This window comes from Cicer arietinum, chromosome 7 (genome assembly GCF_000331145.2).
Source record: "Cicer arietinum cultivar CDC Frontier isolate Library 1 chromosome 7, Cicar.CDCFrontier_v2.0, whole genome shotgun sequence".
Taxonomy (NCBI): domain Eukaryota; kingdom Viridiplantae; phylum Streptophyta; class Magnoliopsida; order Fabales; family Fabaceae; genus Cicer; species Cicer arietinum.
Genome location: NC_021166.2, coordinates 53,516,098 through 53,794,639, shown reverse-complemented (window position 1 = coordinate 53,794,639; position 278,542 = coordinate 53,516,098). Strand labels below are relative to the sequence as shown.

General features: G+C 29.5%; 24 protein-coding genes, 1 long non-coding RNA gene, 3 other non-coding genes and 1 pseudogene across 35 annotated transcripts; 11 read left to right on the top strand and 18 right to left on the bottom strand.

Moving 5' to 3' along the window:
• Window positions 1-2,344: 2,344 nt before the first annotated feature.
• LOC101509035 (F-box/kelch-repeat protein At3g61590-like) lies at window positions 2,345-5,367 on the bottom strand. The gene is made up of 2 exons (XM_004510652.4): window positions 5,228-5,367; window positions 2,345-3,842 (listed from the first exon to the last, which is right to left on the bottom strand). Exon 2 carries the CDS (start codon window positions 3,819-3,821, stop codon window positions 2,616-2,618), a length of 1,206 nt encoding a protein of 401 aa, XP_004510709.1. The 5' UTR covers window positions 3,822-3,842; window positions 5,228-5,367; the 3' UTR covers window positions 2,345-2,615.
• A 17,329-nt stretch (window positions 5,368-22,696) lies between these two features.
• On the top strand, window positions 22,697-25,238 carry LOC101508718 (malate synthase, glyoxysomal). The gene is made up of 4 exons (XM_004510651.3): window positions 22,697-23,110; window positions 23,369-23,694; window positions 23,801-24,131; window positions 24,430-25,238. The coding sequence occupies exons 1-4, from the start codon at window positions 22,718-22,720 to the stop codon at window positions 25,084-25,086; spliced, it is 1,707 nt and encodes a 568-aa protein (XP_004510708.1). The 5' UTR covers window positions 22,697-22,717; the 3' UTR covers window positions 25,087-25,238.
• A 513-nt stretch (window positions 25,239-25,751) lies between these two features.
• LOC101508410 (uncharacterized protein At5g41620-like) lies at window positions 25,752-29,140 on the bottom strand (annotated as a pseudogene).
• Window positions 29,141-47,558: 18,418 nt separating this feature from the next.
• On the bottom strand, window positions 47,559-50,328 carry LOC101508095 (F-box/kelch-repeat protein At3g61590-like). Its single transcript, XM_004510650.4, has 2 exons — window positions 49,920-50,328; window positions 47,559-49,019 (listed from the first exon to the last, which is right to left on the bottom strand). The coding sequence occupies exon 2, from the start codon at window positions 48,996-48,998 to the stop codon at window positions 47,781-47,783; it is 1,218 nt and encodes a 405-aa protein (XP_004510707.1). The 5' UTR covers window positions 48,999-49,019; window positions 49,920-50,328; the 3' UTR covers window positions 47,559-47,780.
• A 40,381-nt stretch (window positions 50,329-90,709) lies between these two features.
• On the top strand, window positions 90,710-91,069 carry LOC101491501 (probable E3 ubiquitin-protein ligase RHY1A). The gene has a single exon (XM_004510682.1). The coding sequence runs from the start codon at window positions 90,710-90,712 to the stop codon at window positions 91,067-91,069; it is 360 nt and encodes a 119-aa protein (XP_004510739.1).
• Window positions 91,070-91,702: 633 nt separating this feature from the next.
• Window positions 91,703-93,496, top strand: LOC101507772 (probable glutathione S-transferase). The gene is made up of 2 exons (XM_004510649.4): window positions 91,703-92,144; window positions 93,052-93,496. Exons 1-2 carry the CDS (start codon window positions 91,830-91,832, stop codon window positions 93,394-93,396), a joined length of 660 nt encoding a protein of 219 aa, XP_004510706.1. The 5' UTR covers window positions 91,703-91,829; the 3' UTR covers window positions 93,397-93,496.
• Window positions 93,497-96,826: 3,330 nt separating this feature from the next.
• Window positions 96,827-100,821, top strand: LOC101507463 (BAG family molecular chaperone regulator 6). Its single transcript, XM_004510648.4, has 3 exons — window positions 96,827-96,979; window positions 97,434-99,079; window positions 99,436-100,821. Exons 2-3 carry the CDS (start codon window positions 97,469-97,471, stop codon window positions 100,684-100,686), a joined length of 2,862 nt encoding a protein of 953 aa, XP_004510705.1. The 5' UTR covers window positions 96,827-96,979; window positions 97,434-97,468; the 3' UTR covers window positions 100,687-100,821.
• A 15,774-nt stretch (window positions 100,822-116,595) lies between these two features.
• LOC101507146 (uncharacterized) lies at window positions 116,596-124,059 on the bottom strand. Its single transcript, XM_004510647.4, has 14 exons — window positions 123,246-124,059; window positions 121,960-122,046; window positions 121,446-121,555; window positions 121,272-121,322; window positions 120,971-121,142; window positions 120,351-120,671; window positions 120,063-120,266; window positions 119,373-119,858; window positions 118,674-118,883; window positions 118,298-118,486; window positions 118,021-118,184; window positions 117,768-117,920; window positions 117,564-117,642; window positions 116,596-117,455 (listed from the first exon to the last, which is right to left on the bottom strand). Exons 1-14 carry the CDS (start codon window positions 123,648-123,650, stop codon window positions 117,015-117,017), a joined length of 3,072 nt encoding a protein of 1,023 aa, XP_004510704.1. The 5' UTR covers window positions 123,651-124,059; the 3' UTR covers window positions 116,596-117,014.
• An 8,983-nt stretch (window positions 124,060-133,042) lies between these two features.
• Window positions 133,043-133,114, top strand: TRNAG-UCC (transfer RNA glycine (anticodon UCC)). The gene has a single exon. It is a non-coding gene; the product is annotated as a tRNA-Gly (tRNA).
• A 6,614-nt stretch (window positions 133,115-139,728) lies between these two features.
• Window positions 139,729-144,077, bottom strand: LOC101506809 (protein ABIL1). 2 transcript variants are annotated; one of them, XM_004510646.4, is made up of 9 exons: window positions 143,723-144,075; window positions 142,839-142,921; window positions 142,222-142,372; window positions 142,040-142,139; window positions 141,836-141,928; window positions 141,635-141,719; window positions 141,475-141,527; window positions 141,262-141,368; window positions 139,729-140,196 (listed from the first exon to the last, which is right to left on the bottom strand). In XM_004510646.4, exons 1-9 carry the CDS (start codon window positions 143,819-143,821, stop codon window positions 140,038-140,040), a joined length of 930 nt encoding a protein of 309 aa, XP_004510703.1. In that variant the 5' UTR covers window positions 143,822-144,075; the 3' UTR covers window positions 139,729-140,037. The 2 variants fall into 2 exon arrangements, with proteins under 2 accessions (XP_004510703.1, XP_073220111.1); XM_073364010.1 differs by lacking the exon at window positions 141,836-141,928 and having other exon boundaries at window positions 143,723-144,077.
• A 1,858-nt stretch (window positions 144,078-145,935) lies between these two features.
• On the top strand, window positions 145,936-149,168 carry LOC101506480 (uncharacterized). Its single transcript, XM_004510645.4, has 2 exons — window positions 145,936-146,388; window positions 148,432-149,168. Exons 1-2 carry the CDS (start codon window positions 146,027-146,029, stop codon window positions 148,832-148,834), a joined length of 765 nt encoding a protein of 254 aa, XP_004510702.1. The 5' UTR covers window positions 145,936-146,026; the 3' UTR covers window positions 148,835-149,168.
• A 593-nt stretch (window positions 149,169-149,761) lies between these two features.
• On the top strand, window positions 149,762-151,136 carry LOC101490869 (sufE-like protein 1, chloroplastic/mitochondrial). The gene has a single exon (XM_012718694.3). The coding sequence runs from the start codon at window positions 149,798-149,800 to the stop codon at window positions 150,866-150,868; it is 1,071 nt and encodes a 356-aa protein (XP_012574148.1). The 5' UTR covers window positions 149,762-149,797; the 3' UTR covers window positions 150,869-151,136.
• A 1,938-nt stretch (window positions 151,137-153,074) lies between these two features.
• Window positions 153,075-153,224, bottom strand: LOC113787871 (small nucleolar RNA snoR145). The gene has a single exon (XR_003474393.1). It is a non-coding gene; the product is annotated as a small nucleolar RNA snoR145 (small nucleolar RNA).
• Window positions 153,225-155,793: 2,569 nt separating this feature from the next.
• LOC113787601 (uncharacterized) lies at window positions 155,794-156,945 on the bottom strand. Its single transcript, XR_003474034.2, has 2 exons — window positions 156,180-156,945; window positions 155,794-156,076 (listed from the first exon to the last, which is right to left on the bottom strand). It is a non-coding gene; the product is annotated as an uncharacterized lncRNA (long non-coding RNA).
• Window positions 156,946-156,957: 12 nt separating this feature from the next.
• LOC101506052 (3-methyl-2-oxobutanoate hydroxymethyltransferase 1, mitochondrial-like) lies at window positions 156,958-172,836 on the bottom strand. 3 transcript variants are annotated; one of them, XR_190235.4, is made up of 7 exons: window positions 172,696-172,836; window positions 170,563-170,974; window positions 169,264-169,470; window positions 169,026-169,172; window positions 168,347-168,400; window positions 167,929-168,253; window positions 156,958-157,240 (listed from the first exon to the last, which is right to left on the bottom strand). XR_190235.4 is itself a non-coding variant. In XM_027336468.2 (7 exons), the coding sequence occupies exons 2-6, from the start codon at window positions 170,971-170,973 to the stop codon at window positions 168,014-168,016; spliced, it is 1,059 nt and encodes a 352-aa protein (XP_027192269.1). In that variant the 5' UTR covers window position 170,974; window positions 172,696-172,836; the 3' UTR covers window positions 156,958-157,240; window positions 167,970-168,013. The 3 variants fall into 3 exon arrangements, 2 of the variants coding, with proteins under 2 accessions (XP_027192269.1, XP_004510701.1); XM_027336468.2 differs by having other exon boundaries at window positions 167,970-168,253; XM_004510644.4 differs by lacking the exon at window positions 156,958-157,240 and having other exon boundaries at window positions 167,702-168,253.
• Window positions 156,979-159,454, bottom strand: LOC101490543 (uncharacterized). Its single transcript, XM_027336891.1, has 3 exons — window positions 159,315-159,454; window positions 158,803-158,949; window positions 156,979-157,240 (listed from the first exon to the last, which is right to left on the bottom strand). Exons 1-3 carry the CDS (start codon window positions 159,452-159,454, stop codon window positions 156,979-156,981), a joined length of 549 nt encoding a protein of 182 aa, XP_027192692.1.
• On the bottom strand, window positions 171,397-171,530 carry LOC113787872 (small nucleolar RNA snoR145). The gene has a single exon (XR_003474394.1). It is a non-coding gene; the product is annotated as a small nucleolar RNA snoR145 (small nucleolar RNA).
• A 9,873-nt stretch (window positions 172,837-182,709) lies between the features above and the next one.
• On the top strand, window positions 182,710-195,135 carry LOC101505497 (golgin candidate 3-like). 2 transcript variants are annotated; one of them, XM_004510643.4, is made up of 14 exons: window positions 182,710-183,122; window positions 184,306-184,404; window positions 185,044-185,172; window positions 185,357-185,489; window positions 185,578-185,642; window positions 186,171-186,329; window positions 186,466-186,579; window positions 186,696-186,842; window positions 187,977-188,273; window positions 188,438-188,503; window positions 188,795-188,997; window positions 189,264-189,318; window positions 193,871-194,056; window positions 194,481-195,135. In XM_004510643.4, the coding sequence occupies exons 1-14, from the start codon at window positions 182,901-182,903 to the stop codon at window positions 194,829-194,831; spliced, it is 2,226 nt and encodes a 741-aa protein (XP_004510700.1). In that variant the 5' UTR covers window positions 182,710-182,900; the 3' UTR covers window positions 194,832-195,135. The 2 variants fall into 2 exon arrangements, with proteins under 2 accessions (XP_004510700.1, XP_004510699.1); XM_004510642.4 differs by having other exon boundaries at window positions 182,711-183,122; window positions 186,162-186,329.
• A 1,427-nt stretch (window positions 195,136-196,562) lies between these two features.
• Window positions 196,563-197,830, top strand: LOC101504868 (uncharacterized). The gene is made up of 2 exons (XM_004510641.4): window positions 196,563-196,809; window positions 197,234-197,830. The coding sequence occupies exons 1-2, from the start codon at window positions 196,603-196,605 to the stop codon at window positions 197,582-197,584; spliced, it is 558 nt and encodes a 185-aa protein (XP_004510698.2). The 5' UTR covers window positions 196,563-196,602; the 3' UTR covers window positions 197,585-197,830.
• A 3,781-nt stretch (window positions 197,831-201,611) lies between these two features.
• LOC101504556 (reticulon-like protein B5) lies at window positions 201,612-203,757 on the bottom strand. The gene is made up of 5 exons (XM_004510640.4): window positions 203,387-203,757; window positions 202,712-202,892; window positions 202,458-202,599; window positions 202,156-202,225; window positions 201,612-202,063 (listed from the first exon to the last, which is right to left on the bottom strand). Exons 1-5 carry the CDS (start codon window positions 203,592-203,594, stop codon window positions 201,897-201,899), a joined length of 768 nt encoding a protein of 255 aa, XP_004510697.1. The 5' UTR covers window positions 203,595-203,757; the 3' UTR covers window positions 201,612-201,896.
• An 8,913-nt stretch (window positions 203,758-212,670) lies between these two features.
• On the bottom strand, window positions 212,671-214,473 carry LOC101489883 (probable methyltransferase At1g29790). Its single transcript, XM_012718700.3, has one exon. The coding sequence runs from the start codon at window positions 214,193-214,195 to the stop codon at window positions 212,678-212,680; it is 1,518 nt and encodes a 505-aa protein (XP_012574154.2). The 5' UTR covers window positions 214,196-214,473; the 3' UTR covers window positions 212,671-212,677.
• Window positions 214,474-217,700: 3,227 nt separating this feature from the next.
• On the bottom strand, window positions 217,701-218,003 carry LOC140918855 (RING-H2 finger protein ATL67-like). Its single transcript, XM_073363656.1, has one exon. The coding sequence runs from the start codon at window positions 218,001-218,003 to the stop codon at window positions 217,701-217,703; it is 303 nt and encodes a 100-aa protein (XP_073219757.1).
• LOC105851167 (RING-H2 finger protein ATL67) lies at window positions 217,906-218,866 on the bottom strand. Its single transcript, XM_012718697.3, has one exon. It carries the CDS (start codon window positions 218,568-218,570, stop codon window positions 218,028-218,030), a length of 543 nt encoding a protein of 180 aa, XP_012574151.1. The 5' UTR covers window positions 218,571-218,866; the 3' UTR covers window positions 217,906-218,027.
• A 5,067-nt stretch (window positions 218,867-223,933) lies between these two features.
• Window positions 223,934-228,971, top strand: LOC101503798 (uncharacterized). 3 transcript variants are annotated; one of them, XM_004510637.4, is made up of 9 exons: window positions 223,934-224,099; window positions 225,058-225,153; window positions 225,326-225,414; window positions 225,748-225,811; window positions 227,290-227,367; window positions 228,228-228,304; window positions 228,397-228,463; window positions 228,553-228,660; window positions 228,744-228,971. In XM_004510637.4, exons 2-9 carry the CDS (start codon window positions 225,082-225,084, stop codon window positions 228,771-228,773), a joined length of 585 nt encoding a protein of 194 aa, XP_004510694.1. In that variant the 5' UTR covers window positions 223,934-224,099; window positions 225,058-225,081; the 3' UTR covers window positions 228,774-228,971. The 3 variants fall into 3 exon arrangements, with proteins under 3 accessions (XP_004510694.1, XP_004510696.1, XP_027192180.1); XM_004510639.4 differs by having other exon boundaries at window positions 223,936-224,099; window positions 225,061-225,153; XM_027336379.2 differs by having other exon boundaries at window positions 223,940-224,099; window positions 224,971-225,153.
• Window positions 228,972-229,893: 922 nt separating this feature from the next.
• On the bottom strand, window positions 229,894-230,776 carry LOC101503459 (late embryogenesis abundant protein At1g64065). Its single transcript, XM_012718704.3, has one exon. The coding sequence runs from the start codon at window positions 230,666-230,668 to the stop codon at window positions 230,027-230,029; it is 642 nt and encodes a 213-aa protein (XP_012574158.2). The 5' UTR covers window positions 230,669-230,776; the 3' UTR covers window positions 229,894-230,026.
• Window positions 230,777-235,075: 4,299 nt separating this feature from the next.
• On the bottom strand, window positions 235,076-235,726 carry LOC101489566 (desiccation protectant protein Lea14 homolog). Its single transcript, XM_004510679.4, has 2 exons — window positions 235,487-235,726; window positions 235,076-235,395 (listed from the first exon to the last, which is right to left on the bottom strand). Exons 1-2 carry the CDS (start codon window positions 235,690-235,692, stop codon window positions 235,155-235,157), a joined length of 447 nt encoding a protein of 148 aa, XP_004510736.1. The 5' UTR covers window positions 235,693-235,726; the 3' UTR covers window positions 235,076-235,154.
• Window positions 235,727-236,778: 1,052 nt separating this feature from the next.
• Window positions 236,779-246,721, bottom strand: LOC101502815 (uncharacterized). Of its 2 annotated transcripts, XM_073363390.1 has the most exons (11): window positions 246,363-246,721; window positions 245,502-245,656; window positions 245,042-245,108; window positions 244,710-244,761; window positions 244,035-244,146; window positions 240,825-241,042; window positions 239,223-239,288; window positions 238,986-239,060; window positions 238,109-238,238; window positions 237,897-238,022; window positions 236,779-237,214 (listed from the first exon to the last, which is right to left on the bottom strand). In XM_073363390.1, exons 1-11 carry the CDS (start codon window positions 246,694-246,696, stop codon window positions 237,071-237,073), a joined length of 1,479 nt encoding a protein of 492 aa, XP_073219491.1. In that variant the 5' UTR covers window positions 246,697-246,721; the 3' UTR covers window positions 236,779-237,070. The 2 variants fall into 2 exon arrangements, with proteins under 2 accessions (XP_073219491.1, XP_004510692.1); XM_004510635.4 differs by lacking the exons at window positions 244,035-244,146; window positions 244,710-244,761; window positions 245,042-245,108; window positions 245,502-245,656; window positions 246,363-246,721 and adding an exon at window positions 241,712-241,852.
• Window positions 246,722-259,131: 12,410 nt separating this feature from the next.
• On the bottom strand, window positions 259,132-261,253 carry LOC101502507 (WRKY transcription factor 22-like). Its single transcript, XM_004510634.4, has 3 exons — window positions 260,779-261,253; window positions 260,132-260,242; window positions 259,132-259,840 (listed from the first exon to the last, which is right to left on the bottom strand). The coding sequence occupies exons 1-3, from the start codon at window positions 261,126-261,128 to the stop codon at window positions 259,351-259,353; spliced, it is 951 nt and encodes a 316-aa protein (XP_004510691.1). The 5' UTR covers window positions 261,129-261,253; the 3' UTR covers window positions 259,132-259,350.
• A 10,759-nt stretch (window positions 261,254-272,012) lies between these two features.
• LOC101502192 (uncharacterized) lies at window positions 272,013-276,596 on the top strand. The gene is made up of 9 exons (XM_004510633.4): window positions 272,013-272,222; window positions 272,318-272,585; window positions 273,187-273,288; window positions 273,378-273,460; window positions 273,544-273,660; window positions 274,183-274,285; window positions 274,745-275,321; window positions 275,569-275,762; window positions 276,287-276,596. Exons 1-9 carry the CDS (start codon window positions 272,104-272,106, stop codon window positions 276,401-276,403), a joined length of 1,680 nt encoding a protein of 559 aa, XP_004510690.1. The 5' UTR covers window positions 272,013-272,103; the 3' UTR covers window positions 276,404-276,596.
• The last annotated feature ends 1,946 nt before the right edge of the window (window positions 276,597-278,542 follow it).

Sequence of the window (278,542 nt, the reverse complement as noted above, 5' to 3'; positions counted from 1 at the left end):
TGTCATTGTGTTTTATGTTAGTAAACTGCAAGAATTGGAATTAAATAAAAATAAAATAAAATTTTATCTATAAAGTAGACACCATAAGCTTTCCAAAGAGTACTCATTCACTCAATTCTGATACTTATAAGTCTCTGTCAGTTGACTCTGAAGTTAAACTCAATTTTGAGTTCCTATAACGTAAATTTGGGACTGTTTTGGGAAAAATCTACCTTAGACATTTTCTCTGAAATTTTTTTATCTTTGTTGGATTTGTATGATATAATTGACTTAATAATTTAGGTTATCACAAATTTTGTTAGGATGAGTGTATGATAGTCTTTAATATATGTATTAATAGATGATGTTATATTTGTGTGCACATGTGTGTGGATTGTTGTATATAATTCCTATATATTTGATTAAAGTGAGAAGTATAGGATTCATCCTAGCTAGATGAATTCTCCGTCTATATACGACGGAAGCGAGGGGTAAGCGAGGGTAAGTGGGGCACCACTTACGGACGTAATCATGTCCAATCTTACCAAAATAAAGTTACTAACAAGAAGAGGGCATTAGTAAAACTAATGTAGTCTTTACGACATGCTTGTTAGGTAGAGTTCAAGTCGTTAGATTACTCACGTCTAATGACTTGAACATTTAGAACTAGTAAAAATTGAACATTGAAGAGAAACTCAGAAAATAAATGTAGTCCTGAGTTAGAATGCTAATTGATTAATTTCATTTATTGGGACCCACTGAGATGTAATCTCATCCAACTTTATTCAAATGTGTTACAGGTAAGAAATGCTCAGACCACATGTTGAAGAAATGACGTGTGTCAGTTTACACTATAGTCTGCTTATAGTTTATAGGGAATTATTTTGAACCATGGATGTGTTATGTACTCCATATTTCTATGTTTTTCTTTGAATGTTTAGTATGTGTATGAATACATTTTCATGACTTTGTGTCGGGATTGTATTAATCATCTCTTTTGTCGAATTATGTTAATGCTAAAGTTATATTCTAGACAATTAACTTATGGTATTACATTTTTGGTTCATATAAAATTTGAAATTTAATAGAAATTTTAGCCCTCCAAATATATGCAGTTTGTAAAATAGTCATTACATCAATTTAATTAAATATAAAATTAATTGAAATTAAATCTATATCAAAAAAATTTAATTAAAAACTTAAATCCTAACTAAAAAATTTAATAAATTTATAATTATTAAAAAATTAAACATGAATCAAATAAATTAAAATTAAACCTAATTCCCAAATCAAAGTTCATGTTCCACCCAGCGAGTACTCGTATGATCCACCTTTTGTTCCCTATTAAAAAGAAACCATCACAATTAGTATTGAAACAAAAGGAAAGATCTTGAACACTAAGGTTCATTGCTTCTATACTTCCCTTGATCACGAATTGTTAGTTAGGAATTAGAGTTTTGTTTTTTATTAATTGCTTTAATTAGGGTTTAGTTTTATTGATTGAGTAAAATATGTTCAATAATATAAAAATTATAAAATTCAAAACTCAATTGCCACTTCGATGCACTTCCATTCCATTCCCTAGGCCCTTTGAGAAGCCATTTGAATATTCTAAAATTGTGAAGAAGTGATAGCCATTTAAAAAGCAAAGTTTATTAAACCTTTATTTGTCACATCTCCACCAAGGAGGTGTGGACCTCACTTCTCCACCAACCATACCATCACAACAATTTTCACATTTTAAGCGCTTCACATATGATAATTGACTCATCAATAAATCAAATATTTCATGTGTTACACAACTAGAAAAAAATATCCATTTAATATCAAGATCATCAATGAGCCCTACAGCTAACAACAAATATGTCCCTATTACGGATAAACCACTCGATTAATCACTTATAATATAAACGTACGTTTATCATATAGATACTTTATATGTATAAAATACTTTTAAAACAAAAGATAAAATCAAATCAAATTATTTACATATAAATATTTCTATCAACTCATGGATATTTCATAAGTTGTTTCTATCAACTGTCAAGGAGTTTCACATGTGCTTATATGTGGACACTAATGCAGACCGGTGAATTAGATAAGAACACATGCCTTAATCTGTCTGAATCTAATACATGTTATTAAAAAACAGTGCATGGATGTGGTACATTCTGAATGACACTGCCACTATACAAAGCAAATCATTAGAAAATTGGTTCACTTACAACTTATCAAAATTAACATGGTTTACATATATATAAAATTCTCAAATTAACCTTTTTAAACTACAGAAAGGCTATTTTTTTTTTCAAATCAATCAGATAAATTTAAATGCAAAATGACATCTAGTTTTCAGGAAAATTAATGAGAAATATATAACTGTGAACAGTAAAATGTTCTGTTTTGATTAACAAATGCGAGACATACACTAGCTAATACATCATAAACAATATAGCTCTGTTGTATTTTCAAATGTTATAATAAATATTCAGTATTCATGAATCACCATCGTATATCATCAAGTTGAAACACATAAATCATTTTAGAAATTTCAACTTAAGAACAATGGAGAAAATCTCCACAAACTTTGACATAATTGTCAAAAGCCGCTGTTTGATTCTATAGAGAATAACAAACTACGGAGCAATTTCAAACCTCGGCTCAAAGCAAAAACCAGTGAAAAGTTGTAGAGGGAACTTCTTTGTTACCGGGCATTTTTGTGCCCATTTCCATTGTTTAATGTTCATGTCAAATGTGAGAAGTGCCGGAGATCCATAACTTTGAATATATATTACATCATCGATGCCTCTGCTAGCGAAAACATCATCAAGCTCTCCAAAGCCTTGGAAGTATTTGTGCGGCATTCGGACAATCTCTTCCCACTTACTATCATGAAGAACCCAAATACCAATTCCTTTTATTATATCCGGTCGATCATGTTTGCCAATTCCTCCCACCATTACAAGCTTCTCCTTCATATTCATTAGACGGCCACATGTTAGGGAACAAGGTACAGGAATAAAGCTCAAGCTAGCTTGAGAAAATCGATTGGAAATATTATATGCGACTAAAGAGTGACGGCTTTCCGGTGGAATTCCCCCCGTATAGTAAACTATAAAGTAAAGCATGCCATTGCATATCACACTCTCGTCACCACCTCTCCACCCCGTCAAAACCTTCGTTAATGGCGTTGTCCACACTTCCTCCTCTGAATTGTATATAAGAATTGAGATATCCCACCGAAAAAAGTTTTCGGGAACTTGCTTTGATTTCACAATAGCCACAGTATAACCATGTGATTCCTTGTTCACCGAAATTGCTAATGCACCGTAATCAGAAAATCTCATCCCTGGAGGCTCTGGAAGCTTCCTACAGCTTTTGGTAATAGGGTTACACATGCATAATTCACTTCTGCTGTCATTGTCCATGAAACAAACTAAACCATATGATGAAGAAATGAACCAATTAGAAGTTCCGATGAAGGGGAGTTCAATGCAATACCATTTTCGAAGATTCGGATCATAAGCATGACCGATTGGTACATCAGAGCTGGTGAACATAAAATACCAGGGTTTCTGCGGTAGCAAATGGGAAGGGTTCCATAAAAACCTTTCCGAAGTAACAATTGCATGCCATCTTTTGCACACACAGCTTGCCCGAAAAATGCTTGCAATGGGAAGATAGGCTAGGATACGCTCCAATAAATCTTCAGGCAAAATTACATCCACAGAAACAGCAGTCACTTCTTTATCAATGTCCTCATCAAGTTCAAAATCAAAATCCCCGGTCTCCTTTTTCATGTCATCATCATAGTGGCTGATCCATGTTGTTTCCCCAGCCATAATAGAGTCGAAATAAAAGGCCTAATAATGAATATATTTAACAATAATCAGCTACTTATTAATTATTAAACAAAATAATAAAGAAAACCACCTAAATTTTATCACCTCAAGATATACTAGAACATGGAATTTCACCTAAACAAAGTGAAGTACCACTAGACACAATGAAAAGGACAATTTAAACTGTGCCACAAATAATACTATGGAAAGAACATAAACAAGATCAAGTGCACACACACAACAGAAAATTTTCCTTCACATGGTAAATATATGACAGATAAATTGGAGAAAAAAAAAAGCAAAGGCCAACGTCACACTCATCGGATTCTACAAATATAAGAAGATTCGTACAGAAATCTTAATCTCCTCTTAAAATGAAAATTATACAAAATCTGAACCTGAAAATAGGACCAATATAAAGGGAGAAAGGGAACTTATAGTTATAGCAATTACCTATCTTCCTTTAAATATTTTACTAACCCAAATGTTAAGGAAACATCTATAGTTCTTACTACATTAGAAAATTTGGTTTAGTCCCTGGATTACTAGGTCAGATCATGAACTGATTTGGTATTAGCAAACAACACCAAATCGCACAGTCAGAAAAATCCTTAGTAATAGTAATGTTTGAGTGTTCAAAACAAACATTGCCACACACTAGTAGGACTAGCAGATAGCCAGGTAAAACAATATACAGCATAAAAAAACACAAATCTCACATTCATCATATGAACAAGAAATTAGCAAACAGAAGTTATTTTCATAAATCCACATATTTACAACATTATGTTCATCTCACCACACAAATAATAATACCCCAAGAATGCTAATAAACTACACAGCTACGAGGTTTGATTGGAAATTCAATGTCAGATTAAAACAACAAAGAAGGCATGAATGAAATCAATACATAAACCAAGGGGAGAGATTTTTATCAAACTAAAGTAACAGATTTTAGTCTAATCTAAGAATGAACACAAAAGTCTCACAAAGAGCACAAACAGTGGCACACTGCAACAACAAAAAACCACATTGAAAATATTATCAAAAATCCCACATTTTAAAGTTAAAAAAAAACATGTTTCCACAACAAATTGTGTTTTTACATAGACAAGCAAAATTTAGAGAAATAACAACAATCATCCATGAGAGGGCAGGGGTAAGAGGAATCAAATCAAATGATTAAATACCCACAAATCAAATATCAGAACTCCTAAATCTTCAGATAACAAATCAGCAGACAAAACAATCTCCTACAGAAATCAAATTGCAAAAACACACACAGATCAATGAACACAGAGAAACCAACAAATGTTAAAAGCAACTATCTTAAAAAAGACAACACCAAAAAATAATATTTTGGAGGATTGAAAAATGAAATGAAACCCATTATTACAAATAGATACCTTGTTTGAAAGAGTGACTCAAACAGTGTCACTGTAGAAAAGGGTGTGAACTCATTCAGCAAAATGGAAGAAGAAAGAAACCCTAAACATTAAACAACGAAATGGGTTGCTCTAGATTTGGTTGATAGAGAAGGAAAATGAAGCAAACAAACTAAATAGAGAGAGAAGAGAGAAGCAAAGAAAATGTTTTTTTTTTTTTTGTTAGTGCGACAAAAACAACATGAAATGAAGTGCGGTTTGTTTTGGCTTTTGGATGGATGGTGCTTTTTGTGTGGGGAATGACGGAATTGCGTGACCTTAGTAATTTTAAAAATATATATATATTTTTTTAGTCATAAAATATTCTTTGTTAGGCTAAAAAATATTCTTTGTGGGGTATGTAATAATTTTTTATTTTTAATATTTCTCTTCAACGCCAAATCTACCTATCCCTTTATTGTAGCCATAGGTATAGAAGTATAAATTTATTTTTTGATGATATCAAATTTGAGTTGAAGAGACAGTGTTTTAATTTAAAGAGTGACCAGTCCAAAAGTTTAATTAGTGGATATTAAAAATATTATAATTATATATGTATCCAAAAATTAAACACTTTATCTACAATTATATTTTTTCTATTTATCTTCGTATTTTAAGATGAATACCCCATTGAAGATACAATATATTTGTTAGTTTATACTAATATCTTTTAAAGATTAGTAGTTTAGTGGGGACAACACCTAATATATATTGAGATAAAATATATTTTATTATATAACTAGTCATGGGAAAATCAAATGAGTGGGGTATTTGCCCCCAACATGTTGCACGTAGAATGGTCTCTAATTCAAAGTAAGAAAGTTTTATAGTTAATTAAACATCTAAAGGAATTTATATTTGCTTTTCTTCAATTATATTAGTAGAGATCGAATTCATAATTTATAAATTTAATATTTATATTTTTATTGTTAAATTAAACAATTGAAGTTTATGTATATATTTATTTAGTATGATATTAGTTTGTTAAAATTATAATTATTCGGTGTGTGTTTTTAAAATCTAATATGATTTTGGTAAATCTAATATGATATTAAATATGAACTATAAATATTAGAGATTTTTTCTTAATATTTAAAATATTCAAAATAATCTATTAAGATAAAACTCGTTTAACCCTTTTTTATCAAGAGAATTCATATTTTAAATCCTCCCACTTAAGTTGATCTATTCTTGCTTAGACCACTAAAAAATGAGACAGTGACAAAGTGAAATAGATTGGCTCATTGAGGACAATTTTTAATGATCTCTTTTTTTTTTTCAATTTCTTTACTAGTTTCAATTTTCTGTATTCATTCACCTATTTAATCACTAAAGTTCAATAGACTTAAAAGTCTATTACTTGTTTGATGGATTAAATAAATTTTAACCTACTAAATTTCAAGTTGTCTGTGGTTTGACAGACCAACTAATGAGTCCATAAACCCGTGAAAAGAAGGAGTAAGAGTTTCAAGTGATGTGTCAAAGGAAATTTAATTATGATGTTGCCAAATAAATCAACCGTAAATTACCTATTTCCTAGATATTTGAAAATTAAACAAATTGAGAAATGAACGGGTAAGCATGAGGTGCTATCTTTTAGGAAGCACTGTGAAAAGTAGATATTTTCAAAAAAAAATTAATTACTTGCGGGCATCTCCTTATAAAATCTGAAATGGACACAAGGTGGATAACTCAACTGGGGTAAAACAAACAAAAATTCTAACTACTGGTCAGTTAATGAATATGAAGACTCTAATATTATATTTACCAATGGATATTCCTATCCGTTAGAAAATTAATAAAATTATTATGTTGTAATGTATTCTGTGTATGTGTTAATATACTAATATTTTTTATAATTAAAATTTCTCAAATATTTTGTTTGTGTTAACTTATTTTTACTTTTTATAATGAAATTTTGAATGCATTAATATTTGTTGTAAGTGTTAATACTTTTTTGGGTTGACAAAAAATGGGTAAAAATATTATACAATTGCAAACCATAATAATTTTTGTATATAAATAATTTATTTTGTTTAAGAGATTATATTCAGATATCTGCTAACACCAATAGATACTTAAAAATTCATTAATATCCTTTTACAATATATCTACGTGGATATGGATATGATATGAATATCATTTTTATCCAACAAGGCGAGTAGCAGATGACTTATATATGTGTTTGTTGATATTCATTGTCATCCCTAATTAAGAAAATACTCGTTGTCTATTGATCCTAAAATGTCGATGGCTAGGTGAGTAGGAACTAGGCTTGATCTTAGAAACGACCACACGAGTTTAGCTAAGTAATGAAAATTGAAGAATTACTATTAGGTGGCCAATATCGTGACTAATAGGAGTTGACTTTGATTTTTAAGTCTATAAATACCTATTATATATCACATCGTAAAATACATCAATCAATGAAAATCTCCTTTTTTACTTGCACTTTATTGACATTTTATCTTTACTTATGTTTTACTTAGGTTCTTAGTTCTCACAAATTCTCATGATTCAACTTATCACCCTTTTGAGTTGTTAAGGAATCCACAACCAAATGACAATCTTTATTCCTTAGCGTACTCAATTAAGAAAAAGATAATTGTTATTGAGAACTTTTAGTTGACTACCTTAACTAAATTTCAAGTTTGAAAACAAATTTGATACACTTGATAGGACCTAACGATTAATAGAATTAAGAGATTCAGTTTTCCATATCATAATTTCATTTGTCATTTTCTAGGAAGTGTAGTCCTCAAAGACCAAATGAACCACAACACTCATTGAGAATGCCTATCAACAATGTTCCTTCCACTAAAGTTACCTCCCCACCTACAATTGACCTCCCTAAAAAACTAGTGGTCATGACTACATCAAACAACATATAAATATGAACATACATTAAAGTTGCTAAAAACACAAGAAATGAAGTTTGAATTGAGTTGTAAAATTTAAACTTTAAATTCTTTATATTTTATAAATCGTTTATTTAAAAGAAGTTGAAAATAAGACACAAAGAACTAAAGTATATATGAAAATAAAGAGAGAAGGAAAGAGAAGAACACACAATGATTTTTATAATAGTTCACAATAATTATTGTTACATCTAGTTCTCCCTTGAAAGAGAGATTTTTTTCTTAGTACAATCAAAGATTTAATCCACTAAAATGATAGTATTGTTAAATCCATCTATGCAAGTAGAAAATATTCTTAAAGCCTTTGAAGTAGCAATGTCAATTTACAAGAAAAGGGGGTTTGAATTGTAAATTCACCCTTTTAAAAATTTATGTTAAAAACTTAAGAAAATGACTCAAGATTGATCTTGGTTGTGAAAACAGAAAACGAAGAACGTTCTTGGATTTAGCCAGAAAACGGATAACGTTCTTGGTTAGTTAAAATCAGTAATTCAGTTTATGTATTTAACTTGATAATCAATCAAACTGAAAGTAAATAGATAAGGGAAGAGATACCACACAAGGATATATCTTGGTTCACCTAACTCGGGCTACATCCAGTCCTCACAATTGTGAGATTTTCCACTAAGTGTTCAAAACAAAGAATATTTAAGTTTTTAAATGCACAAAATAACCTTTCAACTTAACATGCACCTTAAAAGGGTTTCCATATGCCAAACATGCATAAACAAGGTTGAAAAATGAAGTTTTCTTATCTCAGGGCAAAGCTCAGATTTCCACAATAGTTGTAAATGGTCACCAACCGAAATTAACAATCAACACAATTTAAGTTTTTAAATGCACAAAATAACCTTTCAACTTAACATGCACCTTAAAAGGGTTTCCATATGCCAAACATGCATAAACAAGGTTGAAAAATGAAGTTTTTAACAAAACAACACTGTTGTATTCGAATACAGCATCTTTGTATTCGAATACAAGGTTGTTTCAACATTCAGCAGCAAAATCAGCATGTCTGTATTCGAATACAACAGTCTGTATTCGACTACACAGTAAGTCAGTAGCAAAACAACATGTCTGTATTTGAATACAATAGTCTGTATTCGAATACACATCAGACAGCAGCAAAAAAACAGCAAAATTCAGCTTTTAAAAGGGTTTCGAAACCAATCAATACTTACACACAAATCCAAACAATCACACTTAACAATTATAGCGCAATCACCACGATATCTTGAGTTTCGAAATAGTTTTGCAATCAATCACACTTACACACAATTTCAAAACATCCACACTTGGCAATTATAACACAATCACCATGACAACTTGAGTTCAAAGACTCAATCATAATCTTAAATCAAACACGACTCACGTGCCAAGCACCCTAATGCAATGCGTATATGCCAAAATGCATGGACTCGGAATTCCAAACCAAAACCCTCCTCGAAGGGCGTAAATCATAATTGTACAACCTCTCACAGACCAGTACTAATTACCAAGGTGCAATCTCTCACGGATCAGCATGATTTACTGGCGTGCAGCCTCTCACAGACCAACACGATCTAGAGTGCAATCGCTCACAGATCAGCACATTCTAGAGTGCAATCTCTCACAGATCAGCACGACGCGACAATCCCCGCAAGGATAAGATGAACCAACAATTCACATGGCATCATCTCGTGGCCCATCATGGTCACCACTATCACCATGGCCCCATCGCGGTTACCATGTACTATGAAATGCATGAGCATACTCTAACTCTATCCACGACAATCATTGAGTAAATGCAGATATTAAAAGATTCCCCATTTTTAATACTCATTTAACTCTAACAATTTTCACGACAATCATTAAGTAAATGCAGATATTAAAATATTTCCCATTTTTAATACTCATTTAACTCTAACAATTTTCACTACAAACATTAAGTAAACAGAGCTATTAAAAGATTCCCCATTTTTAATACTCATTTAACTCTAACAATTTTCACTACAAACATTAAGTAAACAGAGCTATTAAAAGATTCCCCATTTTTAATACTCGTTTAACTCTAATGATTTTCACAACAAACATTAAGTAAACAAAGATATTAAAAGATTCCTCATTTTTAATACTCGTTTGTCGCGGCCTAAAATTTCGAGTTTTCTTCTAATTCAATGGAGTCGCCACCAAAATTTAGTTTAAAATAGGGAAAATATTGAAAAACCCTTAAAAATTAAAAAAACGGTATTTGAAACCAGATTTTGAGTTCGGGAGTCGATTATGCGTAGGGAAGGTATTAGTACCCTACGACATCCGCTAAAAAAACGGTTACCTATAATTAATTGTGCAAAATTATATCAACTTAACTATATTTATTTCTCTTTATTATTAAATATAGATATAAAATTATTTTTTATAAATATGATTTTCTTGAGATAAAAGCGTGTTTAAAAGAGTAAAAAAAAAGTTTTTATTATTGTGCTTGACAAGAGTATGATCTTGCTCCTACGTATCTCCCGGTGCGATGGAGAAATCAAAGCTACGTAGTTCTTGGTAGAAAATGCGGATGTGTTGATTGCTTTTAAATAAATTGTATTTCGTTATTTAAAAAAAAGATTAAATTTGACGAACTTAAAAAAAAGCTTGCTTGATTTGAATAAATATTTTAAAATATGAGTTTTAAGACGGTCGAGTTGTACAACTCGTGTCTCAAAACTGAAGGAGTAAAAAAAATGTCACATCTAATTTTAATCCTCTTAAGAATATTTTTTTATTTTTAAATTGAGTTTTAAAACCAACAAAATGTTTAACGTGTGTCTTAACAACTCCAAGATTAAAATAAACACATCTAATTAATTAAATTAAAAAAAAGTTGATTTTAGATCTATTTATTTATAAAAAAAATAAATTTTAGAGCTATTAAAATATATAATTTGTATTATGTAACTCCGGGATTAAAAAAAATGTTATTTTTAGTTAACTTTTTAATAATTTTTAATTTGTTTATAATTTTTTAATTTATTAATTTATTTATGAAGATGAGATTTAGAACCACCAAATTGTCACAACTTATGTTCTAATAACTCAAAGATTAAAAAGATGTTTGAGTTGGATAATTATCTTAAAATATGAGTTTTAAGACGATCGAGTTGTACAACTCGTGTCTCAAAACTCAAAGAGTAAAAAACAAGATGTCACATCTAATTTAATACTCTTAAAAAAAAATTATTATTTAATATTAAATTTCAAAGTAAAAAAAAAACAACTTATATTACTATCTCCAAAGAAAAAAAAAATATGTCATATCTAAATAAAAAAATAAAAAGAGATAAAAATATAATAATAATTATTTTTTTTTAGAAATTGATTAAATATTCAAGCATGTATATTTTTAAAAATAAAAGGCAATGATCAAACTAAAAAAAAGAAGTTATACCTAAAAAAACGTAAATGGGCTGCAAATAACCATGGCCCAATACCTTCAGAAAACTGATTTGTAAAACAAACCCTAACTTGAAAAAAGGCGTAGGCAAAACCAAGATGAGCGGCGGCTAGGGTAAAGGAGATTGGAGATCAAAAATTTCAAAAGAGAAAAACAGAGCCATGGTTTTACACAAACTTCATCATCGAGACCATGAACAAGAACGGCGTTGGAATGAGGCCGCTGGATCAGGTCGTCGAGGAAGAAGGGAGTCAGAGTGCGAACGGAGTGACCAAGAAACACGGTTGGCATTCCGACGACGACAACGGCATTCAAGGTTTGAGTTTTTAATCCTATTATCTTTAACATTTTTTATACTCAGATCAATAATAATAAACAATTTTCATCTTTTATTCATAACTCAAACTCAACAGATTACATTTAGATTATGATTAGAAAAAGAAAAATGAAAAAAACGAAAATACCTTAATCCTTCTCTTTGTTCCTCTGTTTCTGTATGTTTGAATAGTGGCAAAACTCAATCTCTGTTTTAGTGTATTTTTTTTTACAAATTTTTCTCCCAAAAAGAAAATCTACTCTCTATTTCCAAATTTCGAATTTTCTTCCTCTTTTTTCGTTTCAAACTCTATTTATAGACTAAAAGTAAATTAAAGTGGTGAATTCTTCTGTTTATTAGATAAAATCAGGTTCTGGATTTTGTATGTGTTTGTTGCAAAATGCAGATTTTGAGTGTAGAGGTTATAAAGGAATGTTATACAAGTAATACCTTTATTAGTATATCTCATATAAAATGAATCAATTAACTGGCTTCTAATATGTTGTTTGTACTTGGAAATGCTTAAATACAGATAATATAAAGCAGAGTTATGACAGGATGCTGGGAATGCAAATATAAAGGAGGGTTTGCAAAAGCTCTTGCCAAAGTCAAGCAGATAAAAGCATGTAGAATGGAAGATGAAGGTGAAGTTGAGTGTTGGCAGGGTGGAATGGATTGGTGTATTGGGTACTGATGTGTTGCCATGCCAAATCAGAAACACTTTGAATTGTTTTTACTGTAACTCAATTTTTTTTTTTTATGTAAAATAAAGATGTTTAGATTTTTGATGATAACTGTAAAATATATATTATTATTATTAAAATAACTTTAAATTATTTTATAGGACAAAATTGAGGTACTACATCGTTTAACTCTAATGATTTTCAAATTCCATACAGAACATACTAAGACATATTCTCAAATTCAATCCACAATTCACACCAAATCACATCAATTCATTTTTCCACAAAATCCACACAAACACATCTCAAAATTTATAAATATTTATTATGAACACGTCAAACACGACAACCACAAAATTATCTCAACCCACCACTCAAACACATCAAATTTCATTTCCTCAAAACCACACATAAATGAGTTAAATTCATTTTCCATGAAACACTCATCAATATCACCAAAACCCAACTCTAAAATTTCACCCATAAAAGCATTAAATTCATTTTCCCCAAATCAACATTTCAACCCTAACAAATTTATTTTCCACACAACCACAGATAAGTCCCTAAATGCAAACTAAAAGTTTGGAAGGAGCTCTTACCTTAACGTTAGCTTTAACGAGCGATTACGGTACCGCGAGTAATTCTGATAAAATCTTTGTTCGCGACGTCGCTTCCAAAGTTAGTTCACTAGGACCGTAGCGTGGAGGTGAGCAACTTTCCCTTCTATCTCTTTTCGAAACGAAGCTTAGATCTAGAAGAAACATGGAGGTTTGCGTTTAACGGTTTTGAAAACCCCTAACACCGTTTTTCTTCGTTCTCGAATCAAAGAAGAAAAGTGAAGCTGAGAAATTCTTTGCTTTCTCACCCACCAAGCCTTGGGTTTCTTTTCTTGAAGCAAAAGAAAGCAACAAAAAAGATGAAGGGAGAAGGAAGAAGAGATGTAGTGTCGCGAGGCAAGGAGAGGAAGAAAGGATTATGTTTTCTTTCCTTTCCTCTGTTTATTTTCTTTTCCTTTTCTTTCCTTTTTCCTTTCTTTTTCCTTTTCCTTTCTTTTTCCCTCCAAACATATATATATATATATATATAACTTAACAAATATCTAAAAATATCTAGATATTTATCAAAATGGCCATTTCACCCATAACCTCTCAAACCATTTGATAAAAATATCTACTCTCGTCGCAACTCAATTGACAGATAAAAGTTTTTGCAACTGGGGATATTTTTAACAAAATTGTCCGGTATTAAATTCTTCGTAACGTAAATAAATTATTCTCCAACAAATAATTTTAATCCAATTTCCAAAAATATATTTTTGGCATTTAACTCACTAAGTACCAAAAACTGGGCTAGAAGCCTAAGAAATTCAACACAAAATACCCTTAAATAGTATAATTTAGGATTTAAAAATTAAGGGTCTTACACTGTTCTTCTCTTTCACCCAATCCAAGCCCCAATCTAAATCCCTAACCTCTCAATCTACAGCTCCAATCTATTTCCTTCTCCTTCTCGCCTTCGATCAACCACTTTCTCGCTGTCAATCAACCCCGAGCCCTAATCTGTTGTATTCTTGCGTTCGTTGAATCTCGAGTTGTGACCACTGTTCTCGATGTCGTCGTAACCATTCTCGCACCACATCCACCGTTCTCGTCGTTGTCATGACCGTTCTTGCACCACGTCCATTGTTCTTGTCGTCATTGTGACCATCGTTCTCACATCACCGGTAAATTTTGAATTTTTGTATTGTTTGTGTATTTTTGCACAACCTGAATCTGTGACCGGTGTTGCGTTTAATTTCTGTTTTGTTATTTCTGTGTTGTTCTTTGTAATTTCTGTTTTGTTATTTCTTTGTAATTTCTGCTTTGTTATTTATGTGCTTTGAATCTTTGTAATTTCTGAACCTGTGACTACAATATGGAAGTTTCGATGTACTTGATTTCAACAATAACATGGTTGTGTTAGGGTAGATATTATTTGTACATACTAGAAAGCTCGAGAAAATTTTAAAATTGTTTAGATTGCACAAAAATGTTTAAATTGATATTTTTTGTGAATTTGAAGTGCTGGTTTAAGGTGATTTGAATAGAAACTTCCCTGAAAAAGGGGAAGGTATTCCATCTGGTCTTGAAATAAATGCTAATAAATAAAATTTTACTCACTTAAAGTCTAAGGCAAACTTTAGAGTACAAATACAAAATGTGAAGCCTTTGAAGAGAAAACAAAAGGAGTAATACCGTCTAACCGTCAATAATCACTTGTAGTATAGGATGGGAACTTTTGTTCCTGACTTCAATGAAACAAATGATATCACTCGTATCCACATGATTAACTGACAAATGTATATCTTTGAACATGTTTCCTTTCTTTTGCCTAGGAATTTTAAAGCTTTTAAATATGTCTAAACCATCCTGGATCGAAATCTTAATATATATTGGTCTTAAAACAAAATGAAGCAGAATACTAGCCACCTACCACAACCTAACGCATAGAGAAATTAATACATTTAGTGAAGGAACTTACCACAGGTTTGAGCAATTCTTCTATAATTTCCTGAGCCTGCCTAAGCCTTATCTCAACAATATTAGCAGGTAAATTAGCCTCAATCAATAAGTGGAAATAAGACACAATGGAAGAAACAAATATTGTCGACTCATTGGTGAGGAAGGGACAACTCTAACTTGTTTCATTGGTAGCGTAGCTAGAAGGCATCAATATGCTCCTATTGACTACAAGTCATGGAAAGTCATGCCAAATGATTACAAATAAGAAATGTTGAAATTAATAGAGGTATTATGATTATTCATTTAACTAATATAACATATTTTTTTAAGAAGTCAATTGAGATGTACAATTAACATGTCTTATTAAAATTAACATGTTTTGTTGTTTTTGTGCTCTAACATGTTTGATGTACAATGATGATGTTAGGAATATTTGATGGATTAACAATTTATAATCATACTTATAGTTCAAGAATAAAGATGTTTAGCACACTCAAACTACATCATAACATGTTGATAACTGTAAGAATACATTTAACTAATATAACATGTTTCTTTAACATCTCTTATTGTGTAGAGTAAATATGAGTTTGTTCCTCCAATAAATAACTTAACAAGAGAAATGTTAAAATCTGAGCTGAATGAGAAATGGAGGCAATGGAAGAGTGATCTAAAGTCAATGGCATATGACCCTACTAAAACAGAAGAAGAAGTTGCATCTCTTGTACCAAATGATAGGATTGACCCAAATTAATATTGTGGTTTGGTTCGTCATTGGTTTTCTGATGAAGGACAAGTAAGTCGTATATATTATGAGTAATATATTAAAGAGTTTATTATTTAGACTAATATTTTATATCAATTGCAGAAAATATCAATATCGTGGTTTGGTTCGTCATTGGTTTTCTGATGAAGGACAAGTAAGTCGTATATATTATGAGTAATATATTAAAGAGTTTATTATTTAGACTAATATTTTATATCAATTGCAGAAAATAAGTAAAATTAATAGGCAAAATCGTGCTAAATTTGAAGATGTTCATTGTATGGGTTCAAAAAGCCTCCCAAAGCTTATTGATGAGAAGGTTTATTCCTATTTCTATTTTTATGGCTTTAATTTAAATTAAAAATGAAATGCATTTAACTTATTTGTTTAGTTGTAGATAAAAAAGGGAAAAGGAGTGTTGCCTGGGCATAAAGAGGTTTAATACCCGCACTCGTAAAGATGGATCAATTGTCAATGAAAAGGCTGCAAGATTGATTGTAAGTTTTGATAATAATTAAACGGTACCAATATATAAAATGTGTATAAATTAAGATTGACAAAGTGCTGAATTTTATTTTTCAATTGTATGATGATTGTATTGGGTTTTTAATTGACCTTTTAAGAGATTTTGTACTTGTTAACCTATATGCAGTGTTGAAGTTTTTTAGGATCTTATTGTAGTACTACATGCTTTGAATGTCAATTTCAATTTGGTATTTTCAATCATTAATAATTTTTATTTTATTTTTTAGGAAGAACTAAAAAAACATAGTAATGAGGCTGAAACTTCTCAATCAACCCAAGACACACAAGGTTCTATGCCTTGGAAGGATGACATATTTTATCAAGTACAAGGACCTGATAAAAACGGGCGTGTGCGATGTATGGGCAAGATTCCTCATTCTAAAAAATCGAAGGTTTGTGCATCTGAAAATGAAGAGTTGCACGAAAGAGTTAAGAATATGGAAAACTTGTGAGCAAATGTGATGACTTTAATTCAAAATCTATTTTCTGGAGAAGATGTTAATGATATAATACAAGCTGCAAGACAGGTATATCATAAGTTATTAATCTTATCCAACTAACTTTATAAGTTCCATAATCGTATTTTTCATAAGTAGTATTTCTATTTTTTGTGATAGGTTCCTGATGCTACTAGTGCTCAAAACCATTTGAATTCACTTAGTCCAAACAACAACGAAAATAATGAAAATGGTAATTAGATAGTATTAGTTAATTTAATTAAAATCATTAACATTTTCTCTATTTTATTAGTAATATTTTTATGTGGAATCATGTATTTATTCATTTGTTATTTTATTGATTGTAAGTGAAAATTAAAAGCTAATTTGTTGTTGAAGATGGAATATTAATTTAGTTGACTCAATTTCTTAATGTTTTTTGATATTGTTATGTATGACACAAGATGTCTATTTTAAATGTTAGTAAGACGTTTTCCACTACTAAGTAAAAATTCACTACAGTGCACTATGGTGAACATTGTTTAACTATTATTTTATCGTTGTAAGACTTTTATGTTAATTTTTAATATATACGATGAACACCTTTTATTTTATTTTGACTCTTAGATATATATATATATATATATATATATTTCATTGTATATTTATATTTGGTTAATTTTATAAAATAAATTTTAAATTATTATATAATTTTTGTTGATAACAAAAAATTAATATTTATAATTAATTAGTTACTCTTAAAACCTATACCAACAGGAAAAAGTTGTCACTTAAATGTATAGCAACAGAATCAAAACCGTAGGTATAATTTTTATAAATTATGGCTAAAGTATATACCAACAGTGAGATATCCGTAGGTAAAATCAAATATTTACCGCAACGGAAAAAATTCTGTCACTATACCCTATAGCCACGGCGAAATTTCGTAGGTATTGGGTAATTATATACCACGAAAAAAAACCTCGTCGGTATAGGTAATTTTGGCTATCCCTACGGTTTTATATGTTTAGCTACAGATTTTTACTGTCACTTAATGTAAAATTTATTGTAGTGTCTTCTTGGTTTTACAGCACCTAGCTCAGATCAACCTTGATCTGTTATAAAGTTAAAACCTTTTCACCCAGAAAGGAGTTCGATCAGGTCACCTATCAACCTTGATATGATTTCTTACAATCTACCTAAATTATATTAAACTCTTATAGTTCGAGTTTTACAATAATGATGAGATTGTGTTGTTATAATCTGATAAGGTTCAACACTTGTTTGAGTTCTGATTTTTTGACAGAAAAATACACGAGAATGATTCTAAGAATTGAATGGAAAAATCAGAACTGATTCAATGTATGTGAGTGAGAGAAATTCAAGTATGGTTAAAATGAGTAATGAATTTTCTTAGTACTTGAAGCTTCGATTTTTCCTTGAGCTTGTCCTTCCTTTTATAGGCGTTTTAGAGCATTTAATAATGGTCAAAGGAGCTGTTGGTATGGCTCTGTCAGTTTTGACGAAAACCAAATATATGAATAAAAATATTTCAGCCTTTGAACACTTTATGAAATCTGTTTGACTGGACTTTTTCTTCGTTATTGATCAGATTTCTTTTGTGTTTAATGATCCTTTATACCTCAGATATATTTATTGATGATATTGCTTTTATTTGGAGATTTTATTTTTCCAAAACAGCTTTGAGAATGATGACAGTCTGCTGGAGAATGATGTTGAAAATTCTGGAGACTAATGATCATTCTGGAGACTAGTCTGAATATTCAGAAGACTTATATAATCATTCTGGAGACTGATCTGATCATTCTGGAGACAGATCTGATCATTCTGGAGACTGATGTCATTTTGAAGACTGGTGAGAACTTTCAGCATATTGATGTTATCATTCTGGAGATTGATGTTTAACATATTGGAAAATGATGTTAGCATGCTGGAGATTAATGTTAACATGTTGGAGAATGATTTTAATATGTAGGAGAATAATGTTAACATTCTGGAGAATAATCAGAATGTTGTCAAGAATGTTCTTCGTTCTTGACAGACTAACTGGAGAAGGTTCAGATATGTTTGGCCTTGCTAATTCTCGATCTTCTCTCTTTGTGATTCAAGTAGTTTCTTTGAATCTGGCCATCTCAATTTGTTCCTTGCCAAGTGCTGATGATATAGATATAAAATCCAGAGGCTAAAACTTCTTTTAACTAGTAGGGATTGATTGATTTTGGAGCTATGATGATCATTCTTGAAACTAGAGAACATTCTCCGTTTTCCAAATTTTGTTAAAAATGTTCTTCATTCTTGTCTGTTCAGTTTCTTGCATTTTTATGCTAATTTCTTTGATTTGTTTAAATCATATCTTTAAATTAATACAATAAAAAACATAAGTTAAATTAACATAACATTTAGAATGATAATTAACATTCTTAATTAACTTTTTGTTTGTTTTCATCAAAACATTAGATTGAGATTTTGTCTCGACAATCTCCCCATTTTTTATGATGACAAACATGCTAATTTAGATTTTAATTTTGATTCTAATTTTAATCATAGAGAGCTTAAAAGCTCTCCATCAGAATATGCTTCATATTTTTGAACCAACATAAAATCTAAACATAAAATCTAAAATAATTCTCCCCCTTTGTCAACACAAAAAGGTTGAGTGATACAAAGGAAATGTATACTACACATAGAAAAAAATGAGTAGACTCCAGTTTTAAGAAAAATAACATTTTCTAAAAAACTCCCCCTTAATATTTTAAAATTGATATCCTTCAAAATTCCAAAACACAAGTAAGATAAGATGAATGTGAACAAGAAAGAGTGAGCGCATATATGGAAGCAAAAATTAGATGAATGTGACAACATATCAAATATAATTTTTCATTTTACAAAACATTCTTATGCTAATAAAGTTTGTATTTTTCAAAACTAATTTTTTGAAACGATCAAAGAGATTTGTTCACATAAAAAATGTTCTTAAGGACATAAAGAGGATAATTTGTAGAAAAATGATTTGAGTTCCTTGAATGAATTTGGAAGTAATCGTGATCAGGATATACCTTGATAAGATTCAAAGAAGCACTTGAGTTAGACAAAAGTACAATGTGAATATGTGCTTCTTCTAAAGGAAACTTGAATATCATTTATGTATTTCAGAGGCAAATTAATCACTGTAATTACTCTTCCAACAGCAGCTTTGGTACATATCCATCCAATTAGTTTTATCGTTCTCCAGCTTTTATGAGGAGAATGAAATGGAGATTGTTTATCAATCTCGGGTTTCTAGGAAGCATTATGTTGTTGTTGTCCAGAATGTTCTTCTTCTTCTTCATCTACTTTGCTTTAATATTTCCAAATGTTATAGACACTCCAAATTTTTTGTAATGAGATGAGGCATCATACTTTTCAATTATTGTGTATTGAGCATGCCTTGTCCATGTATCAATGTTCTTTGTTGATTGTTGGATGGTGTTCCTACATCATAAGTTAGTCATGACTTTGGTACCCATATTTGTTTGGGTCCTTGATGGCTAGTATATCTTCTCTTAGAATACTTTTTAAAACTTGACCTCTTTTTAAAACAGCAAGTTGATTCTTGATGACCAATTTTGAGACAGTAGGAGCATTTAATTGTTGATCTTGGAATTGATTTCGAAATCTGAGTTTTAAGGGGTTTTAATCTTGATTTTGAAGAAGTTCCAGATCGTTCTCTTTTTTTCAAACTTTCTAGAGAAAATTCTGCTTTTGTTCCAGAACATTCTCCGTTTTGAGAACAACTTGACGGAACGTTTTCCTTTCTGCAGATTTTTCAAAATTGGTTCAGCTTTATTTGCAGAGCGATCTTCCCTTTTAAAAAAACCTTTTGCTTTTAATCTTTTCGTCTATTTTCTTAATGTAGCAAACAAATTCTAGATGTCCAAATTTCTTACAATACGAGCATTTGGTTTTGCATTTATCTTCTTTTCTTTCTGAAACAAAAAAGTTTTCATATATTTTCGTGTTTTATCAAAACCAAGAACAACTTTATCAAATATTTCCACTTGAGATCCCATGATTTTTTGAAAGGTTTCAGTAGCTTTAATAAAATTTGACAAGTTATTTCTAAGAGGTTCATTTTCAGTTTTAAAAAGAACGTTCTCCGTTTTTATTGCATAACGTTCTTGATTTTCAGATTCATTATTTTCCTTAAAATGATACTCTTGTATGTTCTGAATGAATTTTTTTTGTTCATCAATCATAACCTGGGATTTCTCTTTTCCTTTTAGTCTTTTAAAACTTGATCCTTTAAAGAGCTACATTTTTGAACAAGCATATTTGAATCATTAAGTAAGCTATCAATTTTTTTTTTTCAATTTGTTCACATAAAAGATATGGTTCAGAATTTATTACCTCCTTGTCTTCAGTATCTACCATTAAACATAAATTGGCTTTCTCAAGTTCATCTGTTTCTGATTCATCAAAGTCATCCCAAGTCACTATCATGGATTTTTTCTTGAAAAGGAACCTCTTTTGTGCTCTTTTGTTCAAGGGACATTCAATTTTATAATGTCATTGTTTATTGCATCCAAAACATGTGATTTGACTTTTGTCTACCTCTATTTTGAAATTTTCTTTTTGATTTTAAAATCCCTTTTTGATATGATCCCTTCTTCTCAACATTCTCTATATCATTTTTGTAAGACAAATTATTTCTTCATCAACATCTTCTTGCTCGATTTCTTCTGAGTCCTCATCTGGACTTTCTTGAGATGTTTTCAAAGTTATTGTTTTGCCCTTTTTGATTGGTCTGTCTTCTTGTAGCAGCACTTCATGTGCTCGTAATGTTCCAATCAGTTCTTTTAGGGGAAATGCTTCAAGGTTCTTATTTTCATCTCCAACAATATCAAATTCATCAAATAAAAAAATGATAATATGAGTTTATTTAAAGATTTGAGTTATGAATTTGATGAAATTTGTATTATATTGAAGATGATAATTAATTTTATGAGTTTGTTTGAATTTTTGTAAAAAAATGATAACATTGTTGATATTTTAAAACATAAAAAATTAAATTGTCACTTAAAATAAAAATGAAAGATTAAATAAAAAAATTAAATTTAAAAAATTAAAACATTAATTGAAATTAATTTAAGAGACTACATATATTATTTTGCCAAAAATATATTGCTAGGATGACCGAGACAGAAATGAGTAGTTCCAAATGCAGCGCACAAGTTGGTATTTATCGTATAATTAACTAACCGCACCACCCAAGGAAGGCACGCAATTCAATAGCGCCTCCTCTTATCCTTCCTTCATAGTGTAGTCATTTTTTTGGTTCTCATTTCATCCTCCATACTGATTCAGCTATTTCTTATTTCTCTTAAAAGAAAAACATAATTGCCTTTCCGTAAATTACAATTTAAATGGTAGTTGGATGAATATATAATAAGTTAACGCGAGATTAATCAAATTGGCTCTTTAATTTGACCCATGAACATTTACTTTTTTTGATTTGAACCATCACAATTGTTTACCATACGAATCTTTCTTAATATTTTCATTATTTATTTGTTACATATATTTTAGGAGGAGAAATCAAATACTCTAAAAATAATTTGAAGTACAATTATTTTGTTTAATAACTTAAAAATAAAATAAATTCACAAAAGAATAGCGGTCCATATAAGATTTGCCTATAAAAAATAATATATCAACTCAAAATGAAAATAAATAAAAAATATTATCATCACAAATCCATACTGTGTTTTTTTGAGAGAATAAATTCATAATGTTGTATTGTAGTATTCCATTTGTTCTATATATATTTCCACCAACTCTTTATATCAACTCATTTCATTTCCACTCTCAAATCAAGACATAACATAGCAATAGTATTGCAGAAATGGACTTAGGAAGAACCTATGGCAATCCAACACAACCAGAGAACAAAATAATCTCTAACTACGACGTACCAGAAGGAGTCGAAGTTAGAGGAAGATACGACGCAGAGTTTGCAAAAATTCTCACAAAAGATGCATTGAAATTTGTTGCTGATTTGCAGCATGAGTTCAGAAACCATATAAATTATGCAGTAGAGTGTAGAAGAGAAGCTAAGAGGAAGTACAATGAGGGAGGTGTACCAGGGTTTGATCCAGCTAGTAGATATATAAGAGAAGGAGAGTGGATTTGTGCAGGTGTTCCACCTGCTGTTTGTGATAGGAAAGTTGAGATTACTGGTCCTGTTGAGAGAAAGATGATCATTAATGCTCTTAACTCTGGAGCTAAAGTCTTTATGGTTAGTAATGCTCTTAACTCTTTGTATTTGAAATTTGATTTGATGAAGTTGAAATATGAATCGTCCTATCTTGATTGCAAACAGATGCTTATTAGTTATAGTAATTTTAGATAGAAGCTAATAGTTATATGACCATAACTAGTAATTTTAGATAGAAGCTAATAGTTATATGACCATAACCAATAAAATGTTTCTGATTAAAATGATTTTAACAAGAATTTGTTATTCTCTTACAATTTTTGGTTTTGAAATTCTAAGGCTGATTTTGAGGATGCACTCTCTCCAAGCTGGGAGAATCTTATGAGAGGCCAAGTGAACTTAAAGGATGCTGTGGATGGGACAATAACCTTCCATGACAAAGGTAGAAACAAAGTTTACAAGCTAAATGATGAAACATCAAAGCTTTTTGTGAGACCAAGAGGTTGGCACTTACCTGAAGCTCATATTTTGATTGATGGTGAACCTGCAACTGGTTGTCTGGTTGATTTTGGTCTCTACTTCTACCATAATTACTCAACATTTCGGCGAACTCAAGGTGCTGGCTTTGGCCCTTTCTTTTACCTTCCCAAAATGGAGCATTCAAGGTAATGTAAATAATTTAATAAGCACTATGCAATCATATGAGCCAAAGACATAGGTATAGATTTTGGTTTAATTGTTAATACAAGAATTATGTGATTTGATTGACAGGGAAGCTAAGATATGGAACAAAGTGTTTGAGAGGGCAGAGAAGATGGCAGGAATTGAAAGAGGAAGCATTAGGGCCACTGTTCTGATTGAAACACTTCCTGCAGTGTTTCAAATGGATGAAATTCTGTATGAGCTCAGAGATCACTCTGTTGGTCTGAACTGTGGGCGTTGGGATTACATTTTCAGTTATGTTAAGACCTTCCAGGCTCACCCGAATCGGTTGCTACCCGATAGAGTCCAAGTTGGAATGACTCAACACTTCATGAAAAGCTACTCAGATCTTCTCATCTGGACATGCCATAGGCGTGGCGTACATGCTATGGGAGGAATGGTATGTAATTTAAGATATTTAACCAATTTGATTATGTATCGTTTTACACATACATTCAATAACTATGATAGTAGTTGAGACTGTGATGAAATATAACTGGATGTCTATGTAAATCTTATGAACTTCTTATATAGGCAAATGTTAGATGTTAGTATATTATATTCGTAGTCAAGGTTTGAACCCTATACCTATTTCTCATACTCCTTCGGGTTTCCCAGCTCAACCACTTGAGATATGCCTTGGGACATTATGCGTGTATATTGGTACAAAATGTATATGAATTCAATGTATTCAACAGGCAGCTCAAATTCCAATTAGAGATGATCCAGTGGCTAATGAAGCAGCACTAGAATTGGTAAGAAAAGACAAACTTAGAGAAGTGAAGGCAGGACATGATGGAACATGGGCTGCACACCCTGGTCTAATTCCATCCTGTATGGAGATTTTCAATAACAACATGAGTGATGCTCCTAATCAAATAACCACCATGAAATGTGATGACGCTGCAAAGTTAACCGAAGAAGACCTCTTGCAGATACCTAGAGGAGTCCGAACGATGGAAGGTCTACGGTTGAATACACGGGTTGGAATTCAGTATGTGGCAGCATGGCTCACTGGAGCTGGTTCTGTGCCTCTTTACAATCTCATGGAGGATGCTGCAACGGCCGAGATTAGCAGGGTTCAGAATTGGCAGTGGCTTAAGTATGGTGTTGAACTTGACGGCGATGGACTTGGAGTGAAAGTGAGCAAAGAACTTTTTGGCAGAGTTGTTGAAGAAGAGATGGTTAGGATTGAAAATGAGGTTGGAAAAGATAAGTTCAAGAAGGGAATGTATAAGGATGCTTGCAAGATCTTCACCAGGCAATGCACTTCACCAACACTTGATGATTTTCTCACTTTGGATGCCTATAATAATATAGTCATACTTCATCCTGTGGAAATGTCAAAGCTTTGAATTCTGAATTGGTTTCATACTTCAAAGTTCCTGATTGTAGTTTTTTGTTTTGAATTGTATCTTGTGTTACCTATGTTGTCCCTTATATTTTCATCACTTCATAGTTTATATGGAAGGGCCTAGCTTCACATGTTATGCATAATTGAAAAGAATAAAGTTTGATTATAGCTTCATATGTTTTCCAGCAACAAAAAATTATACAATACATATCCTCAAATCTTTTACTCCTTTCATCGATTATATGTGTTTTCTGTCTTTATTTATCACTTTAAAATAACAAGACAACATTTATTACTATTTTCAACAATACCCTCATTTAATTAAATAATTCATCTAACTATTTCACTGCTACTATTTTCAACCATATTAATTCATACTAATATTTTAGACTAAACAATTACTTTATTATAAAAATTAACATAACTAATAATTTTCTCACTTTCTTAATTTCACTTTTGACTTTTATTTTTTAAATTTTCATTCAAATCTTAGTTATGAACAATTTGCATCAAATCTGTAAAAAATATAAAAAATATTGTTTGTTTTAAAAAATAAGAAAAAGTTTATTAAACAAAGCTTGGTTTGAAAATAAGAAAAAGTTTATTAAAAATCCAAAGTCACTAGCACAACCAAGCACTTGGTTAAGAAAAGTAGGAATACATACCAGAGTTATTTCTCTCAACAAGCTAGGCATAGTGATATAAAACATATATTAATAGATAATGGATACAACTCTTATGTTCATCATTCTAATATACAAATAGCAAAAGATTCTTGTGTACAAGATGGTTTTACTAGAATTTGATAAAAGATCCCATTTCAAATTCCAATATTTTCATTAGAAACTCTTATCTAATTGATTAAGAAGTGTTTTTGCTAGATTTGGACTTAGTTCTCTGTCTCTCTAGTCTTAGTCTTACTTCAGGTAGTTTTGCCAACAATGTGTTTTCCTTTACACCCTTTGGCAATTTGGTAGAAGACTCGGTCTTGTCAAAATCTAAAGCAATCACCTTTGATTTCCACAGTTTTATAGTCTCAGGATTAACTTTATCGCCTTTTGATTTCTTCTCCACCAAGCAACTCTCATTATTATCATTACATGACATGTTCCTCTCCATGGTTGATTTCAAGTCACAGTCTTCATTGATTTCGTTTGACACAACCTCTTTCCTTTGCGGTCTCGAGCCGAGTTTTCAGTCCTTCGATGATAGTCTCTTTCGGTTCAAAACAGTCGTTATCAATGGAATCTTTCTGAGCCATATTTTGAAGTGCACTTGCAGTTGTAGCATCTTGTAGTGGAAAGGAATCCATTGAATGTTGTTGACAAGGGTAAATTTTCTTGAGTTCCTTTGGGGAGGAGTAGCCGTATTTTTTCAAATCAACCGAACGTTTTGCATGAAGAAATGTTTCTATATCAAACCCTAACTTGTCAACAATTGAGATTCTCTCTATGAAATCATTGTCGGATTGAGCTAGCTTCATTTGCATGCGCTCATCAAGCCAAGCTTCTGAAATATGAAGTATTAGCCGATCAATGCTATTATTCCCTTTAACACCATTCTCGGAATTCCGCCTTAGACAATGTACTTCTTGTTCATAATCTCTGATTCCTTTGGCAAACTCATCGCATAAATTCTCCAAAAGGACTCGCGCTTTTCTCTCTCGTTCGATATTTCTCAAACAACCAGAGAATGAAGACTTCACTTCAGAAAGCTCCCTAGCTAGCTTCCTATGCAAGCTCTCAGAGTGCTTTCGTAACCTTTTCTCCTCTTCTAGCTCTTCCTTGAGTGATTGTACAGCAACTTTAATTCTACCATCATGTTCTTTATTCTTCCTTACAAACTTATCCATTGTCATTTTCTTCATTAGGTTCTCCATTTCCTGCCTATTAATTTTCTTCTCTCGTACTAACTCCTTCATCCACGTTCGAGATCGACCTAGTTCCATTTTTAACACTTTCACTGTTGATATATTTGATGCAAGTTGTTCTTCAAGACTCCATATTCGGTTTAGTACGCTAAGTAACTCCATTGATGTTGTAATGTTGTATCTTGATTTTGACTCTTCAATCATACCTTTTACGTCTAAGGAGCTTGTGGGAGTTACTGCATATTTATATCACGTCACCTGTTTAAAGCAAAATAACATATCATTTTTAACATCTCCAAAGGACAAAACAAACGCATTAAATAGAAATTGTCTAGGAGGATCAGTGAACAGAAGAAATTCATGATGACTAAAATGTTTATTTTAAAATTTTGAACAATGAAAATGTGATATAAAATATGTAAGAATTTAACTGCACAAAAATTTGCTTACTTGTACTGAGCTACTGTAACAAGAAGGAGATATAGGCTTTAGAGCACTGCCATTTCTATCGATAGATCTACGACGCTGAACAAGTGATGTGGCAACATGCCTTCTTATGCTACTAGCAGATGCTGGCTGAAATAAGACACAGGAAGGTAACAATCGTCATTTCAACAGAAAAACATTAAACCATCAACACAATGAATAAGACACATTTTACATATGTTTCTCCATTCATCAAAAGTGTGCAAAACGCTAACGATAAAATTTGACTTCAAGAAATATACAGAAAGTGGGAAGCAAGCAGTTAAAAAAAGTGAGAATAAACATAATCAATCACACATACAAGAAAATTCAAAGTAACTTGAAACACCTAAGCAACAATGCACACAATGAAATGTAAACAAGTCTAAGCAAGAAAAGAACAATCAATTTCAAGTTATTGCTAACAATTACAATAGGCCAATTGCAATTCTAACTAAAATTTCCATTAAGGCATTGGAAAAGAAAAAAACAAAAAAGATGGGAATACATTTAGCAAAAGAATAGTTTAAAGTAAAAGTTTAAGGCTATGTGTGTGTGATGGAACTAAGTGGAACACCCCTACCCACCAAATCAGATCCTAACTTCCCAAGAGAACAAATCCCTGAGACACATACAGAGTACATACACTAGACAAGATATTCACACCATCAAGAAAGTAGAAGTGATTGAATGTAACTATATCTGTCAATGTTGTACTGGTATTTGACATGCCTTCAATCGGAGGGTTAGATTTTACATACACCATATTTCGATAAACAACTTAATTAAACACGTATAACTTATCATTGTATGTATAGGTTATTTCTTTTACAAAAGATAAAATAAAATTGAAAGTTCTATTCTATTACCATAATTATGTGTAAAATGACACATATTTCTAGAACATGTGATAAAAATTAAGCATTTACTAATTTTACACACACAAAACTATAGTAATTGAGCTGAAAAATAGAGAGGATCTGAAATCATCGAGGAGAACTTTAAAAAACTAAGCTGAAAGGCTCTTATTAAGATGTCATAAACTCAAATAATTAAATCCAATCAAAGAATAGTAGAGAAGCAAATCATGAAAAGAAAAAGCAAGCATGTAGAGTGTTTAATAGTGCAAAACAAACAATGAATAAAGAGAAACAAAACAAAAGGACAACTTTTTTGGAAATAAAAAAGAAGCATAAACTGAAACAAAACCTTATCAGAAAGGGTGTCTGAAGGCTGAGCTAATTTACGGCGGAGAGTAGTAGTACCATAATTGTTGATCTTAGCAAATGGGATATGTTGAATTTGTCAGAGTTTAGCACAGAGCTTTCTAGCAGAAATGGTTGAGGTTGAGGTTGTGGTGGGAAAGTTGAGGAATTGATGAAAAAGGTTGTTGTTTTGTTGAGATGGAAGGTGAAGTCTCCATGTGGGTGGTGGAGTAGAAGAAGCTATTCTATTTATCCCAACCAAAACATCTTGCTTCCACTTTTCCACCATTACTCTTCTCTTCTTTTCTCTCTCTCTCTCTCTCACACAACTTCAATGTTTAAATTTCAAATATTCATTTTTGCCTTAAACAATTTTTTGAGACATCAGAATGTTTATGTGTCTCTTCTTTTTTTTCCGCAGAACAAATTTATAGACCGTTCAGCAGTTACTCCATCTTCATATTTGCGGTCCACTGTCATTATGACATCATCCCCTAAAATCCTATTTTTGGATATGTTTGTCGCCCCCAATCAAATTAGTTACTCTTTCTTTTTCACATATATATAAAAATAGAATATTCAACATGGATTGATAAAATAGTTTTTTATTGATTAATAAACATTTTGTATTTTGGTATAAAATAAATATAATATTATCATAAAAAAACAGAAAAAATAAACATTTTGCATTTTGTCAAATTGTAAAAATATATTGAAATACGTTATATGTCATAATTTTATTTCTAAACTATTAATTTTTTTCTCCAATTTAATCTATGAACTAAAAATATAATAAAAGTATGTATTATAATTAATCAATATAATTTTTGAATTGCTTTAAAATTAAGAGGATAAGTAGTTTTCGATGACTATTACATGTATCTTTATATTTAAATATTGATCATATATTTATAAATTTTTTTAATGAAAGTTACTCATCTTAGTCTTATATGATTGCAATGAAGGGAACTCACATTTTAGTCTCATTATAAAGATGAATAAATTTCTCGTTGGATATCTGGTTGACGGTGTGAGTGTGGATTTTGGAATCTCGAATTCCTTTGTAAGTGTTTGTCCTTCCTAGATTCTTATGTTGCGTACAAACAGATAGATGTCATGAGGCCATCAACAAGAAGGACCAGAAAGTGAAAGGGAAAACAAAAGCCAAAAGTTACCAGATGCAATTTTTGTTTTGTCATTTTGCTTTATTTCATGCTAAGCTAATCTAACCTACACTATGGACTCTATAACATCACCAGCTCTTTAATTGCTTTCATGAAACTTATTTTTTATATAAATGATCTTTATTAATTGACTTAATTACACTTTTGGTCACCCTATTTTAACTGAATTCAAAAGTAGTCCTCATTTTATTTCTCCTTAATTTTGGTCCCCAAACAGAATTTTGGTTCAAAAATGAAATTTCATATTTTTCAAGTCACACCAAACCATTTATAATCATAAATTTCAGGTACAATTGTTGCACCACGAGGTCGTGATGCATGGTGTGACTTAAATAAACGCAAAAACATCAAGTTTTGGACCAAAGTTATGTTTGGGGACCAAAACTGGGGAGAAATAGAATGAGTGAACTACTTTTGCCATTCAGCTAAAATAAGGGGACCAAACTGCAATTAAACCTTATTAATTTTGTCATAAAAATATTAAAATGTTAATTATTTTTTAATTTTACCATTTTATTAAAATTGTTTGTATCACTTTCAAGTTAATATCTTTATTTTGTATTTATGGTATTGATAAATATATAATAAAAGTGATTTAATAAAAATATCATCATTTCTCTTTGATTTATATGTTTTGTTAATGCATAATTGATCAAATATGTTACTTAGATACATTAAGTATATTTTTGTATGCAATTATGAGAAAAATATCTTATTGAATCTTCTAAGTTTTTTAAGTGAGTTTTTATCATTTAGAATGTGTTTTTTTTCTCCAAGTTCACATTCATTTTAAGTTTTAATTATATTTTCGATTAGTTTTCTCCTAAATTTTTTATTTATATATTTAATCATATTTCATTATGTAACATTAAGTCTAATGTGAAAGTATGTGATGATTAGATAAATTAATTATACTTGTTATTAGTTAGTTATATTTGTTAGTTGTTCTCATTAACCATATAAACTTTACCGTAACTTGATGTAATCAACATTTTTATTATTAATACAATTGATGTTTTATATTTTTCTTTCATCAAATATTTCCTCTTTATTTTATGATGTGGTCAATGCACCGATTTTGGGCTTAAGCTAGGGACTCATGGCCCAGAAATTGGGCCTACAAGTATACAAATGGTCCAATGAAACCCTCATGATCATGAGGACATGAACCAAAAGGAACTTGTGGGTCCACCTTCACTATAATGTCATGTGGCAATTTACTCCCTCGACAAGTAGTTCTTTAACTTCTCAAGTTATTATTATTTAGATCATCATGAAAAGGAGTCCTATTCATAGAAGGGTTTTGTGCCCTTGTGGGTAGACCTTATACAAATTTAACCCATTTATGTTTTCCAATCAACATCAATGGCATTATATATTACCTTGAAAGATGATTAATTGGACAATAGAATTGTCACCAATCTGCACTTTATCCAATAGAGGATTAGCATTACGAGGGTAAGAGGACCACAATTATCCTTATTGGTCCACTTTTTTATTAAAGAAAAAATAAATCTTATCCTTCTTAAATTGATTGTGGTCCAAGAGTTTCAGTATGATTAACTTCAAATTTAACTAAAATGTCATACAAGAATTTATCTCTCTTAAGTAAAAATATCTCAATTTTTACTTAAATAACTTTAGATTATGTATGCCACCAGCAATATTTTTGTATGTTTACATAAGAAGATTTATTCAACTTTTTATTTTGGTACAAAGTGATTCTACTTTCATGCTTGATCAAACCAAATCAATTATTATTATTATAAAAACAGTATTTGTTTTAATTTTTTACGGGAAATAAAAAGGGAGAAATAATGTTTATGGGTGAGGATTTGGAAACATGAAAGGATGTGAATGCATGATGGGTTCCTCTAAAGTCAACGCACCATGAGCAAAGTTGCTATCATCACTCATTATCATCAAATCAATGTTGATCATCAATGAGACTTATGTTACTTCAATATAGCTCAACATTCCACTATATATAAGGTACATCCATCCCTTTCAGAAGAAATGTTATTAACTTCTCTCATTTCTTCCCTAGCTCCTAAAAACCAATATAAATTATTTAAATCTTCTCATGCATTAATTTTAAATTGTAAAATAAACATATTTGTATAAGCTCAAAGTCTAAAATTATGTACAAGGAAAAAATTATAGTTCTTTACTTCAAAGTAGGTGGATATCTATGCTTCAATTTTTTAAATACTCGAGTATTAGGGGCATTTTAGATATAAAAATAAAATATAAAAGCTACTCATTTTATACTTTTGAGTTAGATCATGACACACACCTTAGTGCTGAAAATATAAATGTAACTATGTAGGCAGTAGTGCATAATTTATAACTTTTCTTTTTTACAGAATATATTATGAGAATAAAGTAAATGCATTAGTGTCATTTAATTATAATTTATAACTTATCGCGACATTAAATAGTTAAATAATTGTTGTTAATTAAAAACTGTATTTATATGATTCAATAGATTAAATGATCTAAATTGAGATTACCTTTACACTCATATATTATTTATATAATTATATATAAAAAAAGGTTTAAAATTATACATAGACGTTCTACATTTTAATTCAACTCTATTTTACTCTTTTAATAAAACTAAAAATTATGTTTATCGAAAATCTTAATATAATTTCTTGAAATGAGGTAACGTTGCACATATTTGTATTTTAAAAAAAATTAAAATTTGAGTTTTTCGAATCAATTTTTATAATTTTTTGAAAATATGTTTGTGTTTCTTAAAAATGAGTATTTGGGAATACTAAGTGTTTCAAAAAATTCAAATTTCAATTAAAATTTTTAAAATAGAAATAAGTTTCAGAAAATGAATATGATCAATGGAGAGAATAATAATTTTTGGTTATTCTAATGTAGAATAGAAATATAAGAAATGGGATATAGGGTAATTTTGTGTGTTGGTGAAGGTGTGTACGTGGTAAAGATTAATAAAGAAGTAAATGGGAAGGGGATATGTTATATGGGCCAAATATTGTATATTGTTTATTGGGCTTTATAGTAGATTTGGACTTCATTGATTAATGAATAATGCTAGGGCTGAAGAATTTAAATTATGTAGTTGCTGAAGCCCCCAAAAACACAAGGGGAATTACAGGAAAAGAGGTTCATGTAGTAAAAGAATGCACTTTAATAAGCAATCACCTTTAAATTATTTCTTGTTGTTGTCCACTTCTGTTTAATTATTGAAACTTGGGTTACGTTTTTTTATTCTCTCGAAAATATCTAAAATTATAATTTTTTTCTACACTGCAGTTAATGATTTATTTGTAAAAATAAATTGTGCCATAATAAATGACCATTTTATCATTAAAAGAAAGTAAATATGAATCTATTATAAGTATTGATTCAACCTTAAGATATTTTCTATTTTGGATTTAGGCGAATCTATTACATTAAGATTTTTTTTACTAATATTACCCTAAAATTTTATTATATATAAAAAATGAAAATATAATTATTTTAATTTTTAATGTAGTACTAATTATTATTTTTAATTGTATCATCTAGTTAATATTATAAACAACATTATCAATTCAATAGCTTAGACTTTGCTGCTTCTAGTAGGGGCTTAAAAGAATGTTTTTTTTTCATACTAGAGTTAGTGTTTTTTTAGAGTGTTTGAGGCCTTCAAGATTGAAGGTGTTAGTTCAAAATTTTCTTGAAGTCTTTTTTTTTTTTTTTATATAGATAATTTGATTCGTGGGCATATAAAGAAGACATGATATAAATATTGTAACTCAATTGTCAATGGAGATTTGTAAACATTCATATTAAATATAGGAAGAAACGCTCATTCACATTAAACGAGTATCTTTGCAATTTATGTTCAAGTTAATTTTGGTCTTGGTGTTTCAAGGCAATTAAAATTGTTATATATTTTTTTTATATAAAAACTTGTACTTAGAAAAAGTTTGTTTTCAAACCAATTCTTGATTTTGATGAGATAGAACTGGATAATATCTTTATAAGTGTGACCGTCTTTACATTTTAAGTTGGTGTTCTATGAATTTAGTTCGATTCAACCTAAATTTGAAGATAGTATTTAAGTCTATTTAAGATCTATTAGACTACTTACTATTAGGTCACCGCTATCGAACCACTTAGACCACTCTTCAAATGTTCAATCGTGAGCATGAGGATAGTTTGTCAAGAGTATCACATTGAATGAGATAAAATCCGACAATATGATCATTAGTGAGACAATTCTAACTTTACGTGTAGACACAAACTCCCACTTAAAAAGAAAAATCAACATTATACACATATAGTACATTTGTAGGAAAAAAACTATATGAATATAATTTGACTTGACTAATGTTGGCCCACACATCGAACAAAACATGCTGTAAATCCATTTCATTCTTGCGTGCGTGTGTGAGTTAAGTATCCCTTTTTCAAGTTTTTTATTTTGATATATATTTAACTGTGCAACTTTATATATACTAAAGAAAAAGTATAGATATAAACATTAAGAGTGCTTCATATATGCATATATAAATAGCTATCTATGAACTTTACACGTGTTGTATACTTGCATCTTTGATTTATTATCCATGTCTTCCGTCAAATACCGATTATTTTTTTTCTCAATTGTTCTTAAATGCTGAAAGGATATTTGATCACACCCTCATAAAAGATAATCATATTTTAGAGTCTACATTGTGTTTAAATTTTTTCGTAATTCTTTGCACAAGCCATGCCCCCAAAAAAGATATTGTAAGCTATCTAAAATCTTGCTTTCTATACATTAAGAAAGATATCACTAATCCTGAAATATTCTAACATTCTATTTTCAATGTGTAGAAAGTATAAATAATCTAAAAAAGTATCATGAACCAAAGCCCTTGGAGACATGAATGTGTCCTAATACTTGGTCGCAACTTGAATTGCACTAGTGTTACAAAAAAGAACGGTAAAAATTATGAAGATCAATTCTTAGACATGACGCATCTACAATAGTAGCTTAATGGTGCAATGTTTAAGAACTAGTTCTTACAAATAAGAATCCGCATTGGTCAAATTTATACTATATTATTCGATTTTATGGATAATTTATTTAGGTTAGAGTACATCTTTTATACTTTTTAATATATATTTGCTTATATGAATGATTAGTTGATTTAATAAATTTATTAATTGATTAATTAATCTATGTTATAATTAGAATAAAATATTTAATTTATTTATTTATTTATAATAAAGTGTGTAGTGAATTAATCTTGTGATTTAATTAATTAAGAATAAAATTAAAATAATTAGAAAAAATGCTTAATAAATTTTATATTTATTTAGACACCAAAGAGTTGAATGTATGATTCTACAAAGAGTTTTTCTTGACAATATGTTTTTTCAAGAGAGTTAGAGAAGAGAGAGGATAGCAAAAAAAGAGCGATGAGAAATAACATATTTTGTGTATTTGAGGTATCATAGAAGTGTGAAAGTGATTAAAAATTGGGTGGGTACTACCACATTTTTGCATCTTCTCGTAAAGAAAGTAGGAGTGTTTACGGATGCGGATAAACCAGCTCCCATTCAAATCAATTAAATCTATGTTTTGATTCAACAAATTCATATCTAACTAGAACCAATTCATAAAAAATCCAGTAGTGTTTGGCTTAGGTAGCAGTTTTGCTTCTTAAATCCGTAAACTCAACCCATTGACATGTTATATAAACATTTTAATTTATTTTTTCTATTATTAATGTACAATTATAATTTAGTTATTGAATTTTATTTGAGAATTTGTTATTAGTTTAATTAATTTAAGTGTTTTGTTGTTTTTGTAAATTTAATTTAAGTATTGAATGATATGTTAGATAGAATTTTATGAATTTTAAAGTGTTCTAGTATTTAAATTCAATTACATTTTTTTATAGAAAATCCATACAAATTCAATTCAATTCGCTCATTGGATTGGTTTAATTTTAATTTGATGTAAAAATCAGATATTAAATTTTTTATCCAAACCAAATAAATTTGATTGATTCTAATATGAAACCAACTAACTGAGAACACCCCTGAAAGAAATAAGGAGAAAAAAAAAATCACATTTTAATTGTTTTCCATTTGTCTCCTTTAATCTTTTCACCGTGAAATTAGTCATTATAATTTATACCCCACATTGCAACATCGTCACTTCTCATAGGATTCAGTAGAAATATTTACATTTTTATAATGACAATTAAATTATAAAATAAGAATTGTGATTAGTGTAATGTGAGAGTTCATTCAAAATAAGAGTATAGATCCCTAATTGTGGCATAATGTACACATGAGACTTATGTATCAAGCATGACAAATGAGAAAATACAATATGTAAATGTTATTCTTTTTCTTTATTTTATGGTAAGAAAAGTCTTATTATTTTTTTTTACAAGAACAAACGTTTAATTAATTCTTCAAAGTATAAGGTTTAAACTTTGTGTGATCAACCTCAAAAACCTACTAGTATACTCAAATTAGGATCTTCTGCTGCGATATTGCATTTTTAGTAAGGTTGTATGGTTATTAGAGAAGAGAGAATATATTAAATTAAAATAAAAAGATAGGGATGAGAGAGAAAAATATGAAGTGAGAGATAGAATTGTTGATAATGTTGAAACCAGAGGACTGTGATGCACACAGTCAAAGCTTGCGCCGCAAAACAGCAGAAAACTGAGAGGAATGAGAAAAAGCAATGAATAAAACGATTCTGAGATTATATTTCTCTGCACTTTACAAAGTATTTTATATGTATTACATAATTGTTTGCAAAGTCATTTATCCAAAGGTAACTAACTAACTAACAATCATTTTTTGGTAACTAACTTCTAAACTTGGTAAGGTGGACAGTTATGAAATAAATTTCAACACTTCCGCTTAATTCATAATTGTTGAACACTTATAACACCAAGTTTCTTTCTCAAAAACTCAAATCTATCAAGTGTTAGAGCCTTTGTAAAACCATTTGCTAGCTGCACTTCAGTTGGGCAATATTGCACCTCAATCATTCCATTGTTCACTTGCTCTCTAATGAAATGAAACCTTGTATCAATGTGCTTACTTCTGCCATGTGAGATTGGATTTTTAGCAAGGCTAATGGCTGACTTGTTGTCGATTCCGAGTATCAGAGGCTTTATCACTTCACACCTTAATTCCTTCATCACTGAATCCAGCCACTTTGCTTGACAGGGTGCAAAAGTTCTTGCAATATATTCTGCCTCACAAGATGAAAGTGCAGTCATTGGTTGCTTCTTCGTGCACCATGATATGGCTGCTTCATTGAACTTAAAGACATAGCCAGATGTACTCCTTCTATCTGTGATGTCTCCACACCAATCACTATCTGAGTATCTAATGAGTTCACTTCTTTCACCTTTGCTTCCATTCGGGAACAACAGACCAAACTCATTTGTGCCTTTTATATACCTAAGTATCCTTTTAGCAGCTATCAAGTGAGTCTTCCTTGGATCATGCATGAATCTTCTAATCACACTTACTGAGTAGCAAATGTCAGGCCGACTATTGCATAGATACCTCAGTGAGCCAACGATTTGTCTGAACAGTGTTGGATCAATTCTTTCTTCCTCACTACACTCATCAATTTTTGAGTTTGTTTATGATGGATTTGAAATTGAATTGCAGCTATTCATTTCAAACTTCTCAAGCAACTCACCTATATAATTTTGCTGGTGCATAACCATTCCTGTCTTTATCTTCAGAAATTCCATGCCTAAGAAGAATGAAAGCTCACCTAGATTAGTCATTTCGAATTCAGATTTCAACTTATTTTTCACTTTTTCAATCTCTGATGTTTTGCTTCCAGTAATGAGCAAATCGTCCACATATATGCAGATTATCATGGTTTCTTCTTCACTTGAATTCTGCACATATACTCCAAACTCTGCTGAGCACTTTTTGAAGCCTATTTGAATCAGAAACTGATCAATTCTCTTGTTCCAGGCTCTAGGGGCCTGCTTCAAGCCATACAAAGCCTTATGGAGACTATATACCATATTTTCTTTGCCTTGTATTTCAAAACCAAGAGGCTGTGACACAAATACGACCTCTTCAAGTGGTCTATTTAGAAAGGCTGATTTTACATCTAAGTGATAGAGTAACCACATTCTCTTGCAAGCTAGAGCTACTACTAGTCTTACAGTTTCAAGCCTTGCAACTGGAGAAAACACTTCATTGTAATCAATACCATGTTTTTGTAAGAAACCTCTGGCCACCAACTTGGCCTTGTGCTTTGAAACTTTTCCATCAGGATTTAATTTCAGCTTGAACACCCACTTCACATCAATTTTCTTTTTCTGATCTGGCAGATTTACTAGCTCCTAGGTGTGATTTTTCTCAATTGATTGGAGTTCTTCCATCATAGCTTTCTTCCATGCCTCTATCTTCAGTGCCTCTTTATAATTGAGAGGTTCAACATCTGCTAATAATGCAAAGTGAATGATATCACCTTCATCATTTACTGCATTATCAGAAATCAATTCACAATCATTAAGCCTGCTTGGAGCTTGTCTAACTCATTGAGGTCTCACAGTTGCGTCCACTTCTTCTGGTTCATCTACATCATTATTGTTTACTTCTGCATTATTTGATTCATCACTTGAGTCAGGATAAATGCAGCTTTGCTGGTTTTATATGCTGTATATTGGTTCCTCTTCCCATTTCCACTTCTCAGCCTCATTCACAATCACATCTCTACTGACATGTACCTTTTGAGTTACAGGATTATACAGCTTATAGGCGCCTGTAGGATGATAGCCTATAAGTATCATGATTTCACTCTTATCCTCCAGCTTGCTTCTCCTAATATCTGGTACATGTTTATAGCACAAGGAGCCAAAAACTTTGAAATGCTTCACACTAGGCTTTCTTCCACACCATGCTTCCTTTGGTACTTTCAAATTTAGCTTCTTTGTAGGACATTTATTCAGAATGTATGCAGCTGTAGTGACTGATTCTCCCCAAAACTTGTGTGGTAAGTTTTTTTGTTTGATCATACTTCTTGCCATATTTAGTAGGGTCATGTTCCTTCTCTCAGCAAGTCCATTATGTTGAGGTGTATATGGAGATGTCACTTCATGCGCAATGCCTTGATTGACACAGAAATCTTCAAATTCTTTTGAGGTGTACTCTCCTCCACCGTCAGTTCTCAAGATCTTAATGGATTTGTCACTTTCTTTTTCTATTAAGACTTTGAATTTCTTGAAAACCTCTAAAGCCTCACTCTTAACCTTAATTGTATACAACCACATCATTCTTGTACATTCATCCACAAATGGGATAAAGTATTTGCTTCCCCCCAATGAAGATACTTCAAAAGGACCACATATATCAGAGTAAACTACTTGCAGTGCTACACTAGCTCTTTTAGATGCTTCAGAACCAAATGAGCATCTACTTTGCTTACTTTTCACATATACATCACAAATGGCTTTTCTATCATTCAGTTTTGGCAGGCCATACGTCAGTCCTTTAGCAATCAAATCACTAAGACTTCTAAAATTTAAGTGACCATACCTCTTGTGCCATAAGTCTTCAACATCTTCACTCCCTGCTGCAAATAGGCACATCATTCTTTCACTTGAGATGTTGCATCTGTATGTTCTATTCTTTGACATGTTTGATTTGAGCACCAAGTTCTTCTTTTCATCAAATAACTTTAAGGCGTCACCATTCATAGTTACTGAGAATCCCTTCTCCACTAGTTGGCCAATGCTCATGAGATTACACTTCATCTCAGGAACATACATTACATCTTCAATAATGATTCTTTTGCCACCATTGCTTCTGATTACTATGTTTCCACTACCTTCAGCCACAAGGTTTCTACTATTAGCCAATTTGATGCTTGTTTTCTTGCTAGTATCAAAGCTTGTCAACCACTCTCTATGGGATGTCATGTTGTTTGAGCATCAAGAGTCAAGAAACCACTCTTCATTCTTAATCTTCTCATCACTGGTAGTAGCCATCACCAGCACTATGCTGGAATCATCTCCATGAGCCAGATTTGCTTCTTCGTCAATCTTTTGATCTTTCTTGAACCAACATTCATCAGCAAAGTGCCCATGCTTCTCACATTTGAAGCAATGTACCTTACTTTTGTCAAAATCCCTCCTCTTGTTCTGAGTTCTGCCAAAACCTCATCTTCTTGAAGATTCAGCTTTGTCTTCACTCTTATTCTTTCCATTGTTTGACCAATTTCCTTTGATTTTTCCCTTCTTCTTGAAATCTTTCTGATTTCCCTCCTTCTTGGAAGTTTGAACTTGAAATGCTTGTTGAACTGATCTTTCATAACTTCTATCAAGCACCAGCAGCTCATGTGCTTCCAGTGAATTTTGCAGCTCTTCAATTTTCATGGTTTTCACATCATTTGCTTCTTGAATAGCTACAACTATGAAATCAAACTTTGGACTTAAAGATCTCAACACCTTTTCTACCACCATCTGATCTGTAATGTTCTCCCCACACGTTCTCATATGGTTGACAGTAGCTGTTAGTTTTGAGAAGTAATCACTTACCTTTTGATATGCTTCCATATGCATCATCTCATATTTTCTTCTATAGGATTGTAGCTTCACTTGCTTCACTTTTTCTCCACCAGTGTGATAGTTTTCTAAGATGTCTCATGCTTCTTTGGATCTTGTTGCGTTCGAAATCTTCTCAAAATGCTGATTGTCAACATTCTGCTGAATGTAGAACAATGCTTTGCAGTCTTTCTTCTTGGCTTCCTTGAATGTAGTCCTCTGTGCATCAGTTGGATTCCCCACCAAATGCTCATAGTCATCCTGCACAATTTCACTTACTTCTTGTGCTCCAAATGAAGATTTCATCAAGGCACTCCATCGAACCCAGTTCTTGCCATCAAGAACCAGAATATTTGATCCAAAACCATTGTTATTCATCTTGCCTATCCAGATTTTATCACTCAGTGTTTCCCTTGATTGTTCCCCTCACTTTTCCACTCGTGTTTCCCTTTATTGTTCCCAACTCTAGATGCCAATTGTTGGAACCAGAGGACTGTGATGCACACAGTCAAAGCTTGCGCAGCAAAACAGCAGAAAACAGAGAGGAAGGAGAAAAAGTAATGAATAAGATGATTCTGAGATTATATTTCTCTGCACTTTACAAAGTATTTTATATGTATTACATAATTGTTTGCAAAGTCATTTATCCAAAGGTAACTAACTAACTAACAATTAGTTTTTGGTAACTAACTTCTAAACTTGGTAAGGTGGACAGTTATGAAATAAATTTCAACAGAGAATGATATTAAAAAACTTGTAGAGATTAAAATCCTAGTATGCCACGTAAAACTAATGTTATGTAAATATTTTAAGAGGTTGAAGTTATAAGTTGTCAATTGAACAAAGATGATGAAAATGCATAATTTAATTTTTGTATAAATTGAGTAATCTCCCAACGCAATTCTCCCAACGCAATTGTAAAAATCAATTCTTTGAAGGACTATAATAATCCACGAATCTGTCACTCAGTCAATAATTTAAAATTATAAAGTTGGATAAAAAAAAAACAGTTTCATCTCTCGATTGGCTTGATTGGATTTTCATAAAAAAAATTATATAAAAAAAACGAATATCAATACCAACAAATAATTAATTAATGATTATAGCTAAGCTGTATGTCAATAAAGCTAGTCTAATATTCAAAGAAAAATGATTGAAGCTGCATGTCACACTTATGAGCAGCATTTAAGGACATATAATGTAAATTATGGAGAAGAAAAAAGATGCCCTTTGGGTCTCTTTCTATAATTAGGGGACTAATTACGTTTGGATCTCTTAACTGAAATGGGGAATTGATTCATCATTACCAATTTAATGTAAGATTCTGAAAAGCACATTTACCCTTTGTTTTTTATTTGAGGAGGGTGTATTTAAAATGAGATTTCAATAGATTTTATAAGATTTTTTAGTTGTAATAAAATCTACTTGTATTTAATTAATGTTTTAAAAGAATACAAGTAATTTTTGTGGTATTCAATTAGTATTATTAAGATTGTTTTAATAATATAATGAAATTTAATGGTATTTAACTAAAAAAATTACAACTTATAAAATGTTTCTTGGTATTTAAAAACATATAGATCTTAAAAGATTGTTTTGTGGTGTGGATGTTGAGAAACTTTTTAGTTAAAATACATTTATCAAACAGTATCACAAAAACACTTGAGACTTTATAAGACTCTCATATCTCAAAAAAAAAAAACAAAAATTATCATTGAAGCCATTTTGTTTCTTCTTTTTCTTCAATGTTTTCTCATTATATTATCAACTTCAACAATTACACAAAACTTTCTATTATTCATTTAATGTAATTTTATTTATTCTCTTTATGTCACTTCACTTAATTTTGATTCATTATACTTTTCTTCATTAGTCATTAAAACTATCTAATATTTATGTATTTATATTATTATTATTATTATTATTATTATTATTATTATTATTATTATTATTATTATTATTATTATTATTATTATTATTATCTATGTCGTTTCAACTTGAAAATATTAACTTGTGTGCAAGTATTATTTTTATCGGTGTAGAACAAGTTATCTTTCCTACTAAATTTCATTTCCAAAAACTTATAATCTTTATTTAAGTGGAATGTAGTGTTTTCGTTCTGTTTTAACTCTCGAGCTTCTTAAGGAATGAGACTACATAAGTTTTTAGTTATATTTTTCTTTTGTTATTTTTGTTAATCTCTTTAACGCTACGATATTCGGGGGAACGAGGCTTTAATATTATTTTAGAGAGTTGTCTTCAATAATTGCTTAACTTTTTTAGAATATTATGTTACAGAGTTGTCTTCAATGACGACTTAGCTTTTTTTGTTTGTTTTAAACACTACGATTCTCACAGGAGAGAGGCTTTAACTCAAGTTCATTAACCACTTGAGTTTAATTATCGGATTAATTCTTTTAAATTTTATAAATCTATAATTTTTCAATTACTATAAATTTGTATGATATAAATCTTTTAAAATTCAAATTATAAATATTGATAGTCTTTTGAAATCTTAAACATCATTAAAATTTTATAAGTCTTTTAAAATCCACAAGACTTTAATATACAAAAATTATCTTTTAAAATCATAATTCAATACACTCTAAAAACAAAATTTCTTTTTTAAGGTGACCGTTAAAAAAAAATTTAGATGAAAACATAGACGGAACGAAAATAATAAAAAAAAAACGTGAATTTGTAGGGATGAAAATAAAATAAACTCAAACTTACCGAGACGAAACACATATGATGCATTTGATTTTCTATATAAGTTTGTGTTTTTTTTGTTATTTTCATCCATTCTTTATTTGTCATCTCAACTATTTTTAACATTCATTAACAGTAAAGACGATTTTAAAATAAAATAAAATTTACATGATTGAATTTAAAACCAAAAAAATTACAAAAATAAAAATAAAAAACACTGACTTACACGAATTTAACATATATTTAAATTAAATATTATTAAATAATTATTATTTTCTGATTTTTCTTAACATTTATAAAATAGTCAAACAAGTCATTTATTATAGAACATGAAGTAATTGACTCATGCACTTATTTGCACTCATCCATAAAACCTATTGATGTATGAAATGAACTCTTAAATCTTATACAAAGTACCAAGTCAATCATGTTTCATACTACAAGACTATCATATAATTAGAAACGGTTTTTCTATGCACAAATTGTTCCACGATAATCAAATAGTTACATCAAAACAATCACAAAATCTCGCGAGTATTTAACCCCAACAAATCCACCCCTCAAAAGAGCTAAAATGATAGTTATCTTAGTCAAGGTAACCCATTGGATCTAGCTACTATTGATTAAAGTGAAACATAAAACCCTTGGCCATAGATTTAAGCCACCACCAAAAAATAATTTTCATCTAGTCTATCAATTGCTAAGAAGTAACATTAGCCTGATTAAACACTTTCTCGTTCGAACATTTTGATGTATTTTTTTTTTCCTCCACCAAAAATACCTTCAAATTGCCTAACATGCTGAAGAGCATCGTTGAGAAGTATACTTTGAAACCACGTCCATGCCAAAACATCAAACTACACATGACTAAATAGAGGGTATTCAAAAAATAGGTGTTTTAATGATTCTACCTATTCACAATCACCAATACACAAAAGTGATTAATTCGCTAACTAGTCACATCTAGCCAAATTAAAATCATTTAACCTATAACTCTAATCTATGGTTAATTTAAAAAATAACACATTATTTTTTTTTTACGATAGACTCAATTTTTATACTTCAGTTAGTCTTAAATATAAACAAAAATAAATGTTAAAAAAATTTAATATACTTAATTCAAATTTAATATTAAATATATCAACTTTTTTTATTTATATTTAAGATCAGAATAATATTATACTTAAAATTTATAGAAATATATAAATAAATATTGCAACCGTTAATGTTGAGAATAGGAAGAAAATGATAGGAATATAAAAATTATAAATAATACTACTGTTATAATATTTGATTTTTATTCAGTTATATATGCCCATGTCGCTAGAATCAATGTCGAATAGTGTAGTCATTATATAGTGTTGCTATTACTTGGTCACTTATCACTAGAAGGGGGGGAAAAAATTAAATAATGTACACTTGTTGGTTAGTTGACAATAGCCCTAATTTTATACTAGAAACAGGATTTTTGAAGTAGGGTGGACAACTTGAGTCAAAAATATAAAATAGGGGTGGAGAATATGGCATGTTTTGACCTAAAAACTCTAAATAGTTTAAATTAAAGGTGGGAAATATAGGTCGAATTTAATCACTTGCATCGAATTGAACGAGTTACAGGTACAATGGATAAAAATAAATGAATGTTTTTTATAGATTGATTATGAAGTATGAAGTTTAATTTTGGCTCATAACCGCTTAGTTAGAGAAGTTTAAAATACCAACATCAAAATGAAATAGTTGTTACTAGTATTGACCTAACTGTAGAGTCAATCATAGATGTCGAGTCGGTCTAAGCCGCTTACAAGTAAAGAATCCGTTTAGACCACACATTTTTTTGGATCTTAACCCTATCTTTCTATTTAACTAATAATATTAGTTTATTTTAATTGTATATAGTATAAATTTGACTAACTAATTTTACGACTAATTTTACTACTAATTAATTTAATATAAATTAGTCAATCATGTGAATGCATTTAATATTTATCATTGTGTTGTTCAATATTGTAGTAAAAACCAATTAAACTTAAAAGACCTTTAATTTTATTATTGTAAGTATTTAAATAATCTCATTTTAAATTTTACTTTAGACCTAATTTACATTGGAGTAGAGGAATAGGGGGTGCAAAGAGGGTGGTGCATTGACCAAACATAAAGAGGTATGAGGCTAGGGGAGACATCATAGACTAAAGCTTTGTTTGTGAGTTTAAAGGAAAACCAAGAGGAGGATTTTGAAAATAAGGAAAAGAGGAAGGGAGAGTAATCCCCCAACTAAAGCTTTATTTTTTATATTAGATCAAAACCCTCTAATGCAAAAGAATTGAAGTACTTTGAGGGATTATTTTGAATAGTTTTTGATATTTTTTATATTCTTTTAATCTCTTTATAATACTATAAAATCAAAAGGTTTAAATGTAATTTTAGTTCTCATGTTTTATTCAATTTATAATTTTAGTCTATTTATTTTATTTTACATAATTTTGATTCCTCATTTTTGAATTGAGATATTTTGCCCAACTTTCAATTTGACACTCAATTTGAATGATGTGAAAATTAATCATGGAGATGTGGAAGTCACATAATATTTATTATTGTTTTTTTAATTAGTTAAAATATTTCGACATCAAACTCAAAATCGTTGATTGAATTTAAATTAATTTATCAATCTAAACCAAATGATTGTAATAAGATAAAAAATCAAAATATATCGCACAAAGATGACAAATCATATAAAAACATGGAGAGAAAAATTAAATCTAAATAAAAATTACTTATTTAAATAAAAATAATAATTTAAAATGAATAATTCTAAACTATAATTAATTTTAATTCTCATGTTTTATTCAATTCATAATTTTGGTTAATTTTTTTATTTTACGTAATTTTAATTTCTGATTTTTGAATTGAGATATTTTGCCCAACTTTCAATTTGACACTCAATTTGAATGACGTGAAAATTTATCTAACTGGCGTGGACATCACATAATATTTGATATTATTTATTTAGAATATTTCCACATCAAACTCAAAGTCATTAACTAAATTTAAGTTAATTTATTAATTTAAATCAAACAAATATTATAATAAAATAAAAATTATAATAAATGCACTAAGATGACAAATCATATAAAAACATGAAGAAAAAGAAGAAGCAGTTAGGTTTTGTTGACCGAAAATACTAACATTAATATTTTCATAAAGTATAGATGAATATTATTATCATTATTTGAATACAATGAAATCCACATAATTAAAGGTATTTGTTAATTGTAATAGGAAGTGACTCATTTGTCCTAGAGTGAAGTGTATCAATGACACAAAAACAAACAAATTTCACACTCAGTCAGCATTGTCAACAACTCCCATCCCAATCCCCATGCTCTTTGAGAAGCCGTTTGAATATTCTAAAATCATAAACAAGTGATACCCATTTACATAAAAGCAAAGTTTATTAAACCTTTATTTGTCACATCTCCACCAAGGAAAAATTAACATAAAAATAAAAACCCCACCTTTGCTATTATAACAGCAGGCGTGGACCTCACTTCTCCACCAACCAAACCATCACACAGCTTATTATTATTTTACATTTCATAAAGTTGGCAAAAAATATCATTAAAATAATGTATTGTACGGATCACACACCAACCATACTCAATCACATATGACACATGACACATGACACATGCACAATATAATGTCATCTGAGCAAAAACATTATAACTGGCTCATCAATAAATCAAAGAGATTGCATGTGTTATGTAACTATAAAAAATGAAAGGTATATAAAGTCCATTCAATATAAATCAATGACTAGTACATTTAACAAAGATATAATACCTATATATGAAATTTCATTTTCTCTTGACTCTTTGCAAGATTACACTTAAGTGGTTGTAAAAACTGATGCAGACTAGTGAATTAGATAATTAAAAAACACATGGCTTAATCATTCTGAATATATAATCTAATACATACATGTTATTGTAGTACAGTCTGAATGTTGCACATTCTAAAGGACACTGCCACTGCAATGCACAACGAAATTGGTCCACTTATAACTTGTCCAAATTAACTTGTGAGTAAAAGAAATTGAACCTTCTCAAATGAACTTTATAAACCAAACTTTAGAATGTTTTTTTTGTCAAATAAATTTAGATACACTAAATATATAGGTATGTGACTGAAATTGAAGTTATAAATGACTATGGTATCAATTGGATTGTTGGTTGACTAAAGTATGATGATCAAGCTGATTTCAAAAAAACAAGAGTGATGTCGTCCAATATATAGAAGTATTGAAGCATAATGTTGCTGCAATGACGCAAGACACAAAGTGGTGGCAGATAACCAAATACATTCTTAGAATAGTGGTTGCAATCACTGGTGATAATAAACCATTTGTGTTTAGGTGCACAAATGTTTAGTTTTGTACCTTGTGCCTGTTACCATTGAATATCTCATTGGAACGCATCATAAAATAGATAGAATGAGAAAATGTATAATATATGTAGCTATAGTTGTAATTTCAGATGTTATAGTATCCCACAATAACAATCTTTAATCAGCAAGTACACTTTGTATAAACTGTTGAAACATGAAACAGATAAATTATATTAAATTTAAACTTAAGAACAATGGAGTAATAAATAGCCAAAAACATGGCACAATTGTCAATAGGTAGATTTCTATGAGAGAACAAACTATGGAGAAATATCAAGCCTAGGCTCAAAGCAAAAACCAGTGAAAAGCTGTAGAGGAAACCTCTTCATTACCGGGCATTTCTGCGCCCATTTCCATTGTTTAACTTTCATGTCGAATGTGAGAAGTGCTGGAGATCCATAACTTTGAATATATATAAGATCATCTATGCCACGGCTAGCGAAAACATCATCAAACTCTCCAAAACCTTGGAAGTATTTGTGCGGCATTCGAACAATTTCTTCCAACTTTCGATCATGAAGAACCCAGATACCAATCCCTTTGATTATGTCCGGTCGTTCGTGTTTGCCTATTCCCCCCACCATTACAAGCTTATCCTTCATATTCATTAGACGGCCACATGTTAGAGAACAAGGTACATTAATAAAGCTCCTTCTCAAGCTAACTTGAGAAGATCGGCCGGAGATATTGTATGAAACTAACGCGTGACGGTTTTCGGGTGGAACGCCACCAGTAGAGTAAACTAGAAAATACAGCACACCGTTGCATATCACACTCTCATCACCACCTCTCCACCCCATCAGAACCTCGGTTAGTGGCGTCATCCATGTCTCCTTGTCTGATTTGTATATATGAATCGAGATATCCCACTGGAAAAAGTTATCCGGAACTTGCTTTGATTTCACAATTGCCACAGTGTAACCATGGGATTCCCTGTCCACTGACATTGCTAATGCGCCATAATCGGAAAATCTCAACCCTGGAGGCTCCTGAAGCTTCCTGCAGCTTTTGGTAATAGGATTACACATGCATAACTCGCTTCGGCTGTCATTATCCATGAAGCAAACTAAGCCATATGAAGAAGAAACGAACCAATTAGCAGTTCCAATGAAGGGGCGTACAATGCAATACCATTTCCGAAAGTTCGGATCATAAGCACAACCAGTTGGTTCATCGGAGCTTGTAAACATAAAGTACCACGGCTTCTGTGGTGGCGAATTGGAAGGGTTCCATAAAAACCTTTCAGAAGTAACAATCTCATACCATCTTTTACACACAGCACTTGCTCGGAAAATGCTTGCAACGGGGAGATAGGCAAGGATACGTTCCAATAACTCATCAGGCATAATCATGTCCAGCGAAACAATGGCCCCATCTTTATCAACTTCCTCGCCCGGTTCCAAGAACAAATCAATGTCCTTCGACTCCTTTCTGGTGTCATCATCATAGTGGCTGATCCATGCTGTTTCTCCAGCCATAATGGAATCACAAGTAAAGGCCTAATGAACATATTTAAAGAACAATTAGCTATGATTATTAAAACAAAACAACATAATCATAAAGAAAATCAAAGATTTTATCACTTGTAGATAAACCAGATCATGAAAATTAACTTAAACAAAGTGACACGCCACAACACAATTAGCAAAAGACTGTTTATATCAAAAACAAACAAACAAACAATACTACCATGAAAAAACATAGAGAAGATCAAATGTACAGACACAACAGAAAACTTTACCAAGATATGAAGATTCCTTTACAAACAAATTCATCTTCCTTTTAAAAAGAAAATCGTACAAAATCTGAACTTGACAAAAGGACCAATATTAGGGATAAAGGGAAATTATAGCTCTAACTAAATATATGGTCTAGAAAGATCATAGTATTAGCAATCAAATAAAACCACACAGAAAGAAATACCCTTAAAAATGTTTGGTATTTTGAAACAAACATTGATATTTGCTTATAGCACTAGCAGATTCTACCAAGTAAAATAACAAAGAAAGCATGAGCGAAATCCACACATAACACAAAGGAATAGATTATTATCAAATAGAAGCAACAATTTTTTTATGTAATGATTAAAAAAAGAAAAAATAAGAGGGTATTTAAAATCCAACATTGAAGATGAAAAAAAAGTGTTTTCTGCAGAGAGAAACATCATTAAGAACAACAATAACAATTTTTCATATGAGAGTAAAACGAATCAAATAAAATGATTAAAAAACCACAAAGCTAATATCCAATCTCCTTGATCCTAATATGAAAAATCAGCGGAAGAAGCAATCTCAACATATATAAAATTACAAAAACACATACAGATCAATGAACACAAAAACTTTTGAAAAAAAAGATTTTGATAATTAAAAGATGAAACCCATTTAACATAGAGATACCTGGTTAGAAAGGGTGAGTCGAGTAGTGTCAGTGTGGAAAAGGGTGTGAAGACATGAAGCGAGTATTGGAGCGTATATATATAGAGAGAAAAAAGAAGAAAAGGAAAAAAGAAAAAGAAAAAGGGAAAATGGGTATAGTTAGTTAGAAGGGAATTAAGAGTAGCCACAAAAGCATTGAAGTTTAAGGGTGAAAAGAGAATAGGGGACGTATGAAATTTTGCTTAAAATGGAAGAACAACGAAATGGGCTGCTCTAGATTTGGTTGATAAACAAGGCCAAACAAACACACACACACTAAATAGAGAGAGAGAAAGAGAGACCAAAACGACAGGTAATGGAGTGTGGTTTTTGCTTTGGGATGGATGGTGCTTTGCTTTCTTTGTGGGGAAGAGGGAAAGGACTCAGTTTTAGTTTTCTTTTTTTTATATTTTCTTTTAGAATAATCATAATAATATACTTCTTTCGCCACACGCTTATAAACAATTATTTTTATTAAGAATATTACTTACCTCAAATTAATTTTCAATATTTTATGTCAAATATATTTTTAATTATTAAAAGATAAATCATTTGAATATCAAATATTCAACTTTTCACATGGTTTTTTTTTATCAATATATCATTTTTTTTGTAAAAAAACTGAATTAAAAGGGTTTTCTTTTTAATATCCCAATTTTTGAAATTTTTTTTCAATATACTTCCTTTTGAAAACTATATACTAAATTACTACTTTTTTTTTACTTAGTTAGAACTCGTCATTTGTAAAGTCGACTGCCTTAAAAAAATTCGAGTTTGCAGTGGAACTTTCTTAAGAATTCGTTTTTTTTTTTAATATTTTTTTCTCCAAATCGCCTTTTGAAATCATGACTTTCCAAGGTACATAAGGAAAGTCGTCATTGCAAATTCGGACTTTCTTAAGGAAGTCGTCTTTGCAAATGGAGACTTCTAACTAAATCAAAAAAAATTTGTATATAATTTTCAAAAGGGACTATATTAGTAAATTTCAAAAAAATCATTGGGTTATTAAAATAAATAAAAACCCAAATTAAAATGTTTCATTTTTTAAACTAAATATATCAAGTTGCTCTACTTTTTGGCACATTCACAAAGTTGTATCTCTCCAATGACCAAATAAAAGATTAATTTTTTATTTCTGCAATAGGAGGTTGCGTCATGAACATGGATGCGACCTTCAACTAAGTTTTTTTTTTTTTACTTTTGAAAAATTATTAATTTAATAAAACAAAATAATTAAATAAAACAAAATTATATTAATAAAATATACATTAAATTGGAAAATAAAATATATCAAACAAAATTATTAAAATGTGTTTGATGTATTTTATTTGATTTTATTAATATAATTTTATTTTTTAAATATTTTAATCATTTTTTATTAATTAAATTAACAATTAGGGACACATTGTTTGATGTATTTTATTTTTTAATTTAATATATTTTATTTAATTTTATTTATATAATTTTATTTTTTAAATATTTTAATTATTTTTTATTTATTAAATTAATAATTTTTAAAAAGTTAAAATGAAAAATAAATAAATAAACTTAGCAGATGGTTGCATCCCCGGCATGCGACCTCCTACTAAAAAAAAATTAATCTCACGAAGGTGTTAAAAAGTAGAATAATTTAACATATTTTTTTAAAGTGAGAAATTTTAATTAAGTTTTTTTTTTAAAAAAACAGAATATATTGATAAAAGAAAACCTTTGACATGATGTGTTTTTTTTTTTTTATTGAGGTAAAACATATTAAAAATTAAGTAATTGAGTTCAAATAACTAATAAATTTTGAGTCATTTAAATCAATTTTTTTATTTGTAACAATAATCAGATAGAGTATTATATAATTAGATGATTTTTAGATTAATAGTTAAATAAATTAATATTTAATAAAAAATATTTAATATTATTTAAAAAGTTATGATAAGTTAATATTTACCAAAAATGTCAGTTAAATAATATTAAAAAAATTAAGAAATATTTTGAATATTTTTTGAGTAAAATATTAAAAATTAGTGTAGTTCTTAAAAACATGTAATAATGTTTTCTCTATAAAATATAACGTGTAAAACATGTTAAAATTGATAGTACATAGTCTTTAATTTTATAATTTTTCTTAAAGTGCATTAATTTACAATTAATTTTTATATTTATATAAATAATCATCAATTTATTAGTTAAAAAAGCAAATGTCAAAACTTTTCAATTTTTTAATGTAATGTAAAAGCTACATTATTATTATTATTATTATTATTATTATTATTATTATTATTATTATTATTATTATTATTATTATTCATGATCGTTATTATTATACATTTTTCATCAAATAAAATATACATTACTTAATTTTTAAATTCTTATTGATATTGTTAGATTGAATATTATATTTCGAATTAAAAACGAAATTCTTACTTTAACATCGAAAAATAAAATTATATTATACATTTATCAGAAAGAATATATAAATATATTTTAAAATTTAAATAACATTATTTTAACTTTTAATAATCGTAATTTTTATTTTTAATATTTGCAAAAATATTAATTTTTTTTATCCTAGTTGTTTTTTGTTTTTGTTTTATTCATCCATTCAGCCAGATTTTTTTTTTTTTTAATATAAATTGTAATATATATTTGTCTTTGTACAACTTATATTTAAATTAATTAAAATCAAATATCCCCATATTTCTAACACTAACTCCGAGACGTAAATAAACTTTAAAACATTACAATAAAGATAAGAAAATAATACTAAAAATTGTATACTTGCAGATAACAAATACATATTTAAAGCTTTAAAGAAAATATATATATTTTTTTTTCTGATTTTTGAACCTCATTCATAGTGTGTTTTGTAACTCAAACTTTTCATGTATTCTAAAAGTCTGTTTGAGGTGGTAGTGAATTTGTTGTTTTCAAAGTCAAATTAACTTTTTTTTTAGTAAAATAAATTTATTAACTTTTTATTTAATTTTAATACAGTTTTTTTTCTCTAAAGTTTAAAACTAAAAATAAAAACTTTTTTTATTTTCATTTTTGTTTTAAAATTAACATATTATCACTAGTAAACGTGAGCATCACTCCAACTCCACCGACCAACATCACAATTATTACATCTTCAACCACCATCTCCAACATGCACAACCATCCGTCTTTTGCCCTCTAACCGAGTACCTTCAACCACTTACATCTTCTTCAAACTATCGACACCACCATTATCACTCACACTTTGACCACCATTTCCAATTGTCGACTACCTCTATTAACTATTATAGTCACTTTTGATGGTCAATCTCCAATACGATAACTATATTCTAAATCTACCACATTCAACTATTATTACTAAAAATATTATAATTAATAAAATTATAATTTTATTTAAATTATTTTAAAATAAAAAATAAATTTAATAATTTGTCACATTTTTTTAATTATTTTTTAAGTGTTAATAGTTTTTTTTTTTATATTCGATGAATTCATAATAGACCGATAAAGAGATATATTCAATTTAAATAAAATAAAAAAACTAAAACTGAACATTGAATTGACATATCGATTTGATCATACTAAAAACTAAATAACTTAAGATTAAAAATGAAAAACTCAAACTGATTTTAGATTTTGAATATTTTATAAAAGAAAACTAAAAACAACCCTACATGACCGTGATAACTTCAAGTTTTTGGTTGGATGAATAAAAGTGGCGTGACTATAGCAATGTTTTTTAAAAAGTATCTTAGAATAGATACATTAGTTCATAGTGGAAAATTTTATAGTGAATAAGTAGTACATAAATTAAATAAGTAGCTTTTTGGAGTAGTTGTTAAGTTAATAGATTGAAATTTGAGTGATTGATACGGGAATTAATTGATAAATATAAAATTATATAAGTAAAATTGAGAGAAAAAGTATATGATATAAGATCACTTGAAGTGAAATCCATAAAAAAAATCACTTGAAGTAATATACCCGCAACGTTATAAATATTTGAGAGAATGGTCGTTATTAAACAATTCAACATTGATCGTTGTAAAAATCAAGAGGTTAAATCTTATGTTTTTTTTTGTTTTTTACTAATAAATCTGATGCTCTTAATCTTAATAGATGATAAATAGTGGATTAATCATAATTATCGAGAATACCTGAGGTGTAATTGACATGTAAAATATATTACATTTGTCTTATATGTAAGATTTTTTTTTAATATATTACTTTTGTTGTTGTATGTATCAATTTTTATAAAAAAAACTCGTCTCATTAATCTAATATTCTTCAAATTAAAAGAAGTGTTAATTGATTTTTCACAAAAATATCCTTTTTCTTTTATAGAAAATAAAACTTCATTCAAATATAAATAAGAATAATATATAAAGAAATAACTAAAGAGAAAACAAAAAATACGTTAAAAATACACATAAATATTTTAAAAATAAATGATAATTAATTAAATTAAAATTAAAATTTTAAAAATTAAACTAATTTCTTTTTTATATAAAGAATGATCAAAAAATAATACAAGATATATAATTTTTAATATCATCTATTTTAAAAATAAAAACAAATTGTTGATATTCATTGATATTAAATAGAATACCAACAATACTAAGTATTATTTATTTGAACACCACACCTAGACATAAAACAAAGATAGTCATATTACACCAAAATACATACTAATGTAACAAAATATAAATAACACACAAATAAACATGTGTAAAAAGTTGTTTATTTAAATAAAAAATAAAAAATAAAATAATTGGAAGGTGTGATTCCAAACAAACAAACAAAATCTTAAACCATCATTCCATGAAAATAAACTTAAAGTTATTTTATGCCAGGAGTGGCATCTAAGAAGTTCTAAACGAAGATTAAAAATATTCTTAATTAGATGTAAAAGAATTAAAAGACCTACTATTTATGCTTTTAATAATTGAAATATAGTTTTGGAAAAAGAACATATGTTATTGACAAATTATTCTGCTTTAATAATTGAAATATAGCTTTAGAAAAAGAACATATATTATTCACAAATTTAATATTAATATATCGATTTTCTTAATTCTCATGGTAAAAAGAATCTCACATATAAGGAAGAATGTAGTCTTAATTATGATAGTTTAAAAAAATGACTATTGATACTAATATTAATCCTTCAAATTTTATTTTGTTCATTATTTTTAATACAATTGATTAAAATATTGTATATAATAAGTAAATATTTAGAACTGTTAATATAATTGAATTGTCAATGTGATGATTTACATTCTAATTTTTATTAAAAAATAATAGTAAAAAAATATACATTTTTGTTATGTTAGATCGTGTATTTGTTGAATTTTTCTCTCTCTAAATTATTATTTTTTATTCTCTCTGGAAAGAGGAAGCTGCAAATACAAAACAAGAAAAAGGTATATGCTCATTGCCCACCTCATGTAACAACCGCAGCCCATAACTAGAAAATTAATTGTTTTTTTGTCGCAAACAAAATTCGATTGACTATAAAGAAAACTATGGTTAATATATAATGGTTGTTTATTCATCACAAATACAAAAAAGTAATGGGTGTGTTTATTCGAGCCACGTCCGCAACTTGTGAAAACCTTTGGCTTAGGCCACTTTATTAACTAATTTATTTTATATATTAATAAAAAATATATCTTTAAATCTTGATTAAAAATAAAATATTAATAATATTAAATTAAACGTGTTTTATATTTCGAACCAATCTAACAGTAAATTTATAATAGTAGATAATTTATAAGTTTTTTTAATAACATGGTTTATAAAAAAATATTTTGTTCGCCTTAATCATAGTAATGTGTACGTACAAAAATAATTTTAAATATTTTTAAAAAATAAAAAAATTAATTTAATTTTATAAAATTAAATCCAATTACTAGTAGATTATTATTCTGTAAAATAGAGTGATTTAAATATATATTAATTTTTATTCAAATACAGACATGCTCAACACAAATTTGAAAATTAAAATATGAATTATAGATAAGATTTATACATATCACATTCAAATTAGAATATATTCCCAAAGAAAAGAAAAACAATTATTTTCTATAAAAGTAAGACTTGTTATCGAGTATCATTGTTTTTGTCTCATATAAGTGTAGCATTTAAAATATTTATTTGTAATTTTAAAATATTAAAACAAACCTTAGTTATTATTTTCCACCAATATAGTTTTATTTATTTATATATTAATTTGTCTCACTACTCAACTAATTTTTTTACACCAGCTGCTCAGCTAGTTATTACTTATTAAAGTATTTTAATAATAAATAAAGTTGATTTTACTCAACAACTTTTTTAAGAACTGTACCTTTCTGGCAAAAAAATCTAAATGTTACCCAAAAGAAAAAAATGAACGAAGATAGCTCAAAAGGCATGCCAAGAATCAAACGTTGGATGCACAAAAAGAAACCCAACCCACTCATATTTAAAGGTATTATAAAAATTTTATAAACATTAAATTTTCTAAAAAGTTGTTTGACATCAAATTAAAATTCATTAATATAGTAATTAAATATTAATTAGTTTATTTTAAAAAATTGGTTAAATTATAATTTTAATCTTTTTAGTTATTTTTAAGTTTTACTTTAGTCTTCTAAATTTCATTTATTTTATTTTAATCATTTAATATTTTGGTCCTAAATTTATGTTAATTTTGTTTAGTCCCTTAAAAATATTTCAATCTTTTAAGTTATAAAATTTAATTATTTTAGTCTCTTAAATTAAAATATTAAATATTATTAAAAATAATTAAAGTATATTATATTTATAACTTAAAAAATAAAATCAAAATAAAACTTAAAAAAAATTAAAAAAATTAAAAATACAATTTAGCCTAAAAAAATCCATACCATTCATCATCATCATTTTTTTTAACACATACAACTTGCCACGTAAAAAGATAATAAAATATGTTTTCAAAATTAAACTTTGAAAAATGTTTAAAAAAAAAAAAAGAAGAGATAACAAATGAAATAAAAATTTAATAAATTGGATTAATATAATTTCCAGCTTGATGCAGTGAAGTGACGTTGGACAGAAGGAAGGTGTAGGTGTGCAGTGCAGAGAGTGTTGTAGAGGATTAATGAGCAGCGTAGTAGTACTAGTAGTGGCAACAGCACTTTAGCATGAGACTTTTTTGCAGCCACCTTGCGCACAATAAATAACTCACTCCTCACTAGTCACTTCTTACTACTTGTTTATTCAATTCATTATCTCTTTCCCAATATCTCTTTCAACGCTCTCATTCATTTCTCTTGTTTTTTGTGTTGAATTTTTAGAGGAACCCACTAACATATACTTTTCTAACAAAAAGGAAAATGTCACGGGGTTTTAATCAAAAACTGTCATTTAGCAATTAAAATATATTTAAATAATTAAATATGTTACAAACACATTATTATCATAGTTTTTGACCAAAATAAATTATAAAAATATTATTAGCAATTTTTTTAATAAAATAATCAATTAAATACATATTTAATTATCAAATTATCTAATTAAAAATACTTTTGCCAACTAAATTGATAAAAAATTCACATTCAATAATATTTTTATAATTGTAATACACTCAATATTATAATAACAAATACCTCACACATTTATTAAAATGATTGTTCACTTTAACAAGAGATTGCGACTAAGATTTGAAAACGATCTATCACTAGCACGTTTATATATAGGAGAATATCCTACGCATTACTTTTATTAATAAAATAATTTTTTTAAGTTAAAAATGTATTTAAAAATTAAAAAAATAACAACCGATGACATAAACTTAACTTAGAAAAAAATTAAATAAAAAAGAAAATATGATAAAAACAATTTCAAATCATGCAAATTTTCTACCTCTTAAACTACTATTGAAACATTTTTATTTCATAAAAAAATATTTTTTTTCTTTTCTACAAATATATTTTTTCACACCCTTTTGAAAAATAATTTGTCTAATTTAGTAGGATTAAATATGATAGAATAAAATTCTACAAAAAAAAAAATGATAGAATAAGTCAACATTTCCTGTAAAAAAAAAAAAGTTGACATTTACCGAGTATTTACTTATATTTTAGTTAAAATAAAAATTATACTATAAGTACTTTATCTTATTTACGTGTAATTTTATGTCAATTTTTCTCTTTTCATTTGATTTTTTTACTTTTTAGAACATATACAAATTTATCATTTATCGTTAAAAACATTTACAAATGTATCATTTTTCTCTTGTTATTCTTCTTCGATAAACCTAGAAAAAATACATTGACATTCCTCCTCTTCTTACTCATCATATTTTTTGAAAAAAATTGGTGAAGCAAAAATTATTATTAATTAAATTATCACTATAGGCCATTTTACGACAGTTTTAAGAATAATTTATTAATAAATTTATTATTTATTACTATTATTACTCATCATACATAAATTCTCATTATCTTTATTTTTCGTCAATATTAAAATAAATTTATTTATAATAATTTTACAGATTTATTAATTATTATTTTTAATAACACGTTGACATTTTAAAATGATAATTTTGTAAACATACTAAAGAATAAATAATTAACCGATAGAAAAAAACAAAGATAATTTTATAAGTATTTTAAAAAATAAATAATAAATTTATAAACGTTTAAAAAATATAAATGATATAATTGTTACACATAACATAATAAGATAGTATAATATTTTCTATATTTGAGATTCAAGTGAGTACGTTGAAAACTACAAAAGGGATTTATAAAAAGTGATGGTAGGAGTATATTTCAAGGAACCGAGGGATTTGTTTGTTCTCACTTTCTGAATCTTAATTTTGTGTCTTTATTACTGATTTGTTAAACTGGTCTCTGTAAAAGGTAACACATGAAAGCCAAAACCAGGTGAAAAGAACAGGATATTTTGGTTAAGTCTTTTTTATTAATTATTAAGGGTAGTACTACTTTGATTCTCTAAGTTGACTTTATTTAAACTTTTCAGTTGTCCCTGCCTGCATTGCAATTTCTATAAAACAGCTAATGAATGACAAGAATTTGTAGTACCATCTTAAAGAATGGTTTTAGTGGAACTGAAAAGTCGTAAAAAGGAGACAATTCAACAATAAGAGTACTCTTCAATGTGCGAAGTAACCATTAAGTATAAGCTGGCCTAACAGGTTAAGGACTAAGAAAAAAGGAGTGTTACCCACGTACATGATGCTCCTTTGGAAAACAATTAACAAGCATTTGGTGTAAATAGCCTAATGACTTACCACATTATTTGTAGGAACATAATGAAATAATATTTTGACAATTTTTCAATTTTTTTTAAAAATATTAATCTAATTTAAAAAACTTTTATAATCATTTCTCTAATGTTAATTTCAAGTTTATTAAACAAATTATTTTTCATTCAAGTGAAGCGATTTGGTAAGTGGTACTAATTAACACTTGTGTCCAAAAACTAAGTAAATGAACTCATAATCTGAATACTAATTGAGGATCCATCATACTAAGCAGATGTCTCTCTTACTTATTCAAGCCTTGAGGAACATGTGGAAATGAAAATAATGGATCCCTCCACTAAATGAGTAGTGAGAGGTTACCAGAATCTTGGAGTCCAAGCCTCACAAGCTCTAAAAATACGCGAGTTAATCGAACTAAAACCCTAAATCAATTATTCTATTCACTAAACACTTTGGGGTTAGATCACCGTATACTGCCGACTAGGTCTACCTGAGTTCTACATCCATAACACCTATCTTGCCTCATATTTAACGAGTTAAAACATACATTAATGAGTTACACGATGTTCATCCCATACTTGATTTATTGTTCTTGACTTGTATTCCTCGTACTCGACTCAATATCTTAATGTTCAGTCCACCATTCAATTTACTGAGCCATTTCTCATGAGTTTGAGGTAATGTCTATTAAATAGTTTTGAGTATTATTCGAGAAAAACCAACATAAGAAACCAAAGAGAGAGATAAGGATAAGTTCAACTAAGTGGTAAAGCGTAGAAAAGATAGAAGAAGACAATAAAGATTTTGTCAACATATATATATATATATCAAAGGATTCGAACTGGAAACCTAAGTCATTCATTCTATTCAGTAAACACCTTAAACCTAGATCGCAATATTTTGCTGACTAGATCGACTTGAGTTGTAGCTGCATCCGAAACAGTAAACCTACTCAACTAATTGGATTTGGGTGACCTAATATTTTTATAAGTTTCATATATATCCACATGATGTTGATTATGAATGTGACTTTGTCTTGACTATGAACACATTTAAGATGTTATAATATGTCCTTTGGAAAATGAAAAACAGATGAGGGACATCTTACAACTTCGTAAGTAAATGAATTTTGTTGTTTTTCATATTTTTAGAGAAGAAAATAATTACACTATAAACTAGATTATGTTAGTATTTCTAGTAGAACTTATGTAAGATCGTTCTTATTGAATGTCAATATTTGATTCTATTACAACAACAAACCCCAACATATCTTAAATATGAACGCATATATATAAGATACATTATAAAGAAATTGAAGTTTTGTGGTGGTTAAAATATAAATTGACGGCAATTAAAATCATTGTTATCTCTTATTCGTGACGGTCCAACAAGTGTCGTAATGTTTGGTTATGACCAAAACTTAATTAGACAATTATGTATTCTGTGATTGTGTATTTTGGATAAGCACTAGTTGAATTAGATGTATGTTGCTTATGACCAAACTTAATTTGACAATTATGTATTTTGTGATGGTGTATTTCGAATAAGCACTTGATGATTTTGGTTTGCACCAAACTTGGAACCTATTAATCACATAATTTTATAATCTTTGTTCATGTTACATATAATTTTATTGTTTGAAGATTGGATGTCAAACTTCTTTTTTTCCATCAAACATAATTGTATAACAAAAACCAGAAAAACTAAAGTTTGTGTTATTCCCTTCAAATAAAAAAAATAGTTCCATTACATAATCATTTATACACAAAGATCCAATAAAAATAGAGATTCCATAAAAACTTAAATATTTGATTTACACGTAATGCTATTAACAAATATTTTAACACTTTCACTTTATTTATCAAAGTGTCAACTTTATCTTTCAACTTTGTCTTCCAACTATCGTCTTCCTTTCACACCATATTAGTTACAACATCTCTATTGTCATTAATTCCATTATTGTTAATTTCATTATCATTGTCATCATTAAGTAAACTTAGTTCCTCATTCTCATTAACCCATATAAAAAAACCACAATAACAAAAGAAAAGTGCAAAAAGGTGTCAAATAACTTACCTTAACAAAAAGACATGCAAAAAAGGTCTTTCTGGATTTGTACCAATGTTTGCGGTTCTAATTATAGCTTTTCTTCTATGCATGCATTCGAGATAGTAGTTGTTGATATTTTGACCGCCATTAACGTTAGAACTTCCTAAAAAACTTCTACTTACTTTACCTTTTTTAAATTGATTTTCACCATTATGGTAAACACTCTTGTCATCTCTTGTAAAAAACAAGCATGTCTTATGCTTAGAGTTGATTATGTTACGGTGTAAAAAAAAATATAGTATATTTAAATAGTTTTATTAAAACTTTTATAAATAATTATAATAAAATTTTAAATATTTTAAAACTATAATGTCTAAGTAGTGTAACCAATGATACGCTACTCGTCCGAATGTAGGGATGTTAGTTGTTATTTAAATTTTAACAAATTATTGTATACGTAACTTTTTCATTATTTATCCCACTTTCAAATTTAAAAAAAAAATTGTTTTCTCTTTCAACAATGAAGTGAAGTTGTGTTTTATTTTTATTTTTATTAGTTTAACTTTTTATAAATTTTTATATAAAGATAATTATATTTGAAGCGTGTGGAATATTAAATGTAATATATTTTTCTATGGAAATTTAAATCAAAATTCACTATATTGTAAGTCTAATTCATTCTAGCGGACTCAACTCATTTCTTTTTTGATTTTCTACTATGAGAACAAAAATCAGTATCGGCGAGGGAAGATCCAAAAATTGCTTCGTTGAAATTAAGTCATGGTGGCAATGGTTAGGTAGGTTTAGGTGTTGGACCGTGACTTAACTATTGTATAGGTGCCACATTATAGAAATCCCTAATTAAAGAACCTTTTCATTTCACAACTGTGTTACCAAATATTATAACATGCTTACATCACAATTAACATCCAAAATTTAATTTCATATATATAATTACATCCAAACTATAGTCTTATGTGGACAACTGCAAACCTAGCAACTGCGTTCCCCGTGCTACCTTTTGTTCCGTTTTTCTTTTCCTCTTATAAGATAAGTGATTTAAAATAATCAATTTTTAGTCACAAATCACCACTTTAAATACTTTTTTTCTTCACTTTTATTTATATAAAATATTTTTACACATGTTTAGTTTCTTTTTTGTGTTTTGTCGCCATTTTATCATATGACATTTTTTTTCGTCGTCTATCACACTATTTTTACTTCTTGTCTTTGTTTGGTTTAAATTGTCACTTGAGCTTCGATCCGGTGATCCATGACTTTGGCCTCCAAAACATTACAACTCTACATAAATAAGTATTCAGAAACTTAAATAAACGAATACCATATATTTTTAGTAAAAAAAGGTATAACTGTGTCGTGGGCCACATAAGCCATGGCTAAATCCATCAAATGGTTGAGTTTTTTGAGGAAAATAGTTTGAGCTGCATGGTTTTTGCGTGTTAACAATAATAATCTAACATAAGCATAAAGGGGAGGAAGAAAAGAAAGAATCATTGACTAGAGTTTCATAACCAAAATGAACATAAATATAAAGGGGGTCAATTTGAATAGCTATCTTGTTATCGTAGTGTATTTGAGTTGGCTTAGAAAGAGAGATACTTATATCAGACAAAAGCCAACAAACTAAATTATTTTAGCAGTAGTGGAGGTCACAGCACGATACTCTACTTCTGTAGAAGAACGATATATTGATCACGATTAATAAGATATAACTATTAGCTATAAAATCACAATTATTTACCTATTTATCATAATCAGATTCTTAAAAAAATTTCAAACGTTTATGTTTCAATTATAAATATTGTAACAGTCCAATGATATTAATAGATGTTAAAACATAAACGAAAAAATTAATTAAACTAAACAATAATATAATAAATAAATAAATAAATAAATAACTAAATAAATAAATAAATAAATAAAAAAATAAATAAATAACTAAATAAATAAATAATATATTTATATAAGTGCGGGTGCGGGGCGGGGTGGGTACTATAGTACCCGTACCCGCATCTATACCCGCTTAATTTTGCGGGTAATTACCCGTCCCCATGCCGATACCCATTATGCAGATTTTTACCCTACCCATTGTGGTTTTTTTTTTTTTTTTGCAGGTACCCACTGAGTATGAGTCTAATTGTCATCCCTAATATGTGTTGTCACCAGCCCAGTCAACATTTGAATAAGCACAAAAATCCAATGAAGAAGACAATAGAAAGAGAAGATTCTGAAATTAAGTTTCTCAAAGATAACGAAGAATACGAAGAACAGTTGTCCAATGTACTATAGTGGGAGAGACAACAAAATGATTGACTACATGAACAGCATAAGCAATATCAGGTCTGATAATTGTAAGATACATCAAACTGCCAATTAAAGTACAGTGCAAAGGAAACATATTTCATATTCAACTCAATAGAAGTATTTGCTGCTCCAGTATTAGGAAGACGAGTCTGTTCAATAATGTTGGTAATGTACTTAGATTTAGAAAGAATGTAGCCTCTACAAGAGTAGGAAACTTCAATCCCCAAGAAATAGTGAAGAGTTCCCAATTCCTTCGTGTCAAACTGCTTGGCTAACTTTAATTTCAACTCATTGATTTCACTAGCATCATTACATGTAATAATCATATCATCAAATTACAAAGAAAGTATAATGCAACCATAAATGGTGGACCTTATAAATAATGTAGAATCACGTTTGCTAGAGCAGAAACCAAGATAAGCAATAACAATAGAGAATTTCACAAATCAAGCTCGAGGAGCCTGTTTAAGACCATGAAAAAACTTTTTTAACTTACACACTTCCCCTTGATTATGAGAAACTCCTTAAGGAGGGACCATATAAACTTTGTCATGAAACTCACCGTTTAAAAAAGCATTTTTGACATCCATTTAGAAATAATGTCATTGATGAATAAATGCAACTGCAATAAGAGCACGAATAATGGTATTTTTAGCTACAAGAGAAAAAGTTTCTTCATAATCCATACCATATTGTTGAGAGAATCCCTTAGCAACAAGACATGCTTTGTAGCGCTAAAATCGACCTATCAGACTTAGTTGTGATCTTGTACATCCAACGAGACCAAATAACATGGTTTTCAGGAGGAAAATACTAATTCCCAAATATGGTGCAATGTAGATAGTTCTTCTGCCATATCTTGTTGCCAAAGAGGATAAAAAATAACATTTTTTATATGCAGATGGCTCAAACAAATTATGAACAGAGGTTAAGAAAGAAGCAAATGAAGATGAGTAAGTGGAATAAACAAAATCAGGTAACTAAGTAGATTTAAGGTGACAAAAGGGTAACGAGGATGCAGAGATAGAGGATCAATATTTGCATCTGGTGGTTGGACAGTCGAAGGGGACAAGAGGGTGTCATTATGTGGAGCAATAGTATTTGTCCTACAATCCTCAATATCACAATCACTAGAAGTATTGTCATTAGGACCAAATGCATCAATATGAGCTAGTTTTGAACTCTTAGTAATATGAGAATTAGAAGAAACAAAGTAAAAATGGATGTGCTCAAGGAAAACAACATTACGAGAAACATAAAGTTTTATTGCTTGAGGATCATAACAACGATAATCCTTTTGACTGTTCTCATAACCAAGAAAAACACACATGGAAGAACGAGAAGAAAACTTACATCGCTCTACTTGTGGATGATGTACAAAACAAGTAGAACCCAAAACTTTCAATGAAGAGTAATCAAGGATGAAAGCATACAATTTTTCAAATGTCGACAGAACTACTATGACAGGCGGTGGAATTCTATTAATAGCAGGTAAAAAAGTAACAACTGTTTCTCACAAAAATTCACTAGGAACTGAAGTAGATAACAAACGGGAACGAGGAATCTCAATAATATGACAATGTATCCTTTCAGCAACTCCATTTTATCAAGGAGTATCAATACAAGATATTTGGTGGAGTGTGCCATCATAAGCAAACAATTCAAATAATTTATTAGAGGTATATTCACCATCTAAATCACAATGCAAACACTTTATAACTACATTATGTTAAGTATTGACCATAGCACGAAACATATGATAAATATAAAAAAATTCAGACCGATTTTTCATAAGATAAACCCAACAATAACAAGAGTAATAATCAATAAACAAAACATAATATCCTGATCCCCCTTTGGTGAGAACTAGTGATGGACCCCAAACATCAGAGTAAACTAAATCAAAAGATGTGTATGAAACAAAAACACTTTTGTTAAACAGTAAAGTTGAAAATTTAGCAAGTTTACAACCACGACAATCTAAAATATCACATATTTGTAACTTTCCTTAAGCTCCAGTAGAATCCAAATATTTTAATCTATAATCATACACGTGTCAAAGACAAGAATGCCATAAATAAAAACTAGAAGATGAAGAATTCAAGCGAAAACTAGATAATAAGTTTGAAGTGGTTGTTGAGGCTGCTATATATGGAACTCGTAGGTTATCCAAAACATAAAATTATCCCTGTCTATGGGACTAGAAAATAAGTCTGAAGTGGCTGCAGTATGTGGATCTTGCACACAATAAGAAATGGAAGAAAATATAATTGAATAATCGAAATCAAATAGTTCACTAAGAAAAGCAAGACTAAAAGTGAAATTATGAATATAATAAACATCATAAAAAGACAAGTTAGGTGTGGAGATAGAATAATGTTTGCTAATGGCATAAGAGTGTCATCAACAGTCATAACCAACATAGACGATGCATGATTCACATATATAAAAGATTTATCATCATATATCATATAGTGAGATGATCTAGAATAAAAAATCCATATGGAAGGAGATATACCTGACAAACTTGAGGAGTTCAAACCTTTAGTAGAGAAGGCATACGTGACATGTGATTGAGTGGTAAAAATAATTTGGAGTTGTTATTAGGGGTGAGAATAGGCTAGGTCGTTTGTTATTGGCCTATGACTTGCTCTACTTAATGTCTGGTCTAGCTTGATCTATTTAATAAAAATGTTAGCCTCATATTTTTTTATAGCCTATTAATATAAATAGGTCATACTCATACTTATAAAAAAAACCTATTAGACCTAATAGGCTGACCTATGTATATATATATTAACATTGTTATTTTTTTAGTAACTTAGTATTTATATCTAGAGGACGACTATTTCTTTTGTTTATTGTTAATTATGAAATTTATTTTATTTTATTTGAATTTTTTTTTTAAGGACTTGTTGCAGTTTACTACTTATGGGGTTCATTTTGTTTCTTTGTTATTTTTGAAGGACTTGTTGCAGACTTGCTAATAATAATTTTATTAGATTTTGTTATAACTTTACTAGTTTTCCTTATATTTATTATTGGCTTAATTGCAGTTTTAGTCCCCCTATTTTTACCAATTCACGAAATTAGTCCTCATATTTTAAAAGTTGATATTAGTCCCTCACTCAGATTTTTAAACTAAAAAAATAACGAATTGACATATTTTTAATAACGTCACATACAATTATATGACATAGAACTATCTAGATGTATTAATTATTCATATGTTATTAAACTGTCGAATTTTTAAATAGGGAGACTAATTTCGTGAATCAGTAAAAATAGGAGGACTAAAATTGCAATTAAACCTTTATTATTTTATTAGCTTTCCTTATATATAAAAGCTCAGTTTAGCCTATTTAAAAAAATGTACTATTTAAATGTTTTAATGTGAAATATGCTTTTAAATTGGCTTTCAGGACATACTAGACTTTTAAAAATATCAGACCGAAAAAAAAGTCTATTTAGGCCAGACTTAGGCCTAAAAAAATAATCGTAGGTCAAACTCTTGCCCTTCAAAGTCTAACTTGGTGTTGCCTATTCTCACCCATAGCTATATTCAATATCAAATATTTGGGAAGCAATCTCGGATGAGTATACATACTAGAACTAGAGCCAGTGGTAAGAGGAACAGAAACAACAAAATTGGACAGTGACCTCCCAAAATTCTTGTTATGTGTTCTTCCAAATTTCGGTCAATGTGCTTTCTAATGACCTTTTTATTTGCAAAAAGAACATTTATCATTACCAAGTCCAACTCTTTCTTGATATTTTCCTTTTTGAACAAGAACAACAAAAACAAATAGAGGAGTTGAGAGATTTCTTTTATCTAACATAGTGAAGTAGGTCCTGAGTCAGATTTCCTCTACCAACAATTCACTAACTAACGAGTTAATAGTAGGAAGAGGAGAACGATGCAAAATACCCCCACGAAGGCCCTCAAAATCATCACGAAGTGCTTTTAGAAACCAAATCAAACGTTTTTCCTCTCTTATATCAATGTACTCTTTGAATACTTTCAACTCATTTGATTTCATTAAAGCCAATTGATCCCACAGATTAGCTATTGTCGAATAGAATTCCTGAATGATCATATTATTCTGCTTAAGGGTCCTAATATCACTTTCCAACTGATACTGTTTTGCAAAGTTAGACTGAAAATACAAATATTTCAAGTGATCCAAAATATCTTTAGCAATATTATATTTTTTTAGTTGTATACTTATAGACAACTCAACATAATTATTAATTCAAGTAATGATTTTTTAACTAATAACATTCGATGTTTTCAAATCTTTTGCATATTTAACTTCATCTTTTTGATCTGTAGGCTTAATAAAAGTTCCATCAATCTAACCCCACATATTTTTTCCGATCAATTTTATTATCAGATAACTCCAATAAGAGTAATTATGTTCATTGAGGTGGACAGTAATAGCTTGAAGATGATCATCCTTAGCACCAGCTATAACGACGAACACAATCACTAGGACAAAAGAAATTAGGGATAATCTGTCAATAGCGGAGTCAATCCGGAACCAAACAAATTTGTGCTGGAAATATAAGAGCAGAACCACGACGGAAACAAAAAAGCAAAATCACGCAGGAAATAGATAGGCATAATCGGATCATAAACGAAGAGAGGAAGTCGGTATTGGCCGCCATGATAAATCTCACTAAGTTGTGGACTAATTTACAGTAGGTCCAAAATCAATCATAGCTCTTTGATACCATATTAACAATAATAATTTACCATAAACATAGAAGAAAGAAGAAAAAGAGACACACTTTTGACTAAGATTTCATAATTAAAATAAACAAAAAACTTGAAATTATAAAGTTATAATAAATATATACTGAAAAATAAAAATGTCTAAAATACATTTACTGTTAATATATAATAATATTATCTTACATTGTTTTTCCAATTTCTGCCCAAAGATTAATCGGAGCTAGGGTTTTCTATTTTGAGCCATAGCTTCTGATATGAAAAAATAAATAAAGTACCACTTGTTTTCATGAATTTTGAGCCATAACATTTTGAATTGGCCATAGCATCTATTAAATAAAGTACCATTGGTTGGCCATAACATTTTGAGCCATAGCCATAGCTTCATATATTAATTTTTTGAGCCAAAAGGAACATTGTGGGGGCAGATGTGAATACACGACGACAAAAATGGTTGGCGTTTCTAAATTATAAGTTCTTAAACGTATTCTTTCTAAACCCATTTTCCTGGTTGGAGATTTGTTTGAGCTTCATTTCATGTATTTGGTAAATCAATTGTTTTAAAAATATCCGTTTATAAATATAAGTAAAAGTGTTATTTGATTTGAATTTAAAATATACCGATATTTAATTCTTTGGTACGTTTAGAGAAATGACGAGTTATAAGATTTTAAACTTAAATTATCACAAATAATTTATTTTTCATAAAATTCATTAACTCTACTTGATTTTCGACTAATTGATTAAAATAATCTATATATGGATAAATATCTAGCATATCAACATATATAGTCAGTTTTTGGTTATAAAGAGATGTCATGAAAGCGATGCACAAATAATGAATGAGATGGCAACTCAATCTAAGTTACAAATTTCAAATTTCAATAAACATTTTAAAAAAAATTATTTAAAAATCACTCTAATAACATTAAGGTAGATTGAATTAAATTCCTATATTTTCACTATTAGATCAAAACATCAAAAAATATTAACAACCAAAAATTATTGAGTTAAATTGTGTTACATAGTAAAGCACATAAATATAATATAGTTAGTTTGTGTATATGCTGTAGTGCACTAGTATATTACAAGCATAAATGGAGAATAAAAGGTGCAATCAATATTCAAAAATATAGTGAATCGAGGAGTTTGATTCTCAGATCAGTTGCACCTAACTAGTTAATTATTTAATAAATTAATTATTGGGTGGTCGAATGAAAGAGGAAGAAACTAGGAAAGGCACAATTTTTGTCTAAAAGAAAATAATTTAAAATTTTGTAAACTATATATGGACAAAATTATTTTTTAAATTAAATATAAGGAACGGAAGGTTGATTTTAATAAGTCTTTTGAGAAAAATTGTGAAACTAAATATATTAAGTGATAAAAATAGAAACGATTTTAAATTTTTAAGAAAAATAAAATATAACAATTTAATATTTATTTACCGTTAGTAATTAACAATAATTGGTCTGGTAATATTTAAATGCCGTACACTATTAATTTTTATTTCATAATAACTCATCTTAAAATGAAATGATGCACTCATAAAATATTTTTATGATCTCAACATGAAAATTTAGGAATCAAATTTTCATTTAAGAGAACCACATTAATTTTTTTAAGAAAGAGAACCAAATGAACTGAAATTTTAGATTTTTTAAAATGCATTAATTGATAGGAACTATTGTACCATAGTAGAAGATTGTAGCATAGTTGAACCACATTAAAATGCATTTTTGTATATAGTAGAATATTAGATTTTAGTTTCCAAAATATAAATTAAAATAAAATTGTATGGATCAATTTTAGTACGAACTAATTTTGCATGGCTAAAATATAATAACACCAAAGAATAATAGCAAAAAGTGATATATTGAAGAGTCTAAAATAAAAAAAAAATAAAAAATTTATATAAAGTAAAAACAAAAAATAATCTATTTATAAGACTAAAATATATTTAAATATTTTTTATAAATAAAAAAGCCATTAATATCACACACTATTTTTCATTTCAAATAATTTAATTAAACTTTAATTGTTTAATTTATTACTGTATATATAATTTCTAAAATATTAATTTTACTTTGTTTTTATGATAATAAGAACTATATCAATAATCAATATGAATAATTTGATAAAAATAACAACTATTTTTTTTTTCTATTTTTCAATTTTATTTATCATTATTTTTTAATATTTATAGAAAATTGTCTTCTTACCATATTTATTATACTTTTTTAGTATCGGTTGGGACCCTCCCTCTCATGCACATATTTCTTTTTATTTATAAAAATTAATTACAATTTTAATTCTCTATTTTTACTGATCTTGAAATTAATCTCTATATTTTAAAAGTTGACACTTTTGATTTATTTTTATGATTTTATAACTAAAAAATAATATATCAGATGCTTTAAATAATATTGATATATAATACGATGATATAAAATAATTAATTTCTATAAAATTAAATAAAATATTGTAAATATTTAAATTTCAACTTTAATTTTTTTTAATATTTTAAATTTAATTAATAACATAAAAATATTTAATGCATCTAAATAATTCTATATCATAAAATTTTATATCGTGTTATTAAATATATATATATGAAATCATTATTTTTTTAATTCAAAAATATAAGAAAAATAATTATAAATATAAATTTTTAAAATAAAAGATCAATTATATGAGTTGATAATAATAGAAATAACAAAACTACAATTAAATTTATTTGTAAAAAAATATGAACAAGGACTTTAACTTTTCATCTAATAAAACATCTATTATTTTATAACCATCCTTTATATACATTACACCGAGTTTTATGTTGAAAATAGTTCAATTGTTATATACTGAATTTTACAACTTTAAAAAATCATAATTAATTATATGAATGATTTTAATAAAAATAAAAGTATTATAAATGATATGATTATTATAATGGGTTGATTGTGTAAATTTGATTTATAATAATTATTATATGAATGAAAAAGTTGGAAGCGAAAAAGAGCAGGGGGGAGCAGGTGTTAACGTAAGCGGAAGAGTGGGGTTATTTGTTAATTGTACGAAGCGGCGTTACGTCAGACACGAAATCACAAATGCATCGATCCCATGACACTGTTCATTGTCTTCGTGTATTCTTCTCATTGCTTTTGGCTTTACATTGTCGTTTCAATCAATCAATCACATCATCTTCTGCGTTCATTTATTTTCTCATCAACTAAACTAAACTCCTCAAACCTAACACTGCAACTCTCCTTTCTTTCTCACCATCTTCACTCATTTTCTTTTTTATTTTGTCTCTGCATGCTTTAATAAAATACTTCCGTTAAATTTGAATATAAAACAAAATTTAATTACTGTATATTTTATAACAAAAAAATATCTAAAAATAGATATTTTTTAAATAAAATATTAATTTTTAAAGAATTAAATACACAAATTTCAAAATAAAAATTTATATCTTTGATATCTTAAAATGTGACATCAAAACATATATTAACATTTACTTTAAAATATATAAAAGTTGTGATTTATATATCAAATCAACATTATACAAATAGAAAAATCATCATGAGTCATGGAATTATAAATGTAGAACTATTTATGACTTTAAATTTATGAGATATTAAATTGTTTTGTCAAATTGTTTACAATTAAACAAAATACACTTTTTGTTAGCTATTTTATAGAGTTTTTTGTTTATAAGTTAGAAAGATCAAGAAACATTTCGACTAGTGTTAGATAATTTGATGGAGCAATTTAATAATTCATTTGTTCCAAAATAATTATTGTATTTTAATATTTCATAAATATTAAAAAATATGATATATAAAAGAGAAAGAAGATTAGTTTTGCAAACATCTCTATAAATTATTGATTAATTCCAATTATTATAAATACAAAGTAGATAATTAATAAATTAAGAAGAATACATATAATATTAATTAAATGATAGAGTTGGTAAAAAAATTATTAAAGCGACAATTATTTTTTGATATTTTTTTTTTGTAAATGCGATAATTTTTACGAGATAAAATGAGTATTTCATAAATTTAAAGTCTAAGATTGATTGACACTTACAATTTCATATTCTAAAATGACAATCTACTTTTATATAAATGATAAAATCAGATTTGAATTATCAATACAATGCCCTACTTAATATTGGTAGATTTTCAAATGACGAAAATAAAAAATAGTTTTTATGGAAAAAAAAAGATAATTTATTTATATTAACTAAATTGGTATACACTACTAATAGAATATAAATTTTATGTTTGACCTAATTGTGTCATGAAATATAATTTTTTTTAGCTAATTGATAATGGAAAATAATTATCATGTGTAACAATATTATAACTTTTTTATATATTTTTATTTCAAAGATATTCAACAAACATAATATAAATAAAGTATAAATTTATGTTTAAACTAATCGAGTCATAAAACATTATATTTTAATTAATTAATCATGATAAATAATTATCTTGTTTATGTTTTATAACATAAATAATAATTAATATTTAATAATTTAAAAGTATGAGAGGTGATGAAATAGTTTTTGAAAGAAAAATAAGGTAGAAGCGGATTTAAATTTAACAATTTTTTCCACGAAAAATGACAAATGATTTAAATGAAAGGGGTAGTGGTGGCAATGACAAACATTTTTAATATTTAATTTATATAGTAAATTGTAATAAATTTATTATAGTATAAAATGTGGAAATATAAAATCACATTATTAAATAATGGACTCAATTATTAGTTTAAAAAAAATTAATTTTTTAATAATATTTTAATTTTTTAATAATAATTTAAAAAATAAAGTTTCAAATAATAAATTAGTTTCGAAATGATTTATTATAAAATATTATTTTAAATACTTCATCTATAAAATTTTAAAAAATAATTAAAATAAAAAATCATTTTAAAAAAATTTTCATAAAAATTATTTTTAAGAGTTATATTTTTTTTTAAATATGATTTTTCGCATGTCAAAATATTTAACAATTAACATCTTATTTAATGAATGTAAGAATTACTATTTTTTATTTATAATAAATGAATTTAAAATAACTTATACTATTTTTGAATAGACTTTTATAAAAATTATTATTTAAAAAATTTAATTAAAGTCAACTTTTAAAAAATCTACAACAAATGGCTCGACAGACAAATTCGACCATAATATAATAGTGTATATATTTTGTATAGCTTATAAATTTGAGAAATTTAATTTGAATAAATTTTGTAGAGGTTATAAATTCTTTTAAAAAAATTATTGTAAAAAATTTATGAGATTATTTTTATGCAGTACGTTTTCGGCTTATATACTTACAATTGATATCAGTAGAACGCCATTAAGAAATTTATAGGAATTGGAGATGTAAGAAATAAAATGAATTGTATTGAGTTATAGGAGTTGCTTGCAGCATAAGTAATGTGCACAAGATTGCATATATATCAAACACCTTTAATAGTAACACTTGTAGCTAACTAACTACTTTACTTATCAGTACTACAACCATCCTAATTGATTATTTGATTATTTATGAATTATTACATTTTATCACTATTCCTTAATTCAAATTGGATCAAGTGATGCTAAGCCAAACTTGTTCCTCATCTCTTGGAACTTCACCCTCTTCAATCCTTTGGTTATGATATCAACCTTTTGCTCCTTTGGATTATCTTCTCCTTTATTACTTGATCTCTTATAAAGTGAAATATAGTCTTTATTTCTTCCATGAACACTTGGATGTTTGGATAGGTCAATTGCTGATTTGTTGTCTACCCTTATCTTGACTGGTTCATCACTTCTCAGCCCCAGTTCAGTCATTAATGTTGCCAACCATAGAGCTTGACAAGCTCCCATTGAAGCAACCACATACTCGGCTTCACAAGTAGATAATGCAACTATAATATGCTTCTTTGAACACCATGAGATTGGTGACTCATTTATCATGAAAACATAGGCAGAGGTGCTCTTCCTATCATCTTTATCTCCACACCAATCTGCATTAGTAAACCCAATCAGACCAACTTCAATTGCAACCTGCTTCTTAGCATAATGCAATCCCAACTCACTTGTATGCTTGATGTACCTCAAAATTCTTTTAGTTGCTAAATAATTAGGAGTTCTAAGCCTTTCCATGTATCTACTAACTAGACCAACACTATAGGCTATGTTTGGCCTTGTGTTGCACAAGTACCTCAATGATCCTACCAATTGTTTGAATGTGGTAGAATCAATCAACTCTTCATTGCCTTCCTTTGACAGGACTAGACCTACTTTTTTTGGTGTATCAGTCCTATTGCCGTCTTGCATCTTGAATCTCCTTAGTACATCATTAGCATACTTCTTTTGATGCATAAAAATTCCATTTTCTTTGATTACAAACTCAATACCCATGAAGTATGATAGTCTGCCTAGATCTATTGTCTCAAATTCCTTCTCCATTCTAATTTTGAATTCATGGATCTCTGCTTCATTGCTACCAGTCAACAATAAATCATCTACATACAAGCATATCAGCAGTTCAGGTGCTGTTGATTTCTTCTTAACATATACTTCGTGCTCACTGACACATCTTTCAAATTGTTGTTCAATAAGGAATTTATCAATCCTTTTATTCCAGGCTCTAGGAGCTTGCTTCAGGACATATAAAACTTTCTTCACTTTGTACACCTTCTTTTTTTTTCTTTTTTTTTTTTTCTTTCATAACCTGGTGGCTGACTCACATAAACCTCTTCTTCTAGTGGTCCATTAAGGAATGATGATTTGACATCCAACTGATGCATGGACCAGCCTTTGTAACTGACCATTGACACTACCAGCCTCACAGTTTCAATCCTGGCCACTGGTGCAAATACTTCATCATAATCCAGTCCAGGTCTTTGCAAGAATCCCTTTGCTACAAGTTTGACCTTGTACCTTGCAATCTATCCATCAAGCGTTAATTTTATTCTGTAGACCCATTTCACACCAATTGGTTTCTTGTGTACTGGCAGGGTCATTAGTTCCCAAGTTTGATTCTTTTCTATGGCTTTGAACTCTTCGTTCATTTCTAATCTCCATCTAGGATCCCTTAAAGCCTCACCATCACTAATTGGCTCTAATTCATCCAACAAGGCAAAATGAATAAATTAACCCTCTACATTAATGGATGAGTCAGTTGTGACTTCATATGGCTGCAATATGACTGAGGGTTGTCTGGTTCGTTCATATCTCCTCACTGGTTCAAGAGCAGATCGATTGTCTGCTGTCTGGTTCTCATCCAGTTCCATTACAATTGCCCTGTTGACTGGCCTAACAAGACTAGCTGGCATGTCTGGACTAGCTGCATTGTTGGAGCTGACTTCACTTTTTTTCCAGTCCCATCCTCTTGATTCATCTACCAGTATGTCCCTTCTAGTGATTGTTTTGTTCTTGTTTGGCTCATACAACTTGTAAGCTCCAGTTGAATCATACCAATACCATATGTTTAGTCATGTCATCCAGTCTTTTTCCTGTTTTGAACTGACACATGTCTGAAGCATATTGAGCCAAACACCATGAAGTGATTCACACTTGGTATCCTCCTTGTCCAAGCTTCCTCTGGTGTCTTATTTTTAAGTCGTTTTGTTGGACACTTGTTTAAGATGTAGACTGTTGTTGAGGCTGCTTCTCACCAAAATTTGTGAGACATTTGCTTTCCTTTCAACATGCTCTTAGCCATATTCATAATGGTTTTGTTTCTTCTTTTTTCAGTCACATTATGCTGTGGGGTGTATGGTGCAATCATTTCATGTAGCACTGCCTCTTTTTCATAGAATTTATGAAATTCATGGGAATTGTATTCCCCTCCTCCATCTGTTATTATTATCTTCATCTTGCATTCACTTTGATTTTCAGCCATCACTCTGAATCTTTCGAACACATCAAACACTTCACTCTTTCTTTTGATGAGATATATCCAAATTTTTCTTGTGAAATCATCGATGAATGACACAAAATAGTTGTTACCTCCTATTGTCATCTCTTCAATTGGACCACATAAATCAGAGAAGATTACCTCCATCATTTTAGATGATCTAGTTGACAGTTCTGTTTTGAATTTGTTCCTATGTTGTTTGACATGGAATCATTCTTCACATATTTCTTGTGGCATCTGAATGTAAGGAATTCCCATCACCATGATTCTATGCTGCAACATTTGAAGGCTCATAAAATTCAAGTGTCCATACCTTTGATGCCACAACCAGCTCTCATTTCTGGTTTCTGCAGCAAGGCATTGGTTTTCATTTATCTGGATTTCAATCTTGAAGGTCCTGTTTTTTGACAGTGGTGCTTTCAAGATAAGCTTGTTGGCACTATCAAACATCATCATGTGTCCATTCTCCATATTCATAGAGTATCATTTTTCCAGCAATTGTCCAAGGCTTAACAAATTGTTCTCATATTAGGCACATATAATACATCGCAAATGAAGGACTGGTTACCATCTTTTCTTTGAATTAATATCTTGCCAACACATTCAACTGTCACTAAGCTATTATCTGCAAATATGATTTCCCTCTTTACCTTCTCATCAATGCTCACAAACCATTCTTTGTGGCCAGTCATGTGGTTTGAGCAGCCTTTGTCAAGGTACCATAAACCAAGGCATTCATCTTTTAGGCTAGTGGCAACCATCAGCAACACTTCCTCAGAGTCAGAACTATCAGCCTGTGCCAATTGAGTTTCATGATCCTTTCTTTTCACTTTCTATGATCTACATTCATATGCAAAGTGACCTCACTTTTGACAATTGTAACACTGAATTCCCTTCTTGTTGAATTTCTACTTGCCTTTATCAATGTTGTTACTGCTATTGTTGTTCTGATTCTTGGAAGATTCACCAACTTCATCTTCATCAACATCTAGTTTCTTGTGCCAATTTGATTTTCCCTTTCATTTCTTGTATTTCCCTCCACCTTGATTTGATTTCTTGCTGATTCGAGCATGCAAAGCCTTTGTATAATTCTCATTTCTTTCTTTGATTCTCAATTCACGGGCTTCAAGTGAACTTTGTAGGTCTTCCGCTTTCATTGTATTGAGATCATTTGATTCTTCAATTGCAACTACTATATGATCGCACCTCTCTGTCAATGTTCACAGATATTTCTCAACCATCACCAACTCAATTATCACTTCTCCATTTGCTTTCATTTGATTAGTTACCCACTGCACTCGATTGATAAAATCAACAACATTTTCATTCTCTTCCATTTGCAACAACTCATACTTTCTTCTTAACACTTGAAGTTTGATCTTCTTGGTCTTTTCACCACCTGTGAAATATTTTACCAAGATATCCCATGTCTGTTTTGATGTAGATACTTTTGAAATCCTTTCAAAATTGTTTGCATCCACACTTTGCTGGATGTAAAACAATGTCTTGCAATAACTTTTCTTGCAACATTTGAAAGTGGCTTGTTGTCTATCTATAGGATTCGTGCCCAATTGTTCATAACCTTCTTGGACAATCTCAAACACTTTTTGAAGTCCTAATAGTGATCTCATTGAAGCAACCCATCTTTCCCAGTTCTTCCCATCCAGAATTGGCAAGTTAAATGGAAATCCTCACCCGTTCATGGTTTCTTTTCTCTCTTGTCTCACTTGTGTTTCCCAATTTTGATTCCCCCCACCTTTCTCTCGTGTTTCCCAGAATTTTTAACCTTAGCTCTTGATGCCAATTGTTAGAACACCATTAAGAAATTGATAGGAATTGGAGATATAAGAAATAAAATGAACTGTATTGAGTTATAGCAGTTGCTTGCAGCATAAGTAATGTGCACAACATTACCTATTTATCAAACACCTTTAATAGTAACACTTGTAACTAACTAACTAACTAACTAGCTACCTTACCTAACAATATTACAACCATCCCAACTGGTTTCCTAATTGATTATTTGGTCATTTACGAATTATTACATTTTAATAGATATTCCTACCCACCTAGGAGAGGAGAGAAATTACTATTTAAACCTGTTTATTTCATGCCTTTTGCTATTGATATATGGAAGATGGCTGATTTATGCGTTATTATGAATTTTTTATGTTGATGATTTTGTAGAGTTACTTTTTTTTTTTTACTGTGGCTAATCAATTATCTAAGCTTAAACGTAATATTTGGGACACCACACAACACTAAGAGTATTTGACAAAGTCGTAGTGTTAAATTATGAGATGATAATGAAAATGTAGTGACACTATACAGGTAGTTCAGGTCTGATTGACAACTGTACAACAACGACTATAATTTTGGTAATTTATCTTTTTTCTAATATTTGTTTTTGACCTTTTATATTTATTTTGATTCATTTTGGTCATTTATCTTTTAAAAGTGGTATATTTTAGTTTTTTGTATCAATCACAATGAAATTTACCACAACATCTAATCATTAGAATCTCTTATAATAGTTGTCAATATGATCTAGAATAAATTGTTCTTGCATGCTTTGAAACATATGTAAACTATTTAAAACAAATGAGATTTATCAGAGTTTATTCTATCTTCACTACATCCTTATTAAGATTGAGCACTTCATTTTACGACTAATCCAATATTTGACCTCAATAGTTTATGATAATAATTATACAGATGTTTGAACGATTATGTTGAAAACTACTAAATTACACCTCCCACCGACTACCCTTCCGATTATCGACCCCTACCGGACCACCACCACCACCATCTCCAATCACCTTCATCATCACCATCCACCCACCTCCGGTCACTATCAACACCATCAAGAATTCACCTCTGACAACCGCCACTACCAACTCCCACCATCGACCACCCACCTAAGACCACTGTCACCGTCACTACCTCCATCCACCACTATAATTATTGTCGGTCCTGCTAGATCATTTGACCATTAAAACTGTCTTCGACGGTTGATGACTACTACAATAATAAACTTCTACTACTACCATTTTCAACAACTATTAATAAAATTAATTTAATTAAATCAATTATAATTTTATATTTTAATTATTTTAAAATAAATAAAGTTTAATTTTTATTTTTATTTTGTAACTATTTTTACGCGTCTATATTTTTTTATATTTAGTGAATTCATAATAAGATGAGGTAAAGAAAATAATAGTTCAATTCAAATAAAATAAAAAATCAAAACTCAACTAAGAATTAAAATTTAAAATTGAAAACTCAAAACGGTTTTAGTTTTTAAAAATTTCATAACAAAAAATAAAAAACTACCTTAATATTTTCTTTTTCAAACACTAAACTTTTTATAATACTAAAATAGTTATGTAAACTCTTTTTAACGACATGAATACATTAACTACAATGAAAAAATTAATATGTAAATGATTAAAAAATATATAAATGCAATACATATTTAAGATAACAATAGTAATATTGTCTAATGATGTTATTAAGATATCAATAATCGATATTAAATGAAGTGAAACTATACCCATATAAACAAAGATTTAGTTTATTCGGTTCGTTCGGATTGAACTTAAACACTGAAAAGAAAAATCAATTTAATTGATTTCGAGTTTTGTTATGAGTTTATCAGCTCATTGGTTCGATTTTTTTATATCTCTAAATGAAACACGTACAACTGTAATTTAAGTCGAAAGATTTAATATAATATTTCATTAATATTTTTTGTTGTTATTTTTTAAGTTACTTTTATAAATAAAAAAAATTATTGAAAACTTTGAAATAAACATGACAACGGTATGTACTAACTAAGTTCAACCACTTAATATGCATGTGGCGATGATGTCACAAGAAGGTGAGAAAGGAGACCTCCAAATATTTTGGATTCGAATTTTCTACGATCAAGGTAATCACATATTCACACAATTAAATATTAGAGATCGTTAGATTAAAATTAGATTATTCAGATTATTTAGATTATTCAAATTTAAACTCCACATTTTAATTATAAAATAAATATATATTTTTTAGATCGTTCATTCTTGATGTAACCATCTCCAATATCTAATTGTGTAAATGTGTGATTCCATGCAGGAATTCTGAATACAAATAATTTAGAAGCGGGTGCTGCCATAGCTACCTATACTTCAAAATTTAACTAAAATCAACAAACTTCTCAAAATCGAGGTTTTGGTTTTAATGGTTGAAATAATGGCTTGGTAGAAGTTAATTTGATAAAAATAAGGTTTAATTCTTTAATTTACAAAATTGATCTCTATATTTTAAAAGTTGTAAGTACAGAAGTACGCCTAGTTCCCCTTATAACCAAGGGTACGTCCAGTCCTCTTGCACACCACAAGAGATTGATCCACTAATTGTCAGAAAATGTACAACTCCCACCATGGGATTCTTGCTACAAACTTCTAACAACACTTCTAAGATAACACACCACTATCTTAGATTAAGTTACTTTTAAGAAAGTATTACTTTCTTTTACAAGTGATACAATATGATTTGAATAAGAATAAGGAGATGTATATTGATAAACAATCCAATAACAATTCAAGTACTTGAGAACCTTTCTGAATGATATGAAAATGATGCAAGTACTTTGTAAAAAATCAGAATTTTGTTCAAAGTTGTTCAAGGTATTGATTCAAGGATTGTGTGTTTTTGATCTGAAGTTATGGGGTATTTATACTCCATAAACATCTCTTCAGATTCGTGGCCATTGATCCAAGAGGTTTGATGAAAAAATACAATGATCTGGAGCTATTCCAGATCTGAAAAATTGTATTGCTTCCAGTTGTATTCGAATACAGGATGTGTGTATTCGAATACACCTCTTTGTAACGTTCAAAAATATTCAAAAATTACACCTTGTATTCGAATACACATGTGTGTAGTCGAATACAGATTAGTGAAAATTTGCCACTGACTTACTTTGTATTCGACTACAGAAGGTTGTAGTCGAATACAGATATAAGGATTTTGGCCACTGACTTGAAGTGTATTCGACTACACATAGTCGTAGTCGAATACAACTTTGAGACTTTTGCTTTTGACTTGCTTTGTATTCGAATACACTTATGTATTTTGTCAAAAATATTAGTTTTAAGACTTTGTTAATGCTATTTTGACTTTTAAAAATACTTTATATGCATATGTAAATATGACTTGTTCTCATGTAATTAAAGTATTGGTTTGTATCTTATACCTTTACATTTTAACATTTGGATTTGAAGCTTTATTAATGAAGATATTTGAACTTCTTTTTGAGGTTGTTGCTTTGACCATAATAGTTGATCTTTGTCTTCATCAAAAACTTGTAGTTTACAAAAGTCAATATTTTTTATAATTTTTTAACTAAAAATGACAACATTTGATACTTTAAATAACGTGACATATGATACGATGGTATAAAATGATTAACACTATTGAAATTGAAATAAAACGCCGTAAAAACTTAAATTTTCATTTCAATTTTTTTTCTTTATATTTTTAATTTAATTAGTGACATATGAAATATCAATGCTTTTAGATGATTCCATATCATAAAATTGTATGTTACGTTATTAAAAATATGTCAAATCGTCATTTTTTATTTCAAAAATTGAAGGGAGGTACCAAATATGTGGCTTTAAAAATAAAGAACTAATTCCGTGAATTGATAATAAAAGAGAGATCAAAACTGCAATTAAACTTAAAAATAAATAAAAAATCAAATACATCTCTCTAAATTAACTTATCGAATTCAAATCAATTGGACATTTGGCGGTAAGAGAGCAATACAGAAGCACCGCCTCAACTTGTTCACGTGGTTAATAATCAATAAATAGTTAATTTAATGTCAAAAGCTAAATTAACCGTACTTTTAGTCATATGAGAATTAATTTAAAGTTTTTACTAAGTTAGTGACCAAATTAACAATGAATTACACTTTTAAATATTAAAATAATAGTTTACCATATAATATGGACAAAGATAATATTAATTAATTATTGGTTTAATTGCCTTCTCCAAATTTATGCCTCAATTTATACTTCTTTTGTTCCTTTTTAATTGTTTTTGTTTTGTTTTGCTTTTCACAGGTATTTTTATCTCATATATTATTATATTATATTTTTTTATAATACACTTAATAATTTATTATTTCATTTCATTTATTTTTCTTTGTAATAATTAACTAGTTATTGATACTCAATAACTAATAATTATTGAACGTTGAATACGACAAGTAAATAGGAACAGTATTTTTTATAAATGCAATAATTAAAACTAAATAGAAAGAATATTTTTTATAAGATGAGGGGAAGATTCACTGAGAAAGAGGAATTAGTCCATGTTTATCAATCTCTCGAAAATACTTTAGGTTTCTTTTTTTCTTCTTTCATTAGAGATACGGTTCATGACATTTTTTAACTTTAAATCACCTCCACCAAGTAGTTTTATTGTTTCATTTAAATAAGTGGCTTTTCATATATATTTTATTTTTTTTGGAGTTTTATTTTTGATTTTGTAGTTTGAATGCAATGTTTAGTTTGTTTGTCATTATGATATGGGGTCGTTTGTTTTCCCATATAAATAGTGTTTAAGGAGAAAACATACTCGTTATGTGGGTACCATACGTTAAATAAGAAGTTTACATAAGTTATCACCAAATTCAGCCTTACATATGATTTATCAATACGTGGTTTATTGATCATGTCAAAGACTCCTATTGTTGATTTAAACGAACATCAATATTTTTTTTTCTTCCAAAGATGAATTAAATTAAAGATTGTGGATTTTGCATTATTCTTGATCATTGTCTATGTGTGGAAGAAATTAGTTTTATTGTTAATATTAAGTTTTTTGTTTGATTATCTTTCATTGATTTTTGAAATCTTTATGTGTGTCATTAGCCTGTTTTTTTTCTTTTTTTAATTAGATTCAATATCAAAATATGAATGAGAAATATCCCAAATCATGATAAATTTGTTTGTACCACTCTTATTTGTATTTAGTATTTGAAGGAAACTTATTGGCATAATTGCTCTCGCGGCCCCTTAACTTAATTTCAAGTAATACTTCAATAATTTATCTTTTCTATTTTTCAATTTAGTCTTTCATTTAATCTTAAGTAATAATTTGATCCTTTATATTTAAAAATGTCAACGATGTTATTATTTATTTACATAAACTTAGAAAATTCATCAAAATTTTCAAACAAAATCCATAAAATTCAATACCAATTTCAAGAAAATTCATATATTCATCAAATACATAACTCAAATATTCAAATAAACTTATATTTTCATCTCCAACGACATCAAATTCATCAAATAAAGAATGAAAATATGAGTTTGTTTAAAGATTTGAGTTATCAATTTGATGAAATTTGCATTATATTGAAGATGATAATTAATTTTATATGTATTGTTTGAAAATTTTGATGAATTTTTGTAAAAAAAATGATAACATTAAGGGATTTTGATATGTTAATAAAAAAAATGATAATTTTATAGGTATTGTAAAAAAATTTTGATGAATTTTTGAAGTATTAAATAAAAGACTAAATTGAAAAAAAAAATAAAGGACTGAAGTGTTGCCTGAAATTAAATTAAGGAATTTTTTATGACATAAAGGGATTTTTTTTTCAAAAAAATATCTTTGATTAATTATTATAATTATAAAAAACATTTTACATTTTGATAACTATTATAAAAAAAATTAACTACTTCTAACTTATTGAATATTATTATTTTCACTACACCATTCATGTAATTTAATTTTTTTAATATTTATAGTTAAAATTTTGATATTAAAAATAAAAAGTTTAATAAATTTAATTTAATTTAACTTATATTTAATTACATTTAACTATATTTTTTAATATTTACCAAAATAGTGTTTTTTTGCTTATGATAATAATCAAATACAGTAATAATATTACTAATTTAAAGTATTTTGTCAAAGAAACATATGGATTCAATTTACAATATATATTTCTATGAAAAAGAATTAACGGATCATTTTTTTATAATATAAAATATTATAAATAGATTTATTTAACTAAATTGAAAAATAATTTTAAAAATTTTAATTTTTTGATGGAATGTTTTTAAAAAGTTGAAATACTACAAATAAAACAAATAATAATTTTTGTCTGGACATCACAACTCAAACTTACTAAACAAATTAGTTTTTGATAATTAATTTTAACAGGTGGCAGACCTCAAAAACTGAGATCTCTATATATTTTTATAAATAATAATGATAAATTATTTAAATAATAGTGATAAGTTACTAAAATATTTTTAAATTTTTTAGTTTGTAGAAACTCATCTTATTTAAGATCTCTTTTCTTCTCTTTCAATCTCCTTCTTACCTCTAACCGACTCGTCTTTGTCTTCACGCGACACGCTTATCTCTTCCTCTCAATCCTCTTTTCTGCGGCCTCCATGTGACAATCGATTTTTCTCTGCGGCCTCCATGTGACAGTTAATTTTTCACTCCGACTCTCTCTTCTCGCATCTTTATTATTCACTCAATTTAAAGATCTTTTATCTTCTTATTAACAAATCATAAAATTTATATATATTTTAAGAAATGAAACCAATAATTATTTTTAGAAAATAAACCGTTCTTCATTATTCACTCCATCTCATAAAAAGAGTTGTATTTAAATTGTTTAATTCTTAAAAAAATGATTAATTGAGTTGTTAAATGAAGCTTAATTAATAAAGGTATATTAATGAAGAAGAAAAAATTGCATTGATATTTTTGGACGACAACTATTTCAAGTAAAAAAGTACTGGGACAAATTACATACGGTCGAGGAAATTTTGCATATTCATAAGCATTTAGCACAAACTTGGACACGTACATTTAAAAAAATATAAAAATAAATAAATGATAGGTATTTTTGTGTTTGTGAATGTGCTCAAATAACGTGTGCAAATAATTGTCTTTTCCTACAGAGTCTATTAAATTGAATTCCTTTTCAACGAGTTCCAAAGAAAGAAAAGTCACATCTTCTAGAAGTCTTGGTTGTCTTTAATTTACAATGGCAGAGGAGTTGATATTGTTTGGTATGAGAGCAAGGATAGCATTGGCTGAAAAAGAGATAAATTATGAGTATAAAGAAGAAGATCTTATGAACAAGAGTCAAATGCTTTTGCAAATGAACCCAATTCACAAAAAGATCCCTATTCTTATCCATAAGGGAAAATAAATTTGTGAGTCAATTAATTATTATTGTTGAGTATATTGATGAGGTTTGGAAGGATAGAGTTCCATTATTACCCTCAGATCCTTATCAAAAAGCTCAAGCCAGGTTTTGGTACTTTTTTTATTCTCTCTATTTTCTCTTTTCTATAGTAAGAAACCAAACTAGTGATAATTTTTTGAAATCTAGTTCAAAACTAACTAAATTAAACAAACATTAGGACTAAAGCATTAGTGCATTCCCAACAAACACCTCAATTTACACGAAAATATAATTACATCCCTAAATGATAAAATAATTTCTGATATCAACGGCAAGCCAAATTACCATATAGAATGCATATGCACGATTTGATGCAAACTTCTAGCCCCAGTGATCAATTTGGATGCTGGCCATTACACTATCCTAACATTTTCTAATCTTAACAACATCAATCAATTATATACTATACTTTTGAAGCCATTCAAACATTGTGATAAAAGTATCTTACTCAATAGGTACTTCAAGGGCATTGAAAGCTAACTTTGTCTGTCACAAAAAACAAAAGAAACTCAATTATACAAAATAAAAAGTGTGAGAATACACACTTGAACCTAGACTACATGGTCTCTAAAAGGAAGGCAGAATCAACACTTAGCAGAAAGTAACTTTACTTAAGTTGTCAGTTTAGATGCAACTAGAACTACCAAAAAGATGTCATGCAATTTCTCCATTCACAATTGGCACCAATTTTCTCTGCTACCTTCCTTTATTTTCAATTTGATGAGTTAAGAAGATCAGAAGTTAAAGAAACCACATAACCAAGTACAGTATATTGTCAATTTATGAAAGTGTAATCAAGTGAGTTTATAAGCCATAAAACACTATCATACTCACATGCAGAAGAAATGAGTGGAGCATAGCATACAAAGAGGTCTTAGAAACATTACCTGATGTATACGAGTTCCATGGATATAAGAGTGTCTGGAGATTTCATCCTAAGCTGATTTAGTAGAAACGCAATGATCCAAAGAATAGTGGTTTAGGGGAAAGTACTACCCTGTCCTAGTGACATGTGTTATGCATACACAATATATCAAATATTAACCTGCATTCACATATTGGTGTTTCATACTTGTTACGTTCATTCACATGATACAAGTTGCAAATTAAACCTCTACAAGGTAGTCAATATCGAGCTCGTACAAAAAATTGGGAAAATAAAATAAAAATCGTAAATTGCATTATATGCGCATATAAATCTATGAGTTTAATGGTGATGTTATGCTGGTGAAAAATAATTTTACACACACATTCAATATTCAATGAAAATTTATCGCATTATAACATTATTTTATAAGTATCTTCAAAATACTCAATTTTTATTAGATGTTAATGTAAAACTATTTTATACTGATAATATGATTTTTTTTTCTTCTTTAAATTCATTTACAAGAAATATAAGAATAGTATAAATAAAAGGGAAAATTATTAAATCAAAATTATCACATAATTAAACTTAAAGTCACTATCCTTAAAAAGATCATAAAAAACTCATAAGTCATAAATTAATATAATGGCGAGCGTACAAACTTCTTGAAATTTCTAAATATCATTTTGTAGAGTCACAAAACTTCATGTGTACAAATTTATAAATCCATTATGTATGTTGAAAGCAAAACCAACAAACTGAGTCGAGTTATTTATTTATTTTTTTTTAATGTACAAACCTTCAACTGAGGCTAAAAGAGGGAATGCAAAATCGATGTAGAAGTAAAAGAATAGAATTGACGATATAAACATCTATTACAACAATTCAGTAGGTAGAATACATATGAATTTCATAGATTTAAAGAATAACATTAGAAATAGGGTTCCGTTCAACATAGAAATGAGGGATGACAAAGAGAACTAATCAAGGTCGGATGGACAAAAGTCAATTTTAAATTAGAACTATTTGAAAACTGAATCAATCTGATTTTCAGTTTAAAAAAACTGAACCGAACCGAAGATGAATATATGATTAAGTTGTGTTTTGTGGACGGAGACATAAAATGCAAATTAGTCCATAAAATGGTAATTATGGATCAAATTATGCTTTGTTTGGCAATACCAAAAAACGACTTATAGCTTATAAACTTAATTTGAGAATAATCGTTTATTAGTTTTTAAATTTTTTTGATAAACTAATTCAAATAAATAAATTATGATCTTATACATATAGTTTATTATTTTTTCTTACTATTTTATCTTTATTATTGTATATATTTTGTTTATCTATTTATTATTTTCTAGAATAAATAATTTTAAAAATTAAAATAATAAAAAATATAATTTAAAATCATATTAATAAATAATAATTTAAAGTAAATAATTTAAAATAATTTGATTATTTATATTACAATAATTAATATTTAAAGTAAATAATTTATTTAATTTAAAATAAATAAAAAATAATTTCTTAAAATAACTAATTTAAAAATATTTTAAACATTAACTAATAAAATTTATTTTTGATTAAGAATATCGTTTTATGTCATCTTATATTTTAAACTAATTGAACCATTAATTTTCTCAAATACTTTAATTAACTTATAAGCTATAAGCTAATTTTACGAATTGATAAGTACATCTCTGACAATGTAAAATATCAATTAAAATAATCTATATGTAAAATTTTGTCGTTGTATATTTTGAGTTGACATTATAATTAACTATGTGATTTATTCACGTTGATTATACATCTATGTCATTTTCTCAAAGACGAATTAATCGAAGAAATTTAATCATCTAAAAAAAAAATTGTGAGTAATTTTAATTGTGCATTGACTAAGTATGAGCAAATTAATGAATGAAAGATTTAAAATTTTTCAAAAAATTAATGTGCATTGTGATGACATTTATATGAGATCAATGTGAAAGTTTCAAATATTCAATTAACATGTTAGATTATAATCTCTAACAAAATATTTAAATATGAACCTTATTTATTACTATTTTACTATTTCAGAAATGTATTTATTAATTTATAAAATTTAACAAATAATTTGACATAAGAATAATTAATTTGACAATTTTTTTTGTAGGCTAAATACCACATGTGGTCCCTTAACTTAATTTTAGTTAACATTTTAGTCATTTATCTTTTTTTCTTCCCGATTTAGACTTTTATTTTAATTTTTAGTGAGAATTTGATCTTTTATGTTTTAAAATGTCAACAATGTTATCCTTATTTTTTTGCAAAAATTCATCTAAAATTTCAAACAAAACTCATAAAATTAATCATCATTCTCAATATAATGCAAATTTCATCAAATTCATAACTTAAATCTTTAAATAAACTCATTTTCATCTCTAACAACATCAAATAAAGAATGAAAATATTAGTTTATTTGAAGATTTGAGTTACGAATTTGATGAAATTTGTATTATATTGAAGAATATAATTAAGTTTATGGGTTTTGCTTGAAAAATTTGATGAATTTTTGTAAATAAAAGGATAACATTGTTGATATTTTAAAACATAAGAGATCGAATTGTCACTCAAAATTAAAACAGATGACAAGATCAGAATAAATAAATAAATAAAAAACTAAAATATTAATTGAAAATAAATTAAGGAACTACATATAGTATTTAGTCTATCTAATAATAAGGACATAAATAATATTAATTAATTGTTGGTTTAATTGACCAATCCAAATTTATATATATCTCAATCTACACTTTTTTTGTTATTTTTTCTTTTATTTAATTTTTTTTTATCATGTATCAACGAATAAATTTTGTTACTTGATACTGTTATTTATATTTTTCTTATAATATACTTAATTATTTATCATCTCGTTTTATCTATTTTGCTTTACAAATAAATAACTAGTCTTATTGATACTCAATAATTAATAATATATTGAATTTTGAAAACAATAAGTTAATAGAAACAATTTTTTATAAATGTGATAAATAAATAAAATAGAAGAAATAATTTTTATTTATATTTTATTACAAACATTTAAGAGGAGGAAAATATTTATTGAGAAGGAGTAATTAGCCTAAAAGAAAAGGAGTATTTAGCCTGTATATATATTAATGTAGATTACAAATAAATGACCGTACTAATGAGTGTTTTAAAAGAACTGATTAAACAATAAAAACAGAAAACAAGAAGACAAGATTTGAGTGAAAATTTCACTTTTTTTAAATGATTACACAGCTTCCAATATTTTTCTACATTTATATTGTGAGGGCAAATATTAGCCTTTCTTATAAATAAATAATGAATTCTATGACCATGCTATTCTAATAGGAAAAAAAAATTCAAAAAATATCTTTGACCAAATTAGATATTCTAATTAATTGGACCGTAACACAGCCCGACAAATTAAATTCAGTAACGGTAATAAAAAAGGTTTTACAGAAATTATAAACAATTTAATTTTACAGTAATTAATATACACCCTTTTTTAATTATTATTATCATTATTTACTACAAAAAAATGCTATTATTATATAATAATATTACTAATTTAAAATATAGAGTTTTATCAACAACAAAAAAATGAATTTAATTTACAATATACACTTCTATAAAAAAAAAAAAAGTATTCAGACATCACCTTTTTTATAATATGAGATATTATAAATAAATTTATTTAATTAAATTACACAATGATTTTAAAAATCCGCTTTTGGCGGAATATATTTATTAAAAAGTCCTTGAGATACAATTCATAACAATGAACACATAAATAATAACCATCAACAATTAAGTGTTGGTAAGTTTTTTTTTTTTTGAAAGCCACCTCAATCTACATTGTTATTGGTGTAATTATTACTGAAGAGTAATTAGCGATATTGTGATCGTTGACTTAAATAAATAAGATTTTTTTTTTTTGGCGAAGGAACAAATCAAATCAGATGATTTTATTGATTGGAGTTGGAACGATTTTATAGAGATATAACGGTAATAAAAAAAGATTTTGGTTCAGTATATAATTAGTTGTCTTATGTTATAATTCTATAAATAAATAACACAGCATTAGCACATCAAGTGCATTCTCTTTTACTCTTATCTTTCTCTCACTAATATTCAATCTACTAAAATCAATCTCTCTCTCTCTAATAGCAAGAATTGGAAGGATGAATAACCCACACCAATGGTCAATTGTTGATGATGTTATTGTCTTTAATAACATGTTCATCATGTGTCACAACCAGAACATCGAGAACAATAGAAGAAGAACAAGAAGAATGAACAATGTTCATCAACAGGTTCAATGGTCAATGGTCGACGATGTTATTCTCTTTGATCACTATGTTAATGATGTTGTTCATTTGGGTCCACGCAACAACAACAATATAGAGAACAATGGTACAAATTTTGTGGTGCATCATGGTGCTACAAATTTTGAAGTAAATGGTGTGAGTGATCAAGATTCTATTGAATGTGTAGCAATTGATGAAACAAGAACAGAGTCTTCTTCAAAATTAGAGTCAGAATCTATGTGCTGTATTTGTCTTGGAGACTTATCAAATGGTTCAAAAATGACTCAACCTTGTTCTCATGTATTTCACCAACATTGTATTAATAAGTGGTTCAACATTAGCAAGACATGTCCTCTATGTCGCAGAGCCATTAATTAGTTTTGAATTTTTTTTTTAATTAGTTAGTTATGTAATTTTTACATGTATTGATCGATTTCTCTATATGTGAAAAAATATTGGGTATTGATATTTTCATTGTATCAATGATTACTTTTTTTATGCACACATATATGATATATGTATGTCTTTTTTTGGTACATGACTTTTTTTATCTTTATCGATGTGCAATGTTGTCATACGTGGCTCAATTATTCGAACGGTTAGGACAAGTAACTAGTTTTCGTCACTTTCTTGCTCTAACTACTTGCCAACTGTCTCATTCCAAACATATTCCACCGTAAAAAAATAATAATAACACTCCATTAAACATAAAATAAAAGAAAAATTGATATATTTATAAAAAAAATTATATCAACTACATTAATTTTTTTAAGAGAAAGTTTTCTTATATTTTTATAATTATTTTAACATAAAATATTTTTTTAGAAAAAACGAAAACAACTAAAGGACATAACATTAACAAAACAAAAATAAAAGAATGAAAAAATGTTTAAAAGATTCTCATATCATACACGTTTTCTACATCTTGTAAGAAAGTTATATACAAAATTATTTATAATTAAATAATTGTAATAATGCATAAAAGATGCTAAACTTTTCAAATAATTGAAACTATTACATAAAGGATACTCAATTGAATTCCTTTTCAACAAGTTTTCCCAAAAAAGAAAAGACAACACTCTCTAAAAGTGTTGCTTCTTTAAAATTCTCTCAGCTCTATTGTTGTCTTGAATTGACAATGGCAGAGGAGTTGATATTGTTGGATGAATGGCTTAGTATGTTTGGTATGAGAGCAAGGATAGCATTGGCTGAAAAAGAGATAAATTATGAGTATAAAGAAGAAGATCTTATGAACAAGAGTCAAATGCTTTTGCAAATGAATCCAATTCATAAGAAGATCCCTGTTCTTATCCATAAGGGAAAACCAATTTGTGAGTCAATTATTATTGTTGAGTATATTGATGAGGTTTGGAAGGATAGAGTTCCATTATTACCCTCAGATCCTTATCAAAAAGCTCAAGCCAGATTTTGGGCTGATTTTGTCAACAAGAAGGTAAATTTTGTTTGGTCACAATATTTATTACAAAAAATTTAAATATATAGTTTTTTCCTTGTTACTTTTGATTCAAAGTTTTCATTTTTCTGGTATTGTTTTTAGTTTTGAATTGATTAATATTTATTAATGAATTAAACATGATAATTGGTACTTTTTATTTTTATTTTTATTGTTTTCTCTATTTTCTCCTTTTTTATTGTCAGAAACTAAATCAGTGATTGGGCGAATCCGATTATCTAATAAAAAAATCCAATTAATTTGATTTTTTCATGTCTGATTCCAAACTAACTAAATTAAACCAATTAAATCATATATTTCTTTTGATGCATATATATCGCTTTTAAGTCATTCAAAATCAATAATCCAACACTAATAAAAGTGTTATCTTAAAAAAATAAATGTATATATATATTTTTTTTATGAGAACATATTATTTTAAAATTATAGTTTTTAAAAAAGGTTAATTCTTTTAAAGAAGTTTTAAAACTTTAAAATATTCAACAACATCAATCTGTTTTTCATCACTTTAGTTTGCTTTGAATTTTATTATAATGTGCAAATTATCTATCTTAGGTGAATTTTACATTATTATGTCTATAAAATATAATAATAGTTTAGAAGTTGTATATATAAAAAGAATAATTAAAATTGTATTAAAAATTATAAATAATATTAATTTTAAAACAAATTTTATTTATTAAAGTGATATTTATTTGAAGACATAGAGAGTAATTTTTTATTGATTCGATTTTTTTTTTCTTTCAAAAACCATAGCAAACCAAACCCATGTGATACCCATTATTTAATTAAACATAACGTGCATTAAGCAATAATTGTATCTATGAATAGGAAACTAGTATACCACACTCTATTCATTAATATTTCCATGTTGTAAAAAATGCAGGTTGGTGATGTTGGGGGAAGGATATGGTCTAAAAAAAGAGATGAGATTGAAGGAGCAAAGAATGAGTTAATTGAGGGATTAAAGGAATTGGAGAATGTGCTTGGAGACAAGCCTTATTTTGGGGGTGACACATTTGGGTTTGTTGACATTGCTTTGATCCCTTTCTATAATTGGTTTTATACTTATGAGAAATTAGGCAATTTCAAAGTGGAGGCAGAGTGTGCTAAATTGATTGTTTGGGCAAAAAGATGCATTCATAGAGAGAGTGTTTCCAAATCAGTTGCTGATGAAAAAGATATTTATGAGTGGGTTGTTAATTATAGGAAGAAACTTGAGTTAGACTAAGAAGCCACTTGGGTGTGACAAAAAATTTATTTTATGAAATTAAACTTTGGACTTGTTGTGTTCTTGTTACAATTTGTTATTTCTACTAGTGTTTTGGATATTTGCAGCTTGTGTGTATGAGAATTGAAATTAGCATTTTTGGTTAAAAAATAAACTACAATTTTGTTGCGGAAACGAGATTTCTTGATTGGCGTAAGTAACTGTCAAATATAGTTCTATAAATTTCTAAGTGGAGTATCACATTTTTTTACTAAAAATAATTTTTTTTGTCTTTTTAAATTGATGAATATATTAATACAATACAAATTAAAATTGACTAAAATAAATAACGATAAATTTATAAATAAATTTAAAATATTTAAGTTAATAGTAAAAAACGACAACATAACACAAAACAATAACATTTTTATAAATATAAAAAAATTCGAATGTCTAAAATAACCGTAACACCTTTAGATATCTAAGAGTGTAACGTTGACGACTATTGATAAAAATTTATAATACATAAAAATTATTTTATTAATTTGAATCAAATGAACACCGTAATAAAATAGAAAAACCAAAAAACATCACATCAGAGACTATAAAACAATATCGCACTCCGACAACAAAATTATTTAAAAAAACAAAACAAAAATTAAATCTGTATGAATAATTTATTTAAATAAAATAAAAAATTAAAACAATTTAGAAGAATGATTTTAAATTAAAAAATATTTTTAAATTGTCTTAGCTGATTGTGGAGTATCACATTTTTTTTTTGTGTGCATGATAACTTATAAAAATAATTTTTGCCTTATACGAAAGACATATAATTGAGTCACTATATCCTTTACATATATATATATATTTTCACTTTTGGTTCTTTTATATTTTGTAAAAGATCCTTAAAAATAAAACCTAAAAAATTTTTTTTTTTTCTTTCACATTTAGATTCATTTTAAAAACAAAATACGTTATATGTACCAAAAACGCTGACTTAGTAGTGACATATATAACTTTTATTAATAATTTTATTTTTTAAATTTTTTTTATTAAAAATTGAAAATCTTAAATTAAAATTCAAAAGTTTTTTTAAGTTTATAGATAATTATTCATCATCGTTATCTTAATCATCTTCAAACTCGTTAATAATTAAGAGAAAATGTCTTTATTTTTAAAGAGACACTGGTCCTAAGAGGGGGTAGTATTTGTATAAAAGTTGTTGCAAATGATTTACACCCTCAATTTTTAGGATGATATTTTGTTGTTGATGAATATATATTTTTTATCATACCATTGAATTTAATCATATGCTTCCTCCATTTCAAATTGTTAATTACTTTTGTGATTCTATACAAATTAAAAAATATAATTAATATTGTATGAAAAAAAAGAAATTATAATTTATTTAACAAAAATATATTTCATTGATTATATGGAAAATACAAATTAATAGAATTAAAAAAAATAATAAATAATAAAAGGATAATATAAAAAAATAATTATCATATATTAGTATTATAAAATGATATATAATTTAAAATAAATATATTTTATTAAAATAATATATAATTTGATACAAAGGAAATATTCAATTAATATTATATGTATAATTTAATAGGCTTAATTGCAGTTTTGATCTCCTTATTTTAGCTGAATTACGAAAGTAGTCCCCCTATTTTATTTCTCTCCAGTTTTGGTCCACAAACAGAATTTTGATCCAAAATTTGATGAAATTTCATTTTTTAAAGCCGTATTACACCATTTATAATCATAGATTTTAGGTACAATTGTTGCACATGAGATCTTGAGGCATGTTGATAAGGATCTCAAGAGCATGAAGATGATTCATATTTTAATAAATTAGGATAAACTTTATATATTTTATTTTGGTTTGTATTAATTCTTAGTTTGCTTTGATTCGGAATTGTAATAGTTTTATTATTGATTTAGTTTTTGTTATGTGTAAGTGAAGATACTTTTCTTACTTACATTAAGTTTATTTTAGAAAAAAATAAAAAAAAAGATGTAAGACAAATATGGGCCTAGAGAATGATGTCACTTATGACCCATTTTGGTTTACAGATAGACTTAGTATAAATAAGCATTTGTAACCTCATGGAGGGGCAGATTTTGATTATTATTTTTGTGAGGCTTTGCTCTCTAGAGTTCTTGAAAGAATTCATCTTGAACTTATCAAGGCTGTTAATCCTTGTGGCGTTCTTTTTGGCTTATCAATCCCTAGATTGTGGCGCCATTTTGTTCTTTGTTTCGTTGCTGAATAATAATATTGAGTTTCCTTTACATCAAACCCTAATACTCCAATTCTTCCAATTTTCGTGATCAGTAACCTGTGTTCATATCTCGAGTTCTATATATTGTTTTTCGGTGTTTCAAAAGCCTAACTTGCGTTTCAGAACGTCAACTTTCACCTCGTTTTGGAATCGGCCGAATCGGAGTTTCACAGCACCGTTTATCACGTTCTCCAGCCATACGCGATTTTCACTCAAATTTGTAAGTTTCCGACCTAGAACGATCCTTAAAGTGAACTATGACTAACAAGATCATATCACATGTTGTGACTTAAATAAATACAAAAAATATATATATAAAATTTTATCAAGTTTTAAACTAAAATTATGTTTGGGGACCAAAACTGGGGGAAACAAAATGAAAATACTACTTTTCACGATCCAGCTAAAATAAGGGGACTAAAACTGTAATTAAACCAATTTAATATATTAATGTACAAACATTAACATTTGTTAATAAAAAAAGTTACACATTAAATTTTAATTTAATATTTTTCACTTTACTTTTAGTTATTACAAAGAGAAAAAGTCTCACACTGTTAGTATAAATTAATTTTAATTTTAATTTAATTTAATTTAAATTAAATAATAAAGAATTCAAATTAAAAAATGATTATAATATTAATAATTAACTATAATAATTTAATAAATATATTTTAAATAGAAGCTGTTCGAGAATAAAAATTAAAATCTTCAGCTAATTAAAAGGTTTCAAAAAAACTTTACTTATAAAAAATTCTATTTTATTAATGTTTAAAATTGAAGCATATAAATTATTTTTAAATTCAATATTATCTTAATAATATTAAATTAATTAAAAATAAAATAATATATTGTATAATAATTATATTATTTATTTTAATTTAATGATGATTAAACTAATATTTAAAAAAATCACATTAAATTTTATATTGAAATTCATTTTAAAGCTACCTATATGTTCACATGTAAAATAGACGAACATTAAGAGATTACAATATATGCAGCTTTGGCTTTAACACGTGGGTGAATATGTGGGCCATACATTACTTTATTACGAAAAATCTAGAGAGAATTGGCAGGACTAGATAACGCACGAAGTTTCACCACAATCAAAAGACGACGCGCGAAGCATCTCGAAGACAATATTTTTGTGTCACACCTTTCTTTCTATAATTACTCATTAACTTCCCATATATATAAACAACATGTCCACTTCCACATTTCATTCCATAAAGTTTTAACACAAATCTCTATACGCCTACAAACTACACTTTCATTCTATCTTTCCTTCACTTACTTTTCTTAATGTAAGTCATTCTTTTCTTTCTTTGGACTCATTTCGATAGTAACTAAATATCTCTTTATTTGTCACGTTCAATTTGGATTATAACCATCACTTGTTTCTACAATTAATTTACCTTTTTTTATTGTTTTGTGTTCATAATATTGTTCAAGTGAAGACACTTCCTTACATCATTGAATGGTAGATTCCCTTTTCATATAATTCAGAGTTGTTGAGATCATATAATTTACTTTTACAAATAGAATTTAGGAAAAATTGCAAAAATATGTTAGATTCCCTTGTTGATATGAATATATTTTCTGAGACCTAGGAATGTGTTGGAGTTTGTTGCAATGATATTTGTGCTCTGTCTAGTCCTTTGTTCAAAATCATTTTCCTAATTCTTTTCACCTTAATGCTATTGTTAAAATTTGATATCAATCTTGTTCTTAATTAATGTTGGTTTTCTGGTTATGCAGATTTCGTGGTATAACAACTTTCCAAGTTACCAAACATGATTCCTACATACAGAAACGTTGAGTCATATCCATTTTACAGAAACCACATACCATTCCATCATCCTCACATGGAACCTGTTCCCCCTCAAATGATAATTGATCCATCCAAATCACCCTTCCCTTATGAACAACCTTGGCCTTATCCTAGCAATTATGGCCACACTATCCCACCACATTTCTGCTATGGTCATCACAACTTTCCTAGTTACATACCTTCTTATCCTCATGTTCCTTCTCCATCACCAATGTATTGTTTTGGAGGCTTTCCTTCATTTGGTGAATCAAACTTTACTCCTTATTCTCCACAATCACATTATACTACCATGGACCTTCCAAGATATGAATATGATAAATATATGCCAAAGGATCATCATTGTTGTGGTTGTCCTAATCCTGTTTCAAACCAAAGAAAGGAAGATGAACCTGATGTTGTTGGTAAGAAAGAGAATGATGGTATGGTTCCAATTCAGTTAAGGAATTTTCCTTACCCTTTGGTTTGGATTCCACCAGAATATTACGGTAACAAGCAACCGAAAAATCACACTAAAGCTGAGTTTAGTGAGCAAGATAAAATGTCACATGATAAAAAGGCTAATGGTTCTGAGAATGGATTGTTGCCCTTTGATGTAAAGGGTGCACGGAACATGTTTGGCGATGAAGATGGAAAAAGATGCCAGAAGAAGGAAACTGATAACAATGTAAAGGAGTTTGAAAATGGAAGAATGGAACAGAAACATGAGAGTGAACAAAAGAGATCAGAATTTCCATTCCCTTTCATTTGGTTGCCTTACTACAATAATGTTCCGGTGAAGTCTTGTGTCGATGATGGTGTTACAGAAAGGACTAGATCAAACAATGTTGGATCCGGGGAGACAGGCGATTCAGAGAAAGCGAGTAACCAAAGAAGCATTCTTGTGAAGCAAGTCAATGACTCGAAGCGAAGTGAAAAGAGCGAAATGAATGTTGATGAAGAAAATTTGACAAGAAAAGACTCTACCTCCATGAACAAAAGAGGATCCGTGTCTCCGCCTAAGGGATCTAAGTTACCTCCTGTTTGTCTAAGAGTTGAACCATTACCAAGGAAAAAATACAGCAATGGAAGTTCAAGATCTCCAAGTCCACCGGCTTCAAAAGAACACTCCAAAGCAACAGCTGGTGAAACAAACAAGAATCCTTCAAAGGCTAGTGAGGAAGTTAAACCAAAGGTGAAAACTATTCAAGTATCTCAGAACAAGACTAATGAAAACAAGGGTGCTGGTGAATGTAACAAAGAGAAAGAGGCAGAAAATATGACAGGAGAGGCTGCTGAACATTCTATGAAGGATACAAACACAAGAACAAATGAAGAAGGTAAAAGAGAAAGAAGTGTTTTGTCGAACGTAGATGCTGCTGCTTTGATACAAGCTGCTTATCGCGGTTATTTAGTAAGAAAATGGGAGCCCCTGAAGAAATTGAGGCAGATAGCTGAAGTTAGTAAGGAGGTGACTTATGTTAGAGGCCAGATTCAAGCTGTTGAAGATTCTTATGATCTTCATAATGATAACAAGCAAAAAGTTGCTATTGGAGAGACCATAATGAGACTCCTGCTAAAGCTGGATACTATACAGGTATGTTATAGCCAATTCTTTTTACTCAAGATGGCATAAAATACAACAATACGTTATTTTTAGGCAAATGTTAGTAAGTTAGTGACTATGTTAGTTTTCAGGATTTCAACTACACATGATATCTTGACAGTAAGAAATACTAATGAAACATGTTCTAGTTGCAGTTCTATAAAAGCACATAAACTTTCCTCCTTATTATTTATTAGCTAACTTTTATGAAGATAATTTTCACAACTCTTCATGCTTGTAGGCACATATAAGTGTGAATGTGGTTTGTCTGAGCTATTTAATATAGTTTTTCTTCTTTCTTTAGTGTTATACTAAATATTATTCAATATATGTGTATATATTTTCAGGGTTTGCATCCAAGTTTGAGAGAAATCAGAAAGTCTCTGGCAAGAGAGCTTGTAACTTTGCAGGAAAGGCTCGATTCTATAACAGCCAAGAATCCTCAGCAGCAGCCGCAGGAGTACAATGCTACGGAAACTGTTGAAGTCTCTCCATTAAATGTTCAGAATGCAGAACATATCCAAGAGCAACAAGATGAGAAAGTGGCAATACCAAAAGATTCATCTGAAGACATTAGCGACGGAAGAATTCCCGAAGTTCAGTTTTGCATGAAGAAGGATCAAAACAATGTATGTTACATTGATTGTGCAAGTGAGGATATCAGTTCTGTGGTTGGGGTTGATGCAACGGTTGACGATGTTTCTGCTATGGATTCAATGAAGGAGCTGCCAGTTGGTGTGCTCGATGAAGACGGTGATTCTGCTATGGATGCAATGAAGGAACTGCCAGTTGGTGTGCTCGATGAAGACGATGATTCTGCTATGGATGCAATGAAGGAGCTGCCAGTTGGTGTGCTCGATGAAGACGCCGATACATCTGAATTCAGAAAAGATGAAGAAACTAACATCTCTAAAATTGAAGTACAAGCCGACAATGAGGGGTTCATTGAAGAACTCCCAGTAGGACTTTTAGATGAGGATGCCGAAAAGTCAGAATGTAATGCAAAGGACAGAACAAATTTTTCCATAGCTAACACTGCAGAAGATACTGAAATAGAGCAGCCACTGGTTGAAGAAGAAAAAGAGGTGCAGTGTAGCGAGGAATCGAATGGTTGGGTAAAGATTGAGTTCCAGAAAGAAGATGAACTCAAAGTGAATGCACCAATGGACATAGAGGAACTGAAAAGTCTTGATCATGTGAATGAAGCATATTTGGAAGAAAATGATGTAGCTAACATCCTGTTAGAACCAAATGAAAAGGAAGCAGATGGAAAACTTGCACAGCAAGAAACACAAGTTCATGTTCAAGACATTGTTGTTGGAGAGAATACAAGTGGCGATGATAAAGACACAAATTTTTTGCCCAAGGAAGAGTTGAATGGTGACATGAAATTATTGGAAGAGAATGAGAAGTTAAGGAAGTTGATGAAGGAGTTACTTGAAGCTGGGAATGAACAGTTAAGTGTAATAACAAACTTGACTGGCAGAGTGAAAGATTTGGAGAAGAAATTAGCCAAAACTATGAGGAGCAAGAAAGTGAGGACAAAGAGACATAGATCAGTAACTCCCAAAATGTCTTGTTCAAACTGTTCTGAATAATTTTAAGTCATTAGAGGTGATTCTCAACATTGTAAGTTTTGTATGTAACTGTGAGACGTATTGTTGTATTGATGATATGTATAATGTAATGTTTGTGATATGAAGATATATACATTAGCTGCTTTTTTTTTTTTTTTTTTTAAATGTTGTTAAGACATATTTAATTAGCAGCATGTGCCTGGGAAAGTTGTATTACTTTCATCACTTAGCAGCATGGTTTTTGCTAGTGTGTGTTAAATATATTTGTTAAAAACAATAATGAGATATGCCATAAGAATTAATTAACAAAACAAAAAACTGATAATTGCAAAAAACAAAATTGAAATCGAGAAGGTTTTTTGTTTCTACTGAAAACAGATAAAGTTCTTACAGAAAACAAATAACGTTGCTGAAAATACAATTGAGATTTCTTTCTGCAGTTTAAAGAAATCAATTTTTGAAATCAAAGTAAAACTAAAATAAATAAAGATAAGAGAAGAATAATACCTAGATTTACGTGTTTAGTCTCAACTAATGAGACCTACGTCACGAGCAAGCAACTAAGATAATTCACTATTGAGATTTGAATTTACATGATTAAAGTCACTTCAAGATCATTCTCCTAGTGTTTATTACTCTTGAGACTCAGCAATACAAGTCTTCACTTCACAATCTTTGTTTTTTCCCTTAATCTCTTTTATTTGAATTGCTATGAATCTAATTGCATAGACCTCTATCAAAATCAATATTCATCAATTACAACTATTACCGTGCATTTATAGTTATAGTATTTAAAGGCACATTAACTTAACTAACTATAATTATCTTTGTTATAACTAGATTGACCATATTCAGTTATAACTAACACTTAACCATAACTAACACTAGTTATTTGATTTGAGGCATATATTCACAATTCTCCACCTTGACTCAATATCCGAATAATTCAATCATTGTTCTTGCTATCGTTGCCTCATATTTACTCTTTGTCGAAGCCAACTATGACCAACCAATGCTTGAATTTAGTTTGTGAAAGTGATTTGGTGAAGATATCAACAAGATTGTCCTTAGTTGCAATCTTCTCCACTGAAACCTGCTTTGAATCAATCACATCTCTTATGAAGTGAAACTTAACATCAATGTGTTTAGACTTATTATGGTACACTTGGTGCTTGGATAAATGTATAGCACTTTGATTATTACTATAAATTGAAACACAATTCTGATTTATTTTTAGTTCACCAATCAGTCTTTCATCCATATATCTTCTTTAACACCTTCAGTAAGAGTAATGAATTCAGCTTGAGTTGTAGAAAGAGCTACCATTAACTGTGTAATTGCCCTCTAACTTACAACAGTTTCATATAGAGTGAAAACATAATTAGAAATCGATTTCGAGTGTCCATGTTTCCAGCATAATCCGAGTTCACATATCATTTGATTGGTTCCTTGTCATGATGAGTCTTTTTGAACTTTAGTCCTGTTGTTAGGAGCCATTTAAGACCTCATAATTCACTTGAGTGCTGACCAATGCAGTGCTCATGGATCAGTTATAAACCTGCTGACAACATTCACAACATAAGTTAAATATGGTCTGCTGCAAATCATTCCATACATTATGCTGCCAACTCCACTAGCATACGGAATGGTACTCATTCTTTGTCTTTCTTCATCAGTCTTAGGTGAGTCTTTCTTGGACAATTTGAAATTTTGTCCCAAAGGAGTGGTATCATGTCTTGCCTCATGCATTCTATATTTAGTGACAACTTTCTTCAATTAGTCAGCTTATGAAAGAAATAATTCCCCCTTCATTATATTTATGTTAATGTCCATTCCCAAGATCATCTTTGCTTCTCCAAGTTCCTTCATTGCAAATTCATTGCTAAGGTCAGATTTAAGCCTTTTAATCTGATCCTTATTTGAGTTTGCAAGAAGAATATCATCCACATAGAGTACTAGGTAAAAGATAATTTGTTCTTGTCCTTCTCCTTTCAGAATGTAAACACAATTGTTAAAGCTACATCTTTGGAAATCAGTTTTTATCATGAAATCATCAAACTTCATGTATCATTGTCTAAGACTTACAATGACTTTTTTAGAAGACTAACCTTGTTGCTGCCTTTAGCAAATCCTTCAGGCTATTGCATATAAATGGTTTCTTTAAGATCACCATGTAGAAATGTTGTTTTGACATCCAACTGCTCTAATTCCAAGTCTTGTTGAGTTACAATTGAAAGAAGAATTCTGATTGAACAATATTTTACAACAGGTGCAAATATTTCATTGAAATATATTCCTTCAAGTTGAGAAAATCTTTTTGCAACTAATCTTGCTTTGAACCTTATCTTCTCTTGTTCTTGAATGCCTTCATTTCTTTTGAACATCCATTTTGATTCAATTATCTTTGACTCTTAGGAATGTCAACCAAAGTCCATGTTTGGTTCTTTTCTAATGATTTCATCTCTTCATTCATAGTTGTCATCCAAGATTCTTTGTCTTCACTGTTAATGGCTTCTTTGTAGTTGTTTGGTTCATCTATTTGAAGATCTTCAGCAACATTTAGAGCATAACAAATTAAATCTGCTTGACCATATCTGACTGGAGGCTTGATAACTCTTCTTTCTCTATCCCTTAACCAAGTTATAATTGACCAAATCTGGTTATGTTGCATCATTATCATCAGGTTATGTATAATTCATGTCTCTATGATTAATATTTTGGCCTTCAGGTGACTCCACCTCAATTTGAACACTTTCAGTATTGCTGCTTGAAATGTTGTCTTGCTGATGTTCTTTGTTTCTGCAACATTGAAATGAAGAATGTTCTCCGTTTTTGCAGAACTAAGACGAATAATGTTATATGCTAAAACGGAGAATGTTCTTTGTTAATCATGGACATTCTTGTTTCATCAAACACATCTCTTGATATGACACACTTAGGCACACCTTAGTCAATTCTCCACAACTTGTAACCTTTTATTCCCTTAAGATATCCAATGAAAACACATTTGATTGCTCTAAGTTCCAATTTATCTTGCTTTGTGTGAACAAATGCTAAGGAGCCAAATACTTTCAGATTTGAGTAGTCAGCTGGCTTGCCATTCAACATCTCTAAAATCCAATAGTTGATGAAGGACATCTATTGATCAAGTACATTGTTGTAATTGCAACTTCTCCATATAATGTTTTAGGCTGACTTGCACTCAAGATCATACATTTGACTCTTTCCAAGATTATTTTGTTCATCCTTTCAGCAGTGTCATTTTGTTGAGGGGTATCTGCGACTATTTTATGTCTTTGAATACCTAAATCTCTGCAATACTTATTAAGCTGCTCTAAAAGATACTCCAAGCCATTGTTAGCTCTTAAACGTTTCAGCTTAGATTCCTTTTGAGTTCCAATTTGCATATGTCATTCTTTAAATTTCATAAAAGTGTCACTTTTATTTTTAATGACATAGATCGGTACTTTCCTAGAATAACCACCAATGATAGTTGAGAAATAAGAACAGACAACATGAGTCTTTGTCCTTGAAGGGCCCCACAAATCAAACTGAGCATATTCAAAAGGTCTAGAGGTGTTGTGTTGGCCAACATCAAAATTTGTCCTCTTAGACTTTCCTAGAATACCATTATCACAAAATTTCAATTTTTCAATTTTGTCACCATTAAGCAGATTATGTTTTGATAACTCAATTAAGCATTTTTCACTTACATGTCCTAACCGCATATGCCATATTCGAGTAGATGAATGCAAACTAGAGCTAGCAACTGAAGCTTGTGCAATTATGGTAGAACCATCTAAAATGCACAAGTCATTTCTTTTAATGCCTTTAACAATGATATCATTTTTATTAATAATAGTCATGATACCATTCTTTATGTTTGTGGAATATACTAATATATCAAATATGCCAACAGAATTTAAATTTCTTTTTAATTTAGGTATGTACCTTACATCCTTCAACAATACATTTTTTGGACACATGTGGAAAGTACATCCCGAGTCTAATACCCATTTCTTTTCACCTTCAGAATTTGAAATCATCATGGCCTATGCAAACAAGCATCAACAAGTGCAACATTTTTAGAATCTTGGAAGTTTCTTGATTCATTTCTTTTAAGATAATCTTTCTTGAAATGTCCCTTCTTGTGACATTCGAAAGATTTATACTTCCCTTCAGATTTAGTTCTTGAATTAGACCTATGGTCAGTTCTTGTCAGTTCTTTCTCTGGTCATATTCAGACTTTCAACATGATTATCTTGAATTAGACCTATGGTCAGTTCTTTGTCTGGATAAGGCGTGCACTTCTTCAAGAGTAATGGTTTGTTCTCTTCCAAACACGATAGCATCCTTGAAGTGTTCATATGAACTTGGCAGGGCATTAAGCAGAATCAGAGCTTTATCTTCATCATCTAGCTTGACATTTATATTTTCTAAATCATCAAGAATCTTATTAAAATCAACAATTTGTACTGTAACAGGTTTTTCTTCATCCATTTTAAAAGAAAACAATTGTTGTTTCAAGAAGAGCCTATTTGAAATTGAATTAGTCATGTCGATAGATTCAAGTTTAAGCCATAAGGCTGCTGCTGTTGGTTCTCTTGCAACTTCCTTTAAAGATTTGCCTCCAAGACACAAGATGATAGTACTCTTTGCTTTTTCAATCAGTTCTTCCTTTTCATGAGTAGACATTGTTGCAGGAAGAGTTGATTCACCCTTCAATGCATTCACCAAACCTTGTTGTACCAGAACAACATGCATCTTTATCCTCCTCCACATACCAAAGTCATTTGATTTATTGAACTTTTCAATAACAAACTTTGTAGTTTCAACCATTGTTGCTCTCTTTTCCACCGACAATGTTAATTGTTAAAAAATAATAATGAGATCTGCAACCAGAATTAACCAACAAAACAGAAAACTAACAATTGCATAAAAACAAAAATGAAACAGAAAATGTTCTTTGTTTCTGCTGGAAACGGAGAACGTTCTTGACCAGAACTGAAAACACAGAAAACGGATAACGTTGTTGAAAACACAGAAAATAGAGAACGTTCTCTTTACTGCAGTTTAAAGAAATCAATTTTTGAAATCAAAGTAAAACCAAAATAAATAAAGATAAGGGGAGAATAACACTCAAATTTACGTGTTTAGTCTCAATTAATGAGATCTACGTCACGAGCAAGCAAACAAGACAATTCACTATTGAGATTTGAATTTACAAGATTAAGGTCGTTTCAAGATTGTTCTCCTAGTATCTATCACTGTTGAGACTCATCAATACTAGTCTTCACTTCACAATCTTTGTTTTCTTCTCTCTTGATCTCTCTTCTCTAAATTTCTATGAATCTAATTGCATAGGCCTCTATATAAATCAATATTCAACAATTACAACTACTACCATACATTTACAATTATAGTATTTAAAGACAAATTGGTTTAACTAACTATAACTACCTTTGTCATAACTAAATTGGTGAAATTCAGTTATAACTAACTCTTATCCGTAACTAACATTAGTGATTTGATTTGAGGCATATATTTACAATATCAAACTTATAAAAAATATATTTCGTAAAAAGAGATAATGTGTTTGTTCATTTAAATTGTCTTGAAGATAAAACTCATGAATACATGGTTGTAGCATTACTTCGTATATTAATTTTTTTTTTTGATTCTTTTAATAAATTTGTATTTGTGTTGTTCTTGATCAATTAATTCTCTTAATTTGAATGGAATATTATTTTTAATTAAAAAAATATTACAATGGATGTTGAATTAAAATTGCTAGGGAACACCGAATTGGTTATAAAAATATATAATACATAAGCAAAAATTAAACATCTCTAGATATTAAAGACCCCAAAATTGTCCTTATATCCCTGTTCAACTAACAAATGCCGATATTGTTAGGTTGAACGTCTTCTGAATTCAAACTCGATACTTTACCGTTGTGTGAGTTAATATGGTAAAATTTATCATCTCTTTTAAAATCTAAAATAAAACCCCAAAATCGAAATACCAATTTTATTTTGTTTAAACTAGGATCATTGGTAATTCAATGTTTCATATCACGATAATATATCTAGTGAATATGCAAATTGATCCATGAAATTACACGTCGGTCAAATTAGTTACTGAATTATCAATTAACAAGTACATCCCTGACATAGTTAAATATCAATAAAGATAGTTTGGACGTAAACTTTTGTTGTTAGATTTTTTGATGTGACACTCTAATTGAATATGTGACTTATCTACATTGATTTAACATCAATGTAATCTTTTATGGGACAAATTTGTTGGTGAAATTGTCATCTCAGACATAAATTTGTGAGTAAATGTACATTGATTAATTATGAAAAAAGTAATTCATGAAAGATTTAAGTTTCATATCCATTTTGTGATGACATTGATATAAGATCAATTTGAATAATTCAAATATTCAATTAACATGTTACATTATAATTTCTAACGATAAAAATTTAAATAAATTATTTTTATCACTATTTTACAATTTAAACGATGTGTTTATTGATTTACTAAATTTATATATTAATTTGATGGAAACTCTTTTGTAAAGATGTAATCAATTCAAATCAGTTGAAGTATTTGGCAAGAGTGGTGGCAGTTTCCTCCTCATTTGTGAAGGTGGTAGCCAAATAAAACGGAGTCTAACCATAGTTACAATTACAAGAGAAAGAAACCATAATGTGTAGACGATGATGAATGCAGAAAATCCCCAATGATCAGGGAGCAACATCAACACCAAAGAAATCAATGAAAGTGAAGCAAACACTTCCATAAGGGTATCAACACTTACGGAAAACTTAAGCTTAATCCAAAAGGCCAAAGAATATAGTAGAAAGCTAGTAATAGATATAAAGGTTGTGTTTGGATGGAGTTGAAATGGAGTGGGATTTTCGGGATATCTAATTTGAAGGAAAGCAAGTAGTACAAAGAAAATGAAAGCCACAAGACCATGTTGAATATTGCTTTCTAATGATCCTATTATGTTATATGATTGAATACTCACAATATTTATTTTCATTTCATTACCTCTCATGGAATTATTCAAATTGGATCTTGCCATTGCAAATTATTTTTTAACTAATACTAGATGGAACCTGCCAGTTATATATACATGATTATTTTTTGGGACATATTGGTGGATAGTGTCAACTTGCCATGAATTTTCCGTTTTGATACCATATGCTTTGGTACTCAAAATTCCCTTTCGACGTCAGGTGTTGGTAGTCAAATTAAGCTTGCATCACCAAAATTAACTTGTAGGACCCAAGCTTGCATCACCCAATTAACTTGTAGGACTCGTTTCATGATCAGAATATTCTAATTCTTTTTATTTGATGTATTAATATGATATGATATAGTAATCAAAATTTTTAAATATATTCGTCTTATTTTCTAATTATTAGTTTAAGGTGGGTTAAAATAATTCGTTTTCAATCTTATAAAAATTAAAAAATATTTTCTAGTTTTTATCATTTTCGATTCACGTTCATCTCTCCATCTCCATCCTCTTGTCTTGTTCCTCTGCCCCTCCCTCTCCATCATGATCTCCTCTCCGTTGCAGCTCTCTCCTCTTTCTCTATCGTCGCCTTCATGCTCCTCTCCACTATCATGCGTTGATGAAATAATTTTTTGATTTCATCTGATGTTATGATTGTTTTCTGTTATTGATATTGAGTTGATTTTATGATTGTTGACGTTGGTTTGATTTCCTTTTTTCATATTTGTCCTTAGTTTTTTATTGTTTTCTGATTTATTTTATTCTATAATAAATTATGATTGTTTTCTGATGATGTTCATATTGAAAGTTTGAAAAAATAAACTTTGATTCATATGATTTTCGATTGTTTTTTTTGTTCATATATGCTCTTTTTCTCTATAATCTTTGATTTTTGAGTTGTATGTTATTTACATTTTTTTTATCATTTTTTTTATTTATAAAAAAATATATGAATGTTATTTTGAAAGAACAAAAAATAAATTAATTATAAGGATAAATTTGTCATTTTATCACAATATAAATAATATTATTTAGTTATTTGTTGTGTATCAAACATTGAATATGATAAACTAATCTTATCAAATTTGTTATCATGTGTACATCAAACACATGACACGATTTCTAACACACCACAAAATACTGTTATCTCCTTAAATATAAAATTTTTAAGAATAAATCACAAAAATTAAAATTATTTAACGAGTTGGTTTAAGTTAGGTTATCAAGTCTACGAAACATAATTTTTTCTAAAATATTCTAAAAATAAAAATTTAAAATAAATTTGATAATTTAAAATTTTAATACTTAAATTTAATTAAAAAAATTTATATCAAAATGTATAATTTTTTTAATTAATATTAAAATAGTTTAAAAAATCACAACTTTTTTTCCGAAGGAATTGGATTCAGAGTTAAAAAACTAAAAAATTCGGTTATCTTAATTTAACCATCACCACATTATTGGCGGAGTAGTTTTGTGGCATCATCACTTTTTTTTTTTTTGTTACATATTGCTCGGCTCACTTTCCTTTAGATTTTGTATGATGCAATCACTTTCTTTTCATTTTTTCTTTGTTGAATGTGGCCTGCACACTTTACTTTAGATGTCGTATGATTCCTTCACTTTCTTTTACCTGCCTTATGACGCATCACTTTGTCTTACCATAAATCTATTATGACATACTAAAATAAAAATTCAAATTTTATTTGTTATAATTTATCTTCGTCTATGTTACATTTTTTAATAGTTACAAATTCGCATATAATCTAACGTGACACCTTCTAAAACACTATTTCTTTCATCTTTTATACTTTTATTCTATTTTGTTTCTCCATTATGTAATGCAAACATTTTTATTTGTCTATTCAAGTACAATTATTTCATATATTATGCAATAACTCATACAAAATAAAACAAACTATTCAATATCTTTAAAGAATCACAATGCAAGTTGGACTACATAGACACATCAAACTATATTTTCTGTTTTTCAACCGCTCTCTTGCACATTCTCAACAATGATAACAACATTATGAAATGCAATCATGCTACACCTATTTGTGTGACACATTTTCAATTCACAGATTTTTCAATAATATTGTTCACCTGTTGTCAATTATTGTTAAATATCATATATAACAATTATTGCATAGAATGTGATTTTTTTCTTATATGTTAAATTTGTCTCTCATAGCTTTTTTTTTTTTATTTCAATAATTAAAAAAAAAACACAAATTATAATTTGAACAAAAAAAAATATTTAGAAATTAATAACTTCTAACTATTTCACTATTCATTTGAAATTTTCTATTTCTTAAATATCCATAAGTTTTTCTTACCTATAATTTTTTGCAACTCACTCTTGAAGTTTTTTGACCATGTCAAATAATTATTTAAAAATTTTATTTCACATTTTAATTATTTAGACAAAACAATAGTTAAAATAATTGAATCGGTTCTCCATCCAAAATATCATAATTGTCTAGTTGGTTACATTATTTATTGCATTTTTATTTGGTTTGACAATTTTGTGTAACTAACATTTTTATTATGTAAAAAGTATATTATTATTATTATTATTTAAATTTTTTGAAAATTAAGAAATTTATATTTTGCTTTGTAGGGCTCTTTTCATATATATTATCTATATTTACACGTGAATAATTGTGTAACTATCATTTATGAATGAATGTTATAATAAAACACAACGCACACAATATTGTTTAATTCATACTTAGATTGACGGTGAGATTGACACAATTATGATAAACATATAAACTTAAATAGGTCAAAAAATACATAAATTTATAAATATAATATTTTAAAACTAATATAAATTATAAAAAATAAAGAACATGTTATAGTTAAATGTACAACTTTAACAATAAAGAAATGCAAAATCATTTAACAAATATATTATTAGAAGCAACACTTCAATGAAATCAAAAAACTTGAATAAACTAATTCCACATTTAAAAATTATTAAAGACAATAATTGCGTTTCTAAAGTTATAAAATCTTATGAATAGTCTCATATTTTAATATACTTTGCACGAATTATATTAGTCAACAATATTTTATCTTTTTCTTTGTACTAAAGCAAACCTTGCATATATATATGATTATTCAAAAAATATTTATCGTTACATAAACACTTACGTATATTCTACGCTAAAACAAAAATAACATTATTTTAAAATTACATATTATTGTTATTTTATACTTACTAATATATAAAGTTCTACCGTGCAACACGCGGATTACCATCTGTTTTTTTCTAATTAATAAGTTAGTCAATATTTAAAATTAATATAAAACAGTTTTAATATTTTTATTTATTAAAATATATATATATATATATATATATATATATATATATATATATATATATATATAGTGGCATCTCTAATACGTAATCTCTGCTAAAAAATTTGTTTATATAGATGGAAAAAATCCAGCACCATTAGATTTTAAATTTCTAAAAACACAAATTAAACACTTCAGACAATATATATATATATATATATATATATAACATGTTATGATTAACCCAATAGTGGCATGCCATTTCGTAACAGACGATTAAGACAAATTTCGTTATCAACTAGTTTATGTAACCGTTGTACATTACACTCATATATATGACGAATAACAACATAGACATATGAAAATCAACCATTTTTTACTCCTCATTTCTTCATGGTTTTAGTACATGTGTGAAGATGTGCTACGTTTTGGAATTAGTTTGGGTCTCTTACATTATGATATTTTATTATTTAAGTGTCTTCTTTCTTTTCATTTCTAGAATTTTGTGAATAAAAGAAACAGTTCTGGATGTAGTGACTTGTCTCAGGCCATAAACTTTTCTGATTAGAAACCTAATACTTGAATGCTGAAACAAAGTTAAATGACTTACAAGCATAGCACCAAACCACAATTCTCAAGCTATATGATGACAGATGAGGTGATTATTATAATTTGTAATAGTGCTTGTGTTTACAATCCACTGTGACTGTAACTACCTTCACATTTTTTAGATACAATAACCATGACCGGAAAAGAGTTGTAATCCTTTAAGATCTTAATTATAATGGCCAAGTTCTTAATTAAAGTTTGGTTAAATTTGAGTTTAATAAATGAGGATGTTAGCTAGTTGTGCTTGTTCTAAAAGCTTCTTGTCGATTTCCTATACCTTGGACTTGAATAATGATGAAAAGAAGTAGATACTGAAAAAGATTAGAACACATGCACAAGCTGCTATTAGAGTACAATTTCTTTGGTGCGCTTTCTTTTTATGTTTAAGTTACATATGTGAAGTGTACTAATTATTCATTTTGTCTTAATAGACATCATATCTTTTCCAAGCAGCTAGAGGGGCAACGGCATGGGAAAGTGAGTGTTAAACAATCCCATGATGCTTGTTATTATTTGTAATTGTCATTACTATTTGGTTTAAGTAAGTCATTCTTAATATTATTGTTTTTGCATGTCCCCTTAAAATACTAGGGTTCCTTTAAACTGTCTTCTTTCTTTTCGTTTTCTTTTCATTTTAAGAATATCAGAATCTAAATTCTTCTATTAGAATTATAACTCCCAGTTAATTACAATTACTATTATATGACATATAGGGACGTTTCCATTGATGTTATTTAGTTTTGTATCATAAGTTTTTTGTGTTAAAAAATGTAAAACAAGCTCTCTACATGATACAATTTAGAACATTGTCTGGACAAGGCAGGAACTCGTCAGGAACATTGTCCAGACAAGTTGATTTGAATCACGCACAGAATTTTCTGATTTTACAACATTAGATTGATTCATACATTACCACATATAAAAACATTTTTTTCTCATTCATTCATATAACACAACATTCAAAATTTCTTTTTTATTTTCTCTCATACAAAAATCTCTTTGAAAACTCTTTGGTGTATGGGATTGTTGGTGAGATTATTAGTTGGGTAGAGCTTTGTGATTGCGAGGAAAGGAAAAGGAAAAGAAGGAATTTCGCTTCACCTTAATGGAGATAATTGTAGTTTTTAGGTTTCTCATTGAATTGTTAAGTTTGAAGGAGTTGAATCAACAAGAGGTGAAGTTTCAAGGATGAAGTCTTCATAGAGGCTGAATTTGCAGTTGTATCAATTGGGATTCAAGGTGATTCTTGAAGATTTTTTTCAAGAATTGAAGATTTCATTATTCACAAGGAGTAGAAGACGGTAAATCAAAGAGTGATTGTTCAATTGACTCAAAGAGTTTCTTATTGTAATCATAACAATTAATTATTTAATATAATGAAAGAAAATCTCTTATGATTGATAGGAGAACTGGATATAGGTCACAAGCGAGAACAAATTTGTTGAAAAACATTTCTCAAAAACATTGATAAAAATTATATTCTTAGTGTAACTTTTAGTTTTATTGAAAATTGATTTTTGATCTTGTTTTTTAGACATAAGGTGAAAAACAAAGTCTAGTATTAGTCTAGAATTTTTTGTTAATGTTTATAAAAATATTTGCATTGTTGTAGTTCTTAGTATTAGTATTTTTTTGTTATTAAATTTGGTTTAGATCTTATTCAAAGTATTGTTCAATTTGTGTATGGGTTGTTGATTGATCTTTAATAATTACCTAATTGACGTCTCTCTAGATTAGACTATTGTTATTAAAGTCCAGGGTTTTACAATAAATCTCAAAGTTCTCGTCAATAGTTTCAATAAGCATAACTTTCTTTTTGGGAAAAAGGTTTAAAAATTGTTTATATGTGTTGCGTGCAAGGAATCGATTCATCTCCTCTAGATTCGAGTAGTCATTGATCCTAACATCATAAGTATGAACATTTTCAAGTAACATTTGTCCCAATGCCAATAGTGCTTTGATTTTGTGAAACCTCACATCAATATGTTTGGTCTCAATATGATATACTTGATTATTTGTCAAATAAAAAACACTCTAATATTCAAATGCAATTGAATTCATCTTGCATAGCATCTAGTTTTTCACTAATCATGAAAGCCATAAAACCTCATTTGTAAAATCTATTACTTCCACGTGATTCAATTGTATACATAGGCACAATAGGTTTAAGTGAAAATCAACTGCTTTTCATTTACACTTATCTAGTTTGGACATGAACTTACAAACATGACATATACAACTTGTGTTAAATTAGGTCTTGTGCAAACAATAAGATACATTAAAAGCCAATAACACTAGCGTAGGGAACCTTTGCTATATACTTAACTTCTACTAGTGTCTTTGAATACTAATCCAATGAGAACATAAAGTGATTTGATAATATAGTACTCACAATTTTAGCATCTCTCATGTCAAATTTTTCTTGCACATTTTCTACATAGCTTTGCTGAGAGAAATAACTTTCTAGCATTCTTATCCCTGTTAATTTCCATTCCAAACAACTTCTTAACAACACCTAAATATTTCATTTCAAACTCATCTCTCAACATGAATTAACATATCATCGAAATATATTTACAGAAAGATATTAAGGCTCCTAGAATAAACATAAAAGTCACATTGACATTTGTTATAGCCAATTAAAATCAAATAGAAATCAAAGCACTTTTACTATTGCTTTTGTGACAGCTTCAAACCATAAAGATATCGCCTCAATTTAAAAACTCGTTTGCACTATCCAGTGTCACTAAAAACATCTAGCTACGATTCATGTAAATTTGTTTATCTGGATTACCGTGAAGAAATGTTGTCTTCACCTTCGAATGCTCTAAATGCATGTCTCGGTTGTCTACCAAACCTAACACGACCTTGATAGATGTATGTTTGACAACGAGAAAGAAAATCTCATCATAGTCAATCCACTTTTACTAAACTTATATATTAATTTGATGGAGACTCTTTTGTAAAGATGTAATCAATTCAAATCATATGAAGTATTTGGCAAGAGTGGTGGCAGTTTCCTCCTCATTTGTGAAGGTGGTAGCCAAATAAAACGGAGTCTAACCATAGTTACAATTACAAGAGAAAGAAACCATAATGTGTAGACGATGATGAATGCAGAAAATCCCCAATGGTGAGGGAGCAACATCAACACCAAAGAAATCAATGAAAGTGAAGCAAACACTTCCATAAGGGTATCAACACTTATGGAAAACTTAAGCTTAATCCAAAAGGCCAAAGAATATAGTAGAAAGCTAGTAATAGATATAAAGGTTGTGTATGGATGGAGTTGAAATGGAGTGAGATTTCCGGGATATCTAATTTGAAGGAAAGCAAGTAGTACAAAGAAAATGAAAGCCACAAGACCATGTTGAAGATTGCTTTCTAATGATCCTATTATGTTATATGATTGAACACTCACAATATTTATTTTCATTTCATCACCTCTCATGGAATTATTCAAATTTGATCTTCGCATTGCAAATTATTTTTTAACTAATACTAGATGGTACCTGCCAGCTATATATACATGATTTTTTTGGGGTCATATATTTTTGGGGTCATATAACACTTATTTGTCTCTGCCCCATCTACACCAACATCTAATCAAAATTGATTTTTTCCATCCAATTCGTATAGAAACTACTAAATACAAATTGTGTTACATCCTTATGTAAGAACAAAAGAAGTTGAAAATTACTCAAATTTTGATGTATGAATTGAAGAAAGATTGTCGGGTGTGAATTAGGTTTTATTCGATTGAGAGATGTGAAGTGTGGAAGTGAAACAATTGCGGCTAAGAGGACAGTTTTTTGAGTGAATTTTACTTCAAAAAGAAATTGGGAAAGATGAACGAAGATTTGGCATTGAACAAATGGAAAGAGACAGATTCTTCCTCTGATTCGAATTTTTTAAATATTTTCACAAATGTGCCTTCATAAAAAAAATGAAACACATGCAATTAAAAATTCATATCATATTCTTATAAATGAGACCTCAAGAAATATCTAATTTTTTTTTATAAATAACACCGAACGTAGCAATAAGCATAAAAATAAGACCGAACCAGTTAATATTAATTGGTTTGTCACACCTCTTTTCTAGTTGTTTGTTCACAAAAAAGGATCAGAATTTTTTAGCTAAACATGGTGTCAAACAAAGTTAATAAACAACCAAAAAAAAAAAAGAATATAACTCAGTAAATATACAAAATGTATCAACTTGACTCTCAGATGTTACAATAGATAGAACTCATTTGATTAGTTTGGTTATAATTAGACTAAACAATTTATAAACTGTTTAGAAGTTTATTTTCAACCGATGCCAAAGATATTGATTATCTTCATACAAAGCTAATGATGACAATGATGGAGATTATCAATGTAACAACATAAACAAAAGAAGAAGAAAAAACCAGGATCAAATAACAACGTAAGAAGAAAAATGTCAGGAAGCATCCATCATGTTATTATTGTATAAAAACTAATTCAACCTGGTAAGGGCTTCTTTTCTTGCTACAAAAGGGTGCATAATTAGTATAATTAGTTTATCTATCTTAAAATTTGACTTTTTTTTTCTCTTTTTTATATTTTTAACTAAATAAATAACGAGTTAACATATTTTAAATAATATAACATATAATATAATAAGTTAAAATGATTAATATTTATAAAATTTCAATAAAACTCTATTTCAATTTCAACTCTATAAATTATTTATTTTTTATAATTTAATTAATAATATATAAATAATTAATACATCACAAGTGTTTATATTATGTCATTTAAAACATGTTAAATTACTGTTTTTTTAATTAAAAAAGTTAAAATTTTTAGTATCATATTATTTAAAATATGTTAAATAACTGTTTTTTTATTAAAAAATTGGGAGTAGAACCAAAACTTGACAGATTTTAAAAAAGGGGGACTAATTTCAACAAAACAGTACCACTATAATGAACAAGTTAAAACCACAAAAGCAAGGAAATTAAAACATGATATTAGATTGCTAAATAAATAGGAATACATTGCAGTACATAAACTTCATTAAGTTTGACAAGTGGTATCAATATTACAACCCAACACACCTTTCCTAATCAAAGAACCTACCATCCCAAAAGAATAGAATTACAGGGGAAAAAAAGTTCTAACAAAAAGAGACTAATATTACATTAGCTATTTATCACCCTCCTTTCTGAATGAAAATCACATTTATGTTAAGAAACAAAAAAGGGCATAAAAATTACAAAAGAAGAAAAGAATTTATAATATCAGGAACTTCGCACTTACGTTGCGAACCTTTATATAGTGGAAAAATACAGGAAAATGCAGCTTAAATTGCGGTTGCAATGCGCAATTTAAAACCATGTTCTTCTGCTTAGAATTCATAATAATCAAGATGTTTATGCAGCAAGCAAAGATGAGTTTGAGCTTTCTTCAAAATCTGGTGGAGGCTTAACATATTTCCCGATGACTTGTTGCCGATGTCGCCTCCGCATTCGATTTAATTTCTCTAAACTCTTTTGCTTCCTTTTTTCTTTCTCCTTGTGCCTTAAACTTCTCTCCCTCTCATATAAACCTTGCCAAAACACTTCACCAGTTGATGGCCACAACCAGTGTCTATTAGGATCTTCAGAATCTGATAACTCTGCTAAGTCCTCATCCATGTTCTTGAGTGTGTTGTATGAGAAAAAATTTATCCACATTCGGCCTCGTCGGTTGTTGAACTTGTGTTGCTCCTGCATTACACCGGTTTTGGGGTCCACAAATACCATCCTCCTCGCGCTGTGGTATGACCATACATTTATAAGAAGCTCGAGAATCCTTGTATAGCAATGTTTATCCTGCAAATTGCATATATATATATATATATATATTCGTTAATATAGACTGACAAAATTAAGCAGCAAGATCACAATTTCTTCGAAAGGAAACTAATTTTTTGTAGTCACCTTTGACAAACTCAAAGAACAATGTCCGGTCGAATGATGTTCATCGTACATCTGTGCATCCAATGCATCAACAAACATTCTGCACAAATGGTAGTTTACATCAATTATTGATCTCTCAAACAAGCTTCAAAAGTACACTTTTCATAGTTGATAAAATTGAGCTTATTTCCAATCACAAACATCCATTAACGAAACTGAGTGTACCTGGAGAACATCACAAACTCTAAAAACGATCTTGTGGGTAGAGCCCAACTCAGCGAGACAGACCAAGTGTCGCTGTCTTCGGGCATGGGTGGCAAAGAATCGGCATCATCCTTTATTCCATACATTCTCCTCATCGCGTCTGAGAAAGCACGTCTTCGCTCAAACACAAAATTTAGCGAAAATCAGGCTTTGCTTATACTCAAACTTTCCATATTTTCATAAGAAAACACATAACGGGTTCAAAGGATCTTACTTGCAACCTCCGGCATTAACAGCGTCACAAAACGACCAAAAGTTTTTCTGTGAAGGGTTTCGCGGATCAGTATCCATCGGTACCCAGAAATATAGTGCATCTCCATACTTTTTGGATTGGATAGCGTCTAATAATGCAGTTTCGGAAGCTCTAGACAAAGAAGCCTGTTAAAACCGCACGCTAAATGTCAAAAACCGAGAGAATGAGACAGATAACATGTAAATAACTACTTGTGTTAAGAGTATTTTCCAGAAATTGTATGAAGACAGGGATATACCTTCCTAGCTGTTGCTCTCCAAGACTGAAATCCAATCCAAGCATTTTTGTGTAGACGGTCAATCCGGTTCGCAATGGCAAAGAAGGATCCAAATTCACCAAGTACATCTCGATAGTAAGCATGGTTAAGCAACGGAAGACGAGAAGGTGCATCAAAATCATCTCTCCCTGACCTTCGACCTTTGCTGGACTGTAAACACGTGAGTGCATTGCATCAAAATGAGCATTGTATCATTAAAGGTTTAATTAAAATAATCATTTCATCAATACTAACAATTTGTACCAAATATCATGCTGTTACAAAGGAAAGTCGTTATTATTTGTACTGATATATCAAAATACAATTGAATACACGTGCGCACACACACAAACTTTACCATAGAAACCCCACGATAAAGAGATCTTTTATGTAGAAAAGGCCAGGATCCTTCCCCAAAGTACGGCTCGTAAATGCATAGCGGTTGTCCAGTCCGCTCAAGCTCTCCATCGTCTCTTTCATGCAAATCATTCTTTAACCTATCAGCTTTCTTCGCATTTCGATATACTTCCTCCCATGTTCCGCGTGACTGCTCTGTTCTGTCCTTCAACTGCATTAAAATTCAACACGATTTAGGTCCTGTTTGCATAAACAACTTAGTTAAGCGCTTATCATATAAGTGCTTATGTACAAGGTACTTCTATAACAAAGATAAAATAAACTAAAACTATTTTCATATAAACTATATACATTGTTTTCATAAGTTATCCTAGAGAGATTATAGAAATAGGACATAAACAACTTATAAGTTGTTTCTATAGCTCTCTCAAACATTCTCACAAGTGTTTGTACAAGTAAATAAGTTCAAATATGTCAATCCAAACATGCCCTTAAGTTAAGCCCACCATCCTTTCAAATAGAAATTGGGAAAGATCATTCAAGACCCTAATTTTTTTAAAAGAACAATCCTAAATATTCCTCATAATCATTCTTCCCAAAGATCCTCCTTGTTAATACACAAAGAAAGTTCCAATCTTATGTTTCACAATATCTAAAGCATTTACTTTTGAGAAAATAATTTGAAACTTGGTGATCTTACCTCTTCATCCTCTAATCTTTTTTTGGTAATAGCCATCTGAGTATGCTTTTCTTCTTCCCATATCATATATACAAATGAATCACTATCAGAAACAGGTGTAGACAATCTATCTTTTCGAGAATGATTCCATCGGTCTTCGTATATATTTAAAAATGTGTTACTTCTCAATACCCTATTTCGATACGTCGAATTTGGAACTGCTTCAAACAAAGGCCACTGCCACTTTTCTTTAACATTAGGAGATATTTCTGAAACAGCCTTAGGAGGCGCAACCTCTGACGGAAGCCTGAGAATATTCTGAAGTAAAATTGCATATCCATCAATTGCTTCTGAAACCATAAGGTTCTTAGCAGTGCGTCTCCCTATTGAGGCGATGTTCCGAGCCAAGGGTGATATTTTCCCTTTGGAGATCACCTCTGACATGATTTGTTTAAGAAGTCTTATATTATCTTTAGGGAAAAGATAGCCATTTACCCTGTCGTCAACCTAGTTAATGCGAACAAAACAGTTAGTAGTTTCCTACGAAATTCATGATATGAGAAACTTAAACTAAATAAACACTTTAGATGATTGGAAGTTATTATAAAATCCAAAATCTAGATGATCGTATGTGACTTCAAATCAAAGATTAATAGAAATACCAAGAAAAATAGATGTGGTTATAGTAAAAGATATAGTGTAGGAATATACATATTTTCTGATCATAGAAATATCAGGAGCAATAATCGGTTTCTCAAAGCACATAGCTTTAATCAAAATCTCGGGAAAAGACTGCTCTTCAAGCAAGGATCCATATATCACAACATCTGCTGTGCTGAGAACGGAATTTTCATTCAAATCTCCAGCTATATGTTCTATGGTCCCACTCGGATATTTCAAGCTTCGTGCCATGGTCTGATGAAACACAATATGAGAAAATAAACAAACTATATTGTCCATAAACTTCGAAAGGAAAAAAGAAAGAGAAAAGAAATATACCTCAAGAGCCACGCTGTAGTTATTTGTTAACTCTCCACTATGAACAATGATCCGAAGCTGTGCACCCGAATTATCTTTGCTTAAAGGGAAATCTTCCAAAAGTGGTGACAAAGCCTGCAAAACAACGGCGTGCCCCAACCACATGCCCTTGTACAAAAATTGACTGCCAACAATTGCAATAATGACATCTTCTGGACCGTAGCCCATACTGATGCGCAAGTTATCTTTCTTCGATGACATAAATGCATCTGCTTCTATAGCTTCCGCAGGAGAACCAGGAATGACATAAAAATTTCCGGCATCAAATGTGGAGTAGATCATCTGTGAAATTCCATAAAAACATTAGTGTTATAATTATAACATTACTGTTTATACCATAAAACAAAATTCAAAGGAAAATAGCATACGTAATGAAACTTATATAAACAAAAATTATATAAGCAATTAGCAATGAGACAACAGTTGAACGTCAACAAAACATATTACAAATCAATGATTTGTTCTCAAATTGATCGTTAAATTCAAAGAAATGCATGAAAATATCATTGCACTTTCACTACAAAAATTAACTTGAATCAACATTCAAACAGTAAAAAAATAACTTGTCCCATACATATTACCGGCAAGGCATAGTTTGGAAAGACAACAACAGATGAATGATTGAAAGCTCTTCTCCAATCATTCAAAAGTTCAATCTGTCCTTTAGCAGTATATTGTCTTGAACGGTAACCAAGAGCACTGTCATGAATGACCCATATAAGAGGTACAGACTTGAAAGGTTCCTGCAAAAAACTGTAACAAATAAAATCATTTGTGTTACTTGGAAAAGGAAATTCATGAAATAAAAATAAAAAACTGAAGTATTCAGGTAACAATAAAAAATCAGAATCTTGAACTTAGAAAATAAAATAAGCATCATACCGAGAAAAGGCATCTCTGGCCTCAAGAGAGCTAACAATTATACCATCATAGCTGCGAAAGACAAGACATTCTTATCAGATGCAATCAGAATGTCAATCAAACAAAAACAGACATTCTTATTAAAATCACGCGAATTGCTTAGTCTAGAAGTAAAAATTATAATACTGATCATACTTTAGCCAGTCTACAGTGTTGTCCAGCTTGTCACGAGTTTGAATAATAGTGATGGGAACTCTTAAATTTCTCCACATATTACGCCCCGGTCCATCTTCAAGTGAAAAGACCTGCAAAGGAGAGAGATTACTTGAACTAAAATAACCATATAATAATATTAATTAAAAACAATTTCGTAAATGGTGAGGAGATGAAAATACTATTAAGGAATTTTTAATCTCATTTTGATAAGTCTCTATATTCTTAAAGGATTTCAATTACATTTTGAAATACAAAAGCCTGCTTCAATATGAAAACGCTTGTATGTTTGAAATGTCTTTGCTTATTCAGTGAAGCATTTGAAAGTGGAAATCAATAGTGAAATGAGCAGACATACAGGAGAGGAATATTTGCCTTCAACATTGATCGTTTAGCGGGTTTCCTATTTTTTTTCTTTTGTCTAAACTCAAAAGTACTTTTCCACTATAAATATTTATACAAAAAATGTAAATAAATAAAAAAGCATATAGTGTACCTGAATTCCATAACCAATCTCTAAGAAAGCAGTGGTAATTGTTACCATTAGCAGTTGTTGTGAATCAACCAATAGTTCTCCAAATACCTTCAAAAGAAATTGAAATTATACAACTTTAAACGTCGAGAGAGAAAAATAATAAAATTTTGTGGATCAATAATGGGGAAAATTTCAAAATGTTAATATTAAAAGATTAATTAAACTTCATTTCAATTCAAACAGTTCAAAATGTTTGCTCTGACCCATTTTTCTTCTCAATGTAAGAGTTTGAAAGACATAATTTTGATCATATAAGCATTCAAGTTTTTAAATTTCGGCCCATAACCACAATTATAGCGACAGCCCTTTTTAAGTTTTAGAGAGCAATTGTGGCCAAAATTATCAGCAATTTCAAGAATCGAGATAGACCCTGCAACTAAAATTCAAAACATTGACGATACATGAAGAGCCAAGACTGTTATACTTAAATCAAACATTGTTCATTTATTTATGTTGCATGGTCAATACTTCTTGCTCTCATGAGATAATGTTATCACCTCATAAGCTCTCTGTTTGAAAGAGCTTATGAAGGACGATGGAGAGAGTTTATCTAGCAACAGATATGTACCTATTTTGAAGAGCTTATAAAAAGAGATTATGAAAGTATTTAGAGCTTGTCTTCATAAACTTCAGCTCTTCAAGATAGCTTATGAAAATCATCTATACAATATTAGCCTAAAGGCTATGGTGTTCTATCTTAAATTGTAGAAACAACTTATCTAGCTCTTATAATGATCTCTAAGCAATTAACTGGACTGTTTCTACCTTCATAGGCCATTTAGCTGTGTTTGGATTAACTTATGAACAACTTATTTAGGCTTATCTACTGGTATAAGCACTTGACAGTGTGCTCAGGAAAACTAAAGGAAACAGCTATCGACATGCTTATAAACTATTTTCAATAAGCTAGCCATGATAGCTTATGAAAACAACTTACATTAAAACAGTTTGCTCATATTTTATATTTGAATACAGAAATAGCTTATACATAATGGTTTATTCTATAAACAATTAAGTCGTTTATCCAGACAACCTCTTATGTAGTATGTATGGTCATAATCTCTTCCTTCAGTTAGATCGTGCTGTTAATCAATAAGCTCCCTATATATAAATAAAGACACAAAAACACATGCATAGGATTCAACTTGCTTCTACTTTCAATTTCAATCCTACCAACAATTAACCAAAAAGAAACATTGTAAACAAACAGCAACATATTTATTCAGGTCAAAATTAGATGAACTAACCAGTGCCAACTGAGGCTTTCTGTAACCAAAACGCTTCCTCGTGCTGTTCAACAGATTCAAATCCTTAAACTTCTCTGAAATCCTGGGAAGAAAAACAGCTTCATCCTCACCAATGTCCAACACATACTCCTCAGTATAAGAGTGCCAAGAACGCATCTTCACAGCTCTCAAAGACTCTTCCGAATCTTCCAAAACCGAAACAGGAAGAAACATTTGAAACACAACAACAAGACAAAGAAACACAACAACAGCACAAATCCATTGAACGTAGTCAAGTTTCTTGAATAACAAACGAGAGAAGCTCGATCTGAACCTCTGTGAAAATGGGTGCTTCTCTTTTTTACTTGAATGATTACCAAACAAGCTCCCTTTCTTCAATGGGGTCGTTGATTCCAAAGAACCCATTTACAATCCCATTAAATTGGAAGCTTTCAAAATGAAAAAAGGTTCAAACTTTACCAAAACCCACATGCAAAAAAAGGGTAACCCTTTAATGGGGTTCGAATATAAAGTAACTGAAAGTGAAAGAAGATGAAAAAGACTCAAACTTTGATGTATGAATTGAAGAAAAATGTCAAGAAAGATTGTGGGGTGTGAAAATGAAAATGGGGGGGTGTGGATTTGGTTTGATTTGATTTGATTGAGAAATATGAAGCGTGAAAGGTGAAACAATTAGAGCAAAGAGAAAGTGTTTAAGAGTGAGAAAGAAAGAAGAAAAGAAATTGGGAAGAAAAAACAAAGATTTGGCGTTGAAGAATTGGAAAGAGAGAAGCGTACGCTAAAGAAGACTGTGTGTGAGCTGAACACACGGGAACGAAACGAATCTACTCTTAATTTTAATAAATAATAATAATAATAATAATAATAATAATAATAATAATAATTAAAATAAATCAAACAAAAATATGTTCAATGGACAAATTTTATGTGTTGTCTGAAAAGGTAAGGGTGTGTCTACCGTTTTTTTTTTTTTTTTTTTTACAATTAAGTGGTTTTTTGTTTTGGTTTAGGAGACTGGAAAGTGTGTTGTTGTTTTGCTAAATTATTAAATAAATGAAAAAGCAAAGAGTAGTGTCTTTCATTTTATGTTTGGTGTAAGATATAATATTTTGGGATTAATTATTTTTTAGAATAAAATATAAATATAGTAACGAAAAAATTGATAAATTTAATATTAAATACTTCAATTTTTTTATTATTCTTTATTACATTTCATTCAAAATGGAATATATAATATAATTAAAATAATACTTATATTGGAAATTAAAAATAATATATATTTTTTATTGAAAAAATAGTATTTATTTTAAATAAATTTTGATTAGAGTAACATTCGTTATAAAACAAAAAGCAATATGTTTAGAAATAAAAAGAACTGATTAATTATCGAAGATTTTGGTTACCTTAAAAATAAGTTGTCGAATTGTGAGCAAAGATATTTTTAGTGTATATGTTGGAAACTTGTTGAAAAAATAAATATAAAAATATTTAATCAGTCTCCTTCCATTTGTATATATATAAATATTGCAACTTTATGTATATTAAAAAAAATTATAATATAATTAATATTAATAATTTACTTTATATTTATATAAATTAACTATAATATACGAGTTCTTTTATGATAAAAAGAAATACTAATAATCTATGTATAAACATTACGAAATTATCTATTGTATCGATTTATTCAATATTGACTTTTTATATTTATATTCATATCCAAGACAACTTTGTACTCCGATGTTCTAAATTATATGTGTTTTTATATCTTTTACATAAATTAAAAAAAAATAGTTGATTTTGTATGAGAAAAAGAAACTATGAATTATTTTATAAAATTATCTTTTATTGATATAAAATAGATAAATTAAAATAATTGGAAGAAAATAGAGTAGTACACTGTTGAATATAGGATAAGAAATTATCATGTTTTTTTTTTATAGACAAATAAAACATGATAAGGAGTCTTATTATTAATAGGATTTGAGAAAATAATTAAAGGACGTTGAAAGTGTATTTTCAATTCTTTGACAATTTTGCTCATTCAAAGTAATTATTTTTAAAAATTATTCTATTAAAAAAATTATTACTATTAATGTTATTATTTTAATAACAAAAATGTTATGTTAGCGAGACTCTTTTTAACATTTTCTTATCAATTATCGATCTCTTATTAAATGAAATAAATTTGAGTCCTACTTCTTAAAACCATTTTCAAAATAATAGAATCTACATATATTTTCATAGAGTGTTGTTATCACTACTTTGTATATATAGTAGTAGTATATCTTTTGTCACGAGCATTAAACAAAGAAGTGCAAGGGTCACGCGTGCAGAAGAAAAGTTCTGCGAAAAAATAAATACTATCATGTGATTACTTTAATCCTAAAGTTTTTTTTTTTGTTTTGACTAATATTTGTAATCCTAAAGTTTTTAATTAAGCTTAATGTTTACTTCCCTATATTGACAGTCTTCCAGATCTTGGTGAATCACATAATAATGCCATAAAATTAGTCGGTGGCAACAATTAATGTTTTCTAGCCATAATTAAATGTTGGTTTATTTAGGAATGTATAAATTAAATAGTTTGTTTTTAAAATATTCTATTATCATCTATATATTTATCTACATATAAATATAATTAAATTTACATTTGATTACTCTACAGTCAAAACACTCTTGTGGACTCTGAATAACAATTTTTATAGGTGTCATGCAACCATTTATAATAATAATAATTAAATATAAATATTCAAACACTAAATATACTAGCACTAATTTGGGTTTTTCAGCCTAAAAAAAAATAAAAAAATAACCCGTAAATTTAGATATGTAACATAATCAATTAGCAAGATTGCACCTGCTGCATTAAAAGTCAATCATGCTACTTTAATACAAATTCGTATTTGGCAACATTCCCTCATATAATTTATTGTTTATATATTTTAACAAATCTTTCGTTGGCATACTATATTATGTGGAAAAATTAAAAATAAAGTAAAATGCTTATCTTGATCTTGGTAAAAATTGTAAAATTAAATTGGATCTCTAAAAATCATTACAAAAAAGAGATATTATGTGAATATTGAATTGAATATATTGAAGATTCGTTCTTTCCAAGTTCAAATTAACATGATTCATAATCTTAGTAAAAAAAACACATGAGTCATAATATCTTTTTCAACATCAATTACATCAAAGCCATCCAAATCAAAATATCTAAATGGCAAGACAAAATTAAACTAAATAGTTGATGCAACAATCAACCTCTTTCACAAATAGTAAATTAGTTCAACTTTCATTTTTCAAAAATTAATGTTCTCGTGATGATAGATGATCTCTTTTTATTCATATGGTGTTGTATCTACAAAGAGAACACTCAAATGAAATAATTGGTTATAATATTAAAATTTGACTATACAATCAAAAAATAAAGAATCAATATACGTAGGAATGCAAAATGAATGAAATAATTAGTTAAGATATTAAAATTTGACTATACAATTAAAAAATAAAGAATCAATATATGTAGGAATGCAAAGTATTATGGTTTGAATTTTGGGAATAATATAAAACCCGTAAAATTGAATCATTTATTTCTATAATATAAATATATATAAATGTTCAAATAAAAGTAAAGGGTGATGGAATCTAATTTCATCTGATTAACATCATCAAGATATTTTTGATTTGGATTAAAAGGAGCTAATTTTTCTGAACTATCATATCAAGTTCTCTGAAAATATATAACTTTGACTATACTATAAACTCATATATACAAAACATAATACCATATTAATTATTTAAAATCAAAGCAAACAATCATTTTCAATTAAACAACTTCAAAAGATCGAAGTAGTAAAATTATTTTATTGAATGTTCTCTTGTGTGTCAATCCCATCAATATTAATGGGTTGAGATCAAGAAAACTCTGCATTTTCATGTATAATCTCTACCATAAAAAAAATATGAAATTACACATACAAGCTATTAGGTTTGACTAGACAATATATTATAAGATGGCAGAGGCTTTGTTTTAGTTGTGAGCTTAAGAACACAAACGATATGTATGCATAGAATACTTTTAAATTCAAATAAATAACATATATTGTATTTCAAATTCTTTCTCATTGAAGAATACCTTGAACATTATCTCTTTAACTTTATAATATACTTTTTTACTTTCCATAACACAAAATGTTGATTTCATACCCTCTATCCTCTCAAAGAAATCATTACAATACATCATAGAAGAAACTTCTATTTGAAATTCTTTGACTTTTGCATTGGTAGAGGCCTTTTGAAATTGGGACTCAAATACAAAATGACTTATACAAGCAATTGTTGTATTAAATGAACCGAAATCAAAATCAGTCACGTTTTCCTTCTCAATCTTATTTTTGAAGTGTTGTCACATTGTTCAACAAATTGCTTTAACCTCATTGTGTCGTTGACATTCCAGCTCAAAATGTATCTCTCACATAGACATTAATCCAACAATGTTGCTCATCAAACAATCTTGCAGTTCATAACATTCAATCACTTGTTTCCACTTTTCCACGAAATCACTTATGACCAATGAATCATATATTGTATGGTGTAAAAATATTTTTATAGACTCATAAAAGTGTTTATGCAATGTTATCACTTCAGTTCATAACAGTTTAGTCTTTTATCTTTTTTTTTTTCTTCTCGATTTAGTCTTTTATATAATTTTAAGTAACATTTGATCATTTATATCTTAAAATGTCAACAATGTTATCTTTTCTTTACAAAAACTTAGAAAATTCATCAAAATCTTCAAACAGAACACATAAAATTCAATACCAATTTCAAGAAAATTCATATATTCATCAAATGCATAACTCAAATATTCAAATAAACCCATATTTTCATATCCAACAACATCAAATTCATCAAATAAATAATGAAAATATGAGTTTATTTGAATATTTGAGTTATGAATTTGATAAAATTTGCATTATATTGAAGATGATAATTAATTGTATAAGTTTTGTTTGAAAATTTTGATGAATTTTTGTTAAAATAATGATAACATTGTTGATATTTTAAGACATAAATGATCAAATTGTTACTTAAAATTAAATAAAAGACAAAATCAAAAAGAAAAAAATAAATAAATGACTGAAGTGTTACCGGAAATTAAATTAAGGGACCACAACAACAATTATGTCAAAAAAAATAACAAGCATAAGAGTACATTCCTTGAATTTGTAGGTGTGGTCTCTCGTGCCAAACATCAGCGCTGTTAAAAAATATCTAGATATTAACTTCAATATTCGAAATTTTATAAAATCATAATTAAAAAATGAATTAAAGACAAAATAAATTTACTTAAATTATAGACACCATGATATATCTTTTCAGATAATGGTTATTTGATTGCTAAAGAAGAAAAATAATAATAAATTGAGTGATGCGTTAAAAAAATAAATCTATTAAAAATATTCTATGGGACCAAATAATTTATTTTCAATTATTGACAATAATTAAATTGTTCCTTTTTAATTATTAATAGGGACTTAATTCTCTTTTTTTTAACGCCAGTCCTTTAAAAATCAAATTATCCTGATTTATTTTTCTTAAGAATAAAAAATTGTTTTTATTTTTCTCACAAACTAAAATAGATTTTGACTCTTAAAAGTAATACAAAATAAATTTAAAAGGTATATTCAATTTCAAAAAAATATTATTCGTGAGATAGTGTAACTCATAGATCGCTTAAAAAAGAATTTATATTTAACTTCTAAATAGGTTAGCTGGTTGAAATTCACAATATAATATAAGAATCTAAAACGATTTTAGATTTTAGAAAAAGTATTATCGAACCATTATTTTTTGAATGGCAAAGAGAAAATATATCGATATAAAGTATAAGGAATACTCTCATCCGTTAAAAAAGTTATAAAAAAGTATAATAAGACAAAGCGCCTAAAAGAAAAAGACAAATTACAATAATCGCTATAAACCAAAACACCCAGCAAAAATAATATAGAGAACAATTGCATGGATGTATAAAATTATTTCAATTTTAAAAAAAAATAAAAGGTTGTATTCTAAATGTAATATTAATGAGACCTTTCAAACAAAATAATACTTCTCTAAGTTTTTATCTTTTTTTATATTATTAAATTATTTTGTCATAATTTATATATTTTCTTAGATACAATCTATATATTTATTAGTGGATATAATTTTCATAGTTTAAATTTATAATATATTTAATGTTAGAATAAATATATTTGTGTTTGAGATGAGTGTCGCACTACTAAAAAAATATGTTATAAAAAATACGATTTAAGTATTTGTGTCGGTGATTTTTCTTTTACTTATGCGTACTATATTTTTTCAATCTTTTGTAGTTACTTATTTTTCTATTTTATCACATACTCAATTTTATAATATATTAATTAAAATTTTGCATATTTAACTTCGTACTAACTTAATATTCATGAGTAGGTATTTTATAAATTATTTTTTATATACAAATTTAGGTCGAGAGGGTGATGTATGAGTTTAATATATGAAAAACCTTATGATTCATAAAACATTTACAAAAGAATTTAAATTTATCTCCCTGTGAGGAGACTATAATTAGGGATAGAAATGGATTGTATTAGCTCAGACTTTGGTTAAATAGGTTTGACCTGTTTTGAAATTTGAAATATGAGTTTGACCTAATTTTCTGTCGTATATCATTTTTTGAGGTCTATCCTTTTTAAAAGTCTATTATGGCTTGAAAATCAATTTAAAAACCTATTTTTTCATATCAAAATATTTAAATACAATTATAATTAAATAGACTAAAAGTCACGAGGTCTATCAATCTACAAGTTTGCTAAATATAAGCCTTCAATTAATTTTGTTATATATAATAGGGCAATTGAAATTTAAAAAAAAAATACAACCAAATAGATCTTAAACCTTAAGTTAAGAAGTAGATTCAATAACATTATAACAAGATAATAGATTTTAAACAAGTAATCAACCTATCAAATTCAACCATAATACACTTTAAGTCTTATATAAATCAATTGAAATAGCAAAGCAAATATTAAAAAAATTATATTTCACAAAGAGGTTGGCCTATCAGACTTAATAGACATCTTGAAAAGTTAAAGTCTAACCTATTTAGATAAATAAGCTTTTTTAAAAGCCTAAACTTAATTTTTTATTTATTAAACAAGTCGAATCAAACTAAACCTTAAATAGGTTAGGCTATAAACTTCTTTCGGACGGTCTGACTTATTTTCCATTCATAACGAGAAGTGCTAAAACCCATAATATACAAAGTCAAAACATGTATTTTTCACCATTTTTTTAATTTGGGAAGAAAAAAAATTATTTTTAATAGAAATGACACTAAAATTCATTTTCCAATTGTATTAAATGAGATTTGAACTCTTTTAATTAAAAGTGTAAAGTCAACCTTTTATCACTAAATTCACGATATCGACATCTTTTTACCACTTTTATACCATTTGTTAAATAACAATAAGTTCATTATATATAATTAAGTTCTTATAATTTTAGGGAAACAAATTTAAGTAATTATAATTAAAACTTTAGTGTCAGACACAAATTATTGGATATTATTTTCTAATTATGGTGTGGATGTATTAAATAATTTAAATTTTTAAAAATTATATTATAATTGTAATACTAATAAACTTTTGCAAAAAAAATTGTAATACTAACTGGAACTTCTATTAAAAAATGAGGACTTTTTAACTTTCCATACTTTATTGAAACTTTTTTTTTTTTTTTTATGTACATGTGTTGATATAATTTTAATCATTTAAGTTTATAAAATTTTCTTATTAGAATAAATTTACCTGTGCATGGCATGTGTCACATACTAGTAACATTTGTATGGGATTAATCATCAAATTGAATAAAAATTCTATCTCCAACAAAATATATTTGTCTTAATTATATATTATTTTATAATGTTAGGTATGACAAAATAGATTGAATCCATCACATCGGATTATCTTGTCCATCATTTTAGACGAGTTGAATTTGAATTTGTTTATTTAAGTTGATCCGTTCTATTTAACCCACTTAAAAAATTAGACAAACACGAAATGCAATGGGATAAAAAAATTTGCTATATTTTACAACTTTAATTTCTTTTTACTAATTCAACTAAATTTAAAGACTAAAAGGTGGCCCGATAGTTTACCCAATCCAATTAAAAACATCAACTCATATTAAAAGCTAATTAATAAAGATATGGGTTTTATCTATAAAGACAAGAAAACTTAACAAGATAACCTTAGTTAGTGCATTAGTACATTATGAAGGTGATACTATATAATTTCATGTTCGTAATGTAGAGTTAAACTCTATTGTGAATTATTATACATTTCTTAAAATTTATAATTTTTTAAATACATTTTTAGTCCCTCATTTTTAAAATCGATATTTTGATCTCATATTAACTAATTTTTGAGATTATTTTTGGCTTCATATTTTTTAATTATGTAACATTCTCATTAATAATGTGACATGTAGATGAAATTAGTAAGGTAGACAATTATTTTACATGTCATTATTTATATTTAAATACATTTTTAGTTCCTCATTTTTTAAATCAATTTTTTGATCTCCTATTAACTAATTTTTGAGATTTTTTTGTCTCTGTATTTTTTAATAATGTAACATTCTCATTAATGAAGTGACACATAGATGAAATTTGTTGTCCTAGATGTCCTTGCTCATCAATTTGGAGATTGATCTTGATGTTGTTTGCTTCTTTTGACCTTTAGTTAGATTTTTGGGTTTCGATAATTGTTTTAAGTAGTTTTGATATTCGTTTATTTTAAGAGCTGAACTTAGAGAATGGTTCATTTTACTTATGCCGACAAATGAAATAACCAGAATGATTTTGATAATAAACCATAATGGTCTTGTATTAAACCAAAATGATCTTCGTTTTTTTTCCATATTTCTATTTTTTATAAAACAAAATAATCTTTGTTTTTCATACTGCTGTTTTTTAATAAATCATAATGATATTTATTTTTCTAGAATTCTATTTTTAATAAACTAGAATTATCTTAGTTTTTCATAATGATGTTTTTTAATAAATCAGAATGGTCTTCGTTTTTTCAATTTAGTTAAAACATGATTTGCTTTGATTTATAATATGATGTGGTCGTTGATTTTTATATGAATGTGTTTGATCACCTTCTTCATAAAGATGTTATCTTGAAGATGAATAATCATTCTCTTGAATGATTGATATATGATTTTTTTTTTTTTTTTTTTATAGATTTTTTCATTATTGAATAGATACTTATGCATTTTGATTATGTGAATGGCTCCTTATTTGTTTACTTATGCAATTCATATTCCTTAAATAAAACTCAAGTGCAATCATTACTAGATCACCATTGATAAAACTTAATCATTTATTTCATAAGATTTGTTGTCATTAAAACATACATTAAAAATGTTTTTACCTCAACAATTATATTCAAAGTATTTTTAGGATTTGTTTCTTATATGATTTGTGATATGTTTTTTATTACAATTTAGCTCTATACATATAAAATAATAAATAAAAGTTTTAAAAACTATTTCTTCATATGTGAAGTGCTAACAACATACTCTAACACACATTCCAACACACTCTTTAATTGATTAAAATTTATATAAGTCTCATCAAATTATGTGTGACTCATTTAAATTTATTGGTACCCATATGTTTTTTTTTTGTGAATTGAGTATTATTAAATATTAAATATGTTTACCAAACATGAGCATCACCAGCGTTTGTAGTCCAACGGTTAGGATAATTGCCTTCCAAGCAATAGACCCGGGTTCGACTCCCGGCAAACGCAGTAATATATTTTTGTTTTGCGTGATGGACCCACCGACTATTTGATTCTTGACAGCATATTATTTTTTCTATGTGGCAAAAGTATTTTGGTTCATCCATTTCTCATCATTTCATTCCAACCCCATAATATTGTATTATCCACCTATATAAAATGTACACTTAGATTAAATTTTAAGTTCTTGTAAAGTTTTGTATTTAGATATTATAAAAAAAAGTAACTTTAATTACAAAAGTAATTTTCGGTATTTTTTTAGTATTTAGTTTTAAGTTAATTCATATTTATGATTTAAATTTTTGAATAATTTTTCTTATAACTGTTTAAAATATTTGTAATTATATAATAGTTGTAATTAATTGATAGTGTAATTTTTTTAACTAGGTGAATAAGTTAAGAAGGAGAATGATAAAAATGTTAAATTGTTTATTTATAATATATATATATATATATATATATATATATATAACAGATTCATTTAAATTGGATTTAAATCGATATATCCACACAAAAACAGGGATAATACATCAAGTCATGTAAAATATTTTATTTTACCACAAATTCAAACGAGACAAATCTACTTCTCAGATTTGAAATTTAACATATTTATTTTTGGTTTCAAAACCAATTTCCAACCTTCAAATTTATTTAGTGTAAGAAGTCAATAATATGTAAATTTAAATCCGTATATAATACCACAAAATAATAACAATAACAATAATATACTTAAACTAATATTGTCCAAAAATAATTTTTTAAATGGGCTAATTTGTATACGATAGATAAGACTTCAGTTTTTCTTAAAGAAAGTCATGCATGTGAGTATCATATATGAGGGTGTTATTTAATAGAAGTCGTACTTAGGTATGTACAACTTCATTTCGGTTTATCTTCAATATTTTAATTAAAAAATTGCAAAAAAAGGATTTATTAAAATAATTTTTAATATTATATTTGTACAAAATAAAATATTAATTGGTGGAAAAATGTCTCACATAAAGTTGTCTTCTTTGTGGTTGAGTTGAACTCTTTGGTATACTTCCTGAGCTCGATTTCCTCGTACTCTAAGTTCTAAAACACCATATTGTATTTGTCTAAAATGCAATGATACAAGTTTATCTTGTTGGTCATTATCATCACTTCCACAGGACATCAAATACCATTAAGATTTTGTGTTGTAAAAATATAATACTAAAAACATACTATATATCATTTTAAGTTATTTAAAAAAATTAAAGCAAAATCTAAATAAAGTAAACAACATAATACAAAACTTTTGATATATGTTAATTCTAAAATTAATAAGAACAAAAATCTACAGCAATTTCAAAATGGGAGGATGGCAAAAGTCACGAGTCAATAACTTAAAAAGAAAATCTGTAGCGGTTTCAAAATGGGAGGATGACAAAAGTCTTGGATCAATAACTTAAGAATATTCTTGAGCATATAATTCTATTGTTTTTCATGTATAAATGTACTCTTCATGAAATCAAATAAAATAATGCTTCTGCAAAATATTTCATGGTATCAGAGTGTGTAAGTCTGCAAGCCAAATATATCATGTCATCAAACAATAACAACACATCACTCCCAAAAATAGAACTAGAACTAAGCATCCAATCTTTCAACCAATGCTCAAGTTTTATCTCCATGAAACTAAGCACAAACAACTTTCTATTGTGGCGCAATCAAATAAAGCCCTTTGTTCGAAATCTTGGTGTTTTTCACCATCTCTCTAGTGAAGAAAAACCAGAATAGGAAACTAAGGGTGACAAAGGTGGAAACAACCTAAATCCAAACTATTCAAAGTGGATCACCAAAGATGGTCTCTTGTGTTCGTGATTACTTGGAACTGTGAAGGAAGAAGTGTTGACCATGATCAACGACGATACTGCATATGAGATATGGACCTCCATTGAAGAACAACTACTGTCGTCGACAATAGAGAAGGCACAAAGTTTGAAAAACATGTTAATGACAATCAAAAAGGGGTCACGAACTCTTGATGAATATCTACGAGAATTCAAATAAATTTGTGATAATCTCGCTGCTATAAAAGAACTTGTTTCTAACCAAGACAAAGTGTTTCAATTTGCTTATGGCCTTGGACCAATGTATGAAACCTTTCGTGTTGCTATGCTTACTAAACTACCTTATCGTTCCTTCAATCAATTTTTGTTAGCTCTCTAAGGGAATGAGCAAATACAAGATGTTTGAAAGGAAGAAGAAAAGAATTTAATGGAGCAGACACAAGCTTTCTTTAGCTAGAGATGACGAGGTCGAGGTCGAAACAGACGTGGCAGTAGAAGTCACTTTAACTCTCAAGGAAGAGGATTCACTCCAACGAGTCGATATAATGGACAAAAAGTAATGAGTTCTCATTTAAGCAGAACCACATTTCAAAGGAGATAAGTCGCATCAAAATACTCAAACCAGTGAGTATAAAAAAATATGTCAAATTTGTAAGACACCAAACCATGAAGCCATTGATTGCTGATATAGGTATGATTATTCTTATCAATAAGAAGATTTTCCTCAAGCTATTGTTGCTCTTGCTCTAAATGACACAAATGACCAATCTTTCATTATAGATTCTAGAGCAACATCTCACATGATTAATGATGCAAATAATCTTTCCTATATTAAACCTTATCATGGAAATGATGTAATCTATGTGGGTGATGGAAATAGCATACCAATAACATATATTGGTGATGTAAATGTTACTACAACAAATAAAAACTTAACATTGAAAAATGTTCTTGTGGTTCATGACTTAAAGAAGAATTTGTTATCTGTTGGAAAATTTGTTTCTGATTACCATTGCAGTTTTGAGTTCACCTCTTTTGACTTTATTATTAGGGACCAAAATCAAAGGATGATTGCATAGGGGCATAAGAAAGGGCACCTGTACACACTCGAAGGAGAATGTTAAGAGGCTTTAAGTGCAATAAAAGGAGGTTAATTTTCCCCAATTTAGCATCAATGACTTGGACATCCAAACATCAAAATCATATCTTCATTGAAAGATAAGATCAATGTAACACAATGGATATCAAAACATATTTTTTGTGTTAGTTGTCAAATGGAAGAAAGTTGTAAATTGTCATTCCAAAGTTCTAATAATTTTTTTGAATTTCCTATTGACAAAATCTATTGCGATCTTTGGGGACCTGCACCTACAACTTCTAATCAAAACTTTTGATATTATGCACTTTTTATATATGATTATTCACGGTTCTCATGGATTTATCCTTTAAAGAAAAAGTCAGGATTGCTAGATTGCTTTTCAAGATTTCAAAGACTAGTAGAAAATCAGCTTGACAAAAAAATTAAGATTTTTCAATGTGATGGTGGAGGAGAATTCAACTCCAATGTTTTTCTAAATCACCTCCATACTTGTGGTATTGAACTTCATGCTTCATGCCTAGGGACCCGAGAACAAAATGGCACCGTAGAACGGAAGCATCGCCATATTATTGAGATTGGGCTAACCATGATGTTTCATGCCAATATTCTATTACACTTATGAGTTGAAGTTTTTCTAACGGTTGTATATTTGATAAACAAGTTGCCTTTATCTACATTGAACAATGAAAGCCCGTATTTTAAGCTTTTCAAACGACATCCACAATATAATGGCTTCCAGGTGATTGGATGTCAATGTTTTCCTTCACTGAGGTATTAAGGGAAGAATAAGTTTTTTGCAAAAACTTATTCTTGTGTTTTTATAGGGTACATTCCAATGCACAAATGGTACATATGTTTGGATCCAAAAACCAAACGTGTTAACATCTCTCGTCATGTTGTCTTTGATGAAACCCTTCAAACCATCAAAAATTGAATCTTCTCATCCCAATCTAGAACTCACTGAGTTTACTAGTGCTGATGAATGGTTAGACTCCAGGTTATATGCAACACAGACTACTAGCAACAAGCTAGTTGATTCCATTTTGGAGGATAATATAGATCATCCAACATATCAATTAAATCCAAATGATGTTAATCAATTTTTACTTTGTGATCAAAACTGTTTTGCAGGACCTTGTGAACATCTAATTCAAAACCAAGATGAAAATGATTATCTTCAAACTGAGCAACAAACAAAAAATGCTATTCTTTAGCAACAACTACCATTGGTAGAAGGAGAGTTGAACCACATTGAAGCCATTTCCACAACTTCTATAGTAACTCAGACACTGCCAAACAAATTGTGTAATCTGTCGGCCTACCTTGCTGACTATGTTGCTCTTGCTACCAAATCACCAAAACAATACATTGAACCAAAAACATTACGAAGTGCCTTAAAGGATCCTCTCTGGGTCAATGCGATGCAAGAAGAATTTTGTACTCTACATTTAAATCAAACATGGAAACTTGTCCCACAGCTTGCCAATGCTAATGTTGTCGGAACAACATGGGTCTATCACATCAAATTAAAAGAAGACGGCTCCATTGACTGCTTCATGGCAATGTTAGTTGCACAAGGCTTTACTCAAATTCTTGAGATTGATTTTGATAAAACTTTCAGTCATGTAGTTAAACACACTACTATTCGCTTTATCATTGCTATTTCTCTTTCACTAAATTGGAGTATGAGACAACTTGATGTAAAAAATGCTTTTCTCCATGGAAACATTAAAGATATTGTTTATATGGAGAAACTTCCCAGATTTTTAAATCTCGACACACCAAATCGTGTATGTATATTGAAGAAATATCTATACAGGCTCAAACAAGCGTCGTGTGCTTAGTTTTATCATTTATACACCTTTTTGCTTTTTCTTGGTTTTCATTGCAGCACTATATATTCTTCACTTTTCATTCTCAAAACAAGTTCAGTAGCCACATTGATTTTAATATATGTTGACAATATTTTAGTTGCAAGCAACAATGACGTCTTCATTACAAATTTGATTCAGTAACTCAGTCATGAGTTCGCTTATAAAGACCTTGGACCTTTGCACTATTTTTTAGGCATAAAATTCATTTGCTTCAAGGATGGTCTTTTTCTAACTCAATAGAAGTATTTCAATGACTTGTCCTCTAAAACTAAAATACTCAGTTGCAAATCCATGGCCACACCACAAGTCCTCAAAGAAAAACCATCATTTTCTAATAATATTATTGTTGATGCTATAGAGTTTCGCAACATTGTAGGTGCACTGCAATATTTAACTTTCACTCGTCCGGATATCACTCATGCTGTTAATCGTGCTTGTCAACACTTCACCGAACCCACTATGACAAATTTAAAGGTAGTTAAGTGCATTTTGGGTTATCTCAAAGGCACACACAATTGGGGGTTGCGTTACCTTTTCAACACTTCCCCTTCCTTGTATGGATTTAGTGACGCTGATTCGGTTGGTTGTCCTATCACAAGACGAAGTACTACATGTTATTGTGTCTTTATTGGTGCTAATTGCATATCTTGGTCCTCTAAGAAGCAATCCATTTTTGCTTGTTCTAGTACTGAAGCAGAATATCGCTCCATGGATCACACTGTTGCCAAGCTAACATGGATCACCTATCTCTTTCATGACACAGGTGTTTCTCTTCCTCGTGCTCCACAACTATTTTGTGATAACATTAGTGCTCTACATATGACAGTTAATCTAGTTTTTCATGCTTGCACCAAACATATTGAGCTTGACTGTCGTTTTGTCAGTGAAAAAATAGCCATATAAGCTCTTGTTACTCCTTACATTCCTACATCATCACAACTTGCTGTTGTCTTTACCAAACCACTGGTGAATGATTCATTTCCCAAATTTTGCAGCAAGCTAGGCGTGTATCCAAATCCACCTGCCAACTTGGGGGGCATGATAAGGAACATAATACAAAACCTTTGATATATGTTAATTCTAAAATTAATAAGGACGAAAAATCTACAGCAGTTTCAAAATGGGAGGATGGCAAAAGTCATGGGTTAATAACTTAAAAATCTGCAACAGTTTCAAAATGGGAAGATGACGACAACGCTTCTGCAAATTTCTTCAAGTTGTACATATGCTTATAAAAACCATGTCGAGTCATACACGCGAGAGTACGACTATAGCTAAAGTCGATATATGCATGAACACCAAAGTTGACACTTGCATGTACACTTAAAAAGTCATTTGATTAAGTATTAATCAATTGTGATACTCTAAACATCCATAAAGGTGGACACTCTCTCTTTACTTTTTCGGGTCCCACTTAATAAATGATATTTGGTGTTTATGAAGAAATTTGATGTAATCATAAATACTTTTTCTAAACATCTATAATGGAGAAATTTGGTGTATGTGAAGTATTATATTAAAAAAAAATAAAAATAAACGAGTGACATCTAATTGTGAGATCTACTTAAACACAAACAAAAAATAGCTACATTGTGTACGTTGCAAAGCTACCAAATTTGTAGACACACCCTGACTATTGACTAGTAGTTTAATGTAGGTTTAGTTATGATACAAAAGGGGTTAACCATCATAATCAGAACCCATCTTGGAAACTTTTCGGAAAAGTTAATAAACCCCTTTGGGATGCCATACCACAAATGTACATTTTACACGTTCCTCAACACTATAGAGGGATCATCTTTTAAAAGAACACAGAGAGATGTAGATCATAGTAAATAAAGAAAAAGAAGATATATATAGATTACAATTCACAAGAGTAACATTGAGCGAGTAGAATATCAAGATCCTAACCATTATCATTGCCGGTTACTATACATTATCATTATTCAAAGGCTTGAAGCAAAAGCTAATTAATTCCGGGCATTTAGGGGAGGCATAGTTATAGGAAAAAGAATTAAGTATCCAGGTAGAATAAAGTAACATCTCCAATCCTTTTATCTAGAAATAGTAAAAAAACCAGTACATCTACACACATCCAAGGGTAATTGGACACAGAAGAGGGATGCCTTAGGAGATATTTATGAATCATGAGAAAGACCCGGCCTTTGATTTTGGTGTTTTCTGCTTGACAAAGAAAGCTGATAGCACGCTCCTGCTGCGAGTAGGGGTTTGGGCAGACTCACGGCGATTTGCGTTGTCAAATGACCTGAACGCTGTCAATGGTTTGGAACCATCCAAAGCATCCTGCAGATCGAGTACTCATGAGTAACTTTTTGACAATTAAATTATTTTAGATTTTAGAAAACAAAAGGAACATGAAGAAATGCACTCTTCAACTATCATGGGCAAAACAAAATGGCTAGCTGGAAATGTTGACTACAGTTTCAAATATTTGGCTCACTAATTGATAGACTATGGTAACATTTATTGGGCATGGTGCATGTGAAATAAAATAAAAAACCACAGCAGAAGTGAAGAACCATGCATCTTCCTATCTCATTTAGTGACATTGTAACCTGAATTAAAAATCTCAGTTGAAAGTTCTTTTATGTGATGCATAGGCAATAGGAACATGACCAGTCATCCCCCACCGAAGTTTCTCAAAGTAAACTACGAAATGGTAAATATAATTCGGTGGCTGACGTAATGATCTCCAACAAAAACCTATTTCTCCAATTGAACAAACACTTGTAAGAACATCATACTAAAAATATGAGCTGTTTCTACCCAAGGACTAGAGGCAAACACCTCTCAATCGATCAATTCTCGCAAAAAAAAAACACTTATGTTAGTGAAAGATATAAAGAACAATGGCCTGGACTTATTATGAAGCTGTAATTCTAAAGCAATGTGTTACTATTATCAGTTGAAGCCCTCAGATTCTCCCAAGAAGTCTTAGACATCGAATATTAATGCTTTATCCTATGCTAGAAAAGTAAAACACTTCTCTTTGAAACAGTGTTTATGCCCATAATGTAGCAGCAACACACACCCCATAAGACTACTACTAAAATGCAGAACTTCATAACCTACTGCAATGCAGAGCTTATCACCTACATGAACTGTTAATCAAGTCCAAGTCATTGAATTATTTCATACAAGATTTTATTTGGTAACTTAAACAGAAATTTAACACTTTTTTCCTTTTCAACAAAGTGCTAGCCAAGCAATTTCAGCAAAACATTAACAAACACGTTTTAGAACAATGGCAGACAACTAGCAAAGAATAGGTAAACAATAATGCAAAATTGGCCATCAAATATGGTGCTGCCAGGCACTTTCAGTTTTTGATAAATAATATGCCATTACCCTGCGTGTGCCGCCCAAAGTTTGTACAGGTATACTAGAAGTAGGAACTCCATTCGTTAAGTGAATTTGTGCTGGTGAGGATTTCATCCAGGTGCTCTCTTCATTATCTGCAGGGACATAAGGAGATATGATTTATACATCAAGAAATAATCGTTATTTGACTAATTTAACTGAATTATTATATTATACAAGAGATACAACTATATCACAAACCTAAAAGGTGGAAAAATCCAGAGGCCTTGGCAGAAAACTTTGGGTTCTCGATGCTGCAAAAGAAGATATCATATTATAATGCCATTCATGTTTTAGAGCTGAAAACAGAAAAAGCAGCAATGTTGTGCAACCTCATACAATCAAATTACCCTGAACTTACTTTGGGGAAGCATGCGGAGTCCCTTTCAATGTAGACTTAGTCTCTGATGCTAAATGCCATGAAAGAGTTTTTGCTGGAGGGGCACCTAGATATAAAAATATATATTCTGATTAATAATATACTATTCACTAATGGAAAAAGAATCACTGTCAAAATAAACACAAAAATTCTAGAAGGGACAAAATTCCCTCCACCACACACCTGAAGATTGAAAACGAGTTCTGGTTTGAAATGAATTCTGTTTTGCATCAATCTGTATGTGTGGACTGAAATGTACCTTTTTATTGACAGAATCTAGCTTGCATTGTTAAACAAACATGCATAGAATCATTAGTAAAAACTACGGGTATAGATATGCCGTGCCAATAATCAGATCCAGACCAACATAAAAGCAAGGAGCCCTACTTGGCAAAATATAGTGCTTATGATGTCTGGGAATGAAAGCCAACAACTGCTGCTGCCAAAGACCTTCTTTATGCGTGTAAATTTGGCACGTAAGAAGTTTCTGGTATTAAGAAAATATGTTACTTCAACTTCACAAGATATTTGTCTATTAAAACATAATATTTAAAAAATGATGTAATTACCTGATTTATAGTAGAGACCTTCAAATCCATGGTTGAGACATCCAATGTGTGCTGCTCAAGAAGGTCAGTTAACTTGTATGCAACAGTTCCAAGATGATCAACGGCATTCACAAGGGCTCTTACAGCATAATCTTTCAGGTTGTCAAGAACCCTAATGCATTAATAACATACAGCTAAGGAAATTTCAACAAAGCTCAAAAACAAGAATATTTTGGAAAAAAAAATGTTATTGAAAATGGCACCCGTTTATGTCTTACCAGAAATTACGTATGATCCTATAATACTAAAGGAACCCACCCCAACCAGTCACCAAAACTTTTAGGGACTCAAATTACATATCCTTTTAGGAATACTATAACACTATTTCTCACTAATTTCACAATTGAAGCATGACCTTACTTTTTAAGAATCGGTATGGTGAATGCTTCTGTATTTACATATCAATAATGGGGGTACAATTGTGAAACTAAAGATTAACTAGAAGAAAATTGCACCAATAATTGTTTGTCCCGAAGTGGGAGTTTGGTCATGGAAGCCAGAGAGAAACCACAACAATCCTTATATTTTCTTAAGAACAAGTTTAAGAAAAAAAGACATTAACAAAAAGGAATTCCTACATTTGTTTCTGTTCACTATGGAGATAAGATTTTTCACAGTATTCTGCAGCCGAATAAAGTTGAGGCCTCAGATTCTTAAGTTCCTGAAAGACCATAATATGAGGATCAAATGACTGTTCAATCATGTCACAACAATCAAAGATAAATAAATAAAAAATAAACCAGTAACATTAAAAATTACACAGCCATGTTAATCCCTGAATCAGTGATAACTAATATTAATAATGCCACTTTGTTTATCTATGCACCTATTATTTAGTACCATTTGAATCCTGATTCCACAAATAAACATGTTTATACTACATCCCATTGACTTCAGGTCCAAATTTCCAATCATCTCATTATTCATTTCAGGATATCAAGCTAAACAGTTCCAATAACAGTTAAAAACTAAATAAAATCTGCACAATTAACATCACAATTTTAATAATAATTCAATCCCCTAAGTCTGTATAGTTTGACAAACTTAAATTAACAAGCAATAATTAAGTAATCCTAGGACCGTGAATAGTTATTCCAGGATTAAGCTTGAACTATTTATATTTAGCACTCACATTTTAGATTAAAGACCTGTATGTCTATGAGATACGACACTGATTCGAACACATATGGTTAGATTTTATCATGTATATATTTTTTTAAATTATTACTATATATACATGTTTGGTATTTCTATCTACGTGCTTCATAGATTTTGATTAAAATCACATTTACGAAACCTAATTGGGAACCTACACAACTACATATGCCAGATACAAAATCCACCAAACAAATCGAAACAAATGCAGATCTGAACTCTAAAAATAGTATAAATAATTAACTAACAGAAAAAAAGAAGAAAAAGAAACAGAGCGAAAAAAGTGAGAATTATTCAGAGAGAGAACCTGCAAGGCGTTGACGAAGCTCTTGCTACGTTCCATGGAGACTTCGTCGAAGGTCATGGAGGAGTTATGAAACGCTGTCGTTGGGTGCTCCAACTCCATAGCTATAACGGAAACGTAACTAACTCAACTAACCAATACAAAAACTTCGATCAATAAAATAAAATTGAAAAAGAAGAATATGATTTAGAAATGCAACAGAACCGCCATTGATGATGTTATGATTAATGCAAAATAATGAAATGGAGAAAAGAAAACGGAGAGAGGGGGGTGTAAAAACGAAAGGGAGTATTTAATAGAGATGCCACGTGGCAGGTGAGTTAGTTGAAGGCAACTTCCAGTTCACTCCATTTAGTACCCGACGGTGTGTTTGGTATGGTTATAAGACGATGTTACCCTTATGGGTTGACGGTTGACCTAACACCACTGCCTTTTTTTTTTCTTCTAAGAAAATAATTCTCTGCATCATTGCAATGATTTATGAACGCATTCATCATAATGTATCTAATAATCTATGTATTATGAAATGCAGCTTTCTTTGATTCTTTTATACATATTCATTGAGTTAATTAATGATGCACTTTATTTTTAAAAAGTAGAAACAAATTGGCTGGCAATCATTCATATAAATATATATGAATAGACCAAAAAAAATTGATAGATGTTTTACAAATTATAACTTTTATATAAACGTAAATTTCAAAAGTAAAATTGCAACTTTTCAAATATATGGATAGTCTTGTATTAAATTTTACCTTTTTGAAAAGAAATTTTTGTTACATGTGGTAATATGCTATTTAATTCATGAGACGTATATTTTAATTCATAAAATTAATGGCCAATTTTGTAGACATTAAATATATATTTTTATTACAATTCAATATAGATACATATAAACAACACCAACTTAATTATAAAAGTACAACCTAGTTTAGCACAGTATAGTTTTTTCTTTCAAGATCACTTAAGAATTTCTCCTCTACAAAATTTAGTCTTAGTTTTTTCAATGAGACCCAAATCAACCACACTAAATATTTTGATGGGGTCCATAACTTTTTATCAATATTTTACACATTATACACCTTTTTTTACTATAATTATACACTCACGCATATGAATATGTATAGTACTTTTTAATGTTAAAAAGGAAAACTTTAGTTTTCATTAATTTAAAAAATAATAGAAAGTACTTCTCAATATATTTTCCCTTTTTTAAATAAATAATATGAGAATGTGTGTGTCAAACTCAAAGACATAAATCATTTATTTGTGAAAGGTAAGGGGTTATTGGCTATTGACACATATTTGTTACCCACCAAGTTACCACACGTGTGGATCTATACTTAATCAGGCCGCGTTTCATTTTCTCATAAGTGGATTTGGAGAAAAAAAAGGTATATATATATATATATATAATTCACTCTCCTCACACAAATTGAGTCCAAATAAAAACCCAATGTTATATATATATATTAAGAACATGTTTCAATACTAGAAGATTTGAATGCAAAAGAATAAAAGAATAATTAGTGTGTATTCGCCTATTTCCAACTCAAATTCTATAATAATTCAAATTTGAATTCTACATTGATATAAAAATATCATCTATGAATATGCAGTTTATTAATTTAATTTCAATTAACGTTTTACAAATATTGCTTTTTCTCTACTATAGTCACTTCCATTCTACAATCGTTGCTTTTTATTAACCAAGAGTGTCTGTCCTTTCTTTTTCTTTAACTCTCTTTTCATTTTTTTTTATTAAAAAGGGGTAAGAGTAGTCTAATATTATTTTTTGATATAAAATGACATCAATAATTCAAAATTTTTTCTTTTTTTTTCATATTTAAAAAATTTGTTACTTATATAAATTTATTTTATTATCAGTTCTTCATCTAAATATGATATTATTTTATTTATTTTTTGTTTTTATTTTTATTTTTAGTCTCACTATATCATTTTAATTTATTTAAAATTTTCATTTCATATATTTATTAAAATATCTGAAAAATCGTTTATTAGTATTATATTTTAAGAAAATCCAATTAAAAAAGATAAATAATAATAATTTTGAATAATTTTAAATGAATTTATAAATATTTATATTATTAAGTTGGAAGTTGCTTTTATTTTTGAATATAAGAATTAATTAATACAAAAAAAACCAATTATCCACAACTTGATCTCTTTTTAACCCAATATAATCCTCCAATCACATTTTCCCGAGAAAAAAAAAATGAAATTTTCTCGATCAATTTTCCCCTGAAATTAATTTTCAAAAAAAAAAAGAAAATCCAAGCTTCTACGATGTCCCTTCTGGTACACTTCCCGGAAATGCACGTTTCCCCTCAAACCACACAAAACCCTAACCCTAAACTGAGGAAATTCCACACCTTTAAACCCTACACAAAATTGAAAGCAATTAGGTCAAAGCACAGCGTGAAAATTTCTTCCGAAGTGAAGGATTATGCTGTTTTGGATTTGGGTTTGGATCGGAATTTGAAGCAGTACGGTCAATTCTCGGCTCCGGTGAAGAGTGATTCGAAGTCGAGCAAAGAGGAAGAGGAAGAAAAGCAGAATTATTATGTGAATATGGGATATGCTATTCGAACTTTGAGGGAAGAGTTCCCTGATCTCTTTTACAAGGAACTTAGCTTTGACATCTATAGGTTTGGATTTTGCTTCTTGTGTTTCATCATTTTGCATAATCCCGTGTTTGTTTTTTGAGTGTACAAGGATAATATGATTTTATGCTTATTATTCTATATATATTATATCCTAATGTTTAGAGTGAATACTAAATAGTCAAGTTTGTCATGAAAGGTAGTTATGCTAACTCCTTAGTGATAGAAATCAATCTTGCGTTAGATTTTCAAGGGATTAATTTGGTACATGTATTATATGAGTAAATTGACAAATTAGTTCTCGAAATTGTGATCATCCATCAAAATAGTCTTTGAATTTTGTGAATTGGCAAATATATCTCTAAAATTGTAACACATCCGTCAAAATAGTTTCTATGTTAACTTTTGCTCATAGAAGCTATGATGATCACGTGACCTTCCATGTGTGTTCCACATTAATGCCACATCACCAAAACTAAATTGTATATGAAATTTTATGAGATAAATGTTTGGATTCTAAGGTCGAGACCGTGTAATTGGCACAAAATGCATGAATTTAACGTGTCACATAAGTTTTTGGTGAAGTGACATTGACATGGAATCCATATATTTATTTAATGTGCCATGTCATAGCCTCCAATGATAGAAGTTAACAAAAAGACCATTTTGAACAGCAAAGATTCTTGATTTTTTTACAGCAAAGGATCAAATTCCTTAATTTGACAATGAACTACCATTTGAAATATTCAGTGTCATTTTCATTTATTCAGAGATTAATTTGATGGATGTTTTTTGTTTTAGGGATAGGGACTAACTTCACTGCTTTTCAAGTTAAGTTCAAATGTCACCCATTAATTGCATGTGGTTCATGTGTTAACTTGTTAATGAGCATGCCCCATGGGGCATTGAATTGGGCTAAAAAATCTTAAAGATTGTGCCAATGAAGCTTGTTCTGTTATTTATATAGTTGTGAACTTTTGATATTTACTATTTCCCTAGCAATTAAAAGTGAAATTATCGATGCCCTTTACTTATATTATAGCCTACTTTTCTTTTCTTTCTTTTTTGAGATACTGGTTATATTGGAAAGTGTCATACTGTCAAATTTTGTCTACATTTTATCTTGGTGGCTGGTTGAAGTTGTGATTAGTGAATTGTTCATCATGAGTTCATGACTTATTTCACTTTTATTTTTTTTGCCAAAGGTTGTTGAACTTGTTATGCAATTCTCCATTTGAGTCCTAAGCATTGCATTAATGTATCCAGAAAGAATTTTGGCTAGAATGTATTGAGGAGGATTATTGTCCTAGCCAAAATAATAAGAGGACATGTTAATCTTTTAATTAAGTTAATAAGATTAGAAGGAGGCTTTTTCATACACCATTTTGTTGACTTATATTTCACAGGAGTTGCAAAATTATATACTTTCCATCGGTTGAATTATGCAACAGGTTATTCTTAACCATGAATTAACGCCTTGCATTTTAAGCTAACAAATACCTTTCATGTTCAATTATTGTCAGAATTAAGAAGTAGGACTAACCGTTCCCATAACTGGATGCATTTCCTAATGAGAAAACAATAATTGTTTGGGTTTATTACGAGGGCGGGGTAAGGAGGAGAAGAAAGAGAAATAGGGGGTATTTGTGGGAGAATGTTATACTATGAATACATCAGATGTTATTAGCATCGAGAATTGAGATTTGAATATAAACAGGATCACTGAAGTATTGCATGATGTCCTTGCTATGCTCAATGCTATAACTCAAATGTCAAATGAGGTCCAAACATATTTTAGTGTAATTTAGCATCCCATATTAGGAAGGGACCAGTATGGCCAAAAGACACTTCTTGTGGCCTTTGTCTTTGTATATATGTGTTTTTCAGTGCTTCAGGGCTAAGCCTCTTTCCAGTTTCCACCTCATCCAATATATGAAATCAAATATGTTTTCCCACTAGTTGCTGTGAATTTGATAAGTTGGTTATGTTATGAGCTTGTGTAAGGAAATTAAATTCCTTATTAATGTTTTCTCTCTACTCTGATCTGCTAAATTTGCTGACTGTAACATCTCTTTTGAATTTTTACAGGGATGATATTGTATTTAAGGATCCTTTGAATACATTTATGGGCATTGAGAATTACAAATCAGTCTTCTGGAATCTACGATTTCATGGCAAGATATTTTTCAAAGCTTTGTGGATAGACTTAAATAGTGTGTGGCAGCCCGTTGAGAATGTCATTATGGTTCGCTGGACTGTTCACGGAATCCCACGAGTTCCATGGGAAAGCCGCGCTAGGTTTGATGGGACCTCTGAGTATAAACTTGACAAACAAGGTAAGATTTACGAGCATCGGGTTGAGAACTTTGCTCTGAATTCACCTCCTAGGTTTAAAGTGATGTCTGTGGAAGAATTGATCCAATCTCTTGGCTGCCCGTCGACCCCAAGACCAACTTACTTTGAAATATCTTCATCTACTGAGAGAAAGTAAAGTTACTCATGCTCTTCAAAAAGTTTTGGACCAAATTGTGCATATTATAGTATACATTGAGCTAGAATCTAGCATCTTGTTGTAGTATAAAACCTTAACAACCTGGCCTTTTTCTTTAGATTTAAAGGTTTATATGTATATGATGACTTAATGGTGTGCAGATCTACTGGCACCAGTTTATAGGGTGTTCGTTGGCTGTGTAAGTAGTTGAGTTTGAAAATCCATGTATATAAATATGATGCAATTGCTACTTAAGTTTTTATCAACATATAAGCTATTCATGTACTAATTTCCCAAGAATAATTCATATATTTCAGTCTTGCTTCTCACTAAATCTAACCTCCTATCCCTTTTTATATCTTGACATCAGAAATTTCGATTTTTGTATTGGTGTTACTTATCTCACCCAAACATAAATTCTGAAGTATGCATTTGGAAAAACCACAAATTAGTAGTGGTATCACATCTATATGTAACCACTCATATATAATATCAACTATCGACTAAACCATAAAGACATAAACAACATCACATCTATATGTAACTGTTTATATCGGGATTGAACAAGAACACATTGTTATTGACAAAATAATAATTATGTACTTCATCTTTAATTACAAACTAATTTTTATTTTCAATTCTCTTGGTATCATTTTCGTATAAATAAAAATATTGAAATTGAATGAAAATTGTAATGATTAAAACAAGTCGTTTTTTCTTTCTCCTCCAATGTTTTCAAAAATTTCCAAAAATATATCTAGATAGATCAATTCAAACTTATATTTTCGCATCTAAAATGGTCAATATTAAACACAAATTGAAGACTTAATAAAATCCAGAAGAAAAAAAAAACAGCTGGGCCACCCATCAATAAAAGCCCAAGCAAAAAGCCCATAAGAAGAAAATCTCCTCTCTTTGTCTTTGGTACAGTCTCAACCAAACAAACCAACTACTGCAAATGCAATGCACATAATTTCTGCAACAACAATCATGTCCACAACCAATTCCCTTTCTTCATCTTCATTTCGATTATTCACATCCAAATTCCCTCTTTCCTTCTTCAACAAAAATACCTCACCTTTCTTCATCACACCAAAAAACACCCTCTTCTCTTTCAAACCCATCACCTTCCAAACACTCCCAACAAAACCATTACCATCATCATCATCGTCGTCGTCAACTTCCCTTCAACCTATTGAAGAACTCCCTCCAAAGCTTCAAGAAATCGTTAACCTATTCCAATCCGTACAAGAACCCAAATCTAAATACGAACAGCTTCTCTTCTACGGCAAAAACCTCAAATCCCTCGAACCCCAATTCAAAACAAAAGACAACAAAGTTGAAGGTTGTGTTTCTCAGGTTTGGGTCCGAGCCTACTTGGACAGTGACAAAAACGTTGTATACGAAGCTGATTCCGATTCTGTTCTCACCAAAGGTCTCGCTGCTTTGCTAGTTCAAGGCTTTTCGGGTCGACCCGTTAACGAAATCATTCGGGTCACGCCCGATTTCGTTGTGCTTCTCGGGTTGCAACAGAGTTTAACACCTTCTAGAAATAATGGGTTTTTGAATATGCTTAAATTGATGCAGAAAAAAGCACTTTTGCTTTATGTTGAAGATGAGAAAAAGGGTGCTTCTGAATTTAACTCAGTTGGAGATTCTGATTCTAAAGATGATAGCTTTGTTGAGAATTCGAGTGACCCTTTTGTGATTTCATCACAAAGTTCTGATTTTGATGATGAGAATGTTGAATTGGGAGGGAGAGGGAAGAGGATTAAGGAGAAGCTTGAAAAGGAGCTTTTTCCTATTGAATTGGAAGTTGAAGATGTGTCTTATCAACATGCTGGACATGCTGGTGTTAGAGGGAGTGATGGTGAGACACATTTCAATGTTAAAGTTGTTTCTGAAGACTTTGAAGGGAAGAGTTTGGTTAACAGGCATAGGCTTATTTATAATCTGCTTCAAGATGAGTTGGATTCTGGACTTCATGCTTTGTCGATTGTCGCTAAGACGCCTTCTGAAGTCGGTGAAGGGTGAAAAGGTTAATGCATAGGAAGAGAGGTTAAAGTTTTCTCCTTTGTTCTTGTTGTGTTAGAGAATGTACTTGTTTTGCTTAGAGAACCAAAAGGGTATTTATATTTTTGTTAGATTAGTTGTTTTAGTTTGAGTATAGTGTCTTGTGTTTATAAAGGGTATAGTTTGAGTATAGTTGTTTCATTTTTCTGATGGAATTTTCAATAATTTAAGTGTTTCTGTAAATTTATAAAGCTCAGATGGTATGAATCCAGAGGCTAGACTTCTTGCAGCTGAGATGTTCATTCTTATACTGTGGCAATTTTGCCATTGAAAAACTGAAAGAGATTTGTGGCTTCTAAACACAACTTTTTTTTAGAATGCCTTGTTATTTTGGTCATTACTTTTAGACAAGGATTTGAGGCTGATTATAGTACTGAATAGAGGCGTTTATTGTTGTTGATATGAGTATGAGTAGCAGTCATCATTGGTAATAAAGATGCTAACCTGTCACAACCTTTGATTTCCTTATTGTCTATTATCATTTAAAAACATAGAATTGAAAAGAAGAAGAAAAAAAGAAGGTAAATTCATTGAAATATTATTTAGGCATTTAGGCCCTTCTTTATTATTACATATAAAAGAAAGAAGGGGTGTGTGTGTGTGAGAGAGAGACAGGGAGGGAGGTAAACTACGATTTGTTTTTAATTTTCTTTTAATTTAACCTCTGGTTGATTGGTAAGGTATTATCTTTTTGTATTGTGCTTGTGAGAAAAAGAAATCGGTATATATTGATATTTATTTGTAACATTTACCTATAAAATGCATCATATCATGCAATCAGTAGGGGCAATATTTATAGACGCCGGAATAATTTCTGGCATTTGTAGAAATTATCACCTTCCTTGATATTTTTACTACACCCGCAATTAATTGTATAAAAGTTTATTGAATTTAGGTTGAATTTCTGGCATTTAGGCTTTCATTGCTATAACCTTAAATTCTTAAAATTTGCATGACAATGTGACTGAGAAGTCTCTGGCTTTCCTTATACTTTTAACATTCTGAAAAATGAGATGACTATATTATGACAGTGCCTTTTTTTCATTATGTACATGCTGTTAGAATACTTGTTTTGGTTTGAATATAGTATCTTATGTCATTACAATGATGAATAATAATTCATTTTCTGATGGAAATTACTATAATTTAAGGGTTTCTGTAAATTTATTAGGCTCAGATGGTATGAATCTGGAGTCCGGACTTCTTACAGCTGAGGTGTTCGTTCTTATACTATGACAATTTAGTCATTGAAAATCAAGCCATGATTTTTGGCTTCTAAACACTATTGTGACTTATAATTTGATTTTCTCCTGTATATTATGATTTTCATATCCATATGCAGAGATGGACTATATGAAAAATCCTTAGCAAAAATTTTCTATAAAGTACTAAATGTCATAATAGAAAAAGCTACTAACTACCAAGTTTTTTTTAACTTACAATAGGAATTACACTTCAACAGAGTCAATAATTAATATTTCACATACTTTAATGGTTTGGTTAATTAATATTTCACATATAACAAAAATCCACTTAAATTAAATCGATCTATCTGATTTTCAGTTTAAAAAATCAAACTAAATTAGATTGTAAATTAGTGAATCAATTTATTTTTGAACCAAACCAAACTAATTTGTAAACTAAATTTTACATAATCACTCATAATTACTTCTAAAAAATAAATTTGATTTTAATTTTTTTAAATTAAAAATCAGTTCAATTCAATTTTTTAAAAATCAATTCAAAAATAGTTCAATTCTCAATTTTTATAAATCAGTTTAGTTCAATTTTTTATTTTTTTAACACCCTTAATTTGGTTAATATGTCACATTTACCACATTATAATCTAAGATGAATAATATTTTGACAATACAACTCCAATTACTCTCTTGTGTCATGGTGAATAAAAAATAATTGAAGTTTAAATCTTTTAAATATGACAATGTTTATTAAAGTCTATTTACTCATCTGAATTTTTGAATTCAATTTGTTTATTAAAGTCAAAATTTATATTGTTGCAAAAGGTGATTCAACCTCCAGTTTTAAACCAAAATAATCAAAATAACTCTCTTCAGTTTACTCTACTCTGATATTTATTTTAACACATAAAATAAATTTATATGAAAATTAATTTATACAGAGAATCAAAAATATTCTTTGAAAATTTTAGAATATAGCCGAGATTTCTAGATACACCAAAACACATAAATTTGGATATCCTACGATTCGGCAAATAAATCTGCGAAGGTTAAGAAATATATAGTTAGAGTGGCCTCAATAATAAGAGTAATTCACCTCTCTGCTGGGATCTTCGCATTTTTAATAATAATTATTATAATAAATAAAATAATGTTGAAATCAAAATCTAAAACCAAGCTACAGGATGAAACACTTGGTCGATAATAAGATCTAGATCTCAATTCAATTTCCGAAAGCAAACTTGAAGTAAAAACGCACTGATTAATGGCGTTTCCTCCATAGGACCTTCGATTTAAATTTCAAAAACAAATACAAATTATTTAAAAAAGAAAAAGAAGTTGTGATTTGATAATGCTCAGTGAATACGAACCAAAACAAAGGGATCATGTTGCAGAAATATCAGCAATCACTATTATTCCTTTTGTTTGTTTCTCTTCATCGCAAATATTTTTGGTACACGAAAGAAAAAAATATTGAAGAACGATAAGCTGCGGCTGTAACCCTAATAGCTATACAAAGCTGATGAGATACAGATAGAGCATTGCATGCTCCTTTATATAGTGCATTCGGACTCTAATGCTAAGCCATTTTTTTTTTTTTTTTTATAAAAATATAAACTAGAATCATCTCACATGCTAAACCGGCCCAATTGTTTAAATAATTTTTAGGTTTTCTGTTAAAATAAATAAATTTATAGATTTAAATATATTTTTGGTTATGTATATTATATTATATTTTTATTTTTATAGTGTTTTTAAAAATATTTTTGTTTTTGTTTTTTGAAAAAAGTATATTAAATATTTTGTGTATGACACAGATCAATTATGATATCAATAAATTTTGTATAGACTAAAACAATATTATATATAATTATAATAGTTTAGATGTAAAATAATAGGTATTAGTTACGCAACTAGTGTTATTAGAGGAAGGTAAATGTTAATTACTCTAAATTTCATATTATTTTTTAAAATAAATAAATAAAATATAATATATTTGTAAGAATTAAAAAAAAAAAAGGACACTCAAGGACAAACATCATATAAAATATAAATACTTTTACAGTGTCATAAAAGAAAAAAATTATATATCAATAGTATAATATAAATAAATCATATGGTTGTAATGTGGCAATAATGTAAACAAATTTATACTGACGGTGTATGACAATTAATAAATTCATTATAAAATACAACATTTAATATTCATATGTCTAACTCAATTAAATATATTGATATTGTTAGACTGAATACATTAGAATCGAACTCAGAATATCGCAATTGTAGGTGAACATTTTTACCATACAAACAAATATATTGGGATTGATATGCTGCTAGTGTGATGATTTTTGAGTTGATGTGTTATTTCTGTATATTTTTTAATTGAATGCAAACAAAATGATCAGCAAATTTCCTTTGAAATCTTTGATGTGATTTGCAAAAGTATAAAAACATATTTTTCAATAGTAGTTTATAGAAAAAGATTTCCTATCTTTCAACAAGTCTATTTATCATACATTAGAGAATATACTGTTTATTTTGAATACTAAGATGAGAGAGATGAGTGATAACATAGCAAAATTTATGTGTACTTTTTCATATAAAATATCTCTATTAATAGAGAACTCCGTACCATTTACCAAAGAAAAACAACCATTTGCATAGAACATTTATATACAATTCATGTTCAAAATTGATTAAGTATTGTTGTGATTTAGTTTCAGTAGGTTGTAATGTCGTCCTCACGTATTTAGTTCAAATCTAAGTGAATGCGTCTCTTGACTTTAAAATTTTTTGATTCCTTAAATTATAACAAGAATTAAATAAGTTTTTTTAAGCATTATAAATATATCATATTTCGTTTTTAATCCCATTAGAATTTCTTTTTAAATGATCGCTCAAATATGTTCCTTTAGAAAATTTGATCTCTGCTATTATATTAACTTATGTGTACCATTTAAAATTTTGAATGATTTTTGACATATTTAGAATATTACAAGAATTTTTTTTACAAAAATTTAATTTTCTTTTAACAAAACATGAATTAAATATAATTTTTTAAATATCAACTTTACAAATTCATATTTAATTAATCTCCTGTTAAAAATATTGTAAACTTATGTACACGAGTGAATTTAAAATAAGGAACCGAGTTTATTAACGGAAAATATTTTAGGGAAAAAAGTATTAAAGAAATTAAAAAGAAAATATGGTATAGTTATATGATAAAAAATTTATAATAATAACAAATAGGCTAAATTACATTTGTGGTCCTTTAACTTAATTTCAAATAACGTTTTAGTCATTTATCTTTTTTTTTTTTCTCGACTTGGTCCTTTATTTTAATTTTAAGTGACAATTTGATATTTTATGTTTTAAAATTTCAACAATGATATCCTTTTTTATACAAAAATTCAAAAAAAATTTCAATCAAAACTCATAAAATTAATTATATTCTTCAATAAAATACAAATTTCATCAAATTCGTAATGCAAATCTTCAAATAAACTCATATTTTCATACTTTATTTGATATTTTTAGGAATAAAGGACTAAATCGGGAAGAAAAAAAATAAAGGACTAAAACGTTACCTGAAATTAAGTTAAGGGACCACGTAATTTAGCCTAACAAATAAAACTATACGTTAAAAAGTAAGTTTACAAAACGCACTGAACCATTCACACCAGATTGTCAATTTGTCATATACGTTCTAATACATTATGTTGCAATAATAATATGCAACCTTCCAAACAAATATTTTAAAAATCTCTCAGAGAACTCAATCTCCACTTGATCCTCTTCGATTATTAGATAGTAGAGTGTGAAAACATAATAATACTATTTTATTTTTTTATAAACCTAACTTTTGCAGCTCATTTAAGAAACCATTAGCATCTTCCTTATAATCAAGTAAGGCTTTAGTGATGACATCTCCGACACGAGCATATTGTTCACAAAATTTTGAAGTAACCTGCAAAAAATAGGGTAATCACAATTTCAGCATTGAATCATTATGATCATATCCTATAAAAATTGAAAGAAAAACTAGTTTAACATTTGCTGTAAATAAATACCTTTGCATAGTAGGGGTGTTGTAACATACCAAGAAGATCATGGTAAACAAGCACCCGCATGATTAATACATAACTAAATTAGAAATTGTTGCTTTCTCTGAACTGAGAAATATATTGTCTTTTCTTTTCCTTGATGTAAAATTATAAACTCACAATGATGCTTTGCTTAACTATTTCAAAATAATTGAGTGATAATCAAATTAAAACTCTACCCATGGATTTGGGTAGTCAAGAGACTTGAGACCAATCTTTAACATATTCTCCAACTCACTCATTATATATTAAAGTGAAAATATTATGAGAGACAAATATCATGAAGCAAATGCTGAACAAAGCAACTTGATGAAAATCTATGAAGACCATAAACTTCAAAAATGCCAAAGTATGGTGTCCGGCGCATATTCAATACGATATTCATATGATACTTTTCAATACATACCTAGAAAGTATCCAATAACTTTTTTTTTTTTTGAAAATATTTCCCCTGATACTTCTCAGATACATCTTCAATACTTCTTACCAACTATAGACACAATTGTCATCCAGAATCCCGGATACGATACTTCAGCGAAACATCATACTAACTACAGACAAAAAAAATTGTATGTTTGTGTGACACATTCATAGTAGAATGAATGTATCAGCTAAAAGGTAAGCTAGGGTAACTGACATGTCCACTACAATAGGGTCCAGCCCCAATTCCAATTGTAGGAGTTTCAAGCACTGCGGTTGCTGTTGCTGTTGCTGTGGGCCTGCGGCAGCCACTGGTGCACTCCACAACCTACATAGACTCATAAATTCATTTTAGGATACGTAAAAATTGGATCATGCATGAAAAAATAGAGATATAAACCTTGACAGCACTAGCAACATTCCTTCCTTGAGGCCTAAATCCTCCTAAAACACTAATGGCTTGAGGAGTAAGACCAACATGCCCTATCACAGCTATTCCGGCTTCAACAATAGCTTTTGCTGCAACAATTCTTGAAGGTGAACCTCCTACAAATTTAATTGCATCCATTTCCCCCTTCTTTTGAAATCCGAACCGCCGCATCAACTGCCTGCTTATAATCAAAGCATCAACACTTAAAACTTAAAAGAAAAACACATCATTGAAAACAACAGTGTACCTAAAACCTAAGATAGAACTGACACAACTCGGTAAGAAAGTTAAAACAATCAAACAAACAACACCCAAAGTCTTTAATTCCAACCATTTCCTCTCCACATTTAATTTCCAGCCAACAACCAAGCAGATCCTATTTCAAGTCCAAAAGAAACAAATTCCACTCAGATTGAAAATCACCAAACGTAACAACCACAGACCCGGATTCTCTAAAGTAAAGGAAAGCACGCAGCCACACTGTCGAGAAATCTCAGTTGTTGGATGAAAAGATCAGACGACTGATATTCCAACTTTACCAAATCAAACTTCAAATGTTCAATTCACAATATAAGATGCCCAATTTTCATCAAAGGACTGATATTACAACTACACATGACAACAAAGAATCTAATTTCATATGTAGCACCAACACTTCAAATTAAAGACGTATTCAGCGTCCAACATGTGTCAATATCCAACACCTAACACAACATCGACAAAGGTGGCCATATTCAATCACTTCAATTTATTTAAACCTATTTTTTCAAATCATTCCGGGTGTCTATATGTCATTATCATGCCTCATGCTTTACAGCTAATTCCAGAAACTTACCAAAAAACCCTGATTGTACAAAATAAAAAACCACACCTAATTTCTCAATTTTTGTTTCAAAACAAATCTTACATAAAACTGAATATCAAACACCACAAACAAATTCTAAAACCCCACACATACTAAGAATCACAAATACTGACAAGGACACCAGACAAGACACATACACAGACACCGACAATCATTTGAGTAAATGAATTAATTGAATGTAGTCAAATATGTTGTCACTTTGTGCCCTTTGCTTGGTTCCAAATAAAAGAAAAACATATGCATATCATCTCAAGTGGAATGGGTCAAATTGTCCGAGCAGACTAAATCATTTAATAAATGTAACATACTACTATTGTAAGTAATAGCAAACTACATCATTTAATTACAACTAATAGCAATAATTTGATTAATGATTATATGGTGATAGCCCCACCAGTTGGGCTATGTATATCACAAGGGGTTGAAAGAAAGTAGCATTAAGAGGTTCGATTAGCACATCAAGTAGCTGAAAAGATTATGCTATTAACATTACATTAGTTAGGTGTATAAGACCATTCTGAATCTTTTTGCTGATGATATAGTGGTCTATTTGTAAATTATAATGACACAAGATTTTGCTCCCTAATACAAACTAATTTCACAATATATCACGTCAGTAGTATGCAAAGAAAACTAATTTCACAATGGAAGTGTGTTATTATTGAAGTGAACAAAGTAAAAGGTAAAATACTTCCATATTTTATTACCGCAGTCCTAAAGTGTTTATATAGGAAAGGAAATTACAATAGTACTAACAACAGAATCATAAAATAAAAATAAACAAAAGAACATAAAATAAAAGAGAATCAAATATGATTTCCCTTGATTCTTCAACACCCCCTCAAGTTGATGCATAGATATATGTCATGCCCAACTTGGCTATAAGTCGCTCAAAATTAGGCCTTGCCAAACTTTTTGTCAAGATATCAGCAGTTTGCTGATTAGAAGTCAAACTTATTGCTATATTTCCAGCATCAATTTTCTCGTTTATGAAGTGGCAGTCAATCTCAATGTGTTTGGTTCTATCATGTTGCACATGGTTGTGAATCAACTTTCACTTTCAGTTTTTCCAAGAATTTATGAATCCACAAAAGTTCACAGATTCCTTGAGCCATCTGAATTCGACTTATGCACTGCTTTGAGCAACAACACCTTGTTTCTTACTTCTCCCAGTGACTAGATTGTGAATCAGGAAATAAATAATAATGTATAATTATATTTATCAGTTTTTCTAAAATTAGTTAGACAAATCAGGATTTGATTTGATCCTCTTAATTTGTAATTATTAAATATAAATGTTGTAACGATTATTTATACCGAGAAATATCAAAGCAAAAAGGGCATCAAACCCTATTTTCTGACATGGTATCAGCAGGTTCGATCAAACCTGTGAGATTCTAGTTTATCGTGGGGTTTATTCAGCGACACACCACTAAGTTGCTCTCGAAATCTCGCACTCGTCTTTGTTGCTCTTGGTTCTTGTTTGTCTCCCAGTCCCTCTAGCGTATCCTCATCGTCGTTGTTCATAGATCCTTGTCCGACTATTGGTTTCGTGCGTTACTCGCTGCTGCGGCTGAGATCGTGATTCTTGATTCGTTTCTGGGTTGTCCTTGCTTGAGCGTGTTACTCGTTGCTGCTGCTTGGTCGATTGTCATCGTGATTCCGTCTGCCTCTCGTTGTGAGCATGTCTCTCTGTTGATGCTCTGTTTCTGCGTTGTTGCTCCTGCTCTATTTTTGTGTTGCTGCTCCTGCCCTGTTTCTCTGCTGCTGCTTGTTTACGGAGCTTTTGCAATTTAGTCTGCTCCTGCTGCTGCTCCTGCTCTGCTCTGTTTTTGCAATTTAGTCTGCTTCTGTATTGCTGCCCTGTTTCTCTGCTGCTCTGTTTTTGTACTGCTGTCATCATTATTTTTTTTAAGTACAATAGCATGACTTCTGAAAAAGAAAGAGACAACTTTTGTGTCCGTTTTACTGGCAAGAATTACGCTGCTTGGGAATTTCAATTCAAAATGTATGTTAAAGGAAAAGGATTATGGAGTCACCTTGATGGGGTTTCGAAGGCACCGATAGAGAAAACTGCCTTAGATGCGTGGGAAATCAAAGATGCTCAGATTATTTCTTGGATTCTCAATACTATTGATCCTCATATGATCAATAATTTGCGCTCTTTTTCAACTGCTCAAGAAATGTGGAACTATTTGAAGCATATCTATAACCAAGACAATACGGTCAACGTTTTCATTTGGAGCTAGAGTTAGCCAACTACAAACAAGGTAATTTGTCAATTCAAGAATATTATTCTGAATTTTTGAATTTATGGACAGAACACTCTGCTATTCTATTTGCTGCGGTTCCCAAGACTTCTCTCGCGGATGTCCAAGTTGTGTACGACACTAGCAAGCGGGATCAATTTCTCATGAAACTTCGTCCAGAATTTGAGGTTGTTAGAGGTGCTTTGCTGAATAGAAATCCTGTTCCTTCTTTGGATACATGTGTTGGTGAACTTCTCCGAGAGGAACAACGTCTCTTTACTCAAGGAACCATGTCTCATGATGTTGTCACTTCTGAACCTGTTGCATATGCTGCTCAAAGCCGAGGTAAAGGTCGTGATATGCGACAAGTCCAATGTTTCTCGTGTAAACAGTTTGGACATGTCGCTCGTAGTTGTAATATGAAATTTTGTAATTATTGCAAGAAGCAAGGTCATATTGTCTCTGATTGTCCCACGCGCCCTCCACGACCAACACAACATTTTGTGCAGGCATTCCATGCCACTAAGAGCTCTGCAATTGGTCCTTCCATTCCTAGTGCCTCTAATGGTGGTGCTCTACAGCCCGAAATGATTCAACAAATGGTACTTTCTGCTCTTTCAGCCTTGGGAATTCAGGGTAAGTCTTCTAATGTTTCGAATCCATGGTTTCTTGATTCTGGTGCATCCAATCACATGACGGGTTCTTCTAAATTCTTGCACAATTTACATTCTTATCATGGTAATCAGAAAATTCAAATTGCTGATGGTAATACTATTTCTATCACTAATGTTGGTGATATCAACTCTGATTTTCGGGATGTGCTTGTATCACCTGGACTTGCTTCCAATTTATTGTCTGTTGGACAATTGGTGGACAACAATTGTAATGTTAATTTTTCTCGTGATGGTTGTCTTGTGCAGGAGCAGGTGTCGGGGAAGGTGATCGCGAAGGGGCCTAAAGTGGGAAGATTGTTTCCACTTCAATTTATTTTCAATCATTTATCTCTTGCTTGTAATAGTGTTTTGAATTCTTATGAGGATTGGCATAGAAAATTGGGTCATCCAAACTCTAATGTGTTGTCTCATTTAGTTAAAACTGGTTTATTGGGAAATAAAAATGTTGTTTCTAATGCCTCTGTGCCATGTTCTGTTTGCAAATTGGCTAAAAGTAAAACACTTCCTTTTCCGTCTAGTGCTCATCGTGCTTCCACGTGTTTTGAGATGATTCATAGTGATGTATGGGGACTGTCTCCTGTAACTTCTCATGCTCACTATAAATATTTTGTCACATTTATTGATGATTACAGTCGTTTTACTTGGATATATTTTCTTCGGTTCAAATCTGAAGTGTTTTCTATGTTTAAGAAATTTCTAACATATGTTGAAACTCAATTTCAAACAAGTGTTAAAATTTTTCGCTCTGACTCTGGTGGTGAGTATATGTCTCATGAGTTTCAGGAGTATCTTCAGCAAAAAGGTATTTTGTCTCAACGATCATGTCCAAATACCCCCCAACAAAATGGAATGGCAGAACGTAAGAATCGTCATTTGCTTGATGTAACGCGCACCTTGCTTCTTCAAGCTTCTGTACCATCTCGATTTTGGGTGGAGGCTCTTTCCACAGCTGTCTTCCTGATTAATCGTCTTCCTTCTACAGTTATTGATCTTGACTCCCCTTTTTTTCGTCTTTTTAAAATTCAGCCTGATTATAGTGATTTACATACTTTTGGATGTGTGTGTTTTGTTCACCTACCTCCATTTGAAAGACATAAACTTGGAGCGCAATCTGCTCAATGCGCATTTATGGGGTATAGTAACTCTCATAAGGGTTTTGTGTGTTATGATGTTTCTAACCAGCGCTTTCGCATTTCTAGGAACGTAACATTTTTTGATAATCAATTTATGTTTCACTGTCTTTCTCATGCCATGAATGATATTGCTATTCTTCCCAATTTTTCTACTATGCCTCAATCTATAGAACGTTTTAAACCAGGAAATGTATATGTTAGAAAACACAAACAACAGGTTATAACCCCCCTTCTCGACCCTGATCCGCCACCTGATCCTGTTGCGGTTGCACCACGACGTTCTAGCAGAGCGTCTCGTGCACCCGATAGATATTCACCAGACAGGTATAATTCCTCACATGCTTCTTTGTCTGCATCTCTCTCTAGCATATCTATTCCTACTTGTTACTCACAGGCTGTTAAAGATGTGCGCTGGATAAAAGCAATGAATGAGGAACTTCAGGCTCTTCAAGAGAATTTCACATGGGATATTGTCTCTTGTCCTCCTCATATCAAACCCATAGGCTGTAAATGGGTGTATTCTATTAAATTGAATTCTGATGGGTCCTTGAATCGGTACAAGGCTCGATTGGTTGCCTTAGGAAACAAACAGGAATATGGAATTGATTATGATGAGACATTTGCACCGGTAGCCAAAATGACAACTGTTCGCACTGTACTCTCTATAGCTGCTTCTAATGGGTGGACTCTTTATCAAATGGATGTGAAGAATGCATTTCTTCACGGTGATCTCACTGAAGATATTTATATGACTCCTCCTCAAGGTCTATTTTCTTCATCTCATGGTGTGTGCAAGCTCAAACGCTCTTTATATGGTTTGAAACAAGCACCTAGAGCATGGTATGAGAAATTTCGTTCCACTTTACTTGGTTTCTCCTTCATTCAGAGTCAACATGACTCCTCTTTATTTATTCATCGCACATCTACAGGCATTGTTCTACTCCTCCTTTATGTTGATGATATGGTTATTACTGGATCTGACCAGGCATCTATCCAAGAACTTAAACATCAATTGCAAACTGCATTTCATATGAAAGATCTTGGAAACTTGCAGTATTTCCTTGGCCTTGAGGTTCATTCTACCTCAAAGGGTATATTTCTTCATCAACATAAGTATGCGACAGACCTTATTTCTATGGCAGGCCTACAATCAGCTAATCCGGTACATACTCCTCTTGAGGTTAATGTGAAATATCACCGCGATGAGGGTGATCTATTGTCGGATCCCTTATTGTATCGACAACTTGTGGGTAGTCTTAATTATTTGACAATTACTCGTCCTGACATATCATTTGCTGTTCAACAAGTAAGTCAGTTCATGCACTCTCCTCGCCACCTTCACTTGGCAGCAGTTCGTCGCATAATTCGCTATTTGCTAGGTACCTCTCAACGAGGTCTCTTCTTTCCCATTGGCACAATTCCCAAATTGATTGCCTATAGTGATGCTGATTGGGCAGGGTGTCCCGACACTCGGCGATCAGTCACCGGTTGGTGCATGTTTCTCGGTTCTTCACTGATATCATGGAAAAGTAAGAAACAAGCAAGAGTCTCTAAATCCTCTACAGAATCAGAGTATCGTGCTATGTCTACTGCTTGTTCTGAGATAATTTGGCTTCGTGGTCTTTTGGCTGAACTTGGATTCCCTCAAACAGAGCCGACTTCTCTCTATGCCGACAATACAAGTGCTATTCAAATTGTTGCAAATCCTGTTTTTCATGAGCGCACCAAACATATTGAAGTAGATTGTCACTCTATCCGTGAGGCCTATGATAATCAGATTATATCCATCCCTCACATCAATACTCAGTTTCAAGTTGCAGACATTCTTACCAAAGATGTTCCTCGCCCGCGCCATCAGTTTCTAGTTAGCAAATTGATGCTTCTTGATCCTCTTAATTTGTAATTATTAGATATAAATGTTGTAACGATTATTTATACCGAGAAATATCAAAGCAAAAAGGGCATCAAACCCTATTTTCTGACATAGATTTCCCAAAACATAGGCAAAATATCCAGTAGTGGATTTTCCATCAATAATTGATCTTTCCCAATCAACATCTGTAAATATAGAGGTTTTTCTGTCATTGATTTTCTTGACGTACAAATAATTTCTAGGATTGGATTTCAAGTACCTAAAGATCCGATAAACTGCCTCCAAATGTTCTTTATAGAGAGAATACATGAATTGGCTAACAACACTCACAGAGAAAATGATGTCAGGTCTACTATGAGCTAGATAAATTTGTCAACCAACCTCTGATATCTTCCAATATCAACAGGAACATTGTCTTTCTCCCAAAGTTTAGCATTTAATTCCTTAAGAATATGTTGGTCTACGCCACTCATCACAGTTTTCTCCAAGAGATCTAGGCTAGGTAGTTAATCCTAGATAGTGGCGCGTTGCGGCCAACCCCGAAAACCGGGACAGCAGGATTACCTCTATTTTTTGGACAAATTACATGAATATAAACATGAATAATCAAACAATGTCTCAAACTCATAAACATTCATAAATAGTAATAAAAAACCTCAAGTCTTAATCAAAACATACATTTAAATACAAAATATCATCATCGTCAACATAGAGTAATAAAATAACAAAATATTCAAACTAAGATGCATGTTATAGGAACAAGCAGAGAAAGAAGGGAAGTAGAAAAAAACAAAGAAAAAAGGAAGGAAGTAACAAAAGAAAAAAAAACTAAGGAAAAAATAAAAAGAGAAAGAAGGAAGGAAGAAAAATACACAGGACGAACGAAGGTTGGTGGTGTTTGAAGCTGGAGGCAGCGCAACGGTGGTGTTTGAAGCTGGAGGTGGTGCGACGGTGGTGTTTGAAGCTGGACGGCGCGGCTGATGGTGGAAGAACGAAAATGGTAGTGAGGAGGAACAAAGAATAGGAAGAAAGGAAAGTGAAATCTGAAGGAAGAAATAACAAAAATTCCCCCAAAACTCTTTAAAATTGAAGGGCAATATTGGTGTTTCTTGAGAAAAAAAATGGTTTTCCAAAAAAAAACATATTCACGTTTTCTGGGTTTTGGGAACACACGACCCACAAACGTGCCCATATTGCGTGCCACCTTCCTTCTCCCCACGCCATACTGTGCCGCCACGCTCCTGCGCGATTGTGCTAGGAACCGCCGCGGTTGACTACCTAAGACCTAGGATGTATTTTCTTTGAGATACAACAACTCTCTTCTTTGAGGGAACAACTTCTATACTAAGAAAATATTTAAATGCACCTAAATCTTTAATCTCAAATTCTTTGACCAAATTTTTCTTCAATCTTTCCATCTCAACAATGTCATCTCCTGTGAGAATAATATCATCTATATATACAAGTAGAATTGCAATCTTACCAACATTAGAGAACTTCATGAACATAGTATGGTCTGACTGTCCCTGCATATATTCTTGTCTTTTAACCGACTGAGTGAATTTTTCAAATCAAGTACTTGGGGATTGCTTAAGACCATAAAGGAATTTTTGTTGTTTGCACACATTTGAACCAAACTTGTATTCAAAGCCAGGAGGGCTATCCATGTATACTTCCTCCTCCAAATCACCATTCAGAAAAGCATTTTTTACATCAAATTGATTAAGAGACCAATCTAAGTTCACTACCAAGGACAAGAAAACTTTAATAGTGTTTAATTTGGCAACAGGAGCAAAAGTCTCTAAGTAATCGATGTCATATGTTTGAGTAAACCCTTTAACAACCAAGTGTGTTTTACATCTTTCAACTATGTTATTTGAATTATATTTCACAATAAATACCCTTTTACAGCCAACGATATTCTTTCCTATAGATAAAATCGCGACTCTCCAAATTTGATTAGTTGTCATCTCTTCAAGAACAACTTCCTTCCACTTTTGGAAATTTTTAGCCTCCGGTACATTTTTTGGAAATTCAACAATAGACAACTGAGAGGTAAACGCAACAAATGAAGAAGACAATTTTGAGTATGATTACATAATTAGACAAATGATGTTTAGTGCATGATCTAACAGATTTCATAATTGCAATAGGAAGGTCTATATAAGGATACTCAACACGACCCTTAAGAACAAAAGAAGACTTACCTGTATCAATACGATGCGTTGGATTATCTATTAGTTCAAAATCTTGGAAGGGTCAGAGAATGGATCCTTTATTTCTCTATTTGTGATTTCTTCTTTCGCAGACATTTCTCTTCCAAGTAGGGTCAATGGTAGTAAACTTGCTTTGTGTCTCTTTATCAGAGTCATTATGTAGTGACATTTTAGGTGGTCCTTCATTATAATTGAGTTCAAAAATTTGTTCATTGTGATTTTGATTTGAAATTGTCGCCTCCGAATCTGTCGAAACCTCATTCTTAAGCGGATTGAGTTCCAATATGGATTTCTTGGGTATTTTCTTTTGGTGCATCAATATAAGTTTTAGAGTTTTATGACAACACTATATCACTTAAAGTAATGATGTTTTCAAAAGATTAATCTTCTTTAAAATTCCCCCCATGAAGATGAATGTCAATAAAAAAAGGTTGATTTTCTAAAAAAATAACATCCATGGATACAAAAGTTCTTTTTTATTTTGGTTCAAAACACTTATACCCCTTATGAGTTGAAGAGTAACTAGTAAAAGCACATTTTATAGCTCGTGGCTTGAGTTTGTCAAGTTGTTTATGTTCATGAACAAAAGCAATGCAACCAAAAACTTTTAGTAGAAAATCACTAGAGACACGAGTCAAAGGAGAGCAATTTTGAAAAACATCAAGAGGAGTTTGAAAATCTAAAATTTTAGATGACATACGATTAATTAAATATGATGCAGTTAAAACAACTTTTGAAACTTTATTTGCAAAGAGTAAAACTCTAGCAACCTCAACAAGATGTTTATTCTTTCTATCTGCAATTCCATTTTGTTAGGGTGTATTAACACAAGAACTTTGATGAACAACCTCACTTTCAAGAAAAAAATATGATAAAAGCATATTGAAATTTTTTTACCCCATTATCATCATTGCAAAGATCTAATTTTTTTCAGTGTCATCAACTCATTATTATAGATAGTGACATCCATGTCTCCTTGCTTAGTATGCCACTTTCGTGATTTGAGATAAAAAAATTGAGAAGAATTATGAATATCATGTTTCTTTGACAGCCTCCCAAACTTCCTTCTCAGTAGGCAAGAACACGAGGTTTTCCAATCGCTGGCATCATAGTACTAATTAGCCAAACAACAATAATAGAGTTCTCAGATTTCCAAAACTTGTAATTTGGATCTGTTGTGGGAGACATTTGCACCTCTCCTGTGAGGAAACCATATTTTCCTTACCGTCTAGTATCAGTCTTGCAGTTTGGGACCATTCGACATAACTTTTTTCATTGAGCTTCTGAACTTCAATCTTGAAGGCATTAGAAGTTCCCTCATAGCAAAAAAATTTGGAAAAACCACTGTTGGAGAAACCATTCCAGTCGCCACCTCCTGGTCCACCGCTGCCTAGGCCGCCATCATTAGGGTCGCCCCCTCCTGGGTCGCCATTGCTACTCGTAAGGGCAGCCTTCCATGGGGTATTGTGCACCTTTAGGTAGGCGGAAAAACGGGTCGTCCGCAGAATAGGTCGTACAAAAATTTAAAACAAAATGTTGGTGCTCTTTAAGTTTGGAACCCCAAACCCCACTAAGTTGTGGAAAACTTTATAGAGCCCTAAACAAGAGCTCTAAATACCATGAAGAAAGTAAAAGGTAAAATAGCTTCATATTTTATTACTACAGCCCTAAACTGTTTGTATAGGAAACTAAATTACAATAGTAATAATGACATAATTATAAAATAAAAACAAACAAAATAATATAAAATAAAAGAGAACTAAATCTGATTTTTCTTGATTTTTCAACATAAAGCAATGCTTTAAGAAAATGACATCTATTTTTCTATCTGCTATGCTCAAATTCTGATCACTTACATCCTTCAATTTATTCGGTCATTGAAGAAAAGAAGAAGAACCTCAAATGAAAAATGGAAGAGGAATCTGTAGATTTATTAAATTGTCACTTTGTTGATTTTGTAACCATCTTCTGAACTGCTTCAGACGCCGCAGATGCTGCCTTGTCAAAACCTAACTTTTGCAGCTCACTTAAGAAACCATTAGCATCAGTTTCACTGATTTTATATGGACTATGGAGAGCATCAGGAAATGAACCATTTGTCACATCTTCCTTATAATCCAGTAAGGCTTTATTGATGACATCTCCGACACGAGCATATTGTTTACAAAATTTTGGAGTAACCTGCAAAAATAGGGAAAACAAAAATTCAGCATTGAATCATTATGATCATATCCTATAAAAATTGAAAGAAAAAATAGTTTAACATTTGTTGACCTTTGCATGGTGGGGGTGTTGTAACATACCAAGAAGATCATGGTAAACAAGCACCTGCATGATTAGTACAACACTAAATTAGAAATTGTAGGCTTTCTCTGAACTGAGAGAAAAATTGTTTTTTCTCTTCCTTGATGTAAAATGATAAACAAACTAATGATGCTTTGCTTAGTTATTTCAAAATAATTGAGTGATAATCAAATTAAAACTCTACCCATGGATTTGGGTAGTCAAGAGACTTGAGACCAATCTTGACATACTCTCCAACTCAATCAATATGTATTAAAGTGAAAATATTATTTGAGAGACAAATATCATGAAGCAAATGCTGAACAAAGCAACTTGATGAAAATCTATGAAGACCATAAACTTCAAAAATGCCAAAGTATCGGTGTCCGACACATATTCAATACGATATTCATATGATACTTTTCATTACATATCCAGAAAGTATCCAATAACTTTTTTTTATTCATTTTGAAAATATTTCCTCTGATATTTCTCAGATACATCTTCAATACTTCTTACCAACTATTAGACACAATTGTCATCCGGAATCCCGGATACCATACTTCTGCATAACATCATACTAACTACAGACAACAAAATTGTATGTTTTTTGTGACACATTCATAGTAGAATGAATGTATCAGCTAAAAGGTAAGCTAGGCTAACTGACCTGTCCACTACAATAGGGTCCAGCCCCAATTCCAATTGTAGGAATTTGAAGCGCTGCGGTTGCTGCGGCAGCCACTGGTGCAGGCACACATTCTAGAACAACAGCAAAACACCCTGCTTCTTGCAAAGCCAACGCAGTCTCCACAACCTACACAGACTCAAATTCAATGTAGGATGACATAAAAATTGTTCAAATGGAAAAATAGTTGCATCATGCATGAAAAAATAGAGATATAAACCTTGACAGCACTAGCAACATTCCTTCCTTGAGGCCTAAATCCTCCTAAAACACTAATGGCTTGAGGAGTAAGACCAACATGCCCTATCACAGCTATTCCAGCTTCAACAATAGCTTTTGCTGCAACAATTCTTGAAGGTGAACCTCCTTCCAATTTAATTGCATCCATTCCCCCTTCTTTCAAAATCCGAACCGCCGCATCAACTGCCTGCTTATAATCAAAACATCAACACTTACAACTTAAAAGAAAAACACATCAATGAAAACAACAGTGTACCTAAAACCTAAGATAGAACTGACACAACTCGGTAAGAAAGCACTGCACATGGTAAGAAAGTTAAAACAATCAAACAAACTACACCCAAAGTCTTTAATGCTAACCATTTCCTTTCCACATTTAATTTCCAACCAACAACCAAGCAGGTCCTATTTCAAGTCCAAAGGAAACAAATTCCACTCTGGTTGAAAATTACCAAACTTACAACCACAGACCCAGATTCTCTAAAGTAAAGGAAAGCATGCAGCCAAACTGTCGAGAAATCTCAGTTATTGGATGAAAAGATCAGACAACTAATATTCCAACTTCACCAAATCAAACTTCAAAAATTCAATTCACAATATAAGATGCCCAATTTTCATCAAAGGACTGATATTACAGCTACACATGACAACAAAGAAACTAATTTCATATGTAGCACCAACACTTCAAATTAAAGACGTATTCAGCGTCCAACATATGTCAATGTCCAACACCTAACACAACATCGACACATGTGGCCATATTCAATCACTTCAATTTCTTTAAACCCATTTTTTTCAAATCATTCCCGGTGTCTATATGTCATTATCATGTCTCGTGCTTTCCAGCAGCTTAACAAAAAATCCATATTGTAAAAAAAAAAAAAAAAAAACACCTAATTCCTAAATTTTTGTTTCAAAACAAATCTTACATAAAACTGAATATCAAACACCACAAACAAATTCCAAAACCCCACACACACTAAGAATCACAAATATTGACAAGGACACCAGACAAGACACGGACACAGCGACACCGACAATCATTTGAGAAAATGAATTAATTGAATATAATCAATGTATCATTGTGTTGGTGTCAGACACCAAGACACGCCTAAAATTAGAAGTCTAGCAAACTTTGTCATCAATCTTCGACAAATTCAACCAAATATCTCGTTTACAAATTACAACTATCCCAACAACCAAAAAGTTAACAAATTGGAGTCCAAAAGAAACAAAATTCATTATTTTGATTAAAAACAAAAGGAAAAAAAGAAAGTACCTGTTTAGAACTACATTCATAGGTACCAAAAGGCAAGTCACCAACAAGAAGAGGAGTTTTAGCACCACGAGCAACAGCACGACAATGAACAAGCATTTCATCGAGAGTAATGGGTAAGGTAGTATCATGACCATGAACAACCATGGAAGCAGAATCACCAACAAGACAGATATCAATGTTTGCTATATCAAGGTGAACAGCAGAAGGGTAATCGTAAGCAGTGACCATTGTGATTGGTTGTGAGTTTCGATGTTTAAGTCTTAATTGTGATAGTGTTACTCTTTGGTTTTGTTGTTTGGGTCCTGAATATACTGTGTTTTCTGGTAGATTGCTAAAGGGACGAATGTGTGTTTTGAGTGATGAACGGTGATGAGTTGTTGCTCGCAGTATAGACCTTAGAAACGACATCATACTGCGATTGCGAGAGAGAGTAGTTAACTCATTGATCAAGACACATAAAATCATATTATAACCGCTCATAATTGATCATGCAATTACTATTAATTACTTTATTCTCTAAAATTGTTATTCACTTTAAAGAAGCAAAATCCTTAAATCAACTCATTCAGTTTAACACATTACTACGAAAAATCTTGATGGAAACGCTAATCACAATAGAAATATACTATACCAAATTATTCATTCTCACAATTTAACACGACTTACATATAAACAGAGGTAATTCATTTTAACACTATTGGTAAATTGACAAAGATTTAATCTTTACTAACGCCAGGAACATACTATTCCAAAAATCCAGAACAATTGTGAACATACTGACGAGTATATGAAAATTAATTTATAGAGAGAACCAAAAATATTCTTTGAAAACTTTGGAATATAGCCGAGGGTTCTAGATACACCAAATCACACAAATTCGGCAAATAAATCTGCGAAGGTTATGAAATATATAGTTAGAATGGCCTCATTAATAAGAGTAACTCACCCCTCTGCTGGGATCTTCGCATTTTTAATAATAATAAAAATAATGATAATAATCATAATAATAATGTTGAAATCAAAATCTAAAACCAAGTTACATGGAGAAACACTTGGTCGATAATAAGATCTAGATCTCGATTCAATTTCCGAAAGCAAACTTGAAGTAAAAACGCACTGATTTATGGCGCTTCCTCCATAGGAACCTTCGATTTTAATTTAAAAAACAAATGCAAATTATTTAAAAAAGAAAAAGAAAGGTGTTGTGATTTGATAATGCTCAGTGAATACGAACCAAAACAAAGGGATCATGTTGCAGAGATATTAGCAATCATTATTATTCCTTTTGTTTGTTTCTCTTCATCACAAAAACTTTGTCTGCAAATTTTTTTGGTATAACACAAAAAAATAAAAGAATTGAAGAACGATAAGCTGCAGCTGTAACCCTAATAGCTAAAGAAGCTGTTGAGATGCTGATACTGCATGCAGTGGCGGATCTCACCCAAAATATTGATAGCGACAAATACTAACTAAAATATTATAATTGAAATTCGTCAGAAAGATTTTTCAAGTATCCATGTTAAAGCTATACAATTTTCATCTTTGTAGGAAATTTTCCTCTTGAAAAATAAATCAATTTTCTTATATTTAACCATTATATCACTCCTACCAAAATACATAAATTAATTACAAAGCTCTAAATCAGTAACTAATTCAAAGGAAAAAACAATTCTGAATCAATTACATAGTCCTAACTAACTGAGTAACAAAAACCAACAATCTAAGTTGCTTAATTCATAAAAAGTTTGAAACAATAAAAAAAAAAAAAAATGGGTTGCAAATGGTCTGAGGCTAAAACTATTGGGTTTCTCAGCCAAATAAAATGGACCTTATTTTTCTTTCTACTATCACATTTTTGTTAAAGATATATATGAAAAGTTCAACGAGTCAAAAAAAATGACTAGTGTGTGGATGCAGTGTTCGGTGTCTCCGCATTTCACTACTGTGGTAGATTGGAAACTAGAAAATGTGAGTTTAGCAGAAGCAAGAATGAATCTCTAAACCAAGGAGGAACCAAATTGACCATATATGTTTACTGATTATCAAGTTTTTAATTCATAAATCACATAAACAATTATGAATCACTGAACAAATTTTGAAATAAAAAATTGGAAGAGGAAAAACATAGTTTACCACTTGAAAGTCTGAAGAATGAAACTGTACAGTTACTGAAATCGATGGACGAAGGAGTTGCGGCGGAGGCAAAGAAAAGGGAGAGTGAGAAACGCAGGGGAGCAGCCGAGAAAGGAGGATGGAAGAGAATGAAACACTTTCTTCAGACCCTAAAACTTTTGAGGGTATTTTAGTAATATCAAATTATTTTACTTTTACCAAAAAAACTCTTTTTTAATTCTACTTCTAGTAGGAATAGTTAAAAGAGTAATACATTTGGTTAAAATATTATTTTTGTTGTTTATTATTTATTTAATATTTATTTTGGTTTTTAAATTTTTTTTGACTCATTTTTATGTTTTATCTTTTTTATTTATTTTTGTCATTTATCTTTCATGTAATGTTTATCTTAATCTTTAATAAAATAACAAACTTATATAATTTTTTAAAATATAAAAGAGTAAAACGATTATTAAGTAAAAAATAAATGACTAAAATTATATTTTAATTTGATATATGTTTTTTAAAACACAAACTATTTGTTGATTTTTAGGATTCTTTTTTAAGGGATACTTTTTATTTTATTGATTTTTTATAATTATTAATTAATCATATGTGAGTTTTTGGTGTCATTTATCGCAAAAATTATATTTGTTAAAAAAAACTATTGATGTGCTTTAGATGAAGCAATAAGGATTAAGAGATTTTTTTTTTATAGAAAAGATGGTATAATTATACTCATAAACTCATAAATAAATGCAAAGTCTCAATTTGAACATTAGATATATATTTTTTTTTTTCCACAGCGCTTATTTTTTTGAAAAAGCGCCGTAAATGGCTTAAAAAAAGCGCTGTAAAAGCCGTTTTTTCGCGTAGTGTTTGTTAGTTGAACTATAACTTAAGAAAAATAAAAATCGAAAATATTCTATACTAAACTACTTATTTGTTTGAATGAGACAAGTTTTTTTGTATCATACGAAAATTATCTTTTTTATAATTTTTTGTGAAATGATTAATTATTCATTCGTAATGTTCAAATCTTCTATTAAGTATAAGAAAACAACTAGTTATAAAAAATAATTATTCTAAAAGTCTGCTTTGGTGTATATATATATATATATATATGTGAGATTTGGTTGTGTCTCTTTAGATGGATTTTTAGAATAGTAAATATCTGTTAAATAATTGATAAAGTTAAATCTTTTTTATCGTAGTAAAAAAACTGTGATAAAATTAGAAAAATATTGCACTACCTCTTTTTCACGTGAACCATATGAAACATTATGGACTTGCACCTAAAAAATTATATTGATAACAAATACTTGTTGAACGACCATGATCATTGCATTAAGATCCTCTGGACATCCAAATTATAAAAAAAAAAAAAATGAAACAGAAGTAAGTCTTCTTCCACTTCTTTGATCAAAACTCCTCTCTTCGAATATCAAACTCTAATGATTTGTTCCTTTATTATATGCACTCGGAATGGTTGATTATTTAAAAACCTACCAACCAAACACAATATGATAGTTCCGTTCATGTTACTATCACTTATGCTATATGTATCTCCAGCTCATCAACTTCATTTTCCAACAAGAAATAATCCTTGTAAACAAGAGTCTTCAAAAAATTGATAACATTGCTTCATGTCATCAATTTGGCTTACATATAATGTTGTTTACTATACAAACTCATTACTTGTTACAAACAAACACATTGGAATTGATATGCTGCTAGTGTGATAATTTTTAGATTGATGTATTATTTCTTCATATTTTTTAATTGTGATTTTTCTATCCTTTTGAATATGTTTTATTATGAACTAAATTTACCCATGTTTTTACTATAATTGCACTTTAAAACATTTTTTAGATAGATGTCACCTATATTCAATAAGAATATTTTTTAGATTTATGATATTGTTAGTATGGGACGTAGAAGTTTAGAATTTGTGTATTATATTAAGTTTGAGGTTTGATTCACCCCACTAATATATAAATGTTGGAGTAAATGAAACGACCGACAAATTTCCTTTATAATACTTTGAAAACTTCTATGTAATTTGCACAAGCAGAACAAACGTATTTCTCAATAGTGATTTATAGAAAATAATTTCCTATCTTTCAACGAACCTATCTATCATGCATTAGAGAAAATAATGTTTAGTTTGTAATTATGCATAATTTGTTTCATTATTTTATGAAATCTACAAAAAGAACATACAGTTTAAATTATTAATAACCACATATTTGCATTTTCAGAAATCACTACAACATTTGACACACAACAATTATAACAATAAAAATAATAAATCACTCTTTAACATGTTAACAAAAAAATTATTTTGACAAAAATAAATAAACTTTTCAACATGTTATATACATAATATCGTAAGAGAATAAAACACATAACCATACAAGAAAATAAATAAAAGGCGTCCTTACCTTTACAAGTGTTGTTCTTAAAACTCTTTAAGTAATGTATTCTCTCAGGCAAAATTTTACACATTCACAAAATAAATGGTCACTCACTTAGTATCAAAACTCATCTATCATTCAACCTTGAGGAGTTGACTAACAGTTCACCTTACTTAAGAACTTTCTTTAATTAAATAATCACAACTTCATGAAATAACAACTTAAGAAACATAATTTAAATATATTTTTAAAACATATCACTTTTCTCAAATTAATAAGTAGACAAACAAGTAACAATCAAAAGAGATTTTGAGTCCATATTTTCCATAAGTGCCTCACGGCAAATCCAATAAAAGAATGGAGATATGTCATTTTTCAAATATTTCTTTTGAACCAAAATTCTAATATAACAAGTATCAATGATTCCTAAGATGTCCTTAGTTCACTTGCAAAATTCAACATAATAGAATTTAACACTTCAACACAAAACCCAATTTTTAATTATTACAAGACAAATCAACAACTATATCATAAAATTATTTTATTCTATAAATTAACACAACTCTAACATAATATGTTTCATAAAAATCATAATTTTTAAACTCCACCAACTTTAAATATGCAAGAATTACTCTTTCTAAAAATATGAATTTTCTACTATTTCAAAATTAAGACAAACATTTTAAATTAATTTTAATAAAAAGATCAAAACTGTAATCATGAAGATACAAACATTGACATTATTAAGTAGTTTAAAATTAAGATTCATGCTTCAAATCGATTTTCATCAACTTTAACACCTATAATTTGTTTTAACATAAAAAAAAAATAAAAAAAATTCACCGTTGAATAGGGGTGAGAATAGGCTGACCGAGCTAGGCTTTGCTAGGTCTGAGTCTGACCTGTAAAAAAATCCAAAGTCTAAGTCTGACATGTGGTCTGTCATAGACTTAATTTTTATGTCTGAGTGCCTTAATAAAAGCTTGATATGACATGTTAGCATCTTAAAAGCCTATTTCATTATAACATTTTTGAATAAGTAATCAAACATATCTTTAAATAGATTAACAAGTTAATATGTCAATGAAATTAAATTTTATTTTGATATTTAACATGACATTTTGAAGAATATTAAAGTAGCTAAAATATCACTATAATGGGGGTTGAATATTAAAGTAGCTAAAATATTGTATTTTTCTTTGTTTTCATTTTCTCTTAAAACAATATCCTCTGTGTGGATAAAGGATGGGTGTTAGAGGATAAATGTTTAGGAATTAAATGAGAGTTAGACAAAATAAAGTGAAGAGAGTATAGAGAATGACACCCACAAATTTATATTGGTTCATTCAAAACGAGTCACGTCAAGTCCTCATTTACTTGTGAGTTTTCACTATGGCTCAAAAAGGCTTGTCCTATAAAGGGACTCTTTTCACTGTGTATTTTCTTAGCCTCATCAGGCTTACATAAACAATTTCTCTTCTTGTTTTACAAATATCAACAAGTTAATATTAACTTGAGGATATACAAGTTTTTGAGAGATTTGATAAGAGTATGATTCTTCCACTAAGATATACTTTTTAAGAGGATGATTTCAAGTATGATGGGGATGAGATTGCTTTTCACAACTTTTATCTTTTTCTTTTGTATGATGTTTGTTGTATTTGATGAAGACGAGATCATTTGAGTTTATAGAGGCGATGGTGCTTCATGTAAAAGGAGAAATACAAAGTATTTGTTGGAGATTTAGATGATTGTCAATGGTCTTTATTTGGAAATACAAATATACCATCCAGATGTTCTTGTTAGAAGAATGCTGGGAGGATGAGTGTTTCAGTCCATCATCAGATAGGAGGATGAAGCTTCCATTAATTCTGATGTGACTTGTGCTTTTTGACTTTTTTTCTTTCCCAACAGTTGTAGTGTCTTGTCTTATTAGTCAATGATATCACTTTTTATACTTTGGTATTTTTACTCATTTTCTCATGTGAGAGGCTGAATAGACAACAAAAGTTTATCATCTCTTCTACTTTGTTTATCATATGACATAGAAGATATAAATTCATCATCTCTTTAGCATTATTTGTCCTCTGACATAAATTCATCATCTCTTCAATATTGTTTATCTTCTGACATCATTTCATCCTCTTCTTTGTTTATCCTTTAAAGTAGAGACATATTAATATATGTTAAAACACTTCATCTGATCAAGAATGTGAGAAACATTTTTTCTAAATTTGATACACTCAAGAGCACATATTAGATAACACAAATAATCAAAATCTTTAAACAATTTTGTTATCATTAAAACATTTGAGAGATGTTTTATCTCAACAAATATGACTTTATACATTTCCTACTTCAATATTATTTTATAAAATAATATATTTAAATATGTCAAAAACTAAAGAAGGTTAATATACATAAATTACTAAAAATTGCATATCTAATAAAAAGATTAAAATTTAATATAATAATTATAGTAGTAAAATAAAATATTATTTATATTTAGTTGAATATGTCAATCTAATAGACCTAAAAGACTTATTATGTGTCCTATAACCCGAATTATTTTAATTAAATAAGTTTTTTTAGAAACATTTGTCTTATTTGTTAAAAAAAAAAAGTGTGGCATAGATCTCACAATACTAGACTGTACACCCTGTCGATTGGTCTGACATATTTCTCATCCATACCGTTAAACATAAAAATCAATATTTTTCTCCAATTAATATTAAAATTAGGTTGTAAACAACAAAAGCAATACCCACATCATTAACAACAACTTCATCATAAAAATCAATATTTTTATTTTCAAAAATTTAGACTCATTTATTCAAACTATAAATATTGAACAAGACTCAAGTTTATGCATCAAAATTATATCAGGACTCATAAATTCAATCTTATACCTTCTACGATTTTTGATAAAAAAAATAGAGTCCTTCACCAATTGAGATTTTCTTTTATTCATTTTGTTATATTTTGGTGAAGGACTCTATTTTTTTTTTATATATATATAATACAACAAAATGATGGTGAATTTTTTTGAATTAAATATGTTTTTAATTTTTACAAAATTATGATTTTTTAAATTTAATCATAAGAAAATTATTCCATTTTAGTTTCTATGTTGATTTTACAGAGACTAAATATTTCAATTTAAAAAAAAATATATATTTTCAAAATAGAAACTAAAGGGGAATAAAAAATATTCTGGATTAAAAAGTTGAGATTTTTTTTATAAAGACAAAAAATAATTTTTTGAAATTTTATAGGGGCTAAAATTTACTTTACCTTTTTTTCTTTAATTATTAAAACTGCATTTTTTTATTAGAGACAATTTTTTAAGATTAGAACACGATCTCCAAAAAAGTTTAAGTCGACTCTGATCCTACTCACAAAAACTAGCTTAAAAGATGGAAATATCTAAATGCATATATACACCTTAACTTCCCAAGAACTTGGTTTCGAGCAAAACTATTTGACTCGATTAAAGAGCTATCTGAATGGACCAATTTGATATGTCTACAAATTATATAGCGGATCATAAGTTATACAGGTTCACAGATGTAGGTGTGTATGTTTGAGCAGTCAGGTGCGAGTGAGAAAAAATAAAGGCTTAATTACAATTTTGGTCCCCCTATTTTAGCTTAATCGCGAAAGTAGTCCCCCATTTTGTTTCTCCCCAGTTTTGGTCCCCCAAATAGAATTTTGGTCCAAAACTTGATGAAATTTCATTTTTTTAAAGTCGTACTACACCATTTATGATCATAGATTTTAGGTACGATTGTTGCACATGAGATCTTGAGGCATAGTGTGACTTAAATAAATACAAAAAAAAAAAAAATGAAATTTCATCAAGTTTTAGACCAAAATTATGTTTGAGGGACTAAAACTGGAGAGAAATAAAATGGGGGACTATTTTCGCGATTCAGCTAAAATAGGAGGACTAAAATTGCAATTCAGTCAAAAATAAATTAATGGTTATCCGAATCCGACCACTCTACTTACCCTAGATATCAAAACTCATTTTTTTATGGTGAGTCGTTTAGCCCCATTTAGTCATCACACTACCTATCTAGTAAATGGATTGTCTGATATGGACATGTTAAAACATTGACAAAAATATTAAAAACTATATTTTTCTTAAAAAATGAATTTTAAAAATAAAATGAATAAAAAGTCATAGAAAATGAAGAAAAAAAAGAGAAGAAATTAATCACCTAAATCAATTCACTCGCATAACTCACAAATTCACACTGACCGACTAATCTGACACAAAACAAGTCAAGATTAGATATGTAAATTGTAAAGTCAAATTTAACTAGGTTAGTAAAATTGAGTTTGATACGCGACAAATGTTCAGTCTTACGATAACCTAACGAGGACTCTAATACAACTTTAAATCTTCTCACCTAGGTTAACCTCCCAATTTCCACCCATTCCTTGGACAACAAATGCACATATTCTGAAACAATTTTTGTGCAAATACACGAATTTAGGCACACTATTTGAATACACATACAATTTTTTATTTTTTTTATTTTTGAAAATTATGCATTATATAATAATTATTTTTTTTACTTTTTCCTTTTATGTGTATGCCCCAAATTGAGTGTCAAAGTTCTTGTGTCCATAAAAATGGTTAATTATATCTTTAGTCCCCGAAACATTTCAACCTTTCAATTTTAACTTTTATAAAATAAAAGTATAATTTTTAGTCCTACAAAATATTCATGCATATGGTTTTAATCTCTACTATTGTGACAACATATATTTTTAATTAATTATTTTGCATATTTATGATATTATAAAAAAAATATTCCAAAAAAAATGAGCTCAAAATTCAACTTCTAAGTCTATATTTTCATTGTTTTTATCTTGATATTTTAACATTTAAAAAATGTATATTTAATTAATTTAAAGTTAAAAAATTATATATTTTTATAGAGGATCTTTTTTTAATGTTCTAAACATTATTGTAAAACATAATTAAAAAAGTTTAAAATTAAAAAAATTAAATCATGTTTAATTGAAGTAGAGACTAAAAGTAACTACTGAATAATTTTATAGGACTACAAAATGTATTTTTATTTGATATGAACTAAAATTAAAATGTCAATATTTTATATGGACTAAAAATATGGGAAATTTAACCATCATAAAATTATTTTGTTTCATATGCCTTGCCTATTATAATAATTATGGGAATAAATATTCAAATTGGTCCTTGAATTTTATGAATTGACAAATACATTATTGAAAATGTGAAATATTAATCAAAATAGTTCATACGTATACTTTTGTCCTTAGATATTGTGATGATACTATAATTGAATATATGACTTATCCACGTTGATTCTACGTCAATATCATCTTCGTAAAAGCAAACTTGTGGATCAAATTTGGTCATTTTAGAGATAATTTTGTGGATAATTGTACTTTTATATGAACTATTTATGAACACGTTAGTCATTGCAATATTTAAATTTCATCAAAAAATTAGTTATGTTACTATGACCAGTGGAGATCTTGCATAAAATGTTGTGGAGAGCGACAAATATTAACTTAAATATTATAGTTGAAATTTATAAAAGTGATATAGTTTTATCAAAGTTTCATACAAAATCTATGAAAAGAGACATTTACATCGAATTGAAAGTTGTGTTATCCGTTCTCCTAAAGCCTTGAATCACAAAACGCTAACTTAGTACATAAAAAAAAAAAAAATTGAATAGCAAACACATTCAGACAAATAATTCACAATTCTTAAGGTTACAACTCATATTCACAAACTAAAACACTTCACAATCTCACATCCACACTACACTAATCAGAAAACAATAAACAATTCACCATCACAACATCATAAAGTAACAATTCACACATTAAAGTTCATAATCTCAATTCTCACATTAAAGTTTATAATCTCAATTCTCACCCTAAAATCATTCACAATTCACAAAGTCACAAGTACAATTCACACACTAATACTAGTTCACAATCCTAAACTAAAATAATTCATAATTAACAAATAGTAGAAGAAGAAAATAGTAAGAACCTGGAAAAAAAATAAGAAGTCGATTGAGATAGTCCGAAAACCAAGACCAATAGGCGACGTTGGCGGTTGTGACTACAAAACGAGACGAACAACAACGACGCTGGTTGTAGAGGAGGGAGACTGCATAATGGAGATGCGAGAAAAGAGAGACTGATGGAGAAACTGATGCATCGCGTCGTGTGAAGGCTGCATAGAAGGGACTGTAAGAAAAGACGATCAATCGATAACCACAAACAAAATAGCTTATAAGAAAAGACGAGATAAAGTCAAAGAACATATAAGGGAGGGAGAGTCGAAGAAATGGAGATGTCAATATTCTATTCACTCGTAGTTATGGCTCCTGTGACTCAATCTTTGACTTCATATGTTTTGCCAACACGTGATAACTATAGTCTAGCGACATTTTTATTGACTTGAAGTCTATAACCACACGCTTAATGTCAATATGACACTTTCTTTTTAATCAATATATATATATATATATATATATGCTAAATTACATATGTGATCCCTTAACTTAATTTCAGGTAACGTTTTAATCCTTTATCTTTTTTTTCTTCCCGATTTAGTCCTTTATTCCTAACAATATCAAATAAAATATGAAAATATGAGTTTATTTGAAGATTTGCGTTACGAATTTGATGAAATTTGTATTATATTGAAGAATATAATTAATTTTATGTGTTTTGATTGAATTTTTGTATAGAAAAGGATAACATTGTTGAAATATTAAAACATAAAATATCAAATTGTCACTTAAAATTAAAATAAAGGACCAAGTCGGAAAAAAAAAGATAAATGACTAAAACGTTACCTGAAATTAAGTTAAAGGACCACAAATGTAATTTAGCTTATATATATATATAGTCTTTGAGTCCTAGTTTATAAATGTTGCGATATTGTTAGATTGGACGTGAGTTTTAACTAAAATCTTACAAAAGTCTGAATTAGTCATGATGAAATTTATTATTTATTTTAAGATGAAAAAATAAAATAATATAATATATGAAAGTGTGGCCTAATAATGAATATATATGAAAAATTGATCACATGACTTTGTCTTTTATCTCTTATCTCTGGTTTCTTTAACTTCTCTCACATTTGTTCTTTTATATTTTTGCTACATTTATGTTTTTTGTGTGCCTAAAGTCTTAAAAAGATAGAGAACTTAAAGTTAGTTATCAAAATCTATATTGTAGAAGTTCTAGTTAAGTATCTAATATCTTCAAAGCAATTCGAAATCCAAATCGTAATCAATCTTATTTTGAACTATTATTGTTGATTGTTCTAATTGATTAATTATATTTTCAAATTACAAGATCACTAATATAAAAAAAAGTGCATGTTTCCATACATAATTTAACTAATTCGTTTTAAACTATCCTAATTTTAGTAAATTGAGGAATGATGCTTTGTATTTAGTGCTCGATTTCAGTTGATTTCACTATTTAATGAAGTATATTTCTTGAAAAGAAAAACACATTTACACAAAGTGGCCTAAGAATAAATTACTGTATTAATTAAATTAAATAAATGAATAATTGATGATAAAAAGTTTTGGCAAAAAAAAAGTCGAGATCTACCAAGAATTGCACTGTAGTTTCCCACTCTCACAGATTCAGTCCTCCCAATTTCCGTGCAAAAAATAATAACTAAAATTAAAAGATAATAATAATATTCGGGAAAAATAACAGCTGCATCTTCATTTGCTGCAATTTCCGGTGGATTGCGATTTTGTGACTTGAATCATGTGGGGCACCATTGCCAATTTGAAAGACAACTTGAACAAGATCGCTCTCGATGTTCACGATGACGAAGATGAAATGCTCCGCATGTACGGTGGTGAAACCCCTGCTAACGGCGAGGAATCTTCTGTCACTGATCGTCGGAGTTCTAACGGCTTTGTGCGTTCCAAATCGGCAATTAAGTCGCCACTTTCAAATGGCGTTGATCATGTCTCTCTTTCTGAGGTAACTCTCACTCTCTCGAAGTTGTAATAGCTTGTGGTTATATCTTGTTATAGTTTGTTTATTAAGTGAAGTGTTTAACTAACTATTCAGCTATATATAGCTAGGAACGTTGGATGATAACCTAATAAGAACGTATTTGCTTCTTCAATGGACTAGGTCTTGGGTTTTAGACTCACAGTGAGTTTCACTTTGCTCATTTCCAATATATTATGAAGAAATGATTTAGATAAAAGAGAGAGAATATTAAGTTTATCAAATTATACTTGTTAACAATTGGTGTGTTTTCCACTATGATAAATACAAAGTGAAATATAATGCTTTGGAAATAATGTGCATAGTGTTATTAGATGGTAGAATTGCATAAAAAAAAGTTTTACATTGAAAATCATATCTATTTTGAGACATTCGTTTTTTTTAAAGTGACACTCATTGTGAGGCGGATGGAGTACTTATCTAATAGCTATGAAACTCTACAAACACCGACACATACAAACACTTGTAATAGTTTAAGAAATTAGAAGTGATTGAATGTGACATACATGTCGGTGTTGTAGCAGGGTTGGGCAATGGGCACTGAGTAGCGACACATGTTGGAAACTGGACACACTTTTAATTTGTAGTGTCAATGCTACATAGTACAATAGTGGTTGGTTGGTGGCATTGGACCATGAGTGAACTTTACCTGCATTGTCAGGATTTTGAATCATGAGTTGCCTTTTTGTGGAGTGATATTTGCTTAGTCACCATCCTTGATGATAGAAGATTTATCTCATAGCTATTATGCTTGTGGTATGTCCATGTTCGGTTCCAGAGTTGGAATTGGAAATATTAAAAGAAACTGAAACTTGATCTCCAAGCTACTATGAAAGTATAAAACTGGCGGCTTGCCATCAATGATTTATGTTCCCTCATTTTTTATTATGATTTTTAATTTTCAATTCTAACTTTGTGGATGTAGTGGTCTAAATAAAATATCTCTAAAACATTGCCAACTTTACAATCTTGCACTTAAAATTTAGCAAAACGCTCATTGATGGAACTCATGTGTATTTCAATATATTAGAGGGAGTGCATTGAAAAATGTGTATTAGAGAACGTGTTGTTAGCATTTTTGTGGTTGTAATATGGTTAAATAAAATGTCATTTTTTTACAATAAATCAATGTTTCTTTTGCTTTTGACAGATGGAACAATACAAAGCGGAAATCAAGAGACTTCAAGCCTCTGAGGCCGAGATTAAAGCACTGTCAGTTAATTATGCAGCTCTCTTAAAAGACAAAGAGGTTCGTCTATTACATTTCAACATTTTAATGTAACATTAATCTGTACTCTTTTTGTATTCTCTTGTTTTTTAATAAGTTGGAACTATGTAGAGTTTATACTTCTTGTTCCATTCTTTTAGCACAAGGTAGGATGGGCTTGTGCATTGTCAATGTTTAAGTCCAAAGGGCTCTTGTGTGAGAGGGTGTTTTACTTTCACCCTACAATTTTAAATTTTGTGGAAAGTTGGTTTATGACAGCAGTCAGCAGTCTTTATGGACCTTATTTTGGATCTGATTATTTGAAAATAAATCTCTCTCTCTCTCTCTCTATATATATATATATACACACACACACACACACACATATATTATGAATTGTGTTTTCTAAAGTGAAGCCTAATCATTTCTCTCTCTCCTTCAAAACAGAGGACTTTTAATTTTCTTGAATGCATAGTAAAGTTATATCTTCATTATGTGGTCTTAATTTGGCCAGTGGAAGCCACACACCATGACTGTGATTAGTCCTTGGTTGAAAGGTTGCATCTTGGGAAAAAAAAAGGAGAAGTTTAATTAATATTCACATAACAATTTATCCTATTAATTACATATTTTTCATTATGATCTATGTTAAGATTAACCTTCTAATCATTTCCTTTGCAGGATCAGATTGTTAGGTTAAATAAAGAATATGGTTCCCTAAAGCAGAATTTGGCAGCTACAAATGCTGCTCTGAGTGCCTCCAGAATTGAAGGTTCTAGAGCTTCTACAAGCGGCACTTCATCAATCAAGGTAGTCCTGTATTCTATTTAGGGTCTTTGACTGGCTATCCTCACATCATATAATGCTAAAACTTCTTTTATTTGTTTGTCATTTTGATTTGGATATATAACATTTTGATGAGTTTCTTTATATATTTTTTTTTATATTTTTAATGATGAGTGAACTTGACAACAGATGTATGAATGCCTTCTAGGAGCTTGCAGATTCAGTTGATGGAAAAAATAGACCCTCAAAAGCTGTGCAGTATTCGTCAGAAATACGAAAGTTGAAGTTAGAACTAAAGCAAGAGCGTGATCAATTGGCAAATATTCTACTAAAATTTTGTGGTATTTTTCTTTTGCATTTGGAATGTCTAAATTGTAATATCGTGTAAATAGAAGTTATGCAAAGCTCTGACTCTTTCTTCAATGTCAGAGGAACAGGAATTGAGCAAGTCTTTCCAAGAGGAGCTTAAAATGTTAAAGATGGAAAGAGAAAGAGTGAGTTTATATTTTGGTAGATATTGTCAAAATTTGTTTCTGTTTTATATCCCTCAAGTATAGGGATTTAGTTATATATGAGTACTAATAGGATTTGGTTGTTTAGTAATCTAGTATATATATATATCTGATGTATTGCCAATATATTTCAATTCAATAAATATATATTTTACCCTAATTCTTGACATGGTATCAGAGCTCTCGATCTTTGGGAGCCTTGTTTCCGCACAAATTTGCCGCCTTCATTGCGATATCTTTTTTTCTAAAACCTTAGCCACCTTCATTTGGCCCTTGCTTCCGCATAAACCTATTGCCTTCGTTGCGGTTTCTGTTTTCCTGAAACCTTAACCACCTTCATTGTGGCCCTTTTTGCTGCCTTCATTGCAGCAAGTGTTCAATACTTGAAATTCACACGTTTTTTGCTAGACTTTTTTGTTGCGGCATTATAATTTATAGCACACTTACAGTTTGTGTATAGTTTTCGGTTATCTAACCATATATGATATTAATGCTTGGAAGACATTGAAGGAGATGAACAGAATACAAAATGAATTGAATGAGAAAGCATCAGAAATAATGCATCTGCAATTTGAGTTGACTAGACGGCAAAATGAAGAAACAGGGGAGGCTTTTGATAGCATGAAAAAACTAATCAAAACCTTGGAGAAGGAAAACACCACTCTTAAGGTTGATTTATGCTTTATTTATATTAATTGCTGCTAAAAAAGTTGCTATTATCTTATCAACAAAAATTTGATAGTGTTGTTTTTCTAGTATTTTGCTTGATAAGCACTCTGATATGATCTTTTCTACTTGTTATTAGATGGAGAAGAATGAAATTGAGACTGCTCTCCAAAAAAGCAGGAAGTCTTTCTCTGAGAAAACGTTGCCTGATGCTTTGCATACTCAGAAAAAGGATTCAAGAAGCATCAGTGATGTGAGCCAAAAATTTATAGAAATATGTGCTTTACAGGTTATGCATTCAGCAGAATCATGTAAATATTTATTTTCTACTTTCCTTTTTGGGGCTGGGTCATTGGCTTTTGGTAACAGATGCCAGATCATTCTGAAAGTTTTCCCAGAAAGGAAGAAATGGAAAGATCCTTACAAAAGCTAAGTAAAGATTTGAAGGAAACACAGCGGGACAGGGACAAAGCATTGCAAGAATTGAGCCGTCTTAAGCAGCATTTGCTGGAAAAGGTTTGACTTTTATACTTTGTCTTTTTATGTCTTTATTTTATACTGCAGAATCAATGATGAGTAAGCATCACATTGAAGATGCTTGATGATTCCATTATCTTAATTTTTCATTGTATTTATCTTATAAATTGCATATTATATAATACATTTTTGTTATACTTTATTTGTCTTAAGTAAATTTTACAGGTTTATCTTCCTGTTAGCTTAAAAAACACAGTTGACAATATTTTAGTATACAATTAGACTGAAGCTCATCAATTGTATCCATTTTGGTTGTTGGATAATGCTCAATTGCTATTACAATGTTTTCGTTTCTGCAATTATATGGATTTTGAATAGGAGATCAAGTGATCATAATATCAAATAGCTTGTCTGGTTGCAAGCCAATGCATGTTGGCGTGGAAATTTTTTAGTTGAACAGTGCTTAATGTCTTTTGGGTAAATTTATTGCTTTCTGTAATTAAATTTGCACTGAATAGAATTATTTTCGAGAGAAGCGAAGTTTTTAAGTCAAATATATTTGATTCTAGATGTGAGACTTACAACATATAATCACATTTGCAATTAATTTTACTTTACCATCGTAACAAAATCACATCTTTCAATCTCACAAATAAAATTTTCTAACCTTAGTTCTTCAGAATTAATTCTTTAAGAATCAATTTTCTTAAAGTCAATTCTACCACTAAAACAAATGGACCCTAACTGGTGCAATCATATACATTATAATGATACATAAACTACTTTTTTGTTTTCAATTTTTGAGAAAATGTTTTGATGTAATCAGCTTAAAGCATAGTAAGCTTTAGCTTGAGGGGGAGTGTTGAAATTCAGTGTATGTTTTTAACACATAAACTACTTTTTTGTTTTCCTAATAGTGAGCTGCAGTGATGAGTAGTTGCTGTGATTCTGTAATTTGGCTGGATCTGTTGACCTATTTAATTGTGTGATAATTTTGCCTGACATTTAGCTTTTTCATTTATTTGATAATACTGTACTCTACTGGGAAGTTTCATTTTGTCTCCATTATCCGAGTGTAGACGAGTTCCAGTTACATTGTCCTGGATTGATTTAGTACATGAATACAACTTGTCTGCAGCATCAACGATAATTTATTTGCTGCTTTTCATTTAGGCATCTGAGGAAGCAGAAAAAATGGACGAGGATAGTAAAATCATCGAAGAGCTTCGTGATGGCAATAATTATTTAAGGACTCAGATATCACATCTTGAGAGCACTCTGAAGCAAGCAATTGCAAGTCAGGAGGGACTGAAGATGGCAAACAATAATGAACTTCTCAAGTCCAAGGAAATTATTAATGACCTGAACAAAAAGCTGAAAAACTGTTTGAGCACAATAGATTCTAAAAATGTTGAACTTTCAAATTTACAGACAGCTCTTGGACAGTACTATGCTGAAATTGAAGCCATGGTATACAAACATGTTGCGTTTCCTTTTCCATTCATAAATTAACAGAGAGTTGTTGTGGTGTTAATAATTCCTCTTACATTTTTAGGTCAATACATTTGTAAGTCTGTGTACTTGTGTCAATAATTACTTTGAGTAATTAACATGCGCTATTTTTTATTCTTTAGGAACATTTAGAAGAGGAGTTGACCCGGGCAAGAGAAGAAGCAACTAAGCTTTCTCAACTGGTTATAGTATGGCTCTCTCGTTCTCTAAATACAGTATATGGATCACATGGATATTCTTTATCAAATTATATGCCAATTATATTTGTTGATTTTGTATTCCCCATTCTAATTTTCTACATTCTTATATTTTCCTTTTCTATTATTGTTTAATCTTTATGCATCCTGTGTTATCTGCATTGTTCCCCAATCTTTTTATTTGATCTAGTACTTTTTTCTTAACTCAGGAGAAAAAAGTTAACTCCTTGGCTCGTTTTTTATTTAGTATCATGTAGATTAAATGGTTATTCCTATTACCAGGATGCAGATCAGAGAGCAGATGTATTAAAGGCTGAAAATGAAGAAATTTTGGCTAAGCTTTCCCAATCTGAGAAGGCACAAACTGAATGGAGAAGTAGAGTAAGCAAGCTTGAGGAAGACAATGCCAGATTGAGGCGAGCTCTTGAGCAGAGTATGACACGGTTAAATAGAATGTCGGTGGATTCAGATTATCTTGTTGACAGGTTAACCTGCTTGTGCTCTTAAGTATGTTTTTCTTGCAAAATCTGCTGGACCATGTGATTTCTGGTAGACTTATGAGTTATGAATTCCTAGAAAGGCATTTGTGTTTATTCCTTTTCTCCATAATTTTTTAAAAGGATAATCATCTAGTATTGCAATCCTGTAAATGTGAATTTGCGTTGAATTTAGCCTTGTGATAATTTCTGTTGCTTTGGTTTGATACAGTAACAGTAGACTGTTACACTAATATAAATTGTATTGGTTGCAGGCGCATTGTTATAAAATTACTTGTAACTTATTTCCAGAGAAATCACAGCAGAGAGGTAGGGAAATCTTTTAAATTTGGTTTGTTTTAGCTAAATTGTGCAGGACTGAAATGGAACCCCATATTCTTCATTATGCATGAAGTTGTCATAATTTTGTGTTTGCATGTTGTTGGTTGCACAAAGTCTGGACGGGTGGTTGAGAGAGCAAATCCATGCACTCAGTTTTATCATTCCTAATTTCTACTTTTTTATTTAGCTATTGTTAGTGTAACCAAGTAAATCTTACGTTGAAATTGTGGGATTTTAGAGAAAATGAGGAGAGAAAATAATAAGGGTTTGAATATTATTGATAATAGCTTAATGCTGACTTGATTACAAAAGACTCAGTACTAATATCTATTTATAGAAAAAGATAGACTCAATCATAAATCTGGAACAAATCATAATAGTAATTAGAGATATTTTAAGATATCTCTATGATTATAAATTGATCATAGAAAATAACTCAAGATACTCTAATATAATATAAAAGATATTATAAAATATTTTCTAATATTCTAACACTCGCCCTCAAGCTAAAGGTTACTAAGCTTTAGCTTGCTACAAGAAAACAATGTTTTGCTCCACAAAATAATAAAAAAGATGGAAAGGAATCTCAGGATGCATGTGAAGTGGGAGAGAATTGCTATAAATATAGCTTAGCCAGATAGCCTGATTGATCACCAGCCTGATAGAAATTCATGGAGAGCAATTGAACAAATCAAACTTCATTCTTCTAAAAAACTGCATTTGGAAGCTTCAAACCAATAATAACAAAGACTCAAAATATTAAAACTTGAATTTGCTTCAAGGAAAGAGAGGCATGCTTCAGGTAGAGAAAGGCAAGGTCAATACATATGTGACAAAGATGGGGCCAATGTATTTGGGACAAATTGCCAACATAAAGTGAGTCATGAAAATAAAAGACACCGTCAAAATAAATATCAATGTTTTGCTCCACAAAATAATAAAAAAGATGGAAAGGAAACTCAGGATGCATGTGAAGTCGGAGAGAATTGCTATAAATATAGCCTAGCCAGATAGTATGATTGATCATGCCTGAGAGAAATTCATGGAGAGCAATTAAACAAATCAAACTTCGTTCTTCTAAAAAACTGTATTTGAAAGCTTCAAACCAATAATAACGGAGACTCAAAATATTAAAACTTGAATTTGCTTCAAGGAAAGAGAGGCATGCTTCAGGTAGAGAAAGGCAAGGTCAATACATATGTGACAAAGATGGGGCCAATGTATTTGGGACAAATTGCCAAGATAAAGTGAGTCATGAAAATAAAAGACACCGTCAAAATAAATATCAACGCAGGAAGAAGTCATCACTAATATACTAATATGATTCATATGTGGGAAAAGGGACACCACCAGAATGATCGTCGATGGGAATAGAAGCCATTATAATCTATTAGTAAGAACTAAATTGCATGACAAACACCGAAGAAGAAAAAGCGCAACTCTTATGAAACGAAGCCATGATTGATCAACAAAGTAAGAAAATGCGTCTAAAACAGGAGAGATAATGGTTGTTTGAACAAGGACACATATTTTCGTTGATCAAAATTGAAAAGTAAGTGCAGATCTGGAACCGTCGGAGAGAGAATCGTGCACCAAGAAAGTATAAAAGGAAGCCTAAAATGTTAACCATCAAAACCATCTGAAAAAAATTGGGGCATCTAGCCATGGGATGGGTGACCGTACTCCATCAAAACCAAATCGGGGATCCTGATAACCAGTCGTAGGAGTGCGACCTTTAGCACTCACACCATTTGAGACAGCATTAGAATTTCCATTAGCTTCTTCCACAGAGAATGGCTTTTGATCAGCAGCTACAGATGTGGAAACATCAACCTGAGGATGGACACAGGTGTAGGTGTGAGTGGCCCACTGGTTGGAATCAAGGGTTTAAAATAGGGAGGATACTAATAATGTTGAGGCGCATACATCTGATCATAATTTCCCATGGTTGGAACTGGAGATCCAGCTGGAGAATAGGGGTCATAGGGTGCATATCCATATCCATGATGATAGAGAAGAGACCCATTATCCCCATAAACTCCAGAAGTCATATCAACTGCCTCCGGATTCAAATATCTAGAATAATCATCCCAATCATTACCAGTCCCATCATAACCACCATAATAATAGGCTGTAGATGGATAACCATTTGGGAGGTAGGACATGGTGGGATTCATAAAGTCCTACAACACAGGGGTTATAGACCGTTCATATGATGGGATCTGGCCATTCGCATGATTTCCTGAATCAACCGTTCCATATTGATTGCCTATAGGCTTCTTGTTCGGCTCAGGGATTTCCAAGGCCTTGGACTGAGTGTCTAATGATAACTTCAACAACTCAGATGTTTTTTGATCGGCAGGATTTGCAACGGTTGCCATATCAAAATCAATATCGGGATCTCGTTCTTTCTTCCAAAAAATTTCAAGAAACAGAAACCCCCAAACCAAATCTGAATAGAGATAGGGTTTTAGGCCCAAATCCTTACAAACCCTAACCGAAACGACTTGACCAACCTGATTGAACAGATTGTAAAGTTGAGAATCACTGACATTTAGGTCAAGGTCACCAACGACGTCGTAATGAAGTTCGGTTTCGGTGTGGCAACCACACCGTTCAAAGGAGCCGACACGGCGGCGGGAGTTTGATGCTGAACCTGAACCTGAGCCATCACCACTTCAAATTGATGATAATAATAAATTAATAAAAAATAAACCCTAATCAAACTACTTCACAATTCTTTTTTTTAGGGCAAAGGGTTGTTTGCCGGAAAAGTCGCCGGAAACAGTGGCGGTGACGGCGGCAGTAGCGAACTATACGGAAAGGGAAACCGGTGTCGGAATATAACACTGGTTTGAAAAAAGGAATGTTCACGTTGAAAAAAGAGAAACTATGATTATATTCCCTAACTGTCGGGAATTCGAAAGCGGAACAAGGACGAAATTATTCTAGGAGGATCAAAATAGGCTTTACATACCATGTTGAAATTGTGGGACTTTAGAAAAAATGAGGAGAGAAAATAATAAGGGTTTGAATATTATTAATAATAACTTAATACAAAATATCTTATAATATCTATTATATTATATTAGAGTATATTGAGTTATTCTCTAAGATCAATTTATAATCATAGAGATATCTTAGAATATCTCATTATTATTATGATTTATTCCTAATTTAGGATTGAGTTTGTGTTTCTCTGTAAATAGAGATTAGTATTGAGTCTTTTGTAATCAAGTTAGCATAAAGCTATTATCAATAATATTCAAACTCTTATTATTTTCTCTCATCCTTTTATCTAAAATCCCACAACTTTAACATGGTATCAGAGCCTATTTCGATCCTCCTTGAATGATCCCGCCTCTATTTTGCTGTCGAGTTCCCAACAGTTAGGGAATATAATCATAGTTTCTCTTTTCCAACATTCAGACACATTTCACTCGTTTTCTGTTCAATTCGCTACTGCCGCCGCTGCCACTATTTTCGACAAATTTTCTTGCGAACAGTGTCGTCATCTCCAGATCAGGTCATGCCCAAAAGCGCGTCGCCAAACGCCGTCACACGCGCTCTCACGTGCTGCTAATCTCTCATACAAGTAGATTTGTCGTCGTCGTCTGCTGCTGCATGCCGTCGCTGCTGGAAAAGTTTTCCGACACAACCACATCCACTGTGTGCAAAATCTCCCAATCTACACAACCCAGATTTTTTTAGGTCAAAAGTTGTTCCACGCACGCTCATGTGCCTCCAAGATCTGTCGTGTTCATCTCACGCGCCGCCACCAACAGTCTCGAGCTCAGGCGCGTCTGTCTGCCTTCTAGCATAATGTTTTAGTTATTCCCTAGGATCAATTTATAATCATAGAGATATATTAGAATATCTCTCATTATTATTATGATTTATTCCTGATTTAGGATTGATTCTATATTTCTCTATAAATAGAGATTAGTATTGAGTCTTTTGTAATCAAGTTAGCATAAAGCTATTATCAATAATATTCAAATCATTATTATTTTCTCTTCTCCAAAATCCCACAACTTCAACAATTACAAAAGACTCAATATTAATATCTATTTATAGAAAAACATAGACTCAATCCTAAATCTGGAACAAATCATAATAATAATTAGAGATATTCTAAGATATCTCTATGATTATAAATTGATCATATAAAATAACTCAAGATACTCTAATATAATATAAAAGATATTATAAAATATTTTCTAATATTTTAACATCTTATATAGTTAATACATTAAACGGATAACTGCCATAGTTAATACATTAAACGGATAACTGCCAGTATAGGCTTTGAAATTGATAATTAGACACATGAAATGCAATATTGGCTAATAACTTAATAGTTTAACATAATGATGGGAATGGTTACAAAATTATATCCTTTATTTGCATGTTTATTTTTGCAACTTGCTATGGTTGCTTTCTTAACTGCTATTATCAATGTTGGCGGTATTCTTTTATCTGGTTTGTGTGATGCCTTGGTTTGTTAATCCTGCACTTAATGTTTATGATGTTGGGACAGGTTTTGGATCTAATGGTTCGCATGCTAGGATTCTCTGATGAGGATAAGCAAAGAATAGGCGTTGCTCAACAAGGTGCAAGCACAGGTGTTGTACGAGGAGTTCTTCGGCTGCCTGGTCGCCTGGTTGGAGGCATCTTGGGAGGAAGTTTGACGGAAGCAGCTGCAAATGCAGGATCTGATAACCAGGTCATTTCTTCTCATCTGTTTTTTCTCCATTGGGGGCTATTTTTTAGCGGAAGTTGCAGTAAGCTACAATAACCATTGATGAGAAAATTGAGTCTTTAGATTTACATGAATCTATGGATTACTATCTAGTTGCACGTACTTTATAAAATCAAACTGATGATTATTTTCCTATGACAGAACCAAATGCAGTCCACCTTATCCTTATCAAAATTGTGTTGATTTTATTAGTCCCAATGGACAATAGTAGTTTCTTGGCTTGGAACATCTTCCGCTTTTATGCCAGAGGATGCTACACAAGTTCTACCTAGATTTAATAAACCAAAATATTTATATTTTTGGAAAATACTGCACTCAACTCTTGAACTTTGATATGAAGTTTTGTAATCGTGAATTTATATTTAATTAAGTTATTTTTCCTTTGCAGTCCTTTGCAGATATGTGGGTTGACTTTCTTCTCAAAGAAACAGAAGAAAGAGAGAAGGGAGAATCATCAGGAAATACAGGTACTACACCCACTGAAATTCCACATGATAAAAGTCCAAATACTATTTCTGCTATTCCCCCACTTCCCAATCAAAGGTTTGCATCTGTTCCCCCACTTTCCAATCAGAGGTTTGCATCTGCTTTTCCAATAAATTCAACTAGTCAAAACATTAGTCCTCTCCCTCCTAGCTATTTTCAGCGTCCTGAAAATTTTGGTTCCGAGTTCTCAACAGTTCCTCTTACACCATCTGATGCCAAAACTACTGGTTCAAACCAGCTTCCGAGATACTGAATAGACACAATTAATCTAAGGTATATATAAATATAATTGTTTGTTAAATTGTAGGCATGCGATCTTGTTTTATTATTCCTTTTTCATTCAACGATGAGATGAGAGTTCTTTTCACAATAGGGGGAGGCAGGGGGTACTTCCAAAAGTCTTTTGTTTCCACTGCCTACGTTATATGTCATTCTGTGTGCATTCACGTATATAATATTGGGAAAAAAATCCTGTTGTAGATGTCAAATAATATCATTATCTCTTCAATATTATACTTAAACCAGTTAGCAGCTATAATTTATTCCCTATTCTGTAATGCTGCATGCATATTTATTTGATACGATGTTGTATTTGGGCATTCATCATTTATTCCAATCTTATGGTATTGATTATAAAAATTATATAAAAAGGGCATAAAAAATTACCCAATGCTCATTGATATATAATTGACCCAGCTCCTACATAGAAACATTGGTTTTTGCTATGAATTTCGACCAAGTACATCCATTGATATGGAAAGTAATAGTTTTTATTGATATGTACATTGTTCCAAATAAAGTCAAAGATATTTTTGAGACCAGCAAATTCAATCCAACCACACACATAATCTAGATTCATCATATCTTAAAGTAGAGAAGGAAGAGTCCCAACAGTTAGGGAATATAATCATAGTTTCTCTTTTCCAACATTCAGACACATTTCACTCGTTTTCTGTTCAATTCGCTACTGCCGCCGCTGCCACTATTTTCGACAAATTTTCTTGCGAACAGTGTCGTCATCTCCAGATCAGGTCATGCCCAAAAGCGCGTCGCCAAACGCCGTCACACGCGCTCTCACGTGCTGCTAATCTCTCATACAAGTAGATTTGTCGTCGTCGTCTGCTGCTGCATGCCGTCGCTGCTGGAAAAGTTTTCCGACACAACCACATCCACTGTGTGCAAAATCTCCCAATCTACACAACCCAGATTTTTTTAGGTCAAAAGTTGTTCCACGCACGCTCATGTGCCTCCAAGATCTGTCGTGTTCATCTCACGCGCCGCCACCAACAGTCTCGAGCTCAGGCGCGTCTGTCTGCCTTCTAGCATAATGTTTTAGTTATTCCCTAGGATCAATTTATAATCATAGAGATATATTAGAATATCTCTCATTATTATTATGATTTATTCCTGATTTAGGATTGATTCTATATTTCTCTATAAATAGAGATTAGTATTGAGTCTTTTGTAATCAAGTTAGCATAAAGCTATTATCAATAATATTCAAATCATTATTATTTTCTCTTCTCCAAAATCCCACAACTTCAACAATTACAAAAGACTCAATATTAATATCTATTTATAGAAAAACATAGACTCAATCCTAAATCTGGAACAAATCATAATAATAATTAGAGATATTCTAAGATATCTCTATGATTATAAATTGATCATATAAAATAACTCAAGATACTCTAATATAATATAAAAGATATTATAAAATATTTTCTAATATTTTAACATCTTATATAGTTAATACATTAAACGGATAACTGCCATAGTTAATACATTAAACGGATAACTGCCAGTATAGGCTTTGAAATTGATAATTAGACACATGAAATGCAATATTGGCTAATAACTTAATAGTTTAACATAATGATGGGAATGGTTACAAAATTATATCCTTTATTTGCATGTTTATTTTTGCAACTTGCTATGGTTGCTTTCTTAACTGCTATTATCAATGTTGGCGGTATTCTTTTATCTGGTTTGTGTGATGCCTTGGTTTGTTAATCCTGCACTTAATGTTTATGATGTTGGGACAGGTTTTGGATCTAATGGTTCGCATGCTAGGATTCTCTGATGAGGATAAGCAAAGAATAGGCGTTGCTCAACAAGGTGCAAGCACAGGTGTTGTACGAGGAGTTCTTCGGCTGCCTGGTCGCCTGGTTGGAGGCATCTTGGGAGGAAGTTTGACGGAAGCAGCTGCAAATGCAGGATCTGATAACCAGGTCATTTCTTCTCATCTGTTTTTTCTCCATTGGGGGCTATTTTTTAGCGGAAGTTGCAGTAAGCTACAATAACCATTGATGAGAAAATTGAGTCTTTAGATTTACATGAATCTATGGATTACTATCTAGTTGCACGTACTTTATAAAATCAAACTGATGATTATTTTCCTATGACAGAACCAAATGCAGTCCACCTTATCCTTATCAAAATTGTGTTGATTTTATTAGTCCCAATGGACAATAGTAGTTTCTTGGCTTGGAACATCTTCCGCTTTTATGCCAGAGGATGCTACACAAGTTCTACCTAGATTTAATAAACCAAAATATTTATATTTTTGGAAAATACTGCACTCAACTCTTGAACTTTGATATGAAGTTTTGTAATCGTGAATTTATATTTAATTAAGTTATTTTTCCTTTGCAGTCCTTTGCAGATATGTGGGTTGACTTTCTTCTCAAAGAAACAGAAGAAAGAGAGAAGGGAGAATCATCAGGAAATACAGGTACTACACCCACTGAAATTCCACATGATAAAAGTCCAAATACTATTTCTGCTATTCCCCCACTTCCCAATCAAAGGTTTGCATCTGTTCCCCCACTTTCCAATCAGAGGTTTGCATCTGCTTTTCCAATAAATTCAACTAGTCAAAACATTAGTCCTCTCCCTCCTAGCTATTTTCAGCGTCCTGAAAATTTTGGTTCCGAGTTCTCAACAGTTCCTCTTACACCATCTGATGCCAAAACTACTGGTTCAAACCAGCTTCCGAGATACTGAATAGACACAATTAATCTAAGGTATATATAAATATAATTGTTTGTTAAATTGTAGGCATGCGATCTTGTTTTATTATTCCTTTTTCATTCAACGATGAGATGAGAGTTCTTTTCACAATAGGGGGAGGCAGGGGGTACTTCCAAAAGTCTTTTGTTTCCACTGCCTACGTTATATGTCATTCTGTGTGCATTCACGTATATAATATTGGGAAAAAAATCCTGTTGTAGATGTCAAATAATATCATTATCTCTTCAATATTATACTTAAACCAGTTAGCAGCTATAATTTATTCCCTATTCTGTAATGCTGCATGCATATTTATTTGATACGATGTTGTATTTGGGCATTCATCATTTATTCCAATCTTATGGTATTGATTATAAAAATTATATAAAAAGGGCATAAAAAATTACCCAATGCTCATTGATATATAATTGACCCAGCTCCTACATAGAAACATTGGTTTTTGCTATGAATTTCGACCAAGTACATCCATTGATATGGAAAGTAATAGTTTTTATTGATATGTACATTGTTCCAAATAAAGTCAAAGATATTTTTGAGACCAGCAAATTCAATCCAACCACACACATAATCTAGATTCATCATATCTTAAAGTAGAGAAGGAAGAGATTATCTCTTTGCAGTTGGCATGGTCAACGAACAATGAGGAAGCATCACTGTTGTCAGAATCAACAGTTCTAAAGCTGTTGATCTCTACCTTCGTTACTCATTACTGTGTAGACATTGGCGATGGAAGAGGAGCGAGGGGTTGGGGCTCTCTTCAATCTTTAGTGTCACAAGAGGTTAGTGCTAGGGTTGACAAGACTCAATCGAATTCTAACTCACGTCAACCTACGAATTAGGAGAGATAGATTAAAATAGTTCATTGCAAAAGCGAGCCTCAATTTCTCAAGTGAAATCATAGACAGCTCTTCAAAAAGCATATGCAATAGTTCAACTTTCCCTAAGGAACTCAAATATCTATGTCCGTATCACACTGTATTGGTACCTTACTCTAAATATTAGTTTACACATTCGATCTTCCTTCACTTGTTAAAACAATATTGGGATCTGCAACAAGAGTTAACCAACACAACAGAAACAATTACAAAACCAGAAATTAAAACGGAGAATGTTCTTCATTTTAGCAGAAAACGGAAAACTTCTTGACCAAAACTGAAAACACAGAAAACGGAAACGTTTGCTAAAAAATGCAGAAAACTGAGAACGAACGTTCTCCTTTCTGCAGTTTTGAAAACAGTTTTCGAAAACAAAGTAAAACTCAAATGAAGAAAGATAAAGGAAGAATAACACTAAGATTTACCTTTTTCAGCCTCAGGTAATTGATATCTACGTCACTGGCAATCAATATAGTATTCACTATGAATATTTAAATTTACAAGATTAAGGTCTCTTTAAGATTGATCTCCTAGTATCTATCACTATTGAGAACACAACAATACTAGCCTTTTCGCTCATTCTCTTCTCTCTCCCTTGATCTCTGTTTCTGAGTTTCTATGAATCTAATTGCACATGCCTCTATATCTCATCACACATCCACAAGTGCATTTTACAATTATATATAGTATGCTAAAACAAATTAGCTTAACTAACTCTATAATACGTTGTCATAACCAAATTGTCAAATTCAGTTATAACAATAACTAACTCCATGTAGTTATTGATTTGATGCATATCTCCACATCACTGTTAATTAATTAGTTAGTGATTTTGAAATATTGAGAAATCATTTGAATTTATGGCTTGATTAAAATGCATATCAACTGGTCGAATCCTCCCCCAAATGGACAGTATAAGTAAACAAATCCGAGTTGTGGATATCACAGCTTCATGAGGATGGAGTCGTGGAGAGCCCTCATTGACATTTAGGATAGCCTTGACAGCCAAACCAATGATGACCAAGGTTGGAACCCCGTGAGCCCCAATCCTCTGACCGCTTATGGAAAGGGCTCGAGCCTAGAAAACCTTCTCACAGGGTTTAGAAAGCATTGAAAAAATAAAACGGTTTTATGTACAAATTATTTTCAACAATAATGAAGTGAATGAAGGTTGAGTACACAAAAAAAAGGGAAGGTAGATTATGCATAGACCAAAATAAGCTACCTAAAACAACTTATGAAAATAAACTTCAAAATAACTTGTTAACATTCACTTATGTTCTAGAGATAGATTGCGTAAAAAAAAGTGATTAATGTAGTTTTGGTTTTGATTTTTTTCTTTCACTCAATCCTTTGAGGTGTAACTGTTGCTTTGTTGTCCTTACTCCCATATTGATATCTATGTTCTATGCAGTTTTAGGATCTATTAATCAGAAAGTTACATCAAACGTCCTTCACCCATATTGAATTCATTTAAGCCACATTATTTCAAACGAGTTTTAAATATGATGAGGGTATCATAAACAATATACAAGAAAATCAAACTAAATGTGATTTTTATATCAATTCGTAGAGTCTTCAATCTTTTCTCCAAGCTCTTTGATTGCTGGTTTGTTGGATTATAAAAAATAAAAAGTGATTTTAATATTTAATAATTATGAAATTTTAATTTTATCCAAATTTTTAGTGAGATATCTCTATCAATAGTTATTAAATAAAATGAATAAGGCTAAATATTGTCACTCAACATTTGAAAGACATTTTATTGTAATAGATTAGTCGTTTATGTTTTTTTTTAATGTCTTTTAACTGTCATAATTTCCAAGACACGTTTTTTTTTTTTGTTTCCGTTAAAAAAATGACCTATGTGGCCGTTACAACGAGGATGTGGAGTAAATGGTGCCAACATGGCAAGTTCAACTAAAAAATGACTTTTGTTTTCTTTTTCTATTCAAAATGAAGGATCATTTATAATCCTAAGGTTGTGTTTGGCTAGAGAGGAATAGAGAAGAGGGGAGATATTATTTTAAATGTAGTTTGGTTTAATTATTTGGAAGAGAGATGAGGGAAGTAAAATCACCCATAAGCCACTTTTAGCGCTCCTCCAAAAGTGGAAGGGTTTTGAGGAGAGATAATATTTACTTAAAATGATATTTGATTTAATGCAACCTTAAAAATTAAAAGGGAAAAATAAAATAAATGCTATTTTACACTTTCTTTCTATTAAAATTTTTCTCCTCTTTGTATCAAACCAAACATAAAATATTTTAAATTCATATCCTCCCCTCAACTGAATCAAACAAAAGTATCTTCATTTTCTTCCCTTCACCAAACTATACAGCCTTAAATACTCCTTTTTCTGTATTTAACGGTGCTTAAATCTCTCACAAGATCAAATCCCTAATTTATATGGCCCTTTTTGACATGCCAATGTCCCTGCACAATTTTCTCATCCCAAATAAAAAGGCATGGTCTGTTGGAATTGGGCATTCCATTTCGACGAAAATGTCCCTTTAGAAAAGGGGTTGATTTTGGATTTTCTGGGTTTTGGGTTTGTAAGGCAAGCTTTTAGTTTTTGTTGCCAAAATGTAAACTTGTTGAGAATACACCTTGTTTACCAAGTAACCATGTTTTTCTTCATTCACCCCATTGTGGAAAAAAGACTTCTTTTTCAACCACCAAAAAAATACAAAAATGAAAAGGAATAAGTAGTAAAGGGTTCTCTTTCAATGTATCGGTTTCAAGATCTGATCTCAATTTTCAGTCAAACTCTAGATTAGAATTTTGGATGAAGGGTAGAAAATGAAATTGTTTGAAGTGGTCACATAGCAAATTTCCTTAAAATAAAATGAGTTTATAATTTTAAATGCCACATAAGCATGTGATTTCAGTTAACATTTTTTTTAAGAGTTTGACAAAAAGGTTAATGATGCGCACGTTATAAAAACGATTTAATTTTTTAAGAAAAAAACGTAAGTATTGATCAGCTACAACTATAAAGGACGGCATAAAAAGTTCGCCTAACATTAATATATGGACCAGTGCCTTTAAAATAACACGAATCATATCTAATTTAGCTTATTGAATCATCAGTGCACTTCAGAACATTTCTAGCAGCATGAAACTGATGAAAAACCCAAATATTATAATAAAAAAACTTTAACATAATAAATATTTTTAGCTTACAGTAGCAGCTAAGAAAGGAATACAAGATGTCCAACACTGAAGCCAATAGCCAATAAAATACATATGCAAAATTTAAAACTACATCTTCCCGAGTATCAATACCCACCTAGAAACAATCCAAAACAAGGATTGGTATATGGCAAAAGAAACGAGGCTCTGTATAAAAACATTCATCCAAGTGGATCCCTGTTTTGTTCTATCGAGAGAGCACACATTCTTAAACACTAAGCTAACTTGCCTTTCAACACACCTTTTGGGATCTTACTCAAGACCTTTTCATCGAACACTGCATATTGCTTTTTAATCTCAATGAATGCCTTTTCGGCCAGAGGGTCTATCTTATCCTCATACTTATTATACAAGAAAGGAACCGTGTGCAACAAAACAAAACCTGCAAATGAAGAATAAGCAAATCAGTGAAAAATCAGTTCATAGGAAGGAAAAATCATCTACAAACATCAGTTTGATATGAATTGTTCTTACTTATGTAGAACAAGGTCAAGAAATTGCACCAGCTCCCCACAATTGAGAGAATCCACAAGCTGACAATAACCTAAAATAAATCAACAACAAAATCCTCGCAAAGGTTAGTGACATGACAGCAATAGTTTAGTTCTTCTCAAAAGCTGTACTAACACTAGAGTAGGAACCGAAAATGCAAGCCAACATCTTGGAAATTATTAAGTAATTTTAGTTTCCATGCATTTAGACCCATTGTTTCGAAGATTACTTATGAAAATGTGATTGATCATGTATAAGGAGTAAGAAGTTTGCAGGTTACATACAATGAGGAATTTCTTCAAATCTCTTCCAGAACCAATATTATGCAAGGCAGAAAATCCACGGTTGATTTCAATTCTCAACGCAGATGCAATTTGCAGAAATGGTTCCTCAGGAAGATGAACTACTGGAATGTGAGGCGGAGTCCTACAAAACATAATTCAATATACATCACATGCAATTGGTTAGATAAGTACTTATTCGAAGCCCAAGATTGTGCCTGATTCAATAGATCACAAGAAGTTCCAAAGAGTCTTACTTGTGAATAAATGTATGAGCATTAGACCACAAAAACAATAGCGCAAGCAACAGAATCAAAATGTGAGATACAAGAGTAAGAAAGTGGTATTCAAGCAGCTCAAAAAACACCCAAAAAGCAGTCGCTGCGCCAAGTGCACCAGCAGATACCTTCTTGTTTTTCCATAAGAACACATCAGCAGCTGCAATTCACAATTACTCGTATGAAAAAACAGAGATAGTACAAGAAAATAAATTAAAATTTCAGCTCTTTTTCTAGAGACATAAATCATGATTCATGGACCAATGAAAACTGAGAATCAAATCAGCAAAAGTAAGAATCAAATTATTCCACAAATTATACAGTTTAGACATCTTAAATAAATCATGATCATAGATACGATTCAATAAATCAATAAACTACTAGAAAAAGCTAATCAAGGGCACAACTAGAAAAATTTATCACAAGCAAAAGCACTCTTAGATTCAACAGTGGTAAATATTGAACACTAACAGATCTTCAATTCAATCTCATACATAAATGCCTTAAAAGATCTAAACCAAACACAAAATTCAATCACATCTAATAATAAATCAAAATGTAGAATTCAAAATATTACTTTTTCACAGATCTCTACCACAATCACAAGTATATATAGATATAGTTATAGATAGAGAGAGAGAGAGAGATTCATACGCTTTCCGCCACCGAGGAAGGAATGAACAGGCTTCTCCCTTCCAAAAAGGCGAAAAACCTTATCCTTAACAGAGGAAATAACAGGTTTCTCAGAATCGGAACTTGAACCTGAATCGGAGGAATCGTGAAAGTGAAGCTTCTCTGTGATCTTTTCAATCAAAGTTTCACCACTCGCCGCCGTCACAGTGCTTTCCGATTCGTCAGCCATTTTTCTTCGAAAACCCTAAATCTTAGGAATAGTACAAAAATGGATATAATTTTCTCTTTCGGTTTTGGGGAGAGAGTATAGAAGCGAGTGAAGTGTGGTTAGGGGCGAGATTCTCGGTGTGCGTATTTATAGTGTTGTGTTTAACGAGGTTTTGATTCCGAAGCTGAGGTTCGGAAGATATTTGAATCTAGTACGAAAAAACGAAGAGGGGAGACGGCGTTTTAACAGTTTTGGATTTTTTATTTGGTTTAGAATTTTGTCGCCGTTGAGATTGACGGTAATGCATGTGCTAGCTGCTGTTTGTTCGTAAAGTTATTACTGGATGTCGTAATTGTTTACTTTTAGTATAAAAATTATGTCAATTCCTTTTGCACTAAAAAGAAAATATACCAATTCTAATTTTAAAAGAAAAAATACCAATTCTAATTTTAATGTTTATTAAATTAACAAAAATATTTACATCATATTTATTAAGATAAATATACATTTATTCATCATATGGTATTAATTTAAGACCATTTTTAGAATAATAATATTAAAGGTTGTAGATTAATTGACATTCACTTATAATTGAATTTAATGAATATTTTGTTTTTAGCTTATATTTGAATCTGAAAAAAATATTTTTTTCATATAATAAAAAGAGTTTATTGGACATGTATTATGACTAATTTTACATTTATATGTATCATTCTGATAAAACATTAATTTTTATATTATTACGTATAATAATTTTAAAATACTTCTATAAAAATGAAGTAACAAGAAAAATTATTATTTCCATCCTAAACAAAAATAGTTAATAAATTTGATGCGTTTGATTTAAATTTTAAATCAAATATATCAATTATTTAAATAAAATATATTATTTTTTTTTAACTGAACTTTATTTATATTTTAAAATTTAGACTGTAACAAATATTCTTCTATTATTAAAAATGTATTATATTAGAATTAAATATTCATTTAAGTTAATTAAAACTATACAAAAAAATATTCCCGATAAAACTATGCAAATTTAACATTCTTTTGGTGGTTTAAAAGCTAATAGAAATCTATTGATATATTTTAGAAATTAATACAATAAAATAACTTTGTGATGTAATTTAATAGAACACATGAGTAATTTTTTTTACATTATCGAGGCTTAATAGTTAATTTCTAAAATATTTGATTTTTTAAATACAAATAAATTTATGTAATTTAATTATATTTGATGACGTTAATATTCTTAAAAATATCATTAAATTCGTATAAAAGTTTATTTGTAAATAGCTCTCTTTACATAGAATTGTTCTTGAAAATAGACATTTTTTTATCAAATAAAAAAATTTAATTTTGATATTATTGGTATAAAAAATTTATAAGACAGTAAATCACGATAATTATGTATATAATTTTAAAAATAATTATAATTAAAAAAATTTAATTTTTAATAATTCAATAATTATAATTAATTAATAATATAAAATATCATTGGCTTTTTTCAAGATACTAAAAATATATTAATAAACCCAACTCTTGGTTCAAGGAGTACCAAGAAGAGCACCAAAATTACAAAGCGTAAATTTACATGAGATAAAGATTACAAATTACAATGAATTTTTATTTTGGGTTCTTTTTACCGAGAACTATTTCAATGGCCGGTGAAATATTTATTTAATTGAATAGTGGTGTACAGAGTAACCGGCGGTGGATGCTTTCCGAAAGTATAACTAAAACTATCACTCACTTCAAAATTTTTGGACGTCTCCTACATAATTCATTCAATTCAAAAAAGCTACACTTGTTGAGAAATAACCAGATTCAGTCTAAGTTTTTTTTATTTTATTTACAAGAATCTAAGTTTAATTTTTAATGAATGCTGAATTACCTCATTTATTTAAATATATATATAAATTAGAGTTAAGTGGTGTAAACATGTTAACATAAGTAACTCCTAACATTAATCTATAAAAAATAAATAAATTAGATATCAAGATACCACAACAAGTTAAATAAGTTAAATAGTTACAGTTATTTAAATATGTGATTAATTATATTGAGTGAGTCATTAATAAATATAATCATTTATCGCAACTCATTTATCATCCACTTGCTACAATTAACTACGATTTTTAGGGCAGATTATAACCATGTACAATTAGAACATTGACATAGACCCTCAATTAGAAAGGTCCCAATTTTTTTTACAGTACACCTGAACTTTGAAAAATTGTATTTGTATCATTAATTTTTTATATTTACCACTTTGTAGTTTTGTATTTTTACCTTATGTTTAAAATAAATATTCATTTTATAAACGGGTACTATCTTTATCTGAGATTAAACCTAATTTTTCTCAACTATCATCTTCTCTCTCCACCCACCACTATGAGTCATAATTTGAGTTGTGTCAAAGGTTGAAAAATGGTTTAACTATTGATAAAATGGCTCAAATACAAACTAATTAGAAAGAAAATAAACATTAAAAAGATGTTTTAAAAATAATTATTTCGATACTAAAATTACTTGTTAGACATAAGTTGGTCTTTCGTGGTTTTAGTATGATATTGTACCAAAATGGATTTTTTTTGGATTTAATTGAAATATTAGTTGAATTTGATTCAACTGCCCATGACACATGTATTATAGATGATGATAAGATTCACTTTAATTATATTAGGCATAACATACGCAATAAGTTAATACCAATCAAAATAAAATCATTAGAAAAATCAAGCAAGCAAAATATTTTTCAGTGTGCACTTATGATATTAGTCACCAATAACAAATATTTTGATAATAAGATATGGCGATGTTTTTTCAAATTCTGTTACTATTGATGAACCTTTTTTAGGATTTTTGAATGTGAATGGTACAATCTTTTTTATGTGAATGGATTGAAAAATCTTGATGTTGGCCTATTTGAGGTGTGAGGACAAGGTTATGCTAATGGGTCAAATATAAAATGTATATTTGAATTTAAATTGTGGTTAAAAAATATCGAGTATAATTAACATCCGAAAAATTATGTATATTTCAACATAATTTTGAAAAATATCGAGTATATTTTGAAGTTAATTATATTTAGTAAATAGTTAATATGTTGCAATATCTTGTAGTTAATTATATTTAGTAGATGATTAATTAAAAGTAGAGGAGCTACTTAACCCGATATGTAAAGAGATACACAATTTAGCAAGAAAATCAATAAAATTATTTACTTATATGAAAATGTAACTAAGAGAAATGCTCCAAAGAGAAACATGAACCATAAACCATGTTAATAAATGCACTCAAACCTAACATTCTTAAGTTTCATATTGCAAGCCACACAAAACACCACACCGTGAAAAGACTCCAAGCTTATGCTAAAAAGACGTTTTTGGCTCCAATGTTATCATAGAAACCTTCAATATAATTACCATTGCAATCACGCACAAGACCATCATAGAATGACATTTTGAACAAATGTTGATGAGTTCCATCGACATTTACTTTAAAAGTATGGCTAGTTTCTAATCAACATTAATCATGTAGTAAATATAACTAACTACATATTTAAACTTTATTAAATTATTGTCGAATTTTAATGTAAATTTTATGTTAAAATAACAGAACTCTTAACTTAATATAAATAAGAGAATAATTTTCTAATATCATCATATTTTTACATGAATATAGTGCCATTTTATTTTTGTTTATATATTTGAAATGCGTGTAAGTTGTAGAAAATAAATTTTTTTATACAAACATATGTGATAACATACGATATATGTATTTTGATGATTAAATAACACAAATATATAAATAATTTATAATATGTAATTTTTTTTTGCAATATATAATTTGATTACAATATAATTGGTGTCACACAAAAAAAAAAAACTGGTGGAATATAATTTGTCCAAAACAACATTAAAAAAAATCATTGTATTTTTTATTTTTAATATAATAGGATATAAAGGGTGAGACAGAAATTACATTTATCATTTTGTAATCATTATTTACTATTGATATTCATTATGAAATTTCATTTAAAATATTATATCTATAAAGTTAAACAAATGATTTTTTTTAATCTTTTATACTCATATAATGTACATATTAATGGTTTTATAATTTAATATAATAGTTTATATTTATAAAGAAACTGTTAACATAAAATAAATACAGTTCACAAAAACAATTGTAGAATAATTTAGAATCTGAAAATATTATACACTTTCCTAAAAAAATATGAATTACACAGTTTCTAAAAAAATATATTATACATTATGGAATAATTTAGAATTTGGAAATATTATACAGTTTCCTTAAAAACATTCATTATCCCCTTTCCTAAAAAATATGATTATATAAAGTTTTTTCTTTTTTAAAAAGTACTATTACATAAACTTGTAACCCATTTTGATCATAGAAGAGGCTGATGCTACCGCGCACGAGTGATAGATGTGGTGCACGGTGCAAGAGTAAATTTAACCGTTAGATTAAAATGACCTTCATGATAATATCATGGTTTTTCACACTTGATTTCTCTCTCTTCCAACCTCTTTCTTCACTGTGAAGCCTCCACTACTGGTCCACTCAATATAATTAATTATTCATAGATTTTGGTCTGTATTTGGAAAAAAAATCATAAGAGTTAAGAATAATGGGTTCCTTTCATAGTTTTATGTCACACAAAAGCTCTTGCACCATGCACTAAATTATTTGTGTACAGTAGAAATAATCCATACAAAATTATATAACCTTCTAAGCATTATTTTGGTGTACATTGGGTTTGAAGAAATTATATTATGTGTATTATGCATCTCCACAGTTTAATTTTCTATCTCATCTCATTTGAAATTATATTTTTATCTTTTTTTACTATCTATAAAATCCTCGAAAAAATTTAGCACTCAATTTTCACCCCCTCTTTCCAAACTTTATATAAATTACTCCACCATTGAAAGTTTACAAATTTTTGAAATATATAAAGTAAATAATTTTTCTTAATTTCAAATTTTTCATAATTTCAAAACAAGTAAGTTTGAAATTTTCGAACCTTTAAAACAACAATAAAGTTTCGAAATAGATTTTCAAAAGTTTTCATCAATATGAAACTTTCAAAATGTTAATCTTTAGTTTTTTTCAAAACTTTCGAAACATTGAAATGTTCGAAACAGTAAATCTTCGAAACTTTCAAAATTAAAAAATGGAAAGTTTATATAAATGGAAAAATATATAAATGGAAAGTTTATATCAATAATTAAAAATGTCCAGATCAATGCCAAACCTTTAGTAAATTGTTAATTTCTAAAGTTTATAATAATTCTAAAGTTTTGAAATTTCTGCGAAGCTTCAATTTCGAAAATTTTGAAATCCTCGAAAGTTTGAAAAATCTAAAAATTTTCATTTTGAAAATTTTAAAAAGTTCGAAAGTTTCAGCAATTTCTGAAAAAACATTATTTCGAACATTTCATAACTTCGAAAGTTTGAACAATCTGAAAAAATTTCATTTCAAAAATTTTAAAAAGTTCGAAAGTTTCAATAATTTTAAAAAGTTCGAAAGTTTCAATAATTTCTGGAAAAACTTTATTTCAAAACATTTGAAAGTTTAAACAATCTCTCGTTACAGATAGTAAAAAATGACAAAAATATAATTTCATGTGGGATGATGGGTGGGTACCAAATCCAACAAGTAGTGTTGTTTATCCGCTATTTAAAGAAAAGTTGGATTTGGTACCTTATAATTTAACTTGTATCTCGAAATATTGAAAAATTCAATTTTATCTCTTTTATCTTTGTTCATTCCAAGGTAAAAAAAATTCTTCATAAACGTACAAATTGAAGTAACAATGTCAATTATAAGGAAGAGAGTTTGAATTATAATTGTTCATTTTTAACTTTTTTTGTTAAATCTGAAATATTTAACTCAAAATTGATATTGGTTATAAACGAAGAACGTTCTTGGTTGGTGAAAACAATAATATTAACTAATCTATAAAACTGATTAGAAGATAAAAAGTAAATAGAGATAAGTAAAGAGAATCACATAGAAATATATACGGGTTCACCCAACACTAGTTAGATCCAGTTATCACAATTGTGAGATTTTCCATTAAGTGCTAAAAGTAAGATCGTTCTTGGTTTTCACACAACTTTTACATATCAATCTTGATCAGTTGCAAAGTACTACATTTCTATCTAGAAAGGATTTTCACAAGTTACCTTACACTCTTTTAGAAAGGATTTTTACAAATTACCTTTTAAACATGATATTTTTTTTACAAACTACTCAAGTCATGTCAACAATATAGTCTTGAGTTTACAAAGTTATGATTTTGAGATTGTTAGAATATGAGTATGCTCAACTCGTGTTTGAGAATAGATTCTAGAATTTAGAACTCAGTAGAAATTGATTCTAATGTCAAACTAAGAACATAACTGAAATTTAAAGATGATTCAGAAGCTCAAGAGGATTTGAGTATGATTGTATGAGTGATGTATTACTTTGCACTTAAAGCTTTGATTTGTTCTTCATCTTGAGGCTTTATTTATAGGCTTTAAGAGGGCTTATGACAGTCCATTTGGCCGTTGGGAATGATCTAGCTGTCATGAGTAAGTGAACGGATAAGATCAATCATAAAGCAAGAATGTTCTTGCTGAAGGCAGAAATGTTCTTGTGAACCAAGAACGATCTTCAATTTTGCCTTGAGATGAGCTGACTTTTAATCTTATCTTGACAGTTGTTTGAAAGTACAGTAGAAGTGTCTTTTCCAGCCTGTCAACCTTGTACTTCGATTTGCTTAACTTGGAGAATGATATTGCTTTATGAATTTGTGAAGCATAGTCTTTTGCCTTCGAATCTTGGAGTGGTTCTTGCATTAGATTGATCTTTGTACATTTATGGTGAAATTCTAGAAAGGATTGCAATTCTTGGATCTAATATTTTCTTTAAGAATCTGATCATTCTTGCTAATTTGCAGATGTGGAGAACATTCTTCGTTTTTCTGAAATCTGTCAAAAATGTTATTCGTTTATCTGAATTAACTTTCTTTATTTTAATATGATATGCTTTGTAATGCTTGGTACCTATCTTTGATTAACATACTCAAATACACATGTTAAATACCAAAATACTTAGAATTATTATTAGAAGTCTTAATTAACATTTGTTTAATTATCATCAAAATATTAATTTGAGATTTTGTCTCAACACACCTTCATCGAAAAAGCTGGTACACAAATTAACACTATCAAAAATTATATTTTCAAATTTTATGGTGATGTAATTTGTGTTCCGAAAACTTTAAGACATAAAATTTCCGGTAGTGTAAATTGTGTATCACAATTTGACCAACAAAATTTCGGGTAGTTAATAATTCCCTAGAAAATTAAGTTTTGAAATTTCCGAGAGTTAATTTTATTACATCGGAAATTTTAAAATTTTCGATACGTAATTTTTTATTTATTCAAGATTTAATAAAATATATTTTAAAGGAATTTCACAATTGAAATAACTCTTTAAATATTTTTTTTTCCAGTTTTTCTTCTCTTTCTCAATTAGCCTGTGAGACATTTTATCATTTGACATTTTACAGTATATCAAATTAAATCCAGTTCCTACCATCATTAAATTAACCGTTTCAAACAAATTGAGTTCATAACAGCACCTTAACATCACGATTCATAAAAAAAAAAAAAAAAAAAAAATAGGACCTCCCTAATTGGAACTTATCTACCATTCAACCAAAAACTTGAAATTTCTGATAGTTATATTTAAATTAAAATTTTTGGTAGTTATATTTTAATACTGGAAATTTCAAAAATAAAATTTACGATTGGAAATAACTACTAAAAAAATTTATTTTCGAAATCTCCGATATTGAAATATAACTTCCGATTAAAGGGAAAAAAATAGTTTTTCAAAAATTTGGAAACGTGGAGGTAGCATCAACATATACAAATTTGTCTTAATCTTTACTGTTTACTTAAGGATGTTTTCATAAATTAATGGATGCAAATTATAAATAAAAGATACAAATCTTACTATGGAGGACAAAATCTAATTTTCTTTAATAAGCCCCTACTTAGTATTTTATTTGCAATTCTCAATCCATTATGTGATTATCATTTTTTGGCTTAGATAAGGGACTCATGATCCCTTTTTTTTTGTCAACTAAAATATCTTTGGAAAAAAATTATTTCTTAAAAAAACTATTATATTTTTAAAAAATTAATAACAATTTCTTTTCTAAAAAATTATTGTGTTCCGAAAGTGTTATTCCTAAAACAAAAAACATATTTTTCAAAAAAAAAAGTTTCTTTTTATAGATTTTTGTATCTAAAAATAAGTTTTGACAATAAAATATTTAAAGATTGTGAGCTAATTTAAGATTTTGACGGTTATCTATCTGATCGAAGTAAAATTCAACCTTTTATGTTTGTTCATCTTTACTGGATTATAATTTTCGACAATGTAAAATATACTATTAAATTTTAACTTTCAATAATATATTGGAGATAGATTGACAAATACGGAGATAGATTTGAGGGCTTATGTAAAGAGGGCTCTTGGTCTTTGAAGTTATGTAGGACCCCATAGTTGGATTCAAATTATTATTCTATAAATTTGACAACTCTAATTGCAACTATGATTTTACTACGGTTGTTGTTGTTGTTGTTTTTTTTTTTGATAAATATTAATCCAACTTTTTATGTTTATTAATTCTAGATCTTATAAAATTGAAATGATGTATGGATATTTTTATTTTTATTTTGCCAAAGAGAAAATGACAATTAAGTGGATGAAATTTACTATTCTTAATTGTGAGGGTGAAGATTGTGCAACCATAATTGGTCGAAATAATAATGAAGATAATAAATAAGCAATAAAAAATAAGACAAACAAAAAGAGGAATAAGTGCAAAATCAATTGGGTAAAAATAGAGCACGAGGCTGTTGATGCAGATTGGAGCTAAACTATTTTACTAAAATTGCCTCAATTATGAATAGACATTGAACTAAATATTTATTCAACTATAAGCTCATTATTGACATATATATATATATATATATATATATATATATATATATATATTACATTTATAAAATCACCTGAATGGCCTAGAAGGCTTCTCTAAAACAGCAGAAAAGAACATTTCTTGATCATCCTTGTCAAGCTTTGGAACAACAATCCATTTATGCTTCTTATATCTCAACATTTTGAATGCTTGCAAATAATCATACAAATCTTCCTTCAAACAAAAAAAACTATCAATCCAAAGCAACCCTCCTGGTCTCAAAACTCTATCCCAATCATACAATACAAAATCCAATAACACAAAATCAATCCAACCATCTAGAAACCTTGTTGTATGAATCAAATCAAGTGTATTGTCAAAAAATGGAAGCCTTTGATTTATAGTCAAGTAAAGAGGAACAAGTCCTCTAAGAGCTATCATTTCACTAAAAGGTGCACCAAAATTAATAGTAGCTGAAATAATTGTAACATTAAATTCCCTCATCCTAGCTGCAAAAGTACCTGTTCCAACACTAAAATCCAATCCTATTCTAATCTCACCTTGTTTAATTCCAAGAACATCATCTATGAAAAAATCAGCTTCAATTTTTTGGTTTGAAATTGAATCACCATCTAATCTTATCCACCTTGGCATCTCATGATCAGTTAGATTGAAACAATCTGCACACTTGAAGAAACCCTTTTGAGTATTTTTGTTGCTTGCAAGACAAGAAAAGTTCTTGCACCTATATTGACTCCATCTAACATTTCTATCATCAGGGATTTTCCACATAGAATCTTTGATAGAAAATGGTTTGTTATATAACTTAGGTGCTCTTGAAAAACACCTTCTTCTTGGTAAAGGATCACATCCATGAACCATAAGCTTTTGAGCTAGTTTCCAATCATCATTACATATTTCACCAATATCATAATTCATGTACTCTTCTAACTCTTCTTTCATGTCAAAACATGCATGTCCTATGCTAGTGAATGTTGCATTTGCCCCTATGAAATTTTGTTTTCTTAATCTATTAGGCTTGATTCTGATATATTTTCGAATCTCTTCTCTCAGAAAGTAATTAGCAGGTTCGCTAGAATATTGTTTCTTTCCTTTCGTCAAAGGATGAATGACGAAACTATCATTTTGCCTTTCACTATGAAAGTTAGATGATTCTATAGACTCAAGTAGTCCTAATATGTCAGAAAGAAAAACACCTTGTTGCAATACAGATTGTGATGACGACAACAATGGATCTTGATCTATTTTCTTCAATTTCTCAAGTTCCTTTTGAATTTTTTGAATCACACTTTGCACTGTTGTTAACATTAACACTTCATTTTGATTCCTATTTATGCCTTCAGGAGTTAGATGAGTGTAGAAAGATTCAACATCAAAAAATGATTTCAAAGAGAAGAATTTGGACATGGATGCACCAGAAAGGAGAAGAGCAATAGAACCAACTATAAAGATAAACAGATAAACACTCTTCCATCTTTTTAACTTTGTATTATTATTATTATTAAAATTTTGTTTTGTCATTCTTCTAGGACTTTGAATATCCAAAGATTTCATGTGCTTTTTTTTTTGCATAAAAATAAAGTACATAGAGATAAAATTCTAAAAAAAACACATAACTTATAAAAGTTTGAGATGTGAAATTTCAGATTATGAAATAACTAACCATATGCATCACAAAGAGAAAATATTCATTCATCCATAACATCAAGACTAATGTTGAAATAATTAAGAACACAAAAATTAATCATTTGAAGATGAAAATCATAAAGGGAAACAAAATGAACAACTTGAAAGTGAGGATATTGAGGTTTGATATTTCCATGTTCTATGCATTATAATAAATATAGAACTTTGGTAGTACCTGGCTATTGGATTATTCTAGCATTGATCTAGTGATTGCTTAATAAGTACTTCATTTAAAAAAGCAAAAAGTGATTGTCAACTCATGCACAAAACTTAAACTTAAGGTAATCATAATCAAAATTTACAAATTACAACTTGTTAATGTGATTGAACTTTTACACAGATCTAGAGGATATTTATTTGTTAGCGAGAAACTAGGAAATGCATATGAAAATAAAATTTAAAAACTTTTCATGTTATCATGTTCTCACTTTTCAGTACAAAAAGTATGAAGTGGATGAAGCAGATTTTGCATATAAAAAATGAGTGATTACACATAATTAAGTGCCAATATCACATGCTTAATGAATAGTGTGTTGCATCTAATTCCTTTAGTTTAGGATGACAAAAAGAGAGTAATTTTCTTTGTGTTACACAGTAAAATTTACACTTTCCATGAATTACAAGTATTGTCGAATGTGTGATTTTAAAAATACTTATTTTTAAAGTCAAACAATTTTAATAATTTGATGATTACAATTGATTGATAGTGTAATTTTTTTTCTTCCAATTATAGTATTTTCAGAAGGTTTTTTTCTCAGATTCTTATGATTGCTTAACAGGTACTTAAATGTGTTGCTGAAGCAGGGCTATAAATATAGTAATTCAGCTGATTTGCATAACATTAGAAAAATGTTTTATGAGTACATGTCCTAGAGATTGGCAATAATTCATTGACATTAATTTCTATTGAATATCAAATTACAACTAGTTCATCCAATTAAGGATGAAAATAATGATATTTACATCATATTGGGCCGAAAACAAGGACAGTAAATCATGTCTCCAGAATGAAGGTACCAAATACTAATTGTCTACTCATGACGACAACCAAATGGGCCCAATAGGAAATAAAAAAGCAAAGCAAATTGTGGTTCTAAATAGAGACAAACTAGATAATGTGAAAACAAAAATTGTTCTATAAGAGAGTCAACATAAGTCACTCCTAGAAGATCAAATAGTATCCAATGTCAAATCAATCAAAATATGTACAACAAAACCCAGATGATCTTCGATTACATTACATATAATAACTAACATAAAGTTTATGGACAGCAAAAATATTGTCACAACTAATTAGTCCGTTTAATATATAGAATGCCAAAATAGATATTTGTTACCATTTACAGTCATTGCCTTTTTCATTGAATCTATCATTTGTCTTAGCCTTTGTGCTATTTTGTAATAGAATATACAAAAAAAATATTTGTATTATAAATTGGGAAAGGGAGAAAAATAAAAATGATTTTTGTATTGATTAACTGTGAAAGATGATTATAATAATAAGTATAATGAAATTTATATATTTAAATTAAAATAATTAATTTTTAATTAAAATAACTAATTTATAACTAATTTTATATTTTTAATATTTTCTTCGATCAATAATCTCTGCGCCACCTTCGCCTCTATTTACTCCACTCCTCTCTAATCTAGTCAACCTAGCCGGCACCATTTTGTGGCTAAGTGTCTAGACTACTCTATAGTTGTAGAAAAGAGATTCTCTCATTATATTTTCTTACAATGTTTTTCTCTAACAAAGGGGTTAAAAACTCTATACTTTCTTATGTTAAATGTCAATTCTTCATGTGATATGTTGAATGAGATTGTAAACTTCAAAATGAAAGACATATATTTCAGTGATAAAAATTGAAAATATAATTGATTTTTTTTTAACATGAGAAGATTCAATATAATTGATTTTTTTTTAACATGAGAAGATTCACTCGATTAATTTTATCTCTACCAATTTATTTATTATTATTGACAAAAAAAATACAAGCTACTCTTATTTGGCACTTTTCATCCATAACTTCAATCTTTTTCGACAAAATGTAAAGTCATCATTGTTTCACCGATTTAAAATATTACACATAATAATGTTGGGAAGTTCAAGGGTCTGAGAACAACAATACTCCAAAATTTACAAGAGACTTTAACACCACATATCCATTAAAATCTTAAGACATTGGGTACATAGATTATCATTTTTATATATCCAATATTTAATTCATTATTAGTGTAATATGTGGTACTCAATTAGAAGATTTCTAAGATTAAATCTGTTTTGGGTAGTTAGTTTTCATTTAGTTAATTGTAACTACTTTTGTTTGTTACTCCATCATAAACAACTTTTATATAAGTCAAAGCAAGCAAAGCTGACAAAACAAAGTGTAGAGAGAATAGAATGCAAGCTACAGTCTGTAGAAAGCGGCCAACATAAGTGTAACAAAATATTATAATAATTTCATCTCATATTAGTGATAACTCAAGTCGGATCCAGTCTCTCAGACGTAGAAGTTTTAACTTTAAATTGGGTTAACAATTATGTGTGTTCATTTTAGCATTGCCCTTAATTCTGTTTGACAGAAAATAGAGAATGTTCTCTGTTATGCAATCTGATCATTCTCCATTTTATTTTACAATATAAACAACATACATTTTACAAAAACCAAGAACATTTTTAATTTAGTGATTGATTGATTTTCGATTTTTAACAACAATTAGTCAATGTATGACTTAGTCACTCACGTTTAAATCTAAGGAATTGATGTGTTTCATACAATACATTTAGAAATAGATTTTCTATTGAACTTTTTTTTAATTTTTCTCAAGTGGAATCACATCCATCAAACATAAGAAAGAAAAGAGTTAAAATTATTAAAATAAATAAATAGATACTGTGTTTTAATTGTAGAGATTAAAAATGGAGAAAAATAAATAAATACCACAACGGAGAAAAGTTTGAAAATGTTGTACCAAATAGCATTACTCTTACTAAATAAACCATTATGGCCCTTTCTTTATTATAAAAATAAATAAAAAATAAACCATTGTGGCACCGCAGAAAGTAACTTTAATCTACAACTTGTTGCTTCAATAATATACCACGATCATACAACATTGAAACACAAGAAAAGCAATCCCAATGCACATCTATTAACTTGTCCGATCCAAACATTCGTAGAAGTATAGTAACAATTCAACTTATATAAAAAAATCAATAAATTTTTAAAAACAACATGAGGTAAAAAAAACAAAAATAAAAACTTGATATTGAGAATCACATCTTCAAACCCTCAAACAAACAAAAAATTTCCATAACCAAAACTCATGTAAAAAAAAAAACCATCATTCTCAAAGTCAACAACATTTTCAAACTCAGTACATACAAAAAAAAAAAAAAAAGTCACCTCCTAACCCTCCTTTCACCAATATAATGAGAAAGCGGAACAACTTCTTGTAACGGCGTAGATAACGGCGTAGGCATAGGCGAGTTCCGACAAACGGGACAAGAACCGTTAAGTTTCAACCACGAATCAAGACAACATAGATGGAAATAGTGTCTACATTCCGGCATCATCCTCAACATCTCCGAATCCTTGTACTCACTCAAACAGATCGAGCACGTGGTGTCATAACCGGAATCTTTACCAAACTGAAACCTCGGATACGAATTAATAACATTTTGTTCCAAACCCAAAACACTCATTAAATACAAAAAAAAAAAAAAAAGTCACCTCCTAACCCTCCTTTCACCAATATAATGAGAAAGCGGAACAACTTCTTGTAACGGCGTAGATAACGGCGTAGGCATAGGCGAGTTCCGACAAACGGGACAAGAACCGTTAAGTTTCAACCACGAATCAAGACAACATAGATGGAAATAGTGTCTACATTCCGGCATCATCCTCAACATCTCCGAATCCTTGTACTCACTCAAACAGATCGAGCACGTGGTGTCATAACCGGAATCTTTACCAAACTGAAACCTCGGATACGAATTAATAACATTTTGTTCCAAACCCAAAACGACGCCGTCTTGTTCGTCGTCTTCCGCAACGAAAATGACGCGCGGCAAAACGACGCCGTCTGAGTTAGATTGATTGGTATGACGGTTATGACGGTTACGGAAAGTGCGGCAACAAAGATAGGAAGAAAGAATTAAGGTTGAAAGAAGGAAGAGGAAGCCGAGGGCTATAGCTATGGAGTAGCCGAAGCCGAGGTTAGTGAGATAAGGAATTGGTGGTGATGGTGAATAAGGGTTTGAGGAAGACATGAGGGAGAGGGAGATGAAGAAAAAGGGTATAATCCATTTGGGAAAGGTTATTGTTGTTAATTTTTTGTGAGGGTGGGTGAGTGTCTTAGTTGCTGCATTTAATACTATATGTTTATATGAGTAACTTAAATCTTCAACGGCATTCAATTGTTGCGTTGATTTGGTGATGATTTTATGATACTAGTACACATTTTTGTTATGTTTCGATTGGGTTGCTCTTTTTTTTTTTTTTTACTCTTCTTAGGTTGGCCCCTTTGGAACTTGCAAAGGTGAGGAAACATAAACTATAGTTAATGAATAAACTACTAGTGTAGTAGTGTTAACTTGCAAGCCTTCACTTACAAAGACGTTTTGTTTTGTTTTGTTCTACTGAGGATTGGTAGAAATACACTCTTTAATACCGTATATGATTGTGGGTGTTTTTATCTATTTAGCCCCAAATTATTCTCAATATTGTGGAGATATTTTTTGAGTGTTTATGGAGTGAGGTAGCTATGCAAGCATCCTCTTTTTTATATTAAATTTGTGTTCTATGCAATAAATCCTAGTAAAATATATCAATGTTTTTGAAATATACTGATATAGAGTTATTTGCGAAACTCGTTTAGTAATTTTTTTAGATGTTAAGTATTTATTAAAAATTGTCACTAAAAAAATTATAAAATAAGTTATGTGTACAAGTAGAACGTATAAGCATCCAAACATTGATCATCTTTTGTGGATGCTCTAATACACAATTTTTAACCTACTATATTTGATTGGTTAAAAATATGGATCCTACCAAATACATGTGGATCCCATATAAAATTAGTGGGACTCCTGTATCTTAACCAATCAAATAGAGTATGTTAGAAAATATGTCTTAAATAGTGTGCTGCAGACATTATTCTTGTTCTATTACTTAGCAAAAACAATTTCATCATCAAACTCAACTCAATTAGCTCATAATCATTTTTATTTTTTAGTTATAGCAAACCAACTTATAGCCCATTAGGTCATCTTGGTCCAATCCCATTTTTTGCCTAATTTTTTAAGGTCCGACAGGTATTATTATCGAGCCAAATGATCTGATCAATTTTGTCGGTTCTACACCCATCCACCCCACCAACACCTTGAAAAATAAAATAAATAAATAGTGTGATATGATAGATGTGATATGTCAGTGATATAATACGAATACTAAAATTGAGAGAAAATGAATTGTTGAATGAGTGTAATAAAATGAGAGGTTTACAAATATCACAACTTTATAAATAATACGAAAATTGTCTTTGAACAATTCATTTTGTTGGAGATGTGATAGAAAGAGAGAAATATAGAGAGAAAAATTACATGTTGAATGGATATAAAAAAAGTTAAAGTTGTACAAATATCACCATTTTAAATAATTTCTTCTTGTTCCTATTTAATGGTCACATATGGATAAACACCAAAGATTTCTTTGATGGACAAGATAAGAGGGGTGATAGAAATAAAGTATCATACTTTGTTTGAATTCAATGTTTGGTGAACTGACATGATACAATAAGTTAATCTAAAAATATATCATATCATGTCTTTTTAGTTGAAATTTCTGTCATGAAAATGAGTAAGTATTTTCAAAAGTATTTTAAATCATGAAACAATATTTTGAGCCAAACCTGCCTGCACGCTATGATCTAAATGTAAAACTTTTCAAAAACACTGGTGAAAGTGTTAGAAAAACTAAATATGTGAGCATCATTGGCAGTTTCAAGTATGTTGTCGATTGTACTAGACCCGACATTGCCTACGTCATGGGACTATTGTGCATGTTTATCAGTAGACCTAATATAGAGCATTGACATGCTATTGAGGGAGTAATGAGATGCCTTAAACGGATCACAAATCTCATATTACATTATGAAATATTTCCTGTTGTCCTTGAAGGATATAGTGATGCTGATTGACACAGTTTTTAGATGACTCCAAAACAACCACTAACTATATATTTAGTATAACAAGTGGAGCTATATCTTGGAAATAAAAAAAGAATGATATTGTCCAAGTCCAATATGGAATCTGAAATGACAACATTAACAACCACTAGTGAAGAAACGAGTTGGTTGAGATGATTGCTAGCAAAGATCCCTTCAATAGATAACAAGTTATGAAGTGATATGAGATGAACATGCTATTATAAGTCAAAGAAGCATGATTCCTGAAGCAAAGATAGGATGGAGTAATAGAAACTATTAATGAAGATATATACTCTACGTGGAGTGGAATACCTAACTACATGAGTACTCTTAATATGCTCACCCATGTGAACGTGAAAGTAGGGTCGCTTCCTATGGAATTTTGAGATAGAATTCTCAGAGCTTTCACTATACTTGGATAAATGTGCAAGACCATTAACATGCGAGCTTTTGAGAATACATCCTATAACAAAAAATTTGTGTGATTTTGATGTCAAAGATAGAGTTCAAGACTACATATCACTTTTGTTGAATATGAATCTTACTTGTTATACAAAGATTCAAGTCGAAAGACACCTCTATTTATGCACAATCTTATAAAAGCATTTGATGTTGCTTCATAAACATTCTTTTTAAAATTCAAGTGAGAGATTGTTGGAACATAGAGAGTATGTTAATGTCTGAATTTAAAAATTTATAAAGTACTACATTGGCAAGCTTTCATACATTGGTTATCTTTCAACTCTATAAATATTTAAAGTCTCATTTGATAGTTTACATGTATGAGATAGCTTCCATCACTATATAAAGAGTGTCAAACTCTTGTGAAAATACATCAAAGTTTGATGTAATTTCCAATTTTCTCTATTTCTCTTGTTCTGCTTGACTCGATGCACTTCTGAGTCATTTCTCCCATTTGTTTCTATTCATTCAATATTTTTAAATTTTTTCCAATACCACTTTTCTTCTGATTTTAGAGTGGTTTTAGTGTCGTAGTCCATTCGATTTATAAGTGGTTTTAAGTATTATACTTCTAAAGTGACCAATATAGCTATATGAAAATGGTGTAATTCTAGAACGATTTTCTATAGTGCAATAAAATACTGATACACTTTGTAACTGAGATTTTATCTTGGGGACGTCGTGGTTAGTAGTTTGCTTGCACAATTTGAGACATTGTTAAGAAACGTCTTAAAGAGAGCGATATAGTCTGCGACTCAACTTAATAATATCTTTAGTGTCTGAAAACTATTTTTAAAATGTTATATTGAAACTCCACAACAACAACAATAACAAATATACGTAAATAACAAATATACGTAAGTGTTCAAATATAATATTTCTTGCGAAACATTTAATATGTTTGGATTCATAGTGCATGTGTTTTCTCACAACCTAATAGAGTACATTAACAATATTGTTTGCCTTTTCGTAATATAGTAAACGAAAACGTAATAAAAAATATTTGTTAAGACCATAAATATATTTTTTAAAGTCTGTGGAAGACAATAAATATATAATAGGTTTAAGATATAATATATTTCTTTTATTATTATTTTTTGTATAGACCATTTATGAATTTGTAATTATTGAGAAAAATTAATGTCTCTCCTTCTCAAATCATATCACATATATTTATCTCATCTCTGATAATATTATTTAGGTGAAATTCTAGTAGGTATGTTTCGAACTATATAATAATATTATAATCGATAAATATTATCTATTAAAGATTATTATAAAAATATAAAAAAAATAAATATAAAATAAAATAAAATGTATAAGGCAATTCCAAAAAAATAAAATAATCTTAAACAACATTATAATAGAAGTTTTAGGAGTTTATGTTCCTTTGCAAAATTTAGGGGGAAAAGAAAAATTGAGCAAACATGACTATTTGAAAAAGAAGAAAAAGCATGATGGTGAATTTGTGTTGTATTATTGGATGTGTTGTTCCTCGATGCTAGAAACTCTAGGAAAGCTTCAACATGGAGCTATTTGACTCCTTGTGAGTCCCATAATAAAGCAATCTCATTGTTTGTAGTTAATCTGAACCTATGTAACCAGTTTCTTTTTCATATATATGGGATTGTCTGGCAACGGTTTTGCTATATATATATATAAAAGATAGTTAAAAAATTTAGACTTGGACCATGATTTAATGAAAATTAGGTTAGTGTAAAATATATCTCTGAATTTTTTTTCTTTGTATATATAGACAATTTAGTATAATGACCATCAAAAATTCATAAACAATGGTGAAATTTCGAATTTAAAGTCGAAACATGATATTTAATCTAATCTTTTTATATAGTAATATTTTTTTTTAAATGTGTACATTATATATTCTTACACCAAAAAATAATATTTGTTATGAATTAACACATGTTTTTATTAAATTAGAATAAAATCAATTATTGTTTTATCGTCATCAATAACTTTCAAAATTTCCATTTAAAAAATGCAATTTAAGCTGATTGATTGGCATTTCTGTTTTTAATTTGTTTATTATTTGAAACTTGAATTTAAATGTCGAAATGAATGAGAGCAAGACACATAAAAAGCTATTAGTAAATTTGTTGATAAAATAATATATGAGATTAAAAAATATAAGAAAGTAACGTGAGAAATTATTTATATATATATATATATATATAATTTTTTTTAATCAATTATTAATATACATAAAATTATCAAATGAGTTATTTATTATTGGAATATCGTTTTTGACATTCTCTATTCCACAACCACCAACTAGCACAAATGAAGCTTCATCATTATTCCTCTTCATCTCTGTTAGTATTTTGAAGAGCTTTTATTTGTCATAATTATAAAGGAAAAATATACCTTTTTCTCTTTGACAGAACATGTAAAATATTCAATTCAATTACCACTTTATAGCTTTTTTGTTTTTTTTTTTGCTGATGGCAATGCTTACCATCACAAGCCCTCAATTACCACTTTTGTTGAGTACCAATAACAGAAAAAGTTTGATATTCCGTCTGTATGTATATTCTATTATTTCTAAAAGAAAGAAATAGATAATATAATAAATGTTATTTATTATGTAAAAAAGAATTAAATGTTAAACGAGTGTATATAAGATAAAGATATTTTAATATAAAAGTTGTACAAAGATTATTTTATATTTGAATTGATCACAAATATTATTGACTACTGATTGAATTACGAAATCATATTTTTTTAAATAATTTAATTTTTTATTAAATAAATTTTGAGAAATATGATTTAACTAATAAAAAAGATAAATATTTTGAAATTGAGTTGATTATATTATGAATAGAAAATACTTTTTAATCTTAATTAAATTTATAAATCTTACTTAATTTGTAGAGTGGCTAATATTAATCAACTTAACTTAACAAAAGTAGCTATAACAAATTTAGGTATGGTACTAGCGCGATCGAGCTCAATTTTTTAAATTATTATATTTTAAAAAAAATAAAAACTTTCCTTTCAGAATCCCTAATCCCTTCTCTGCATCTCGCACAAGTTGCTCTTTCCGATCACACTATCCTCCGTCCGGCCGCTCCTTTTCGCTGCCATAACAGTTTCGAATCCGATCACCGAGGTATTCCTCTTCTCTGTTGCGCTACTCATAACAGATCTCATTTCTTCAATTATTTTCTTCTCCTTAGTTTCACTCACACCAGGCACGAAGCTTCTTCTACTTCTTCTTTAGTTCTAACTACTTTCATTGTATCGCTTTTTTTTTTTTTTTTTATAAAAAATTTATGAATGGAACCATTCTGTTATCAATTTTATGTTTGTTCCTTTACACATTCTGTTTGCACTTTGTTTAATTGTTCCTTGGAATTTAGCAGTGGCATATGGAGCCATATTTCTCTAGAAATTTCATATAGGTTATTAAGGATGATGAATTTCTTGTGCCGATGTCAATGTGAAGTTACTTGTATACATGTTCATAGCAATGAACGATAGTGTTTAATTCTATTTGTGCTATTTATTTTTTTCCACCAAGTGAATGATAGTGTGGAATTTCATTTGGGGTCGCGCCTCCCTGCAGTACCAAAACACGCAGTAGTTGATCTCAACCGATGATTTCAAACCGGATGGTTAAGAATCCTCAAATCATACAATTGGTTTAACTGCGTAAAATGATCTCAGCTGTCGATCTAAATCAGATGGCTGAGAGCTGTAACTGCGCGACGCAGTTACATAGGGGAATCTGATTCCTTTCATTTGTGCATTTTTTGTTTTTCCACATGAGATTTGATGCTTGAATTTAAATTATGAAGACTTGTCTTTGTTATGAATTTTATGTACTTGTCATGGATATTTTTGTATATTTGATATGGATTTTTACTTTATAAGTTATGAACTTATGGATATTTTTTATATTTGTCATGTATTTTATTGTTATTTTTATTTATTGAACGATTTGATTGAATGGTTTGACCATGGTTTAACTGGTTGAATAGGACTTGGAGGTCTCGCAGGGTCGACCTCCAGTCTGGTTTTTAAAACATTGCCATCAAGAGGACTAATGTGTTTGGTGTGTGAGTTAGAAGCATCATATAAGGAGCAAGAGGATGATTGGAGTCGGAAAGATCAAGCAGTACGGTAACGTCCTCGATAAACCCCTTGCCAAGGGCAAACAAGAGGTAACATATTTTTCTTAAACATCACTAAATCAATCCTCTTCCTTGATCTACTTCTCCCCGAATGCTGTTACTTTCAGATCTTGCTTTTCTATGTTATTCTGCAGCAAATTATGTCTTCACCAATCATTTGTATTTTATGTTTCCAAGACTAATTTGATGTGTTGGCATGCAGGTTAGTTTGAGTGCATTTGCATTCTTATTCTCCGAGCTTGTTCAGTACAACCAAACGCAGGTTGACAATATTGGCGAGCTCGAACGAAGGTGATTTTCATTCTTCATCTCTCAAAGATCACGATAGTTACCAATTTTGTTTTGTTTTGTTGTTCGCGTATGTTCCTTGTTGTGCTTGTCATATTCGGTTTACGAAAAGTAGGTACTCCGTTATTAACATGACATTTTCACTTCATGTTAATATTCTTATTTGTGCTTTACTTGTAACTTATGAAGCTTGAAGGGATAGAAATTTTAGGTTTTCCTATTAATAACTAAGGATTGAATTGGCTTGAAATCAGTATGTTTCAAATGTTTTATTATTGTTATTGTTATATATCTAATTAATACATATGAGTTTGATATTTATTATTAATTCTCCAGACTGGAGGATGCTGGATATGCAGTTGGGGCTCGTGTTCTTGAGCTGCTTTGCCACAGAGATAAGGTATGGTTGCTGTCAGAAATCTTGCAAAAGTTTACTTTGTTTATCATAGTCAATATTAAACGTTCAGTTAATTAAATTAGACAATCCTGGAACTCGAGATGAGGAGATTGACATGACAATCAATTTGATTATTTATTAAATAACATCTCTTTTGTTTATTTACTGCATAGCTTATGAAAACAACTTATAGCTTATATGAAAACAATTTGACTTTATTTTGTCTTTTGTGATGAAAATTATATATCATAAATCCTTATATGACGAGTACTTTATGTTATTAATAATTCACATGAGATCAAATTCAATCTAACAAGAATGAAACACACTGTAGGATTTGAACCTACAACATCGGGATTTAAGATCTACGTTCAGTGATGGATCGACGAACCCTCCGAATAATCAACTCGTTTTCTAAGCAGAGTCTCTCAAAATCTTCTCTCTTTGCCCTCAATTATACATGAAAATGATTTGTTACTTTATTATGACTGTCCCTCGTACCAGTTTCATTATCAAGAAGTGTTTCCACGACTTCTTGTACCAAATTCTCTTGACATATTACTAATTTCCCTTTTACATTAGATTCACCAGTAGTCCCTTTCCTTTGAAGTATTTATCGTGTCAAATGGTCTAATCAGTTTGACTTTCATATACCCATAGAGTGAAACTAAACACTTATTACACATCTTGGTCTGTGACTTTTTCATTGGAGTCCTGGACTCCAGAAGTTTTTTAATATCAAAGTTTCTTATAAATTTGATTGTTCTAAGAAAATAAATTTGTTACGTGTAACTGAATGTCTGAAACATGTTGACTTTTTGTGCTTATCCATTCATTTGTGAATAAAATTGTTGCAGTTCATTTCACCGAGCTTCATATTTTATAATTTATTAAAAAAAGATTTATGGTATTGTGACTTGGGTTCAGTTCTTTTATCACAAAAATGTAATGGGGAAAAGGTAACACTTGGGTTCAACTCATCCCATACAATGTCTGGGCATGGAAGCCAGTTTCCTGTCCATTTCTATGCTTTATATTCTGTTTGATTATAAGTATTTGGCATCGGCAATTTGTTACTGACAAAATTAACTTTTGTAAATTGTACCATTCAGTATCTCATTTCCACCTTCAGATGTGTTCACCCTTTAGGCTTCACGTCATTCTCTCCCTAAAATGAGAGAATCCATGCACATCCATTAGGTCTGTTAGTTGATCTTCTGTATATGTTGGTAATTGACAATTTATTTTTATAGCCAAATGTTAGTATGTTAGTGAGTCAGTGGGTTATGTTAGTTTTCAAACTTTGAACTTTGGAACTCCTAATTTGTACTCTGGTGTCCCTCAACTCACCAACCGAGCTGCCTGCTTGGGAAGAAAACTGAGACTTGTTGATTAAAATTTGACCAGGAGGCTGGAATATATATGCTTTTTTTGTATGAGGTTTGCATGTTTGATGTAGCAATATCATTTTGAAACTGCAGGGAAACAGAAGGGAGACACGGTTGCTGGGTATTCTTTCTTTTGTACACAGTACAGTGTGGAAAGTACTATTTGGAAAGGTTAGCTCCTTTATCAGAATTTGCTTTTATTTCCTATTTACCCCTTATCTACCATTATTTGGACAGGTAAGTTATATATTTGTGTTTCACAATGGCATGAAATATCCATTGCTTAAAGACATGACTTTTGACCCCTTTTTCATCTGGGTGTAGTATGCTTTTTTAGACTGAAAAATAGGTTCTATGAAGCTTTATGTCGTTTAGAAAAAATATATATACAAAGCTGTTTTGGTTGTTCATTATAAAAAGGTTATAATTGCTGGCTTTAGCAATCTAGTGTGGGTATTCACGATTTTAACTTGTCTGATAGATTCACCTTGATGTGGCCGTTGGAATGAGAAGAACTGTTTATCAGTGCCAATTTAATGACCCTGTAGATGTTGAAAAAGTTTATATCGATTTTGTTTTACACTCGAATGGTCACAAGTGTATTATCCACTACTCATGGATGTTGTCTATTGAACTGGCCATGTTTAGTTGTTTACACAGAATCATCAACATCTTGATACAGTATTGGTTCGTGAAACCTGTATATTTTTGTCATTAAGTGTTCCATATCATGATTTTCTTTGTGCCTTTTGAAAGTTCTTATGTTTTACGGTCAACTTCACAGATCTTGTGTTGGAGACCTTACACATTAATGCAGAAGCAGAATGCATTAACTATGATAACTAATACCTATTCCTGAATCTCGCAGTTATATTTGATGGTGTGAGAATAAGTTCTTGGCTAATTTATATGCTGTTCTTGCTGTACCGTTGCACCATATACTCATTTGCTATACTCATTTTCTTTCGAAATATCTTAACTTTTTGGTGGCTCCCTCAATTTCAATATATGTATTTTTGTCACTGTAATAGGTAGCTGACTCACTGGAGAAAGGAACTGAACACGAAGATGAATACATGATCAGTGAAAAGGAACTCCTTGTAAACAAGTAAGTTTAGTCTCAGCAATCAATTTGATTGTTACACATACTGGACTTTTTAACATCAATCAGTAGTGAGCTGATGGATCTCTGGTTTATAGATTCATTTCTATCCCAAAGGACATGGGAACGTTTAACTGCGGCGCATTTGTTGCTGGAATAGTTCGGGTGAGTGCTTCGCTCAGTTTCCATCAACTAGATATCTTATTCTTAGAGTAAGGCCAAATCAGTTGTTTTGTTTTTGTTCTATTCATCAGGGTGTTTTGGATGGTGCCGGCTTTCCAGCTGTTGTAACAGCTCATTTTGTGCCCATGGAAGGGCAACAACGGCCTCGGACAACAATTTTGATAAAATTTGCAGAAGAGGTAAATCCTCATTGATTTTCCTTTTGATCTGTGCACGCAACACATTCTTAACTGATGAGTTTGGTTTTTGGGCTATCTTTCAGGTGTTACGTAGAGAAGCAAGATTAGGCTGATGTTTATACCGAGTTGTCAATAAGATATTTGTAATGCTGAACACCAATATGAAAAGTATTTTAAGATTCTGACCAACCTGTCCTTTTGATATGTGCTTCAAACTCGTTTCTGATTCTATCGTATGTTATGCTTTGAAGTCGAGAATTGTTCTTACTCAGGAATTATATATAATGTACAAAAAATCTTTTGTTGTTTAATTTCAATATCTCATCCTGCATATTGATTGAGGATAACTCAGGGATGTAGTAAAGTTTGATTTATTAGCAAACTACGAAATATTTATGTAGTTTGTTGAATGTACATTGGTCTCAAGAAATTCTATAAGCAACCTACTTTTAGATTATTTCAGTGTTAAACCAAACATAAGCTGGCTACGAAGTAAAGAATCTGATACAAGTTCTTTATTGGCGAGAGGAAATAATATACTTCCAAATTATATACTTCTATTGATGTTTTGCATCCCTTTAGTGTTTTTTAGCCTTCTATTGAAAATATTTCATCCTCTATGTAGTCTTCTTGCATGTCATATTTTTTTGAGTGTTTTGGGTTATAAACCTAAGCTTAGTTTGAAAGAACTAGCACATGGGAGATTTACGGCGAGAATACCAAAGGAATGAAGGAGTGTAAGAAAGAAGAAACAAAGTCACAATGATATATAATGTGTGTATATCAAGTGTTGACAAATATTTATATTGTTTCAAAATAATCTTCAATACCTCGTCTTTGTAGTGTTTAATGTGACAAATCAGTAAAATTAACTCTATGTGGTGTTTAATGTGACAAATAAGTAAAATTAACTCTATTAGTTGATTCATATTGACATAGAGATTAAGTCTGATTAATATATGATAATATTAAAGGCTATTTTAAAATTATGATAAAATGAAAGATTAAAAAGATATAAGTTCCAAAAGTCAAAGATGATTTTGGTAATTTAACTGTGCATATTATATTATTCTGGTAACTAACACATATGTTTAAAATTATGCTATCCTATGTTAAATACTGTTGAGGATTAAGAATCATGCAATCTACATAAACAAATATAACAATCAACTAAATTAATATATCTATGTATATTAATCTAAAAGGTAAAAACATATAAATAAGGTGCAAAAGTTTGGCTAAAATAATGTACATACTCTGCTATTATTATCTCACACACACAAATCTACATGCTTAACTATTGCAATAAATCTCTTAAAATTAAAAGTTACAAAAACATAAATAAATAAAAATTCAAATTCCATCTCTAAAGTATCACCTTATGTTGGCAATTTATGTCCTGTATTGCTCTATCTGAAATATTAATAGTCATAGTACAATTCATGTCGACCACAACATCTTTCTTAATAAACCAAATCTTGGCTATTCCCGAAAGTATTGAGTAAGTATTCATAATCATCTTACCTTCCAATACATCCTTCAATAAATCCGGACTAGAAGCGAGGCGGTTAGCCATAATAACCACCGGGACATTCAAATGCAAAGTCTTTCGTGCCTTTGCAAGTCCCGATGGTATTTGTGCATCCGCAACCAAAATACCACGATAGTACACCGATGTTGTGCTATTGTCAAATTTAAAAGATGCTATATTAGGATTCTTGATTGACATATCTATTAACAAGGACATGTTGAGTTTAACTTGAGGTGTTGGAATTTGAATAATATTAAGGTCAAGGTTTGTGAGTAGGATTTTATTGGTTGTTATTTTTGGGTCTTTAATCTTAAAAACCGTGAAAGCTAAGATGATAATTACTATGATTATAAGTAGTAGAAACATTGCGGTTACACACACACATTGCTTGATTTTTCTTCTACCTTCCATTGTTTCGAGAGCTTTTTCTTCGTTGCTTCTTGGGGATAAAGGTCTTGCTTGATCGGTCTCTGCCATGGTTGTTGGAGGTATATCAAAGGGAATGATATTTAGTGAAGGAATATTTTGCACAAATTAATGTGATGCTTAATATGTGGGTCTACTTTGGACATTTATATTTATAAAAAAAAGTGTGGAATTGTTTGTTAGTACTACTTTAGAAAGAAATATAAATAAAAAATATTTTGCATAAGATAATAGTATTAATGCTATTAATGAGTGGACCGTTTTGACAGAGCTAATTGATTAATATTAATGTAAAAATAAAAAATAAAAAATAAAAATGGAAACGCGTATATAAAGGGGTGTGTGTGTGTTAAGTGTGACAAAGACTTGAAAGGTGGTTTATGTTGACTTTAGCTAGGTGTAGTTATTTCATCAGTAAATGAATTGCTTGCCTTGGGCGTATGATGACTGTTTGTCTCTATCTAAGATTTTCAATATTTCATTCACGGTTATTTAAGAAATTTTTTAGTTTAAAATTAAACTTCTAAGTCATTTTTAGTCATTTTTTTTAAAATGATTTAAATAAGTAGTTTTAATAGAAAATTAATTTTTCTTTTCTATTTCTGTTGTTGTTTGATTGCAATATTTTTGTTTGTTGTATTAGTATAATATTATTTTATTTTTCCGTTTTGGTGTTCTGTTTATTTTATTCAGATTGATAAAATAATTTTGATCGTTTATAAATTTTAATTAATTACTTTAACATCATCAACTTACAAATCTGAGACATGAGTATTTAAGACACTTAAATTTTGTCATGTTTATAAATATATTGGCGTTTTGTATTATATTTATCTTTGGTGTTACTAACCTTGATATTCTAAGTTTGTATGTAAATTAATTCTTTTTTGTTTTAGATAAATTGAATTTATATTGTATCGATGTATTTTAATAATTTAAATGAATGACTATCGTTTTTAATTAATATTTTTTTTTCAATATATATATATATAATGTATAAAATTCAAAGATTAATCACTATATATCAACAATATGATAATGGAAGAGGCTAGTCTCACATAGCATAATATTTAATATCCGAATAAAATTAATTATTTATGGTAGAAGAAACTTTGTGAGAAAACACAATACTTTTTTTTTTACTAAGTAATCACTAGTGTTTTGCATGATTGTCGCTGGCCAATTAATTTTCTTTTTTACACTTTCGAAAAACGAACATGAAAACACGAGGTTGATTCTAAAGTGTTTATAGCCCTTCAACTATCGGATCAAGTGGCTTGGTTATTTAACAAAGTGTCCTAGAATTGACTTACAACCACTAGGTTAAGTACTATATGACAAATGAAAATTGATCATTTCATAGGCAAATTCAAGGGGAACCATGTAAAATTGTAAAAGTTGTTCAAGAGGTTAATCACATTAGATGTTAATTAGTTTCTTAGACGTAGAAATTCATGGTCATTTTAGTTTCAGATTTGATCGATGTAATATTTGATAAAAATAATGCAAAATATATATATATATATATAAAATGTAGTCATTAAACCAATACCAAACAGATAATTATTTCATCGGTAAACACAAAAATGATTGTGAACTTCAATTTCTGGTAAGTACCGTCGACTATTTATAGAGTTTTTGGTGATTTTTAAACGCCGATATGTGATACCTGACTCATTTTAAGTACTGATATGTGTATGCTGATCATATGTTATGTTGGTCCACCAAAATATTCGAGTCATTTTATATTCCATTTTAGACGAATAAATTGGCATTTAGCGCACAACAAGATCAATACTTTAATGGAAAAATTTGTATTCACCTCTCTAAAATCAGCTTAATCAGACACATCTTTTTTGTTTTTAGAACAACTATGTGCTATCTCAAAGTGTATTTTTTAAAGTTTTTACGCACATATTAAAAAATAAGATACTATTTATGGAATTCTTAATGTATGTACTTTGACACATGTTAGTATGATCAATAAAATATTTTAAAAAAAGGAACATATATGATTGACTTAGTGATTGAAGTGAGAGAGTTAAGAAGTAGAGTAATAAAGTCGTCATATATTTAATGAAAAAATAAAATAAAATAATTAATAAAAATAAAAATAATTTATCAAATTATCTTTATTTATTATCGGTGAGTCTTCTACTATCGTAAAATTAATATTTTAAAAGTAATATATATAATAATAATTAAAAGATATAATGAAAAAATATTAAAATTATAAAATAATATTTATTTTTGTAATATTATTTTTTCTTTCTAAAATGAGACAAACGAAGAGTACATTACAATACCTCATTTCATAATTGTTTGATCAAATAATAGTTGCCAGAACATTTTATTGGACAACGTGGAAGAAAGTTTGTAAGTTTTAATTCCATAAGGATGAGCTACTAACTAGCTAGGACCATGTGTTTGAAGTAGCATGATATATGATATTTTATTTTTCACGTTATTAGTCATACCAATATTTTAAGAACATAATGGATCATACACTTCTAGAACACGGTTGCTGTATGAATCAAAGTATTCATTCCATCTTTAACAACAATCTAGAATGGTAAGATTTTAAGAGTCCATGTATCAATTTCGAGTTAATTTAATTGTAAATTATAATTATAGTTAATTGAAAAACAAAATTGAATTTGTTTGGTTGGACTCTCCAATAAATTCTAGTGACTTTATAGACAATATTTAACAAAGTTTTATTCTTTTACTATTTTTTTATTTTTATTTATTTTTATCTTCATTTAACTTTGAGTGAACTTTGCAAACTCCAGTAAATTCATAAAATCTCATATGAAGTTTTAATAATTTTTTTATCTCAATTTTTATATTCGATTCCTTTCTTTTTATCAATTTGTTTTTGTTCTTATTAATTTTTTTATTATAATTAACTTGAAATTTTGAATTATTAATATATTTAATATATTTTTTAAATAGAATTTGATGTATTTTAGAAGTCGTGTACAAAGGGTGCTGTGAGAATGTGCAAGATTTGTGGGCGAACAAAACCCCAAATTATTAAGACACGATTCTTTTTGGGTTAAGTATATATATATTTAAAATAATTTTTTTAAATCATTATTTTACTTATAATATATTTTCTTTTTGTTCCAAATTAAATTGAGTTTTCAAATTGTTTTATCTACTATAAATTTTCAACTTAAATATTACTAAATAATTATTAAATAGTCTTCTATAATTCGTTATTTTTTATTTCTTGCAGAATAAACAATTGACTCAATTTATAAAAGATTTGAGCAATATAACACATATCAAGAGATTTTTAGATTTTTGTTTAATATAAAAATATTATGTTATTCTTTGATGAAAATTTATTATGCTATAAAAATCTTAGAATTTATTTGAAATATGGTAATTTATGTGATTATGATATGGAAATTCTATTTAAAGAATTAAAATTTATTAAGAAAGTTTTAACTTAATTCAAAATCAAATTTTATGAAGTTGAGTTTTCAAATGGTAACTATCGATGATGATATTGTATTGGCTGAAATGAGATTTTTCGAAATTGAAATTTTTTAAAATCTTATTTACAGATATATAATATTGCAAAATAAATCAAATAGTTTTCTTGATTTCAATTGAAAATAGTTTTTTAAAGAATTTTGATTATAAATAAATTATTAATAATTTTGCAAAAAAAAAATACAAAGAAAATAATATTCAAATATTAGTGTTATGTTACTACTACATATTCAATTTGATAGATGTATCGATCTATACATGTTCGATTTATAGATGTATGTATAACTATACATGTTCGATTTGATAGATGTATCAATTTGATGTATATATAACTAATTTTGATAGATGTATGTATAACTAATTTTAATATAATTTTATTTTAATTTTAATTTGATATGAATTTTTTCAATGATTAAGTAATTTCACACAAGGAATATATACATAATTCATCACTACTCAAGGAGTAGACCATTTTGTTTCTTGTAAAAAAAAAAAAAAAAAAAAAGCTATTTTGTTTCTTAACTATCGATATGAAGTAGGGAAAAGAAGTACACAAACTAAGTGTGAATAGATTATAACTGAAATTGCTACTAGTTAAACTTAAATTTTATTTGTGTGAATCAATGAAGATTGATTTAATTGATAAGAGATTATTTTATATTTTATTCTTCATAAAAATATAAGTTTATTAACATGTTTATAATTATTTTATATTTTATTTTTCATAAAAATATAGAGTAGTATAAAATGAATTAAAGATTAATGAAATAAAAAATAAATGCAAGATAAGAAAATAATATCATATTAATGGTTACACGTTGGTGATTTGATTGTTGGCAGCATCCAAGATTTGTTATTAGTTATATTGATGGAGTAGATTTTGAGTGGCGGGAGAGTACTCTGCCACGTTGACATTCCTAATATCGTGTTAGTGGAGGGAAGCAATTTGATTAATTTCTAATGTGATTTATTAAAGATGATATTGATATTGATAGAGTAGTAACATTACAAGGTACAAAAAAAGTAATAAATATTAGAAAGGTTTTGGTAACTTGAGTTGTCCCTTTTGAGAAAGAGGAATGGTAAAATTGCCAATAACAGGAAGGTCAATAATAAGACCCAAATCCAATTGATAGTCAATATCCCAATCAGCTCCAATGTCTCTTGCCAAACTCATCAATATGCTGTATGGTACCTTCACAGGTACATCCACCATTGTTCTATCCTTTGCCTTTAAGGATCCTGGATCTGGTATTGTCCCTGATGCAATCTCCCTTTTACCACATTAATTAAAACATTTATTATTATTCTACTCAAATTCAAATTCAAATTCAATCTTCTTCATTTGATTCATATTATACATACCTGTTGGCGCTTTTGAAAGAGTAGTTGACCTCACAAATGGGAATTGGAGTTGAATAAGGATTTTGAACACAGACCTTTGCCAAGTACTCAGCACTATCCATCGTCACGCGCTTGAAGTCCACGTCGGTCACACTCGCTTCAGGCTTAACCACATCGCCGATTTTGTCGGATACAAAGTCCTTCGCTTTATGAAGTAACTGCGACATTTTCAGATACTATTATTAGTTATTACTATAACAACATCATCATCATCATCATGCATTTATAGTAGCGATGCACCATATGCTCCTTTTGCCACGTCTTGCATGCTATCGACACGTGACGATACGTGTCATCACGTGACATCACAAATTACAATCGCAAGCGGTGCCGTCGAACGGAAATTACTGAAAGCCCGAAAATAATTCATTTTTGCTTGGTTCTAAATTATCTCACGTCTTATTTTTATCCTCTCTAACAAATAAATTAGAGAATTTAATGGACATTTTTTCTTTTAAGCAAACAATTAACTACTCTGTCTCACAATAATTATTCATTTATAAAAAATGTATTTTAATTTAATGTTTTCTCTTATGATATTACAATGATACCTCTTATGATATTTTGTAGGTTTATAACGATGTTCTTTTGAATTGTAAATTGTATGAAAAAAGCAAAATGTGTTTATTTTTAGATTCTCATTATTATTTTTAAAAGTAACAAATCAAAAATTATAGAATTTGTCTACATTTAAAAAAAAAAGCGAAACTAAGTTGAAAAATCACGCAGCTATACGCTGTTTTATATCTCAATTGTTGATTAAAGATACAACGGTTCAAATTAATGTAGTTACAATATCAATGTAAACAATCTCAATCATCAAATCGGACTATTTAGATATGTTACGACTTTCCGCTGTAACAATATGAAATCCAAATCCGTAAAAATATACCCTTGGCATAATAATATAATTGCAGTTGTATCATGATAATAGATTTTAAGAAGTGCAGTCAAGTGTGTCTAATATGTGGCCTAAACATGAGGTTAGACTGTATGTAATATTGGTGCACTAATTTTCCAACACATTGGCAATAAGATGCTTATCATTGATAGCATCCACAACCATTTTGCAACCGGATTCAAATTCAACATGTGTAAACACACATTGAATGGCTAAATGCAGTGATATTAGAATCACATAAGCCTCTCCTAATGTATTACTAAGATAAACTTGCCATGAGTACCTCTGACGCAGGCCCCATATTCGGGTTATACAAACATAAAATGGTAAAGTTTAATTGTAACACAAAAAGTAAAGTTTAATTGTAACAAAAAAAGTAATGAGTTTAACGTCGTAGTTCGAATCACGGTCATGGACATCCATTTTTTTATATAGACAATTTATTAGGAGTAGAAAATTCTATTAGAAGCATAATTCGAATCCTGAAACTCTTACTACTCAGTATAAGAAAACTTAATCTTGGAAGTTAATCACACAATTCAAACCCTTTTGTTGATCCCGTAAACTGTTACATTCATCTTCTTTCAAGGTCCTCCACTAACTAATTGGCAATAATTTTAGTTAAACAACTGTCTCCACTGTCATCAGCTAATGATCATTTTGCCAAAAAACTCAGCTTGCTCAGGAAAATACTCCAACAATTCAGCCTTCGTCACCCAAACAAAATCCTCACATTTTCCAATGTTGTACTGGCTTTTAGAAATTACTTGTGATTTAAAGAAGAATTTCTGACAGAAGATTTCAGCAACAGAAAGAATGAGCAAATTTAATAAGTTTCCACACAGAAATAAGGCAGAAGTATTTAAAAGGATAGTTTTGGAATTATGTGGTACAATCAAACAAAGCAAAGGCCTACAAAGTCATTTCAGAAAATGTCAACACATACTGACATAAAATAAAGAGTTGTGTTATTTCGACACCACAACAATTTTGGTGGTTAATGTAATTCAAAAACCTAATTAAGTATGTTAAGTGGATGGTTAATGAATATAATAAAGAGTCATAACTCATTAATTGTCCACATAACACAATTAACCGTGATCGAATGCCGTTAACCACAATTTCATGTATATATTTGAACAAATAAAAAGCATGTACATTTGAACACAACTTGGATGGTTAATGTATATGCATGTATCTTTGAACACTTAAAATGGTTAATGAAGTTCAAAATCTTGGTTAATGAAGTTCAAAATCTTGGTTAATGAAGTTCAATGGATGATTGATAAGGTGCGCCATCTTGTTATATTCATTAACTATCCACTAATGTAACTAACCACATATTTGAACAACGTTAACCATCTAAATTGTTGTCTAAATTATTGTCAAATTTGTTGTAACATATTGAAATATGTCAGCCTTCAAATAGTAGACTCATGTTATGTACCACAAAATTTCCTATAAATATACCTTAAAAGATGTGGATCCTGACTGCTCTTCTTTAGGCTGAACAACCATATGGGCCATTGGAGCATTTCCAACAAAATATGTATCGGAAAGATCTCCTATGACTGATTTCAATGCAGATTCTGCACACTGAAAACAAAATTAAAAATAAATTACAATGGAAAGGAAGATAAAGGAAATAAGAAGGGGAAAACAACATAAGAATGTTTGTGTACCTTACGCATTGTTTCCTCTGATTCATATACTTTCTCTGGAAAATGCCACACAGGATTTCCGCTTGGAGCCCCATGAGCATTACCATAGAGAAGAAGGTAGAGTCTTTTGTCAAGAGCTCTTTGCAGTGACCTAAAAAGGCAAGTGGTAAGAGACTATTCAACCACACAACAATTATGTCTAAGACAACTTCAGTTGTTTAAAAAAATTAGCAATCAATGATAAAGAAAATGGCATAATTAAGTTTTCATGGCTCGTTCAAAATTATATTAGCTTTGACTCTATTATCTTAGAGACAGAACAAGGATTGGCCTAACCTGCCCTCACATAAGTATATTTCTCAGTTAGAACTAACAATAACTGTGTACTTTATATAGCATTGCTAGTTAAAGAGTGCACTACAAATATAACTTAAATATCTGATTAAAATCTGAAGGTGCACTAAACTAAAAATACAACTTAAATATCTGATGACAAGCTTGCGTCAACATTATATATTCACCAATAATTCAAAGCTAAACTCAATAAAAAAAACAATAAAGAGGTAAGTTGACAAAAAAGACTAAATAACCCTTGATCAAGAACATCCAATACTAAATACCACACCAAGGAAAAATGACATTTGCTCACTCCAAAGGAAGAAGAGGACAGGATAATAAACAAGTCAATAATTCATTGGAGCAAAACAATCATAAAAATTGAAATAAAACATCTTCTTAGGTAAATTACATTCTACTTCATATGTTTTATTTCAATTGCTGACATTTCTTATATATCATTCATTCTACTTCATATTTTACTTCACATATTCCAGTAATTGAAATAAAACATTTTCTTAGGTAAATTACATAATGATTAGTCTGCTAAATTGGTGCATACCTTCGATCATTTTTTTTGTCTGCTTCGGTGATTCTTGGTGCTGGCACATAGTCAATCTGATAATCACCTTTCCCCCTAGAAGTAAGACGATAATAGATGAAAAGAAGGATCTATCTCTATTTTTCCATTTGTGGCATTACTTAAACAAATGGATCTCAAGATAACTCTCTTTTAGATGAATCAATTTTAAAAAACCAATTTTTTTACAAATATATACCTAATCTTAAGTACTCATACCTTGCATCAGATCTGTCTAGAAATTCATCGGGATATCTACGTTGATACTGCATTCGCCATCGAAACCTAGCCATCGAAACCACATAAGAAATGTAGTTAGGAAACAAGAACAATAGCAGTAAGAAATATAACAAACAACATAAGAGAATAAAATAGTAACAATATTTGCAGCTTCAGCCTTCAAGTTTACTAAGCAAACCATTGCACCATTTCCAACTATGTAATATTATAGCAAACCCTTATGTTTTAGACATCAACCTCATTTTTTCCATATTAAAAGATAGAAGCAAAAGAAAGTGTTGATATTTCTCTTAGGGTATGTTTGAGAGTTGAATTTTGGAGGGGTTTGGAGGGTTAAGTCTATATTTTGTTATACATTTGAGAATTTAAAAAAATTGAAAGAATAACATGATAAACGATCATAAAACATCTCAATTCCACATAATTTATTTTAAGAAATATTCTATAGCTTCTTTAATTTGAAAACAACCTCCCCTCCCTTCCCCTCCAAAACACAACTCCCAAACATACCCTCGGGACTGTTAGGAGAATTGTGAAGGGTTTTAGAGGACTAAGTCTATATTTTAATATATATTTGAGATTTAAAAAAAAAAAAACATGAAATATGATCATACAACATTTCAATTGCACTTCTTTCATTCTTACGAACATTTTATAGCTTGCTTAAATTAAAAAAGAAAAACAAGTCCTCTTCTCCCCTCCCCTGCAAAATCCCCCTCCCAATTGGTTCTAGGTTTTGTTTGGGAGTTTGGACAAGAAGGGAACGAAGGACTTTGAGGATTAAGGTAGGAGTAAAAGGAAGGAAATGGAGAGTAGTCCCCCACCTTGCATGGAGGTTTTTTTCTTCATTGGATCAAAACACTTATCAACTTAAAAAATACATTGATGGATGACTTTGGAGGGTTTTGAATAAATTTATAAATCCTTCTAACCTCTTTATGATACTCTCAAATTAAAGAAAATTATAGTCATGGGTATTCTTCTATCTTCCTCTCCGAAAACACTCTACCAGAAAAGGTGAAGTATAGGTGAAGTGTTTTACTCCATTTCTCTTCCTGAAGCACATATACTGACACAGACACCGGATACGACATTGATACGTCAACATCGATAATAATTTCAAAATTAATTAATTAAATGTAATAAATGTGTTGGTGTCGTGTCAATGTTTGACACTGACACATGTCGGACACCATGACATGTCTTCGAGCTCCCTCCTCCTCCCCTCCAAAGTCCTATGATTCCTTTCTGTGCTGACTTACAAACAAAGCCTTAGATAATATGAATAGGTGTAAATTAGGGTATTCACTATTCAGTTTTATATGTAAAAATATATAACAATTAACAAGTAATGATAGGTTCTAATAGGATGCTTCATCCAGCACCTAGTATGCAAAATCAGTACAAAATGTAAAGTCATAAAAAATTGAAGTCCAAATTCAACACTCATCTTGCAATCCAATACTAAACTAAAGGCCAAATCCACGATATTTTGATGCTTTTAGAATTATTATTAATTAAAATCCAAGCAGAGCATAAAATGGAATAGTATGAATGAAAGTACTAGAGTGAAAGACTTACGAGAATTCTTGAAATGCATAAACAACAGGGTCAACTTTGGGAATAACCACAGGCAATCTCTCAAACAGCACAGCGGCAACCATTTTGTCAGAGCTTGTGCTGAATCCTCGCCTCGTCAACAGAGGCCGAATCAATGACATCTTCATCCTCAACGAATGCATCACACACAAGCAGTGGCGGATCTTGCCCAAAATATTGAGGAGAGCGACAAATACCAACTAAATTATTATAATTGAAATTCATTAGAAGGATGTTTTTCAAGTATCGATGTTAAAGCTATACAATTTTCATCTTTGTAGGAAATTTTCCTCTTGAAAAATAAATCAATTTTCTTATATTTAACCATTATATCACTCCTACCAAAATACATAAATTAATTACAAAGCTCTAAATCAGTAACTAATTCAAAGGCAAAAACAATTCTAAATCAATTACATAGCCCTAACTAACTGAGTAACAAAAACCAACAATCTAAGTTGCTTAATTCATAAAAAGTTTGAAACAATAAAAAAAAATCAAAAAAATATGGGTTGCAAATGGTCTGAGGCTAAAACTATTGGGTTTGTCAGCCAAATAAAATGGACCTTATTTTCCTTTCTACTATCACATTTTTGTTAAAGATATATATGAAAAGATCAACGAGTTAGAAAAAAATGGCTAGTGTGTGGATGCAGTGTTCGGTGTCTCCGCATTTCACTACCGTGTAGATTGGAAACTAGAAAATGTGAGTTTAGCAGAAGCAAGAATGAATCTCTAAACCAAGGAGGAACCAAATTGACCATATATGTTTACTGATTATCAAGTTTTTAATTCATAAATCACATAAAAAATTATGAATTCATAAAAAATTTGAAATAAAAAATTGGAAGAGGAAAAACATGGTTTACCAGTTGAAAGTCTGAAGAATGAAACTGTACAGTTGCTGAAATCGATGGACGACGGAGGCAAATAAACGGAGTCGCAAAGAGGCGGCGTCGCCCGCGACAACAGAAGGAGATGCGAAAAGGGAGAGTGAGAAACGCAGTGGAGCAGCCGAGAAAGGAGGACGGAAGAGAGTGAAACACTTAAAGCTTTTGAGGGTATTTTAGTAATATCTAATTATTATTACTTATACCGAAAAAAATATTTTATTGTAATGCGAAAAGGGGTTACATTACATGGAGAAACAATGTTGTTTTTGTAATTCTACCCGGTCGTTATAGTTAAAAGGGTAATAAACACGTATTTATATATTTGGTTAAAATATAATTTTTGTTATTTATTTTTATTTAATATTTATTTGGGTTTTTAAATCTTTTTTATTCATTTCTATGTTTTATTTTTTAATTTAATTTATCATTAAATTTTATGTAATATTCGTTTTAATCTTTGTTAAAAGGACAAACTTATATAATTTTATAAAAGATAAAGGCTAAAACAATTATTAAATAAAAAAATAAATGAATAAAATTATATTTAAATTTGATATATATATTTTTTAAAAACAAAAACTATTTGTTGATTTAAATAAGGATTAAGAAGTTATTTTTTGTCTATAAACCTATTTACAATTGCGATGTCTGAATTCAAACTTAAGACATGATATTCAACGTAACAATATCGACATTTGCTAGTTGAACTATTACTTAAGAAAAATAAGAATCGAGAGTTATCTATGCTAAACTACTTATTTGTTTGAACGAGGCAAATTTTATTTTTATCATATTAATATTATCCTTTTACAATATTCTGTAAAATGATTAATTATCCAATCGTAATGTTCAAATCTTCTTTTAAATATAAAAATAAAAAAAATTATCAACAACTAGCATATAAAAATAATTATTCTAAAACTAGCTTCGGTATATATGAGATTTGGCGGTGTCTTTTTAGATGGATTTTTATCATAGTAAATTTCTACAAATTTGGTGTTTATTAAAATATATATGCAATTTTAATTTCAATTACAATGATTTTTCGTTCTATATTAATGATGTTATTTGTAAATTTAGATTCTCTATATATATTAAATTGAATATTTTATTAATTCTACAAATATGTGATTAGTTCAAATGGTAGATACTTTAAGTAAATGATAAGGTTAGATCTTGTTATCGTACTCGAAACTCATTGTGGACTTGCACTTAAAAAATGATATTGATACACCAACTCATGAGACCGAATTTGTCCCTCCCACATTACTCCAAGGACTTCAAGGCAAGGCTTTTGTCGAACGACCATGATCATTGCCTCAAGATCCTTTGGACATCCAAATTATGAAAAAATTGAAAAAGAAGTCCTCTTCCACTTCTTTGATCAAAACTCCTCTCTTCGAATGTCAAACTCTTGTTATTTGTTCCTTCATTATATGCACTCGGATTGGTCGATTATTTAAAAACCTACCAACCGAGCACAATGATAGTTTCGTTCATGTTACTAGCACTTCTGCTATATGTATCTCCAGCTCCTCAACTTCATTTTCCAACAAGAAATGATCCTTGTGGACAAGAACCTTCAAAAAATTGAAAACATTGCTCCATGTCATCAATTTGGCTTACATGTAATGTTGTTTGCCATAAGCATAAGGCCATCATGGGCATAAAAAAGAGCAACCCTTTTATTCCTCTGCATATTTTTATAGTTAAATATTTAGTTCAATAGATTAAACAAAGAAGAATTCATTCAAATTGAGCATACTGTGTTGGGGCATTTTCTCCACATATTTAAGTCACCCCGTAATCTAGTGTAAATTTCCGGAGAAACCAAATAGTTAATCCATGAAAGAAGGAGGTTGTTGCAGATATACTGATAAGTGATAAGTTTGGCTCGTGATGGTTCCATTCATAAACTCACACTTTTCTTTATATTCGATAGCCAATCTATTTGTAAACCAACAAATGTAAGGGGGGGAAATTGTACAGAACACAATCTATCAATAATAAAACAAACTTCACTTTACTTTACAGAAAAATAAAACTTTACTTTAAAGTCACAAAACAAAACAAAACAAAAGAGAAAAAACGTTATCTCTTTTTCTCTTATACTTTTTTTGATAGCAAACCATATTCTTAGACATAAATAATCTGGTTAACCATATATATACAGGATATTCCTACTACGAGATCTTACCATCATACACTTCTAAAATTAGTTCATGCAAATAATACACACATAGGTGTGTACAATGAAAAGTTGTCATTGTCACAAAATTGTTGTAATTTAACGATTCACCTGGACAACTTTGAACCACCTAGTCAAATAATCTTTTAAGCTAAATCCTCTGCTAGGCCTTAGAATTTGCTTGAACAAGGCCATTTTTGGAACATTCCAATGCTCTACATGCCTGGAAAAAAATTATGGAACTTGGATGATTTTCAAAATGATAACGTTAATTAATTAAAAGTGCTTGAGAGAAATTCATGGAGGCAAAGGCGACAAGTGGCTTTAAAATGATAATACTAAATACTAATAACCTACTTATAGTGTGTTTGGTTTTGCGTCTGGAATACTATTCTCATGTTACGATGCAAAAAAACACTGCAATTTTAAGAAGGTAAAAATCTAAGCTTCTATTCAACGTACGGCGTCACCGCTCAAACAAAGAGGCTTGCATAAGCTTTGATTTCGAAACTTATTCGCATTAGTTCAGGTAATCAATGTTTTAAAAACCAGATCGAACATGTTGGTTGAACCGATTGAACCATGACCCTCAGATCTCTCCGATTTGATCTCTGGACCAGTTTTAAAACGTTGCAGGTCATTTTAGGCAAATTTATTCACTTTCTTTCCTTTACTTTTAACCAAACCAAACAATAAAGCCATCCCCTCCCCATCAATCAAACAAAATAATGGAAATCAAACAATGTAGAAACTTGTGACACCATAAAAATTAAACATTTTTCTCACCTGCATACTTTTCCTGATTGTGCATCATAATAATATTCTGTGTATCCAGTTGCTGCAGCATATATTAATATGGTCAATTTGTAAACCATAAAATATAATTTAAGCTACTTTTTACAGCTTGTAAATAAGCATTCTGTAATTGCCACATATTCTATTAAAAACTGACTCATGTTAATTTGAATATGCAACCAATAGTATGAAAAATGAAAGAAATTTCAGGAGAGATTCTAGTGAAATACAGATAAATACAACACAATGCACAAAAATATGTATAGTGAAGCAATTGCATTTTGTTCATCAATTGTATATACATCAATAGGCTTGAAATTTACCAGAAAGAATGGGCCTCCAAGGAAATGACAAGGTACAACTGAATCGCCAGTGGCCAATTCCTTTATCCTGTCAAGGAACGATATGCATGAACAAATACACTGAACTTTTTAATGAAACAACTAACACTCAATAAGAAAGGTCGAATTAAAAAAATGAGTCTCTAAAGCTGGATGTATGGCAGGAAATTGAACTTTGTCCCTTTAGATTACAAAGCTAAGCAGTTAACACCAGCGGATAATCCACAATTGCAATTGCAGTAACAATGTTAAGGTTGTTTAGGTCTTAGAAACTATATCACAATTTGCAACTACAATTGCAGCGACATCAGTGGCATTTTCCTCAATTGCTTTTGACGACAACGGCTGCAAGGTAATTGTCAACTTCAACCGCAACTACAATTAAAAAGTTGCAAAACTAGATTTGAGAAAACAATAGAGAAGTGTTAAAGGTTATGCTCACCTCAAAATCTTCCCACTTCATAAGCTTCATATTTGACTTCTCCAAAAGGGATCCAAAATTAGTGCAGTTCCTTTTGAAACGCTGAAGTCCTTTGAAAGAACCCGCTGGATCCGCAAACTCACAGTCCTCTTCATAAGCATTCAATGTGAGATCTCCTAAAGGTTGAGAAGTATAGATCACCCATGTGAACCATTTGATTATAATCAAAATACTAACTAGAACATGCCAATTGGTATTAGCTTCATTTTGTGTCAGTCATTATATAGGAAGCAATCATTTCAAGGTTATCATCTATAAATTAACACACTATACTAGAAGTAACTAAGTGATTGGACTCAAGTGGTTAATGAGCTTCAGTGAAGATTGAATAATTCAAGAGAACCCCGAGTTCGAACTCTGACTGGATTAATACTTGACCAAACTTCACTTATCTCTCATCCGAACTCCGAATTATTAGGACTCATTTCTCTTACACCAGAGAGTTAAGACCAAAAATTGTACACTTGAGCAATGCCTCTTTTTGAGCTCAACATTACCTATCCCTAAATAGTTTGAGTAGTTCCGGAGTTCGATCTCTAATTGAAATGATTATTGACCAAACTTTATTTATCATTCGACCAAACTCTAAATTACTCAACCCTTTTCCCAGAAACATATCTTACTCTTTTAATTAAGTGTAAAACATTTTTTTTCCAAATTAATCATCCAAACGAAGTGCAAAAAAACAAAAACAATTCAACAACCATACATAAAATTGAAACTATAGCATATGCAAAGAAGGAGCCAAATCCAAACACAAAAAATCAAAGGAAATAAATTGGGATTGACCCGCATAAGATAAGAGAAAGGGTGTGATCAAACCTGTAACAAAATACGAACTTTGGAAGTCTTGTTTGATTGTATCAACAACAGAAGCACGATCAATGGTTTCAAGAAATCTCTGAGGAGAAGTTTCTTCATCAGTTGAAGAACGGAAAACAGAAGCAGCAATGCCTAGAAGCTCAGAACCATACCATGCAACCTTGAGAAATGCATTGTTCTGTGGTTGGGAATCTTGTTGATTTGGGTTAGTTCCATTGCATCGAAATCTGTGGATTCTGGTGTTGTAGTTGTTGTGTTGTTTCGGTGGAAAGAACAAAGAAGAGTGGTGAGTAGTGTTGATTGAGGAAACAGAAGCAATAGTAGCCAATGCCATGAAACTATAGAACAAACACTTGCCTCATAGATTTCTTGTATTTATATTTAAAGAAATATCTAAAGCTTCTAATTAATCATAGCCACATAAAAATGGTCATTATAATTTTTCGGTTAATTCTGCTAAAAAGATATATTATTTAAAAAGCTCATACCTATGATTATACTTCAGAAAACTAAAGTTACATTTCAAAAATTAAATTAGGCTTTTTTTAAAATAAATAAAAATCATGTCCTATATTAATTTGATGCGACTTATACAATTTTCATTTTCCTGTCTCGGGATCTATAATACAATAATAATATAATTCAAAAATTGATATTAAACAAAAATATAAATGTTATTTAAGATTTGTTTGATTCAAGAGACGAGAGATGAGAGGGGAATGAAGTAAAAACGTATCAAATTTAATATATGTGAAGAGAAGGTAGGAGATGGATATTTAAAAGGTCAAAGTTCTATAGTTGAGTTGGTTGATCATGTTATTCTTTATGTAGAGATTATTTTTCCGTGAAGTATTATAATTTAAACGGTATTTGGAATTGAGAAGCATATTAGAAAGTTTGTTCTTGATCATATTAAACTTTTAAGTTCGGGGGATTTTGATTTCCCATGTTAGGGTCTCACTACATAATAGGGATGTAAATGATGGATTAGACTCAATTTGATGTGTTCTTTATCTGATCTTCAAATTATGTTGAGTCAATGTTTAGACTAGATCGAATCTGATGAGATACGGGTTCAAAAAGAGACGTTACAAAGACTAGATTGAGTTAGTCCCATGAGAAGTCTCATAATAGTAATACATAAATATTTTTTAAAAAAATAAAATTAATCAAGAAGTAAATCATAGCTCATATAAATATGACATGACAGATTTCATTAGAAAAAACAGTGAAACTTAAAAAACTTTATTAAATAAACATACCACTAATTGCATAATTAAATATTCACCACTCTAAATAATAAGGTGTGGTAAAATAATATTTTACATACAATTTTTTCTTTATCTGAACATAAAACGTAAGTGTGAAGTGACGTTAAATTTGATTATTTTTTTAGATATAGTAAAATTAATAATATATAATAACCTCTTGTCTATAAAATAATTTGGGGTGGGATTGAGGATGTGTAACTCAAAGTATAACTCAAACTTTGTCCATCCTTTCACCATGTCTTTATCTATGTTTTTTGTTTCCCTATTTTTTTTGGACCAGATCAGATGCTACCCAAATTTTACGAGTCATGGCAGATTGATGTACGGGAGTGGATTTTGTACACCCGACTAGAGATTCATCTCTCACTATTAAAACTGCCTTTGATGTTTTTCGTCATATTGAGAATCAAATTAGACCCCCTTATTCAATCTTTGAAAAAATCTAGAATTGAACTGGTACTAATCGCTACCGAGCTTTTCTTTGGAAAGTTTGATCATAACAAATTATTGCTTAATAAAGTTAGATAGATGCATACCATTAATAACTTTTGTCCTATATGTTAAGACTGCACGGAGACTATTATGCATCTATTGTAAGATTGTGACACTATGGAAGGAGTTTTGTGATTTTATGATAGACTCATATGAGTATAGTCTTTTCTTAGTGTTGATTTGAATAGTTGGCTTCATTTTAATCCTTCTCCTACTAGGTTTGGGCAGAATAAGGATGATTGACAGTTTTCTTTGGAGTAGCAATTTATGAGATTTTAAAAATCGAAATAAATTTGTCTTATATCAACTTGATATCGGTGGCATGAGATGTTTTCGGTGTGTCTCTTTGCATGTTTATTTAATCTGTCAACAAAATAAGTTAGATGGTCCCTTGGTACTAGCCATTAGAACAAGCAAGCCAATATTGTGTGGCTACGTCCTCTTTTCATTACAATAAAACCTCATATTATTGACCAACTCTACAAAGATTATTGGAGGCCACGAGACTCTTAGTAATTAGTGACATAAAAAGTCATGAGAAAATATATAATCCAATTATGGGGCATTATTAACAAAAAAAACCTTCATAAATGAAAAATATTATATTCACACAATCTTTGTGTTTAGTGACTGTTTGAAATCGTCACATATATTATGGAAGAAAAATAATTAAAATTGTGGCAGCTAAAATTATCACAAAGTTTCATTAAAAGTTTGTGGCGGTCTAGACCCTTACAAAACTTCAATGGGGTTCGTAGTTGTCCTCAGAGATCTTCATTCACTCCCTATATATAATTATCTTCATATTTTTATCTTCTAGATTCTTTCATTTTTCACTTCTCTCTTTTTTCTAAACTTTTTCTCTATCTTATCTCTATTATTACTCTTTCATCGTATCTCTAATTTTTTCATTACTATATTTTGATTTTATCTTTGTTGATTTTCGGTAATTTTTTCACTTATATTTTTTTTATGTTAAAATAATAACTTTAATTTATTTATTTTAATTGTATTATTTTCTTATTACAATATGATAGAGTTGATGTTGTAGTCACCACATTTTTTATTTTATGTTTTAATAAATTTTAAAATATATTTATCTATTTTTAGATAAATATCGATTTGTGGTGGTCAAGACCCTCACAAATGATTTTTTTTAAACTTACATAGGTTGGCGACCAAGACATTTACAAATGTCCTTTTAGGTTCACATATGTTTGTGGCGCTCAAAGTCACCAATAATTTGTAACATCCAAAGCTTTTATAAATACTGACAAAGAAAAATAATTGTATAATTTTGTGGCGGTTTTGACCACCACAAACTTTGGCAACCATTTTTTAATCAATAGAATCAAGGCCGCCAATAATGTTGAAGTACTAATAGTTTTAACCAATTGCTAAGGGCTTTTGACATGAGTAATAGGTATCTTTCATGTAGTGAAATAAATGTTGATGAGTCTCACATTGTATCATCGTAGAAGTCAACGTGTGGTTGTATCATCAAGATTTCAATGAGAAATATGTGAAAAGCTTCTACTATTGTTTGAGATCTTCTAATGTTGTTTGAGCTAAGTTACCTATGAAATGGATTTTAAAGTGATGGTGAATATGATGAGATTCGAATTATTTACAAGTTCATTTTTCTAACCTTTATTAACAAAATATCATTGATCTTCTTACACTCTTGGACAAGTTCAGTTAGTTACTATAAAGAGATAAGTACACATGTAAAAAGAATGAATGAATCATTTAAAATATAAATATATTAATAGCATAATAATGGTTGGTTTATTGTCACTATGCAATTTAAAATGAGACCACCTTAAACCAACACATAAAATAAATAAAATTAAGAAAAAAATAGAATATACAATGTCACTGTAATTTTACACTAGCATCCAATAAAATTCATGTATACCACTACATCACACTATATACTCCACTTTTATGGTTAGACATGATAAAATGGAAAACTTTCATTGGATGTTATTATAAAGTGTAAATTGCTATATATCGATTTAATTCGTAAATTAACAGAGCAAATACTCATTATAGTCTTTAAAAATGACACGTGTAAAAGTAAAAGCATTTTAAAGTTCTTAAATTACGTTTTTGTTAATCTTGGTAGTCCTTAATGTCAATTTGCTTCTAATTTTCTGTTATTTTACTGTCAAGTGTCGTACATTTTTACACATCATACTTGGGTGGCACCAAATTTGGCATATGATGACCTCATTATCATATTCATAGGGACCAAAATGATAGATGAAAATGAAAGCAAGTTGAATTCTTTATGTCACTTGTCTTTCCCGTTCTCTTTTCCCCTTCCTTTCCATAGATAGGGGTGTACAAAAATATAATTAATTAGATTATATTGATAAATTAAATGGCACTGCATTATGAAAAACTAAACCATTTAAATAGTTTATAAATTGAGTTAGATATTTAAAATAATTCAGTTATTTAATTCAAAAATCAGTTTAGCAATTTTAAATTCTTTTTAATCTCAATTAACATTTTTTCCTAACAAAATTTTTTAAATTTATTTTTTTCAAAATAAAATATAGGAAAAAATATTTGAGAAAAAAATTGAAACTTTTTCTTGAATTTTTTTGATCAATAAATTTTTTATATCTACTTTTCTCCAAAAAAAAAATTCTTGAAAACAATAAAAAAAAAATTGCCAAAACAATTTCGAAATTATTTTTTCAAAAAAAACATTTATCAATAAATTTTTTACATTAGTTTTTCTCAAAAATAAATTGATATTTTTTTATTAAAAGAATTCCAAAATTCTTTTTTTGAATAATTATTTTTGAAATTAATTTTTACTAAAAATTTCTTCAAAATATTAAACTAATTTATATTTATAAACCGATTTAAAACTACATTGAACTTGATTTAAAAATAATTTTCAATAACTAAACAAAACTATTAATATGGTCCAATACAGTTCAATTTTTACCGCATAAATACTCCTATTCATAGCTCCCTTTATGTATCATATAAAGGACCATAACTTACTCCTCAACCTATAAAGTTCACAATTTTCACGACTCTTAGTTTATGTATGACATCAATCAATATAGCCATAAGAGTCACTCGTTTGCATATCTAAAACTATCTTTTAACAAGGTTTGAATGTGGTTAAAAGGGTAATTACCATGGTTATTATATTATTGCTTTAATAAAATAAATGGTACCTATTAATTATAGCGCTAAAAGGTTACAGATGGTATAAAAGGAAATTGGTGACTTTGAGTGTGTTGTTATGTTTCTGTTGGTGTAAGAGGGGATGCGGATGGTGGAAGAAGGAAACTGTAAAAATTTCAATGTGGAAGCAAATTATTCTTGAGAAGATAACACTAAATTAAATTTGAAGAGTCATGATTTTATCTACCGAAAATAATATCATTAATTGGAATGAATATTTATTTGTGAAATATAATTTAAATAACAAGGCCCATCTGTAAGAGTCACAACTTTATCAATACATAGCCCACCTGGTGGGGCTATCACCATATAATTATTAATCAAATTATTGCTATTAGTTGTAATTAAATGATGTAGTCTGCTATTACTTACAATAGTAGTATGTTACATTTATTAAATGATTTAGACTGCTTGGACAATTTGACCCATTCCACTAGCAAATGGCACAAAGTGACAACTTATTGGTCTGCTCAACATGTTGATTTCAGGATAATGTGGGACTCTTCTAGGTGAAAACACGCGACTATTATTTTTTATTGACTGTTAATATTTTCACTTTATTTTCTTCATTTTTCTTTAACTTTGTTGTTATATTAATTTTTTTAAAATAACGTTAACTCCCAGCTTACGCATTGTTTATGGTGAGTGAATTAGAATTAAAGTGAAATTAAAGAAAAAGTTATGAGACATAAGTAAAAAATATTTTTTTTTCTTCTCCTTTTTACCCCTCCAATTTAAGATCCATCACGCTCCTATTTTCTTAACTATTTTCCATCTACAATTTTTCAAATCAAAAAATAAATTCCACGAACATTTTGAGTTTAATAATATCTAACCAATTTTAGTTATTTAAGTGCAATTATGCTTAACTAAAAAAAATTAAAATCAATTTTTTTTTCTCAATTTTCTTATCTTTGTTGAATAAGTGAATTCATCAATGATTCTTGACATTCTTGAAAACATGTCCCTTGCTAGTTTTAGGGTAAAAGACGATTCACCAATCATCAAGACAATGAGTTGTCAAGACACAACAGTCAGATAAGAAACAAATTAAAGATGCATAGACAATTACGTGGTGTTTAGTGGCGGAGCTTGACCTGAAATATAGAAGAAGAAAAAATAATATATATATATATATATATATATATATAGATTTATAATATATATATATATATATATAAATTTTAATATTATCAGTGTAAAAAAATTTACATTGTCACTTCATTGCAATTATTCATAAGTGTAATTAAGAGTAATAATAATAAAAATCAATTTATTTTATCAATCCGACAATTACCATTAATTGAAAGTGTAAAATATTTTTATATCGTTGATGCATACAAATTAAATTTAAATTTTTATTCTATTACTACAACTTTCTTAACTATAAGAACAAAAACAATATATATAATTACTAAAATAAATTTAAACATACACACATTGTTTAATATATCAATATTGATATTGTGTTGATAAAAGATAATTGTTTGTTTTGATTATTAAGCGATTTATTTTAAAATTAAGTGAAACTATATCTCAAATCAATAAAGGTCGGAGTTCAACTGAATTGGACTCATACCAATAAAAAAAAAATATCAAACTAATTTAATTAGTTTTGGTTAAAATTTTGAGATCATAGGATCATTTGGTTTAATTTTAATAATTCTAGATAAAATTCACAACTCACATAGTTGGAATTTATGTTAAAAAATTTAATTTATTTTATAATTATATAGTTGTTTTTGTTATTTTTTATAAATTATTTCCTATGTTTTTCTTTTATAATAGACATTTGAAGTATAATTTGGTCAACAAAAATTGATGTATTTGGTCGATAAATATGGATCAAATAAATTAATTTTTGTTGACCAAATTATAACTCAAATTTCTCTTATACAACATACAAAATATAGTAATATTTTTTAGAAAAATTATTGAAGATTTTGAAGTGACATTACAACCCTATGCCCCATATAGCTCCACCCGTAGTGGTGTTAGCTAGTATCTTTATAAAATAAAATTCAACGAATTAACAATGATAGATTTATGAGTGTGACACTTGCTAGTTTAAAGAGAATGAAGATGCATAGGTGGGCAAAGAAGACGCATAGGTGGGCAAAAGAAGATGCAATTTTTCAAATATGAAAAATGTCCATCAATTTCTCAGTTTGAGGTTAAAGATGATGGACAATCTATGCAAACTATTTGGTCATTGATTCAAGAGAAAGATTAGGTTTGAGAATGGTTAAACATTTTAAAGATATGAGAAATTGCAGATTAGGAATGATTAAGAATAAGAGGAAGACGAACACTAAATTGAAGAAGAAAAACAAGGAAAATTATTTTACATTTAAGTCACTTAATTTACATTTTAGTTTCATTTTCATCCCAATTCCCGTACCCTAAAGTACATGTAAGATGGAGTTAACTTTTTTGTTGAAAACTAATGGAAAAGAATAACATGACTGACAGAAGTAAATGTACTTAGTTAAACCAGAACAAAAAATAATTAAGAAAAAAAGTTAAAACATAAAATTATTTAAGGGATTAAATGTACAATTTAGCTAAAATTATTGGCATCCTATCCTACTTATAATATTACAAAAATGAGTAAATTTTTAATTTAATAAAAATTAAATTAATATGCAATGATATCATAAATTTCTTTTATAATTGTCAATCGATCACAATTGTTCGCTCTTTACAATAATTTGACTTTCATTAAATATAGCTTAAATGTCATGATTGACAGACAATATGCAAAAATTTATGTTTAATTGCAATTTTTGTCCTCTTATTTTCACTAATTCATTAAATTGGTCTCTATGTTTTAAAATTTGTTAGTTTAGGTCAATTTTTCATATTTTTTAACTAAAAAATAGTAATTTAATATATTTTAAATAACGTGACATACAATCTCGTTACATTGAATCTTCTAGATGCATTACTTATTAATACATTATTAATTAAATTACGAAAATGAAAAATTTTATAAGTTGAAATTGAAGTTTTTAGAGATTTTTATTGCAATTTCATAGATATTAGTAATTCAACATTATTGTATCATATGAAATATCATTTAAAACATATCACATCATAATTTTTAAATTAAAAAATTCGAGAAAGGATCAAAATAGTTTGATTTTAAAATAAGAGAATCAATTTCGAGAATTAAATAAAAATAGGAGAACTAGAATTGCAATTAAGCCAATTTTTACATGCATCAAGATTATTTTCACAATATTTAAAGTTCACTTTTGTATGCAAGTGCAATTCAAATGTTAAATGGCTCAATTAAAGACATTTGATATATTAGTGTAATGCAATTGAATCTGCAATACCTATCTTCTATGCACTTAATGTAATGTGGGTGAATTTTGCCATTATGATATTTGAAACCAAAAATATATATATCTTTCATGAATTTTATAATTTTTTATTTTGACAAGAGAAATCTAATTCATTTCATTAAAAGTTAAATGATCAATACATGTTGGAATATACAAATAATGATGAGAATGACTTTAAAAATGTTCGACTTTGCTAGACAATAAATTCTAACATAAGATCAGTTTTACAAATAACATCAAGAATAAACCTACATTTAGCAAAAATAACATCTAACTCTATTATATCACGAGAGAAACAATTAAAGACACCTATTACTATCTTTGAATTTCTAGAAGACACAATATTAGTGAATCTCAACTCAATTAATTATCCATTCCGTAGCATTTAGGAAGGTCATAGTTTCACCAACATTAAATAAAACAACATAATGCACCCAAATATTTTAGCTCCAATAAAAAGACTTGATTCATCCCTCTCATACAAAGACTAATTCACATGGTATTATGCACTCACAAGAATGAAGCATGAATATTGCATTTTATAAATCCTACTAGTCGATAACCCATGCTTCGCACCGGCCGTTGCGTCGTCGGTTGTAATAATTTTCTTAGTGATTCACTTTTTTGTCTACAATAAAAATAATAACTTTAACTAATTTTTACTAAGAAATATTTGTCATCTATATATTTTTTTTATAATAAATTACAAATTGTATATTCTAACTATTTAGTTTTTTATTTATAAGATACCAAAAATATACTACATTTAACTAATTTATTAGTAATAAACATTTATTATGTGTATAATTTATAGAATAGTTTATAATTTGTGAGCTAATGGAAAAAGATAATAAATGTAACTAAAAGTTTGTAAAAGACTTATAATTATTCTCATTTTAATGTGAAAAATATTTATAAAAAAAACCTAATTTTAAATAATTAATTACAATAAAATTTGTCCCCTTGTATGAAAATGTGTGTTTCAACAGGTTTTTTATTGACTCACTTGCATAAATATAATGTGAAATTTTTGAACAGTGAAAAGATTATAGTAAATGCATTATGATTATTCTTATTTTTATATAAAAGATATTTTTTTAAACTAATTTTAACTAATTAATTAACAACAAACATTTGTTCTCGTGTTATAAATTTTAATTTTTCAACATCTTCTTAATTGATCCATTTATAGAATTATAATTTCAAATTTTTGAACAATGAAAATATTATAGTTAGTGCATTTTGATTGTTTTTATTTTTTATGTCAATTTAAAAAACAAATAATAAGTTATTAATTAACGGCAAATATTTGTCCTAGTGTAGGAATTTTATGGTTCCACGATTTATTCAGTGATCTGTTTGCATAAGTGAAAAATTTGAACAGTGAAAAAATTATAATTAGTACATTATGATTGATCTTATTTTTTATGTCGAAAATTATTTAAAAAACTAATATTAAGTTATTAATTAACGACAACTATTTATTCCCATGTATATATTATATGTTTCAATGGCTTATTTGCAGAAATATAATGTGAAAATTAGAACATTAAAAAGGTTATATATATATATATATATATAATTATAGTTAGCATATTATGATTCATGTTATTTTTTATGTCAAAAAATATTTTAGAAAAAATTATATTTTAAGTTATTAATTAACGACAAATATTTGTCCTTATCTATAAATTGTGTGTTTCAACAACTTCTTTACTAAATCATTTGCGAAAAAACAAAAGGTTTGAACAGTGAAAAAATTATAATTAATGTATGAATTGCTTAATTATAAATTAGTGTATGAATACATAAAAATTATAATTAGTGTATTAATTACTCAACAACAATTATTAATATGAATTGTACGTTTTAACGACTTTTTTTGTAACCTATTTGTAAAAAAGTATTCTCAAATTTATGTCAAAATTATTAAAAAAATAATTATTATCAACAAACTAAGTAAAGACAAATATTTGTATTTGTATATGAATTGTATAGTTCAATAACGTTTTTTATGGTCTATTTGTAGAAAAATAAAAGAGAATATTTCGAATAGTAAAAATATTAATTAATATATTATTTTCTCATATTTATATTAAATATATTAAAAAAATTACTAATTTTAAGTAATATTTAATTAGCAAGAAACATTTGTCTCGTGCATACAAACATAAAAAATTGCAGATAGATTGTGTATTTGAAATTAAAAATGTGTTTGTGAGTGCACAAAAAGTAAAAAAAAAAATGAATAGAAAATTTGTATCGGCTGAATAGCTGAAAAAAAAAGCGAAAAATTTGGAATTAAAAGGTAGAAATATTAATTTTAATAAAATAGAAGATTGCAATTGCCCTTTAATGTGATGAATTGTCACGAAATGAAGTAAGGTTGTTTTTGTAAATGCATAAGAGATATTAGTTATCTTGTATATATATTTGATTTGATATTTGATGTTTGATAGGAGGAGACTGCCATCAAGGACTTGCAGCAGACAGCAGCCATACGAGAGAAAATGAAAAAGAGGAAAGCAACACGGACTTAATATAATGTTAGTCGCCCTAATTATGGTAATTTTTTTAAGTTATTTATCGGTGACCATGGTTAATCAAGTGTGGCTAATCGTCGATTTTGTTGTAGTGTTTTCATTTCCAATAAACTACACCAAAGAATCAATCAATTCCAATAAACTATTTACACGTCAAACTGCATTACTTTTCTTACACAAGAGTGAGATATGACCAATAGTCTACAAAACTCTTTTAGAGAATAAACATGTTGTATATTTGAATTTGCCCTTAATATATCAAATGTCCATGCAACTTTTTATGATATGTATTGCACTTGAGAAAAAAAAATTCTAGATTTAACTTGGTCTAAATCAACTTAGTATTTTGACAACTATTTATTTTAGTTTGGAATCAATTATTATTAGATAAACTTTTTTTTGGTTTAAATTCATTTTTGATTCCTATATTTTACTTAAAATGAATTTTTTTATCTCTTCATTTCTAAAATCGATTTTTTTTGTCATATTAACTAATTTTTTTATTTTTTGTCCCCTTGTTTTTTTATGATGTGTCACTCTCATTAATGACGTGACACTTTAAACCCTTATAAAGATCTCTAAATTCTCTCATTTGTATTGCTACAAACATGTTCTTTAAATTAATTTAGTGTATACATAAAATACACTATAAATTTAAGGTTTTATAAAGTTAATTCATATATATTTTTTAAAATATAAAATTAAATTAAAATAATTTTGACAATAAAATGGAAAATATTTTATAATACGTATTTAAAAACAAATTACATTAATAGAAAAACATTTTCATAAATATAAAATGTATTAACTTAAAACTAGAAAAACTTATAATTAAGTTCATACTAATTTGTTAAAAGAATTGTGTTTTAGATTAATTTGAAGGTCTTGAATTTTTTTTTGCATCTCTTCTATTTATTATTTATTATTATTTATTTATTATTATTATTATTATTATTATTATTATTATTATTATTATTATTATTATTATTATTATTATTATTATTATTATTATTATTATTATTAAGGACGAAGAGATAGTGTGATATACTAAGGAGTTAGTGCTATAAATATTTTAATCAATATAAAATACATTCAGAAAATATATGGACTCTAAATTTCCACCATAATCCCAACATCGGTGTCAAAATGGAACCAAAAGTGTTGGGTGTGAGCATAACACTATTGGAATTGGAATATTACCCAACAATTATGGACCTTTCTATCATAGTCACACAATATATCAATCATTGCTAACAAAAGTCAATACAAAAGTGCTTGTGCAATTTTTATCACAACACAACCAACTTTAAATTCAACGAACATAAACAACTTACATGGACAAGAAAAAGTCAATGCAAAAGTGTTAGGTAAATTAATTTTCATAATCCATTTTCAATTCAACTAACTTTAACAGATTACATAAACAAACAAAGAAAAGTCGTTGAAAATGAATTGTTTGTACATTACCAAAAGTATGGCTAACAATCACTAACATAAACAAAGATATACATGCCTAATCTAAATTAACATTATCACTATTTATTTACTTTGTGTAGAACTTCTCTTCCCCTTCACAAAGCATCCTTAATATTCCTCCAACATGTACCAATTCCTCTTACTCCAAAAAACAAAAACAAAATATTAAAAGTAACAAAAAAAAAAATTATATTCTTTCATAACTGTGAAGATTAATCTCTTAAAGTAACTGAGATTCATTTAAGAAGTTGACATCTTTTAACATATATTTTCCATAAACTCTTGTCAGGAATCAAATCCTCCACCAAATAATTAAGAGACTCAAGCATCTATCATCTGCGTCAAACTCTATATGCAAAAAGATTGTATTCTCTCTCTTTTTTTCTTCTAAAATCAGGTACTTGTGCGTAATTGTGGAGACTAATCACTCAAGATGATTGAGATCTATTTAAGAAGACATCTTCCAACATATATTTTCCATAGACTCCTGTCAGGGATCGAATCTCCGACCAAATAATTAAGAGACTCAAACATCTATCAAACGTGTCAAACCATGGTAGAAAGATTATATTCTAATTCCTATTCTCTATAAGGAAAAGCATGAAACCAATGAGTCATCAACCACCAAAGGCTAATGGCAGCATCATTGGCCACCACAAGCAGGAAGTGCAATACTAGCTGCAAAAGGGTCACCAAAACAGTCACTAGAACTTTTAGTTGTTGAATCAACAAAACCTGTCAATTCATCTAAACCTTCAAAGAAATCATCTGTTACAACCATATCTGATAACTCAAATTCATTTTCCTCATCATCATTCATGATCAAATCTTCCAACTCCTCCTTGGTCTCTGACTTTGCACTTAAAGGTGCAGCTTCTTCCTCTTCAGCTTCTGATGTAGTTGGAGAAACAGAAACAGGTTTTGTAAGGTGTTGAGAAGTGTCTCCAACAGTGACAGTTTGTGGTGATAATGGCTTCTGGCGTGTAGAACCAGCAAGAGAGTTTCTATGAGTTGGAGCAGGGTGACTATGTTCACCAGTGTATGTTACTATGAACATTGTTGGGTCTGATTTGTTTCTCTCAACTTGTTTTCTTGCTAAACACCCTTTTGAACTGCTACATCTGTAATATCCTCTGTCAATCAAACAGAACAAACAGAGTTTTGTTAAGTCTTAAGTCACAAAAAAAAGTCATTTTTATTTTAATTTGTTTTAAGTTTTTTTTCTCTTAACCCTGACTTTTAAGGAAAATGGATCATTGTAATTTTGAATTCAGCTGAAAAATAAATAAAATTTAATCAAATATTTTTTAAAATCAATACTTCTTGGTGATTCGTGATGAAATTCGTTAACTATTTGAATTTAACATATTACTTATTTGTTTAAATTGTTTTAAAAGAAAGTTGAAATCTTTGAAAAAACAAACCTTGGATATGGTGAGCCTTTGATGGGTTTTTGACCATATTTCCTCCATGCCCATATGTCTGAGGAGAGATTCTCAGCATGCACTTCACAAACCTTCTTAAGCTGAATTTTCCTGTAATTAGCAAAACATGCATTTCAAACTCAAATCATGAATAAAAAAGGCACAATTTCTAAGAATTTAAGATTTAAAGCGTTAAATTGTGAAGAATAGCAGTCATTTATGATTAGTGCGGCCTTAATTGGTAGCATGTTCATCACAAAAATTGATTTTGACTTTTTGAGTAAATTGTTTCATAAAATTAGTTTTGATTAAATGTGACGTAAAATAACATGATTTATATAAAAGTAAATTTAATTCTATCTATAAAAATAAAATTAAGTTAAAAATCAATTATAGAGACAAAAACTTTAAAATCAAACCTCAAGTTAAAATGAGGCAAAATCAAATCAATTTTAGTTCATAAAAAATTAAAACAAAACATACACTAAAAATCTTGATGATTAAATTCCAGATCGCTGCAGCAAAACTTTATTTAACAAATCTTTATTAATGATTTATTTAAACAAAAAAAAAATATTGGTTTGGAGTACTATGAATCTATTTCCTTCTATAGTATGCATTGAACAAAAAAAAGAAGCTAAATTTACCTTCTTTTAGATCGTGGGGTGGTAGCAGAAGCAGCAAGGTGAAGCTGGTGTTGTTTTTGTTGTGTGTGAGATGATTTTGGAGATGAATAAGAGAATGAATTAGAAGAAGGAGTGTGTGATTTGGTGAAGAAAGGTTTGCAAAGTTCATGCAATTCTTCAATGGAAGAAGTTTTTGCTTCAAAGGGGTTTGAAATTGAGAATAAACTGCAAGATGATGTTGAAGGTTGGTAACTAGTGGTTTCAAAAAGAGATGAAGAAGAAGATGAAGGTGTTGCAATAGTGGTGGTGGTGGTGGTTGTTACGGTGGTGCAGCCTCTGACAACGGCATGTAGATCCCAATCTTCTTCCATAACCGTTAGAGACAAGTTCTGAAAGTGTCTGTTCTGTTCTGAACACTTTGCTGCTATGAGAGAGAGAGAGAGAGAGGACAAAAGAAGGCGCTGACTTTTTGATGAGAGAGAGAGAGAGAGAGAGATGATAAGATGCAAGAAATGGGAAAAAGACAAGCATATATAGACACAGAAAGTGGAAGTTTCACAAAGTCTACTTAGAGAAACAAAATGTCTTTGAATTTTGTTATTTATTCATAAACTTTGAATTATGTGTTTAGTCTACATGTTTTTTGTTAATTTAAAAATGATCGATGTACAAAATTTATACGTAACTAGTTCTATTATAACTATTTCTAATTTATTGATTTAATTGTTTTTTTTTTTTTGTCTTTTATTTTATCACACACTTCAATAATACTCTTGTTTAAAATCCAAAGTTTTAGTTCTTTAATTATCAAATATAATTTTGACCAGTTTTTGACCTATACAATAGTGATTATTTGTAAGAACTTGATCTTAATTTTATTGTTTAGTTCACCTCAATTAAATCATGACTTGAATTGTGCATTGCTGCATGTGGTTGCTGTTAAATTTGAATATGATTGAATTTGATTTGGAGTCACGAGTCGATTTCCTATGCAGTGTTATAGATGATCTAAGCCAACAAAACTTTCTCATGTAAAATAGTATGTAGAATTTATTATATATATTATTATGAATCGAAAGTACAATAATAATTTATAAGAAATACACATAATAATTATTGAATTATAATATAATATAAATAATAATTAAAATTAAATTGAAATTAATAATAATAATAATAATATGTATTTTTTTTAAAACACTTTATCAAAATGATACCTATTACGAAACAAAAGAATAGTTTATTTGTTGAAAAAGAGACAAACACAGAGGCAATGTGGCACCTCTATATGCTTATCTTATGGCTCTGTGTTCTATTGTTGATTACGTTCTTATTGTTCCTCTAATAATAGTACCAAGTTTTGGTTATTCGGTTGACATTGATGAAATGTCAAAGGGTTATAGTGAGAACTGAAATAGGTTGACATTGATGAAATGTCAAAGGGTAAAAATGAGAAATCGATTGTGGATTAAGTGTTTGGTAAAGAAAGAGAGGGCCACACACTTACCCTTACGCGGTTATTGATACTGACAACAATGGAAATCATTAAATAATGTCATGCCAGCGGTAGGGATAGACACGAGAACATAAGATCATTATTTTTTAAGGACAAGTTCACTGAATCCATTTTCTCATCCATCGCTATAAGTTTGATACCAAGACGATGTTTTTTTATAATATAATAATTACTTTTATTTATTGCTTAAATACAGGTCAACATTTATTTATATATTAATTTGATTTGATAGCTTTCTAAACGGTGTTAAATAATTTATTTTTAAATTGAAAAATAAAATTTTATTGGTGTGAAATTAACAAACAGAAAAATTAACAAAAGGACAAAATAAAAAATAAATTTGGTTGCAGCATTTATTTGTTGACATCACGATTTAATATAATTCATTTAGAATTAGGAGTATTGTGTTCAATTTGTTTAGTCGTGTGCTATATATTGGACTTCTTTTTGTGAATGAGTTCTTCAAGAAAAAATGTATCAACTTCTTATAAAAAAGTATTATTAGAAAAAATGATTTCCTCATTAACAATTGTGTCATATTAATTTTCATGACATAATCAATAAAGGGAGAATTGATAACTTCATTATCTTGATTATCTTCCTTTGCCACTAGAGCAACCTTTGTAATATCATGAACTATAGTTGTAATCTTCTTTTTGGTCACACAAATTTGTTTTGACTTGTGAGGATTAGGCTTCACATCATTACGATTTTTATCCATGACACAATGTTTATATCTCTATTTTGTGATGTGTGGTCAATATTTGTGACTAACAATGTAAAGGAATGATTTCTCAAATTCTATGTCCACATAAAACCATAAATTTTCTTTACAAATTACCTATTACGCGCAGCTTCATCCAACACAGATGGATAATCCTATGCTACCAACAATCGTAGATATTATTATGAATCCCCAATATTCTTGAGGCAAATCATGTATATGAATTTAGAGTTGAAAATTTGTTTGTTTTTGTATTGTACGTTAAAATCTAAAGTCCAAACAAAGAGGAAAAATAAAATCGATTTTAAGTTTCAAAAGCTAACTCATAATAGTCTTTTACTAAAGGGATTACACTCCAATTATAAACAAGCTTCATTAAAATTAAAAGTTTACTACACAAGTCAACAATCTTGACATGAGAATTACCTTTTTCCAACGTTAACTGATTGTGTAAGTGATTTTTGTATCGCTCTAAATTTGTAAGATAATCCTCCTCTAAAATATTGGTCCATAGTTCATCACCCTTCAAGAAAAATTTTGGCAGTTGATTCAACAGTATCGCGAAGAATTTGAGAGGGTTTGTGTAAAGATCTTGTTGATTGTGTGGCGATACTAGGTTTTTTTTTCTATCATTGATGTAAGATGATCCACATCATAAAAGACGGAACAAGAGATAATGATGATGACAGTTGGAGAAGTACCACTATGGTTGTATTCTTTTCCATCGCAAAAGCATGCAATTGCATGCCCAAAGATATTGACGTAACACCTTAAATTTTATAATACATTTTTTATTTAATCAAAAAAATATCTGCTTCGATTGATTATCTTGCCTCGCCTACCGCCTCTAAATCTCACCCCTATGGATGCGACCTCACTTGCTCAACCTCCAAGCACCCTCTTAAAAGCCACCATAGCATCTTTATGGCTTGTTCATTCCATCACTGCTTAGATCGAGATCTAATGTCTTTGATGATGTTTTCATGTTTTTTTCGCGATCTACTTATTTGCTTGTGTTTTGTTGGTATTTTTAGTTTGTTTCAAGCTTGTACTTACTTTGTTTGCTAAAATGTCTAAGAAGGAATCACTTTGTCATTATCGTATTTTGAGCAATGGGTTTATGGTTGTTATAATTAATTTTAGCATGCTCTCATCCTTACAAACGACATGTTATTTGTGGTTGGATTGGTCATTTCAGAGACCACATACACTTAATATGAGCGAACACGTTTTTTTTTTTGAAGATAAATGATTTTAAAGATTGTGGATCTTTTACTACTATGACCATTGATCATATGTAGAATAAATTAGTTTGGTTGTTAGGATTAAGATTTTGGTTTGCTATTGTCTAATTGGCTTATGAAACTTCCATGTTTATCTTTAACGTGTATTTGATTATCTTAATCACTAGTGTTGTTATCAAAATTAGGATGGGAAGTATATTATCTCATGGTCATTTTGATCGTACTATCCTTATTTGAACGTTCGAATAAAGCTTATTTTCCTATAAAAAATATATAACATTGAATCGAGTGAGATTGGACTTGAATTCTTTATGCAATATCACATGTTCGAACTTTGTGAGTGTAAAAATGTAATTGGAAGAGGAGACTCCACTAAATGTGGTCAACTAAGTCTCTCGATAGAGATTAATTATCAACAATAAATTTGATTGATACTTTTTAAATTAGATCTATGTTAAATTTGTTATTATCTTTTATTCAACCCATCCGCTCTTTAAATATTAGTAAAAGATTGTGAATATGATTTAACCTATATTCATCGTAAATAAATTTAGTCGTGGTGAAGAATATTAATTAAAATTGATATTTACCGTAATTGCAGTGAAAGAAGAAATAAGAAAGTGAGTCAATTGCAGTGAAAGAAGAAATAAGAAAGTGAGTCAATTGCAGTGAAAGAAGAAATAAGAAAGTGAGTCAAAGAGGAAAAATTAAAATTTAAAATATATTAAAAAATATTGGAACGTGGGAGTATGTTTATTAAATATAAGGGTGTAGATCCCAAAGTTATTGTTGCGTTTGATTAAATAGGAGAAAGTGGCCCATTTCAATAGACTATGAAGGGTCTAACTTATAACACAATTAAGTGAAAATGCCTATATGCTATATGTATATCAGTATATGGCAGCATCAAAAGGGACACATTTTTTGGAGTAAAACGAAAAATCAAAGAGGTGCACATCATGTAATTGATAGCCTGGCTAGCAATCGTAATAATCCATTTGAGAGGTTTTGGCAATGTTATGATCCATTTGAGAGATTTTGGCAATCTTATGGTTGAAATAGTAATTTGGATAAGGCGGTCTAAGTTTGATCTATTTTAAAATATAAGGTTTATATTTGCCTTATTACTTATTATAGGTTAATTTTAATTATGGTTTCATTTATTATAGATTAATTTTTCTACAAAAATTTAAAACTTTGTTCCGAAGTTCACTTCAATATTTTTCTACAAAAAGATTACACTACTCAAGTGGTGAGTGATGCAGGTTTGTGTATATAGATTAACATCTTAATATCCTAATAAATTTAAACTTTATTTTGATATATAGTATTATCATTAAAAAAATATAACATTATATGAAATTATATTTCAATTATATTTTATAATAATATATTTAAATATATCAAAATTGATGGAAGTCAATGTGTATAAATTACATTAAATTTTAGCAAATTTTTAATTTTTTATAAAGTAAAAAAAAAAAAATTAATCTAAATTTGTTGTATACTAGACCTTTAGACGTCTATATGATGACGTAAGATATTATCACTCCTAAATTGAAGTGACAACTTCCACCAATATATAATATCATTGTACCTGGGAGGACAAATTTTAGCATAAACTAAAATATTTTTGATTTACTAGGATGTGAACGTAGATCATATATTACATTAGAAATACTAATACAATTTTGAAATATGAATATATTACATTAGAAATACCAATACAATTTTGTCTAATTAAAAAAGGTCTTATGATATCAAATTTTATGAAGTAAATGTTATATTTTATGAATGGTGATCAATTGATATTTTCATTTGAGTCTTTTTATTGAAAAAACAAGAATAACATAAGTGGGTAAGTTAGAAACCACACATATTAACAAGTACATTACATCTATCCAACGATGAGAGAATGAAAGTAACATTGAAAAAATTACAGGAGTAGTATCGCCTATTTGATGAAGATGTTAGAAGATTATAGTTTGAACCAAATATACATTTTTCTTTAAAAAAAATTAAAGAAAAATATCTTGGAGCAAAGTATGTTGGTGTGTGAATTGAAAATAAAGTTAAGTAGAAAGTGTGGTTATGTGCATATGAGGTGGAAGTTGAACTATTGAGGTGTGGCTCAAGGAATATTCAATTTTGTGACGGGAGGATACATATATCACATGACCTTCACATGTGTCGGCTTAGTTTGAGCTATGTGATGGAAAACTATTTAGAAATCGAAATTATTATTATTATTATTTTGAAAAAACCGGTATAATCCACGTCAGTCACACGTTCCACATATGTCAACATGTGTTCAACACACATCTGTGTATGTCTACCACACCCATGTACTTTCGATTTTAAGAGTGGTGTTAATACTATTGTCTCTCTAGTATAAGAGTGGTACTAATATCACTGTCTCTTCGATTTCAAAGCGATCTTCGTACCATAGTCCATTTAGTTTGCAAGTGGTTTGTGTCAAATTTGAGAGTGTATTTCTCAAATGGGCCTTACAGTTAGAAATGAGAATAGGTCAAGCCGACCGACAGGGCCTACGACCTAGTCTACGTCAGGTTTAGGTCAGACCAGACTTTTTTTTTTCTAAATAAAGAAGGTCAAGGCTTCTAAAAGAGCCTATTTAGTTAAAAATGTCATGCTACATGCCACATAATATACCTTTTAGGCCTATTTGGTCGACCTATTTAAATAGATATAAATAATATTTTTTTTACTACTATGATTATTATATAAAATTTTGATATTTTTGTTATATATATTCAACTTTTAGTAATTTACGCATATTAACCTTATTTAATTTTTGACATATTTAAATGTATTATTATAAAATATAATTTAAGCATGATGTATATATAGTTACATTCTTCAAAATGCGATGTTAAATATCAAAATAGAACTTAATTTCATCGACATATTATCTCATTAATCTATTTAAAGATATGTTTGACTACTTATTCAAAAATATTAAAATGAAATAGGCTTTTAAGTAGGCTAACATTGTTAAGACAAACTCTCAAATTAATGTTTTGATGAAAATAAATAAAGGTTAATTAAGAATGTTAATTATGATTCTAAAAAGTTTTGTTAATTTAAGTTGTACTTTTGAGTGAATTAAATCAAAGACAGGAATCAAGCAAAACAAAGAAATCAGATAAAAACTGAATAGATAAAGAAACAAGAACATTATGGATAAAACATAGAATGTTTTCTAGGATCAAGACTGATCATCACAACCTTAAGATCAATCAATTTCCACTAGTTCAGAAAAAGATTATGCCTCTGAATTTCATGCTAATATTATCAGTACTTGATAATGAATAAGTATGATCCATTCTAGTAAAATAAGGCATTCGAATCACGAAGATAAAAGCTCATGGATCAAACAAGTTAAAACAAGTATGAATCTTCTCCAACTTAACTGTCAAGAAAGTTAATCAATCTTGGTCTATACAAAGTCATCTAGATTGATCACGAAGTTGTCCAGAATGATCAAACACTGAACCTCAAGATTGATCATCAATCTCCAGAAAGTTCAATAACTGATAGTCCATATTGATTATCAATCTCCGTTTATGCAGAAGTTTAGTATCAATCTTTATACATCTGCAGAAGTTCATCATCATTCTTCAAACTATTTTTAACAGAATCGAATCTCCAGATCAAAGATATGACATCATCAAATTTATGAGAAGCATGAATGATCATTAAACTAATCAAGAACGAATAAACCAACTCAATCAAACAGATTTAAAAAATGTATTCAAAGGCTGAATATTTTTATTCACATATATTAGTTTTGGTAAAAAAAGACAGAGCACTAGCAACAACTCTTTTGACCATCATTAAATGCTCCAAAACACCTATAAAAGAAAGGCTAATGCTCAGGAAAATTGCAGAAGTTCAAGTGCTATAAAGCCTTACAAATCATTCATATTCATATACTTGAAGTTCTCATTTTCTCAAAGAAAGATTCAGTTTTGATTATACATATTACTTTGTTATTATTGTACTGAATCATTTGTAAAGAATCAAGTCTCAAACAAGAGTTGAGACATATCATATTCTTTCAAAAAAATCTCATCATTATTGTAAAACTCAAACTATAAAAAGTTTAGTATAGTTTGAAAATATTGTTAGAAATTATATCAAGGCTGATAAGTGAATTGATTAAATCTCTTTTTGGGTAGAAATAAATAGAGCTTGTAATAGATCAAAGCTGGTCTAAATTAGGTGTTGTAAAACCAAGAAGGTTATTTGTTTTAAACACTTAGTGGAAAAAACTTACAAATGTGAGGACTGAACGTAGTCTAAATGTGGTGAACCAGAATACATCCTTGTGTGATATTCTTTCTCTTATCTCTTTATTTATTAAGCATGATTAATTACTTGAATTAAAACATAAACTGAATTTATGTTTTCAAACTAACCAAGAACGTTCTCTGTTTTGTGTTTTTTTAACCAAGATCTTTCTTGAGTTAAATCCTTAAGTTTTTCAGGAATTTTCAAATAGGGATATTTACGATTCAAACCCCCTTTCCTCGTAAATCAACATTACTATTTCAAACATCTTATACCAGACTTCTATCAATGTCAAACTCATGCCTAAAAAGTAATCATATGACAGGCCACGAGTCAGGTTCAGGCTTAGCAAAAGCCTAGCTCGACCCAACCTATTCTCACCCCTACTTACAGTGTAGTGGATTTGATATAATTTAGTTGTGTTGTTTTATTCTTGATGACATCGTGGTTGATAGTCTGCTTGTACAATTTTGGACAATGTCATATAATGTCTTAAAAAGAGCAATCTTGTAAGCACCTCATCCTAATAATCTATTCGGAAACAACTACAGTTTTTAAAGTATTTTATTTAAAAAACCAAAAATAAATGATAAACCGCTGTGTCTTCAAAATATTCAATAATTGCATTTGATTTAAAAATCGTTTAATATGACGTGGCATATTGAATGATTATGAGTGAACGACGATGTGAAATAACTTTACACTTTTAGTCACAATTGTTATATATATATATATATATATATTAAATAATAAATATTATAGTTAAATAAGTTTTTAATCCTCTATAAAATCTCATAATTTTATTTTTAATTTTTATAACAAACTTTTTAAATTTTTTGTCCTTGATTTTAATTTAATTGTTTTGTATCCTTCAAATGATTTTTTTCACTAATATTTAAAATATTTTAATAAAATTTCGAATAAAAATCTAGATTTTTTTAACGAGAGATAAATTAAATATGAACTTTTTAGCCTTAAAAGCTTAAAAATTCATATTTAATTAATCATTTGTTAAAAAATTTATAAATTTTTGCAAGTAAGTATTAAACATGTCCTAAACATTACTAAAAAATTTATTTCAAATTTTTTGAAATATAACAGTTAGATTAAAATCAGGGACAATACTGAAAACAAATTTTTTTAAGGGACTAAAATTTGACAAATTTTTTATAAGAAGTAAAAATAAAATAATAATATCTTTTAGAGACTAAAAACTTATTTAACTATAAATTTTAAAATAATATAATTTTCTTGCTTAGATTTGTTTTTGGTCTTTGCAAATATATTAGTTTTTATTTATTCTAGTATGTGTAAAAATTGTGTTTGATCCTTGCTAATATCAATGCTTTAAAAGTCGGTTCGGTAAAGGCACAAAGTCGTTGGATCATTGGTCGAACTTATGAGTCATTAATTGAATTACATGATTGAACTCGATTAAACTGAATAACTCAATTGTTATAAAAATATTATCTTTATATCGATCTGATTTAAATGATTTAAATCTGATGACTGAATCTCTATTTTTTTATTATATAAAATTGATACTGATAAAATGTCACAAAGCAGCTAACTTTAATAAATTTAAATACATATGCAGTTTTTTTGATTTAATTAAGTATATAAGTGATGGTTTCACCTAAAAAAAATACACAGATGTTTGTTTATTAGAGGCGTTTTATCACAGCTTGCAGACGTCGGCATAATGACAATTGGCTAGGTTCCATTCCATCAGAAATAATTTATATAATTATTCGAAATCTTTATTATGTAATATAAATATGACTAAATAAATTAAGAAGAAATTAATTTAATTATTGATTAAAATTTTAATTGAACACTATTTTCTTCATAGTATCATAGAAGAATGACTTAGACATTTTTTTATAATCGATTTCTCTTTTTCTTATGTTCATTTGTCGCCCATCCATGATGCTTTCTTTAGGCCATTGTGCTTGTATCATATAGATACATAAAAATTGAGTTATTATCACCCAAAAAATTGAATTATTCTTGTATCATTATATGTATAGAATTAAATACATTTGTTATCTCTACAAATATTTAATTAAAAGTTTGAACTTGTTAAAAATCAGTAAAGTTTGTTGATTGGCTAGTTAAAAACATTCTTTTAAAAAAATTAAAATTAATTTTTTAATTATGTTAACACGTGTCCTTCATTTTTAAGGCACGTGTTAAGGATACTAAAAATATAATTTTTCTAATTAAAAATCACATTGTTTAAATTTTCAAAGAGTTCAAAATATAATTTTTAAAATTAAATTTATACACTTGAATAATTAACGTATAATTGACCTTGTAGCATATGGTATATTTTTCCTTATCTTTTATATTATCAATTATTACATAAATAAGATTTTATATATTTCACTTACTAAGCAGACTTCTGTTTTTTCAATAATACATAAATCAGTTATTTATTGAATAAAATTAAATTTATATATATAGTAAATTAAATTTATATAAAATACATGAGTTGAATTCACGTAATCTATATATGAATGTAATTGAAAGAAATATTGTATGTAGAACAAACAAAAATATATGTTTGCATATTTTGTTAGGATTTACTATTTTACTAACTTATTTTTTAGTGGACATAAACTAACAATTTATAATTACAAATTTGTGAAAAATACCTTACGGTATAACTTTATTAGTATATACCAACTAAAAAAATAGTTACTACAAGTTAGCAAACCTGATAGAAACTTGTTGATTTAAGTCTACTTATTTTCTTTAATAGGTATTGATAACCAAAATAGTTGATTTAAAATAGAAGAACTATGTACTAAATTTGTGGATGAAAAAATTAAAAGATAACCTTATAGAAATTTGTTAACTTTAAATCCGCTTATTTTTTTAATAGGTTTGATAACCAAAAATAATGGATTTAAAATAGAAGAACCATGTACCAAAATCGTGGATGAAAAAAATAAAAAACTTAAACTGCATTTAAATTTTTAAAAAAATATAGAATAATTTTTATTTTTTATAACATAAATATAGAACAACTGAGTGACCAACTTAAAATCATTCCATGTAGAAAATATATTTAACAATTTTTGTGTTTGTAAATTATATATTTTCTACGTGCAATTGCAAAGATTAAACCCTCTTATTATATTTATCTTTCGATTTTTAATTGAGTTTGGTTTTTAAAACACCGACTAATACACCACATTTTTATTTTAGTAATTGTTGCTTAGTTTCATTCTTATAAAATATGTTTATATTGAAATTAAACCCTTTATTTTAGGGCAACTGATTTTGACAATGTAACTTCTCTCCCTTCCCAAACTTCCTAAGTTTGAACTCCATATATTTTTCGAACCCTACCTTAGACGCATTCACAAAATGTCACGTGATACGCACGTGTTCGTCTATTTTTCATTTCCCGCTTTCTCCCGCTCTCATAAAATTAACTCTGCGCCAGGTTTAAATTTTTCTCTCATTTTCTCCCATATTTTTTCTCGAGAAAAGTGTGGCCAGAAAATCACATCGAAAGCGAGAGACACACACCGCAAGTGATGGCGGATAACGGCGACTTCGCCGGCACAATCTGTTCAATCTGCTACGAAAATCTCAACCCCATTACCGAAGACCTTCAATCAGTCTCCATCTGCGGCCACGTCTTTCACGAACTTTGGTAAATTCCCTAACTACCCTTTTCATTTCCCTCTCGTCAATTGAACACAAAACCCTCAATTGAACGTGTATTTGTTTCATTTCGTGTTGTTTTAGTTTGCAGCAATGGTTCGAATACTGTGGGACATCGAAGAAACATACTTGTCCAGTTTGCAAGCAAGGTTGCAAGGCGAAAGATGCGTGTCGGCTTTATTTTCAATCGATTGGAGATGTAAAAGAAGCTGTTTTGACTCAGAAGCAACTCGGTGTCGAAGAAAACGCTGGTGTTTTGAGAAAGGAAGTTAAGAGATTGGAGGTTAAAGTTTCGGGTATTAGTTCGGTTTTGGAACGACAAACTAAGGAGTTAGATGAACTTAAAGATGAGGTATTTTTCAATTTTCAGAATTTGTTTTTTGTTTAGTTTAATTTGTTTGTTAAATTGGGTGGTTTAGTTTTAGGTGTGATAAATGTTGTTTAGAATTGTAATTGGAATGATGAACCGGTGGATGTTTTGTTGATTTTTAAATTTATTGATGGTAAATTTGGGATGGAGAAGGACAAGAAAATTCAGGTTTTGTTTACAAAGGGAATTGTTATTTCTAGTGTTTCTACAAGAATGGTTTTTGCTTTTTACTATAGTTGAGTTAATGGTTGTGTTGAGTATGGTACATTTTACTTGTTATTTTAAGTTGTGATTGAAAAAATAAAAAAAAAATCTTAATATGTTGATGGTTTGCTTTGTACTACAGGAATGAGTGGTTTAATAAGTGATAGGGCTCAAACTAGATCCATGCAACTCTTTTCAATAAAATGTACATGTATACAACTATACATTCATATTAATTATTAGTTGTTATTATCATCAAATAATAAGTCATAGCAACACAATTACTTGGTATTCTATCTCCATAAAAGTTTTCATACTTCTTTCATATTAACTTAATATATTTAAAAAAATAATAATTTTGGTATTGGTATTCCTTCAGCTCTGTACTTGCAAGGAGCAGACAAAGAAAGAAACAGCATTAAAGAATGAAGCGTTGAATCAGAAAGCATCAATGCAAATCCAGCTTCATGTGAAAACAGAGGTGAATTACTCTGCAGCATTATGTTTTATTTGTGATAATTTGGCTATTTTCAGCTCAAACTAACTTTTATTGATTTCATGCTGACTTAGGAGCTTGAGAAGTCAAGTTTGGAGCGTTTTAGATTGCAAGAGAGAAATATGGCTTTGGCTAAAGAGCTCGCAGCATTAAAGTTGTGAGTGGAGCTGCATTTTGATTCAGTTTCTATACTTTGTTTATTATATAATTTTTTTTTTTAACTCTTTGCTTGCACTGTAGAGTGTCTGATCTGAACCTTGATGAAGATGATGTTTTGAAGCTTGCCACTTTGGGTAATGGAGCCAACAGTAAAGAAACAGTAGACACACTAAAAAGATCTCTTGTCCTGAGGAATAGGTTAATCTTCTAACTATTTATTTGTTCACAAAAAGCTAATTTGAACAAGTTGTTTGATATCATTGGACTTGCTAAAATTTCTGTATTTGGAATCAACGCATGTTTTATTTTTGTGATTTTGCATGTGGTACAATTGTAGGCTTTGTTTAGATAAACATTTTAATTAAGTTCTTATAGCATGAATGTCTGTCATAGAAGTGTTTATGTATATGCTATTTTTATAACAAAATGTTAAACAAAGCCAAATTGTTTTAATACAAGCCAGAAACTATCGTGGGAAACTTATGAAAATAAGCTCTAAACAACTTATGAGCATGTTATATGTCGTTTCCATAAGCTCTTTCAAACAGACTTCCAAATGCTTATGTCAGTAGATAAATTTAAATAAGTCAATCCAAACAGGCTTAGACTGTATATGTAGGCACAAAGTTCAAGATTATACCTTGAAATTGAACTTTGTTCATTGACACATTTTCTATGCCTTGCCTGAAATGAAAATTGTGATTGTACCTATTTTGGCAGGAGTTACAAAGAGTTAATGGCCAAGTGCAATCTTCTGGGGAGAGGTGAGGCTCGGTATAATAAAAAGCTTGAGAAGGCTAAAGAGAAGATCACTAAACTGAAGGTAAGCACATGATGTGAAGTACTTGCTACTCCCTCTATCATATTAAGTGTTCTATTTGATATATTTATTTGTCTCAAATCACTGGTCACTTTAGAATACCAAAAAAATATTAATTACAATCAAGTGGTTAAATTAAAGTAGTTAATGAGCTTAGGAGAATCCAAATTCGAATCTTGGTTGAAACAACCACTGACTAGACTTTACTTATTGCTTCAGTCGAATTGTCGATTATTAGAGCTTTTTTTCTGAGAACATAAGACAAAAAATGTATTAGTGACATTATTTTAATAATACCATTATTTTGTATCTTAACTAACTCTATATTGTTTAATTAGCCAAGTAAGATGATTTCATCTTAAGAATCAATATAGTCAATGATTTTTTTAAGAGGTCTGCATAATCTTGTATTTTTTTTTCTTATGAATCATTAAATCTGTAGACTATGGTTGGCATTTTTAGGCAAGAGTACAAGAACTGGAGACAACAATGGAAGTAAAACAGAACGAATATTTGAGGCATCTGAAAATTGCAAAGAATATTGAAAATAAAATCAATTCTAATTCTGATGCATTGACGGCAAACAAATTTTCTTCCAAAGAGCAAAGCAAACAAAGTTCAACACCCAAGTCTGGAACGGATCTGAACAAGAATGACAACATCAAATCTTTACAATCTTTGGATACAGAGAAATCCAAAGCTACAAAAAATAAGGATGTGAATATTATTAATAATGGAAGTAAAACTACCTTGTCTCTTGATAAAGAGATTGATTGTATCGTTATCGATGAAGATGACTATGAAGATCATGACAAGGTTGATCTAGGAAAGCCAGAAGCAGCACCTGGAACAAAGACTAAAACATCATTGCAAGGAATATGTAATTTGGCCGAGTCTTCAAAAGTTGATAGTGACAATGATATAGTTGACGTTACTATTGGGACTATGGATGATGATGTGACACTACAAGCCAATGCTAAACAAGTTCAACCTATGGTTAACATTAGAAAAGAGTCACCATTAACAACTTCAAGTTCAGGTATAGTATATATGCTGCTAATTGTTTTAAAAATTGACATATTTTTCTTATGTAGCATCAACACTGATATGACACTGACACATGTAATTATTTTCTAATACTTCCACTTTTTCATGTTAGTATCAATGTTAGTGTTGTGTCTGTTCAACGTTTCATAGTATTTTTCTATTTAACCTTCTTTTTAAATATATATTGTAGATTTTGTGAAAAATTGAAAAACTGAAAATTTAATTTCCTTAACCTTCAGTGGACATATGCTTTTCTGGTGGATTGCTTGGTCCTGATGGAACTCAAAGATTCTTGGGTAAATGGTGCAAGCGTGGACAAAATGGTGAATCAACATCCACAAATGGTTCAAGTAACGGGAATTTGATATCTGTAGGAGCTGATGGTAGAGGTGGCAAAGTCAAAGTTCTAAGGACTCCAAGCCAAGCTTTCTCGGTGAGTAATGTACTTTTGTTGAAGAATTCAATTTTAATGCAATAAAAGTGTATGAATCTTCTAGATCATTGTTGTTGTGAAATATCGGTCATAGCAGATTGTGGTGGCGGATGTTTAAACAATCGCCATTGTCAATTTGTGAAGGATGGCAGTGCCATAGTGTTATAACTTATATGGCAGATATGCCAGCTTAAAGATGGTGGTTTTTTCGCTTTCTGCTATGGCCCGTCATCTGCAATCGATAACACTGAATTAGATGTACCATCTTCCAGTGAATATGCTTATTCTCTTTAATAAGACTTCATTAACCAATATATAATTTTGTTAATGTAGAATTTGAATTTGAAAATTTGCATCCCCCTAAGGGCTTATTTGATAACTGCAAAATACTATGTTGTCATTAAGTTAGTGTAAAAGTTTATATTGACAGTTCATGTCTGCTAACTCCCTAAGGGCTTATTTGCGCATTAATTTGGTAATGTTGTTTAAAGCTGTAACTGACTTCAGAAGTTTGTGCTTTGCAGGATGGTAAGGAAAATTCAGCTTTGAAGAGGTTGAAGATTACACCTAATAAAGCAAGTGGTTTGCAATCCCGGGGGTGCCTGCAGATTGAACACTTTTTTGGGAGGGTCAGTCAGTAAATTTTTGGTTTTTGTATTGTCCTTGTGATGCAAAAAGCAAAGGGAATGCATCCAATCTCAATAAGGAAAACAATGGAAGATTGTATATTATTTTTTTTTGGAAAGTTTTCACCAGTTTGGATCCAATTACTTGTTTTGGAACAAGGTGTTGTTTTCATTGGTGGACATGTTATTCATGGAATTGTTGTGCTTCTGGGTCTAACTAAAATAGATACTATTCGGTTATAAGTATAAACAAAAGTTAAGATGTATTTGATTTAAAATTTGGATCATATACATTCTGAAGGTTGTTTATATTTGTGGCTAGGAGTACTCATTTAGGTTCTATTTTGGACCAAATTTTGACAACATTTGCAACAAATTAACAATCTATTATATATATTTAAAATAGACTCCCGATGTCATATCATCATATTTTGCCACATCATCGTATTTTGCCACTTCAACATATTTTATCCACGTCAGCCAAAAAACTGATGTGTACCTCATGAGTACCCCTCCTTTTTCAACAACTTCTCATTTTCCTTCCACAATTTCTTTAATACTTTCAAAATTTATTTGATAATATTATTTTATAATAAATTTATAAATTATAAAATTATTTTACAATTATTTATAATAAGCTTATAAATTATTTTACAATTTGATAATAATTTATAATTTATATTAATATCAAATTATTTTATAAGTTATTTTATAATAAATTTATAAATTATTTTATAAGTTATTTTATAATAAATTTATAAATTATTTTATAGTATTATTAGTCATTTATCAGTTATAATAATTTATATTATTAATCATTAAATTCATGGAAAAAAAATCACATAATCACTCATAAATATCGACATAAATGCTATTTATCTGATCCTCCTTACAATTATATGATTCCACTTATGGTGAGTAATGATTTTATACGTTTCTAATTCAATTACTCATTGTTGTAGCTAAATATCACTAGAAGGGGGAGTTGAATAGGGATTTTGCTGTTAAAAACAATTTTTAAGTGTTTTAAAAACTATCCTCTTGCTGAGGATGGCTAGCTCGAGGATGGGATTTTTAAATCGTTAGATCTAAGCTGAGTAAAAAAGTAGGAGCAGAATATGAGGGACACACACACAATTTTATACTGGTTCACCCAAAGATGGCTACGTCCAGACCTCACACCCTTGTGAGATTTCACTAACTTTCAAAACATATCAATCCTCAACCCGAGGATGATTACAACTGTGTATTATCAAGCTTCACCAAGCTTACAATCAATTTCCAAATATTTTCAAGCTTCACTCACTAGGAAATTACAAAGTAGAATGAGAATGATTGATACTTAATACTTTCTCAAAAGATATACAAAGATATATTGTAGGATCAAAGAAAGTAATAAGGGAGGATGTGATTTGCTTCTTGAAAGCTTTAAGATGCTTGATCTTTTTATGCAAGTGTGTTGTGTATCTTCCAATGGAGAGCTTGTATGCATTTTATAGAGATCCAAGCTCTTGATGACCGTTGGAGCTCATTTTCAAAGGATCCAAGGCTTAGGCAGAACCCATCCTCTTGCAGCATAATCTTTGATCTTGACATGTCCTTGCTTTTTCACTTTAATCAGAGTGCAAGGCTGTTTCTGAGCTGCATTTTTCGAAGTCTTTAAGGTCTAGGTTGGCTTCATCTTTTGAGGTGATGTGGACAAGAGAGAAAAAGCCACTTTATGACATAGGACTGTCATACTCAGTCCGAGGATCAGATCTGGCAGCAACATGTGATCTTCCATTTTTGGCTTGTTTCAAGTTGCCTTTTGCTAACTTGACTTCCTTATGAATTAAAACGTGCAAGCCCATTAAATGGTCAGATTTTGACCTTTGCACATGCTTGATAGGTTGCTTTCACTTTTGCTAGCCTTTCCTTTACATACTAGATCTAGCCATATTCACCTTTTTCTTTTGACCTTTTGACTCTTACTTTTGAATGCTTTGTTTATTCATGTTTGACATTGTTATACATTTGAATAAACACAATTATTCTGGTGAGAAATCAGATTGTCCAGATCTGGAGTTTTTCAACTTGCAGCAATTTCCATCCTCGCGCTTGCAGCAATTTCCATCCTCACGAGGGTTTTCCATCCTCAGGCCAGAATCACTTTTT

What these genes read in the sequence shown, in the direction of transcription:
- LOC101506052 (XM_027336468.2), bottom strand. Translation starts at nt 170,973, where the DNA reads ATGATGTCGTTTCTAAGGTCTATACTGCGAGCAACAACTCATCACCGT. An exon ending in ATGTTGCTAGTGCTGTCAAG is followed by an intron (nt 169,173 to 169,263) that starts GTTTATATCTCT and finishes GAGTCTGTGTAG; the next exon opens with GTTGTGGAGACTGCGTTGGC. An exon ending in AACACCCCCACCATGCAAAG is followed by an intron (nt 168,254 to 168,346) that starts GTCAACAAATGT and finishes CTATTTTTGCAG; the next exon opens with GTTACTCCAAAATTTTGTAA.
- LOC101503798 (XM_004510637.4), top strand. Translation starts at nt 225,082, where the DNA reads ATGATTGGAGTCGGAAAGATCAAGCAGTACGGTAACGTCCTCGATAAA. An exon ending in TTGCCAAGGGCAAACAAGAG is followed by an intron (nt 225,154 to 225,325) that starts GTAACATATTTT and finishes GTTGGCATGCAG; the next exon opens with GTTAGTTTGAGTGCATTTGC. An exon ending in TGATAAAATTTGCAGAAGAG is followed by an intron (nt 228,661 to 228,743) that starts GTAAATCCTCAT and finishes GCTATCTTTCAG; the next exon opens with GTGTTACGTAGAGAAGCAAG.
- LOC101504556 (XM_004510640.4), bottom strand. Translation starts at nt 203,594, where the DNA reads ATGGCTGACGAATCGGAAAGCACTGTGACGGCGGCGAGTGGTGAAACT. An exon ending in GCTCATACATTTATTCACAA is followed by an intron (nt 202,600 to 202,711) that starts GTAAGACTCTTT and finishes TATGTTTTGTAG; the next exon opens with GACTCCGCCTCACATTCCAG. An exon ending in ATTTGAAGAAATTCCTCATT is followed by an intron (nt 202,226 to 202,457) that starts GTATGTAACCTG and finishes GATTTATTTTAG; the next exon opens with GTTATTGTCAGCTTGTGGAT.
- LOC101507146 (XM_004510647.4), bottom strand. Translation starts at nt 123,650, where the DNA reads ATGGGTTCTTTGGAATCAACGACCCCATTGAAGAAAGGGAGCTTGTTT. An exon ending in TTCCAAACTATGCCTTGCCG is followed by an intron (nt 120,672 to 120,970) that starts GTAATATGTATG and finishes GGAATTTCACAG; the next exon opens with ATGATCTACTCCACATTTGA. An exon ending in GGAGAGCAACAGCTAGGAAG is followed by an intron (nt 118,185 to 118,297) that starts GTATATCCCTGT and finishes CGGTTTTAACAG; the next exon opens with GCTTCTTTGTCTAGAGCTTC.
- LOC101507463 (XM_004510648.4), top strand. Translation starts at nt 97,469, where the DNA reads ATGATTCCTACATACAGAAACGTTGAGTCATATCCATTTTACAGAAAC. An exon ending in TAAAGCTGGATACTATACAG is followed by an intron (nt 99,080 to 99,435) that starts GTATGTTATAGC and finishes ATATATTTTCAG; the next exon opens with GGTTTGCATCCAAGTTTGAG.
- LOC101489566 (XM_004510679.4), bottom strand. Translation starts at nt 235,692, where the DNA reads ATGTCGCAGTTACTTCATAAAGCGAAGGACTTTGTATCCGACAAAATC. An exon ending in TCTTTCAAAAGCGCCAACAG is followed by an intron (nt 235,396 to 235,486) that starts GTATGTATAATA and finishes ATGTGGTAAAAG; the next exon opens with GGAGATTGCATCAGGGACAA.
- LOC101502815 (XM_073363390.1), bottom strand. Translation starts at nt 246,696, where the DNA reads ATGGCATTGGCTACTATTGCTTCTGTTTCCTCAATCAACACTACTCAC. An exon ending in TGAAGTGGGAAGATTTTGAG is followed by an intron (nt 245,109 to 245,501) that starts GTGAGCATAACC and finishes GTTCCTTGACAG; the next exon opens with GATAAAGGAATTGGCCACTG. An exon ending in CTAGACAGATCTGATGCAAG is followed by an intron (nt 239,061 to 239,222) that starts GTATGAGTACTT and finishes TCTTACTTCTAG; the next exon opens with GGGGAAAGGTGATTATCAGA.
- LOC105851167 (XM_012718697.3), bottom strand. Translation starts at nt 218,570, where the DNA reads ATGTCTTCCTCAAACCCTTATTCACCATCACCACCAATTCCTTATCTC.
- LOC101490869 (XM_012718694.3), top strand. Translation starts at nt 149,798, where the DNA reads ATGCACATAATTTCTGCAACAACAATCATGTCCACAACCAATTCCCTT.
- LOC101490543 (XM_027336891.1), bottom strand. Translation starts at nt 159,454, where the DNA reads ATGAACAACGACGATGAGGATACGCTAGAGGGACTGGGAGACAAACAA. An exon ending in GATAAACTAGAATCTCACAG is followed by an intron (nt 158,950 to 159,314) that starts GTTTGATCGAAC and finishes GCAACATGATAG; the next exon opens with AACCAAACACATTGAGATTG. An exon ending in TTTGAGCGACTTATAGCCAA is followed by an intron (nt 157,241 to 158,802) that starts GTTGGGCATGAC and finishes GATTATAAGCAG; the next exon opens with GCAGTTGATGCGGCGGTTCG.
- LOC101508095 (XM_004510650.4), bottom strand. Translation starts at nt 48,998, where the DNA reads ATGGCTGGAGAAACAGCATGGATCAGCCACTATGATGATGACACCAGA.
- LOC140918855 (XM_073363656.1), bottom strand. Translation starts at nt 218,003, where the DNA reads ATGAGTGTTTTGGGTTTGGAACAAAATGTTATTAATTCGTATCCGAGG.
- LOC101504868 (XM_004510641.4), top strand. Translation starts at nt 196,603, where the DNA reads ATGTTTATGATGTTGGGACAGGTTTTGGATCTAATGGTTCGCATGCTA. An exon ending in ATGCAGGATCTGATAACCAG is followed by an intron (nt 196,810 to 197,233) that starts GTCATTTCTTCT and finishes TTTCCTTTGCAG; the next exon opens with TCCTTTGCAGATATGTGGGT.
- LOC101509035 (XM_004510652.4), bottom strand. Translation starts at nt 3,821, where the DNA reads ATGGCTGGGGAAACAACATGGATCAGCCACTATGATGATGACATGAAA.
- LOC101503459 (XM_012718704.3), bottom strand. Translation starts at nt 230,668, where the DNA reads ATGGCAGAGACCGATCAAGCAAGACCTTTATCCCCAAGAAGCAACGAA.
- LOC101507772 (XM_004510649.4), top strand. Translation starts at nt 91,830, where the DNA reads ATGGCAGAGGAGTTGATATTGTTGGATGAATGGCTTAGTATGTTTGGT. An exon ending in CTGATTTTGTCAACAAGAAG is followed by an intron (nt 92,145 to 93,051) that starts GTAAATTTTGTT and finishes TAAAAAATGCAG; the next exon opens with GTTGGTGATGTTGGGGGAAG.
- LOC101502192 (XM_004510633.4), top strand. Translation starts at nt 272,104, where the DNA reads ATGGCGGATAACGGCGACTTCGCCGGCACAATCTGTTCAATCTGCTAC. An exon ending in TCTCTTGTCCTGAGGAATAG is followed by an intron (nt 273,661 to 274,182) that starts GTTAATCTTCTA and finishes CTATTTTGGCAG; the next exon opens with GAGTTACAAAGAGTTAATGG. An exon ending in AGAAGATCACTAAACTGAAG is followed by an intron (nt 274,286 to 274,744) that starts GTAAGCACATGA and finishes TGGCATTTTTAG; the next exon opens with GCAAGAGTACAAGAACTGGA.
- LOC101506809 (XM_004510646.4), bottom strand. Translation starts at nt 143,821, where the DNA reads ATGGAGTTGGAGCACCCAACGACAGCGTTTCATAACTCCTCCATGACC. An exon ending in CATAGTGAACAGAAACAAAT is followed by an intron (nt 142,373 to 142,838) that starts GTAGGAATTCCT and finishes TTAATGCATTAG; the next exon opens with GGTTCTTGACAACCTGAAAG. An exon ending in TGGATTTTTCCACCTTTTAG is followed by an intron (nt 141,369 to 141,474) that starts GTTTGTGATATA and finishes ATGTCCCTGCAG; the next exon opens with ATAATGAAGAGAGCACCTGG.
- LOC101508718 (XM_004510651.3), top strand. Translation starts at nt 22,718, where the DNA reads ATGGACTTAGGAAGAACCTATGGCAATCCAACACAACCAGAGAACAAA. An exon ending in CCCAAAATGGAGCATTCAAG is followed by an intron (nt 23,695 to 23,800) that starts GTAATGTAAATA and finishes TTTGATTGACAG; the next exon opens with GGAAGCTAAGATATGGAACA. An exon ending in TACATGCTATGGGAGGAATG is followed by an intron (nt 24,132 to 24,429) that starts GTATGTAATTTA and finishes TGTATTCAACAG; the next exon opens with GCAGCTCAAATTCCAATTAG.
- LOC101506480 (XM_004510645.4), top strand. Translation starts at nt 146,027, where the DNA reads ATGTCCCTTCTGGTACACTTCCCGGAAATGCACGTTTCCCCTCAAACC. An exon ending in CTTAGCTTTGACATCTATAG is followed by an intron (nt 146,389 to 148,431) that starts GTTTGGATTTTG and finishes GAATTTTTACAG; the next exon opens with GGATGATATTGTATTTAAGG.
- LOC101491501 (XM_004510682.1), top strand. Translation starts at nt 90,710, where the DNA reads ATGGTCGACGATGTTATTCTCTTTGATCACTATGTTAATGATGTTGTT.
- LOC101505497 (XM_004510642.4), top strand. Translation starts at nt 182,901, where the DNA reads ATGTGGGGCACCATTGCCAATTTGAAAGACAACTTGAACAAGATCGCT. An exon ending in AGCAGCATTTGCTGGAAAAG is followed by an intron (nt 186,843 to 187,976) that starts GTTTGACTTTTA and finishes CTTTTCATTTAG; the next exon opens with GCATCTGAGGAAGCAGAAAA. An exon ending in TCAGATTATCTTGTTGACAG is followed by an intron (nt 188,998 to 189,263) that starts GTTAACCTGCTT and finishes TATTGGTTGCAG; the next exon opens with GCGCATTGTTATAAAATTAC.
- LOC101489883 (XM_012718700.3), bottom strand. Translation starts at nt 214,195, where the DNA reads ATGTACTTTATTTTTATGCAAAAAAAAAAGCACATGAAATCTTTGGAT.
- LOC101502507 (XM_004510634.4), bottom strand. Translation starts at nt 261,128, where the DNA reads ATGGAAGAAGATTGGGATCTACATGCCGTTGTCAGAGGCTGCACCACC. An exon ending in ACCCCACGATCTAAAAGAAG is followed by an intron (nt 260,243 to 260,778) that starts GTAAATTTAGCT and finishes TGCTAATTACAG; the next exon opens with GAAAATTCAGCTTAAGAAGG. An exon ending in AAAGGCTCACCATATCCAAG is followed by an intron (nt 259,841 to 260,131) that starts GTTTGTTTTTTC and finishes TTTGATTGACAG; the next exon opens with AGGATATTACAGATGTAGCA.